We start from the raw sequence: 243,793 nt of genomic DNA on the forward strand, positions 1-243,793 counted from the left end.
GACTTAGGAAATAATAACACAGTATGCCCTGTTAAATTGGAATTTCATAGTTTTTTAAAAAGTAATTTTTTAGTGTAAGTATGTTCCACATGATGGGGTATACTTAAAATGAAAAATTATTCCTTGTTTACTTAAAATTCAAATTTAACTGGGTGTCAACTTAGTCTAGACCAGTAAGTAAGAGAACCTTATTTTGAGTCCACGCCGAAGATACAATCTTAGTAGTCTTCTTTTTACCATCCCACAGCTTTTTTATATTTTACATGCTTACTTTGTACAAGTATATCTCTCTTACCAGACTGGAAGTTCCCTGGGGAGAAAGACCGTGTCTTATTCATCTGTATACCTTATAATTTTTCATCTCCTCCAACCTCATTCCCAGAATTTTGCAATGTCTTATACATAGAAGGTGCTTAATACATTTTTGTTTAGCATGTTGAGCCCTTTTTGAGTATTTCATTGAATCTAATTTTTCATTATCTGTTTCTTTAAAATACATTTCTGTTAAAGTCACATATTGACCGAAATGAAAGTCTGATGTCAGGTCAATTTTCATAAGTATTCAGAGTCCATTTTCTGCCTTTTCATCACTTCCTCTAAGAACTCCATAGTGACCATATAACAAAACTATTATCCAGGCATCTTGCTACTCAGGTTTTATGAGGTTTCTCTGAATCAAGTGACTGAGCACTGTGTCAACACAGACTAAACTGAAAAACAAAACAAAACAAAAAACCTTTAAAAATGTATTCTATCATCAAAGCTTTAGGGGGGGAAAAAAAACCCTGTTCTACTATAAAAGACTGAAAAACACTTCCAAATCCCAATAAGACTACATTCCTTAGAATAAAAGCTTATCTTCTCACTGATTTTTTAAAATTCCATTGTTTATTCTCTAATTCTGGAGCGTTATTAATAGATAATTTCTTTCAGGATAATTTGCTGGATTCTAGTATTTATTATTAATGAGCTTTTGCTCGTATATACATACACAAGTTTAATGAACAATAATTTTTGAGTAGGTAAATAGTTATCAATTACTTAATTTTGTCTCTTTACAAAAAATCCCTCTAATGGGATGTTTTGCATTAATATTGAAAATCAACAAACCTCAAATATAAAAAATATGAAAAGAACCCTGTTGCCTTCAGAGCTCCTAGAATTAATTATATACTTAGACATTCAATTTCTATCTGCATTGAGTGAATAAATTTTTTTTTTTTTAATGGGACTAAAAAGAATACTGTGTAAAACTCAGGTCATCATGTGCTTAGCTCACTGGTCCCAGAAAAGTGATTTTATGGTCTATGATCTTTAAAACATGAGCAGATTTGTCTGAATAATATGTGATAATTGAAATTTCTCAGACCATAATGAAACTCTAATCAGGGTCTTTCAGTGAAAGAAAACCTTTTGAGCTTAGGCCTATTTTTCCAAAGGTTCCCACATGATTCTTCCACATGACCTTTTCCAGTCATAAAAGTACATAACCTTTTTTACTGTAAACTATATACTAAGTGCTTTACATTCATCATTAAATTTACTCTTCAAGTAATCCTATGAGGTAGGTCTTATATGATCATTACCATTCCACAGATGAGGGCATTGAGGCATAGAGAGGTTATATAACTTGCCTAAGAACATATAGCTAGTAAGTGCTGAAGGTAATAAGAATCAAATCTAAGTCTATTAGACTACTAAACAAGACTACTAAACAAGTGTTCTTAATCTTTACACTTCTGATTTCCTAACTTCTTTGACCTTACATCCCAGCAGTAAAAAAAATTTTTACTGGTATACACATGTTCTACTAGACTAACATATTATGATTATGTACATTCTAAAACATGCAAAGACTGAAATTTTAAGAGGATAAGAAACCATAAATAGAAATAGCACCCATAGTTTTATCACATGCTCCATGTGATATCATATCACAACATATCACATCATCTTGCACAAACCCTGTGTGCTGAATGTCCGTTCTAGAGAATGTTGCTCAAAATTAGATTCTCTAGAAATTGTTTGACTTTTTAAAATGAAAATATTATTCACAGCTTTTGCCAAATCTAGTATACTGGTATCATACTACATTCAAACACAATATACTATGTTTGAACTCATGATTTCTTAGGCAAGGCCATTCCAACATGATTCAGCGGGAACAGGAAAACAGAGTAAGAATAGCTGTTGGAAGAGATGGCTAGAGAGAGAGAGCAGGAAAAGATAAACAGAGATAGAAGAACATTTGTTGGCATTCAGAAAAATCAGGCTAATTACCATCTTAAAAATTAACAGCTTAGAGTCCTTTTTATAATAAGAACAAATAGTAATTATGAATATAAACATTCCTTATGTATAAATAATAAATATTATGAGTATATATAATTATATAAAGAACAGAAAGTAAACCACATTATGACCCAAAACAGCCATTAATTAAAATTGAAAATATGGTTAGAAATAACATGGGTATATAAATGTTATTCCTAAAATCAACCAATACTAAATCTATAATTTACGACAGATTTCCTATGTATTAAGTGAAAGCACATATTTAAACTCAGAAACTCTATCAAGATTGTTTCACAAACATCTGCCTGGGGAATTCCCAGGAGGTACAGTGGTTAGGACTTCGCGCTTTCACTGCTGTGGCCCACGTTCAATCCCTGGTCAGGGAACTAAGATCCCACAAGCCGTGTAGCAAGGCCAAACAAACAAACATCTGCCTGGATTTCTCGGTCATTTATGTGGTCTGGTTTTCATAAGGTGACACAAATAAAACCTGCATATATGATAAATAAAGACTCAAGAAAATTATTACACATATCTGAATGGAAAATGTTTAGATCTTTCCCTTACTAACATTATTTTGCTATTCTTTGACTCTCAATTATATTTTCCTTGGTCTTTTTTGGATTGTTTATGTTCTGGAAATGGGGCAGGGAAAGAGTTGGGTTTGGAAATGGCACCTTTAAACATCTCAGGATCTTGAAATTTTCTTTAGCCTTTCTATTCAGACTTTTCCCTTTTAGTCATCCTTAAACTCTAGATTCACACCTTGTGAGGCTCCTTTTCAATTTGAAGCCAGAAAACTCAGACCAAACAAAGGCTTGACATTTCTCTGTAGGGGAAATAGGCTCTCATAAACATTATATTATGCACCAGTAATAGCAGACTTTATGAAAATTTCCCAAGAAGTTCCTAAGAAATACTAGCTAAATTTCCTAAGATATACCAGCTAATATAATCATCTATCTCATTAACTAAAATTTCAGCTTTAATGCCTAAACTCTAATCTTTTATGACAAGGAATAAGATATGAGCTATCTTTTCTCCAAACCTGAGTCTTATTATATGTCTTTCTTCTTATTCCATGTTCTTGCTATATGTCTTTCTTCTTCCTAAATAATAATTTTTTAAAAGGACCAGCTTTGAGCTCCTATGAGATGCAATTTGTTATCTCTGCTCTAAATTTGCAAAGACTCTGTTGATATAAAATGCCCTTTCTTTGGCATTCTTTGAAAGAAAACAATCTTTGGAAATATTAAGTGTTGCTATTGCTTTATCCCTTTAACTAAACATCATCCCTTGCACTAATGTGCAGGCCATGCATTAACCATTCTCAGCACATCACAATAAACATTGTTTTGATCATGAACCTGGGCATTGAAAACCACATTGACTTCATTAAGCTTCAACTTAATTGTACCCATTGCAAGGATTCCAGACAAACCTGCCTTCTGCAAAGCTGTATTTGGAGTAAGTATATACACCAGCGATACTGCCTCCGCTTTTTCCAAAGTTACAATAACTACATGACAAGACAAATTTATTTAATGCCTACATTACTCTTGGGAAGAAAACTCTGTGCAAAGAAACTAATTGTTTTAATTCTTCAGATCAATGAAGTATAATCTTTTTAACTACTCTGTTAACTGATATATACACAGAATATGTCATTATTTTATTTTTTAAGTTTGTTCTGTTTTCCTTAATACTCTTTCACATTCAGATAACATAAACTTGCAACACACAAACACCAAAGTATGTCATTTACAACATAAGAGTGAATTAGATAAATAATTTATTTTATTAATCAGAATCAGTATACTTACTTACTAATTTTTATACTCAGATTCTTTCCACAAAGGAATTAGATAGTTACATAAAAATTTTAATATCTACAATATAAAGTCTGAGAGCCAACAGTGTATCAAGCAAAGCTATGTTTTGCCATGGATGACTGTATTTTATTTTATTTTATTTATTTATTTATTTTTTGCGGTACGCAGGCCTCTCACTGTTGTGGCCTCTCCCATTGCGGAGCACAGCCTCCAGATGCGCAGGCTCAGCGGCCATGGCTCACGGGCCCAGCCGTTCCACGGCATGTGGGATCTTCCTGGACCGGGGCACGAACCCACGTCCCCTGCATTGGCAGGCGGACTCTCAACCACTGCGCCACCAGGGAAGCCCGGATGACTGTATTTTAAAGTTCTACCACAATGCTCTTAAAAGGCAACTTCACCAGAAAATGACTAGAGCTCATCAGTGAATTCGGTAAAGTTGGAGGATACAAAATTAATACACAAAAATCTCTTGCATTCCTATACACTAACAACAAAGGATCAGAAAGAGAAATCAAGGAAACAATCCCATTTACCACTGCATCAAAAAGAATAAAATACCTAGGAAGAAACCTACCTAAAGAGACTAAAGAGACAAAAGACCTCTTTTCTGAAAACTATAAGACGCTGATGAAAGAAATCAGAGATGACACAAACAGATGGAAGGATATACTATGTTTCTTGGATTGGAAGAAACAATATTGTCAAAATGAATATACTACCCAAGGCAATCTACAGAGTCAATGCAATCCCTATCAAATTACCAATGGGATTTTTCATAGAACTAGAACAAAAAATTCTAAAATTTATATGGAAACACAAAAGACCCTGAATAGCCAAAGCAATCCTGAGAAAGGAAAACAGAGCTGGAGGAATCAGACTCCCCGACTTCAGACTATACAACAGAGATACAGTAATCAAAACAGTATGGTACTGGCACAAAACCAGAAATATAAATCAATGGAACAGAACAGAAAGCCCAGAAGTAAACTCACACACCTATGGTCAACTAATCTATGACAAAGGAGGCAAGAATATACAATGGAGAAAGACAGTCTCTTCAATAAGTGGTGCTGGGAAAACTGGACAGCTACATGTAAAAAAATGAAATTAGAACACTCTCTAACACCACACACAAAAGTAAACTAGAAATGGATCAAAGATCTTAATGTAAGGCCAGACACTATAAAACTCTTAGAGGAAAATATAGGCAGAACACCCTTTGACATAAATTGCAGCAATATCTTTTTGGATCTACCTCCTAGAGTAATGAAAATAAAAACAAAAATAAACAGATGGGACCTAATTAAACTTAAAAATATCTGCACAGCAAAGGAAAACATTAAAAAAATGAAAAGGCAACACAGAATGGGAGAACATTTGCAAATGAAGCAACTGACAAGGGATTAATCTCCAAAATATACAAACAGCTCATATAGCTCTATGTCCAAAAAACGAACAACCTAATCAAAAAATGGGCAGAAGATCTAAATAGACATTTCTCCAAAGAAGACATACAGATGGCCAAAATGCACATGAAAAGATGCTCAACATCACTAATTATCAGAGAAATGCAAATCAAAACTACAATGAGAGGGCTTCCCTAGTGGCGCAGTGGTTGAGAATCTGCCTGCAGATGCAGGGGACACGGGTTCGTGCCCCGGTCTGGGAAGATCCCACATGCCGTGGAGCGGCTGGGCCCGTGAGCCATGGCCACTGAGCCTGCGCGTCCACAGCCTGTGCTCCGCAACAGGAGAGGCCACAACAGTGAGAGGCCTGCGTACCACAAAAAAAAAAAAAAAAAAAAAAAAAAAAAAACTACAATGAGGTAGCATCTCACAACAGTCAGAAAGACCATCATCAAAAAGTCTACAAACAATAAATGCTGGAGAGGGTATGGAGGAAAGGGAACCCTCCTACACTGTTGGTAGGAATGTAAAGTGGTAAAACTATTATGGAGAACAGTATGGAGTTTCCTTAAAAAACTAAAAACAGAACTACCACATAATACAGCAATCCCGCTCCTGGGCATATATCTGGAGAAAACTCTAATTCGAAAAGATACATGTACCCCAATGTTCATAGCAGCACTATTTACAATAGCCAAGACATGGAAGCAACCTAAATGTCCATCGACAGATGAATGGATAAAGAAATGTGGCACATATATACAATGGAATATTACTCAGCCATAAGAAAGAATGAAATAATAATATTTGCAGCAACATGGATGGACCTAGATTATCATACTAAGTGAAGTAAGACAGAGAAAGACAAATATCATATCACTTATATGTGGAATCTAAAAAAAATGATACAGATGAACTTATTTACAAAACAGAAAGAGTCACAGATGTAGAAAACAAACTTATGGTTACCAGGGGGAAGGGAGAGGAGGGATAAATTGGGAGATTGGGAATGACATATATATACTACTATATATAAAATAGATAACTAATAAGGACCTACTTTATAGCACAGGGAACTCTACTCCATACTCTGTAATGACCTATATGGGAAAAGAATCTAAAAAAGAGTAGATATATGTATATGTAAAACTGATTCACTTTGCTGTATAACAGAAACTAACACAACATTGTAAATCAACTATACTCCAATAAAATTTTTTTTAAAAAGCAACTTCAATGTACTAAAGAACAGAATGCTGATAGGTAATTTAATCAAAAATATAAATTAGGTTAATAAATATATGACGAAGATGTGGTGTAGCACAATTTAGTTGTAGGAGACATTTTTCAGATTGACATATTGTTAGTTACTTAGAGGGTTAATTTTAATATCAGCTGGCAGTTTTAATTACCACACATTTAATTATGTGAAAGAGCAGTCATGGGACCAAATGGAGGCTCTATGGAAAATTTAGCTTCCTTCACTCCATGCATAATTTTCATCGACCCTAAATAAATGCTTAACCTTAGTTTAAAAAATGTCCTACATAAGCCTTGCCTTAGCACCTTCTTTCAACCAGACGGCCTCCCCAAGCCTTTGTTGAAATTTTGGAGCCACCACTAGCAATCTGCAAAATTAAAAGGTTTGAATATGACAGCCTCAGTTTAAACCTCTACTTGCTACTGAATCTATTTTCAAAGAGTAACTAAAAGGGAGAAAGCACTTCTAAGTTTAAAAATAATTAAAATTCTGGTAATTTAATTGGAGTGGGAATGGAGAATGCTTGTTAAAATATTTGATATAAATATAAAGTCTAAGAAAGGAAAGAGATGAACTTAATGTAGATCCAAAATCATCATTGAAATAGACCTAATATTGTGTTGCTGGTGTTTTAAATAGCAACGTATGTTTATGGTTTGAGTTGACTCAAGGTTTTGAAGTTGTTATGTATGTAAACAAATTCCCCCTGGCTCCCATCCTTTGTCCATATTTCCCCTAATACTACTTGATTTCTAATACTGTCATAATTTTAACTACACCTATATGCGGTTGACTATCAAATCTGGGTATTTAACAGGAGTTTCACTCTCATATCCATTTATCTCCTAAAATCTCTACCAGATATGACATAGACTTCCTCAATCTCAACTTGCCCAAAACTAAACTCATGGTATCTTCCCTACCCCAAACCCTCCTCTTATAATTACTTAATTGTTCATATCCCATCCACTCGATCAACCATATTAGAAACTTTGAATACTTCCTATCCCTCACTCTCTTTACATTTAATCAGTGATCAAGTTCTGTCACTCTAACCTCCTAAACATTTTAAAAATCCTTATCTTCCTTCTACTACCTAAGTGCAGACCCTCATTTTTGCTCCCCTGGAACAATGGTCTCCTAACTTATCTCTCTGTCATCAATTTTGTCCTCCTACAATTGTCTCCTACACTGCTGGCTGGAGAGGTCTGAAATGCTGTCAGTGTGTCTAAAATGCAAACCTATCCATATCATCGATCTATTTAAAATTCTTAATGATCCCCCAGAGATTTGTACATTACTTCCCAAGTGTGCTTCTCAGAACTCTAGTCCTCAAAGATGATCTTTCATAAGTGTTTAATGGTCAGAAACTGTATGGTATACCCTTGTTTTGAAGAGTCACAATACATATTAGCATATTTAAGTTTCTAAGAGACTCTACATTAAAGAAGTCTTTTTGATCCAATGTTTTCCAAAATTCTTTTCCCATTGAATTCTCCGGCTAGAAATAAAATATTCTATCAAGTATTTGCTAGGAAAGCTCCTTAACGTGTCACACGAGGCCTTGAATGACCTGGACTCTGCCCAATCTTCAGCCATCATTCCCAACCCCCAACCCCCCAAAATCTTGCTCTATTCTCTAGCGCCACTCAAGCATTTGTTCTCAGCCCTTGGCCCTAGCTCAAGCTGCTGCTTCTCTCCAGTCTTTTTCAAGACTTGTTTCAAAAGTCTTCTTCTGCAGAAAACCTTGCCCAACGCCTCCTATGTGCTTCCACAGCCCTCAACTCTTGCTTCTCTCCTTACACTTACCATATTGCTGCTGAATGTAACTATCTATTTGGAATTTCTCTCCCTTACTAGACTGTGAGCCTCTTGATGGAAATGAGTACATTTTATTCACTTTGTGTCCCCAGCCTAAGTGCAATACTTGGCATTTAGTGAGACTGAAATGAAATAAGTAGTGCCTGGCCCATGTAGCAGGTACCCATAAAAAAATATCAAAAATATTAGTTGTATCAGAAACAGGTTTCTCTCAGCCATAAAGCACTTATTTGAAGGTCTCTGAATATAAATCAGTTCTTTCAATGATGATTTTTATCTGATGCATTCAATAAATTCTTTATAATCACCACTGTGCCATCACAGACACTGGTGTGCTTTTTACTGCTCTGACAGCACATACGATACCGTTCTAGAAATCTGAAGAATTGTGGCCTTTTCTTGAGATTCTTTTTAAGCTAAATGTTTCAGATACACAGAACTGAGTAGGCAAAAGAAGGAGGATGTCGTTTGGGAGTTCCTGGATTGGTTCATGAAAGGATATAGTGAGGTAAAGTAATGTTGACACAGTGCTCTCTATCAAAATAGTGTGCTGGTCTAAGAAAATGATCACAAGCCGCATATGTGCTGGTTGAGGAAAAGTAGTGCATTTCTGATGCTATGTTACATCTGAAATTTTTAAGCAGGCAGAGTTTCAGAATAGAGATAGGAAAAATCTGGTATCCAGGTCATTCCTAACTCTTCTCCTGGGAGATCATCTGAAGTTGTTTTTAAGCTCCCATCAATCCTGACTGGTAAATAATAACTACTTCGTTATAAGGCAGATGGTCCTCTTAGAACTGAAGGCTGGATGGATGTTTACTAAAAATCATGCTAAAGTATCTTTTCTTATAATTCTGTTCCTTTTTTACTTATCATACGTCACACCTATCATTTCTCTTATACTTCTGCAGAACAATTAAATCCCTACATACCTGCCGCTTAGTGAGAATTTGTGTATTTGGATTTTTTAATATTTCTGGGTAACTGAGCCTTCAATTTAAACATCTCTTGCAATCTTTAATGGGTTTCTTCCACCATGGAATAAAAGTATGTGCCAAAAGGGCACACCTCCATCCAGCTGTGTAGGGAAGCTCCACCTCTGGTCCAATGGCATATGATTTCTGAAAGAATCTCATTACATAGCAATCACATGTGTTGAATTTCATTATGACGTTACTTATACAGCAGAGAACAGACTGCTATATTCTCTGATAAGGAACTTTCAAAGGATTCTAACCCTACAAATTCCAAAAATGTGGGAGGATGATAAAAATTGAACACTACTGGCTCTGGTTCCCTGAGACATCAAGAATGCTTCTAGGATTATAGAGGGAGCCTCAGCTTCACCACCTTGCCATGTGTTTTAACAGCGACCTGGCTACTCTTTTCCAGACCTAGAAATTGACAAGGATAAGGAAGAAAATTCTGTTTATTTTTTTCTCAATGAAGCAGCAGAGAAAAAAAGCATAATAGAAAAAAGAAGGCAGAAACAGCAATTTCCTTCTTTTTCTCTCTCTCTTTTCAATTCTTCCTCTTTTGTCTTTAATTTACATGGGATCCTGAGGATATTACCAACACCTTCACATTGTACTCACAGTCCCTTTTATGTGCAACTCATCTCTTTACTTGGTTATTTTGATACCATCTCCACTTCCACACCAAAAATGTTTATATCTCCAATATAATAACAAATATTTTTATTCATAGGTTTTGAGATGAAAAGTTTATATAAATGTATTTAAGTGCATAGTTACACCTTTTTGTTTCGGGTATTTTTTTCTCTATTCTGTATTATAACCTTCAATCATTTTGCAAACAGTTATAAGTCCCCTTTTCTCTTTTAGTCATTATCATTTTCTATGACTTTCCTATCCTTAGAATTTCTGGAACATATTTCCATCCCAAGCTGTTGTTAGGTTTCTTTTGAAGTGAAGTCCTGCTGTATCTTCCCTGGTATATATGTCTAAACTGTATTTACTTATTTTACCTTTCTTTCCTAATTCACATTGACAATGCCTCCCAATTTAGATCACCAATGTACTTCATTATCATGCTCTTTGACTTCTTAGAGTCTAGATAAGGAATAAAATGTCCAATAGAATAAACATGACCTTATTCTGACTCCTTCGGCACTCAGCCAGGCATCTTGACACAACAGCCTCATTCTTACTCTGTCTGTGTCTAATAACTATTGCCAAAATTAGTTGAAGCCAGATTTCAAATGATGTACATCATATCATATCAAAAAATGTCTCAGGGCCCAAATAAGTAGCAACCTATATTCCCTTCTTTTGTTTAGCAGTTTTAGTAGGAAACAATCATTTAATACAGTTGATATAATCTACTTTTTATAAAAGACAACATGGCTTGAGATTCTAGTCCACCTAATGTTTACACATTTTCTCCCCCCCCCCGACTTGTTTGATGTCACACTTGCTGGATCTCACTTTTGGCTTTTTGACTTGCTTTGTTTGGTGTTTTTGTGGGCTTTGAAGGTGTGTATCTAATACCTAGACTTGAGGCAACTTGATATTGTGGGAAACCCATTAGATTTGCAACTAAGAGACCTGAGTTCTAATCATGGCTCTGCTATTAATTAGTGATAATCTTGGGTAAGACAATCCAGTTGTCAAGACTTGAATTTTTTCATCTGTACAATGAAACAGATTTAAATTTATCACATCTCTACATATTCTGAATCTCTTTCTGTATGTTTTTAAAACTTCTTTCCTTTGGACTGTTCCTATAGAAGACTGAACAGAGGCTGCCAATACAACTTGATTTAAAAGCCTCTGAAAGGTCCATCTAGCACAAACATCCACAAACATCTGGCTTTCGATTCCATTGTAAAGAGTTGTCAGCATGTGTGACAGCCAAGGAAGAAGACGTACAGTCTCCAGAAGGCCTTGATTAACTAGTATATATATTTTTCCTGGGTATGGTTCACCCACTATGTCCTTTTAGTGGGTAGGTATTAATTTCTTTCTTTTTTTTTATAAAGATGGATGCTTTTTTTTTTTTTTTTTTTTTGAAATTGACTATTTTATTTTTTTGCAGTACGCGGGCCTCTCACTGTTGTGGCCTCTCCCATTGCGGAGCACAGGCTCCGGATGCACAGGCTCAGCAGCCATGGCTCACCAGCCGCTCCGTGGCATGTGGGATCTTCCCAGACCGGGGCACGAACCCGCGTCCTCTGCATCGGCAGGCAGACTCTCAACCGCTGCGCCACCAGGGAAGCCCAGGTATTACTTTCTTTAAATACTGAGGCAACCCTTTGGAATTTGAAGGTGTGAAAGGCAAAATAATAAACATATGTTGCTTAGGTAAAGGACTTTGATGTTTATCTCAAAGAAGGAGCAAGCAGCAAGGGACCATGGGAGTAAATGGTCACTGATAAATGCCACTTAAAGGAGAATACAGGCTTAATAACTAAATACAAGCCCACTAAATAAATACATTTTGAATGATTCTTGCATCCACATTTCGTATTCTCTCTCCTTTTTCTCTCCCTTCTATCTACCTACTAACCCTACAAAGTACTCACTACACTGAACTGTCCAGGATACCCCACCACAGAATCCTGCCTAGAATTGCCCTGCTCTTGTCATCTCTACAGATGTAGGTCTTTACCAAAACTGCCAAAATATTCTTCATCAGAATGTCCTGAGTCTCATACAGTAACTGATGCTTGTGTCAATGGGGGCTAACTTTCTATATGAAATAAGGTAGGTTTCATTGGAAGAAAGACAAAAGAACTTTAAACAAAAGAGGATGCTTCATAGGAATTTTAAGGGCTGATGCAACCGGTGAGGGAGATACTTTGAGACACTTAGGGACCTACAGCAATCTTTAAGTCACACCTTTAAAGAAAGCCTACCAATGGAATAAGCTTTAATATGCTGAATAATATATAAATTCATATGCCTCTTGCCACAATTTGCCTTCTTACATTCTTTGCCATACTAAAAATATACATTAACCTGAATTCAAGTTGATAAATATATTTATGAAAATTATTTATTATTAAAACTATGATTAATTAGTTTCAACAATCCTGACCAGTGTTTATAATGTGACCTCCCTAATCTTGAATTCTTTCTCATTGTACTTTTTTTCTGATTATTAAAAAAAACAGAGGCGAGAAGATGGCGGAAGAGTAAAACGCGGAGATCACCTTCCTCCTCACAGATACATCAGAAATACATCTACACGTGGAACTTCTCCTATACAACACCCACCGAACGCTGGCAGAAGACCTCAGACCTCACAAAACGCAAGAAACTCCCCACGTACCTGAGCAGGGCAAAAGAAAAAAGAATAAACAGAGACAAAGAATAGGGACGGGACCTACAACAGTGGGAGGGAGCCATGAAGGAGGAAAGATTCCCACACACTACAAGCCCCTTCGCAGGCGGAGACTGCAGGTGGCGGAGGGGGAAGCTCCGGAGCCGCGGAGCAGAGCGCAGCCACAGGGTGTGGAGGGCAAAGCGGAGAGATTCCCGCAGAGGATCGGTGCCGACTGGCACTCACCAGCCCAAGAGGCTTGTCTGCTCACCAGCCGGGGCAGGCGGGGGGCGGAGGCCGGGAGCAGAGGCTTGGGCTTCAGTGGGATCCCAGGAAAAGGTCTGGAGTTGGCAGAGTGAAAACAGCCTGAAGGGGTTAGTGCACCACGACTGGCCGGGAGGGAGTCTGGTTGAAATCTGGAGCTGCCGAAGAGGCAAGAGACCTTTTCTTCCCTCTTTGCTTCCTGGTGCGCAAGGAGAGGGGTTTAAGCGCGCCACTTAAAGGAGCTCCAGAAACTGACTGCCACAGAGACAGGAGACTTTTTCTTGACTCTTTGCTTCCTGGGGCGCAAGGAGACGGGATTAAGGGCACCTCGTAAAGGAGCTCTAGAAACAGGCGCGAGCCGCGGCTGTCGGCACGGACAGTAGAGATGGGTGTGGGACGCTAGAGTTGCTGCTGCCGCCACCAAGAGGCCTGTGTGCGAGCACAGGTTACTCTCCACACCACCCCTCCCGGGAGCCCGTGCAGCCCGTCACTGCTGGGGCCCCAGGATCCAGGGACAGCTTCCCTGAGAGAACGCGTGGCGCGCCTCGGGCTGGTGCAGCATCACGCCGGCCTCTGCCGCCGCGGGCTCGCCCCGCATCGGTGCCCTTGCCTCCCCCCAGCCTGTGCCTGAACTCCCCAATCAGCTGCTCCTTTAACCCCGTCCTGTCTGAGCAAAGGGCAGACGCCCTCGGACGACCTACACACAGAGGCGGGGCCAAGTACAAAGCTGAACCCCAGGAGCTGTGCGAACAAAGAGCAGAGGGAGAGGTCTCTCTCAGCAGCCTCAGAAGCAGTGGATTAAAGCTCCACAATCAACTTGAAGTTCCCTGCATCTGCGGAAAACCTGAATAGACAGTGAAATATCCCAAATTGAGGAGGTGGGCTTTGGGAGCAAGATATACCATTATTTTCCCCTTTTTTCTTTTTGTGAGTGTGTATGTGTGTGCTGCTGTGTGAGATTCTGTCTGTATAGCTTTGCTTGCACCATTTGTCGTAGGGTTAGACCGACCCAGTTTCTTTTGTTTTTTTCTTTTTTTAATAAAAATTTTTCTTCTTAATAATTATTTTTTATTTTAATAATTATATTTTATCCTACTTTATTTTGTCTTCTCCCTTTCTTTCTTCCTTTCTTCCTTCCATCCTCCCTTCCTTCCTTTCTTCCTCCCCTCCTTCCTCCCTTTCTTCCTCTCCTCCTTCCTTCCTTCCTTGCTTTCTTCCTTCCTTCCGTCTCTCCTTCCTCCCTTCCTTCCTTCCTTTCGTTCCTTTCTATTTTTTCTCCCTTTTATTTTGAGCCATGTGGATTAAAGGCTCTTGGCGCTCCAGCCAGGCGTCAGGGCTGTGTCTCTGAGGTGGGAGAACCAACCTCAGGACACTGATCCACATGACACCTCCCAGGTCCACGCAATATCAAATGGCAAAAATCTCCCAGAGATCTACATCTCAACACCAAGACCCAGCTTCACTCAAGGACCAGCAACAAACAGTGCTGGACACCCTATGCCCAACAAAGAGCAAGACAGGTCTACAGCCCAATCCATTAGCAGAGAGGCTGCCTAAAATCACAATAAGGCTACCAACATCCCCAAACACACCAGTAGACGTGGACCTGCCCACCAGAAACACAAGATCCAGCCTCATCCACCGGACCACAGGGACTAGTCCCCCCAACCAGGAAACCTACTCAACCCACTGAACCAACCTTAGCCACTGGTGACAGCCACCAAAAACAACGGGAAGTACGAACCTGCAGCCTGCAAAAAGAAGACCCCAAACACAGTAAGATAAGCAAAATGAGAAGACAGAAAAACACACAGCAGATGAAGGAGCAAGATAAAAACACACCAGACCTAACAAATGAAGAGGAAAGAGGCAGTCTACCTGAAAAAGAATTCAGAATAATGACAGTAAAGATGATTCAAAACCTTGGAAATAGAATAGACAAATTGCAAGAAACAGTTAACAAGGACATAGAAGAAATAAAGAGGAAGCAAGCAACGATGAGCAACACAATAAATGAAATGAAAAATACTCTAGATGGGATCAATTGCAGAATAACTGAGGCAGAAGGACGGATAAGTGACCTGGAAGATAAAATAGTGGAACTAAGTACTGCAGAACAGAATAAAGAAAAAAGGATGAAAAGAACTGAGGACAGTCTCAGAGACCTCTGGGACAACATTAAACGCACCAACATTCGAATTATAGAGGTCCCAGAAGAAGAGAAAAAGAAAGGGACTGAGAAAATATTTGAAGAGATTATAGTTGAAAACTTCCCTAATATAGGAAAGGAAATAGTCAACCAAGTCCAGGAAGCACAGAGAGTCCCATACAGGATAAACCCAAGGATAAACACGCCAAGACACATAATAATCAAACTGTCAAAAATTAAATACAAAGAAAACATATTAAAAGCAGCAAGGGAAAAACAACAAATAACACACAAGGGAATTCCCATAAGGTTAACATATGATCTTTCAGCAGAAACCCTACAAGCCAGAAGGGAGTGGCAGGACATATTTAAAATGATGAAGGAAAAAAACCTACAACCAAGATTACTCTACCCAGCAAGGATCTCATTCAGATTTGATGGAGAAATTAAAACCTTTACAGACAAGCAAAAGCTGAGAGAGTTCAGCACCACCAAACCAGCTTTACAACAAATGCTAAAGGAACTTCTCTAGGCAAGAAACACAAGAGAAGGAAAAGACCTACAAGAACAACCCGAAACAATTAAATAAATGGTAATAGGAACATACATATCGATAATTACCTTCAATGTAAATGGATTAAACGCTCCCACTAAAAGACACAGACTGGCTGAATGGATACAAAAACAAGACCCATATATATGCTGTCTACAAGAGACCCACTTCAGACCTAGGGACACATACAGACTGAAAGTAAGGGGATGGAAAAAGATATTCCATGCAAATGGAAATCATTAGAAAGCTGGAGTAGCAATTCTCATATCAGACAAAATAGACTTTAAAATAAAAACCATTACAAGAGACAAAGAAGGTCACTACATAATGATCAAGGGATCGATCCATGAAGAAGATATAACAATTGTAAATATTTATGCACCCAACATAGGAGCACCCCAATACATAAGGCAAATACTAACAGCCATAAAAGGGGAAATCAAAAGTAACACAATCATCGTAGGGGACTTTAACACCCCACTTTCACCAATGGACAGATCATCCAAAATGAAAATAAATAAGGAAACACAAGCTTTAAATGATACATTACACAAGATGGACTTAATTGATATTTATAGGACATTCCATCCAAAAACAACAGAATACACATTTTTCTCAAGTGCTCATGGAACATTCTCCAGGATAGATCATATATTGGGTCACAAATGTAGCCTTGGCAAATTTAAGAAAATTGAAATCGTATCAAGTATCTTTTCCGACCACAACGCTATGAGACTAGATATCAATTACAGGAAAAGATCTGTAAAAAATACAAACACATGGAGGCTAAACAATACACTACTTAATAACGAAGTGATCACTGAAGAGATCAAAAAGGAAATCAAAAAATACTTAGAAACAAATGACAATGGAGACACGACGACCCAAAACCTATGGGATACAGCAAAAGCAGTTCTAAGAGGGAAGTTTAAAGCAATACAATCATACCTTAAGAAACAGGAAACATCTCGAATAAACAACCTAACTTTGCACCTAAAGCAATTAGAGAAAGAAGAACAGAAAAACCCCAAATTTAGCAGAAGGAAAGAAATCATAAAGATCAGATCAGAAATAAATGAAAAAGAAATGAAGGAAACAATAGCAAAGATCAATAAAAGTAAAACCTGGTTCTTTGAGAAGATAAATAAAATTGATAAACCATTAGCCAGACTCATCAAGAAAAAAAGGGAGAAGACTCAAATGAATAGAATTAGAAATGAAAAGGAGATGTAACAACTGACACTGCAGAAATACAAAAGATTGTTAGAGACTGCTACAAGCAACTCTATGCCAATAAAATGGACATCCTGGAAGAAATGGACAAATTCTTAGAAATGCACAACCTGCCAAGACTGAACCAGGAAGAAATAGAAAATATGAACAGACCAATCACAAGCACTGAAATTGAAACTGTGATTTAAAATCTTCCAACAAACAAAAGCCCAGGACCAGATGGCTTCACAGGCGAATTCTATCAAACATTTAGAGAAGAGCTAACACCTATCCTTCTCAAACTCTTCCAAAAGATAGCAGAGGGAGGAACACTCCCAATCTCATTCTATGAGGCCACCATCACCCTGATACCAAAACCAAAGATGTCACAAAGAAAGAAAACTACAGACCAATATCACTGATGAACATAGATGCAAAAATCCTCAACAAAATACTAGCAAACAGAATCCAACAGCACATGAAAAGGATCATACACCATGATCAAGTGGGGTTTATTCCAGGAATGCAAGGATTCTTCAATATATGCAAATCAATCAACGTGATACGCCATATCAACAAACTGAAGGAGAAAAACCATATGATCATCTCAATAGATGCAGAGAAAGCTTTTGACAAAATTCAACACCCATTTATGATAAAAACTCTCCAGAAAGTAGGCATAGAGGGAACTTTCCTCAACATAATAAAGGCCATATATGACAAACCCACAGCCAACATCATCCTCAATGGTGAAAAACTGAAACCATTTCCACTAAGATCAGGAACAACACAAGGTTGCCCACTCTCACCACTATTATTCAACATAGTTTTGGAAGTTCTAGCCACAGCAATCAGAGAAAACAAAGAAATAAAAGGAATCCAAATAGGAAAAGAAGAAATAAAGCTGTCACTGTTTGCAGATGACATGATACTATACATAGAGAATCCTAAGGATGCTACCAGAAAACTACTAGAGCTAATCAATGAATTTGGTAAAGTAGCAGGATACAAAATTAATGCACAGAAATCTCTGGCATTCTTATACACTAATGATGAAAAATCTGAAAGTGAAATTAAGAAAACACTCCCATTTACCACTGCAACAAAAAGAATAGAATATTTAGGAATAAACCTACCTAAGGAGACAAAAGACTTGTATGAAGAAAACTATAATACACTGATGAAAGAAAATAAAGATGATACAAATAGGTGCAGAAATATACCATGTTCTGGGATTGGAAGAATTAACATTGTGAAAATGACTCTAGTACCCAAAGCAATCTACAGATGCAATGCAATCCCTATCGAACTACCAATGGCATTTTTTACAGAAGTAGAACAAAGAATTTCACAATTTGAATGGAAACACAAAAGACCCCAAAGAGTCAAAGCAATCTTGAGAAAGAAAAATGGAGCTGGAGGAATCAGGCTCCCTGACTTCAGACTATACTACAAGGCTACAGTAATCAAGACAGTATGGTACTTGCACAAAAACAGAAATATAGATCAATGGAACAGGACAGAAAGCCCAGAGATAAACCCACACACACATATGGTCACCTTATCTTTGATAAAGGAGGGAAGGATATACAGTGGAGAAAAGACAGCCTCTTCAATAAGTGGTGCTGGGAAAACTGGACAGCTACATGTCAAAGTAGGAAATTAGAACATTCCCTAACACCATACACAAAAATAAACTCAAAACGGGTTAAAGACCTAAATGTAAGGCCAGACACTATCAAACTCATAGAGGAAAACATAGGCAGAACACTATGATATAAATCACAGCAAGATCCTTTATGACCCATCTCCTAGAGAAATGGAAATAAAAACAAACAAATGGAACCTAATGAAACTCAAAAGCTTTTGCACAGCAAAGGATACCATAAACAAGACCAAAAGACAACCCTCAGAATGGGAGAAAATAGTTGCAAATGAAGCAACTGACAAAGGATTAATCTCCAAAATTTATAAGCAACTCAGGCAGCTCAATAACAGAAAAACAAACAACCCAATCCAAAAATGGGTAGAACACCTAAATAGACATTTCTCCAAAGAAGATATACAGATTGCCAACAAACACATGAAAGAATGCTCAACATCATTAATCACTAGAGAAATGCAAATCAAAACTACAATGAGATATCACCTCACACCGGTCACATTGGCCATCATCAAAAACTCTAGAAACAATAAATGCTGGAGAGGGTGTGGAGAAAACAGAACCCTCTTGCACTGCTGGTGGGAATCTAAATTGATACAGCCACTATGGAGGTTCCTTAAAAAACTACAAATAGAACTACCATATGACCCCTCAATCCCACCACTAGGCATATACCCTGAGAAAACCATAATTCAAAAAGAGTCATGTACCAAAATGTTTATTGCAGCTCTGTTTACGATAGCCAGGACATGGAAGCAACCTAAGTGTCCATCAACAGAGGAATGGATAAAGAAGATGTGGCACATATATACAATGGAATATTACTCAGCCATAAAAAGAAATGAAACTGAGTTATTTGTAATGAGGTGGATAGACCTGGAGTCTGTCATACAGAGTGAAGTAAGTCAGAAGGAGAAAAACAAATACCGTATGCTAACACATATATATGGAATCTAAGAAAAAAAAATGTCATGAAGAGATTAGTGGTAGGACAGGAATAAAACACAGACCTACTAGAGCATGGACTTGAGGATATTGGGAGGGGGAAGGGTAAGCGGTGACGATGTGAGAGAGTGGCAGGGACATATACACACTACCAAATGTAAATTAGCTAGTGGGAAGCTGCCACGTAGCACAGGGAGTTCACCTCTGTGCTTTGTGACCACCTAGAGGGGTGGGATAGGGAGGGTGGGAGGGAGGGTGATGCAAGAGAGAAGAGATATGGGAACATATGTATATGTATAACTGATTCACTTTGTTGTAAAGGAGAAACTAACACACTATTGTAAAACAGTTATACTCCAATAAAGATGTTAAAATAAATAGATTTGTTGTAAAAAGTTAGAAAAAACAGAAAAGTATAAATAAGCAAAAGGTAGTAATCCAAACAAATAATCTATGACCCAGAGAGAACCACTGTTAATAAGTAGGTGTAATTCTTTTCAGTCATTTTTTCCCTAAAAACTATAACAATGTTATATATTAATTATATACATGTGTTTCAGTTAACCAATATCCTAAAAAAGGTTCTTATCTGTCCTATGTATGTAGCATAATTTATGTAATGATTTTCCTATTTTTAGACATTTAAATTATTTCAAATTTTAATTATAAGAAACAGTGAGAAAAAATTATTATAAAATATTATCCCCCTCTCTAATTATTGCTATAAAAATTCCTATGCAATTACTGGTTTAAAAATATAAATATTTCAGTCTTCCCTGGTGGCGCAGTGGTTGAGAGTCCGTCTGCAGACGCAGGGGATACGGGTTCGTGCCCCAGTCTAGAAAAATCTCACATGCCGCAGAGCGGCTGGGCCCATGAGCCATGGCTGCTGAGCCGGTGCTCCGCAACAGGAGAGGCCACAACAGTGAGGCCCGCATACAGAAAATAAATAAATAAATAAGTAAATATTTTAAGACTCTTGGTAGTATAGTGAAGTTATGCTTAAATAGAAGAAACAGTAAATATATGTGTAAGTGTAAAAAAATATAATTTTTTCTTTTCTTCCCCTATTTAAAAGATGTATGGGGCTTCCCTGGTGGCGCAGTGGTTGAGAATCCATCTGATGATGCAGGGGACACGGGTTCATGTCCCGGTCCGGGAAGGTCCCACATGCCGCGGAGCGGCTGGGCCCGTGAGTCATGGCTGCTGAGCCTGTGTGTCCGGAGTCTGTGCTCCGCAACAGGAGAGGCCACAACAGTGAGAGGCCCGCGTACCACAAAAAAAAAAAAAAAAAAAAAAGTTGTATGACTTTTTAAAGCAAAAAATTATGACACTGTATCGATGAATTTACAACAAATATAAATGTAATATATATGATAGTAATGGCACTAAAGAAAAGAGATAAATGGAATTATACTACTGCAAGTTTTCTATATTTTATCTGGAGTAATTCAATATAGCTCGAAGCAGATTAGGATAAGTTAGATGCATTTTTTTTTTTTTTCCTCTCACTGTTGCGGCCTCTCCCGTTGCGGAACACAGGCTCCGGATGTGTAGGCTCAGCGGCCATGGCTCACGGGCCCAGCCACTCCACGGCATGTGGGATCCTCCCGGACCGGGGCACAAACCCACGTCCCCTGCCTCGGCAGGTGGGCTCTCAACCACTGCGCCACCAGGGAAGACACTAAAGATGCAGTTTTTAAACCCTAGAGAAACTAAAAAATAATGAAAAGAATAGTAGTTAGAAAGTCAACAGAGGAATTAAAACGAAATATTTTTAAACAGTCAACAGAAAAGAAGGAAGGAAATGAGGAACAGGACAAAAACAAATCAATGAAATAAATGGAAAACAGCAAAATGGCAGACCTAAATACAGCCAAATGAGCAATTATATTAAAGCAAACTAAACACTCCAATCAGAAGACAGAGATTACAAGAATGGTAAAAATCAAGTACTGACTATACACTGTCTACATGAGATGCACTTTAAATACAAAGACAGATAGATTTAAAGTAAAAAAGATAAAGGTAACCCATGCAAACAGTAAACACAAGAAAGCAGGAGTTGTTAATTAATATCAGACAAAAGAGACTTCAAGAAAAGGAGTGTTACTAGGGACAAAAAGAGATACTTCAATAATGATAAAGGATCAATATATTAGGAAGATACAACAGTTATGAATATGTATGTAGTCTATGCTGGATGGTAAATTCTCAATGAAAACTCCATTTCTAGAGAAGGAGGTGCATGAATTCTGGGTAGACAGCTAGGCATTTCTGCCACAGGCAGCTTACCCTCTCTGTAAAATAGGATAATACTTTATAGGGTTGTGAGAATTAAGTAACTGTCCATAGTGAGCACTTAATCAAGTGGGTTGTTGTTGATCTTAATGCTACTATCATCTTCTGGCAGACTGCACAATACTCAAAGTATTCACTGAGCAAAGGCTCAGGTAAAATAGTTGTCCCTCTTCACAGGTTAAAAAAAAACCCGTGAAGAAGGGCTGAAGCGAATAGAATGCCCACCCAAGTGTCATTATAGGATAAGAGATATGGAAGTGGGACTCCAAGAAAGGAAAAAAAAAAAATTACAGGTGGTTCGGGTGAGGGGAGAGGGTCTAAAGAGAATTTGGATTTGGGAAGAGACTAGAGAGAGAACTTGTATAATGAAAAGATTAAGTTTGTTGTGTGAAATGTTGCCTTCTCCTCCACCCATCATGAAAACAAAATCTACATTACTCACCAAACTGGTTAGGATGAAGTTCAGCAGAGTGTGACTCTGAAGAGCAATATCATAAACAAAACAGATGCTTCTTTCTTGCTCATGAAAGAGAAGTCAAGAGACAGTCAGTCCAAGGCTGGTATGGTAGCTCTACCTTCCAGTTTTCTGCTCTATAGCCTTAGGTATAGCCGTTAGGTACAGCTGTTGAACTCTTGGTCCAATACCAGTTTTGGAGCACCAGTCACCACAACTGTATTCCAAGCAGCAAGATGGAAGAAGGGAAAGAATAGATACACACTCCTTCTTTTAAGATTTTCCGTAAATATCACACAATACTTACTTAAATCTCATTGGCAAATACTCATCATATGGCCACTCTTAGCAGAGCTCTAGGATAGGAAATGTAGCCTTTTAGCTGGACCATAATGCACCCAACTAAAATTCAGCATTCTCTTATTGAAAAAGGAGACTTATCAATACTTATAGATTGTATTTGTAGACATGTTATTTGTATATGTTTATGTGTGGAAAAAAGATATGCACGATAGCTGGGTCTACCGAATGAAAAGCAAAAGGCTGTCAATGGGAGCCAGTTTCACAAGAGTTAGGTCATAAAACAGATGTTTCCCTTCCTTCTCATTAAATTCTTATTATAGTTATAAGCTAGCACTTAATTATTCCATGGAAGCTTGCTTCTTACTCTTAGCTCTCCAATTAGCTTTAACTTCACTGAAGGTTTGGTAGGCCTACAGGTCTAGTGTAGGGTAGATGAAGCAGTGGGAAACAAACATAAAGATATTGCTGTAGGGTAAAAATAAATTTTTATGGTAGTGGAATAGATCCTTAAGTATGACCTCCCCCTTACCCAGTCTAACGTTACAAAGGTCTGAAGTTCTGAAACTCTTTGATCTGATTCCTCATGGGCTGCTTCAGTTACCGAACTTGGGCATTTATGAAGTACAAGGAAGGCATTAGGGAGTGGCATCTACACATCTGTATCCTTATTTGTATCCCTAGCACTGCTTGTTAGGTAGTTTAGCAGTAAACTGAAGTGAAAGTAGCCTTGAACTGAGTTGCCATTCTCATCAATCTTCGAACCTGAACTGGATTTTATCAACTGGCCCAGCTCAAAGGGAAAAAGATTATGCTATGTACATTTTCAGTAGTTTTTCTGCACTCTCTTTCCTAGCACATTTTTGTATCATTAGGCCAGCCTGACCCATGTACCTATGACCAGAACAAAAAGAAAAGCTAATGATGTTTCAGCTCTGTTCAAGGTTATCATACTGCATTATCTATCCTTTTATTCAACAAACATTCACTAAACACTGACTATGTCCCAGGCTCTGGGAATGTAGCAAAGAATAAGTGCTTAAAGGTCTTATCAGAAATGCCTTTCCTCAAAGTCTCATCCAAAGTTTCTTCCCTCGACTACCCAATATTCTCTCTCTCTCTCTCCTCCTTGTTTTATTCATAGCCTCTTTTAGCAATCTGTCATTTTATTTTTTTTAGTCTTAACTCTTGTTCCATGAAGGGAGATTCTATCTGCTCCTTTTACCACTGCATCCCATCTCTAGCACAGTATGATACTTAAACACTTAAATATTTGACTAATGAACTAACATAATGGACTTTCAATACATATTTTTGGTTTTTCTGATGAGAGTTCAGTATTTAGAATAAAGAAATTCCCCCCCAAAAAGCTTTGAGAAAAATCTCTTTAATAGGGCTTCCCTGGTGGCACAGTGGATGAGAGTCTGTCTGCCGATGCAGGGGATACAGGTTCGTGCCCCGGTCCGGGAAGATCCCACATCCCGTGGAGGGGCTAGGCCTGTGAGCCATGGCCGCTGAGCCTGCGCATCAGGAGCCTGTGCTCAGCAACAGGAGTGGCCACACTCTCGTGTGGCCACTTTAAATACCGCAAAAAAAATCTCTTTAATAATTGAATTATTCAGTTACTAAATCAAATCATTTTCTACAATGATTCAAATAACTAGTATCTGCTTTACGTAAAACAAGTTGATTGTTCTAATCTCCCAATGTAACTCTTATTTTTGTTTGCCAAACACTACTGGACTTAATTTACCAGCAGGTGGCACTCCAAAGTAAAGCTGAACAGGCTATATTACTACCCACTCTCTCCTACCCAACCTCTCCCCACAACTTTTTTTTCCATTGGTTATAGAGTAATTAGTAAGTGGTTACTGGTGAGAAAAGCCTTCCACATTTTTCTTTCTAATAAATTCTTCACACTTTAACATGCCATTTAGATAATTCTTGTTAAAGGAGAATCCCTAGACAAAGATATGTGACATGTAAGAAATTCTAAGGAAAGAGCTAAAAGTAAAAAATTTAGAACTGAGGAGAGGTAAATTATAAAAACAAGATCAAAGAAGATAAAAACGCAAATAGTTGTTACATTTTTCCAAATCAATTCATGTAGAGATCTGACAAACCTGAACCAGGTAATTAGCAGTCTAAAACTTATTCAAAAACAATTTCCCTATGACTTCCTATTACATCAGATGGTCCAAATATTCGAGTTTATATATACCATTATGTTTTATGGAAGTGTGATTGTAAAGTTTATATATATATATGGCAAGTATCATATATGAGACTTTACAAAGCACTCTAATATACATTAGCTTATTTCATATTTGATCTTCACATCAATCCCACAGGTATGGCAAATGTTTTTATACTGACTCAGAAAGATTCGGTGATTTAAGTGAGCTGGTAAATTGCAGAGCAGGGAACAGAACCCCAAATTTTTGACAACTTCAATGCACATTTTTCTATATCATATTAACTTTTGGGGAACACATTCAACCCAATACAAATAACTTTTACCAATAAGACAAAAATAAAGTAGTCCAATAGACCATTACCATTCTTTATTAAAAGTATGTATTTTCTTTACAGCATAAATAGATTTTTTTTCACTTCCTTATTATGTATCTTTCTCAACTAGAATCTAAGCTTCCTGAAGGTAGGAACCAGCTTAGTGTCTAGCATTCAGTTGAGGTTCAAAAAACATTTCAAAGATGAATTAGTTGATTCTGACTGGGAGAAATAAAGAAAATTCTGTATAAAATAAAACGTTCTTAGCCATTGCTGCAGGAAATTTCCCATCACTTTCAAGTCACATTTTTTTTTTTTTTTTTTTTTTTTTTTTTTTTTTTTTTTTTTTGCGGTATGCGGGCCTCTCACTGTTGTGGCCTCTCCCGTTGCAGAGCACAGGCTCCGGACGCACAGGCTCAGCAGCCATGGCTCACGGGCTCAGTTGCTCCGCGGCATGTGGGATCTTCCCGGACCAGGGCACGAACCCGTGTCTCCTGCATCGGCAGGCGGATTCTCAACCACTGCGCCACCAGGGAAGCCCTCAAGTCACATTTTTATTGTGATCAGTTGGTAACCAAAATAAATCAGTTAAATATTGAAAAAGTAAGCCAATTAACCAAGTGTTCCAGCCACAACATGGGCTTTAAATGTCATTCTAAGTCCTGTGATTTATAAGTATTCCATTAGAGGTTACAGGGGGAAATGGGAGAGGAAAATGGGCAGGGAGCAAACAGCCTCTACCTCCCACTTGCACCCTTGCTTCAACCCTTCTCATTTGTTTTACATAGCTTAGTTTGGGGAAGAGAAACAGCTATTCTGAATTTTTTTTTTTAAAGTTTGGAAATCATTGATCTACAGACAAGCAAACAGATCATCAGATTATTTTTTTTCTCTTAAATATTTTGTCTAAGTATTCTCTTAACAGCAAAAATAACTAATTGTCGGGCTTCCCTGGTGGCGCAGTGGTTGGGAGTCCGCCTGCCATGCAGGGGACACAGGTTCGTGCCCTGGTCCGGGAAGATCCCACATGCCGCGGAGCGGCTGGGCCCGTGAGCCATGGCCGCTGAGCCTGAGCGTCCGGAGCCTGTGCTCCGCAACAGGAGAGGCCACAACTGTGAGAGGCCTGCGTACTGCGAGAGGCCTGCATACTGCAAAAAAAAAAAAAAAACTAATTGTTGTTTGGTATTGCCCTCCTGATAATGAGAGCTAATTTACATCCTCATACTTACCTTGGAATATTTAGTTGAGTTTTAAGAGTAAAGCAATAATTTGTTTGTTTGGTTATTTTTTTAACTTCTAAAAACCATCTTCGGGCTTCCCTGGTGGCGCAGTGGTTGAGAGTCCGCCTGCCAATGCAGGGGACGCGGGTTCGTGACCCGGTCCAGGAGGATCCCACATGCCGCGGAGCGGCCGGGCCCGTGGGCCATGGCCACTGAGCCTGAGCGTCCGGAGCCTGTGCTCCGCAGCGGGAGAGGCCACAACAGTGAGAGGCCCGTGTACCACAAAAAAACCACAAAAAACAAAAAACAAAAAAAACACACCATCTTCAATCAACATCACAGATTTGGAAATTTGCCCTAATATTTAGATTCTAACCATTTACATAGTGTGTAGAGCTGAGAAAACATGAGTTTAGGAGTCAGAACTGGCTTGAAATAATCTTGGTATTTCCTATGTGTGATCTTAGGTAGGTCATTTCTTTCAGTTTCTTATCTGCAAAATAGGGATAATGATCCCTATTCCACAGGATTATTATGAGAGTTATATAAACAAATTATGTAAAAGCACCTTGCACATAACATGTACCAAATAAATGTTAGTTTCTCTCCCTCAAATAGTATATTCAAAACTTTTTTCAGGGCTTCCCTGGTGGCACAGTGGTTGAGAATCTGCCTGCTAATGCAGGGGACACGGGTTCGAACCCTGGGCTGGGAGGATCCCACATGCCACGAGGCCCGTGAGCCACACTACTGAGCCTGCTCGTATGGAGCCTGTGCTCCGCAACAAGAGAGGCTGCGATAGTGAGAGGCCTGCGCACCACAATGAAGAGTGGCACCCGCTTGCCACAACTAGAGAAAGCCCTTGAAACGAAGCCTAGAAACAAAGACCCAACACAGCAAAAATAAATAAGTTAATTAATAAAACTTAAAAAAAAACCAAAAAACCTTTTTTCAGGGATTTGATATGCTTTTTCTAATTTCAACTTTTTCAAGCTGAAGTCTAGTATTACTTAGCAAAGTTAAATTTTTGCTTATATTTTGCTTTCTACACATGCCTAATTAAAGTTATCTCAAATCAGTAAGTGACTAAATTCTTTCTAAAAACATAGCTCAAAGAGATTAAACAACAGATGATTTATATCTCAAAAATATACAGTGCCGGGACTTCCCTGGTGGCACCGTGGTTAAGAATCCACCTGCCAATGCAGGAGACACGGGTTAGATCCCTGGTCCAGGAAGATCCCACATGCCATGGAGCAACTAAGCCCATGCACCACAACTACTGAACCTGCACTCAAGAGCCCCCAAGCCACAACTATTTAGCCCACACGCCACAACTACCAAAGCCCGCGGACCCTAGAGCCTACGCACCGCAACTACTGAGCCCACACGCCACAACTGAAGCCTGTGTGCTCTAGGGCCCACATGCTACAACTACTGAGACTGCATGCTGCATCTACTGAAGCCTGTGGGCCTAGAGCCCATGCTCTGCAATAAGAGAAGCCACCACAATGAGAAGCCCACACACCACAACCAAGAGTAGCCCCAGCTCGCCACTAGAGAAAGTCCGTGCCCAGCAACAAAGACCCAATGCAGCCAAAAAAAAATTTTTTTTAATTAAAAAAATATATATACATTGCCTATCTTGATTTACACATGACTTTCTGAAACTGGCATAAATATCATGAATGGGCATTAGTGCCCTATAAACAGATGGATGTGAAAGCTCAGGTGCCAGAAATCCATACTGGCCACAGTTCATGTAGAATGTTAAAATGGTGACAGTTCTTGTAACTGGTCATCTGTTCCTAGTAATAATTAAGGTTATCAGAAATAGAAAACAAATTCCAAAATACAAGAATATTTATTCAATCTTGAGCAAGAATTTATAAATATTTCATATTCAAATATTTTTGGTGTCCTTTAAACTATCAATGTGTATCTGATGTAGATAATCTTTCTATGGTTATGGCTGAAAAAATACCAATCTAGGTTGCTGGTTTATAGTAATAGCTCTGCTTTTCTAGTTTCTGCCTTTGTAGTTTCTCCTTTCTAGTTCTCCTTAAGCAGAGTCATTCCTAAAATCAACAGAGATTTCTAAATTATGTAGTAATTACATTAGCAAAGATAGAACAATGAAGATGTTCATTTTAGTGGTATTTATGATAGAGGAAAACTGGAAAGTGCTTAGACAGTTACCAACAGAGGACAGTTAAATAAATTGTTCTAAACATACAATGGCTAAATTATGCTATATCCAAACTGTACTATGCAGCCAATAACATTATGTGGTAGGAGAATAAAGAAATGAGAAATGATCATAGCATTTTACCATGGAAATGTATAACACAAATAATTATTTTTAAAAAATCAATGACAAGCTAAATATATTCAGGAGCTCTTTATTCTATATTCAGAATCTGACCATTTATCACCTCCTCTGCTACTGCTCTTGTCCAAGTCATCATCTTCTTTTACCTGAACTATCGCTATTGCATCGTATCTGGTCTTCCTGCTTCTGCTTCTTGCCCCACTTCTGTCAGATCTTAATAAAAGAGATCACGTCACCCCTCTGCTCCAAAGCCTCCAACGGGTTGTTAGCTCACTTAGAGTAAAACTTACCAAAACAACTTACGATGACCTATGTCATTGAAACCTGTACCCTTCTCCTCAGGACCCTCTCCACCCTCACCTCATTCTTTCTCTTACCTTGTCTCCTATTGGACTCCCACCTGCTCACTCCTTTCTAGTCTTCTAATTTTCTTGCAGAACCTTGAACACACCAGGACTTTGCATTTGCGGTTCCCTCTGGCCTGGAATGCTCCTCCCCTGGTATTCAATGGCTCATACTCTTTCTTTCTCCAGGTTTCTCTTTAGTCACCTTTTCAGAGAGGACTTCCTTTCATCCTGTTTAGCATTACAATCCTACTCTGGACTTCCTATATTTCTTCTCTGCTTTATCTTCTTCCCTTGTACTTCACCACACCTAACATACCAAAATTTTACTTATATATTTTTGTCTATTGCCTGCCTCATTCTCTCTACTGTTTAAGTTTCATGAGGCAAGGATTTTGGTCTGCTTTGCTAACTGTGTTATCTCCATCTTGCACACAGAAGATTGCTAGAGAGAGGGCAGTGTGAGAAGAGATTTTGTTAACAGGGAAGAGCCAAATTTGACTCCACCCTGGATCTGTTTCTTTGACTTTAGCCTTTCCTTTTCGTTGCTTTTGTTATTACAATCATACATAATGGCCTGCCTCAGGGAACCCTACCCACCTGTGAATGGCTGCAAGAAATAATTAAAGCATCCCCTCCCCGAGGCTGGCCATTCCAGATGTTTTGCAAGACTGAGGCCCTTTTTATTTTACTTCCTCCCCGCCTCTCCCTCACTATTCTGCCTTTTTACTTTATTTCCCTATCTGATTCTATAAAAGAAACTGGCATCCAGAGCCCCGAAGGACGGTTTTTGTGGGGACTCTAGTCGGCCATCTTCTCTGTCTGCTGGCTTTCCAAATAAAGCCGTATTCCTTGCCTAACACCTCATCTCCCGATTTATTGACCTGTTGTGCGGTGAGCAGAGCGAGCTCGGACTCAGTAACAAATTCATTCACTGATCCAATTTCTCAAGGCCAAGAATAAGTTGTAAAATTTAAGAGAGTAATTTAGGGGGGTTGAAACTTAAGTTCTGTATTTATATAGCCATTAATTTGTTTTACAAAGAACTTCAGAGTGAGAATAATGCCTGTTCATCAACTTCATCCACTAATCAGGTAGCCATTCTAAAAATCCCAGCCAGAAATTAAAAAAAAAAATAAAGTTAGACTTTCTACACTGTTGTAAAGTTTTTAAGGAAAGGGTATTAAATCTATTGTAACAGAATAGGCTGTGACAGATGGAATATTTATAAATGGAATATTTCCTGCCATATCAATAAACAAAGGATGTCACAGTCATCAAGGATTGCAGCCCTCCAATGTAAGCCTGTAAGCCCTGAGGCTGAAAAGAATACCTGCCATCTAGCAGCCATCAGACTGCAGCCACTCCCTTTGGTGAGCCCTGAAGAAACTCAGGATGTGAAAATACAGGATACTGGCCCCAGATAGCTGAGGTGCATATCAAAGGAATGAATTCAGTGAGCTCCAACTCTTGCATCTTCCCATACATAGAAAAGCACAAAATTCCTTAAATTGAGATAACTAGGTTTTTGTTTGTTTTTTGCGGTTCGCGTGGGCCTCTCACTGTTGTGGCCTCTCCCGTTGTGGAGCACAGGCTCCGGACGCGCAGTCTCAGCGGCCATGGCTCACGGGCCCAGCCGCTCCGCGGCATGTGGGATCTTCCCGAACCGGGGCACTAACCCGTGTCCCCTGCATCGGCAGGCGGGCTCTCCACCCACTGCGCCACCAGGGAAGCCCCTCGTTTTTTTAATATTAGCAATAATCTTTTGACGTTCCGGACTACCTGCACTTTGTTGCAAAACTATATATACATCCTGGCTCCTCTCCTCGCCTCCTCGGGCTGCAGTCCTCACTTTGCCCCAAATAAAACTTAACTCGCAACTCTCACGTTGTGCATTTTTTCAAGTCAACAATTGAAAGGTTCTTGGTCAAATTCCACTTTCCGCATTATAAGAATATGTAAACTAAGCAAGCTTGATTAAGCACATTGCAATTAACTGCTGTACTTTTTAAGTTCTAAAGTCATAAGCTTGTCTGATAAATGTGAATTTTTTTCCCCTATTTGTCTAGTGATTATTGATGATCAAGCTAATGAAGCTGTTACTTGGCATAATACTAGGGTTCCTTCAGTAAAACATAACTTTTTATTAATGAGGCCAAAAGAATGTTCTATTGAAACTACGATAATTCAAGCTAAAGTCATTAACTTACAGAAAATAAGACCTAAGACTTATTAAAATTTTACCCTTTTATCAGATCTGAAAAATAACTTTTTTCCCCTTAGAAAATCAGAATCTATATGTTTAGAAAAATAACAAAAATTATGGTTTAACCAATACTGATCTCTGAATTTTTAACATTATTAAACATTTTAATTTGGACTGAGAAAATATGCTAATGCAACTCTTTACAATTATGATATCAAATAATTTTCCAAATAAAACCTTAATAAGCACAGGTACTCTTTTTTTAAAATAAATTTATCTGTTTTATTTATTTATTTTTGGCTGCATTGCGTCTTCGTTGCTGCCCGCGGGCTTTCTCTAGTTGCAGCTAGTGGGAGCTACTCTTCGTTGCCGTGCGTGGGCCTCTCATTGCGGTGGCTTCTCTTGTTGCAGAGCACGGGCTCTAGGTGCATGGGCTTCAGTAGTTGGGCTCGCAGGCTCAGTAGTTGTGGCGCATGGGCTTAGTTGCTCTGCAGCATGTGGGATCTTCCCGGACCAGGGATTGAGAACCCATGTCCCCTGCATTAGCAGGTGGATTCTTAACCACAACGCCACCAGGGAAGCCCTAAGCACAGGTATTCTTAAGAGCTCTTACAGAAGACAGGATTAGAAGTTGTGCTAGTTGCAGCAGACATCTAGGATTTTCACTATGTATCTTGTACTGATGTAGAGGGTCACCTTCATGGGTGTGCATTCTGTGCAAGAGCATAGGGTTCTGTGCTTGGTTGTATTATCACATTAACTACTTGATACCCTTTTAAAAGCAGAGATCCTTTGACTGAGAAGATCATACATAGATCAAGTAGATTTCCATGGAGAATGTGTATAGGTAGAGGGAAGGTAGGGTGAGGAGAAATATGGCAGCAAAAAATTCTGGGAAACGAAGTCAGTGTGGACTGCTCAATCTTTCCACTACCTACAGATGTGAACTTAAAAGTTCACACAAAGCTTCAGCTTTGCCCAAAGCTAACAGGTCAATGTTGTCCTTTGTCAGGAAAAACTTAGGGCCCATAATGTCCATAGCTCATTTTACTCTGCATCAGGTTAATTGGCTAATCGTTCCCCAACTTTCCAGTAAAAGTAGTTGGGTTCCCTCCAACTTTCTAGTAAAAGTACTTGGGCTCCTAGGCCTTGATAACTTGTGCAGTACCCAATTTTTCTAAGATTGGAGTCTGTCTTCCCCTACTCCCAATCTACTCTGGAATTGGAGCACTCCTGTGGGGGAAGAAAGTACTCATTAGGGATAAGGATCTAAAGTGAGTAAGAGCTAGGTGTCAAAGATTAACTTGTTTTCCTAAGGACATCTCAGACAAAACTGATTCTGACACATGATCCAGTTTAGCATCAGTAGCTGAGTAATGTATAGTTGGGTAGAACCAGGGAACACGTCACCCTTAGTTATTCAAAGATTAAGTCTATCAGACGGCAGGATTTTCATGGCTGGTTTTAAAATACAATGCTCATATTTTAATGGCCTGAATGTTTCCACTGCTATATTTAACATTTGTACAGATTAGAAGGGGAAAATAATGGAACTCTGCCCTCACATTTGCTTATCTTTTAAATCTTCACACTGTGTTGATATAAAAGAAAAACACTGTGGTGTCACTATAAAACAAAAGCATTTAGGGGCTAAACTTTATTTCTACCTAATACTGCTCATGACCAACTTTTTATATCTAAAAGCTGGTAACTGCCAGTTTGGCTACACAATTTTTTTGATAATAGAATTCTAACTGCCACAGAGAAAGGAGGAATGGTGGAAAGCCTGACTCCTTTCCAAACTCAGGGAGGCATACTATATAAATACTTTCGAACTCAAAGAGATTCCAATTTGAGTATAACTTTGTATACTACAGTATGTCATATATTTTCACTCACAGTTCATTTCTGACAATTCTACTCACCAAATGTGTGGGTTTTTTCCCCACACCAAGCAATTCTCCAATTCTCTGCAAACACAAGCTGGGTATCCTACAATTCAATTCAATTCTGACACTATCTACCTGGACACAACATCAGATCCCACAGGTTAAGGCCTCAGTCCCATAAGACTGCCCTACTTCAGATGCCAATAAGAAGCCCAGGTTGTTACCATGTTACCAACTGACTATAAATTAGAGGTCGCCACAAGCCCTTCCACAGGTTCAATTAATATGCTAGAATGGCACACAGCACTCAGGAAAACAGTTTACTTAATAGATTACTGGTTTGTCATAGAAGAACACATAACTGAGGAACAGCGCGACAGAAGAGATACATAAGGCAAGGTATGGGCAAAGAAGCATGGAGCTCCCATGCCTCTCCAGGTGTACCAGCCTCACAGCACATGTTTACCAACAAGAAAGCCCTTCAAATACCATCTTTTGAGTTTTATGGAGGTTTCATTATAGTAGGCGTGATTGATTGGTGATTGATTCAACCTCCAGCCCCTCTCCCCTCCCTGGAGGCTGGGTGGTGGGGCTGAAAACGTCAATCTTCTAATAATGTGGTTGGTTCTCTTGGCAACCAACCTCCACCCTTAGCGGCTTTCCAAAAGTCATGTAATTAACATAAACTCAGGTATGGTTGACTGGAGCTTGTTATGAATTACATCTTTTTATCTCTATCACTCAGGGAAGTCCAAGGTTTTAAAAAATCTGTGCCAGGAATGGGGATTGAAACCAAATTATATTAGAAACCACGAAATCACAATAGTATAGTATAACTTTGAGTTACATAAGTTATACTTGTATCTACTGAACAAAAAATGTTAGTGAAACAGTTACTTTTTGAAAAATCATTATGCTAATTGATAAGAACCGAATCTTTGTCCTTGGAAAATGTATAGTCTATTTCTGGAAGCTAAAATAGACACAAGGGCTTCCCTGGTGGTGCAGTGGTTGAGAGTCCGCCTGCCGATGCAGGGGACAGGGGTTCGTGCCCCGGTCCGGGAAGATCCCACATGCTGCAGAGCGGCTGGGCCCGTGAGCCATGGCTGCTGAGCCTGCATGTCCGGAGCCTGTGCTCTGCAACAGGAGAGGCCACAGCAGTGAGAGACCCGTGTACTGCCAAAAAAACAAAAACAAAAACAAAAAATAAAATAGACACAAGACAGCTTGTATTTGGTGTTAAATAAGTGGTACAGAAAAATCAGTTCTGAAGAGTGAGAGGAACACTGTAGACGGGACCAGAAGGGAAGAATTATACGAAAAAAAAAATTTTAGCAAATCAAACATATTATTTCATATTAGTAAAAGAAGTATATAAAATGTTTAAGTTTATAAAGCATTTGTGACCTTTTCTATAAGATACTGTATCTAAGGTTACAAAAAGTTGCCTGTTGGGAATTCCCTGGTGGTCCAGTGGTTAGGACTCTGCACTTTCACTGCCGAGGGTGCAGGTTCCATCCCTGGAACAAAGGTCCCACAAGTTGCACAGTTCAGCCAAAAATAAAAAATAAAAATAATAAAAACAAAAAGTTGCCTGTTATTCAATAATGATTCAAAGGTACAAACCAAGGAGGTGAAATGTAATTGTGTCCTTACAAAATTAAAACAGAAAGCAATTTTAAAATGGGAAAGAGTTGTAATTGTCTAGTTACTTTTTTTAAAAGTTGTCTTTAAAACAAAAAAAAAATATAAAATTTTATTTAACTGCAGAATAACAGATACTACATGTAAATTTAGGGTTGACTTTAAACAAATTTATAATAAAGTTAGCAATAAATGGAAAAGAGAATGAAGCAATAATAAAAGAATCTAAATTATTTGAATTTCATTGAAAGAACTCATAAAAGTCCATTTTTCTAGCTACTCATACTGACAAATCATTTTTTTTTTTTTTTTTTTTGCGGTACGCGGGCCTCTCACTGCTGTGTTTTCTGCCGCGGTGGAGCACAGGCTCTGGACGCGCAGGCTCAGCGGCCATGGCTCACAGGCCCAGCTGCTCCGCGGCATGCAGGATCTTCTCGGACCAGGGCACGAACCCATGTCTCCCGCATCGTTAGGCGGACTCTCAACCACTGCGCCACCAGGGAAGCCCTGACAAATCATTTTGCTTGTTAGTCCTGCACTCAATTTACAGCATGAAGTAAGTAATCTATCATGTTTTCCAATTTATTTTAAATTTTTTGTATTTCTAATATAACTTTGAGAACGCCATTACCCTTGAACAAGAGAGAAAGGATATAGTAGTTGTTGTCACTATTAAAAACAGTATGGAATTCCTTCAAAAAATTATAAACAGAACTAGCATACCATCCAGCAATTCCACTTCTGGGTATTTACCCTAAGAAAACAAAAACACTAATTTTGAAAAGATATTTGCACTCCTATGTTTATTGCAGCATTATTTACAATAGCCAAGATACAGAAACAATCTTAGTGTCCACAGATAGATAAATGGATAAAGAATGTGGAATGCATGTATGTATATATGCACATATACATATATATATTTGGCATGTATATGTATATAAATGTATATGTATACATGTATGGAATATTACATGTAAAATGTAATATTCCATTTTCCACACAATGGAATATTACTTAGCCACAAAAAAGAATGAAGTCTTGCCATTAGTGACAGCATGGATGGATCTAGAGGGTATTAACCTAAGTGAAATAAGGCAGACAGAGAAAGACAAATACTATATCATCTCAGTTATATGTGGAATCTAAAAAACAAAACAAATGAACAAACAAAAAAATGAAAATAGACTGACATATACAGAGAACAAACAGGTAGTTGCCAGAGGGGAGGTGGGTGGGAGCTTGGGCAAAATAGGTGAAGGGGATTAAGAAGTATAAATTTTCAGTCATAAAATAAATAAGTCACAGGGATATACTATATAGTATAAGGAATATGGTCAATAGTACTGCAATAACTTTGTATGAAAACAGATGATTACCAGACTTATTGATCATTTTGTAATGTATTTAAATGCTGAATCACTATTTGTATACCTAAAACAAATATTGTATATCAACTATACTTCAATTAACAAAATAAAAATGATATAGTATATTTGCTGTGTGACCTACACATGCCAGTTCATAAAAATATATACTTTTCTTTTTTTCTTTTATTGGCTGTGCCACGCGGCATGTGGGCTCTTAGTTCCCTGAACAGGGATTGAACCCTCGCCCGCCGCATTGAAAACATGGAGTCAACCACTGGACTGACAAGGAAGTCCAAAAATATATAATTTTTAATCATGCTATTTTTCAGTGCTTTTTAAAATGGTAGTGACTCATAATCTGATGACAAAACCCCCATGTATCGGGCTTCCCTGGTGGCGCAGTGGTTGGGAGTCCGCCTGCCGATGCAGGAGACGCGGGTTCGTGCCCTGGTCCGGGAGGATCCCACATGCCGCGGAGCAACTAAGCCCGTGAGCCGTGGCCGCTGAGCCTGTGCGTCCGGAGCCTGTGCTCCGCGGCGGGAGGGGCCGCAACAGTGAGAGGCCCGCATACCGCAAATAAATAAATAAATTAATTAATTAATTTATTAAAAAACCCCATGTGTATATCTATAATAGCGGCTATCTTTTAAGTAAGTAAAAGATAACATTCACACCTTTAAGTAGTTAAATATAGCTATTCTATTTTTATAAGCTAAAAAAGTCTTGAAGACAGTAACTTCCTTGAAGGCAAAAGCATATGTATGTGTGTCACGTGTGTATGTTATGTATGTATGTATGTGTGTGTCAATGAGAGCTGTTCCCTCAGATAGGCACTTAGCTAACTCCCTCATCTCTTCAGATGTTTGCTCTGGCCTTAACTCATTGAGACCCACTCTGACTAGCCTATTTACTAATGAAACCTATCCTCCCAGTACTTATAATCTCCCTGTCTCTGGTTTACTTTTTCTTCTATATCACAAATCACCTTCTATCACAGTATACAATTTGTTATGTTTATTACTTATTGTCTGTCTCTTCCTGCTAGAATGTGATCTCCACAGTCAGGGATCTTTATGTGTTTTATTCACTGGCATATGGTAAGAGCCTAGAATGAAGCCTGAAACACAGTAATCATGCAATAAAGATCTGCTGAATTAAAGTGAAATGAAATGAATGAGACCAGAAGCAACAAAAACCAGTTTATAAGAAAATATAACTGTACATGGCAACATGCCACTTTTTGTAATTTTTGTTTGTTTTGGCCCTGCGGAGTGGCATGTAGGATCTTAGGAAACCATGGAGTCTTAACCACTGGACTGCCAGGGAAGTCCCTATGCTACTTTTTGTAAAGACAAGTTAACTGTGTTTCTTGGATGGGGTTGTTGATAATAATAATAATAAATCTGTCTCTAAGGGATATTAAATTCATAGCCTGACATCTAAATCATATGTCTATCACATAAATTTGATGCAACTTCATTTCCTGCAGATATCTTGCTCTAATGTTATCGTCCTTAGAGAAGTCGTCAACTGACCACCTTATCTAAAAGAGCATCCCATACCCTTGTCATTCTCTAGTCCTTATCTTCCTTCATAATTCGTATCATTGCATAATATTATGTTGAATATTTGTTTATTGTCTATCTCCTCCAGGAGAACAGGGACCTTATCTGCCTTCTTACTGCTCTATATTTCCCTGCTGTTTGGATCACTGCCTAGCACATAGTAAATACTTGTCAGCATTGAAGGCACTGGGAATTTGCATTCATTCATATTGTTCTTCATATGAGAATGATTCAATTGTTTATCTCCAGATCTAATACTGCCCAGCAATCACTTTTATTATTCCCTCACTAATAAACAAACAAACAGCAATTGTTCTTCATGCTTTATACCACATCAAGTAAGATGGTTAAAAGGTTTGAGTAGATATATGCTAGATATTATTCCACCAAATACTAATGAAATTTAATATTGACCTGGAAGATTAAAGCTTAAATCATACTAGATAAAAGTTTTAGATTTACTCTCTGCTCTTTTCTGGGTGATACTATAATTTTATTGAATTAGAAGTAAAGACATCTAAAATTCTGTGAAATTTCATCTAAATACTTAAGCAAGACAAAATGTGAAAGTAGAGGTAGTTCATACTCCTTTGCTCTTAAATTCTTTTATGTTTAAAATCTGGACTGGGTGACAATAGCAGGATTGAATGACAGCGCTGCTTGTCATTGTGATGGGTGGCAAATGTAAAAAGGAGGACTTGTAAAAATACTATTCTGTAAAGGGTGTTGCTTATGTTGTCTGGGCCCCAAAATCTTCACAACTGTCAGTTACAGATATACCTCTAAAATAATTGCAAGGATATTTTAAATTTCAGAACTGTATACAGTTCACAAAAGAAACTGATGAATTATGAAACCACACTTTTAAATGAACTAGAGAGGGAGTTCCCTGGTAGTCTAGTGGTTAGGATTCAGTGCTTTCACTGCCGTGGCCCTGGTCAGGGAACTGAGATCCCATAAGCCATGCCACCCGGCCAAAATTTTAAAAAAAGAAAAACTAATAAATGAACTAGATAATTTAAGCATATATGTTTTAAAGTATTTCTGTCTTCTTTACTAAAATGTTTCAAACTGTTGAGAGACAAGAAACATCCTTATGTTTTTTCAATAACTATCCCCAATAACATCAGGTAGAACTTCCTAATTTTCAGAACGGTGGCTTCTTTAATGATTTCTTACATATACTCTATGATTTACAGTCACTTTATTAGAACAGTAACAATCTAAGATTAAAGAATCAGTCTTTAAAAAAGAAAAAAAATCAGTCTACTTGGAAGCTTCAATCTCTAGCTCAGTTCAAAACTCTTTTCCCCTGCTCCTCCCACCTACCCATTCAGTACAGGTAAAGCTCTAGCACTTGGAGGTGGGGCAAAATCTGGCTCTCAGACAACTCCTTTTCCTCCCACTTTCAGGCTCAGTGCCCATGGCTTGTGGCAGAGGGAAGGGAGAGAAAAAATGGTAAACACCTCCTTACTCGAAAGAGAAAAGGGCAAATGTTTCCTTATTTGACTGGGTGAGGATGCAATGCTTTTCTAAAAGTAAACAGTAACGTCAATCTGTGTGGAAGATCATAAAAAGTGATCTTAAGAAGAATATGTACCATGGAACATGTCCCCCTCCCCAAAATGATAGCATTCTTAGAGATGCTGGTCATTTACCGTCATAATGACTCTCATTTTAGAATGGTGAATGCTTCATGTAAACAGTATGCTGTTTTTTAAAAAATTTTGTTTTAGATCTTATGCTCTTATGATTTTATGCAATTTCTAAAAATATACATAGAAACTGAGCCTGTGATCCAGTAACACTTTTTATTAGTTCTATTGAATTTGTCAGACTGGGAAGGCAAGCTAAAGGCTTTATTCCCTTCATATTTTGAAAGATTTCAGAGTTGAACACTAGTATATTTAACACGTTGCTAACTTTTCTTAAACCTTGGCAACTTTAAGACATCTTGGTATATGTATTACTGAAATATTTGTCACTCTTATTGCACAAACTTATTTGTGGTAACTGTTTTGTTTAAATGAAACTGGTATCATGTGTCCTCACAGATTATTACCAATGCAGTCTTTGGGGACTAAATTAACTATTCACGTTTAACCAGATAATCAACAGAGGGTTCCTTTTTGAAACAAATGCTTACTCCTGATTTCAAAGCTGCTATTTCTAGCGTGCATTGAACAAATGTGTATAATTTTTTGTGCCAGACTTTTGACTGTTATCAAACGCTGTAATGTGAAATGAATGGTTAGAAACAATGTTAAAATTTATATTTAACCCTTTCAGGGCTGAACTGTATCTCAAGGGCCAACTGCATTTTGTTGATTCTTTTGGGGAAACAGCCTGCAAAAGAATCAATTTTTATTTTATGATATTCATTTAAACAGGTTAAAACTTATATCTCATTAGTTTTGAGATGATTCACAGACAATTTAATTATCTTGGTAAGATAAGAGCAGTGATGTTAGGTGATAAAAGTGGATATGATAAAAACAAGTACTATAAAGGATTCTATAATATTTAACTTTTTTTAAAAGTGCTGACTAAACCTTGGGAATGGATTGATTAGCAATGACTTAGTGAAAGTCATCCATATCAACGCTTTCCGCCTGACATTTAAAATACTCCCAAATCCTGCAACCTTATTCTATTGATACATAAATTCCACTAGCCCCCTCTACTTATCTTAGGCCGCTTCTAGTCTCTGGCCTATGCTCATTTCTGCTTCTGAGTTAGCCTGAAGTGTCCCCCGGCTCCCAAATGTATGAGGTATTTATCTCCAGTAGCTCACAATATGACTGTATTTGGAGACAGGACATCTAAAAAGGTAATTAAGATTAAATGAGGTTATACAGGTATGCCCTAATCCAATTTGACTGGTGTTTTTATAAAAAAGGGAAATTTGGAGACAGACTCACAGGAAAAACACCAAGTGAACATGAAACAGACATCTATAAGTCAAGGACAGAGGCCCTTGGAAGAAACCAAACCTTTCTTGGACTTCTGGCCTCCAGGACTGTGAGGAAATAAATTTGTTTGTTTAAGCCATCCAGTTGGTGGTACTCTGTTATGGCAGCCCTGGCAAACTAATATAAGCTGCCTTTCCTCATGTTATTCCCCTCACTGAAAATGTCTTTTCCTTTCATCCACATCTATCCAAACTATGTCACTGAACATGGAACTTAAACAACCACGTGGTGAAGTTATCCCTGACACACCAGTCTGATCTCCCTTCCCTTTTCTGATCTAGCAGAGAATTTATAGTCCGTACCACAGATTTCAGCAATTCCTAGCACATAAAAGTAGATGTAAGGATTTCATGAGGTAATACAGGAAAAATGTTTAAAACAGTGCCTGGTATGTGGTGGGTCTAAGTGTTTGCTTTATCTGTTGCTGCTATTACTATTGCCTAATTATATTTTTCTCTAATCAAATCATGTTGCTCACAACTCTTTTTAGTGCAATGCTGGGCATATCAGTGCTAAAAACACTTGTTGATGTATAAAACACTTAGGTCTAACCTTATTTATCACATAGATCTCTCTGGAGAATCTGCTTATCTTCTTTCCTATTCTGTGTTAAAGGAAGATAAAATGATAAAAATACAGGGTCTCTACCCTCAAGTAGCTTACAATTACAATTGGTCAAAGAATTTTTCACTTCCTTCTGGCAAAATATTTCTGAGGACTTAACATCTGTCAAGACTGGGCTAGAAATGGGGAAAAAAGATAGAGGAGACATAGCTCTTGCCTGTAAGAAGCTCATTGTCTAGTTGGGCAAAACCCAATTCCATAGGAAGTGAAGAAAAAAGTGGGTTCAGAAAAATTTCACACGAGTCCCGAAGGAAGATGTTTTGGTTCTATTACCGAATAACAAATTAACCCAAACCATAGCAGCTTCAAATAAATTTTATCAGATTCAGGAGGGGCTTAGCTAGGTGGTTCTGGTTCAGGGCCTCTTATGAAGTTGCAGTCAAGCTGTTGGCTGGGGCTGGAGGCATCTCAAGGAGGCCCAAGGATTTGCTTCTAAGTTCACTCACACAGTTGCTGGCAGGCTTTGGTTCCTTGTCAGCTGTTAGATTTCATTTCCTTGGCACGCAGGTCTCTACAGGCTGCCTGAGTGTCCTATGACATGGCAGCTGGCTTCCCTTGGAGTGATTCAAGAGAATATGCAAGAGGAAGAAGTTTCAATGCCTCTTATGACCTAATCTCAGAGTTCCGGTCACTTCTTATTCTATTTACTAGAAGAAAGTCACGAAGTTCAACGTGCACTCAGAAGGAGGTGAATTAAGTAGTTCCACTTCTTGAAGAATGAAATATCAAAGATTTTGTGGACATTTTTTTTTTTTTTGGCTGCGCTGCATGGCTTGCAGGATCTTAGTACCCCTACCAGGGATTGAACCCATGCCCTCGGCAGTGAGGGTGACTACTGGACCGACAGGGAATTCCCTTGTGGACATATTTTTAAAACCAGCATAGGAGACTGTGCTGGTTTAAGACATTTTGAGGGGAGGAGGAGGTCACTCAAAGCAGAGGGAAGAAAATTGCAAGGTTTGAAGTATGAAGCAGCATCGAGTATTAGGCTAGAACCCCAAGTAGTACCTAAGGCTACAAATGTAGGAAGGTGTTATAACATGAAGGGCTTTCTACCTCATGGAAAGGAGTTTGCACTTTTATCCTGTAGTGGATGAGGCATCATTATAAAGATTTTATGCGGGAGGTGGAGGGGGCGGGGTCTCCTAAGATGTGTACTTTAAAATCTGGTGGTAGTCTTGAAGACTGGAGAGACATAAAACTTAAGGAACAAAGACGAGTTTTTAAAAAAATCGCTTTCGAAGTTCAGATGAGAGGTTATGAGGGAATGATTATGAGAATGGTTGAAGGAATGGAGATATACGGGAGGATCCTAGAAGTATTTAGAACATAAAACAAGAAATGGTAATTAGTTGTGGGGCATGGGAAGAAGAAAGGATAAAAGACATCAGGCTTGGCAACTGAGTATATGATACTATTTCCCAAAATTATCCACTTTTTTCTTTAAAGTAAAGGTAGAATTTTAATCGGTATAAAAATTTATTCTATGAAAATTTTAAAAACCTATGAAATAGAAATAATGAAACAAAAATAACTGCAACAGTTACTTCTGCAGTTTTGAATTAATAACTTGCACATATCCTGTTAGACTTTTGTGACACAAACTTTTTCACAAAATTGAAATTATATTTTAAACCTTTCCCTTTGCACTTAATATATCATGTCAATAAAACTTCTTCCACATCATTTTTAATGGCTGAATATTGTTCTGTTGTATGGATGTAGCGTGATTTATTTAACCAGTATCCTAACAAACAATGCAATAACGAACACTCTTGTAATCAAATTGTTACACATATCCTTATTTCCTATGATACATTTCTAGAAGAGGAATTGCAGGGTCAAATGTATATGCTCAAGGCTTTTGATACATATTGCCAAACTGCATACTAGAAACGTGCCAATTTTATACTCTGAGCAGTATAAGAAGCCCTGTTTCTTTGAACCCTTGCTAGTATTATCAAGACATAATCACCTGTTGAAATAATAACTGATGAACAAATTAATGTTTAACATGTTAGGTCACTCATAAGTTGGACTTATTATTAAACTTTTATAACACTACCATTCAAAGTTTAAGAGTCTTACATATATTTTAGGTGAAGAATCTGAGATCCAGTAAGTTACATAATCACTCCCTCTGCGTAGTGGGAGTTTCTGCCCTAGGTATTATTTTGCAGTGCTTTTTGATTTGACAGTTTGCTTCACCAATTAAGTTTTTTTTCTGTAATAACCTTCTTATTATATATACCAGAAAAAGGTATACATCTTCATCATCAAGGGCTGGAAGTTAGGCATATACCATTAGTTTAGCACTATTTCTCCTGATTCCTACCCTGGATTTTATACATTATGTGTTGAAGGAAAACTTAAGACATTTATTTTTTTAAAGTCTACCTAATCTTGGATAAGCATCTATTTCATTCATTGAATGGTTCATTTAGACACTGTCTCATTCATTCGACAGTACTTATCTAATGTATACTATGTGTGGGGGTAGAGCAGTGAACAAAACAGATGTAGTCTCTGCTCCCATGGAACTTTCATTTTTAGTAGGTAAACAATCAATAAAGAAGATAATGATACAATTACAAATGCTATTCAGAAAACAGAGGGTCATGTAAGAGAGTGAATGGGAAAAGGAGCTACTTTAGATATGGTTGCCAGGGAAGGCTAGTCAGAAATGATATCTGAATTAAGACCTGAAGGATGAGAATGAGTTAGCCATACAGACATAGAGAAACCACATTCCAGGCATAAAAAAAAATTGGAGTGCAAAGGTCCTGAGATGGAGTATCAGTTAAGTTCAATTGAAAATAAGATGCCCTAAAAATAGTGGCTTTAGCAAGACAGAAGTTTACATTTTCCTCACACCAAAATCTGTATGTAAGGAGTGCGGGGCTGATATGGTACTCTAGAAAAGTCAAGGACCCATATTTTCACCAGGTTGAGGTTTTGCCACCCCTAGGATGGGGGAGCTTGCATATGACCCAAATTGGCAGCTACAGTCCTAGGCCATCACATCTATATTCCAGGGGGCAGGATATAAGAAGAAAAGAAGCAAAGGACTGAAGGTGTGCACCAGCTACCTTTTAAGGATGGTTCTGGAAGGGAGCCACATATCTGCTTATAACCCATTGGCCAAAACTACCACATGGCTACAGGGAGGCTAGAAAATACAGTCTTTATTCTGGACAGCCATATGTCCATGTCTATTACTATGAAAAAAATGGAGAAATTTTAGGGGACAACTAACAGTCGTTGTTTGCTACAGACTGGAAAAAGCCTGGTACGTGACAGAAACAGAAAGGAGGCAATGAGAAGGGTGAGAGTAAGATGAGGTTGGAGAGGAAGGCAGGAGTCAGATTATGCAGTTTTAAAGGCCATGGTAAGGAAACTGGATTTTATTCTATTTCAAGGACACCACTGGACGCTTTTAAACAAGCAACATAACCTCATCAAGTTTTTTAAATGATCACCCTGGCTGGTATGGAGAGAATGGTTTAAAAGGGGTGCAGGGAAAAGTGGAAGCAGAGATAGTATGGATACTGCTGTGCAAGTGATGAGGTGGCTTGGACAGGGTGGTATCATCAGAGGTGATGAGAAGTGGTTGAATGCAGAATAAACACAAGGAAGAGCTGATGGCACTGGCTGATGAATTGGACCGAGAGTGTGAGGAATCACAGAAGATTCCTACTTTTTTGCCTGAGCAAGTGAGTGAACTGTGGGCAGTACTGCTTACGCAAATCAGGAAGACTACAGGAAGACAATTTGGATTCAAATGTTCTGTTTCAGCACATGCTAATTTTGAGATGCCTCTTTTTTATTCCTTGGCATGGTAAGATTTTCAGGATTGCTTATACCTTTTAAAAAATGGGAGGTCTCCCTTTTCTACAACTAGTTATATACAAAGTCATTCTTCCCTTAGGAATTTTTTTCTCAATCTAAATCGGTAATTTTTCTATAAGATGCATCTTACATTCTAAAAACACACAAAACACATACTCAGTATGGCCTACTTTTCAAGTAAGACAATCTATCAAAGTGAATAGTTTAAAGAAAAAACTCACAACCTACCAAATGGGCAAATTTTATCAATATTAGCAATAAAGACAAACTTTTAGATGCAATAGGACAATATTAAAAATGTACTACTTAGAGTGCTTATTAGAAAGCCATAAACATAAGAAATGCTGGTTTATTTAATACCTAGAAGCTACCTCTAAGGTAGGTATTAAACAAATTTCACAAACTTATGAAAGATTGGGCACCACTAATAGAACAATTTTAAACTTGTTCTCAACAAGGCTTAAAGTAAATTTATCCTAAACAAATAGCGTTCTCAAGAAAACAATAGTATCAGTGTATTTTCCCCCCAACACTGCTATGCTACACATTTACCATGAAAATGTTTGCTGCTCTATCTTTTCCAGTAAAATACCCAAGGGAACAAAACCCTCAAATTAGACCTGTCTCCTTTTGGAAGTGATTTCTCCAATTTTACCAAAGTTTATACTATTTAAAACTTGCGGGACTTCCCTGGCAGTCCAGTGGTTAAGACTCCGTGCTCCCAATGCAAGGGGCACAGGTTCGATCCCTGGTCAGGGAACTAGATCCCACATGCCATGTGGTGTGGCAAAAAAAATACAAAAATAAAATAAAATTCACAAAATTGGGTGTTGAGAGACCCGAGGCACCAAACAAAACAAAAAACAAACCAAAAAACTTGTGCTCTGAGTAAACATGGGGATGATAAAAATAAGGGTCATCTTTTGGCTTTAACGAAGTCCTATGCTCTATATAACTCAAACTAATAGATTAGAATGGTAAGTAATACTTGATGTTATTATATACACATACCTCACTTTTATCATTTTATCTTACAATTCCAAATATTAATAGTTAAACTTTCAAGTTATTAATAGCTAGATTAAAATGTTCAATAATACACAGATTATGTGCATAAATATACCTATATGTAAGACATATAATTAGAGGTATAGTCAACATTTTAACACACCATCTTACATAGTAGAAGAGAAAGCTGAAGAGGCAGGAAGGAACTGTTGGGGGAAGGGGAAGAAAAAGGGAAGGAAGAACATAGTGTTGCTCCTCCTTGAATTTTCCTGAAGTAAAAAAACACAATGAAGCAGAATGTTGCATGAAATGAATAACCAGGCAACATCAGCTACATCAGCTAATTTATAAAAATACCTTGTACTCTGTAAACACAACAGTCACCTATTATTGTATAGTATGCTTATTTTTCTTGCTATTTATGACTGACAGATGCCTCTTGCCCTTCAGTGATAAATTTTAAATTGAATCACAGTAATTTTTGGAAGGAAAGGATGATTTTATAAAAGAAACAAAACAAGGGAAGTAGAAATGTTACTTACTCCAAATGAATTGTACTTTACAGTAGTGAATTCTATTACTCAAGTAGAAAGAGATTAACAATTTTCACTTTATGAAACTACACAATTCCTAAACACGCATGCAGAGGCTCTTTTTAGGTCCAAAAATGTCAAGCAAAAAGGGAAGAGTTGATCAATACACAAAGGAATAGAGAGAGATTTATTATTTCAAAGAAAATAAAATTAATTTCACTTTGAGTGACAATTATTTTTCTGGGAAGCAGAGACTTCACTCTTCTGAAGTTTCCCCCAAAGCCACCGTAATTTCAAACGGTCTTGGTGACAGCGCAGGCAGTCACTCCAGCTTACGTGGGGATTGGGGAATGGGAGCGAGAAAAGTGCTATAAATCTAACTCAGCAAACCTCACCCAACAGTATTTTTAAAACCTGCTCCCCAATATGCTCCCTCCCGACAAGTTAAAAAACAACAACAACAAAAAAGGAAGGGGAATGAGTAGAAAATACCAAGGGTTTTCGGCTGAGAGGAACTCACTTCTCAAGAGGTGATGGTGACGTGCTGCCGGTCCCTGGAAGTGCGTGAACAAGCACCGGAGATTTCGGGGGCTGAGTGAAGAAAAGGGGACAGCGACCAGATCAGTTTCAGGTGGCGGGAGCTAGGTGGGGCCGCGACTAGGCAGACGTGGAGGGGGGCGGAGTGTCCGACACGAACACAAACACAAACACGTTCCGCGTCCCCAGGGAGGGCGGACCGACGCCACCTCACCATTCCCCGCCCCTGGAGCCCGCGGTCCTCCTCGGACCTAGGGCCCGTGGTCCTTGCGAAGCAACCCGGCCCCAGGAGAGCCGTAGCGGCCGCAGAGGCCCTACTCGCTGTAACGACTGCGGAGAAGCTACAAGCCTCCCCGTGAGTCGGTGAGAGAGACGGTGAAGGCCGCGGGGAAAAAGGTACGGGAGTGAAGCGCTCCTCCCCAACCTGTCTCAAACGCGCGGGAAGCGGTCTACCCACCCCCAACTCTGTCCCGTCGGCAATCGCCGCTCCCACCTTCCGCCGCCGCCTCGAGGGAAGTCGGAACGACGGGGGTCACGGCGGGGGTCAGAGGGTAAAGGTCTTGCTCCCAGCAGCCTCCGCGGTGGATACGTCGCCATCTTGGATCCGCGGGACAAGAAAATTCATGCGGTGAGTTTTTGGCAAATTTTCGGAAGTCTGGCAGTGGGGCGCGCGGCGGGGGCGGCGGATTCGGGGCCCCCGCAAGGCGGGGGAATGCCTCGGGGCCGGGCCGGTCGCGCCCGGGGTCCGCGGGCAGCGTCCCGGCCCGCCGCTTCCCGTTGCTTTTGTCTCGGCTCCAATCGAGAGAGGGAGAGCGGAGCGGGCGGGGAGGGGGGGGTGGCGGTGGAGGGAGGGAGGGGGTGTGTATGGGGAGGGTGGTGGACGGGACGTAAAGCGTCGCTGTAGTCGGGTCGCTGCAGCGGCAGTTCTGGATCCTAGGCCCGGTCCCTTCAGCTGGCGCTGGGGTTTCCTCCGGGCTTCCTCCAGCGCGGAGGAGCCTACGCCGCGCTGCTTCCTGGGGAAGAAGAGAAGGCGGCAGCGGCGGTGGCCGAGGACCCCGGGCCCGCTTTAGACGGCGCTGCCGCCTTCCTGGCAGCTGCCGCGGTCTCTGGCTCTTCACATTGTCTCAATACACGCACATCATCTGCAACTTATGTGTGTTTCTGTGTATGTACGTGTAAAAGGTGGGGGACACTGGACTGGCTAACGGGCCTCAGGAGCTGCCAGGCCCTTGGGTACAGAAGGCTATGGGTGGTGGAAGAGAAAGAGTGCAACTGGGATGCTTCCTCTGCTTCCGTACCCGGAGGGTGAAGCTTCCGTCTGGTAGAGACTGAGTCCGGAGAATCCTGGGGCGGCGGAGGAACCCGAGGCGCCTCTGTCTGTGAAGTTGCTAGCCCTAGGTTTCTACTTCCGCCGGGGCCTCTCCACCTTTTGCTGTCTTGGGTCTAACTTAAAAGTTTCGCGGAACAAGTGACTGGGGTTAAAAGAGGCGCTCCTAGTTCTTAGTTTAGGCTCTGTGGTCCGTCTAGGAGAGACAGCCTCTAAACTCTTGGTAACTATGGGCCTTAGCGAATACGAGTTTTTTCCTTTTATGAGAACATTTCCAAGGTCTTAGAATTTGCGTTTATTCCAGGCACTGTGGGTATGATATTACAACTACAAAAGTCTTACATACGGGTACCACCCTCTTGAAAGGAACCTAAACATCAGCTTCCTTCGAATCTTAGGAGATGCCTTCACTTTTCAATATCCAGAAGACCGAATGCAACACATTTTGTTTCAAAACGCTTGGTCAAAGAATCCTAGTCCTTTCTTAATCTTCTGGACGGTTTCTAATAATTAAGTACAGTGATATCAACCCTTAGATTCTTGGCGAAATGGTAGGAACTACCTAGTTAGAATCTGTTCACGAGGGAGTCCATCCTTGAATTTAGAGTTCAAAGTTGAACAGATTTTCTGTCATGCTTGATTTTAGGAATTTCTAGACCTCTAGAATTATAAGTACAGCATTATTTACCTCTTAAAACAACATAAGTGGAAGTAATAAAGTAGCGGGGCGGGGCTTATAAATTTGAAAATATCTCTTTACATACCGGGTTTATGTTGTTGTTTGGGAATACTTGGTATATTTGACAAATTATTTCCCAGACGCCAGTGAAGACATCTCTTTTGCAATTTTGGAAGATAATTGTATCCCATATTTAAAGGGTTGCTTAAGAATCACAGTGGACTGAAATGGCTAAATGGCTACATTCAGGTGGTTTGATGTGTACATTCAGATCTCTTTTCGTTGAAATACTTCTTAATGGACCAAGATCTTTAATTAACTTTGTATGTTGAACTCTGCTTCAGTTTGTAGTTCTCTTGTAATATTAAATCTAAAGGAAAAATACAAAGTGCATGTAAAAAAATAAAGACAAAACTTCACTTCTTTCTTGACTTTGTAAGATCCTCATTTAATTTTTAAAAGATTCTTTACTCTCATTTTTTTTCCTGAGGGCTTGAATTGCAGTGACTTCTGTGATTACTTTGTATTGTATTTTAGATAGGAATTGAGAAACTTTCAAATTTTTTGGCATTCTAATTAATGTAAGCATCATTTGTTGGCAGAACCCTTCTATTCTAAGTATACTGTATAGCGATATCTGTAGCCTAATCTGATACTCTTGGGGAATTAGAATTGCCTGTACATTTAACCAAGCAAGAAATACAACCTTTTAAAGATTTTTAGTTTCTACAATACTTTAGTTTTAAAGTAAATTTATATGGCAGAAAAATGAGGACAAAATGCATGAGTGATTTATATTCCCTTCCATTTCGAAGTACTGCTTGATCTTGGAAGATAAACCTCAGAATGATATTCCTCCCCAAGAGAACTAGTTACCTGTGTTTTTACTTAATAACCTTGGATATTTAAGTTACTTTTTGATTTTTCATAGGTACTTCACAGTTAGTTATAATCTGAAAATTCTCTTTGTTCAAAAGTAAATAAACTCTTAGATTTTTGAGTAGATTTCATTAGAAGTTCTTCTAACCCAGTTGTTTTGGTTATCTCTTCAGCAGATAAGGGAAGTTAGAGTTTTACCCTTTTTACTCACAAATATGCTTCATAAGATTTTCTAATAATACAGAAAAATAAAGAAAAGGTATGCTTCACACCTAAATATGAAATAATGACTAGACATTACTAGATTGGTAAAAAGTTAACTATTCTTTGCTCTTTAAAAAGCAGTGTTAAACAGTATTTTTTAATTGTCAACATTTTTAACTGTAAGAAGTTCATTTGTGATGATTACATATTTAAAGGCAGACTTTCCATGTGCTTGCTTAATAGGCATTTGAGGACAATTTATGCAAACAGTGATACAATCTTCAGAAAAGATACTACTAAATAAGATTTTGTTACCTAGACTTCTAGTGGATTTTGTAGCACAAAGAAGCAAAAGAAACCAAGGTACCAGGTAGGGCAGTTTTAGAGCAGAGTTAATCTGAGTTGCACTGTAATGTTTGAATAGAATTACATGCAATATTGGTATCACAATATTGATATCAAAGGATCTAGTGCTGTGACAGGAATCATTCTGGTTGATGATACATGTGATTGTTCTTATACTATGGATGATTTCTACCCATAATACTTAGAGGAGTTGAATTTCATTGTGACTTTTACTAGGTATTTTTGGAAAGATCTATACTAAAATTGGTGCCTGTTGTAGAACGTCTACCTTCGAAAACAAATAGAATGAACACTAGGGTTTTAAGGTTTTAAAATCATTTTGTAATTTTTACCTTGGTTTTGTGCGTTGAACTTTTCCTTCAACTTAAATACTATATATATATATATTTTTTTCTTGTTGCTTTAGTTTTTCTGTTTGACATCCTTTTTTAAAACTCTTAAAACTCCTCTCATGACAGGTCATGCTTATATGGCTTGTTTATTTATTTACTTTGTCTATACTATTAGAAATGACTTGGAAAAAAGAATTCCTAATATTTTTTTTCTGACATCTTGTTCTCTGAAATACAGATGATAATCTCTTGGTATTATCACTTGGGAGTATGCTACATTATGCATTAATAAAATGGTTTACAATGTTTATTTTTTGGTAAGGCCACATAGCTTATATAATCATGAAATGCAAAATGAATTTTCTAAGAGGAAAAAACATAATTTTCCTTTTCTGGACACACTTTAATATTTTGTATATGTTTACACCAAGGACCTAAGTCTGTTTAGATATAGCTAGATATTTTGGACATATCTGCCACTTACACTGAAAGTTTTCCCTTTTTTTGCTTTCATGCATATGTTTTTATGCTGGGCTTGGAGGGGATGGTGGTGGTATTTTTAGTATCACTTCTCTGTTGTTTGACAAATTTCTTATCGTTCAAAACTACTCTGGTGTCACTTTCTTAGAGAAACCTTTCCTGATTTCCCAAATCCTTCTGCTGTACTGCTTTTATTCTTCAAATTTCTGTTATTGAATGTGTCACATGGTATTGTAATTTACTGTCCATCCCCACCGTCCACCTTAACCTCCACTGGATTGTAAGCACCTGATAGGTAGGGCTTTGTCTTATTTATACTTACATTTCTGGTACCTTCTAAGTGCATAATACTTAGTAGGTTATCAATAAATATGCAATAAACTGAACTGGTGCCAAATTGTCATTTGACAGTGCTGTCATGTGTTGTTTCCCAGTCCACCGGTCGGAAACAAGATTGGAAAAGGGTACGGGTACGGGAAGAAGGGCATCCTGCATTCCTTTACTTCCTTGAATCGTGTCTTACAGCTGCTTCTTAATTACCTATGGGAAACTAAATAACCAGCTTCTTAGAAAAATGTGTGTGGAGTGAGTACAGGACTGAGGGAAGGATGTAAGTAACAAAGTGTTTCTGGCAGTGTTTAGATCTTTGTTTCTTGCTGTATTTTGTATGGCTAAGGTCATTGGTTGAAGGAGATACTTTGTGTTTACCCCATAATATATTTACAGTTGCTTAACCGTGAGCTTCTATTAGATTTGGGCTTTTTGACGTTAGATTCTATGTCCTCCCCCTTGGCCCCCACCTTTTTACTCCCAGTGCCTGACCTAGTGCCTAGTGCAAAGTAGTTCTCTAGTTTTTGAATACCATTCTCCTTCTGAAAAGTGGATGAGATGATTTAATATATTTTTATTGGCTGTCCAAATTTCCAAAAGCTCTAAAAACTGACTTTTTGGGCTTCCCTGGTGGCGCAGTGGTTGAGAGTCCGCCTGCCGATGCAGGGGACACGGGTTCGTGCCACGGTCTGGGAGGATCCCACATGCCGCGGAGCCTGCGCGTCTGGAGCCTGTGCTCCGCAGCGGAAGAGGCCACAACAGTGAGAGGCCCGCGTACCGCAAAAAAAAAAAAAAAAAAAAAAAAAAAACCCTGACTTTTTAAAAAAGCAGTGTGAAGGCAAATTCCAACTGAAATTGGTAGCCTAATCATGTTCTATCTCTGTTAACCTGATTTTCTGTTTTTATGCAGAAATATTAATGTATTTGATGGCAAGGGCTGTCTAGGCCACCCTGGGAGGTGTTAGGTCATATGTAATATATATACTACCTTAACTTTTTAAAATCTGACAAATTACAATTCTGAGAAATACGTGGCCTTTAAGGGCTTGAATAAGAGATTGTGCACCAGTTTTGTGTCCCTTTTTTGAACTATAGAAATCAAAGCAGTAAATGACTTACAGAATTGCATTTAGTGGAGATGCTAACTTTTTAAAAAATGAGTTTATTTATTTATGGCTGCGTTGGGTCTTCCTTGCTGCTCTATTTGTTGGGGGGGGGGCTACTCTTCGTTGCAGTGCTCCAGCTTCTCTTTGTTCTCTTTGCCTTTCCTTCTCTTTGTTATGGAGCACGGGCTCTAGGTGTGTGGGCTTCAGTAGTTGTGGTTCGCGGGCTGTAGAACACAGGCTCAGTAGTTGTGGCACAAGGGCTTAGCTGCTCCGTGGCATGTGGGATCTTCCTGGACCAGGGATCAAACCCGTGTCCCCTGCACTGGCAGGCAGATTCTTAACCACTGCGCCACCAGGGAAGTCCCAAGATGCTAAACATTTGACTTAAGATCTTAGAAATGTCTCATTTGCCTACGTATTTTTCATTGACTTTTTTTTTTTTTCCATTGACGTTTTAATGACTAAAAGCTACTGAAGATACAGACAGTATATTATTTTAAAAGAGACTTTGTTCTAGTACTGGGAACGTCAGTTTTTTCTCTGCTTTTAGTGAATTGAAAGGTCTCTCCTTATGTGAAAGTAGATGAGAATGCATGCACAGTACATATTTACTTTGCCAAGGAATGATAAAATAAGCAAGAGGAAATTTTGTGTTCTGGCACTTTAGGTAACAATGAGTACACTTGCATTTTTTCAAACTTATTGATATAACATTTTTCCATTTATATATTTGGATGTTGAAACATTACTCCATCTTGTATCAGCATCTGGACAAAATGTAATGACAGATTATGTAATACAGTGTCTTTCCGAGAGGAACATTTGGTTTTGTGTCATATCTGGCAGGAATGTGTTTTTGTGTTACTTTTTACATTGTAAATTACGATGCTTATTCATGCAAATTTTGTACTTAATTTTCTGTTTGTAAAAGAGTCTTTCATAGATTAGTAAAATAATAATATTCAGTAAGTTTACCATGCCATTCAAAGGACCTCATTTCTTTTGACTTAATTTTACTACTTAACACATACCTAAAAAATGCTTTACAGCCTGCAGAGCACTTCCATATTACACCATCGTAATTTTATGTGGTTGTCATTTTGATGTTAAGTTTTAAAATAAGGTTAAATTTTAACATTAACATAAAGATAGAACAATCAAACTGTTTGATTAGTATGAAAATTAGTAAATGGGAATTTTGAAGGCCATTTTATCCTTAGATTAGACTCAGCATATAGTGTCTTCCTCACTTAATTTAATGCTACTCTAGGGAAAATCCTGATTTATCAAATTACGTAGATGTAAGTAGAAAGTTTTTGTTTTTCATTGATCATCCTGAAGATTCAGGATCATTTAATTAAATTAATATGGAAATTTGAAAGAGAAGTATTAGGAAATTTGTGTTTCAAACTTGATTTTCTGGGAGAATGCAACAGCTGCTCACATTTAAAAAATGATAAACATATTCATCAAGAAACACCAAAACTTGGGCTTCCCTGGTTGGCGCAGTGGTAGAGTCCACCTGCCAATGCAGGGGACACGGGTTCGTGCCCCGGTCCGGGAAGATCCCACATGCCGCGGAGCGGCTGGGCCCGTGAGCCATGGCCGCTGAGCCTGTGCTCCGCAACGGGAGAGGCCCCAACAGTGAGAGAGGCCTGCGTACCGCAAAAAAAAAAAAAAAAAGAAACACCAAAACTTTTAGTGATAATCCTGTGTAATAGTGAGAGTAAGTAATAATATTGTATTACAGATACTACATTTTACACATTTACTTATTGCACAATTGTATTTTGAGGTCATGTGCTAACTTTGTCTTGATTTAGTAGTGCATGGAATAGTGCTTTAGGGGTGTCGTTTTTATAATTTTATGTGAGTGAGCATGTCTGGCCTTAGATTAGAAAAAATTCAGAGCTGTAGAAACTTTTTAATCTATGCACACTTAAGAGAAATTGTACATATATTCATAGACATGTCAGGCCAAACTTTGAGGTCTACAGCAAAACTATTTAACCTGATGGAAGAGATAGCAGTCTTCAAATTTTAAATTTGATATATGATGCACTTTTGTGTTATGTATGATTGTGAATCACACATCTAAAATAGATATGTATGTATAAAACAATTATATATAGTCCAGTGCTTCAGGGAATTTGACCTCTGACTGCTATTAAGATGTTTCAGAGCATAGTTTGAAAGTGAAGACTTTTTCTTCTCTCTGCAGATGGAAAGTTCATAGAACTTGCTTGTTTTTGAGTAGACACTTTTAACTAAATCCTTTAATAATTTGAGTGTTTATTTTCTTGTAGGCATTGCTGTAAGTGCTAGGTATATATGATGGTGAACAAGACAAGTTTCTGCCTTCATGGAGCTAACGTCTTAGAGGGGGAGACGGATAATAAACAAGTAAACACAATTTCAGAGAGTGGCAACTGTGATGAAGAAAATAAAGGGGGATACGGGTACAGCAATTGGTTAGGAATGGAAGGAGGAGACTATTTAAGTAGGGTGATGAAGGCAAGACCTCTCTGGAGGTGGCTTTTGAGCAGAAACTGAGAAAGGAGAAAGCCATGCAAAAATCTGGGTCAGTGTTTTTCCAGACAGAAAGACTAGAAGACCCTGAGATGGAGGCAAGTTTTTCATGTTTGATGAAAACAGGAATTTCATCAGTAGTTACTTAGTGCTTTCTGCATAAATAGGGTAAACTCTAAAGGGAAAAAGAAAAAGAGATGATTAAGATGTAAATCTTTGTCTCTCAATTGCTGAAAATGTGATGGACCCAGTAATTTATAATACATTTTATGAAGAGCTATAGGGAGGAGGAATTATTTTTCATTTAAGAGACCATGATGTTTTCTGGATCATGGGGGGGGGGTAGCTCTGTATTAGTGGAAAATTATAAAGGAGAGTAAACTTAAAACTTTCTTTGTGTTTGCATAGAATTATCAAAACCTCTAAAAGATTTTGCTTTTGCAATATTTTAGATAGATTTTTCTAAGAAATTAATCGGTAGTGATTTTCATGTTTACTTAGATTTCCTTGTATAGTTCAATAAATATTACTATGTGCCATACACAGAGATGCAGTGAATAATTCTTGAAGTTCACTTTTTGTGGTGCATGTTATGGGTACATGCGAGAGTAGAACAACCTTGTTTGAGGGAGTTAAAGAGTTGGTTTCAGTTCAGTGATGTTTGAACTGGGTTCTGAAGGGTGATTTGGGAGTTCACTTAGGTAGGGGAGTATACGGAATCAGCATTGCAAATACAAAAAGTCTGGAAGACTAGGCTGGATTTAGAGAATGGCACAGTAATCTCCTTTCGTTCTTGATGCAGTTCTGCGGCCTCATGAGAAGTTGACTGAGGGAGTGAATTTGCCATAGTGTGAGAGACTTTTTTTTTTTACATGATGAGGAATAATTAACCAATTTCTTTTTGACAATGTGAGTGAAAATCAGATTTGTGCTTCAGGAGGAAATTTTAGATTCCACAGACGATTTATAATTAAATTTACAAGCTTGATGCTTTAGTGTATTTCTAAAGTTTTTGAAGGATTTTTTTTCTCTGTTAGACAAATTATAGAATTATTCTGTATTCATATTGGCAGGATTTTTTAATTATTAAGAACTTTGGAATTCTGTAGTTTGTTATCTTCCAGAGAACTTGTTATACATATAAACCAATGCCCATAATGAAAAGTTTTATGTTAATGGTGGAATTTGTTATGTAAGTTTTAGGGCAGGCAGAGTTTGAATGTTGTTATTTGACATTATTTGCAGGCATGAGATTTAACATTACTTCAGTAAATTAGAGTAATACCAAAATAATCTAAATTAGCAATATAATCATTCCTAGGAGCTTATACCTATAATATATTGCTAGCAGTGCATATTTTGCAGTGCTGAGGTGTGTTCTTCAAAATACTGTACATAACAACTGTGCATTTATTTTAGTTTGCTAGCATTATTTATTCTGACATTGAAAAAAAAAGAGCCCAAATGAATGTTTTTAAATAAAAAGAATTGATTCCCTAAGAATGCAATTTGAGCAAATAACTACTTTGATAGTATGCATTATATACCACTTTTTCATAGCAAAAGTTAATGATTCTATGTGATGACTTGGAGCTGCCCAAGTTGCCTAATTGTTTAGTTTATTTTTGACTGAATAAAATGGAGCTCATTATAACTATTTCGTATTAAAGGGAGTTATATTTTGCTGGAATTTCACATGATTTTGTTAAAGTCTCTGGTACTAACCAGCCTGAATTGGAATCACCATTTATGCTTTTAATTAGCTGTGTGACTTAATCCTCTCTAAACTTCGGTTTTCTCACTCGAAAAATGTGGATAAGTAACTATTTATCTCATAAGGTTGATATTAGGAATAAAGGCTCTTGTGGATGTTTTTGTTTGTTTTTTGCTTTTGTTTTTGGAGTGGGACTTGCCACTTAAATATGAGCTTCTGAGGCAAATGAGAATTAGCCACAATTATTTCATAGAGTACACCATGCTTTTTTTTTTTTGTATCAAATTTATAAATGTAAACAAGAGTGCAGTTTTGTTCTTACAGTCTAGACATGTTTTTCCTACGAGGAATTTTGTTTAGATGGTGTTGTGTTAAGTATTATGTGTAATATTTTGGGTAACATAGATACATTTTAGCATTGCTCTATCTGAAGCATTTGTCATGGTGCATGGCACCTAATAGGCATTTAATAATTCCTTTGTTTGGGGAGAGCATTGACTTAGGACTCGGACTGTGTCTACCACTTACAGCCTGAGTTAGGTTATCTATAGCAAGTTACTTCTCTATGCCTTAGTTTCCATTTCCTTAAAATTAAAATATCTTCTTTTAGGCTTATTTAGAGGATTAAATACAGTGCAAAACACCTGACAATAGGTTCTTAGCAATGTTGGTTCCTCTTTTCCTTTATACAGAGTAAATATTTCAGAATTCTGGAGGAAGTTCAGAGGAAATACTTAATATAGCACCTATGATTTACTTTTTGGAAGTTGAGAAAGGTCACTTATTTACCTTTGAGCATGTGCTCATCTTTAATGGAGGGATAGTATATTATTTTGGAAAGACTACCACACTTGGATTCAGAAGATGGGTTCTAGTCTGGGCTCCATGAATTTGTTAGCTATGTGCCTGGGCAGATTAGTATTGGAGAACCTCAGCTTTTTAGTCATTTATACCTCCTAATGTTGCTGATGAGAACGGAGATATTGAAAGCAAAAATGTTTGGCTAACTGTAAAGCATGTGAAAGTATTATGGTAATGAGTCCTGATTATTAGTGGTTGTAATGAAACTAGTAGTTTCTTAAGTTGTGTGGTTCATTAATTCATTCACTCATTCAATTTACCTTGTGGTACTGCTGCATTCATGTGGTTTGCCCTTCCTTCATTTTTTTTATTAAATATTTGGTTATTGGAGTGGGGAGCGTGGAAGAGTGCGGGGGAAAAATGATTCTGCTATGTCTCAGAGTAGGCAGTTAATACTTGCCCATTTTTTTGCATGATGAACTCCTGATACTTTCTTTGTAAGTGTGTATAACAGGAGGTCTACCTTGTCTTCATTCCCTCTTCATTAAGGGTGAAAGATTTTGAATATTCTGATTTATTCCTTGTTTTTATAACCTGTGTTCTTTTTCCTTATTATTGTTAGCCAAACATATTTTTGTGAACATCATGCATGCCTTTTTTCCCTACAAATGAAATTCATTGTAATTTATAATTAGAGCATTGAGAAGTCAGTGCAGTAGTTTTAAACTGTTGTATATTCTTTGCATTATTTAATGTGTATGAATAATTTTAAACATCTTTTGGGTCTGAGCTTTTTGAAGCATTAAAATAAATACCATATAAGGAAAGTAGAATAGTACTAAGTAGCTGCAGTAGCAAAGTAAGGAAAGTGAATCACAGAGTAATGAATTTGGAAAATGATTGTGTATTGAAGGGAAAGGCATTGCTTTTCATGTCACCCTTCTAAAAATCTAGTTTGTGATGGTATGTGCTTGTGAGTTCTGCTGATTGTGATTAATCTCATATTGTTATTTTAAAAAGTTGCTTTCAAGTAAAATATGTTTTCCTTTTAAAAACATATACTAAAACTCTAGAAACTGGAAACTTGCCACCCCCAATTCTCAGGTTGCTCCTCCATTTTTTCATATATCTAAGGCAAATAATTTTAAATGGAGCAAAGACAACTCCTATCTAAAACTTACATATAAAACTTATAAAATAAACTCCTCCATATCTTCAGATCCTGATCAAGATATGCCCCCTTTATAATTTTTGATGGTTGTAATCATGAATAATGATTGTCAGGTACAGCAGTATGCTCAGGCATCAAATATTGATTTATGTCCACTATGTTTATTATTCTAAGAAGTAGATGATTTATTAGCACATTTTAGAAAAGTTTACAAAGCCAAAGGCTTTTTACTTAATGTGCTATAATTAACTAGAAGTCATTAGAGAATTCATTCTTCAGAATAGTCTACATCCTGAACTACATGGTTAAATAGATTTTATTTTTATTGTATATGCCAGCCTTGGGCAAATAATGTACATGCCGAAATCCCAAGACATGGTAAAGATATGTATTTGCTTTTGCAAAATTAGACTATTAGTTTTAATAGTATTTCAGAAATAATGTTTATTTCTGATTTATCAGTTGGCACAGAAAAAGGACAGTTAACGTTCCTTTGATTTCTAACATTATTCAAATTAATGTATGGAGATTTGAATTTTTTAAAGGGAAGACTCGTAATAGAAATGTTATTCTTTTTAAATATACATTTATTTATTTATTTTTGGCTGCATTGGGTCTTTGTTGCTGTGCGCAGGCTTTCTCTAGTTGCGGCGAGTGGAGGCTACTCTTCATTGCGGTGCACAGGCTTCTCATTGCCATGGCTTCTCTTGTGGAGCACGGCCTCTAGGCTCACTGGTTTCAGTTGTTGTGGCTCACGGGCTCAATAGTTGTGGCATATGGGCTTAGTTGCTCCAGGACACGTGGGATCTTCCTGGCCCAGGGCTCAAACCCGTGTTCCCTGAATTGGCAGGCGATTCTTAACCACTGCACCACCAGGGAAGTCCCAGAAATGATTTTCTTATAACCTACCTATTTTGTAGTTTTGGATTCTTGAATACAGATATATATTATTGCAGCATACCAAGGACATAATACTGTTATTGAATGGCTGAAGCAAATGTGAAGTTATGTGCTGAAGGAGCCTGTGGTTAAAAAAAGTAGTAATAATGGCATAAACTTATTACAGAAAAAGTGGAAAATAAAGATGAGGAAAAGAAGAAAATAAAAATGACTTGCAGTCCTGCAAACTAGAAGACTCTTAACCTGGGCAAACATTTTTTGTTGTTTCCATTGTGTGTGTGTGTGTGTGTGTGTGTGTGTGTGTGTGTGTGTGTTTAAAAGCACTCCAGTCTCTTTTGGTTTTTCTCCCTGATTATTAAAGTAACAAAAATGAATATGGAAAATTTGGAAAATTAAGAGAAGTATAAAATAAGAGGAGGGATTTCCCTGTTGGCACAGTGGTTAAGAATCTGCCTGCCAATGCAGGGGACACGGGGTTGAGCCCTGGTCCAAGAAGATCCCACATGCCCCGGAGCAACTAAACCCTTGTGCCACAGCTACTGAAGCCCGCACGCCTAGAGCCTGTGCTCCGCAACAAGAGAAGCCACTGAAATGAGAAGCCCGTGCACTGCAATGAGGAGTAGCGCCCGCTGGCCGCAACTAGAGAAAGCCCGCACGCAGCAATGATGACCCAACACAGCCAAAAATAAAATAAATAAATAAATTTCTTTAAAAAAATAAAAGATAAAACATCCACAGACAACCACTCTTTTAATTTTTGTAATAGGGAAATTGGGCTATACTTACTAATTTATCATCTCTGTGTTTTTTTAAAATTTACATCATAAGCATTTTCCAGTGTCATTTAATATTTACCCAAAACATGATTCTGAATGGCCAGAGCATAACTGACCTAATGATTCCTTATTATTGAACATTTAATTTTATTTTGATTTTCCACTTATATAAGTAGCACTGTGATGAACAGTTTTGTACCTGAATTTTTGTTTACATATTTGGTTATTTCTTTCAAAAACATTTCTGTAAGTATAATTATTTTAAAGTATTAGAGGTACTTTCAATACTTATTAAGTAATGCTGTGTCCTTAGTCAAATTACTTTTCAAGCTTTAGTGTCCTCTCCTGTAAAATAGGTATAATAATGATATTTATCTCAGGATTGTTAGGAGTGGACGACAGTATATGCACAGCGTTTAGCTCGGCCTATAGCATAAATGGACGGGCAGGTTCAGTGGCCATGGCTCACGGGCCCAGCTGCTCCGCAGCATGTGGGATCCTCCCGGACCGGGGCACGAACTCGTGTCCCCTGCATCGGCAGGTGGACTCTCAACCACTGCGCCACCAGGGAAGCCCCAACTGCCCTTTCTTAAGTAGGTCCCTCCTCCTTTAGCATCTATTACAGTTAATCATTGTTTAACAGTTTGTCTCTTATTCCACCACTAGAGCATGAGAAGGGATCAAGTCAGTTTTATTTACTAAGTATTTGAAGCCTTATATAGGGTCTGACAAATTTGTTGAATGTATGAAAAGTTATTTTCCAAAGCTTTTAATATTTACTTGCCTTACAGCAAGGCTGTGCCAGTTTACATTCTCACCAGCTATGTGTGAATTATTTTTTTACTTTATTGTTAGTGAAACTGAGTATAGTATAGTTGTGTAAAAAAAAAAATTGTCCTAAATTTTGAAGGTGTAAGCTTATAATTAAAAAAGTTGAATTGTTTTGTTTTTCTGAAGAGTGAATCTTTTTATTGTGTTTGTGTTTTACCTGTTTTCTGTTCATATTCTTTATTGTCAGTAATAATAAGAATAAGAGTAAAATAATTATAATCCTGGTGGTGGTCCCTTTCTAAGCATCCTGTGGCTTGTGGGAAAAAGTAACTAATAATTAATATTACACAAATAAATGAAGTTAGCAAACATATAGTGGTACTGTACCAAAATTGACCACAAAGTGGTTTAAACAGGTTAAAGTAACAATGTGAAAGTTGTAGGAGATTTTTGTCTAATATACTGTGGCAACCCTAAAAATGTAGCTAAGATGTTATGTTCATGCAAAAATCAGATTATATTTTTACTATTTTCTTAAGCTTATGCTGTCTGGAGGGCAATTTGATATCCATGGATGAATTTGAAAAGAGTAAGTGGTTTGCTAGTGGAGGGTATGCAAAGTAAGATTTAGGTACTTTATTAGATACTTTGTGTGTTATTTATTCATTCATTTGACAAATGTTTAACTCCTATTATGTGTCAGGCACTGTTCTAAGGGAATTATAGTGTACAAAGTAAAAAATAAAACATTGTTTGGCTAATGGCGGTAAGGGTATGGAGAGAAAGAGACCAAAGGAGTATGATGTATGTATGGGATTCAGATTTAAATTGGTCATGGAAGTCCTCCCCTAGAAAGTGATTGAGTAAGCCTGTGGTGAGGGAGCAATCCTATGCATATTCAGGAGGAAGGGGTTCCAGGAAGGGACAAAAACAAGAGCAAATGCCCTGGGAGAGGATGTTTTATGATTTGATGTCTTATGATTGAAAAATTGCCGGAAGTCTATGTGGCTGGAGTGTGGTGGGAAAGGAGAAGAGTGGTAGATGGGTGAAGAAAAGGCAGGGACTAGAGGTAAGTTAGGAAAGATTTTGTAAAGCCATCATAAGGTCTTTGGCTTTTACTTTATGTAAAATGATCTTACATATACTCTTCACAGTTGTTATGCAAAGTTTGTTGAATGCTTCTCATTTTACGGTTGATTAAATAAAGGTTTTGTAGGACAGCCTATAATTAACTTCTCCAAGTTCATATAGCTAATGAGTGGCAGAACTAAGATAAAAACTTAGGTCTTTGACTTCAAAGCTTATGACTTTTCTTTACACTGTTACTCTTCTTGCTCTCGCATATTTCTGGAGGCATTCACTTTTTTTTTCCCCCTTAAACCAGGATCCATGGTGTGGATTCAGGTTGAGTGTTGATGCACACATGTGTGACTGAAAGAAAAAAAAAACAACAACAAACCTCAGAAAACAGTTTCCTTACTGCAAGATGCATTCAGATGTTTTCTATTATACATCATGTTTTAAACATGGTAGTTCTGACTTACTTGATTTCATGGTCCACTGTTGGAGTCTGCATTTTGAAAATCACTGCACTGTTTCTTTTGGAATACCAGAAATTCCATATTTATCTATGGCTCTGAATTATGCTAAGTGTGGCTTCTATGTTTACTTAAAAAGCATTTCTTATATCTATAGAACTAGCTCTTAAATTGGGAAGCAAGTGTAATGCAATTAGTAGATTACAAAAATATATATGTAACATTTGAAGATTCATATATGATTTAAATTCCTTGCAGAAAAACTGTAACTTAGTAAGGAAACTTTAGTTGGCTGAATTAAATCTTGTAAGAGGACAAGGCAGTTAAGAACAAAGAAGCTAATGCTGCTAGTATTACTATTACTGATTTCTGTCAAATGTTTATTATACTAAGATTTTTTTTAAAGCACATTAATATGCTACTTAAATATTTTAGGAAGATTTAAATTATATTTACATGTATCTCCTATTAAGATTTTGCTTTCTCAGGGCAGGACCATTTTCATTTTGATATCTATAGGAACTAGTGCCATTCTTTTTCTTTTTTTCAAGGTTTTTTCTTACCATTCTTATTTTTAAATCAACTTTGTCAAGGAAGTTTACATATAATACAAGACAGCCATTTAAGGTTTTTTAACAAGAGTTTTGACAAATTTATGTACCTGTGTAACCATCACTACAATCCAGATAGAAACATTCCCATCACACCCAGAGTTCTTATTCCAGGCAGTCTTCATTTGTAGCCACAGGCAAACCTCTGATTTGCTTTCTGTCACTGTAGATTAGAATATTTTTAGAGGTTTGAACAAATGGAATTGTACAGTATGCATTCTTTTGTGCCTGACATCTTTTGCTCAACATAATATTTTTGCTTCCTCAGGGTGGTTTCATGTATCAGTCACTCATTTCTTTTGGATAGTTTTTTGTTGTGCTGTTCTAACTGGGCCTAAAAACATGTTGGTTGATTGAATGCGTATTTCATACAGTGAGTATCCCTCCCTCCACAGTTTTGCTGCATTTCTTCTTCTGTCATGAGGATGCTAAATCCTCTTCCAGATTGTGTGTGTTGCTAGACTTAAATTTGTGTATTGATTATATGAAGGTGTGATTTAATAGTAAAAAATGTACAACATTTAGAGCTAAATGACCTTGACCTGAAACCTTGTTCTACCATCCTATACATATAAACAAGTTACTTAACCTTCCTGAAGCTTAGTTTCCTTTTTTCTAAATTGGAGGTAATTATGCTTAACTTGAATACTGTAGAAGTATTAAAGGTGTTGTATATAAACATTGTACATGAAGCAAACATACTAGGCTCTTGTAAAAATGGTAGTGTAATTCAGTGGTGTTTTTGGGGCAGTGATGTCTAGCATCTCCTTTTTACCTACTTAACAAAATTGTGCCTACCCATGTAGCTTCAGTTTTGTATTTTTATTAGTATTCATTAGTAGTTTGAAGAAACACATGTTTATGCATACTAAAGTTTCATCTAATGAAAGTGATTAAGGTCTTGATTAGTTTACTTCATGTCTGGGGTCTCCAACCCCTGGGCTGCGGACTGGTACTGGTCCTCTGCCTGTTAGGAACCAGGCCTCACAGAAGGAGGTAAGCAACAGGTGAGTGAGCGAAGCTTCATCTTCCACTCCCCAGTCACTCGTATTACAGCCCGAAACATCTCCCCGCGCCCCCCCACCCCACGCTGGTCTGTGGGAAAATTTCTTCCACAAACCGGTCGCTGGTGCCAGAAGGGTTTGGGGACTGCTGCTTTAGGTCACAAAATTTCTGCTAATTAAAATTCTAATAAAAATAATAAGTCATAAAACTTTTTTAACAGCTTGGAAGGCTTAGTAAACTATAAAGAAGGGGGGAAAAGACCAATAATATCAACTCTTCATTATTGGTGGATAATTATTTCAAAGAGTAATATGCTAGTGGGGAGTAAGCAACCAGGAAACTAACATTTTTTTCAGTTACGTTCTGTAGTAGGTGCTTTGCACATGCCGTTTATTCATTCAGCAAATTTTAATTAATGCCTACTAGGTAGCAGATACTTTTCTAGGACATACTTTTCTACCTCAGTTTTGTGGAGTTTTGAGATTGACGATGATGCTGATGATGATTTTAAATCCCCTGTATGTTTGTTGAGTGCAGTAATATTTTTATTTGGCCTTGGAACTGAGGAGAGTTAGTGTGGGTTTTAGCAGATCAAATCAGTAGTGTGTGCTTGTGGCCATGAGATAGTTTTAAACTTATCTAAATAACTAAAAGGTTATTAAATTTTATATTTTGACCATAAACATTGATTGTGCTTGTATCAAATTAGGCTTGACCTTTGGAAAGAACAAATTAAAATGTTAGGGGAATAATAGTAGGTTTTGCTGCTTGTATATAGTATGTAGAAAATTGAGACTAAGGACACCAAATTTTGAAGGATATCTTTTGTTTTTTTCACTACAAAATTTTAGTTTGCCAGTATGTCACATTTTTTAAAACAGTTTTTACAGGATAAGTCTAATTGATTTGTTGTCTTATTGATAACTGTTTAAACCAAATATTGATAACTGTTTAACTGCACAATCAGTAGGAAAAAGTTATTAGATGAAAACAGGAAGAAGGATGGTTCAGTCTGACAATGTGTAATGTAGAAGAAAAGTTAATACAACAAGTACAAAGTGGAAATTAAGTGGGGTTATACGTGGTAATTAAAGTGGGACAGATAATAAATTGTGCCTTTGAAGATAGAAAAAAATGAGTTAAGATTCTTAAAAACTAGTATTCAGTTTTTAGGCATTCAGATAGACTAGAAATATCTTCGTGTAGGTTTGTGGTTCTTAATCCTGAGTGCTTTATACCCCAAGGGATCAATGAAGATAGGAGTGTGTTCGTTATTTCAGTATTTCAAAAATCAAACCTAATTAAAATTAGTGTTCTTGGCTTTTCGTAAACAGTATATCAGTTTATGGTAATAGTGGTCATTTTCTGTAGGTTAAAATCCCTTGGTTGGTTACATGTGTTTAATAAAGAGAGAAAAACCATTTTATTTAATAAGATGATAAATAGGAGAAAATACTTTTGAGTCCTTATTGAACAGGTGAGCCTTTTTATACACACACACACACACACACACACACACACACACACACACACACCTCATCCTTTGAATGATGACTTATCAATTGTAATCTTGGAAAGTAATTCCTATTACTTTTATCCAGTATACCTTTTGCAATATCACACCACTCTGTCTGGCTTAACATTTATCACTATCAAAAATCATTTCTGTTCATTATTTGCTAGCTACATGAAAAGTCCATGAGAGCAGGTATCTTTCCTGTCTTATTTTTACTTAGTATCTTGACTGTGTCTCCAGCACCTAGAGCAATGTTACATCCCACCAGTGATGTATGAAGGATCCAGTTTTTCCGTTTCCTCTCTAATACTTGTCTATTTTTGTGAATGTAGCCATTCTTGTGTGTTTGATCTCATTGTGGTTTTAATTTGGATTTCCCTAATGACTAATGGAAATCTGTTTATCTATTTTAAAAAATCCTGTTGGGATTTTGATTGGCATTGTATTTAATTGATCTATAGATCAATTAGAAGAGAGTTGACATCTTAATTATATTGCTTTCCAATTCTTAGACATAGTATGTCTTTTATCTCATCAGTGTTTGGTTGTTTTCAGCATACAGAACCTGCACATGTTTTGTTAGATTCATAACTATGTATCTCATAGTTATTCCTGAATGTCTATTTGGAAACTATTTGGATCTGTACTAGCTATTACTAGCATACAGAAGTAGGATTTTGTTCGTATCTTGATCTTGCTTTTGACCTTGCAAAACTTACATAGTAGTTCTAGGAGTTTTGTTGTAAATTGTTTAGCATATTTTACTCAGTCCGTGCCATATGCAGATAGGGAAGATTTATTTTTTCTGTTTTTCCAATCTATGTTTTTTTGTTTGTTCATTTCTTTTTCTTGCATAATTGTACTGCCTGGGACATTCTTGCCTGATTTGCAGTCTTAAAGTGTTAACAGCTTTATTAAGTTATAATTCACATACCACGTTTTAACTCACCCATCTAAGATGTGCAGTTCAGTGGTTTTTAGTATTTTCACAGAGCTTTGCAAACACCACCGCAGTTAATTTTAGAACATTTTTCTCACCTCAGGAAGAACTCTTATACCCTTTAGCGGGCCCTCCCCTTTTCTTTCAACTCCCACCTCCGCCCAGCTTCAGGCAACCACAGATCTACTTTCTGTCTCTATGCACTTCCTTGTCCTACACATTTCATGGTCTTTTGAGACTGGCTTCTTTCACTTGGCATAATGTTTTCAAAGATCATACATGTTGAAGCATTTAGCAATATCTTAATCCTTTTATTGCTGAAGAATATGCCACAGTATGGATATATCCCATTTATTCATTTATCAGTTGATGGACATTTCCGTTGTTTCTACTTTTTGACTATTATGAATAATGGTGTTATGAATATTGTGTACAAGTTTTTGTGTAGATTTTCATTTTGTGTATATTTTCATTTCTCTTGGTTGCATACATAGTAGAATTGTTTGGTCAAATGATGATACGGTGTTTAACCTCTTCAACTGCCTGTTATTCAAAGCAGCTGTAACATTTTAATTTCCACCAGCAGTATGTGAGAGTTTCAGTTTCTCCACATCCTGGCTAATGCTTGTTATTATTTGTCATTTTTGTTGTCATCCTCCTGTGTGTGTTGTAGATACCTGATTTACATTACCCTGGTGGTTAATGACATGAACATTTTTTTGTGTACATATTTGGCTACAAATATGTGTTATCTTCTTTGCAAAAATGTCTGTTCGGATCCAGATCCTTTGTTTAGTTTTAAACTAGTTTTTTTTTTTTTTTTTATTAACCAGTTGTAAGAGTTCCTTGTATACTCTAGGTACAGATTCCTAACTAGATATGTAATTTTCAAATATTTTCTCCCATTCTCTGGGTTTTATTTTTACTTTTTTAATGGTATATTTTCATCACAAAAGTTTTTAATTTTGATGAAATCCAGCATATTATCTTGTTGTTACTCTTGCTGTCGTGTTGAAGAACCTAAGGTCACGAAGATTTATCCCTCTGTTTCCTAAGAGTGTTATAGTTTTAGCTCATGCGTTTATGTTTACAGCCCATGTGAATTAATTTTTGTATGTGATGTGAGAAAAGGGGTCCAGCTTGATTCTTCTGCATGTGGGTATTAAGTTGTCCCAGCACCATTTGTTGAAAAGACTATACTTTGGCCCATGGAATTATCTTGGCATCCTGTCTAAAATGAAGTGACCATAAAATGTCAGAGTTTATTTCTAGACTTTCAATTCTTTTTTGTTGCTATATCTATTTTCAAGTCTGGAAGAATGAATCCTTCAACTTTGTTCTTTTTCAAGATTGTTTTTTATTAGTCTGAGTCCCTTGAATTTTTGGAATAACTTGTCAGTTTCTTCAAAGAAGCCAGATTGTTTTGAGTCAGTAGATCAGTTTGGGGAGTATTGCCATCTATGTATTCTGGTCTTTGTACTGTCTTTTCCATTTATATGGTTGATCTTTAGGTTTTTCAACAATGTTTTATAGTTTTCAGAAGGTAAATTTTGTAGTTCTTTTGTTAAATACATTCCCAAGTATTTCATTCTCTTTGATGCTTCATAACTGGAATTTTCTTAATTTCATTTTCAGATTGTTCATTGTTAGTATATAGAAATGCAGTTGATTTTTGCATATGTGTTTTATATTCTGCAAACTTGCTGAACTCTTTTTTTAAAATAAATTTATTTATTATTTTTGGCTGTGTTGGGTCTTTGTTGCTGTGCACGGGCTTTCTCTAGTTGCAGCGAGTGGGAGGCTACTCTTCATTGCAGTGCACAGGATTCTCATTGCGGTGGCTTCTCTTGTTGTGGAGCACAGGCTGTAGAGCGTACGGGCTTCAGTAGATGCGGCATGTGGGCTTAGTAGTTGTGGCTCACGGGCTTAGATGCTCCGCAGCATGTGGGATCTTCCCATACCATGGCTTGAAACCGTGTCCCCTGCATTAGCAGGCAGATTCTTAACCACTGTGCCACCAGGGAAGTCCTGCTGAACTCTTATTAAACTATTATAAAATCTATTACAGACTGTCCCCAAATTATGATTGTTTGACTTGAATTTTCAACTTTACAGTGGTACAAAAGTGATATGCATTAAGTAGAAGCTGTACTTACAATTTTGAATTTTGATCTTTTCCCAGGCTAGCGATATATGGTAGGAAACTCTCTAGTGATGCTGGGCAGCAGCAGCAGCAAGCCACAAGCTCCCAGTCAGCCACGTGATCATGAGGGGAAACAACCAATACAGGCATACCTTTTTTTATTGTGCTTCGAAGATATTTTGTTTTTTACAAATTGAAGGTTTGTTGCAACTCTGCGTGGAGCAAATCTGTTGGTGCCAGTTTTTCCAACAGCATTTGCTCACTTTGTGTCTCTGTCACATTTTGTTAATTCTTGCAATATTTTAAACCTTTTCATTATTATTCTGTCTGTGATCAGTGATCTTTGATGTTACTGTTGCATAAAGATTATGACTTGCTGAAGGCTCTGATGATGGTTAGCATTTTTTAGCAATAAAGTATTTCTTAATTTATTATTATTTTAATTGAAGTAGAGTTGATTTACAATGTATTAATTTCTGGTATACAGCAAAGTGATTCAGGTAGGGCTCTGTGTGTGTGTGTGTGTGTGTGTGTGTGTGTGTGTGTGTGTTTATATTGTTTATCAGATTCTATTCCGTTATATGTTATTACAAGATACTGAATATAGTTCCCTGTGCTATATAGTAGGTCCTTATTGATCTATTTTATTTTTTTGTAGTGTGTATCTTTTAATCCCAAACTCCTAATTTATCCCCCCCCCCTTCCCCTTTGGTAATCAAAGCATAAGTTTGTTTTCTATGTCTGTGAATCTATTTCTGTTTTGTAAGTTAGTTTATTTGTATCATTCTTTTTAGATTCTACATATAAGTGATATCATATGATATTTGTCTTTCTCTGTCTGGCTTACTTCACTTAGTATGATAATCTCTGGGTCCATCCATGTTGCTGCAAATGGCATTATTTCATTCTTTTTTATGGCTGAGTAATATTTATATATATATATATATATATATATATATATATATATATTCCTATATATATATGTAGGAATACATCCACACACACCCATATATATGTATGTATGTATATACACCACATCGTCTATCCATTCATCTGTTGATGGACATTTAGGTTGTGTTATTTTTATTTTTGCAGTCTGGCACTCTGCGTTTTGATTGGATTCTTTAATCATTTATTGATAAATTTAATATTAGTATTGATGTAATGGAATATATATGTCTGCCATATTGCTATATTTTCATGTCTTGCTTGTTGTTTTGTTCCTCCTTTACTGCTTTCTTTTGCATCAAGTGGTGTTTTTCTACTATGACATTTTAGTTCCTTTAAAGTTATTTACACTATATTCTTTTATATTATTTTTTTAGTTTTTGCGCTGGGGCTTACTATATTCTTATTAGGATTTACTTCAGGTGTACGAATTTAATTCTAGTGAGATACAGAAATTTTATTCTTGTATAGCTCTATTCCCTCTTCTCCCTTTTTGTGCTGTTATTGTTGTACATATTGCAGCTGAATATTTTGTAAACCCAACAATATGTTGTTATTATTTCATATGATTTTATCTTATTTAAAGAAACTGAGAAAAGAAGGGAGAGCAAGTATATTCCCAGAATAAGGCTTATTCATTCGTCATTTATTAATCTTTGGATATTTTGTTGAATTTGATTTGCTAATATTTTATTGAGGATTTTTGCAAAAAATGAGGGAGATTGGTCTTTCAGATTTTTTTTCTTGTATTCTCTTTGGTTTTGGTATCAATGTAATGTTAACTTCATAAAAGTGACTTACGAAATAATCCCTCCCATTCTATTTTCTGGAAGACATTGTGTCAGATTGGCACTATTTCTTCTTTAGAAATGTTTGGAAGAATTCACCAGTGAAACTATCTTGACCTGGAGGATAACTTTGTGAATTCAATTTTTTTAGCAGATTTAGGACTATTCATGTTGTGTCTTAGTTTTGGAGGTTAGAAGTCTGAAATCAAGGTACCAGCTGGGCCATGCTTCTTTTCGAGGCTCTGGGGAAGAATCCTTTATTGCTTTTTCTGCCTTCTGTTTGTTGTCAGCAGTCCTTAACGTTCCTTGGCTTACAGCTGCATCACTTCTATTTCTGCCTTCATTTTCACTTGGTTATCTTTCCTCTGTGTATGTCTGTATTTCCTTTTTTCTTTTTTAAAAATATATTTATTTATTTTTTGGGTGCATTGGGTCTCATTGCTGCATGCGGGCTTTCTCTAGTTACAGTGAGCAGGGGCTACTCTTTGTTGTGGTGCGCGGGCTTCTCATTGTGGTGGCTTCTCTTGTTGCAGAGCATGGACTCTAGGCGTGTGGGCTTCAGTAGTTGTGGCGCACAGGCTCAGTAGTTGTGGCTCGCAGGCTCTAGAGTACAGGCTCAGTAGTTGCAGCGCACGGGCTTAGTTGCTCCGCGGCATGTGGGATCTTCCCGGACCAGGGCTTGAACCTGTGTCCCCTGCATTGGCAGGCGGATTCTTGGTTGTTTGTTTGTTTGTTTGTTTTGTTTTTTTGTTTGTTTGTTTTGCGGTACGAGGGCCTCCCACTGTTGTGGCCTCTCCCGTTGTGGAACACAGGCTCCGGACGCGCAGGCTCAGCGGCCATGGCTCACGGGCCCAGCCGCGTGGGATCTTCCAGACCAGAGCACGAACCCGTGTCCCCTGCATCGGCAGGCAGACTCTCAACCACTGCGCCACCAGGGAAGTCCTCCTTTTTTCTTAGAAAGATGTACTCATCATTAGATTTGGTCCCATGCAAATTGAGTATTACCTCCTGTTAATTTGACGGCATCTGCAAAGACTTTATTTCCAAAAACTGTTACATTCAGAGATACCAGGGGTTAGAACCTGAATATATCTTTATTGGTACGCAACTCAACGCACTACAGTTATTACAGTTTATAATCTTGTCACTGTGTAGTTCCCGTTCCTCACATCATCTATGCTGTAATTGTCATATTATATCTACATGGTTCATATACCCCTTCAGACAGTGATGTAAATTTTCCTTTAAACACATATTTTAAAGAATTTAAGAAGAAAAGAATAGAGATTGGCAAACTATGACTGTTGGCTAAATACAGCGTGCCACCTGCTTTTATAAATAAAATTTTATTGGAATACAGCCACAGCTCTTAGTTTATTTATTGTCTGTGGGTTCTCTTGTGCTGTAAGTGCAGAATTGGTTAATCACAACACAGACTTTTGGACCTGCAAAGTCTAAAGTATTTATCATCAGGCTGGCCCTTTACAGAAAAGTTTGCTGTTTCCTGGTCTAATATACATTCCCACATATTTGCCATTTTTGTTGTTTTTCATTCAGGAAATTCTAAGCTTCATTATTTACCTTTGTCCAAAGAAACTTCCTGTTTTTAGAGCAGGTTGGCTCATGATGATTTATCTTAGTTTTCTTTCATCTGAAAATGTATTTATTTCACCTTTATTTATTGAAGGATACTTTTGTTCCGTCTACAATTCTGAGTTGACGGTTCTTTTCTTGATAGCATTTAGCTAGAGTTGAATAGTAGCAGCTACCTTCTTTAGGTGGTTCACAGACTCTCCAGTTTGTCACAGTCTCTGCTGTCTATTGTTTCCTTGATATTGATACTAGCTGTTATTTGACACCTACTGTTGTGCATATGCTGTTGTACTTATCATAGATCAGGAGGGAAGTAAAAATTTCACTTTACCCATGTCTCTCTATAAAGTGGGAATATAGACCAAGAAGTACATGTTTCAGGAAAAGTGGGAGAAACAGTATATTTTAATAACATTTGGAATATTCAGGTATTTGGGCTATTTCTATGTATTCAGTGCAAGGAATTGTGTCTTGTGCAGAGTTGTCTTTGCCCTGTCTTGCTTTGTTATAGCCAAGTCACATCAAAGTTCATTTAGCCTTGGATCCTGAGCCAGAAAACCTGGATTCTGTTTTCTCTGGCTCTGTCACTAATTAGCTGTGTGTGTGACCTTCAGCACTCCCACTAGACCACAATTTCTTTATCTTTAAAACAAGAAGTTTCAACTGAATATGCTATGAGGCTTTTTCTTTTTCTTAATTTGCTGTGCTTTCTGTTATCCTCTGCAAACAACCTTATTCTTCTTGCCCTGAAATTCTGACCCAGGTGTTATTATCCTTTTTGGGGGCATGAACCCCTTTGGCTCTCTGGTGGCACATGTCAACCCTTTTACAGTATTTTAGGTGTGCAAAATTAAATAAATATACATGCTTATGAGGACACCAGTTATATTAGAATATGGTTTTTTAAATATCAAATAATAAATTCAGTAATGTGCATATCAACAGTGTCCAGTGGTGTATAGTAATTTTTAGGCTAGTAATGAACATAAATGAAAATTTGAGATTTGAAGCAACTGAAGTGTTTTGAAAATATCTGTAGTTTCTAATGGTAACAAAATCACAGGTGCGGGTAATACCACTGTGGCTTGTCGCTTACTTTTTTTTTTTTTTTAACACTTTTTAAAGTTGGGGTATAGTTGATTTATAATATATTAGTTTCAGTTGTACAACATAGTGATTCCAAGTTTTTATAGATTATACTTCATTTAAAGATACTCTAGGCTTCCCTGGTGGTGCAGTGGTTGAGAGTCCGCCTGCCGGACTCTAAATTCAGGGCACACGGGTTCGTGCCCCCGTCTGGGAAGATCCCACATGCTGCGGAGTGGCTGGACCTGTGAGCCATGGCCGCTGAGCCTGCGCGTCCGGAGCCTGTGCTCCGCAATGGGAGAGGCCACAACAGTGAGAGGCCCGCCTACCGCAAAAAAAAAAAAAAAAAAAAAAGATACTCTAAAATATTGGTTATATTCCCTGTGCTGTACAATATAACCTTGTAGCTTATTTATTTTATACCTACTAGCTTGTACCTTTTAATTCCCTATCCTTTTCTTGTTCTCTCCTCTTCCCTCTCCCCATAGAATTACATGGTAACCACTAGTTTCTTCTGTGTCTGTTTCTGTTTTGTTATATTCATTCCTTTGTTTTATTTTTAGATTCCACAATAAGTGATAGCATACAGCATTTGTCTTTCTCTGTCTGACTTATTTCACTAAGCATAATACTCTCCAGGTTCATTTTTCATGTTGTTGCCAGTGGCAACGTTTCATCCTTTTTTATGGCTGAGTAGTATTCGTGTGTGTGTGTGTGTGTGTGTGTGTGTGTGTGTGTGTGTGTACACACACATCACTTTTACTTTATCCATTCATCTGTTGATGGACACTTTGGTTGCTTCCTTATCTTGGCTATTGTAAGTAATGCTGCTGTAAACATGGGGGTGTGTGTATCTATTCAAATTAGTGTTTTTATTTTCTTCAGATAAATACCCAGGAATGGAATTGCTGGATCATTGGTAGTTCTATTTTTAGTTTTCTGAGGAACCTCCATACTGTTTTCCACAGTGGCTGTCCAATTTACGTTCCCACCAACAGAGTACAAGGTTTCTCTTTTCTCCATATCCTTTATTTGTGGTCTTTTTGATGATTATCACTTACTTTTTTTTTTGAATGTTCAAATTTTATTTTACTTATTTTGTTATACAGCAGGTTCTTGTTAGTTATCTATTTCATACATATGTGTATATATGTCAATCCCAACCTCCCAGTTCATCCCACCACCCCCTGTATTACTTACATTTTTAATTAAAGATATGCTAAATTTCAATTAGAGGTTAGTAGAATAAAGATGTAACTTTTTTCCATCCAAGTTCATACCCTCTGCGTTCGATCAACAAACTCTGAATTTCTTATTTTTATTTTTTTTGGCCGCACTGCATGGCTTGCAGGATCTTAGTTCTCCCACCAGAGATTGAAGCTGGGCCATGGCAGTGAAAGTGCCAAGTCCTAACCACTGGACTGCCAGGGAATTCCCAACAAACTGAATATTTTTAGAACCCAGGTTAAAAATTCCTGCTCTTCTTATCAGTCTGGCAAGACATTTTCTTTTTTTATCTATTTATTTATTTATTTTTGGCTGCATTGGGTCTTCATTGCTGCACGTGGGCTTTCTCTAGTTGCGGAGAGTGGGGGCTACTCTTTGTTGCAGTGCGTGGGTTTCTCATTGCAGTAGGTTCTCTTGTTGCGGAGCACGGGCTCTAGGTGCACGTGCTTCAGTAGTTGTGGCTCGTGGGCTCTAGAGCACAGGCTCAGTAGTTGTGGCGCACAGGCTTAGTTGCCCCGTGGCATGTGGGATCTTCCCCGACCAAGGCTTGAACCCACGTACCTTGCATTGGCAGGCAGATTCTTAACCACTGCGCCCCCAGGGAAGTCCCAGTCTGCGAAGACATTTAATTTAGTGTCTGCTGTGTATTAGGTAAACGTAAATTGTGCTTAATAAATATTAAATACATTTCTCAATGAATGAATATTACTATTAAAGATGTGAACGTTACTGTAACTTTGTGTTATTCATTGCTGTATAACTGTGGAGAATAATTTGGAAACATGGTTTCTGACCCCAGGGTCTGTACAAATGGAGTTTTTATTACAGAAATCAATTCTCTTGTTCTTTGTTTCTTATGGGCATTTCTAAATGAGTCTTTATTTACTACCTGGGATATAGTAAAGCTCCTTGAATAATTTTGGTAGGGAGTTAGAAAAGAATGTGATTATTAGTATCAAGGATATTTGGCTGTTTTAATACTGAATAATTGTTCCAGAATGTCTGGTAAATTTCTACTTGAAATAATTTGTCTAGCTAGTATTTCTTAAAAGGGAATACAAATACCCCTTATCAATGGGACACTGCTATAGTTATTCTTAATAGGACGTATGATAAAATGGAACTTGGCTGTTATGCGTTTTAAGCAAATAGTACATTTTGTCTGTATTGCCTGAAATTTTTGAATCGTGGGATTTTGTCATTATTCTTAATTCATTAGCAGTAAAACAACTAAAGGTTGTAAAGGTTCTTTATAGTTTCTGTGTTCTCTTACTACGGTGCTACCTGGCCGGAGTTGAGACTTAAGTAGACTCATATTCCTACTTCTTTGACTCTAGGTTTACTCTAATCTTCTCTCCTGGGAACATATGTCCTAGGCTTTTTTGTAGGACTTTTAAACTGCCTCCCCACCCCACCCCCCACCTCCCATAGAGGAAGAATATATGTTTCTTATATACAGAATCTGTCATATGCAGAGATGTGTTGGTGACGTATGTCCTTATTAACGAGCCTGCACTGAACTGACATGATCTTAAACCATTGCTTTCAATTCCTGTAGTTCAGAGTATTCTGAGCACTTACAGCTAGTGAACTACTCTAGCTTACTCATGTACCCTAAGAATCAGCTGTTGTTTTGTTTGTTTGTTTGTTTGTTTGTTTTTGCGTTACGCGGGCCTCTCACTGTTGCGGCCTCTGCCGTTGCGGAGCACAGGCTCCGGACGTGCAGGCTCAGCGGCCATGGCTCACGGGCCCAGCCGCTCTGTGGCATGCAGGATCCTCCTGGACCGGGGCACGAACCTGCGTCCCCTGCATCGGCAGGCAAACTCTCAACCACTGCGCCACCTGGGAAGCCCGAATCAGCTGTTTTTATGCCAGTGTTAATACAATATTTAGTTTAAGTATGATATAAGCTAATGAAATATGAGTATAGAAAGAACTGTTTTAAGCTGTTTGTATATGCTTTGGAAAAGTAAGGTAGATGCCTTGGAAAGACTTTACATAAAATGGTTTAAAAATTACTAAAGGATTAGGTGTGGAAAAGCCTAAAGGTTTAGGAAGCTTTTGGTTCAACTGACTAAAATGGATTTTCTTGTGTCTCTGGAGGAATGGTCATTTGTGTGTTGGTTAATGCAACAGCTAAATGATTAAGGCCAGAGCCAAATTCTTTTCATCTTTCTGTTCTGCCATTATTAGAGCGTGAGATTCTCCTTAAGCTAACTCTCCACAGGTTTAGTTTGTTTTGGCCACACATGCGGCTTGTGGGATCTTAGTTCCCTGACCAGGGATTGAACCCTGGGCCCTCAGCAGTGAGAGCACAGAGTCCTAACTACTGGACCGCTAGGGAATTCCCCAAGCTAGGCTGTCTTGTGGTTGAAAGATGGCTATGGTAGGTAGTTCTAAATGTGATAGTCTGGTATAACAACATCTAGGGGAACAAAGGGGGCTGTCTCTCTCTCCTTTCCTAAGATCCTGCAATCAGATTTCTCCTCTCCTCTTTCTCCTAGTATCTCACTGGCCAGAGTTGGTTCAAATGCCCTTACACAAATCATTTACTGACAGGTGCATGGGGGTGGTTGGGTAGCATTATCATATTTACTTAAATCAATCAACATTTCCTCTTAAGTCATGTGGGAAAGCTTGAACCACTGAACAACTATGGCAGTCACAGGGAGAAGGACTGGACTGTTAGGGAGTCAACCAGGAGTGTCTGCTGTAGAGACAATTTAAAAAGTAGAAAACATATGCAAAAATTCAGAAGGATGTAGAAACTGGACTTCTTTAAAGAATTTTGAAGCTTCCTTCTTAGAGAATTGTATAAAAATAAGGTACATTGAATTTATTCATTTCTGTGACCGAGATAGACACAGAGACCTCGGTTGATGATAGTAATCTGGTAGCCTTAAAACTTTAACAAAACAATTTAGCTGTTTGCCTTGTGACAGAGTGCCTGTTTTTTCTCTGCTTAGGGTCTAAAGCTCAGTGTGAAAGGATATTGTGGGTACTTTATTTCCTGATAGGGGTCTTTCTGAACTTTGACTCTCCAGCTGATTAATGTCTGTTACTTGTCACCCCATTGCTGATTTCCTTCATATAGAAGAATAGTGAGACTTCTGAATAGACGTATTATTTGACAGCTGGAATTTTCAGAAATGATTTCATTTATTTTGAAACCATAATTGGTATGATATATCTATGATATTTATATGATATACCAATTACAGTTTCATGAAGAAATATATATATCACATTTTCTTCATGAAACCATAATTGGTATGAGATATATGTGTGTCCATGTTTATATGTATATATACATATACATATATGTGTGTAAAGATTGAATTCAAGTTAAGTGAACAGGAGCTCAGATTCTGGCCCTGTTACTTCCAGCTTAGTTAAATACCTTTTGACTTTGTGTTATTTCCTTATTGTTAGAGTTTGTTTTCTCATCTGTAAAAAAGGGACAGTAATATCTACCTTATAGAATTATTTCGAGGGTTGAAAGAAATTATACATAAAGTATTTAGTGCAAAGTGCCTAATGCTTGGCAAATAATAGTTAATATTACATTTCTAGGAAGAAATGTTAAGATAGTGGACATATTTTTAAAACCTAAATATTGAATATATTAGAGGAACTTCTTTATTAGAAATTTCTTGTAATAAAAAAGTTTTACTGTAATCTACTTCTTCTGATTATCTGCTTCTGCACTTACAGTGTATGTATTTCAACAAAAGAAATCTTGTGCTTTAAAAACAGTGTAAAAATTAATGTTTAAGGCCCAGCATTATTTCTCAGAGGTAGAGTGAGTAAGGGGCAAGGAAAGGGTTCATTGGCATGCATAGGAACTGTACAGTCTCTTATATACTACCTTCAATTTATATAATGTTTCTTTTTGTTTGTTTTGCGGTACGCGTGCCTCTCACTGTTGTGGCCTCTCCCCTTGCGGAGCACAGGCTCTGGACGCGCAGGCTCAGCGGCCATGGCTTGCGGGCCCAGCCGCTCCACGGCATGTGGGATCCTCCCGGACCGGGGCACGAACCAGTGTCCCCTGCATCGACAGGCGGACTCTCAACCACTGCGCCACCAGGGAAGCCCATATATAATGTTTCTTTTTGCTTAGTACTTACACTGAGATGAAAACATTTTTGAATTTCACTTTCTTATAAAGTCTTAACCCAACAGCCTTAACCTTGGCTGTACATTCGAATCACCTGGAGCACTTTAAAAAGCACTTGCTGACCAGGTTCCATCCCTGACAAATTAATTAAAGTAGGGGCAAGAGAGGGGACATTAATATTGCTTAAAAAAACCCTTTGGTGATACTGATGTGCATCCTGTGATTAAAAACAGTGTAAATCCTTTAGCCTATTTCTGTCCTCTATAAATATGCCTATTGTTTCTTCCTCTCTGTGTTAGTGCCCTAGACAGTCATGTATCAGTGCTTTGCAGAGCATCTGTGGCTGTTCCTTGACTTTCACGCCAGAAACAGTGTACCAGTAGTTGCCCCTTTGTGTTTTACAAAAAATAAACTTTGAGGAGTTGGGAGAATGTCTACTTAGTTAGTGTTCACTATGTTATCTTCTTTAAATGGAGGGGTATAATTATTCTTTTCTGCTTTTTACTTAAGCTTTATTATTTTTTTAAATTTAATTTATTTTTGGCTGCATTGGGTCTTTGTTGCCGTGTGCAGGCTTCTCATTGTGTTGGCTTCTCGTTGCAGAGCATAGGCTCTAGGCACTTGGGCTTCAGTAGTTGTGGCACACGGGCTCAGTAGTTGTGGCTTGCGGGCTCTAGAGTGCAGGCTCAGTAGTTGTGGTGCATGGGCTTAGTTGCTCCGCAGCATGTGGGATCTTCCCGGACCAGGGCTCGAACCCATGTCCCCTACATTGGCAGGTGGATTCTTAACCACTGCACCACCAGGGAAGTCCCTAAGTTTGATTTTAATACTCCTATGAAAACTGGAAAAAATTAGGTTTGCAATTTAAAACATTTATTTTAATATATAACTGACTTATTAGATTTATGTTAAGAGCAACTTTTTAATGAGGTAGTTTGCTGAGCTTAATCAGTTATCATGAATTTAGTAATTAAGTCTAAATAGTTGATATGAACTAGTCAGTTTTTAATATTACTCTATTAGAATGAACAACTTATATAAATTAGGAGAAAAAATATGTATTACATATAAAAATTGTTAGCATTAAAGTTTTCAGATTTCTGGTTCCGTGTGCTATATTCAATTGCTGATGTAAAATAACAATATTTAATGAACTTATAGCCATTTTATGAGGAAGAGTAAGGAAGGAGCTGTTATATATTTTAAGGAATTTGACTTATAGATTATAACTTACACAAGTTCCTTTGTTGAACTAATAGAACCAGTATGTCCCTTCTAATAGACTGTGAGACTAATTTTTTTTTTTTTTTTTAATTTTTTGGCTGCACCGTGTGACATGTGGGATTTTAGTTCTCCCACCAGGAATTGAACCTGTGCCCCCTGCATTGGAAGCATGGAGTCTTAACCACTGGACCACCAGGGAAGTCCTGAGACTAATATTACTTGGTCTTATTTTAGAGGGACTGCTTTGGCAATAACTACTTCAATCATTGGAAACCTTTGTGGACTTTTATCTAATTGTAATGAAAGTTTCAAAAACATTTCATTAATTTTAATACTTTCTTTAGCTCTAAACTTGCAGAAAATTAGTAAGTATTAATAGTTTGGCCATTTACACATCACATCTGGTAGTCTGCTCTAATTAATTTAAACAACTATTTACTTAAATGAGGTTTTATGTATTCTAAATTTCACAAACTTTTTTGATATTACTATCTTAATATTACTTTTTGTAGATATTAATATCTTAATAAGAAGTTAACACACAGAGTCTTCTGTGAATCACACAGTTTTAGCAGCTTGTATAAACACATATGTAAGTTTCAGGCAGCAGGAAGGCTAGGAGGACCCCCTCATTATCTTAATTTTGGACCCCAATTTCATTTAAGCCTAAAACAAATGAGGAGCTTTTGACTTTTGAAAGCCTGTGGTTCAGAAATTATTGAACTTTTGTCATTTACATTCTGTAGGACTCATATTTCATTTTATTTGGAACTTTTTAGACTTGGTAGTAGAAAATTTCTGTCTTGAGATGCTGGGCCTTTTATTTTTTTTAACATCTTTATTGGAGTATAATTGCTTTACAATGGTGTGTTAGTTTCTGCTTTATAACAAAGTGAATCAGTTATACATATGTTCCCATATCTCTTCCCTCTTGCGTCTCCCTCCCTCCCACCCTCTGTATCCCACCCCTCTAGGTGGTCACAAACCACAGAGCTGATCTCCCTGTGCTATGCAGCTGCTTCCCACTAGCTATCTATTTTACGTTTGGTAGTGTATATATGTCCATGCCACTCTCTCACTTTGTCCCAGCTTACCCTTCCCCCTCCCCATATCCTCAAGTCCATTTGCTAGTAGGTCTGTGCCTGTATTCCCGTCTTACCCCTAGGTTCTTCATGACCTTTTTTTTTTCTTAGATTCCATATATATGTGTTAGCATACAGTATTTGTTTTTCTCTTTCTGACTTACTTCACTCTGTATGACAGACTCTAGGTCCATCCACCTCACTACAAATAACTCAGTTTCGTTTCTTTTTATAGCTGAGTAATATTCCATTGTATGTATGTGCCACGTCTTCTTTATCCATTCATCCAATGATGGACACTTAGGCTGCTTCCATGTTCTGGCTGTTGTAAATAGAGCTGCATTGAACATTTTGGTACATGACTCTTTCTGAATTACGGTTCGAGATGCTGGGCCTTTTAGACATAGATCTACTGTCTGTTACTCACAGTAAATTCCATGTGTCAGGTACCTAGAAAGAAGCCTCCTTGAAATACATATGACAGAACTACACAGATATGTAAGAAATAGTGCATCAGGAATGCTACCAGTACAGAAAATAGAAGACACACAAAATTAAGTTACAAAACATTAAATTATGACAACCAGAAAGTAAATTGATTTCAAAAGAATAGTGTTGATTTATTTTTATTTGTTTTCCTTTGTAAATATAGGCAACTTTTCATTTTACATGTTAATCTTAGACTCTTGAAACATGTATTATTAAAACATTCAGAAAAACTATTTTTAGTTGATGTGGCATTTTTCCCAGACTAAGTTTGGTATAAAACAGAAATTCCTGAGTTTTATTTTTATTTTGTCTGCCCATGTTTCTTATATGTAACACAAGTCATCAACTCAGAATTTTGAAAACATTTATCTATGTGATCGAACCAAAAATTAGTTCAGAAAATAATTCATAAAATATTTGTAACTGCAGCCTACCTACTAACAAGAAAATGTTGCTTAACATAGTTCTGGAATTTGAGAAACCTTAAGATTTTAAAGATAATGCTAAGTGCATTTACTTCAGCTTTTATTGAGCTCCAATGAAATTGGTCACATCTGGTAGTGTGTTTTAATTAATAGCCAACCTGGCATATAATGTCCTCTGAATCAGAAATTAAAACCTGCCCAACAGGTTCAACTCTCTTAACCTGACCAAATTCACATTGTAGCTTAAAGTTGAGTTTGGTAAAGACTACCAAATTAATATCTTTTTATTTTGATGTGGACTTTTTTTTTTTTTTTTAATCTTTATTGAATTTGTCACAGTATTGTTTCAGTTCTTGTTTTGGTTTTTTGGCCCCAAGGCATGTTGGATCTTAGCTCCCTGACCAGGGATCAAACCTGCACCCCCTGCATTGGAAGGCAAAGTCTTAACCACTGGACCACCAGGGAAGTCCCTAAAATCTTTTATTTAGATACCATTACCAACCTCCAAAATATTTGGGCCATGTTGTAAAGTACTACTGAGCAATAAAGTGGGAGGAAAAAAGAAAACATGGAAAAAAATCAGCTGTAATTGTCCACTTTCCTAAATGGATTACTTTGATACAGAACATTTAAAATATAAAATTTTGGAGCTGCACACATTAAAAAAATTCATCTAAATTGGTCACTTTATTTTACAGATTAAGAAACTGAAGCCAGAGAGGAGGAACTGATCAGGCTAATACTAACTAGAATTCAGATTTTTTTGGTTATTGTTCCATTCAGGGTGTATATTTTTGTATGATGATGACATCCAAAATTTAATAGAATTTGGAGAATAAAGTTAATTATTTTTTCTCTCCAGTTAAGTATTTTCTAGAAATTTTACTCATTAATTGATTTCTTATTTTGAGAAATCTTTATTTAAAGAAAAATTGAGGTTCAGTTATCATTTATTTAGATAATATTAGGTGCTGAATTTTTATTAGCCTCTGATTTAGGGAAACACCTAGGATGAATAAGCCTGCATATCTTATATTAATTAAGATTTGGTTTATATTTTCCCTGTTACTGGCTTCTTGTCAGATTTTAAGCTATGATTTTAAGATTTTAGCATGACTAAATCTATTTCATGGGTTTTCAACAGAAAGGTGTAAAATGTTTATTTTATCATTTATACTGGTATATTCAGTAACTTTATTCTAAAAGTATCTTGAATTTGAGAGACGTTATTGCATGAGTAGACACTAGTGATACATGTGTTACATGAATTATTTTGCATTCTTGAAATTTAATTGTTACCAGTCTGTTAAAAAGATTAAAGTTTTTTGAGTTAGTTATTTGCAAATATTCAGTACAATTTGGAGGCTTTAAAAAATTAGCTTTGTTGGGCTTCCCTGGTGGCGCAGTGGTTGTGAGTCCGCCTGCCGATGCAGGGGACATGGGTTCGTGCCCTGGTCCGGGAAGATCCCACGTGCCGCGGAGCGGATAGGCCCGTGAGCCATGGCCGCTGAGCCTGTGCGTCCGGAGCCTGTTCTCCGCAACAGGAGAGGCCACAGGGGTGAGAGGCCCACGCACCACAAAAAAAAAAATTAGCTTTGTTTACATTGTTTAAAAATCTTTTAACTATACTTCATCAAGCCTGTCTTCTAAAATATGATTTTGACATACCTGTTAATCACCTAGCATTTTATAAATTTTTGTTTTCAAGCAACATACAACATACCAGTGAAATGATCCATTCTCTAATAATCTGAATGGTTACCATATTTAAAGTGTTTCGTAGTTGAGAACAAACTGATACCAATAAAGGTACTACATAGTTCATTCTAGCCTTTCCTCCTTGCTTACCTGTAACTTTCCTGAAGTGGGAAATCTGGCTCCCACCAACCACCATCTATTTTACTTATTGTTTATCTTCAGTAGACATGTATAGTTGTTTCAGCATTACTAATCCATAGCCTTGTAAGGAATCACTTTACGAACCAGAACACAGTGTTTATATAGAGTTCTTTTTTTCTGTTACAGGTAACAGTACAATACCATCTTCCAAAGTTATTTAGGCCAGCACCATTTTCTATACCCCCTTCAGTGTGGCTGTGTCATACGTTTTTAATACAGTTACTCTTTTGCCAGTTCTGTATTTCTAACCTCCTAGTTGATTTTTAAGATTTGCATACATTCAGCTTTACTTACTCTTCATGTTGTGAAGTTCTGATTTCAGGACATGCATAGCATGTGTCCACTCCAGTACCATATAGAATAATTCAATCTCTTTAAAAGTTCCCTCTGTGTCCCCTTTGTAGTCAGTCACTCCTCCAGTTCCCTGGCAACCATTGATCTATTTTCTATATAGTTTTGCCTTTCCAGAATGTCATGAATGGAAACACTATATGGCCTTTTTGGTCTGGATTCTTTGCCTTAGCAAGTGCATTTAACATTCATCCATGTTGCATAAATTAATAGCTTGGGTTTTTTTTAATTGTTGAATAGAATTCTGTTGTGTAGATGTGTTGTTTTATTTATCCATTCACCTATTGAAGAACGTCTTCCATGGTATAAACATTCACGTATAGGTGTTGGTATGAGCATAAGTTTTCAGTACACTTTGGTAAATACCTAGGGGCACAATTACTGGGTTGTATGTTAAGTCTATGTTTAACTTTATAAAAAACTGCCAAACCCTTCCAAATGTATTTGCTTTCATTTTTGAAAGATATTTTAGCTAGATTTAGAATTCTTGGTTGATAGTTTTTAAAAATTTTTTTCTATAGTTTAAAAATGTTGAGGGGAATTCCCTGGTGGCCTACAAGTTAGTATTCTGGGCTTTCACTGCCATGGTCCAGGTTCAATCCCTCCCAATCTGGGAACTGAGATCCCACACCCCTCACGGCCAGAAAAAAACTTCGTTACCTCTCCCCTGATTTGCATTGTTTTTGGTGACAAGTTTGACATCATTTCTATCTCTGTTTCTCTATGTATTCTTTTTTCCCCTTCTGGCTGCTTTATGATTTCTCTATCACTGTTTTTCAGTAGTTTGACTGTCAAATGATGAAGTGTGTTTTTTTGTTCTCCTTAGAGGTTGTTAAAGTTATTGGATCTGTGAGTTTATAGTTCTCAAATTTAGGGAAAGTTTGGCCTTTTTTTTCTGTCCTCCTGCTCTTCTACTCTTTCTGGGATATTAATTACATTAATTTTAGACTACTTGATATTGCCCAACAGTTCACTGTCCCTAGTGATGGTATATCACTATTCATTGTTCCATGGTTCCTTTTTTTTTTTCTAACCTCTTTTCTCACAGTGTTTAATTTTGGATTTTTTTCTATTGCTATGTCTTCAATTCATTAAGCTTTTCTTTTGGAGTGTCTAATCTGCTATTAATCCTATCCAGTGCATGTTTAATTAGAGATATTGAATTTTTATCTCTAGATGAACAGTTTGAGCCTTTAAAAAATCTTTTAACTTTCAAAAAATAAATCTTTTGGGCTTCCCTGGTGGCGCAGTGGTTGAGAATCCACCTGCCGATGCAGGGGACACGGGTTCGTGCCCCGGTCCGGGAAGATCCCACATGCCGCGGAGCGGCTGGGCCCGTGAGCCATGGCCGCGGAGCCTGTGCTCCGCAACGGGAGAGGCCACAACAGTGAGAGGCCCGCGTATCGCAAAAAAAAAAATAATAATAATAATAATAATAATAATAAATCTTTTAACTTTCAAATAAGATAACAAAAACAGTACAAGGAGGTCCCAAATGCCCATCACCTATCTTTCTCCAGTGGTGTCATCTTACATAACTGTAGTGCATTATCAAAACCAGAAATCGGTATAACTTATTAGACTGCAAATTAATTCACACTACCCTTTTCTGCATTAATTCACTTTTTTGTATATTTTTATCATTCTGTGGTATTTTCCACATGTGTAGAGTCGTATAACCACCACCACCAAAAGCAAGATACAGAACCTTTCTGTCACCATAAAAAAAAAAAATTCCTCTTTCTGCCAACTTAGGTATTTTTGATACCTTGAATTACTTTTAATTTTTTTAAAAAAATTTAAATTTATTTATTTATTTATTTTTGGCTGAGTTGGGTCTTTGTTGCTGCTCAGGGCTTTCTCTAGTTGCGGCAAGTGGGGGCTACTCTTCGTTGCAGTGCTTGGGCTTCTTATTGCAGTGGCTTCTCTTGTTGCGGAGCATGGGCTCTAGGTGCACAGGCTTCAGTAGTTGTGGCACGTGTGCTCAGTAGTTGTGGCTCACAGGCTCTTAGAGCATAGGCTAAGTAGTTGCAGCGCACGGGATTAGTTGCTCTGCGGCACATGGGATCTTCCCAGAACAGGGCTGGAACCTGTGTTCCCTGCATTGGCAGGCGGATTCTTAACCACTGTTCCATCAGGGAAGCCCCAATACCTTGCCTTTCTGGTATTATGTTCATAGTTTTCTTTATTTGCTTGAATGTATGGAATACATTTACAATACCTCTTTAAGTCACTAATTCTATTATCATCTGTATCATTGCTGATTTATTTCCATTTATTATATTTCACCTTGTTTTGGGTTGTATTTCCTGCTTCTTTACATGGCTGGTGTTTCTGATTGGATGCCAAACATTTAATTTTACATTATTTAATGATGGTTTTTGTTGTATTGTTTTAAATATTGTTGGGCTTTGTTTAGGGGTACAGTTATGGTACTTAGAATTCTTTTGATCTTTTTGAGGCTTGGTTTTAAGCTCTGTTAGTGCTGGTCAAGAACATACTTTAGTTTAAAGCTTATTTGGTTTCATTACTGAGGTTTTCATTACCTTCTGAACTCTATTCAGTACCCCGTGTGTTAAGAGGTCCTACTCTCGTTGATGGGAACATGAGCTCTGGGGATTGTTCTGACTACTCCTTTTCAGAGGCTTTTTCTTCAGATTCAGTAGTTTTTTTTCCAATGCATGCATAGATCATTACTTAGCTAAAACCTTGAGGGGAATCTCTCTCCATATCTTTGGAGTTCTTTGCAGCTTCCTTCTCTCCATTTGCCCTGCAAATTCTAGCTGTCTTGTTTTTTTTCCCCTAACTCTGAACTCTTTTTCCTTAACTCAGTGAGACTGTTGTGCTCGTTGGGTTCCAACGCCTATCCCCCTCCCTGTGTTTCAGCCTTGTAACTCTACAGGCAATAGAGTTTACTTCTTTTGTTTTTTTTCTCTTGATGATCTCTGTCTTGAGATGGTGTTCGGTGTCTGAAAATCATTGTTTCATACATTTTTTTCTAGTTTTCTAGTTATCTAAGGTAGGAAGGTAAATATAGTCTCTGTTTTTCTGTCTTGGAAGGTATTCCTGCCTTATAGAAAATTTCATTTTAGTTTTATAAATATTTGTCTTTTCTGACTTTTTAAATATTTATAGGACTTTGTGGGAAAAGCAGTGCATAAACTTTAATAAATTAAGGCACCTAGGGTGCATGTTCTCTCTCACATTTTCTTCTTTTCACATATTCTCGGTGTCACACATATAGTCACATCCTTTTTTATCTATTCACTGTCCTTTCATTCCTAATATGATGAGTATCAACACAATCTGTTATTGAACATCTTTGTTTAATATAAGATAGTGGTGACAAATGTTAGCTTTTCATGTTTACCCAGAAGAAAATAGAGTGCCTTCATTTCTTTTTCGCTTTACTGAAAGGAGATGATGATTTTTAGTTATTGTTCAGTATTGAATGTTGATTCCTATATTGGTTAGAACACATACAGGCATACATCATAAAAGGGAAGGGGGACCCCTTCCCTTCCAGGGCCCGAGCGTGGGCTCTTGTCTAACACTCGGAAATGAATTGTCCGAGGAGACACATTCACTGACAAAGCAGGAGGCTTTATTGGGAAGGGGCGCCCATGTGGAGAGCAGCAGGGTAAGGGAACCCGGGAGAACTGCTCTACCACGTGGCTCGCAGTCTTGGGGTTTTATGGTGATGGGGTTAGCTTCCGGGTTGTCTCTGGCCATTCATTCTGACTCAGGGTTCTTCCTGGTGGTGCACGTGTTGTTCAGGCAAGATGGATTCCAGCGAGAAGGATTCTGGGAGGTTGGTAGAACATATGGACTGGTGTCTCCTCTCCTTTTGACCTTTCCCGAATTCTTCTGGTTGGTGGTAGCTTGTTAGTTCTGTGTTCCTTATCAGGACCTCCTGTTGTAAGATAACTCAAGCAAGTGGTTACTGTTGGTTCTGGCGAGGGCAGGTGGTTTCTGTCAGTGGTTCCCTTAACAACTGCACTTTGCTTTATTATTCTATTGTGTTTTTACAAATGGAAGGTTTGTGGTAATCCTGCATCAAACAAGTCTATGGGTATTGTTTTTCCAACAGCATTTGCTCACTTCACGTCTCCATCACATTTTGGAACTCTTGAAATATTACAGACTTTTTCATTATTCTTATATTTGTTTTGGTGATCTGTGATCGGTGATCTTTGATGTTAGTATTGCAAAAAGATGATGAGTCACTGGAGGCTCCAGTGACGGTTAACATTTTTTAACAATAAAGTGTTTTTTAGTTACAGGATGTGCATTGTTTTTTTAGACATAATGCTATTGTATACTTAATAGACTACATTATAGTGTAAACATAACTTACATGCATTGGGAAATGAAGAAGTTTGTATGACTTGCTTTATTGTGGTATTTGCTTTATTGCTGTGATCTGGAACTGAACCTGCAATATCTTGTAGGTATGCCTATAGTGGCTGTTGTTTGAAACCCTAAGCCATGAAATACTTGGAAGTTATCCCAAGATGGGGGAACAAAAGAAACAAAACAAGCTTTACTTTTGTACCAGATCCATAGTATTCCAAAGTTAATATTTTTTTTAAATCTGGTAAATGTACAGATTAAATATTTTTAATATTATTTAGCATATAAAGTCCTAATTTTATATATATATATATAATGTTATGCTGTTGAAAATAGAATAGCCTTACCTGATTTTAGATTTCTAACATATCTTGACGAAACTGGTACAAATGGAAGATAGTGCATGGACTTTAAACTTATTCTTAAACTTATTTAAGAAGGAAAACATGCTTATTTTCTAAGAAAAAACTGAAATTTTACACTTACTGTCCACTGAATTCAGACTTGTCATGAACATGTTAATAGTAAAGCAAGTACTGTTTTAAACTCTCTTGATATTATAAAATACATTAAAACAGGGTTAATGTTGTTTAGGGGATGCATAATAAATAGGTTTGTTCTCATTTTGTGACAGTCATGAACATTTAAGTTGGAGCTGAATGTATGTCACTTAACTATTCTTGAACATCCAATTCAGTAGATAGTTTTTCTTTATGAATAACCTAATTCCTTGCTAGGATTATATTTATAGCAGTAAATATACTTATGCTTTAAAAAACCTTTCTCCTTTGTTACTTTTGAGAGAGACATTTAATTCCAGTAGTACATATAAATTTGGTAATGCACATTTACATTTTTGCCATAGAGCCAGGCATCTTTGAAGTATTTCAGCCAAACATTTACAAAGCAAGATGGTCAAAATTAAGTAAAAGTATATAGCACCCACTAACTTGTGGTCAGGCATAAGAGATGAGGTGGAGTGTAGGTTTTCAGTACATGAATTCTTTTTAAAACTTTAATAATATTAATTTTTAATGTTTTCCTTGAAAATTTTTCTGACCTTCTTACTAGATTGCTTTTTAGACATAATCCATGTGTATGTGTATGTGCATGTTTGTTGGTTTTAGTAAAATTGATTCATACTTCTTACGAAATTAAATTAGATGTTTTTATTATCCTCTCTGAAAGTAAATTTTGTCTAATATTAAATAATTGCTCTAAATTTGAGTTATTTTTAGTGGTTAGCAACTATGGTTAGTTCAGTAGGTATACTAACTTACTACTTTCCTGGGGTAAACATTTTACTAAAAGTTAGGTAAAGGTAAAAGTAAGACTTTCGTCTTAAAAACGACTATTTAGGGGTCTTCCCTGGTGGCGCAGTGGTTAAGAATCTGCTTGCCAATGCAGGGGACAAGGGTTCGAGCCCTGGTCTGGGAAGATCCCACATGCCGCGGGGCAACTAAGCCCGTGAGTCACAACTACTGAGCCTGCGCTCTAGAGCCTGCGAGCCACAACTACTGAAGCCCGCACGCCTAGAGCCTGTGCTCCGCAACAAGAGCATCCACCTCAGTGAAAAGCCCGTGCACCACAACAAAGAGTAGCCCCCGCTCGCCACAACTAGAGAAAGCCCACGCACAGCAACAAGGACCTAGCGCAGCCAAAAATAAAAAAATAAAAATAAATACATTTTTTAAAAAAGAATAATTTCTTAAAAAACTAAAATAAAATAAAAACAACTATTTACAAATTCTTTGTAGATACCACTTTTGAATTTTTGGTCTTTCATTTTACGTTTTTGGTTTTTTTTTTTTTTTTTCGTTATGCGGGCCTCTCACTGTTGTGGCCTCTCCCGTTGCGGAGCACAGGCTCCGGACGCGCAGGCTCAGCGGCCATGGCTCACGGGCCCACCCTCTCCGCGTCATGTGGGATCTTCCCGGACCAGGGCTCGAACCCATGTCCCCTGCATCGGCAGGCAGACTCTCAACCACTGCGCCACCAGGGAAGCCCTTAATTTACGTTTTTGAGTTAGCATCTCTAGAGACTATTGCCTCTACTTCGGTGATTGATTTTTTTTTTTTTTTTTTTTTTTTGTACCTGAGATTTACAGTGCCTAGTTATTTTGGACTTATTTAGCTCTGTCCAGGTTAAGAAATAAGCCCCATTATTTTTCTGCCCTAATGTAAAAAAGCAAATTCTATTATAGCATGCATGAAATTGGAGGATTGACGGACAAAGGCTTCCAGAAAGTTGACATGTGTTGCTACTCTTCATTGGAGTAAATTTTAATAGAATATTGAGTTAGGTTTGCATCTATTAATCACCCTAACATTATAGGATGAATTCCTGTCTTATGGCATAGGAATAAACCTCATAAACTGAATGAATAGCGGCTGTATAAATAAGCATTTTTAGGAGAGGGATTTGAAATTAAATGACTGAATGAATTAATTGAACATTTCTGAGACTAACAGGAGGATGTTTATTTAAAAGAAAAAAGAAATGTGTCAATTCAGGGCTGAACTTTTTTGTCCACTCCATTTTTATTCACTGTAAGTTTCTTCCTGTGTGTGAGGTCTGGCAGACCGTTTTAATTGGAAGGGAAAGGTCTTCATATTTAATAACTTCTATCTCAAATAAAATATGTCTGCCAGTCTAGCCCTCCCTGGATGGTTAAGAGGAAGATCAGTTAGGATATAAAAAGAGTACTTCTTGGTTTTGTTCTATGTATCGTATTGGATATTTTTGCTGCTGTTCATATGTTTACATGTTAGTAATTTTGACGGCTTTTGGATAATTCCACTCTAGAGGGAGAACTGGTGGGCGGTCCTTCCTGTGACACGACCCTTGAGTGACAGTTCTATTTGATTGCCTCCAGTACTGTGAGGAAAGGACACGACTCTATGGTGAGGACTGATGGACATACATTATCTGAGAAAAGAAACTACCAGGTAAGATCAAATTTTTTTTTCCTTTTTTCTGTTGGTCATATAATTACATGAACTGTTTAGCATGTTGTATTTAATTGGAATCAGGTTGTATACACCTGAGTTTGAAAAATTGGGGTTATAATTTTAAAAATACATATGTTGGGTTTGACAGTTGAAATAGTGGGAACATTTTTCAGAATAAAGCATGCCTATAATAAATGTATATTTATTCTTATAAATAATATATATATATTCTTACAATGTATATGTATTCTTTTAGTGTCAGAACATAAATTTTCTGGTGTGTATATCTGTGTCAAAACTTAGATTATCTAAAACACAATTTATGACTTCATGGCTAGATTCAGAGCTAGTATTCCATAAAACAAAATGTTGATTGCTTTTATACATATTATTTCTGGAAGACTAAATCTGAAGTCTTAGGCTCTATTCGGGGTACTAGAGCATCACAGGAATGTAGACAAAGTTGGTTAGAGTATAGAAGAAATAGAAATGAAAATCCCAGGGTACTCAGAGATTCTATTGAATTTGTCATTAGCTTGCTGTCCTTATAATGCTAGATTCTTGTTTTCTCATTTATTAAGTTAGTTAATAATATCCGTCCCCTATGTAAGGATGCTGAAAGGATGGTTGAAGTGTAATATTCCTGTTTTCTTTCTGAGCTTTTAAAAGAAGGTGACTTTTAAAGATAGTGCTATTAAATAGTGATTTTTAAAACTCTGACATTTGAATTTAATTTTTCAAAGAAAATCTGCTTTATTCATTTGATAATAATTTAATATCAAATTATGTAATGACTCAGAATACACAGTAGTTCATAGTTAAGTAGGAATAAGCTTTAGGCTTCTTTCACAAATACATATCCAGCCTCCCTCTCTCCCTTCCACCCACAAGTTTTGTTCCCTCCAGGCTGTGAAGGCAACTAGTGTGATAGCAGCAACTTTTGTTAACTCACCATTTATCTTCTAATCATTTATTTTAGCCCAGTTAGTCTTTTCTTCCCTCAGATTGGAACAGTGAACACTGGAGAAAATTGTAAATGGGTCTTCATGGTGAGATAACAAAGAGCCTTTGAACACAAGACTTAGGTTCTGGTTTGGGCACTGTCCATAATGAAAAGTAGTGTCATATTTAACCTTTCTACAATTTGCCCTAATTTTATGTCTGAAGTTTCTTGCCAGATTTTTATAATTTTAATAAGCCAGAGTAAGCTGTGGCTATGCAGAATCAGTTCTCCCTGTAACCTTTTCTGTTCTGAATTGTTTTTATAGAATTGATCAACATGGCCTCTGTTCATTTACTTATACTTGCTGTAACTCCTCCTGCCTCACAACCACTTCCAACTACCTTGACTCATAAGATTTTAATTGGTTACACTACTTGGGTTGTTGTATCTTTTGATAGATTCTGCTAAATTATTTTAAGAATATCGTGATTCTAGATTGTGTGGCTTTTCAGTGTTTATAATCCAGTTTGTAAAGTGTAAGTATAGAACTTTTGTATGATCACACAATATGATTAATTTACTTTATGGAATCATATTAATAAAGAATTCCAAATGTTACACTTAAGAAAGAAATAAAAGGAGATTCCTGTTCATTCTACTCTAAGAAAATGGTTTAGAGTCACACTGTTACAGTCACATTATTTACAAATAATCCAGGTTTCTTAGCTTACCTGAAAATGTATTCTTGGTTAGGGTTCTTCTGCCTGAAAATATTTTCCCTTTTCTCTTTTCTTGTTACTTAGTGACAATTAATGCATGTTGAAATATTCTTGGAAACACTTGTTTAAATTGCCATTGTAAAATTATTTTTAAAAGCCTCTTTTGAAAAATACATGTATAGAAATAGAATTTTCTATCTGATAATTATGATAAGTATATTAAGAGCATATGGGAAATTCAGAGGAGTAGTAGATAAATTACTAATATTTATATTGGTAGCACTAAGAGTTTGTATATGCTGAGGTGAAATGATCTGGATTTTTAACAATTCCATTTCGGAGGGATTTTATTTGTTGTTTTTCATGGATAAAGTAGGATTTCTTTGTAGCCGTGTTTATACTCATTAATTTATCTTTGAGGCCTTTTGCTTTTGGAGGGTACTTGATGTCTTATAGTGTTATTTAAGCATTCTGATAATAATAAGCTAATAGTCCAGAGTTTAATAAAAAGGATACTATTTCCCCAGTTCTCCTTTCATTGTGGACTTGATTAGACTTAGGAACTCATTTGGGAAGGTGCATTCCCTCAGCTTTGTGCTAAAACCTAATGACTTTTAAATGGGTGTTGGTTGAAGTATTGATTTTTCTGTTGGTATCTACTTTTTGTGTTTCATTTCTTACTATGAATTTAAGCCCAGTTAAAAGTTTTTTGAGTATGACTAGAGTAGTTGAAGTATATTTGCATAGACACAGTTGTATATTAGTTCAGATGAGATAATTTAATTATGTAAATGGTTTATAGTTTATTCTTTTTTTTTTTTTTTTTTGTGGTACGCGGGCCTCTCACTGTTGTGGCCTCTCCCGTTGCGGGGCACAGGCTCCGGACGCGCAGGCTCAGCGGCCATGGCTCACGGGCCCAGCCGCTCCGCGGCATGTGGGATCTTCCCGGACCGGGGCACGAACCCGTATCCCCTGCATCGGCAGGCAGATTCTCAACCACTGCGCCACCAGGGAAGCCCTATAGTTTATTCTTTTAGAAAGATTGTCAAGCTTCTTCCAAGGAAATGTAACTTCAGTTTTTGGCTAGAATTTTCTTTTCTTTCTCTAATTTACACTAATTTATTCCAACTATGAGCATGCACAAATCTAACCATATTAATTACCAGGTTAACTTACCAGTGCCTTCTTCCCCTCTCTTATATAATGCAGACGAGCTCCTAAACATTACATATAATCTTTGCACATTCTGACCCCGCATACTTTTTTTTCCATTGTCTCCTCTGTTTGCTTATAGTTAGTTTTTCCATTGACTAATATAAAACTGCTTTTAAATCTCCATGCTATGCACTTTTACACTTTAAGCCTTTACTTGTTTGGGTCCCTCTTCATGTAATGCCTCACCTTTTCTTCCATGATTCAAGAATTAGGTATCAGTACTTTCAGAAGCCATTTTGTGATGGGCTTCAGCATTCCTTCCCCTTGCTTTTGTAGCTTTTGTGCATACTTCTAGTTTAGTGTGTACCGTGATACAATGTAGTTATGTTTATTTTTCCTTGTCTTACTGTAGCCCCGTGCTGTCCAATGTGCTGTCCAGTACCGTAGGCAGTAGCCATAAGTGGTATTTAAATCCATTTAAACAAAATAAAATAATTTAATTTGTCAGTCACATTGACCACATTTCAAATGCTCAATAGTTACATGCTGTTAATGGCCACCATATTGAACAGTGCAGATATAGAACTTTTCCATTATTGCACAGAGTTGTATTAGATAGTGCTACTGTATGTTACAAGCGTCTTGAAAACTGGAGCCATATTTATTTTGGTACTGCCTGTACCTAGCATGGTTTCAGTTACATAATAGGTGTTCAAATGCATGTTGTTTCAATAAAATTAAATAAAACAAAGAAAGAGGTGACAGGAAGAAACTGCAAAGTGTACTGGGGGAAATGCCGCTTATATATATATCTCTCCAAGATTTTTATAATGCTACTTTGAGGTCATTGATCCCATCATATGCTAGCTAGTTCAGTGTATGTTATTTATAAACTAGATCTAATGCATCCTAGTCTGTATGTTCCATAAGAATACCTGATTATCTGGGGTTTCCCTGGTGGCACAGTGGTTGAGAGTCCACCTGCAAATGCAGGGGACACGGGTTCGTGCCCCGGTCCGGGAGGATCCCACGTGCCGCGGAGCGGCTGGTCCCGTGAGCCATGGCCTCTGGGCCTGCGCGTCCGGAGCCTGTGCTTCGCAACGGGAAAGGCCACGACAGCGAGAGGCCCGCGTACAGCAAAAAAAAAAAAAAAAAAAAAGAATGCCTCATTATCTAGAATACCACATTAACTTTGTGGAATAAATCCTGTGAGAGAATGATGGCAGTGATTGTATTGCTTTTTCCTCCTCTCTCCCCCTGCCATTAACTATTTTATTTCCTTTCTATTAGTTTTTTAAATTACAGAGCTATAGAATGTGAACGTTTACCTTCACAATTTTACTTTTAACAGTTTAGTGTGTATCTTTTCTAGTGATTATATAGGTGCAAATGTGATTTGTTGTCTTTGTTTTTAACAAATATGCGTTTTTCTACAGCTCGCGTATTGTACTTAATGGAGATATTTCCATGTCGCACCCTTCCACTGCCTCCTTCCCCAGAAGTACTCAGTTGTTCGAATTTTGTTTTATTCTTTTTGTTTTTATATTTTTATTACATATATATTTCAGTACATAGGTGCATCTTTATGTATTATGTGGCAATTTTTTGAAAACTGGTACCCTATATTCTGTTATTTTGAATAGGAAAAAAAATAATGACTTTCCAGCCCACCCCAAACCGTAAACAATTTCCCAGATATTGCTAAAACACTCAACACCTATCTGACATTTCAGATATCTGACAATTCTGCGTAATGTAAAGCATTTAAAACACAAGTTTCCTAATTATTTAACAATCAGTGGTGCACATACAAACTCATCTGGTAGGTGTGCTTCCATTCAGTATGCAAGAGTATTGTACAATACTGTATACAAATTACATTTTTTTCTTTTGCACTGCAGTAAAAACTTAATGTAAACCAGCAATGAAGTACCCCATTTCTTTTATTATAAGTGATAACACATTATTGAAAATTTTTATCTTTCTGCTATCAGGATGTATTTTACAACTGATGGTATCTTAGAGTCAGTTGTAACATAGTAGCTTATAACCTTTTCTTGATAGCTTCTAGTATGATTGAAAACAGCACCAGCATCAAAGCACTTGGGATCTGATATATTACATACATTAAAGATGCATAATATAAAGAACACTTAAAATGGAAAAGAATTTTTGAAAAATGAATACTTAGCAGTTCAAGAGTTGTCAGAATAGATCTAGTGTGTAGAGCAGAAAGACGGAGGCTTTAGAAATCCTTGCTGTTCGGCACTGGGTTAAGGTGAGCAAGAGTGAGCTGAGGAAGGAATTTGTTCAAAAATAAGTACGTGAAATCAGTGAACTGGTTCACAGTTCATTGCTCTTGAAACACTTGGAAACAAATGGCTGTAGCCACAGTATGAAGGAAGGGGAATAAAAAAACTCAAATTGCGTGACTGTTAAGTTGTCTTCACTTGCAGTTATATAATTCCTGCTAAAACGAGATCACTTTTGTAATTGCACTTTAAATGTGATGCTTCTGCTCATGTCACCATCATGTTATCAGCAGCAAAAGTTATTTTGACTCCATGACCTAAATATTTGTTTCAAATAAATTTTCGTATTTATTTGCCATTCATGGCTCATCCTTTTCTTCTTCCTGTGGCCAACCAAAAACATCAAATTAAATGAATTCCCAAGTTCCTCATTGGTTGGCTTATTACATGATGCTAATGATGTTGGTCTTTCTTTGAATGCATTATATGTTCTGATACTTTTTTACTCATCTTTTGAAATCATCAAATGAGGTGACATTTGTTTTCCAAAAAGCAAGTTTCACTAAGATACATGGTTCTATGGCACTCTTAGTATCTTAGTAATTTTTTCACAGTGCCCCTGGGCCAACAAATGTTAACAGTTTTGTTAAATTAAGTAATTAGGTCTAAACCACTTCCATAGTTCAGGTGGTATCTGATATCTGACAGATATCTGACGTGTTTCCTGAGAAGATTTAAAATATTTGGCAGCATCCTTTAGTGTTCACGGTGGTGCTCCTTTGGGAACTTAGCTCTAGGCTTTTACACATGAAATATTGTGTTCTCTTTGAGAAGTACATTTTATATTTAAGTAATTTGCCCCAATCATGAAAATGGAATGTGTTCATCATTAAATAGAAAGTTAAAACATTAGTGTAGATACTTCTATCAATCAGAAAATATAGAAGCAAAGTTACTGTTTTTTTAATTGAAGTATAGTTGATTTACAGTGTTGTGTTAATTACTGCTGTACAGCAAAGTGATTCAGTTATACATATATATACTTTTTAAAAAATATTCTTTTCCATTATAGTTTATCATAGGATATTGAATATTGTTCTCTGTGCTATACAGTAGGACCTTGTTGTTTATCCATCCTATTGGATATATACCTATATATCAGTATATATGTAGATATATATAAAAGCTTACATCTACTAACCCCAACCTCCCACTCCATCCCTCCCCCAACCCCTGCCCCCTTGGTAACCACCAGTCTGTTCTCTGTGTCTGATTCTTTTTCATAGATAGGTTCATTTGTGTGATATTTTAGATTCCACATTTAAGTGATATCATATGCTATTTGTCTTTCTCTTTCTGCCTGACTTAGCATGATGATCTCTAGTTGCATCCATGTTGCTGCAAATGGCATTATTTCAGTCTTTTTTATGGCTGAGTAGTATTCCATTGCATATATGTACCACACCTTCTTTATCGGTTCATCTGTTGATGGACAGATGTCTCCATGTCTTGGCTATTGTAAATAGTGCTACTGTGAACGTTGGGGGTGCATGTATCTTCTTGAATTACAGTTTTGTCAGGGTATATGCCCAGGAGTAGGATTCCTGCATCATACGGCAACTCTGTTTTTAGTTTTTGAGGAACCTCCATAGTATTTTCCATAGTGGCTGCACCAATTTATATTCCCACCACAGTGTGAGAGTGTTCCCTTTTCTCCACACCCTCTCCAGCATTTATTATTTGTAGACTTTTTAATGATGGCTATTCTGATTGATGTGAGGTAGTACCTCATTGTAGTTTTGATTTGCATTACTCTAGTAATCAGCAATGGTGAGTATCTTTTCATGTGTGTATTGGCCATCTGTATGTCTTCTTCGGAAAAATGTCTGTTTAGGTCTTCTGCCCATTTTTTGATTTGATTTTGTTGTTGTTGTTGTTGTTGAATTGTATGAGCTGTTTGTATATTTTGGAAATTAAGCCCTTGTCGGTTGCATCATTTACAAATATTTTCTCACAGTCCCTAGATTGTCTTTTCATTTTGTTTATGGTTTCCTTTGCTGTACAAAAGCTTATAAGCTTGATTAGGTCCCATTTGTTTATTTTTGCTTTTATTTCTGTTGCTTTGGGAGACTGACCTAAGAAAACACTGGTGCATAGTTAACCTTTTAAAATATAATCTCAGGCCTTACTTAGATTCTGGGATGATTGCACTGATGGTGACAGCTTAGTTTTTTGTTTTTTTTTAAACTTTCTGAATTCCCATATAAAAATAGAACAACTAGATAGAAAACCAAAACCCATGAAAACATATGTAACAAAAACTGCGGATGAAATATCTCCATGAACCTCAAAATATAAGCAGGTGAAAAGTCTAACAAAAGACATAAATTTATCAGTTTTTATGCATAAGAACATAGAAACATTAGGGTGTCTGGACCTGAGCTTAGAAGCACCTCAAAGTGGTGAAGAGCCATTTTGAAAGTGGTAAGTGTGATTAGCCAATTTGAAATTGGGGAGGTTTTACCCACTTTATTAGATCAGGGTAAGGGACCTGTGGTGAGGCCTAAAGTGACTTGAGCCACCTAGCTCTGAACTCTCAAGACTGACCCACCAGTGCTCCCTTCCAGGACCCTGTTGAGAAGTTTCTGGGAGTGGAATCAAAATTGAGCAGGATAGGGACAACAGAGACAGAGAAAAGAGAAGGAGCAGATTAAAGTGGGAGAGGGGAACAGAGCCAAGAAAACCTCAGCAAACTTGCCATTGTACTTTTAGAGACTGCATGAAAACAACAGAAGAGAGAGCTTTATGAAGTTAGAGACATTTTCTGAACCATGTCGTAGTCTCAAATTTTATGAAAATTAAATTCACAAAAGGTCTTCTAGGAATATGTTTAGGTATGTTTATAACCAGTTTTTGAGTCCTGTCAACAGTGTTCATATTGATCTGACATTTAATAATGTCAAATGTTAAATTTTTCAAATTTATTGAGGTTGTTTGAGACATATTTCCCTATTGAAATTAAGAAAAAGAAGATATTTTCATGTCTTTTTAAAGATTTTTAATTTTGTCTTTCATGTTTAAGTCCTTCTGAGATTGATTTTTATTTTTTTTATTTTTATTTTTATTTTTTTTTTCCCCCACGGTACGCGGACTTCTCACTGTTGTGGCCTCTCCCGTTGCAGAGCACAGGCTCCGGACGCGCAGGCTCAGCGGCCATGGCTCACGGGCCTAGCCACTCCGCAGCATGTGGGATCTTCCCAGACCAGGACACGAACCCGTGTCCCCTGCATCGGCAGGCAGACTCTCAACCCCTGCGCCACCAGGGAAGCCTGAGATTGATTTTTGTATATGGTTTGAGGAGACCAAATTCCTTTTCTTGGCATAAAGATAATCAATTATATTAGCATCATGTATTGATTTTGTTCTTTCTTCCTCCTAATCAGCAGTGCTCTGTTATAAATCAGTTTGTTTATATTTGTGGGTCTGTTTCTTATACCTCTATTTTATTATTTTGATGTGTTTGTCTCTGCCTGCACCAGTGTCCCACTTTCTTAACTACTATAGCTTTGTGTTAAATCTCCATGTCTGTCTCTCCACCTTGGTCTTTATTATTGTCTTGACTTTCTTGACCTTTTGTTCAGTGACAAATTTAGAATTTGAAAAAAAAGGCATTGTGTTTACAAGTGGAATTTTATTGACTTCACTTTTATTTGGGAACGAAATGATATGTTTATGTTATTCTTCCTCTCCCTGAATTCATACACTGAGGTCTTCTGTTCTGTATTTTCTCTCAATAAAGTTGTATTTTTTTTTTTTTTTTTTTTTTTTTTTTTGCGGTATGCGGGCCCTCACTGTTGTGGCCTCTCCCATTGCGGAGCACAGGCTCCGGACGCGCAGGCCTAGCGGCCATGGCTCACGGGCTTAGTTGCTCCGCGGCATGTGGGATCTTCCCGGACCAGGGCACGAACCCGTGTCTCCTGCATTGGCAGGCGGATTCTCAACCACTGCGCCACCAGGGAAGTCCAGTTGTATTTTTTTAAATAATGGAATTATAAATCTTTAGAGTTATACATAAGTACTTTTTGTTGCTTTTTTTTTGGTAAATTGTATTTTTAAAGTTACATTTTATAGATGTTAACTGTTATATTGACATACAGTTGACTTTTAAATTTGATTACTGTTTTTTTGGCTGCGTCGGGTCTTAGTTGCGGCACACGGGTCTTCGTTGAGGCATGCGGGATCTTCCATTGTGGTGTGGGCTCTTTGTCAGGGGGCACGGGCTCCAGGGCACGCGGGGTCCAGAGTACGTGGGCTCCGTAGTTTGTGGCTCGCAGGCTCTCTGGTTGAGGAGCATGAGCTCAGTAGTTGTGCTCGGGCTTAGTTGCCTCACGGCATGTGGGATCTTAGTTCCCCAACCAGGGGTCAAACCCGTGTCCCCTTCATTGGAACGTGGATTCTTTACCACTGGACCACCAGGGAAGTCCGTAAATTTTTATTCTTATAATTTAGCTCTAGGTTCTTTGTGGGGTAGGTTCTTTCGTGTAAAAAAATATATCATCTGGAAATTCCAGTTTTGATACTTTACAATTATTATAACTTGAATTTCTTTTCAGAACTCACTCAGATTTCTGATACAAGGTTGAGTAGAAGTTTTAATAGTAGGAATCTTTCTCTTGTTACTTGTCTTAACAAACTTTGTCACCAGTAAATATGATGTTTGACGCAGGTTTTGGGGGTTTTTTTGTAGATATTCTTTTTCAGGATTAAGAAATTATTCATAATGCTACCATCTTAAAATTTTTTTCGGGCTCCCCTGGTGGCGCAGTGGTTGAGAGTCTGCCTGCCGATGCAGGGGACACGGGTTTGTGCCCCGGTCCGGGAAGATCCCACGTGCAGCGGAGAGGCTGGGCCCGTGAGCCATGGTTGCTGAGCCTGCGCGTCCGGAGCCTGTGCTCTGCAACGGGAGAGGCCACAGCAGTGAGAGGCCCGCGTACCCAAAAAAAAAAAAAAAAAAATTTTCCACACCATTTTTCATCCGTAAGATTGTTTATTGTGTGCCTTTTCATCTTATTTGTCACCCTTGCTTTAAATTTATTTTTTGTTTTATATTCATCAATTTATACTCTTTGTTATTTATATTTCCTTTTATTCCTGAGGGTTTGTTTTACTGTTCTTTAATCTTAAGTGTTTTTAATTTTCCAAACTTATGAGGCTTTAATAATTATCTTCGTATTGCTGATTTCTCACATATTCCACTGTAGCTAGAGAATGTGGTCAGTATGATATCAATTATTTGTTTACTTACTTGAACAAAATGCGTCTTGACCAGTTGGCAGGTGTATTGCTGTTTCCATTAGATCAAGTTAGTTAATCTTGTCTATATCTTCTATACCCACATATTTATCATTATTTTTCACATTTTTACCATTATTATTTTTTTGTTTAGATTTCGGCTCTACTATATCTTTTATTTATTTAACCATTTTATACATGCTTGTGTTTAATATGTGATAAATCCAGCAGCTGAAAGTTGCCACAGATCATTCTCATGTCTTTTGTTTCTTCTGATTCTTACTTATGATACCTTGATTCCTTGTAGGTTGTGTAAGTTACCACTTTATGTTTCTTAGAAATCTGTGTGACTTCTTTGAGGACTAGATGGAAAGACATTTTTCCCAAGGGGATTTGTGTTTGCTTCTGCCAGTGCCTAAGACACTACCAATCCAGGAGGTTGTTTTTTTATTTCTTCCTTCCCTTCTTTCTTTTTTTTTTTTTTTTTTTTTTTTTTTGCAGTATGCGGGCCTCTCGCTGCTGTGGCCTCTCCCGTTGCAGAGCACCGGCTCCAGACGCGCAGGCCCAGCGGCCATGGCCCACGGACCCAGCCGCTCCGCGGCATCTGGGATCCTCCCAGACCAGGGAACGAACCCACGTCCCCTGCATTGGCAGGCGGACTCTTAACCACTGCGCCACCAGGGAAGCCCCCCTTCTTTCTTTATAGTATCATTTTCCTTCTACTTCAAGGACTTTTAAATTTTTTTAAAAGCTTTTTAAATTATGTGTAACATAGACAACATAAAAGTCATTAAATTTTTATTTAAGAATTTTGCGTTTTGTGATTCCTTTCACTGCCTGTCACCTTACCTTAGTTCCTCGAAAGTTTGAGTCATGATCTTCAAGATATCCCCTTTAAAAAGAAAGTTTACCTAACCCACAAGTGTCATGTCAATCCACAGTTTTGTTTTGTTTTGTTTTGTTTTGTTTTGACTGCTGTGTGGAACGTGGGATCCCAGTTCCCCAGCCGGGGATCAAACCTGCACCCCCCGCAGTGGAAGCATGGAGTCTTAACCACTGGACTGCCAGGGAAGTCCCAGTGCACAGTTCTTTTAGCTGAGCTTCTTTTATCTCTGCTTGAATATGGACATACTGATGACATACTTCAAAAATTCCCCACTTATAATCTTTAGGATCTAGTTTCTTCAAGCAGTTACTTGAGGGCCACTTTTAGGGTTAGAGTAGATGAATCTACCTGGTTCTCAATTTCACACGCCCTCTAAACATAAGTTCAAGTCATATTCACCCTAAACTATCACATCCTAGAATAGGACAGGTCTTTGGGATATTCCAGTACCTAAGATAAAAAAATATGACCATTAGATCTTTCACACTTTTAGTGGCATCTCTGTCTTACAGTTCTTTCCTAGAAATCAGTAAAGCAAACCACGTATTATTCTGTGAGGAGTTTCCAGCAACGTGGGTCTACAGAAAATGCCCCATCAGGATAGACTTCGACCAAAAGACCATTTATGTAATACATTTCTGATTGTGATGAATTCTTTTAGATTTTGGATGTCCGAAAGACTCTTTATTTCACTTTTATTTTTGATAAATTTTCTGCTGGATATGGAAATCATAGTTGACAGATTTTTTAGTACTTTGAATATTTTGCTCTGTTTTCTGACTTAGACCATTTTCAACAAAAAGTCTTCTGTCATTCTATCTTTGTCCTCTTTACATACTGTAACTTTTTCTCTCTGGCTGCTATTAACATTTTTTGGTCATTGGTTTTACACATTTTAATTATGATGTATCTTGGTATAGTTTTTTTCGTGTCTGTTATACTTGAGATTTATTGAGCCTCTTCAATTTGTGTATTTATAAGTATATTTTTAAATCAAATTTGGATTTTATTTTATTTTATTATAATTTTTATTGACATATAGTTGATTTACAATGTTGTGTTAGTTTCAGGTATACAGCAAAGTGAGTCAGTTGGAATTTTTAATCTATTATTTATGTAAATATTTACTCTATTCCCATTCTACCTTGGGGACTCGAATTACAAATATATTAGATCACTTGAAGTTGTCCCAACTTACTGTTGCCGTGTTGAGTTTTTTAAATCTTTTTTCTCTCCGTGTATTTAGGGTAGTTTTTTATAGCTGTGTGTTTAAGTTCACCAGTCTTTTCTTCATCATTCCAGTTATTCTTCCCTTTATATGCAAAAAGTATTTGTAATAACAGTTTTATAATTTTATTATCTATTAATTCTACCATCTGTCATTTCTGGGTCTGTTTCTATTGTTGGTTTCCATTATGTATTTTATTTTATTGCTTCTTCACATGCCTGGAAACTTTTGCTTGGGTACCAGTTCTTGGAATTTTTACCTCTTCAGTGCTATACATTTTTTTGTACTTTTGTAAATATTCTTGAGCTTTCTTAGGGGCACAGTTACTTAGAAGCTGTTGGAGCCCTTTGAGACATTTCCCCACCCACCCCCCTTTTTAACTGTAAGTTTTGTTACAAAGAACCACAGTAGCCTTTAGTCTAGGGCTAATTTCCCAACTACTGAGGCTGTACTCTTCTGAGTACTCAATCTGATGCCCTGTGAATTTTAATACTTTTCTATTCTGGCTTAGGGCACAGTTGTGTGAGCCCTAGAGATTGTTTTTGCTCTCTCTTTTCCCAGCCTCTGGTCAGTTGCACACATGCATATGCTGATCAGTACATAGCTGAAGACTCAGGAACCCTTTCCAGATCTCTAGAACACTTTCTCTTTACAGCTTATTTGGTGCTCTAGCCTTCTCACTCTATAGATACCTTAGCCTACTCAGACTCTCAGCTAGCTACACTTCCTCAATTCACAGAGATTTCTGGCCTTCACCAGGGCTCCCTCTCCTTGTATTGCAACCTGCACTTGGAAACTCCTCCATTCAGTAAGCATGGGCAGTTGTAGGGCTCACATCAGTTCTTTCTCTTCTCTCAAGGGTTATTATCTTGTACTGCCTGATGTCCTATGTCTGAAAACCATTGTTTAACATATTTTATCCATTTTTTAAGTTGTTTCAGGTGACACAGGAGTGAGAGGATTCCTCCTCCTCCATCTTGGTTGAAAGTATAAGTCCTAAGATTTCATTTTTAAAAAATTATATTTTGGTTGAGAAGATAGATGAAAACTCATTCCTGAGAGAGAGAATAAGCTTCTATGTCAGTGTTCAGTCAAGACTCGAATACTTTCTATTGTGTAAGACAGTATGTGGTATGCAATACAAAGAAATTATCAGACCTGTTCTCACCACTTAAGGTCATTTGGAAAGAAACATCGAACAGTACAAGTCAGTAGATAACTTCCAATTCATATATCGAGTCATCATAGCTGTGATTCTGTTTTACCTGAAGCAAAACATTGAACAATTTCCCTTGAATTCCCTCCCTTAAGATTCCCCAGAGTCTAATAGAGCCATACATACATTGGCCATTTGTCTTATCAGCTAAGGCAATAATTTTACTAATTTGTATAGTAAAAATATAAAATTATTAGTAAAAGTTATTTACTAATAATTTTACTAATTTGTATTCCTTACTCCCAAAATTTGTGTTCTGTCACATGGAATATTAAATCATCATTTCATTGTTTAAGCCAACCCAGTAAATTAAAGACATTGTAGTACATGTGCTAATGAAAATAGGAAGATATTGTTTCTAGGAAAAAGAAAAGTAAAGGTGTTTCTTATTTAGGGCCAGAAGTTACCAAGAGAGACTGCGTGGGGCATATGAAATTTTAAACCTGTTCTTTTCTACTGGGATGAAAGCAGTGTAATAAAACAGAAAGAATATGATGGTTACAGAGTGAAGGACTCTGATTTTGAGATGTTATTCTTTACTTTCTGCCTATATCACTTTGGGTCAGTTAGGTAAAGTCTTTGACACTTTATTCATATTTGAGAGTGAGATCTTTAAAAGATGATTTGTCTACTTGTAGAAACATTTTGATGAACAAATACAGTGTAGGAGAAATGAAGAAAATAGAAAATCATCATTAGACCATCACAGTAATAAGTGTTGTAGGCAGTATCCATGGATGAATGTCATAATTAGTGAGCAAAAATTTAAGGACAAACAGGTATTTGAATGTTCTCAAAGTACTTCTTTCAGAACATTTATTGTTTTAGAGAGGAAAACAGTAATTTACAATGGAGAAAATGGGCAGATATACCATCTTAACCAAGATCAAGGTTAGTATCACCTGTAATAAGACATTATCATCACATGCATGCATATATTGGAATATATCCATCATACTTGATGCACTTGAGAAGGACACATTACTTCTGTGGTGATGTGGCTTTTAAAATGCAAGACCTCAATCCAGTTATAAGAAACGTCAGACGTACCCAAATTGCAGGATGTTGTGCAGTGTAGTTACATTGGTATAAATGAAGACATCAATGTTGTGAAAGACTGAGGTAAAGTCTGAGGTTGCAGAAGACTAAGGAAACATAAAACTAAAGATACTGTGGATCCTGGAACAGAAAAGGGACATTAGTGGAAAACTGGTGAAATCCCTGTGAAGTTGTTAGATAATAGCTAATTTCTTGGTTTTGATACTTGTACTAATAAGATGTTACCACTAGGGGAAAATGGAGCATATGGGAACTCTGTCCTATTTTTGCAGCTCTTCTGTGAATCTAAAATTATTTTGAAATAAGTTTTTAAGAAGTGGTAACAGTGTTTGTGGACATTGTATTAACATGTAGTTGAGTTAACCTTTCCATTGGGGAGAACCTCATTTTGATAGTTTGTGACATTTGTTTCTCTGGAGCAATTCAGTTTTTCCACAGGTAGAGAGGTGGGGTAGAAGGGTGGTTCTTAAGTCTGACTGACAGTGTTCTGTAAGCAGGTTAAGGAAAGAAAGCAGAGGATCCCACAGTTCAGAATGTAGGTCTTCATCTCTCAGTTTTCAAGCCCATGCCTCACCCTCACCTACGCTTTGGCTAACTTCTAAAATTTGGAGTCTATCCACTTGGGTTTTTGTGGAGATTAAATCTTTAGTGTCTTACTGGGGTTGCAGGGACTGGGTATTCTTCATGATAACTGTGATAGAGAAACATTTTCAATCTAATGAGAGTCCATAGGCCCTACCCTTCTGTGCCTCAATTTGAGGTAAAAGTACATCTTATAGGGGTTTTGTTATGATTAAGTGAGGTAATATATATAAAGTGCTTTGAGTAATACCTGTCATTTGATAAACTCTCAATACATATTAGTGCTTATTTGTACCAGGCCCACTGTGTTAGGCTGCTCTTGCAGTACACTGTTCTCAAGGAGTGCATATTCCCATGGACCACAGTGCAACCCAGTGGCTCTAAGTAGTATAATTCTTCTAGTGGGATTTTTTTGATAGAAAAGAGACATGTGTTGTCTCATCATATTAAAATGTTAAGTCTGAAAGACTCGTGAAATAACTTTTTTTAAAAAGGTAATCTAACTTGAGAAAAAGTTTGGGAAATAGAAAAAAAAATTTTTTCATCTCCAAATCCTTATATGGTACTTCTCATGGCATGGCGTTCTAACCACTGAAAGTGTCTGTTATTCTGTTAGGTATTTTGGAAGTGGTTGTCAATGTCAGTGGAAAAAGGCATAAAACAATTTTATTCATATGTTTCAGAAATAACAAAAATTAACATTAATTTTTGACATAATTCCATTACTTTTTAAAATAATTGTTATGCTCATAAAATTTTAACATGTGCTGTAAGCACTGCAGTGATGGGTTACTGTCAAATAACACTCAAGTAACAGCATGTGTGGAGTAAGAGGAGGACACGTTCATGTTATGGGCCTACTCAGTGCCAAGCACTGTTCCAGATTCTGTGGAGACAGAAGTGAACAAAGACAAAATAAATAAATAAATCCTGTTCTCGTGGAGCTGATGTTTTAGAGTATAGGAAGACATTAAACAAAATAAATAAAATGCACTGTGTATTATATTTTGATACATGCTATGGAGGGAAAATTAAAATAAGAAATGGGATAGAGAGTGCCTAAGGGGTTGGGGAAAAGGATAGTGTACTTTTAAATAGAATAAACAGTGAAGTCCTCACTAGGATGGCTCAATATATGAAGTATGGTGAGGTGAAGCCATGTAGATACCTAAAAAGAAAGCATTCTTGAAGGGTACAAGAAGTACAAAGGTCTGAAGACAGCAGTATGCCTTTTATGTTTGAGGAGTAGCAAGGTAGTGGGGCAATGGGGCCAGGAACACAATAAGAGAATGGGGAAATGGTAGGAGATAGAGGTAATGAAGGGTAAGTTCACTAAGGCCTGGAGGCCAGAGTAATGGTGCAGGAGCATTGTAAATGTGTTTCCTTCTTTACTTCCTTTGATTTGTGATGTTCTTTATTCTGAGCATCAAATGGATAAAGTACATAAGGGTATAAATGTAAATATATTTAGCACATTACATTGTAGATGCTCACTGAGTAATGTTTACTGAATTAGTTTATATGGCAAGATGTTTAGAAGTATTTTTAAAGTCCTGTGTTCCCTTGCTAAAGGAATACTTTTTATTTTTAATTGCTTCATATAACATAATTTAGGATTTTGATACTTCACTATATTTAATTTACTGTTTTAAAACATTTGCCACCTCCAATAATATTTGTTATTGAGTAGATGTTATCTTTAAATAACTTAAATGAGCATCTGTTTTTATTAGCTTTAGTAGTCATAATAATCAGAGTCTAGTTTCCTCTAAATCAGTAATTTACTTTTTATATTATAAAATGAGGATTCACATTCTCATAAAAGTCACAATTTAAGTCCTGTATTTAGATTTATTTCTTTAAAAGTCTAATTTTTTTATTATCTAGTTTGATTAAAGTTATTTTAGTTGAGGGGGTCCTTATTTGCTTTTATCAGAGTGGAACATTTTTAAGAAATTAGTTTCCTCCCGAGGAATATACTTTTTTTTTTTTTGGCCATGCTGCACGGCTTGCAAGATCTTAGTTCCCTGACCAAGGATCAAACCCCGGCCCCCAGCAGAAGTGCGGAGTCCTAACCACTGGACTTGGCAGGAAACTCCCCCAAGGAATATCCTTATACCGAAAGTTATCCCTGGGTTTTGAAAAGCTCATTGGCCCACTTTTAGGAATTTAAATATCAGTACATCCAAATAGTCCAGCTGTCATTTTGCTGGCTGATGGTATTAATGTTAATGTGTATGAGAGCCTTAGATTTAATGTTGAGTGCTTAGGAGAGCAAGAAAGTATTCAAGGAGCAGATAGAGTATTTTAACATATTGTCTTGGACGTTTTTATGTTGGCCAGTTGAGCCCTAGCCTCATTTTCTGTGTGCAAGTTTATAGAAAGCTCTACTTGTGCACTTCACCCCCCACCCTCTTTGTTTTGATTAGCACTTTGAATCAGTCTGAGGTAAATCTGGGGTTGGGGAATGATGAAGAGGTGAACAGGGAGTCATAATGTTGAAACTGGACATTCAGATCTTTATAGCATGATTTCCTTATTTTTCAAAGAGCGGAAGAATCCCATCGTTTATCATGTTCTGGTTGGACTCCTTTCTTATCGTTTGCTGGAGTTTGAACTTCATAGCTATGGTGTCAACCCTGCTGTAGTATCTCAGGGGCGCTCCTAGTGCGGGGCTGGTGCCATGGCTCACCCTCCAACCTTTCCTTCTTCACTTCAGCCTCCAGCCCTGAGCTTTCCAATCCCCAGAGTAGCCAATGTTGAAAGAAGTTGCACAGGTAAGTAGGTGGTGGGAAAGGCCTGGGGAAAAATGGTGCTGTCATCAGTATTTTAAGGGTGGATGTTGGGCCATTTTGTCAGTGAGTCATTTTGTTAGTTTAAAAATATAGTGTTTCTTATAAATTATTCTTTTCATAAAATTATCTCATAAATTATTAAAGTCCTAGTGTTCTAAGAAATAATTTCATTTCTTATTAGTTAGATGTGAAAGAGGGAAAACCTTAAACTGAATAAACCATTAATGTTGTAATACAAAGGAAGTTTGTTAGATTTTTTTAAACTTCATATTCTCCACAGAGTATAGCAGGACCAGGAAACTCATTTTCAGAAAAGAAGCTAAGAGAAAAAGTCAGGGAAAGCATAAATCCATAGACTAAAAATTTTGCTACGTTTAACTTGGTATCAGAAGGAGGCATATTTTAGTTTCCTTCCACTAGCTTTAGACATGCTTTTCTTCCTGTTCCCAAAGTTTCAGTCAAGTAGCTATATTTTTAAAATTTGAAGGAGTAGAAACTTCAAACATCTTTCTCCTTGAAATCTAGACAGGAAGACTGGAACATTTCTACCCATCTCTAGATTTGAGGTTAACAAAAATAAGTATAGAAGCAGTGAAGGCACAATATCTGGTACAAAGTTCAGCAAACATTTGTTGAGTGAACAAGCTCACCAAATTGTGTGTGTGTGTAAAATGCTAACACTCCTGTCATTTTCTGCTTGTGTTCCTTGTGTCGAAAATCATGATCTAACAATACAGATTTTTTTTTCTTAATGCAGAATTTTTAGAAATAGTTCTATAGCAGTGTAGCCCTGGGTCTGCACTACTTTGCTCACAAATAAATACTATCATTTTAGGTTCTTACTTCTCAGAAAGGCTTCAAAAATTGTTTTAGTTCTCCCAGATCTATCCCATGTAATTCTTATTCACGTTATTTCTAGATTCTTTTGCAAATAACAAGACATTCAAAATTATACCCAAGAAAAATAGAATATAGCCTGTGATGGCTAACATTTCTTCAGAGAAAGTATGTCAGGATTAAAGAGATTGGGGCACCAAGTATTTGGCATTTCAAGTCTCAAAGCAGGGCCTCAAAATACAGAATCCTCAACAGTTTCTCTCTCCTTCCCTCTAAGTTCGAGTGTTTCTTAAATTTATTGGGAGGCTTGTAGAAATCCATATCCCCCAGCAAAGCAGACCATCCATCAGTTTCTTGTGGATTCCTGCCCTCTCTCCTCTGCATTAGCGAGCATTCCCCACCCCCACCTCTGACACTGGCGTAAGATAGTCACCCTCATTAAAAACATTCCCTTCATATTTAGAGGATTTGTTTTATATTCTAAGCTTATGGGCTTTCTACTGTTGTATGTTCTTCCACTTGTAATTTATAAACATATCTTAATATTTAAGGATAAAATATTGCTTGTTTTAATTTTAGGCCCTATTGTGTGAGTTCTCAAATCTAACTTATTGGTCATAAGGCATACCATTTATAGTTGGTTCTTTAGTTAATATATGATTGTGTGCTTTTTTTTACGGTTAGCACTTTTTGAGTTATTAGTGTTTTGATTTTAGGATGATGCACGTGTCTTTTAAAGCTTGTATGTTGGTGGTTCTAAGTTTGAATCTGTATGAGGCATATTGATACAGGCAACATTAAGAATTTGAAAAACCACAAAATCTGTTTTTTCAAGTGGAAGAATGCACAACATATTCTCCCTAGATCAAAGTCAGACTGATCAGGAGCGCTGATAGGCCTTTTGGTAATACTCTTTTTAGAGAGTTTGTAGATTTGGTGGGGGCACACCCTAAGGTATGGTGTACATGGTTTTGGGAGTGTCATCTCAGTAAAGCAGCTTCAGGTACCAGATTTCAGTGAACGGTTTTTGGATTAGGAAGAGTGATGTGTTTTCATCGCTCTCCTGGCATGCCCCCTCTATCTTTTTATCAAATGTGAGCTACCCTGTTTTGCGGGGGATGATATCTCTTACGAAGTATTCCTGTAACCCCTGTAAAGAACTCTGTGCCAAAATATTTAACTAATCTCCAAAATAATGATTGTTGATATGTTCCTATAAGCCCCTAGTTTTCTGCTGAATCACATTTCCAGTCAGAGTTTCCTTTGCATCTACCTGTTAACTGCCTTTTCAGTATTCATAAGGCTTTTATTGCTCATTTATTAGGCAGTCTGCATTAACTAAAACTATGAAATGAATTGCTTTTATTTCCGTATCAATTTAAGTTGATGAATTTAGAAATTATCAATTTAAAATATATCTAAATCTTCACTTGTTTTAGATCCATCCTAAGTAGATTAGTAAACTATTCATTATACATTTATTTATATTATAGATATCAAGCCACAGTATTCTAGAACTAGTAGGACTTCAAGAGTAGTATATTTTTTAATAGGAGGAAAGATCATTTGTTCTTTTCCTAAAGACTTCCAGATATTAAATTCTTTGTTCTTTGAGGAGCTAGATTGTTTTTCTAATGTAAGTGCCTTTCTCTCCTTTTTTTAATCCCATTTCTTTTCTTTTCTTTTTTTTGTTTAGTGTTTTCCGGAACGAAATAAAATTAGGATTATTTATAACAGTTGTGAAGTAGGATTGGTAGCTCAGAATCCTATTACCAAAAAATACCACTAAAACAAAAGTTCCTTGGGTTATAAATATTTTTAGGTGGTAGTATATCATATTTGATATAGGTATACAGTATTCTAGTTCCATAGAGTTTGGGCAGTGTCTCAGTGGATTTGACTTATCAGCTTTTCCCTCTAAAAGCCAGTAATAAAGATAACCAGATTATCTTCAGATATTATGGCTTCTCATGATTGGTTTCAATTTTGATTGACTATACATCTTGATAAAGGCAGATAAATGTTAATGGCAATTGACTGTGATTTTTATTAATTTTCTGCCTGCTTTATAAACAACAGAGAACTTGGGTGTATATGTATGGGTGTGAAGTGTTTGCTGATAGTGAATACGAAATTGGGAGGGAAAAGTAAGAAGTCAAATTTTGTATTCAGCAGAGTGCAGTAGTAAAATCTCCATTAGGGAAACAGGAGTAAAAGAGCAGTCCTGTCACCCCCAACCCCCACCTACGTTTGGCTCTCTTTACCTTTTATAATACAAGGTGGATGCATACTCTGTTGCTAAAGATGAAAAGTTGCTGGCTATAGAAAAGTCTTCGTACTTCAGTGTTGTGAAAGAGTTGATTTTATGATGGGACACGTGTATCAGCATGTTAACAGTAAAACTCCTGGCTACTTTAGAAATAGAATCACAAGAAAATGTTGCCATTAGGGATTTGGTCTTGTTTTAACCCAATTGGTAAACATATTCTATTCGTTTAATGCTACAGTGTCTATATCAGTAGCTTAAAATAAAAATTTAGAGTTTTGTAATAACCATTCTAACTCCTTGGATGATTAAATTATGTTCACTATATTGTGAAAGTAAAAATATTAGTTAATTTGGAATATGGAAATAGTAATTACTTTTTAATTGGTGTAGTGGTGGTGTTCTTTCTTTTAAGCATAATTTTATTCTAAAGTTAATGTTGCTTTCTCTAAAATACATATGATCAGTCTGGTAGAGACTAGCTTTTGTTTCACATACCTCTCTAGTCAGTTCATTATCATTCTTCTGCTAAAGAGATCTTTTTTTTGACATGCACAAGTGTTTGATGTGGCACCCTCTACTTACCATTGTTTACTGCAAAGTAAGCCCCCCACCCCTTTTTGCCCTTTACTGCTTCTCCTGTCACGAAGCTTACAGTTTGGGGAGAATACAAACATTAAACTATTAGTTGTATGTCTGAGAGTCAGTGTACTGTCGTGGTTAAAAGGGGGGACTCTAGCAGATTGTTTGGGATCATGTCCTGTCTCTGTCACTTATCAGATATGGAATCTTGGGCACATCAGATATGTGACCTTGGGCAAGTTACCCAACTTCTCCAGTTCTCAGTTTTCTCATCTAAAAATGAAGACTAAACAAGTAAATACATGAGGATTACATACATGTTTATATAGTTATTACTAAGTAAATTATGAAGATTATAGAAATACATTTTGAAACATTTGGAGTATATTGCCTGGCATTATAGCAAGTGGTCAATAAAAGTTATTTCTTATTATTGTATAATTATAGTTAAGATAAAGTATTTTCAATGACTGCAAGTCAGGGGTCCTGATTTAGTAGCAGCAAAGAATGGGAGAAAGAGCATTCTAAGTAGAGGTATCAGCCTATGCAAAGGTCCGGATGCGGAAGAGAACTTGTGTTTGAGTAACTGAAGGTGTGGCAGCAGTTTAGTGGTGGCAGGGGACCTGTGGAGACAGTTAAGGTCAGAGAGGTTACATAGGGCCTTATAAGCCTTATTACTGATTTGGAAAGCTGTTGAGGCATTTCAGTCAGCAGGGCCATGACTTAAATTTTTATTTTAAAAATTTACTTGGCTGATGTAGGAGAGTAAATTTGAGGGGAATGAGAATGGATTGATAAAGACCTGATTGAAGGATATTGGAAATGCTTGTTCTCAGAAATTACAGAGACAGAAAGATATGGATGATTTCAATAAATATTTAGAGTTAATCTGCTCAGCTTGAGTTTTAATTGTTGAAGATGTCAGGGGTTACAGATGGCATTTTCCAGAGATTGTCATATATAGGAACAACTGTGAATAACCCACATTTAGCTGAGGCATAAGGTTGTTGTTGGATTTTGAGATAATTACTGCTGCAAAATTATGTTAAGGTCATGATCTCAGGAATATTGGTCTGCATCCTTTATGGGAAATTAACAAGAGATATGAGAGTAGGAAAGTGACAGAGTCATTGTAGTGGTTATGAATATGACATCATAGTCAAGTGTTAGTTGAGGCAAGTCTTCACCTAGATTTTTGTACCTGGCTTTCCCATCTATATCCTTACCCTCTTAACCTGGCATTGAAATTTAGCCTATTTTTCCTTACCACCTGTCATTGTCCTTCCAGACATCCTCCTTGTTGGCTGTATTAAAAGTTTTGTGTTTCTGGGCTATCTCTCACTTCCGAGAACTTAGGCCTGCTGTTTCTTATGCCAAAGTTTGCTACATCTCCCACCCTACACTCTTCTCCTTTTTTTAAAATAAAAAATTTTTTTAACAAATTTAAATATTTGTTCAAATATTACTTTATAAGATCTTTCAGTTGTTTCATTCAGAGTTAGATATTCCCTTATTTGTGTTCCCAAAACACCTGTATAGATTTTCATACTATAATTGTTTATTTACAGGTGTTTCTTCTGGCTAGGCTGTGAGCTTATTCAAGACTTGGGGCTGGGCTTCCCTGGTGGCGCAGTGGTTGGGAGTCCGCCTGCCGATGCAGGAGACACGGGTTCGTGCCCTGGTCCGGGAGGATCCCACGTGCCGCGGAGCGGCTGGGCCCGTGAGCCATGGCCGCTGAGCCTGCGCGTCCGGAGCCTGTGCTCCGCAACGGGAGAGGCCACAACAGTGAGAGGCCCGCATACCGCAAAAAAAAAAAAAAAAAAAAAAAAAAAAGACTTGGGGCTGTTACTCAGCTTTTGTGTTCATTGGCACAGTTTTTGGCATAATTCATATAGGAAGCCCTCAACATGTTCACTGAAATGTGAAGGGAGATCAGTCAAAGGGCTAAAAAAAATCTAGTTCATAGCTTAAACTAAGAAGGTGATAGGTAGAATGGCAAAAAACAAATGTGAAAGCCACTGTGAAGAAAGGTTAGAATGTGATGATACGCAGAACAGAACAGGAGAAAGTAACTCAGAAAGTCAGTTTTAAATATTACTGATTTAGTTTATTAAAATGTACTTCTCATACAGAAATGTCTAGCAGCACTTTAAAATATGCTGCTGGAACCTTAAGACTGGAGATAGATTTCAAAGTCAAACTATATTTGTTTACTATCAGGAAAAGGACCACTCTGCCATGGGATGTGTTTCTGTTCCCTGGGAATAGGATTCCATGCCTGGGCCAGCATGCCAGCATGATAGACAATAAATGATTTTAGAGTAAGTTCCTCTCCAGAGGTCTTGCTGAAGGAAAATTGTGCAAGATTAAATACCGCCCATCCTGCCTTGGATATGATCTATTTTTCACCCTTTCCTGTCTGTCTACCTGTCTATCTACTTATCTAGCTATCTAGCTATCTATCTAAATTTATTTTTGAAGTTTCACTTGTAAAGTGTCCTACTTTGTTTCTGTGACCATTTAAAAAGCTCCAGGCCTTGCCTCTTATTCCTTCCCTTTTGTAATTACCGTTCATCCCACCTGGATCAGGGGCCACTTTACCCATTTTTGAAGTTGTTAGTTAAGAATATTTCAAGTTTGAGGTTTTATGAATTCTTCTGTTAGCATTCTGAGTTACTGCATTTGGCTTTGAAATATTGTATTTATATATTAAGAATGTTAGACCTTAGGAACTCATAGCTAGTCCTAATTAAGTAATGAAGGTGTTTACTGGGAAAATCCAGCCAACTTAGTGCTTCCATTCTGCTTGTCAGTTTAATTCCTCTCTACTACATTTTGAGGCCAACTCTTTTTTTGAGGGGGGAGGGTTGTCAAGCTGATAGAAAGAATTAGTGTAAGCTAACCATATGTGTGTGTATCTCCTGATTAGTTCTTATGGAATCAAAGCAAATATAAAATGTCTTAGTTACATGTTTTAGATCTGTATTCAAAAAAGACTTAAGAAACATTGCTTTTGGTACAACATATTTCATGTATTTTTCTTGGTGAAATCTCAGTTGTTACTTCTCCTTTGTTAAAACATGTGATACGAGAGTTGAGAGAGAAGCTGGTCAGTTAACAGAATTGATATAAGCCCTTTATATGTTTGCTTGAAGAAAGCTGACAAATTGTATATACCAAATATTTAAACAAATTTTATATGTAATGTAGAATGAAGTATGATTTTGTCTTTAAATTAGTTTTTAAAATTTCTTATTATCAAATTGACTTTAATAATATGACATAACCAGTCATCTTAATATATTTCAGTACAGTGTTGACATATCCCCTACCACTACCACTGTAGACTGAGCCACCATCATCTCTCACCAACCTGTTTCCCTGCTTCCACTCTTGTCCCCTTTTGTCCATTCCTTACAGAGTACCTACAATCATATTAAGTATATACATAAATAAAATATGCCAAATTATGTCACTTAAACTGCCCACAGATCCTCTCTCTCTTTTGTTTTTTTTTTTTTTGACTGCGTTGTGCAGCTTGTGGGATCTTAGTTCCCCGACCAGGTATTGAACCTGGGCCCATGGCAGTGAAAGCACCGAGTCCTAACCACTGGACCACCAGGGAATTCCCCCAAATCTTCTCTTGACTTCTCATTTTCACATAGAATAAAATCCAGAGTTCCCCAGGCCTGCAAGGCACATGATCTGCTGACACTAGTATCTCTGACTTCAGTTCCTACCATGTTCACTGAATTCATTCTGCTTGACCCGCACCACTGAGGATCTTGCTGTTCATTTTGCACTGCCTGCTCTTCCTGTCTGTCTTTACCTAGTTAGTTCCTTTACTTCTCTGCTTCATTGTTACTTTCCTAGTTTCACCCTTCCTGGCTAGTCTAAAATACTTTTCTACTCCATTCCATCATTCTATATGGAATACAGGACACACCCTTTAAAATTAAATAAAACTCTTTTTTTTTTTTTTTTGGCTGAGTTGGGTCTTTGTTGCTGTGCGCTGGCTTTCTCTAGCTGCGGCGAGCGGGGGCTACTCTTGTGTGTGGGCTTCTCATTGCGGTGGCTTCTCGTTGCAGAGCACGGGCTCTAGGCGTGCGGGCTCAGTAATTATGGCTCGCAGGCTTTAGAACGCAGTCTCAGTAGTTGTGGTGCACGATCTTAGTTGTTCCACGGCATGTGGATCTTCCCGGACCAGGGCTCAAACCCGTGTACCCTGCATTGCCAGGTGGATTCTTAACCACTGTGCCACCAGAGAAGTCCAAAACTAGCTTTTTTGAAAAACTTACTATGTTGTCTTCCTTTTTCTTTCTGATTTTGCCATGAATCAGAGAATTCTTTGTTTCATACCAGTACCCATCCCTGGGACTGGGGCTTGCATTTGAAGGTAGAGTATTACACTCTTACCTCATTTTTTTTTTTTTTTTCTGAAGTCATGTAAAAATAATTAGTATTTTCACTGTTGTGTAATTTCTGTGTTGAAGCACACAAAACAAAAATGAAATTCTACATGTTTGTGTTTTCTCTCCCTCCCTCTGGCACACACACTGTGAGTCTGGGAAAATTTGGTATTGATGAAAGAGAACATTTCTGTTTTTCCTCTGTCTGAGGCATTTCACATGTTTAGTTTTGCTTTCAAAACAGTAAAACTTCTTTGCACAATATTAGAATGAAACTTTTTTATTCAATACAATTAATTTCAATTTTAGGATTCTAAGAGTCTAATTGGTTTTGATGATAAATGTTACATCACAATTGTTAAAGTTCACTTTGCATCCATTTGACTTAACTTATGTACATAAAATTTGATGAGAAATACCCTGGTAGGCTCCTGAAATTTTAGTGAATTCTGCAAGTTTCATGCCATTTTCCTGTGTTTATCCTTTTTTTAGAATTAGAACTCAGTAGTAATTGTCCTTTAAAGAGAATTAAATGTATCCTTAACTTTTACACAACAAACCTTTAAAATCTCATGTGTAAAGAGTCTTAATTTGCAGACTCTAAAGTGCTTTTTTCCACTGTTACTTTTCTGAAATAAAACTCACTAAAAAACCTCTCTTTCCTATTAGGGACTACTTAGGGGGTTAGAGGCTAGGCATGAGGAATCCTACCTAGTCCCTAAAATTACATTCAGAGTTATAGAAGCACTTGCCTGAGATTCACCAGGGAGTCCACTGCCCAAAGAAGATAAAGTGTGTTCTAACAAATTAATAGATCCTTGAAAATATCTTTCTGTATTTCACACCTAAAGAGATATATAGCCTAAAAACATACAGCAAAGCAGTGGTTAAGTTGTCTTCAGACTGGTGTTCATATTTAACTGAATAGCTTTTTCTCAGACTTCAACAGGAAGAATACTTAAATATTTGAGTTTCTTACAGATTTAACAAGGAACTTAAAATATAAAGTAATTATTAAATAACATGGGTGTTTTCAACAAACTTGCACATCAAATTTGGCCTTAAAATCTGCAGTATACCAGTTAACCATGTCTACTGATTAACAGCAGTAACTACAGTGTTTCATTTTGAAATGAGAAGTAGAAGAAAGTTCCTTTTTTCTTACAGTGGAAGAAAATACCCCTATTCATAATGAGTGTACCAGATGGATGTCAAATTTGATGAGTTTTTCCCCATTTTTTTTGTGAAAAAAATATAGTCACTGTGTATTCTAGTCTTTACAAATCTCTCCTATCATGACATTTCAGTTTACTTTGAACTGCAAAGTACTATTTAGGGATAAGACACATTGACCTTAATTAAATAACCTGTCAGTTGATAGTTTTGGAAGCTTTATACAGGTCACCTTATGGAAAGAATAAAATAAAATAAAAATTAGCACAGGTTTAGTAATTATCTTGATGAGGGCTCAAAATTACTAGTGTTGGATATGGTAAAGACTTTAAAAAGCAAAAGAGTAAGCAGGTTATGTAGTAGAGATCATAAATTTATACCAGGATGATGAGTGAAAAAATTATCCTACTATTACATTAGTGAGAGCTTGTGGCTTGAGATAAGATTTCCAGTGTACCAGTATACATGGACTCAAAATGCTATATCTCAGTGAACTTAGATTGTAAGTAAAGATGATATGCTCTGGAAAACGTAATTTAAAAAGAAGGTATAACGATGACAAAGACACTAATGTTGAAGATGCATGTGAAAATTTTGAATAATTAAACCCAAACTTAATTTTTAAAAAATCTTTGTATGGGAAAATTATATTGGGTTGCCAATATTCAAGAATAAGTAATATTTTTTCTTTTAAAATAATTGGAATCATGGCATGTGACAGACTTTAAGTTTCTCCTCTTGATTTCAGGGCCTGAAAGTAAACATTTACTACTACATTGTTATGACTTTCTCACCTGTATCATTAATTCTTAGTTGATCTGTTTCTTTATCTTAGCAATGCTCCCTTCATTTTATGTTTTCCACATAGGAGTAAGGTAAAGCCTGACATTTTCCAAAACATTATTCTTGATAATAGTAATATTTTTGTTTAGGTGACAAACAGCATGTTTGGTGCTTCAAGAAAGAAGTTTGTAGAGGGGGTCGACAGTGACTACCATGACGAAAACATGTACTACAGCCAGTCTTCTATGTTTCCACATCGGTCAGAAAAAGATGTAAGTTAACCAGTTAAGCTGTGTTTACTCAATAGTATATGTCTGTTTCTTTATGATTCCTGAAAAGCAGTATATGAACTGTAGAGTACCACCTTTGGTTGAGTGTCTATGTTTTAGGCATAGTACTAGGCCCTGGGCATACAAAGATGATGAGCTTTCTTACATTCTTATTGGAGACAAAATGCTGTATGATTCTCAAGTTGGGATATGGTAATACTGTGGGAGGAAGTACTCAAAAGACATGGGGTGAACAAGGTATTACTTCTAGAACATCGATTGTTTTTGTAATTTGTGAAATAACTTGTTTTTATATTAAAACAGTACTTTTATAAAGAGCAGAAAGCTGATATGTACAGATTTAAAGATATAGTGTCAGGCTGCAATGAAACCTTTCCTTTGCTTTCTAATATCCTGGTTATAATCCTAGACCTCATATAGGCAGACCGTCTCTCCTCTGTTAGCTATAGGTATGCTACAATAGAAAAATTTTGAAGAACTGTATTCAAAAACATGGAAGATGATATATTATAGAAGTATGAGTTAAATGCTTTGGGAGGTTAGTAGTTCAGTCATCCCTTTTGGAATGAAAGGATTTAGAACACAGCCAAGTCATAATTAGCAAATTGATAAAATGTTTTAAAATAAATTCCATTGTTGTTTTCAAATTCTGGTAAGCTACTTTAAATTATACACTGTATACTGTAGTCAGACCAGTTGCATTCTTGTACTTTGTACCTGCCCAACTTTTTTCCCCCTTTCAAACTTTTATAAATTTGCTATTCCTAATTTCCCTGTCTATACAGCAATTTACTCTAGATATTAATCTAATGAGATTCTTACTGATGTTTTAAAATTCTAAATTTTGTGACAAATGCCATCATTTTTCATTAAATTGATCATTAGAAAATTACTTCCTATGTCTTAGAATTTCACAAATAGGCTTACTCAAGGTTTAAGTTAGAATTTTGGTGGGGTTTTATTTTGTTTTGTTTTTCTGTTTTGGTGTTATTCCCCTTTATTTTTATTTGAAAATTGTGTCATTTTGGCAACAAACTATCAAGTGCATTGTTAGGACTGTTTTCAAATTTTGTGTTTGGTGGCTTTCTTGTGCAGTTGAATAGCTGACAGAATAATGTCATCTAATTAATTTTCTGTTATCTTACTGCCTTTCTAGCTATTTGATGTAAATTATAACTGAATTAATTTTTACATAAATTTCTAAGGTTAAGAATTGGTGTTATAGTTAAATAATTTGGGGTGTCTTTCCGGTAGCATCACTGCAGAAACTAATCTACATGTGTGTTACTGTGATTGTACAGTGCAAGTTAAGATTGATGCAAAAATGGTAGTGGAATATTACTTATTGATGAAATACATTCATTCTTATCAGGAAGATATAAAGCTTTCAAACTGAAATTCTTAAAAAAGTATGTGCAGAGAATGAATGACAGAGATGTCTGTCTTCTAGGGAACAGAAATACTGTATTATATGTCAGAATTTTTTAGTCAGAATTATTACATACAGTCATATACATATGTTGGTTACTATTCCAGGTTAATTGTCACAGAAATAACAGAATGATTTGCTTCACAAAACTATTTTAAATTAATTAATAAGGTAGTAAGACATGGAGATTAAGAATTTGGGCTCTACAACAGGACAGATATGGGTTTGCATCTTGGCTTTGCCTATTAGCAAGAACTTCTCCAAGCCTCAGTTTTCTCATCTGAAAATGGGAATAATAATATAGTAGCTACTTATAAATTTCTGTGTTGCTGATACTTTTTTCATTACAAAATAGTAAGGGGTACTGTACAAATTTTAGAAAATATGCATGGGATCGGGGAGGGAAAAATTACCAATAATGCTAGTCGGGAACAATTTACAGCTAAAATTTTGATTCTGTATTTCACATATTTTTATTTTAAAATATATTAGTAGTTAAATCTCTGGGCCATATTGACATGTCTTTCACTAGAAAGTTTGTAACAATTTTTACTCTCATCAGCACTCTCTGTGCCCTTGAGAATACCAGCTATTATCTTTAAGTTTTTACAGATAGACAAAAGAAACTTACTGTTTTAATGTGCAGTAAAACATTGCTTAATTTACACACACACACACACACACACACACACACACACACACACACACACACACGGCAATGTGTCTTTTCCGTGTAGTTGGCCATTTTTATTTCTTCCTTTGTGGATTACTGTTTTTGTGCCATTTTCTATTTCTCTTTTGAGAAGATGTCTTGTTTATTTGTCAGTGTTTTCCATATATTAAGGTTAATAACCTCTTGTCATAAATAGTTTTTCAGTATTTTTGCTTTCAGATATTTTTAATATAAAAATATTTATCATTTTTATTGAATTTGACTCATCAGTTTTGTGTGGGTTTTTTGGTTTTAATGTTTTCAGTTTTTGAGATCATACCTAGGAAGACTTTCTCCACCTACTTTCTTCTAGCACTTCTGTGCTTAATTCTACACATATAACTTAACATTCATTAGAAATGTGTTTTGGATTAAGGTGTGAATTTTGTGATGCCAGATTACCCTCCTCATGCCACTCCCCCACCCCCATAAGGTTATCTGGTATCCAGTTGTCCCAACACTTTTTTTATAGTTTAGATCACAGGTTAGATGACTTTTCCATAAAGAACCAGATAGTAAATATTTTAGGCTTTGTGGGCCAAGAGGCTAAATAAAAGGATAATATGTAGGTATTTATATAACCATTTAAAATGTGAAAAACCATTCTTAATTTATGCACCCTACAAATATAAACAGTGTGCTGGATTTGGCCTGCATTCAGTAAATTGCCCACCCCTGAGTTAGACCATTCATTTATGGCTAATTGGAATTCTCCCTTAAATATACTAATGTCTGATTTTTTTGGCCTGTTTCTTAACTCTTGTTCTGTATATCATATTGATTCTTTGGAAGAACTACAACATAGTTGAACAGCTGTAGCTTTATAGGCAGTTTTCACATCTCAGTCAGGTAAGGTCTTTCACATCCTTTACAAAAATGTTTTTGACTGTTGCGCATTTATACTGATGTTTACCTTCTTTCAGAAGAGTATGTCTCTCTTCTATTTCTGTTCTTTATGCTGTTTAATAAGTAGGGTTTTATGGTTGCTGTTTTCATTACATTTTTCTAATTGGTTTTTACTGATATATAAAATAGTATGTATGTGTATATATTTATTTTATAACCAACTACCTCACAAAACTCTTTATTAGTTTTTGTTGATTGGGAGTATGGGCTCTGGACATTCTATTTTATGAGTTTATATCTCAGTCACAGGGTTTACTAGCTGTGCCCTTGGGCAAGTTACTCAGTCTCTGTATGTCTCAGTTTTCTCATCTATGAAATAAGAAAAATAGTACATGTCTAATGGGTGGTGGTTTTAAGGACTGAATGATAACTATGCAAAACTTATAGAAGATGAAATAGTAAATATTAAATGTTGCTACTATAATAATAACATTATGCCATTGATTCTTTTGGTTTTTTCGGTAGTTATGTATATCATCTGCAGGTAATAATTATTTTGTGCTTTATAATGCTTTTAAAGAGACAAAATTTAAACATAATAAATAAATGACTGGGATAATTTTGTATTCTTTTACAGACTTCCTGGCAACAGTGAGAAAATTATGTTAAATTGTAATTTATGATAAAGGAAAACTGGCCAGTAGTTGAGTGAATCTTTAAGCCAACTATCCAAAAAAACAACCCCAAAGCAAAAAGACCCCCCCCCAAACCTAACCAAGTCCTGATTTACCCTAACCATAGAGCATAAAACGTAATTGTTTCTTCATCACACGCATGGTTGTAGAAGTATTTGGTAAACTGTTCTTTATAAGATTGTGTGCTGATTAAATTGCTAAGTATTTCTTTAGGGCTACTTCATATTTTCCAAGGCCTTTTATTTCAAGAGATGCCTGTACATGTATGTGTCTTTCAAAAGAATGCTGAATTTGCTGTTTTTGAGGTATAAAAGTAATATAAATATTACAGATATATTACTTAAATGTTTTCACAAGATTAAGTAAATCGTAGGCAGATGTGGGCTTGATTTCTCCCTTTCCTTTTTTGAATCTTAGTGCTGTCATTTATTAGCTCTGTGGCTTTGGGCAAGTTATATGACCTCTTCCGTGCCTTGGTTTCCTTATCTATATGTAAAGCTTGGATACTGATAGTTCCTGTATCATGTAATTGTGTGATTTTTAATTATTTGTTTTTAATTATAATCTTTTTTTGGAGACTTATAGAAAATGAAAAACATTCATACAAGACACAACAGACAACTCTTTGGGGGCAGTATAATCTAAGCAATTTTCGGGTTTTCTTAAAAACTATATCTGTATTTTGATTGCTAACGTATTTTCTAGTCTTTTGAGTCTTTGTTGCACTCATTTGGTGATTCTTAAGCATAATCATTTTAGATGCACAAACTTGTGGGAACCTCTTTTCCCTTGTTTTAATATGTGCTGTAAAGACATGAAATGTAGCACCTATCCTTAATTAAAAAAAAAAAAAACTCATGAAACTGATTAGAGTAGACTACTTCCTTGTTTTGACAAATGGCAACCATTTTGAACTCGTACCTAACTCATACTTGTGTTAGTCTACAGCAACTATGGCAACTAGGATTTCTCTCAGGCCAATTTATAATAAGTATTTTGTTAAAATCTAATATAAAATAAGGATACCTTCTATCACCATTATTGTTGTCATCCTCATGGTTAGTGTTTAACTACATACAGAGTCATCCTGGCTGACTCTCTAGCTCATTGAATTTGTTTCTGTCTCAGGACCTTGCACTTAGTTTTTTCAGATCTTCACATGGTATTCTCTCTCACTACATCCAGGTATCTGTTAATCTATCTTACCCGAGAAGCCTTTCTGATCACTCTTTTCCTAAGTAGCCTTGTATACTATCAGTACTACTACTACTACTATATCCTAACTTCTTTCTTGCATTTTAACAGTTACAGCAGCTATCTCTTCCTGAAGTGTGTATTTATTAATTATTTATTCTCCTGTCTACTCCACTAGCATTTAAGTTTAACAAAGGCAGCGACCTTGCCTCTCTAGTTTACTGCTGTGTTCTTAGAACTTATTATAAGGTGTAGGAGATAGTGGGCTCTTACTGAGTCTTTTTGTTAGAGAAAGGGAAGGAAATGAGTTGATATTGAAAATTAATATTATTTGCAGATGATACGATTGTTTACCTTAAAAAACTGAAAAATAACCTTTAAAACTTTTAATTTGTATATAAGTATGTCAAAATTTTATATTGCAATAATAACCTAATAGAGTTAAATAAATCAGACTTGAAAGAAATTAGAATTAAATGTCAAATGATTTGAAGGCAGTGTTGTAAAATCTCTTAAATGCATTTCCATTTAAATAATCTTCAAACTGTATTTTAAAGGTAAAAGCCTATTTATAAAAGGGAGTTAAAATGGTATACTTAAAAGATATAACAAGTTTTGATACATCTACAAAAATAATTAGAAAATTTTTCATCTAGTAATAACAATCATAAAAAATCAGAGTCAGAAAATACCATTTTATTCCTCTCATACTAGCAAAGAGGGTTTTTGTTGTTGTTATTTGGTTTTTTGGGTTTTGTTTTTAAGTAGAAGAGTAGCCATTATCTGTGAGGGAATGTTGAAGTAACTGCTGTGGAAGCATAATTAATACAAACTTTGTAGAAAACAGTTTAGCAATGCATATTAAGAGCCTTTAATATACCTTTAAATTTGTGGTTTGACTCTAACCTAAAATTCAGACAATATAATAGAGAGATCTTCATTGCCATACTTTCTTTAGTATGTTTCGAATGTTAAATGTTTGATTGTTAAATGTAATAGGAGTTAATTACATTGACTATTTCAGCATATATTACACTTTCTGAAAATGTTATTTTTGAAAACTTAATGTTTTAATCAAAATTACTTGAAATATCTGGTAAACTCATAATTTGTTATTGATTTCTGATTCATAAGCTACCAGGTCCTATGACTTATTGACTATTTTGTTTTTCTGCCTGCTTCCTCTCTTGTCCTTTTCTTCTTTTGGTCTTTTTAATATATTATCTTCTAATAGTCTTTCTTTTTGTTTACTAGATTTCATTCTGACTTCAGTGGTTTCTTATTTTTTTAACCATACTGTTTTTAATTTTTAAATGTTTTTCAGATTCTATCTAGATTTAAAACTTTCTTTCTTTGTTTTTTTTCTGTTTGTAGATATGATATAATCAAAATCATATTTCTTTGTTGTTTTCATCCTGGAATAAATAACAGAATGCTAGGATTTATATTATCACCATACCTTTAAGTATATTGTACAATGAATTTTTAAGGAACCTTTAAGAACTTATATATTTCATTTTTAAATTGCTTTTGTGGTCAGGGAATTTTTATTTAATAAAACTTTGTTGCATTTTGAAGTCATTTTTTATGTAGAAAATTATTTCTTGACCATACTGATTTTAATATTTCTTGAAAGAGGTTTTGTGATTGAAGGTACATTTTATTGGAGGGAATAATGGCAAGAGGTGATCACTGTTGGGAAGCATGAGGGGAATAGAATAATTAACACTTCTTTCCTGTTATGGATTGCTGGAAGGAGCCAGATGGCCTATTATTAAGTTTTTCAAATATACATTTTGTAAAACAAAATAATTTTAGAGTTTTTTTGGTCATGGATTTCAGAATTATATCTAGTAACAGTGGAAATAATTTTAGAAGTACAGTTTCCAACTTGTTGATTTCCTTGATATTCTGTATATTAAGCAAAAGGATAAAGGAGCTCTTTGTTGAGTCAGGAAAATAACTTGTATTACATTACTGTTTCTTCTAGTTGCTTCCTGGTTTTTGTTGTTGTTTGAATGAAGTGTTGTATTATAGACTGTTTGAGAAATGAGGAAGAATATAGTTATAATGGTTTTAGACTGGGAACACAGTAACCTGCTTATTGGTTTCAGCATTCTACTGATTGTGTGACATTTAATCTTTTTCTACTATTTTCCCCCTCTAAGAACACAAGTTCTCTTCCTTATTTTATCTAGAATTCATTTGATAAACTTCTTTCTTTAGCTTCTTAAGCAAAAAATGAATATAAAATTAGGGTACTATTCAATAAATTCCCCTAAGGCTGCCCCTCTGATTGCTATTAATGAGAGTCCTGCATTGGGAGGAAGATTAGATTACTAGCAGCAGCTGCTACCATTTATTGAGCACTTAATATGTGTATATCTTATCTAATTTAATCTTCACTTCAACTCTATAATGTAGGGTAGTGTTATTTCCATCTTACAGGAAGGAAACAGGCTCGGCTCTCCCATAGGTAAGAGGCAGAGTCAGGATTCAAACCTAGATTTTTTTCTGACTCAAAGCCGGGCTCTTTCCACTTATGCTTATATTCGCTACTCTAATATGTCTCTTGATCTAAAGTTCTATATTTTTCTAAGAAGTTTACCTCTATACAATTAACTTTCAGCAGTTAAAAAATTATATAAATTTTCTCTCGTCTGTTAATTGTAGTTATTTCTGTGCCAGAGTACATTTCTTGTGTATTTTCTTTGCGCTTGTAAATAGTGTTTCTACCCCATATTCCTTCATTGTATGTTAAATCCATTTTAAAATCCATTTTTAGCACTGATATATTTCATGAAGCATGTTTTCAGAGTTTAAAAATACATACCGCTAGTATTGATTTTATAAGAAATTATATATTTTCATTTTTGACACATTTTGAAGCAGTCATTTTAACATCGGTCTGTATGGCTGATCAATGCTTATTTTACTTGGATGGTTTGAAGGTTATAAACCATTAAACAAACTGCCTTCATGTTTCTGTAAAGCATTGTTTACTAACCTTCTTCATGTACCTCACACATAGAGAAAATGATAATATTTAATATGTCATATTGGTAAATGGGTCACCCTGCTGCTCTTCGACTCAAATATTTGGCCCAGGGAGCCATTCCCCCTTTACCTTCATGTTTTGTCGTCTTCTCTACTTTATCTCCCAGTGCTGAGAGGAGTGATATGTTGGCATACCTATAACTCACTTGTGGATGTATAACCTTTATGAGAAAGTAGACTCTAAAATATTTGTTCTTTGGAGTTATGTGCTCAATAAACATACACATTTCTGGGAAAAGTAAAATTTTTAGTAGTCCATTCTAGAATGTTCACATTATGGATCATTCTAAGTCATGGATTCATGCTGGCCAGCATCTTTTATGTGAAGCCTTTGGAAACTATACTTCTTTACTTTTGTTTATAGCTTATAATGATAACAGAAAATCATGATTGTTAAGGCATTTTATTATAAACATTTTACCTTCTGTCACCAACTAAAGCTTCATTGTATGTTACATATGTTCTTTGATCTTGTTCTTGCAATTTAGAAATGAACCTTTAATGTGCTTAAAATATTTGCGATTATGCGGTAATAGTAACGATAATTGTACCTAACAAAAGAACTTGGTCAGGCACAAAATGCGTATTCTTTCAGTTTAACTGTTTATATTGTATACCCTCCAGATTTCAGAAGGAATATTTATAAGGTTTGATGCTTTTTTAGAAAATGTGTTACTATATTTAAATACTGCTGTGTTTAGAGTAGTAACTTAGCCCAACCCCAGAAGAGTCTGGTGTATGTCATTAGTTTAAAACTACTATTGTATAAAAACTTGCGTGCATTTCAGAATAATTAAAACAATTTAGAATTTTGACATGAAAATAGCATGAAATGTGTATTGTATAAACCTCTACTGTTTAAATATTTCTCCCCCGGCTTTCCTACTGTGGTCAATGTCAGCCCAGTCCTTTACTGGAAACCAGAGAGGCCTCTGATAGTTCCCTGTCTGGTGATTCTCCACCCATCTCTTTCCCCCTATATCTCAACCATTTCAATAGGACTCCTTCGTAGTCGCATTTCTCCTGTTCTAGCTTAGTATCTTACCATTTTCATCCAGTTTTGCTGTTGGAATTATCTTCCCAAAGCACAGTTTGATCATGTCACTTCCTGGCTTAAAATTATTTTTTCTCTTTATCGCCATAGTTAGTAGCCATCTTTGCATAACATTTAAGAAGACCTTTTGCATCTGGTCCCATCACTCTTATTTCCCATTCTTCTGTTCCCCAGTGTGTGTAGGGTAGGCCTTATCTCCCTTCCCTAATTACCCTATTGTTCAGTCACTGATGCTTCTTATTTTGTTTGTATTCTAATCATGTCACTAACTTTTATTGCACTCACTGCGTATTCTCACACTGGAAGACCCCTCATCTGTAACCACATCAGATGTTACCATTCTACAAAGTATTCCTGTTACCTCACCCTTTTTTAGAAATATCTTCCTCCAGTGATACTTTATACTTCCTTAAGAGCACTTACCACACTGTGCCTTGGAACATAATTAGTTGTGTAATTCATTCTGTCCTTCCACTAGAGTATAACCCTTTTGATGACATAGCTCATGTCTTATTTAATTACGGTGTTTTGATGGTTGCTTAATATAAGACAGGGAATACACAGACATGCACTTACACGTACACATTTTCATTTACTCAGTTTACGTATCTAGTTTTTTATAGCACTGCCACATGCAGCACTAGTCTCTATGAAGAAGTAAAAAATTAATATAGCATGCCTTCAAAGAATTTTCATTCTAGGAAAGAAAAGATGATGCAAAAAATTGAAAGGCATAGTACACAAGTGCCATTAATGTACATGCAATGTACATTATATACCATGTCTATACATATTTGTAAGTATTTTGGGTTTGTCCTTTGGTATTGTATCACCTCTCCACGTACATGGTTGTGTGTATGTTTGTTAGTATTTTCTACCCATTTGATACACATATTTCTATATAAAAATCAGTAACTATTACAAAATAGAAAACTTCTATTTAGGTAATTTTATTTTCAACTTTAATAAACTGAATTTAGAATTTAGCTTAATATATTATTTAAGAATCAAGTAATTTTACTTAAATTTAGACTTTTTGAAGTACTGTCTACATGTATTTGTTAGCCTAGTTTGGTTTTTTTCAAGTAAGGTAATGATGCTGTCATAGTTCATTTAGAGTAACTGGGGAAAAAATACTTTGTAGTGATCAAAAATTAATTTTATTTGCGTAGTTTGATGTCATGCATTTGTGATACGCTCTTAAGTAACATGGAATTTATTATGCAATGTTTGTTTTTGTTTTTCTGAAGATTGGGAAATACGGATTTGATTCTCACATATTATGATATGTTGTACAGATTTGTAAAGTGTCAGTGCAATGTTCTGTGTACTTTCTTTATGCTCTAATATAATTAATTTGTTTCTAGATGCTGGCATCACCATCTACATCAGGTCAGCTGTCTCAGTTTGGGGCAAGTTTATACGGGCAACAAAGTAAGAATTTTGTATTTATTCTGGGATACTTTATTTAAAGAAAAAAAATAACTACCAAATAAAGAATAATGCTGCCCTTGTGGGTTTATTGTAGGGTTTAAAAGGAAGGGTATTTAATTTTTTCTTATTAGCGAAAAACCTCATTATTTCAGACCTTTCTAATTCAAAATTATTTGGATACAGGGTAGATCAAAATTTATTTCTTCATCTTTTGTATGTGTATGTTCCTTTGCAATATTTTTGAAGAAGATTTGCTAAACAAATTAAAAATAGACATTCTCTATGTTTTCAGTCGGAGGAAGTTAAAGGTTTTTTGATGGTCAGTTAAGTAGGTTGTTTTGTTTGTGTTTTTTGGTCATATTATTAATGTAAGCCCATTACCTAGCAGTTTGTGAAATGTTCTCTTTGTTTAGCAAATACTTCTTTTACTTTGGCTCAGTCTGGGTATACAATCTCTGTTTTTGACTAACAGTTCAAAGCTTTTTCCATATACAAGATTTTATTTCTTTTCTATGTTGTAATACTTTTATACCTCTCAGCACAGTGCCTGGCGCATAGTAAGCGCTCAATAAATGTTAACTATTATTATGACATAATTTTTATAAAACTAAATTATAAAATTTTCCCTTTTTAAAATTAATTTTCCAAACTTTTATATATTAATAAGATTTGTCATATCTTTTAATGTCAGAGACTGCTGATCTCTCATCTCTGTAGTGGGAGGGGAGTGTTAAAAGGGATGTAAATTCCCATCAAAGATTACAAAATAATAGGGTAACTGAAGCAGACAATCTGATGACCAAATAATTTAACCATCTTCAAATAAAAATCAGTTATGTGATTTGGAACCCTTTCCCAGTATAATAAAAGGCAAAGTTTTTATAGATATGAGTAGTTTGTCATACCACTTTACCCTTCAATTTTATTTTGAAATTTAGTAAGGGGAAACAACTTACTTTGCTAGACAAATATAGTTTCCATCTTTTTTTTTTCTCTCTACCTCTTGTGGCATTCTTTTTGCTATGAAACACAATTTTGTTAGTACAGAATTAGTAAGGAAATTATTAATTACAGATACTAGTTTTTCTCTAGTTAAGTAGAAAACATTTTTAAGCCTTTTATTACACAAAAAAGATGTTGCTTATTTATCAGCAAATGTTCATTCTAGTTATTGAGGGAATGTTATTAGCCAGCAGTTTGTTTCATTTGGACTGTTTTTGTTTGAAGCCTACTACTTTCACCTTTCTGGTAACCCTTACGTTCAAAATATCTAGTTAAATTTTAAAGCTACCCTTTATTTCTATAGAGAAACTGCAAAGAACTTACATTGCTTTCTTTTTAAAGCCCACAATTTATCACAGCAGGAAGTAGATAATGAAATAGAGAAAAGTTATATTTGAGAAGACAAGGTTATTTAATGAAGGAGAATGGCAATTATTTTATAATATAATCAGCTATATGGACTTTGAAAATCTGATCTAATTTTTTTAACCTACAAATGTGAAGTTATAATCAGGCTAAGTTATAGAATGGATTAGGTTTGGAATATAGTTATTTCATTGGTAAGGTAGACATTTATTGACTTAATTTGTGTACATGATTGTGCTGATGGTTAAGGATATACAAAGATTAATAAATGAGCAAAGTTATTTTCATTAGGAAAAGTATTTTAAGGTACTTAGTAATTTAAAAAGAAATTACATACGACAAATATTTACTGTTGGAGTTTAGTATAATAAATGGCTTTATTATTGTAGCATTGATGAACCAGCATTTTCAATTCATGACTCACTCTTTTAACTGACACTGTAGGTATTAACTTATTTTTTTAAATGAACCTTAGATCAACTGAAACTGAAATGTCTCAAGTCAGGGTACAATTATTCCTTTCTAGTGCACAGATCTAGAAGCTACAACTAGTAAAATAAAATAATAGAGCCTGAATTTCTAGTATCTGTTAGGATAGACCTGACAGGGCCAGATAAGTCTTTCAGCTGGTAAGTAGTGTGAATACACACCTTCTCAGAGAGGAGAACACCAGCTACCATGTAGTACTTGAGGGTCAGGGCTTCGGTAGTATAAGTAAGTCAGAAAGATAAAACTTGAGGGGCTGACCTTAATAAAGGATGGGGAGATAGAATAAGTAGGTGGGAATAGATTCATGATGTTATTCTTTTGGCAGCTAACTTTAATTGTGCATTGGGCTTGATATTACAAAAGTTCTTTTGCCCCCCAAGTGTATTGAGTACCACCATTAACTCTGTATTCAGATTGGCAAAGTTCAGTAGGAATTTGAGCCATTAAAATGGAGGTTTACTATCTGTTTTGTGTTCTTGATGATTAGAGAGATTAGAGGTGGAGAAGGAAGAGTGCCCTCTCCAAAACTGAGACTCACTGAGTTTAAAACAAGGGAAGGAATTCCTCTTGGAATGGATACAGAGCTGTTTAAAGCGACTTTTCGCCAGATCTGGGTGGAAGTGATTGTATAGTACACAAGGGTAGCCAGAAAATGCTGGATTAGGAGCTTGTGTGATCATGGGTTCTAGTACAGTATAGTTGTATCCAAATATGTAACTTTTCATCCAAGGATTTATGTGACTACTGTGCATCAAGTGGTAACTGTAGAAGCTGGTGAATGGAATCTTGTATTCAAGTTGCACGATGTTTTCTACTTGTTCTCTACTTGTGCGTAAGATTTTAAGTACACTGTCTAGGTTTAAAGACCCCTGGGCTCCCTGAAGCTGTGTACTAGATGGGAATGAACAGGGAGCCAGGAATTAATTTCCCCTGGATAGTCAATGCATTGAAATTAAGTGGTAGTATCGTTGGTGTGACTTTTACTTTCTTACCAACAGGATTTAGGGCCTTGGAGGATTTGAGAAAAAGGAGTACTTCTTATATGCCTATAATCTAGCCACATAGGTTAACTAGCTGTCTGAATGAATCTGAATTCTCAGAGGACCCAGACCACTAGCTGGGAAAGGAAATAAACTTCTCTTTCTAGGATCCGGACTCCTGGCTTAAAAGCAGTGGCATAGCCTTATCCTTTCAACAACCTCCTATTTTAAGAATACATATATGAAGGCTACTTGTTTTGTGGAGAAACAGAGCACAGGTGGAATGGTTCAGAAATAATGCTGTTGACAGTATAGTTAGTCATGTGACACATTTTGGTAGCTTTTAGGAAATAGGATCATTTAACAGATACTGAATTAATAATGAATGCCCTGGGAGTTCTTGCTCTCTAGAAGCATTTTATAATTGGGGAGGTCAACACGTATTTATATGCAAAGTATTAAATACCATAGGTTAAAAGGTATCATGTTGAATGATATGGACAGACTTGCGGATTGGAGAGAAAAGCACAGTAAGCCACAGTGGTACGGGAAAGGTTCAAAAAGGAGGTAGGAATTGAGTTTAACAGATATTTTTGAGTGCCTACCATATATATTGCATCATGCTAGAGACTACAGATGTGTTGTAGAAGAGAGCATTCTCTTTTATGCCATCTCTGTACAGTGTATATACGCCTTCGGTGTTGCTGCGTTTATTTATTGCATGTCTTCGTTGCCTTTATATCCTCAATACTCTGTACACAGTATACACTCACTAAATGTTGAATGCATGATGAACAAGATATGGTCCTTATATATAATCTAGTAGGATAAATACACAAGTTATTTTCCTACAAAACAGAGGAAGAAGTACAGAGTTTTCTGGATACTTGAAAAGTAGGAGTAATCACATACCTTAAATGATCAGGACAGGATTTATAGATGAGGTCATGTTTGACATTGTCCTTGAAGAGACTATGAGTCAGGTTGTTTTAGTAGTGGGAACAAAATCTACAGCATGGGATAAATTTTTGAGTGGTTTGCTTTATCAAGACAAGGGATATCTATTAGGCTGTTACATTGGTTTTAGCCAAGAAGTACAAATCTTCACAATTTTATGGAATCTATCTCAAGATATTTGCTACTTTTCAAGTTCAAGAACGCAGTTATACTCTTTTCCCCCAGAAAACAACTATTTATATGTGAAAAGCATTATTGCTTCATTAGACTATCTCATTTTATCTTACCTTTAGGCCCACCTGTTGATTTTCTTTCCATAGGCATGTTTCATTCCCCCACCTGACCCTCACTCTCCAAAAGCTAATAGTTATTCAGTATTTTCTATGTGTCGGGTGCTATGTTCAGTACTTGTTATAAATATAAACTCATTTAATCTTCACAACAACCCGATTAAAGGTTAAGGGACTTGCCTAGGGAGTAAGTAGTAGAGTCAGGATTGCCTTACTTTGTAAGTTTTACTATGTGAACATGAGTTGAAAACAACAGTTTCTTTGAAACTTGGATGCTACATATTACTTACTGAATGTCATGACCCTAGAAAGCAATTTGCACACAGTGGAAATGGCATATGTTAAATACACAGATTCCAAGAGTCTACTGACTAAGGCATTATGATAGGATTTATTCATTTATTGTGTTATTTATCTAGTACCTACCATGAGTGAAGAATTATTCCAGGATTGAAGAGTATGGCAAATAACAAAGTTCCTGCTTTCATGGAGCTTATATTTTAATGAAGGAAGACAGAGAATAAGCATGCAAATAAATTTATTTACTTAGTAAATAAATAATATGATTCTGATAATAAGTACTATAAAAAATGTCAGGTTAATGGATGAGTGGATGGGATCAGTAGTTTTCAAGCAGGCAAAGAGGCTGTCTCTGAGGAGGTAGTATTTGAATGGAAACCAGTCTGTTGAGAAGTGGAAGCCCTTGGAAAGATCTGGGAAAGAGCTTTTCAGGTACAGACAACAGCAAATGCAAATGGTCTTACTCATGAGAATGTAAGAATGAACTTCGTGTGTTAAAGGATGAATGAGAGGGCCAGTATAATGAACGAAGAAAGTGGAAGGTTAATGGGTAGCAAGTGTCAGGTCATGGAGTCTTTTAAAGATTTGGTAAAGCATTTGGATTTATTCTAAGTTTAATGGGAAGGATTTTAAGATACAGTTTCATTTTTAAAAGATCACCTTGCTGTGTAGAAAATGGACTGAGTGGAGGAGGGACAAGTGACAAGAAAAAGAGAAAGACAATTAGTGCAGTAGTCCAGGCAGGAAAGTAGGGTGGCTTTGGACTAGTGCTGGAGGTGTTGAGAAATGGTTAGATTTGGGATATTTTGGCCATAGAGCCATTGATTTGGGGATGTGGGATATGAAAGAGAGAGAGAAATCAAGGATGATCTCTAAGGTTAGAGACCTGCATTACTTTGTGAAAGGGTGCCGCTAATGTATCATACAAACTTAGGTTGAGGAGGAGGAGTACAAAGTATATGTAGGAGATTCACACAGCTGTTCCACAGATGGAGTGCCACCTGCTGTAAAGATCCAGCCAGATGTTTGGGACTCCCGGCTGGTTCTAACACAGCAGCAACTTCTCATAGTTGAGGATTTTGAAGCCAGTTTAGCTCCATCCATGCTTGTCTTATACATCCTTACTACCCAGAAGGTAAGCCCACTCTTCCTCCAGGCATATCACTTGTCCTCATTTTCATATATCTTGCAGTTTTCTCATACCAAACTGGTGTGACATTTTTATTCCCCTGACTCCTCATCACCACCACCAAATGGCCTGGCTAGGTCTCTTTCATTATTCAGTTCATGTACAGTATTGTCTAGGAAACATGTTCTGATTCCAAATGCATTCTACTTTCATGTCTGAGTGTTGCCCCCCATGTACACCAAGTACACTGTACATGTACTGCATGTAAACACCTTGATCATAGCAGTTTGTTTTGGGGGGGGGTTGTTTGTTTTCTTTTTTAAATAGTCTTGTATATCTCTGTAGAACAAGAGGAAGGAAAGTATTCTAGGTGGGGAGAAGGATATGAGTAAAGATACTGGGGCATATTTTGGGGAGGGGACTAGGGGAATTACAAAGAAGATTGTAAGTCAAGTATGTGATATCTAAAAAGAGTTTGTATCGGGGTGAGTAAAATATTAAAATTGATTAGAGGGGCTTCCCTGGTGGTGCAGTGGTTAAGAATCCGCCTGCTGATGCAGGGGACACGGGTTCGTGCCCCAGTCCGGGAAGATCCCACATGCTGCGGAGTGGCTGGGCCGGTGAGCCATGGCCGCTGAGCCTGCGTGTCCGGAGCCTGTGCTCCGCAACGGGAGAGGCCACAACAGTGAGATGCCCGCATAACACAAAAAAACCCAAAACAAAACAAAAAAATAAAATTGATTAGAAGAGTATTATGTCAGTTATATGTCAGTAAAGCTGGGAAAAATAAAGATTAGAAGAATCTTTTGGGTCTTGACAGAGCATTTTAAAGACTGCACTGTGATTAGATTTAACTTTAGGACAGTGATTCTCAGCCCTGACTGCCCTTCTAGAAGCACCTACAGAGTTTTAAAATCCCACTGCCCATGAACTTCCCAGACCCAGACTGAGTCACAGCTTCTGGATGTGGGACCCAGATATTAAAGTTTCCCGCGTAATGTGAAGGTTAGCAGCTCCTTCAAGAAGCGGAAAGTGTGACTGGTTGATACAAGGGATTGAAATTAGAGTCAAGAAATTGGATCATGGTTTTTGTTTGTTTGTTTGTGTGTGTGTGTGTGTGTGTGTGTGTGTGTGTGTGTGTGTGTGTGTGTGTGTGTGGTTTTTTGCTTTGTGGTTTTTGTTTTTTGGGGTTTTTTTCTGCATTAGCGGCATGCAGGATCTTAGTTCCCTGACCAAGGATCAATCCCATGCCCGCTGCAGTGGAAGCACAGAGTCTTAACCACTGGACCAGGGAAGTCCCTGGATCATGGTTTTTGGTCTTCATTTTTTGTGATCTTGGGCAAGTCACTTAATGTCTGATGTTAGTTCATCTATAATTAAGTTGAAATGATCTTCATCTGTAACTTGGTTGGATACTCTCTGGAGACTTTTCTATCTCTAAAATACTTTGATTTTAATGAAGGAAATTGTATAATGAAATAGTGTTACAGGGAAGATTAACCAGCTAGGTTCAGGACAAGTTGGGGACAGGTTGGAGGTAAGAAGATTGTTGCCCTTTATGTGTGGGCAAGACAGTGAGTTTAGGGAGGGTAGTTGCTTTGGGAATGGAATGGGGGATTCTTTAAGCCCTCTTGCATCAATTAAAAATTGTCTCCCTTCTCCTTAAAGATTTCAGGAGACTTCATTAAGTATGAGTATTCAAGGATTTGGTTGCTGGTATTTTTTTTCTTATAACTTGTATTATTATTAATATTGTTAATCTTTAGCAAAAGATTGAATAAAGCATGGCATATCATGCCATAACTATTTAAGGAATGTGCTGTTAATCAGTTTGTGCAATGGAAGTAATTCATGGAAACATTTCTTAGGTCATATTCTTTTGGATTTCTGAAAAATGATCAATAAAGAATTCAGTTCATTCTTTGTTTAGCACCCTGCCAAATAGGAAATAGGAATCTACTTAGAATATGTTCATGTATTCCTTCTAATATGGTATTATCCTTTATTATCACTTTGTCAAATAGAAAGAAAACTTTGCTTCAAAACTGTAACCTTTTAAACGGCTTTATAACTGTTTTTTAAATCATTCTTTTATTCCTTGTCTATAAAAAGGGGATAAATACCTTCTCTGTAATATTTTGTAAGGAGATGAAGTAGCATAGTGCTTCACATATTTCTTAGGTGCTTGATAAAATTTAATTCTACTGCCCTTCCAGTGCACAAGCTCAGGCATACATATTTATGTTTTTTTACTTGTGGTTATTTTGTGTCAGTTTGGTTTTTTTTTTTTTAAGCTAATTTTTTTATTCCCCCTCCTCCCCCTTTCAGCTTACATGTCTTCTTCTTGGTATAACATTTTAGAAAATTTTCTATCATGTTTCTAATTATACCTAGTAAAAGTAAAATTTTCCCTCCCTTGACCCTACCCATTTGTAATAGTTTGACTCAAGCAACTCAAATTTAATGACCATGTATTTTGTTTCCTAGAAAAAAATCTTTCTCTGTTCTTACTCAGTGGTATTAATTCTGTATGTTTTAAAGGAATTCAGTTTTTAAATTGAATTTAAAATAACTCAATTATAAAGTATTCAAGGGTTGATGATCCAGTTTGAAATTGATGCATTCCTCTCTTCTCTTTTGATTTTTTTTTCCTACCCACCAGGTTCAATAAAATGCAACTCAGAGCTTTTGAATTTATTAGCTGTTTTTATGAAATCAAGTGTTTTTTAAAGGAAAAATAAAAGTAAATGCTAATCTTTGAGTTCTTTATTTCATATTGTCTTCCTCTACTCTCCTCACTGTAAATTAAGTGTGCCAGTCCTTAATTGACGAAATATATTACCTTACCCATCCATGTTTCCTTCTCCAAAATTTTATTTGCTAATGTTCAGATAATCTCCAATCTCTAAAATATTTCTGAAGTTACGTATTTTCATAATACAGCATAGAATAATAAGTATATGAAGGGTTGAAGTAAACAAATCTCATGAGTCTTTAGAAGGGCTTATTGAAGACCCAAAGTGTGCAATTTTTTGCAACATGTATGTTTATAATGTTGAAGGTGTAGAGAGTGAAATGTGGAGGAAAAGAAAACTTGACAGGTATAGAGAAGAAGAGAAAGAAAATGGAGGGAAGAGATAAGAGATGTTGGTTTAGAAAAAGTTTGAAGTAAACATATTCAGAAAAAGAAAGCAAGAGAAAAAAAAAAGAATAGATAAAAGGTGTTACAAGTAAGTAGGTACTCACAAGGGTGCTCATTTAGTGTTTTATTGGGCTCCCATAGGGCTGCCATTAACACTAGGAGTCTTGGTTCTTGTGTCACCTTGGAGAAGTCAGTTAACTTATCTGAGGCTCAGGTTCCTCATCTATAAAGTATGAACATTGGATTAGGTTTCTTGGTTGTCAGTAACTGTGAGAAACACATTCCTGTGGGAAATTTGCAGCTATAGCTGACTTTAGGACAGGATATTTAGGGAAAAGGATGTAAGCTCCCTGAGGGTAGGAGCTTTTTCTATCTTGTTCACTGTTGTATCCCCAGCAGCTAACACAGTGCTTGACACATGGTAGGCACACAATAAATGTTTGTTGAGTAAGTGATGTGAAAAGTGTCATGTTGTTGGTTCATTATGGGAGCATCTAGAGGGCCTAGAGGAAAACTAGTGTGCTTGAGAAAAGGAAAAGACTGGTATCTTCTGAAGAAATCTTACATAGGCTGGTTTTTAATCTCTTGTTCTTCCTTATCTTGCCCCAAATTCAGAGAAAGTGGCTGTAGCTAGCTAGCGGTATACTCGTGGTCACAAAACTTGTAGTGACCAGACATACATATAATCACTAAACCAACATATGATCTAGATCAGTTCCCTTTGTGTGACTTAAAGAAATGCAGAACCAAGCTCAGGTCTTCATGGAATATGAGTACACATAGAATATAACAGCTATATTGAGTTGGATTTATTGACTTTGTTCAGTTGAGAAGCAGTTAGGCTGCAAGCTGAGTACTGAAGCTGGCAGATTCCAGTGAAATCTTTGTGATTCACTGGTATCCCTAGGTTACAAAGTGTTACTGTTACAAACAGGTGACGGTTATGCAAAGAAATAAATTTGCAGAGATATTTGAAGGAAAATATTCAGAACATAATATATATATTCCAATTTTTAGAAGTCATACTTTCAAAATATTCAGGTCTTTGAAATTCTTAGACCCAAAACTAGACCAAAAAGTAGGGAGGGAGTCACTTTAAATCCCTATTGCTATAAAGTCCTCTACTTATTCACTAACTCATTCTATCTTACCACTTTTATTTAACCTTCAGTTCAGAATGTTTGGTTGACTGATGTGCCATTCCACAACAGACTAGTAACAGAAGGCACCAAAATGTGTGAGTAAGGAAGGAGGCAAGGAGGCATACTGACATCCATAGGCAGGTGTGATGACAACATAAGTGATAGCTGAACATCCTTGCTTTGAGGGATAAAAGGGGGAAAAAACATCCAGAACATTAAATATCCACAATAATTCTGAATCATTAACAAAATAATAATTTATATTTCATATTAACACAAGGCAGGAAACAATAAGTTTGTCCCAGATGGTTAATTTTTCTTTTTAATGTTTTGTTTCTGAATGGTAAACTCCTCAGTAGGTTTTGAAAAATACACATTGGAACACATCCATTCCCACATCTGGCCCCAGAAATACTAGACAAATAGAAGGTCATTGTACTTTGATATCTTTTAAAATGTTACATATTCTTGTCTCTTATAGCTATATCAGGTTGAGTTTTTAACAGTTGCTAACATTTTATGTTGGGTTTGTAAAAAATTGTAATGTTGAGAAGTATGTATGTGCAGATAGTAATAAAGAGACTTTTTCTTAAATGCATTTGGAAAGGATCATATAAAAATTAAAGCTACTTCAGCAAAGTGGGGATTAAATGTCTGCGTACCTCAGTTATGATTTAAAACATAAAAACACACAAGATTGCAAATTTCTTAAAGGCATATTTGTACAAAATGTTTTTATTTTGAAACATAAGTCATCAAATTTGTTATAGTCATTGGCAGACAGTTTATTGTAAAATAGAAGTATGCAAAGAAGATAGAAATATGAAAGCAAAGAAGAAATATGAAAGAATAATGGAAGCAATATGAAAATTCATAATATTAAATTTCAGACATACATTTTTGTTAAAATCAGAGTCCATTTGGAGTGAAATGAATATTTCCATTTAAAATTTGCATATTATATTAACGTTAGGTCATTTTTAAATGTTTTAAATTACCAACTCCAGAAGATGGATAACAATTTCATTCCTGATGGCAATGAATTTCCTTCTTCTGAATTTTTTTAATAGGTGCACTAGGCCTTCCAATGAGGGGGATGAGCAACAATACCCCTCAGTTAAATCGCAGCTTATCACAAGGCACTCAGTTACCGAGCCACGTCACGCCAACAACAGGGGTACCAACAATGTCACTTCACACGCCTCCATCTCCAAGCAGGTATTTATTGATGGACCAGAATATTTCTCAAAATGTATCTTTGTAGATTAAGCAAGCTTTCTAGTTTTTTAATAAGGTAACTTTGATTTTCTGGTTCAGTGCCTTTCACTGAGGAAAAGAAAGTTGATACCCTATGCTCATTTTATTTCATTGCAAATTGATAAGCATAGTGTAAGATGCTTTTATCTTGCAGCTAGTGTACTGGTTATTAGCTGGGATGGGTATCAAGGATTAATCACCACCTGGGGGGCTTTTTTCAAAAGCAAGCTCTCTTCCTCAAAGGAGGATGTGCAATTTCAGGTCACTCCTCAGATAATTCTGTTTATTGCTCCCTCACCACACATCCATTGCTCTAGAGAGAATACAATAAAATAGATTACAAAAATGGTGCATATTAGTATGAAGAAGATAGAATGACATACATTTGGAATGAAATTATTCTGAATATATATGTGAAATACATTTGTATTTTATGTCATAGTCACACCAATAGTTCTCTCATCTTTGATATCACCATATATTCTTCTGTGTTTTGCCCTTTCTTGTTGATTTGTTTACTTTGGCTTTTCAAAGAGCTTTTTTTCTTTTCAAATGACCAGACAAAAGAGTTAAATGAATAAAAATTAGCAATGCAATTTGAAAGTATATTTGAGATTCTAGGGTTAGGCCAATTGATTATTTACAGAGAATTTTAATGAGTGATTGTAGAGAGCTTATTTAGTATAATGGACTTCTTTTTCAGGGGTATTTTGCCTATGAATCCTAGGAATATGATGAACCACTCCCAGGTTGGTCAGGGCATTGGAATTCCTAGCAGGACAAATAGCATGAGCAGTTCAGGGTTAGGTAGCCCCAACAGAAGCTCGCCAAGCATAATATGTATGCCAAAGCAGCAGCCTTCTCGACAGCCTTTTACTGTGAACAGGTAAGATGTTTATTGATACTGTGTATAATTGTTCTTTCTGGGTATTTTCAAATTTGCCTTTTCATATTCAACGTTCTGTTCTTGAGTCTTGGTTTCTGTTTCATAAGTGTGTTTCATCATATATTTTGACCAAAGCTTCTCTTTCTGTTACACATCACAACCTTAACCTCCCAAACTAAAGACATGTTCTTTTGAAAATCAGTTTGCTTTTTTGTTACTGTTGTTAGAAAAGGATTGTTCTTAGGTTGCCAACCGGCAAATTTTTGTTGATATGTCCTTCCTCTATTAAATGAGGATGGTCACCTGTGTGGTAAGAGCTTCATACCTATGAATAGGACTGGAGACATGTTTGACTATTACTGCCTTGCTTCATTTATGCTTTGGTTAAGTTCCTTTTCAACTGAATTTCAGTTTTGTTCTTTGGAGACTTAATGACAAAGACTTTTTGAAGACTACATCTGTAGTATTTGAAAATAGTGTCATGTCCTGGGATTTAAAACAAAAAGATGAATTTGTGCTTTTCACTCCTTTTTGCACTGGTCATTGCATATACTGCTATGCAAATAATAATTAACAATATGAAAAACAGTTGCCCATTTCGTTATGATGTTAAAGCTATTCAGGTAATTTATATGAGAGTTATGTCTACAATAGGGCTTTCTTTACTATAAAAAAAAAATTAGTTCATTTTTTTTAATGGGGAATATGGCGGGAAAGGATGTTGCTATCATCAAAGCCCTTTAATTCACTTTCTTTTATCTAGTACTCGTAAATTCTGAATTAAAATAGGTTATTAGCACATTTCCTTTTTAATCTTCATCCCATAACCTCCAATTCTTATTTTTATTTAGACTTATGAGTACTTCTTTTATAATTGACTGCTCTTTTAATTTTTACAGAAGTTATTTTTGTAAAGGGTTATCAAAATTCTCATCTCCTTGACAGTTTCCTAATGATATAATACTTCTTGGGCTTTAACACATCTTTCTGCATTCTTGTAGTATCATTCATTGAATGTATATTTAAATTTTTGCCTGTCCATATTTTTTCACATTCTAGTTTTTAAAAAATACTTTGCTTATAAATTGTCAATGAAGTATAGATCTCTAAAGCCCTGCTTATTACTGTTGATAAGTTGTATGTATTATGGAATGTTTTCATCTCTTACTACTTATTCAGTGTTTGAGGGTACCTATATCATCAGCAGTTCTAACATGCTATTAAACAGAACTTTCTATTGACTTTTCTACTCTTCTCTAGAGTGTTTCACCAGCTGCATTATTTTATGAAAATATTGTTTGGCCATAGTTAGTTTTACAAATCTAGGCAAAAAATTAAAAACCCAGTCATCTTCAAACAGTTTAACCTTACTCATAATAGTAATACACTGTCTTTTATCAGATTATTTGATGTTAAAGATGCATACTTTCATTTTAGAATTTGCATTAACGATTCTTTTTGACATGCTTGATTACTCTGGCCTTGCTTTAAATTCAGCCTTATTTTTTGTTTGTTTGTTTTCCCATATTTAGGCTTGTGCAAAAAAAGGGAAGCTTTGGTAACTATTTACCAAGTACCTTACTTTAGAATTAAGAGCACTATGGAGAGATTTTTATTTTTAAGTAGCCAAAAGATAAACTAGATGATGTGTTTTAGAACACTGAATTCAGTTAAAGAAAGCACCATTTAATTCATGTCAGCTGAACATTTACTGAGTGCCTTTTGTAGCCTCCTGAATGCTAAGGGCAGGAGATGCAAAGAAGTATATGACATGAACCCTGTCCATGAGGAGTTTATGTTCTAGTTGGGAAAGACAGACTGTAAGAAAGAAGATCTTTTATGAAGAGTAATAATAGCACATTTTACCAGTAGTGGAAGAAAAACAAGTATTCAAGAACAGTAGTCTTAAACTAAATTGCCTATTTTTGAGGTGAATTACTTCTTCCATTATATACAGTAAGTTGGCTCTCCAAGTATACAAAACTATACCCTTAATCTCTATTTTCCTCAAGGCGTATGTAAATTCTTTGCTTTTTGTTTTTTAATTCATCTGTTTAAGATGTTTTGGTTCTCAGTTGTTCATGGAAGGACTTTAGGGAAGCTTTAAATAACAATAAAGATTCAACTCAAAAAAAATTAGTATTTGTGTTCAAACATGTTGTTTTATATGAGGAGGTCAAAAGTAAACACTTGTTTTTCTTCATCTGAAAGTTAGTGTTCTTACTGTATATCTAAAATTATTTTCTATGTACCCAGTATGTCTGGATTTGGAATGAACAGGAATCAGGCATTTGGAATGAATAACTCCTTATCAAGTAACATTTTTAATGGAACAGGTAAGCTTATTCTGGAGCTAGTACCCTATAAAAATATGATAGATCTTGAAATATAAAGCAATTCAACATACTAGTCAAAATATTAAAGGAATTTTTGTGTTAAGATGATAGAACTTAATTTAGGGAGAATTTGACAGGAAATAGAATTTAATTCAGTGAAGAGTTGAAAGATAGTTAAATATATTTTTTTCACTTGGCATGTTAATAGCATAGTGTTATAACATCAGATTTATTTCCTTAACACTTGGAGAAAGCATAAACATTTATTTAGTCTATACTTATGCCTCAGAATCTTTTTTGCTTCAAGAGCTTTTCCTATCTCAGTCCTGTCACTACACTCTAAACTAGGTTGAGTGGTATGGCATTCTGGCTATAGAGACCCAGATTGAAGAAACCTTTAAATATGGAGCGCTTACAATTTTTTCTTAATAGTTTTAATACTAATTTTGGCATTTAACTCTTACAAATTTTTAATCCAATTTTGTGTAAAATTCAGAATTTAATTACATGGAAAACCAATTCTGGTTTTGACAGTAAAGAATTCTTGCAGTCTGTTGGTTTATTACTTTTATCAGCTGCTTCAGACAGAAGAGAACAGGAGGCTTTGTTGCTATTCTGCTTCAGGTTTCACCTTCTTCCACCCTTGCCTCCAAACCCTTTCCTGAGAAAGGAAATAAAGGATGTTGTCATGGTCATAGGAACAAAAATGAATATGATTGTTGAGAGAGAAATACATGTGAAGGAAGTGGAAGGTGAAAGAATGATCAATGAAATGGGGCGTATGTGAAAGCACAAGAAGATTTAGTAATTGAAATGACATTTCTGGCTATCAGCTTTTAACTTTTCAGTGTTATTGTATGTTTAGTAGCATAGATCGACCAAGTGAGACTTTAAAATGTCAAATTTTAGCATTTAAAGTTTTGCGTTCTAATATGAAATACCCTATTTCATTGTTCCTCAAATGCAGATTTTTTTTTATATTTTAATATCTCTGAAATTAGGCTGCATATCATAGTTTAATTACCGAGGTTTTTTTCCCCTAAATGAGCCATAAAGTAACAGTGTGTCTCACAGTGCCATCTTATATTCTGAATTATGGTTTATATGCTTCTGTAAATTTTAGAATTATTTTTTAAAGTCATTTTTAACTAAGTATATTTTACACTAGGAAAATTGTTTCCAAGTCTTACCCTAAAAATAAAAATTTGTTAGTTAATACTATTTTTAGGTTAAAATTATTCTCAAATAACATATGGCAGTTTTAAACTCCATCTTAGAGGACCTGAAGAAGTGTATTAAAAGTTAATACTTATTGAAAGTTTTTAGTTAATTTGTAATCAAGTAATTCAAAAGAGATTGCTTTTTAAACTAAAGCACTATATAAATTGTTAATGTCTATTGTTGCCCTTTATATAGTAATATCTTTTTAAAATTCAGAATTCATGAACTGCAATTTCTTTAAAAACAATGGGTATGAATGATTTTATCTTTTACCCTTCATAAATTTAAATTGTCACCTGACTTGGAATGTAACTATTTTCTATCAACAAAGTAATCTTGAGTTAATAGTTTCTTTCTGAGATTCTTCTAATTATGCAACTTAGAGAAAAATTAAAATTAACTGGAAAAGGGGGCAAAATAAATTGAAAATGGTTATAATACACTCGATGAAACCGATTAAAGAAAAAGTATAGTGCAGGGTAAAGCTAAGCTAGAAAATAAATTCTTCAAAAATTAAGACTATAAGATTGTAAGAATAATAGAATAATAAATGTTGAGAGGAGACTAAGGTGTTGATTAAAATAGGCAAAGTAGAAATGTTGGGTTAAATTTATTTTTTAAAAGGAAAGAAACTTTTTTAATTCAAAATGAACAAAAATAAATTTTATTCATTCCTTATATATTTATTGAGCGCCTACTGTGTAATAGGTAATATAAACTTCTGGGCTTTGTATCCTATTCTCATACAATTCTCTCACTAGACATGGGAACCCTACATTTACCTACGTTCTCCAGCCTACTTTATACTCTCAGCTGCAAAACACACGTGCGTGTGCGCATGCGCACGCACACACACACTTTCACACTCTCAACATGCATACACATTTGTGTATGGGACTAATAGGCCACAGGAAAAAAGAAGTCCTTAGGGCTTCTGTTTCCATTGCCTATGCCTCAAATATGATTCAGGCTATTTGCAGGAGGCAGTGTCATTATCACACTTGTGTTATAAATGAAGCTCCAGGCATTCCAGATACAACCTCTGCTTTTGGATATAATGAAAGAGTAGTTTTATCGCAACAGTGTCCCCTCTTGCTAACTAAACCTATAACTTGAGTACCATCTTTCACAGGGGAAATAATGTATCACCTTACTCCTTATTCTCTTTACTCCTAAGTCTCTAGGATTATGGGATTTTTATTATGCTAGTAAGTACATATTGCTTTGCTTAATTGTTCATAAAATTCTTTCACATGAAGTCAATCCACAAGTATTTATTGTACATTTACATATACCAAGTACAGTGCTGTACATTGTTTAGGAAGAAGGCACTGTTATTTCAAACTTTATTATAGTTGGTCTTTAATAACCTCTTTAAAATGTTTGTAGAATCAGTAACTAGTGTTTTTTCTTATTATTTAGATGGAAGTGAAAATGTGACAGGATTGGACCTTTCAGATTTTCCAGCATTAGCAGACCGAAATAGAAGGGAAGGAAGTGGTAACCCAACTCCATTAATAAACCCCTTGGCTGGAAGAGCTCCTTATGGTAATTAATTAAGCTTTTAAATTATGGCCAGTGAAAACTTTCTATTGCACACACATACACACATATATATATGTATGTATATGCATGTGTGTGTGCACACATGTGTTTATATGTTTTCTAATCAAGAGTAGTGTAATTTTGTCAGAGTTGATAAATGCAAAGTGCTTTTTTCTCCCAGAATACCATGATAGCAAAGTTAAATGGAAAATCTTAATTCGTATAGAAATCCCAAAAGGAAGTCTTCATTGGTATTCAGAAGTTATTTTCTTCTGGCATTTCTGCCTTAATTCACCTTAATAATGATGCTATGGTCTGCCTCTTCTCAATTCATCACACAATTTTTAAAAGAATACATTCCCACATTCCTAGTGTTTAATAATGACTAACCATACATTAACAATTTTTTCTAAGCCAGTTTCTCAATCTCCACACTACTGACATTTGAGTAGCTAGTTTCTTGTAAATGAGGGGCTGTCCTGTGCATTGTAGAGTATTTAGCAACATCCCTGGTCTCTGCCTACTCGCTGCCAGTAGCACCACCCACCCACCCCCGCATTGTGACAACCACAGATCTCTCCAGATTTTGACAAATGTCTCATGGGGAAAAAAATTACCTCCTGTTGAGAACTGTCATGGGTCATGTATAGTTTATGTAGACTCTTGGTCACCATTAATACCCTTTTTCACTGTCTTTAATAAATAAGAGATTTGGCCGATAGATGATAAATGAACTAGACGTGAAAATTATGTAACAGGAATGTAACCATATTCTTTTTATCCTTTGCTCATACTTGTTTCCTTTTGGTAGAATCTGATACAGACCAGTAGCAGAAACAATGAACTTAGAGGGATCATTTCATCACTTTTCTAAGATAACTATTTTTCCCGTTTTCAACCAAGAGGGATTTCTGTGGCTTTCAAAATATGAATACAAATAATAACATATGAAGAAGGGAAAAATTTATTATTATACACATGAAGAGTTTCCTAATTAGCCTCTCCCCCAGAAAAAAACAAAAATGATCTGCCCTGGAAGTTGAGTACCTAGCTACTTGGTTCTCAGTTCAGACTCTAATGTTTTTAACCTTTCCTCATAGGTCCATTTTTTCATCCCTTTAATCATTCCCGTTGCTCTCCTTGGACCATCTCTAGTTTCTCCATATCGTTCTTGAATTGTGGAGCCCCAAACTGGATATTGTTCTCCAATAAGGGCCTGACTAATGCCAAGTATAGTGGGAGGATTACTTCCCAGTTCTTGCATGTTTTACATCTATTACATGGAGTCCAAGAAAATCTGAAATAATATGGAGTTGTTTTATAATTGATTGCAATTTGCTCACCCTGTAAGTCACTTTCAAGTAGAATACTGACATGTTCTTTAAAATTTATTTTGTTCATTTGTATTTGACAATTAACTGGTATTTATAATAACTAGTCAAATATTTAAAGCAAGTTTTTAAATGAAAAATTTTAATAATTATTACCAATATCAAATTATGTTTTTTCAGCATCTATGTATGACATTAGATTAGAATTATAGGATTACCACTTATTTCCCTTGTATTATTTTGTATATTTAGTTATTAATCAGTATATAAGAATTTAGTTACTCATTGATACCCAGAACACCAGTTTTTTGAAGTGTGCTTTCATAGCGTAATTTTAAAAACCTTTTGGTATATTATTGTGAGAAAAGTTAACTTTTTATAATTTTGTAGCAAAATATCATAAATATCAATTGCAATTCTCTGGATTACTTTCATTACATAGTTGGAATGGTAACAAAACCAGCAAATGAGCAATCCCAGGACTTCTCAATACACAATGAAGATTTTCCGGCGTTACCTGGTTCCAGTTATAAAGATCCAACATCAAGTAATGATGACAGTAAATCTGTAAGTAACTGAGAATTATGTATGTGAATTATATAGTTTTTTCCCTTCAGATTTCTGTTACATTAACAGTTTTGTACACTATATTAAGGACTTACTAAGTATTATTATGAAATTGTTTATCTTGAATATCTGTAATAATCTAACTTCTGAAGAATGTGGAAAACCTTTATAACTTAGAAGATAGCCTATTTTTTTCCCTATTTCATATAGGTTTGCAAATTTCTGTTGAACTTCTCAGAGTTAATTTAGACTTTTATTGTAGTCCCTGTCAGCTGGATCCCATGAAGTTTGATATTATAGCCTTCTAAGGAGCTGTGTTTTTCTTGAGTAAGTTTTCTCCTTGAAGAATCTTTATACACATTTTTATTCCTGTGTTGATTCAGCCAACCCAGCTTCCTCTCTCTGACTTAATGAGTGTGTTTATTTCTTCCACATTTCACTGAAAATAGCTTTTTGTGTGTGTGATGGGAGTTGTATATTGTTAAAATAATTGATAAAAGAAGATTATTGGGTAAGAATTAAAATAAATATGAATTTTTAAAGTTCATAATTAAAATTTAAAAAATAAAAAGTTCATATTTTCTAACTTATCTTGGAGGTTTTTATGGTGATATTTTAGGTAATGTACTATATTTAGTTTGTCTTCTAAATATACTTCTAAAATATACTTCTAAAAATACTAATAAAGTATTGAGGAGTGTAACTTCAAGTGTATCCCAAAATGAAAAGTTCTGAGATAGAGAGGTTTTTTTGGTCTGTGACTGAAGATTGAGATAAATAAGAATATTTTCCATATATTTCTTGTCCTTTAAGTACTCAAATATGTACAATACAGGATTTATTTGTATACCATGGCACAGTTGTGGAAACAAAAAATTTCATGTAGAACTTGAAAAACAGGTAATAATTTACTACCAACTTAAATATAATAAAAAATGAATAGAAAAGTACTAGTATATGAACTTGAAATTTTTACACATAACAAATTTTAATGTCACATTTAATTTTTTTCATGTTAGAATTTGAATACATCTGGCAAGACAACTTCAAGTACAGATGGTCCCAAATTCCCTGGAGATAAAAGTTCAACAACACAAAATAATAACCAGCAGAAAAAAGGGATCCAGGTGTTACCTGATGGTGGGACTCTATAAAATATATCAAAGATATTTAGAATTCACTTTTTTTACTTTTTCCTCAAAGATAAAAATGACTTTGTTTTTCTTATCTAGGTCGGGTTACTAACATTCCCCAAGGGATGGTGACAGACCAGTTTGGAATGATTGGCCTGTTAACATTTATCAGGGCAGCAGAGACAGACCCAGGAATGGTACATCTTGCATTAGGAAGTGACTTAACAACATTAGGCCTCAATCTGAACTCTCCTGAGTAAGTTTCTTTCTTTTCTCCCTACATTTGTGTATAATACCTCCCTGCAGTTTTTAATTTCATATCTGCAAATTATATCATCTGCTGCCACTCAGTGTTGCTGGTATTTGCTGACTCTTTGGGTCATTCACTCTTACATTAGTTCCTGGATCACTCTCACTTTATAGTAATATTCCTCTTATAATTTAGCAGTTTCAGTATACACATATATGGTCTTTCCTAAATCCTGAAATCCCAGCTTCTTGAATTTCTCTCCTCCAAAAATCTTACCCTTCATCATACCTCAGCTGCTCACTTCTTTAGTCATTCCTTTGACTTCGTCATTTTTGGTAACCTCAGTTTCCCTGTAAGATTGTGCTGCCATGCCACTTCCTGTTTTCCATTTCTCTCCTTCTTCTACGGGCTCCTGTAATCATTAGATTCCATTGGGACCTTCATCCCACTGATTCTTGTACCTTTTTACTGTTCTTCAACATCCCTGTCTCTCTTCCCCTTAGATGAATTCACTTCCTTCTTCTCCGGTTAAATTATATGGTCAGTCATGATTGCTTGTTTACATATACCCCTGACTGCTTTGCCCCTCTCTTGCTTTGTCATACTTGCATGGCAAAAACTACAACCCTGGTTATATCTGCCTATTCCACTCTTGACCTGTGCTACTAAGCCTAGCTAGAGAAAAATACACAACTTCACTGCCTGGTCTCACTTCAGATTCGTGGCCAGGAACCTCAAGAATGAGCCCTTAATTCTGCCAGCCATAATCAAGCCGGCATGCCTACTCCATTCATTCTTTTGTTCTCTTGTGCAGCTGTTTTACACTTGCCTCTTCAAACCCCTAATACCTTTTCCCCTGTGCTTAGTGTCAGATGGTGACCTTGCTTTTTATTTCTACTTTACTAAGAACGAAGGAAGCAATCAGAAGAGTGTCAATGTAGTCCTGCCACGAAATCAGTCACCTACAACCATCTGCACCTACCTTACTCTTGTCTTCCACCCTGTTGCCATAGTTGATCCATGCTTTCTACCTAAACCTTTGAAAACTCAAAGATATGGATCTAACAATTTTTTGCACTTTGTTGCATCATTTCCATCAGCATACAAATACGCTGTTACTTCTTTCACATTAACCTTCTCTTGATCCAGCTTATTCTATAAGTTATTGCCCCCCCCACCCCCATTTCTTTATTCTCCTTTGGAGCAAAACTCCTCAGGAGAGCCATCTTTGTATCTCCTATTTGTCCTATTCTCTGTTAAACCCATTTCATTTAGGATTTTGCCCTCACCACTTTACTAAAACTGCTTTTGTGTCATTAAATTCAGCAGTTACTTTTGGGAACTTCTCCTTAGCCAATCAGTAACATCTGACATAGTGGAATCATTGTTACATTATTTCTCTTTTTTTTTTTTTTTTTTTTCCTCGGCTGTACTTCGCAGCTTGTGGGATCTTAGTTCCCCACCAAGGATCGAACCTGAGGGCCCCGGCAGTGAGAGCACCAAGTCCTAACCACTGGACTGCCAGGGAATTCCCTGTTTCTCACTACCTTTAACTGCTCCCACCCTGGTTTGAATCACCATCTTCTCTTGCCTGCATTGCTCCATTAGCCAATCACCAGGTGTCCCTGATTCTCCCTTTGCCCCTTATAATCTTTTGTTCATATGACAGCCAGGACAATCCTTTCTGAATAAGTTCATTCTCTTTCAATACACAGTAAGGTTTTGCAGTTTTATTATGATTAAAAACCCAAAATTTGGATAGGCCTACTAATCTGTACAGGCATGATCTGTGTCTCTCCTCTACCTACACCTTAACAGCTTCTCCCCTTGTTCACCCTGTTCCAGTTTCACTAGCCTTCTTGCTGTACGTCAGACATGTCAGTCATAACTCTGCATTAGTTGCTCTGGCAGTTCCCTCTGACTACAGTAGTTTTCTACCAGATAACAGATACGGTTATCTCCCTCATATCCTTCAAATCTTTGTTCAAACGTGACCTTCTAAATGTGCCCTAACCTGACTACCCTGTTTAATTATGCAACTAATCTTCCCTCCCTACCCCACCACTAACATGGAATAATATTTATGTATTACGTAAATTGTTTTTGTCTGCCTCCCTCCCAATCCACCATCTTCAACCAGAAAGTAAGTTTCACGTTGTCAGTGATCTTTGTTATGTTTGCTGATGTATAGGCATGCTAGTGCCAGGCATATAATAATGGACACTCAGCAAATGTTTGCTGAATTTGAGCTTTGGTTTTTAATAATTGCTGATATTTTTTCTCTGGCCATATAAATGGGAAAGTAATTTTACTTTAATTCATTGTATTAATGAATTTAAAGCATTCTGAGTTGAAGTAATAATTCATATACAGATGTGTGTGTATGTATGTATGTTTTTTTAACCTTGTTTCAGTTTCCTGCTGTATAAGTCATAGTAAAACCAAGAAAAGATATTAGAAATTTAAAGATGCTCATTTTACATTTGAAGTCATTGTTTTTCCTGATTTGCCAAAATAAAATTAGAAATCTTTTTCTACTTTGGACTTGAGAATGGTTTTTTTCTCCCTTATTCAGAAATCTCTACCCCAAATTTGCATCACCCTGGGCATCTTCACCTTGTCGACCTCAAGACATAGGTAGGAGAATCTATTTTTGTTCAGACCTTTAAAAAATATATTTGTAACTGAGAATCAGTTAATAAGGCTTTTTTCATTTTATTATCCAGACTTCCATGTTCCATCTGAGTACTTAACGAACATTCACATTAGGGATAAGGTGAGTGTAGTTTATTATTCTACTCAGCATGAACTTATCTATTTTCAGGTGCTGTTTTGCAGTTCAGACAGCATAATATTTTTGAAATATTTAGCAGTGGTCTTGGGTATGCTTTTGTATGTCCATTCAGTTATATGTAACAGTTTAATTTCTATTTTTGTTTATAATCCTGTGTTTTGATGAGGTCTGGGTTATATTTTTAAAATATTTTAAAAACAATGTTAGGACCAGTAAAATCTTTCTTATAGTTATTAGTAACAGGGTACAATCATAACCACAGTTGATGGGAATAAAGTAACTTGGAAAATTTGATAAATTTCCTTCTGATATTCTCATTTTATGTTTACAGATAAAATGTTTTTAATGAAAAAATATATATTTTAAAACTGTAATCTTTGACTTTTTTATGTAATCTTTTTCTGTGTTTTAATTACCTGAATTTCTAGTTATAAAATAACTATTAACAGATTGGAACTTTAATCTTTTTTTTTTTTCCTGAGAAAGAAAACAACACTTTGCTTTAGGAGAAAGCGCTGAGAGTTCAATTTTGTTAGAATGGTATCTAGATTTTGGTTATGTGAAAGGATAGATACAGTTTGTTAAAAATGATATATTTATGCTATACTTATGTGCATAAATATGTATAAATACATATAAATGACAGCATTCTGCGTCTGTGCCATGCATTTGTGTAGCCAAACGGTTGTTGATGTTGTGGGCAGGCACCTAAATAAATACACGGATTTCTCGACATGTCTTTTAATACTTAAGTAGATGGAAGACAAGAAGTATGAGATAGAGCTAGTTTTTTCTGTCTGTGGACTGTATGATTTGCTGCCACCTCCACTATAGCACTCATTTTTTGCTCCAATTACCTGAGGGTTCCAGAACCTTTTCTTATGCCAGCTTAAGAAATAATAATTTAGGAGAATTTGTCACATTCAAGACTGCTGCCTGAATGGGGATAATATGAATGGAGAGAAAAATAACATTCAGAGAGTGTGTAACAACAGTTAAACATTTAGATACAGGACTAGGTAAAGAGAAGAACGTTTTCATTTCAGTGAGCTTTTAATAAAGATTTGCCTTACTGTGAGAATTTGAGACTATTGAACTTGTGTTTGATAGTTTGGTAGGCAGTTATGTTTCTGCTTTGTGGAGCGACATGTAAAAAGCAGTCATCTTTTCGTCATCCATTTAAATAAAGTAAAGAACTATCCCTTTATGATTTTTGTACTTAACTGTGATTTGCTTTAAAAGTACATGATCGATTTGTGAATCACTGTCAGATGTAGATTGTTACTATTTCTTTTAAGTCTTCTGTGAGGCACTCTACAGAAGGTGCATTCACATTGTCACTTAATGTCATTTACATTTTTAGTAATCCTATAGGTATCATTGACTACATTTTATAAATGAAAGTTCAAAGACATTAAATAACTTGGATATGGTCGTATTAGTAAGTAATGAAACTAAGAGTTGAATGTAAGTCCTGCATCTCTGAGCAGCACAGTGTTCCACTATTGCCACATTGAGTATTAATAAACACCTCGAGTAAGACAGCGTTAGGTCTTGCTTAGAAGTTTTTATTTAGCTTTTTTTCCACTATTAATACCTAAAATAAATGTATCAGAAATAATTATTAAATGACTCTAGTCATTTAAATGATGAAACTTCCCTTTAGAATTATATAACTATACCTCTGTAATCATGTAATAACATTTTTATCTGCTACAAAGAGGGGTTTCTGTTTTATCTTTCCATTTTGATTTTAGTGCAATCAATTATATGTTAGGATTCTCAAGCTCATTTTACATTTCAGAATAATTTATTCTTTTCCAGCTGGCTGCAATAAAACTTGGTCGATACGGAGAAGACCTTCTCTTCTATCTCTATTACATGAATGGAGGAGACGTATTACAACTTTTAGCTGCAGTAGAGCTGTATGTTCAAAGTATTTTTTAAAACTTTTGTATTATAGTGGATATTGTTTATTCTAAAAACTTCTTTTTTAGAATGATGGTGGCTGTAGTTTTTGTCTTTGTTTTTAAAGTGGAAATATTTCTTCATCAAGAAATCTAAGTTTTTTATATTTAGTAAAAATTTAGATTGAAACCTTATATTACCATGTCTTCATAATCACTGTATACATAAAAACAATTTCAAACTTAAATAACTGTAAATGTCTGAGAAGACAAAATCAACTTGATTCACGGGTGTGATTAATCTAATTTTTATAAATATGAAATATAAGGTATAGTTCATAACTGTGGTTCATCTTACTCCTTGTGGTGGAACCACATATGTTAATGACAGTGAATTTCATCATTTAAGAAACATTTATTGAGCATTATATGGGCAAGGCACTGTGCATATTTCTTGTGTATTTTGAAATATTGATAAAGTCCACATTCATTATCAGAAGCCTGTTGGCCAACTTAAATAAATTAGTCTTAAGAAATTGGTCCATTGACTACTTTGTTTTTCTGAGCATTCTTGTTTTTACCTGATGCTCTAAGAATAAAAATTTTGTGTCATTTTTTATATGACCAGGTGGTAACATTTTGTTACCAATAGACTATTCTATTAATCATGTTTACTGTAGAGTGTATTGTTACTAAAAACTTACGATGTAATGATTGGGACACCTTTTTATAGATTTAATAAGTATTTTATAATATTCCTAATAACATTTCTATAAATGGCCTTGGATCAGATACTTTAAAACGTAAAATTCACTGTGTTGATAATAAATTGTTTTTTATTTCTCAATTGAGAATGTTTTTTTCCATGTTTTTCCTCATTTTTTGTAAGATAGCAATTTTTAACTGTTCCTTTTAATTTATTCATAAGTAAATAAATTCATCGGTCATTCATTCATTCATCACTGGCAGTTCTGTCTCATATTTATGAGTAAAATTATATAAATATATATAAAATATATGTCTAAAATAAAATATATGTCTAAAATAACCGTTACCTCATTGTATTGATAGGAAGGTATTTGTTTGCATGGAGGTTTTTCAGCATAGTTACAAATTTTATGTGAGTTTATGTAGTTAATTCAAATAGGCTTTGTATTTAGTTTCTTACAGAATAATACAAATAGTTGGGCGTTTTGTTTGTTTTAATAGATATCTTAATTTCTATTGAATATTAAGAAGAACGAGAAAGGAGTGAAGTTTCTGGACACTATCTTTGGTCTGCCAAAGTTTTTATCACATTGCTCATAGAGCTTTTAAGATCTCGTTTTGTTTGCATAAAAAATTTCTTCAGTTAAATAAAGATGTGTGTGTTAATTAATGAGTGTGGTTTTGGGGCAAATTGAGAAAGTCTTTTCCTATATTTATTTTACTAGGTGTATTTAATAACAATAAAAATCAGGGAAAAGAAGCATCAGTATTTATGTATTTTATGTGTGACTTTTCTGAAAAATGTTTTACAAAATGTAGAAAATGTTTTATGTGAGCCACAGGAAAAAATTAATTGTCTTTTTCTCTTAAAAATTGAAGTTTTAACCGTGATTGGAGATACCACAAAGAAGAACGAGTATGGATTACCAGGGCACCAGGCATGGAGCCAACAATGAAAACCAATACATATGAGAGGGGAACATATTACTTCTTTGACTGTCTTAACTGGAGGAAAGTAGCTAAGGTATATTTTTTTCCATGTGCAAATGTGTAACTATAAATCTAGATTTTAAAAAGAAGTGTCCTCTTTTATCTGTTTATATGTACCAGTACATCCATTCCAATAATGTGCCAGATATTTGCTGAGTCTTTTAAAAGGTCTCCACCTCCTTGGCTTGATTTAAACTCTAGGAGAGTATCTGGAAACACTTCATTTTACCTGTAGTTTAGGAAAATGATTGAATTTGGTAAGAAATTTTGTAATTTTTCACAAGCATTGGTAACACTTGAAATATTTTTGTGTCTACTCAGTTGTAAAATAAAGATACCATCTTGCAATCCCGGTCATGTATTCTTATATTATTATTACTTTAAGCAAATATGAGATTTTTCCTAAAACCATTATAAATATATTTTTATATAATATATATTTATTTTCATATAAAACCAGTATAGAGGCTTTTTAAACACTTGCACTCTTTGCAGGAAATGTGCCTTAGTTTTTATTTGCAAGTGATATAAAGAAAGAAAATTGCAAGCATTAATCATGATTGTTCCTTTGACTGGTATGCTGAATATTTGGGGAAAGAGGCCAGTGGAAAAAGCTGTTTTGGTTTGCAACTTTTCCTCACAAAAACACCTTTCTAACTGTCCCATGTTAACAGTTTGCCTCAGTGTCATAGGATATTACACATTTGTGTTTAGTTCCTTATGTATGTACTTAGTCTACCTAGAAGAAAATATAACTCACATTATCTGATTTCATAACTCCAGGATTTCTCTGAATGCCTTTTCCATTGATGAATCTTAGGATTAAAAACTAAAGAGTTAGTTTTGTTGGTTTTATTAAATTTAAACAGAAAAAAAAATACTTCTTGACAGTTCATTGGGTAATTTTTTAGTTGTTGGCTTGGGGTTTTTGGTTTTTCTTTTTTAATCAGCTTTACTAAACTGATAAAAGAGTAAAACATTTTTAAAAGATAGTGTAAAGTGCTTACCAGATAATTATTAAAAAATTTTACATCACAAGAAGACTTCATATAAAACATGAAAAAGAAATAGAAAGGATGAGCCCAACAAAAACGCCCAAAAGAAGACACATACAGGTTAAAAGGTTAAATCTTTTTCTGTTATTACTTTTGCATGTTTCTCTAATGGTAAATGTCATTGCTTCTCAGACCAAGTCTGTATACCACCCTACACTGTATTAGAGTTATTTTAACAATTCTAATTAATATGCATGTCTTGACTTTAAAGGGTAGATCCATGAAATAAGTAATAAGTAATTAATTACAAACAGTATACAGGACATTGTGTATGTTACCTGTTCTTTAAGAAATGTAGTGAAGTAGAAAACCTTAGTTTTTTGTATCAGGATTTGAAATTAACTCCTGTTTCTGCTATTCATACTTTCACCTTGTATAAGTTTCCTTTCCATGTCTGCTTCCTTATCTTTTAAATCAAAATGATTTTTGCCTCCTGATTTATCGTGTAGCTTAATTGATATTACACAGGCACACATATACACTGAGTACAGTTCTTGGCATATATTGGGTATTTGATATAGGAGAGTAGTTGTGGTAGTTTGTTGGCTGTTGTTTTTATCATCATTATTATTACAGCTTGTTACTTTTCTTCCAAGATGGAAAAATTCTGATTGTTGTTAGGTTAGGTCAATGGTTCTCAAACTTCAGCTTGCATCAGGATTACCTGGAGGCTAAGTTAAAACACAGATTGCTGGGTCATACCTCCATTGTTCCTGGTTCAGCAAGTCTGTGGATGGAACCTGAGGATTTGCATTGCTAACAACTTCCCAAGTGATGCCAGTGATCATGCTGGTCTTTGGCTTCATAGTTTGAGAACCTGGTTCTCCAGGAGAGAAAGAGGATCTTTGGAAGGGAAAAATTCTAATAGTAAATGACTGAAGTTTTCTCTATTCAGTTGAAGCTTTTTGCTCAGTATCATCACAAATTATTCCAAACATATGTACAAAAAGAAATAGGTATTTGCAATAATAAATAGATGTGTAATTTTAGTTGAATTTTAGTTTGGTATCTGTGAAGAAATCAACTTAAGTGAAAAAAATCAGTTTCCCAGAACTAAGTTCTCCCCATAAAACTAAATATTCAGAAACAACTTGAACATTAATAAGGCCCCTAATTTCCCACAAAAGCAATTCCTCAGTCAGGTAAATGTCATGTTAAAGAAAATTATGTGTGTGTGTGTGTGTGTGCACGCACGTGCATAAAGTAATAATTTTACCTAATTTTATCTGATCTCTCCTATGTACAGTTGAGCTTTTGTCTTAACTTTTACCTTTAAAATTTTTAGCTGTGAAGTTGGAAAATAAAATTTGAGAAATATTATTAAACTTTTTGAAAAATCTTAAGGTAATTTACTGGCCACTTGTGCTGATACTCTTCAACAAAATTATTTTCAGTGATGAAAGCAAACATTTCATAGTGATGAAAGCAAGCAGAAATATTGATTTCTATCAAGTATTAATATGCAACTCACTGCTTTTGATTATATTTAAATAATTCATGGACTTAAAACTTTTAAGTTGTGTTATATTCACAGAATAAACTTTTCACAAAGGCTTCTGAGTTTTTGTTTGTTTTGTTTTTTAAGGATGTTTTCAGTGTTTTTCCAGAAATTGGATTAGGAATTAAGAAATTTAGTTCCATAGTATATTTATTAACAGACTTCATCAAACTACAGAAAATCCATTGACGTGCCATGTCCCAAGTCAAAGTCCCCATCTGTAAAGTGGTTGTGGTTTATTACTCACAGGTAAAGAACATGCATTTAATAGCTTTAACTCATAAGAAGCCTTCAGTATGAATTAGTATTATAAGTAATAGCTTGATGTTATCATGGTATCATTGAAAAGTATTGACCTGATCTAGACCATAATCAGGTCTTTAATCTCACTTGTATGAGGTTCTTTCTTTCACTTTTGCAAATAACTTAATATTTTCAGAGAATTGAAGAACTGTAATTTTAAGTAAGGGATTAGATTATTTAAATCAGAAGTATTCCTTATCCCCTAAAAATTCTGTGAGTTCTAGGATTCAGCCCATTGTTTATATAAAGAATTTCCTGTATGTCAATAATGTATGTACATAAAAATTTTGACACTGTATTTGCTTATTCTCTTTTAGATAATCTTGATTTTTCAGCAAACTGTGTGGTCTATCCTATATGTAATTTATCTAGGATAATTCACTATCCCATTAATTTAAAAATTTGTTACAGTATATGTAGTCTCAATGAGTAAGATTTTTAAAATAATTTTATCCACAGAGAATTTTTAGGTGATAGAAGTCCCCCCCCCCCATTATCAATAGCTTTCTCAAACTAAAGACTTAAAAGTTTCAGAACTCTTTCAGTCCGACTTCACCTTGTGGGTCCAACACTGAATAGGATTTTTAATGCTTAGGATTCTTTATCATATCATATAACCTGCTATAAATGTGATTTTTTTTATACCTAGAACTCTTTCAAGTCTTTAAACTGTAATCTAAAAATCTTTTCTCCATTAAAGCAAATATATACATAGAACTTCTAATACCTGATCTTTGAATATTTTAAAAATTTAAGTGTTCTGTTCCTAAAATAAATGAAGAAGATTTGTGTTCATTGATTCATCAGCCATTAATTACACACCCTCTGGGAGCCTGGCAGCTCAGTAGTGTTCTCAGTAGTAGGTAGTGATAAACAAAACAGACACACTTCTTGCCCCTACAGATTATACAAAGGTGTGTGTGTGTGTGTGTGTGTGGTATGTGTTGTGTGTGTACATATAACATAAACATATAAAAAAGATACTACCAGTAATCAGAGGGAACAAAGAGATTGTAAGCTTTATGTCTTTAAAGAAGAATGAAAATATATAAAAGAGAAAACAATTATTTAAAAAAAACGGGAGACAAAATTTGATTCTGAATCTGATATATAAGGTCTTTGAGGTTTTCTTAATTATCATATTAAAATATTTATGCTCCCTAGGTTTAAACTGATTTTTTTTTTAATATGTAGCAGGGGGAAATGTGTGCATTGATGGAGTTACTCTAGTTTAAATTCTGATTATACAGTGTAGTTCACCAGTGCACGATGATGAGGATAAGACAGTTGAAAATTTTAATTTATATAAATATAACTTAGTGGAGTATATGATTTGTCAGTTACAAATAGACTTTTTACCCAATAACTACACATATTTTAGAACTAAAATTAGCCAATTTTAATAAAAGAATGCTACAGCAAGAAGATACTTCCTCCACTAATATAGATATTTATCTTCAGCCAGGCAATAAAATTCTTTTAAAGCCTGGACCGAGTAGGGAGAGAGGGAGAGGTTCCTACACAATGCATTAAGGAGGCTATGGTGATTGTGATGGTGATTCAGGTGTTTGCTAGTTTTTACTGATAAGCAAAGAAGCTCTGTGCCTTAGTTAACTCTAAAGTGAACTTTTTAAAAGTCATCACAGGGTGCCTTCTTTATCAGCATTTGTCAATGGACTGAATTTTTTTCAACATTATTTATGGATAGGGGTGTAATTAAGTAGTTTTGGTTTTGGATCTTGGGCTAAAAATATTAAAAGTAATGTGTTATACTAGAAAAATCATGTGCTTTGGTATCCTACAGATCTGGATCCTAATCCTAGATCTGCCAATTATTGTATGACTTGGGCAAGTTACTTGTGAGCCTCATTTTCCTCCAGTGAAGAGATGAAGATAACGATATCTACTTCACAGACTTACAAAGATGAGAATAAATTTAGCTTTTTCTCTAGTTTTGACACATATTAGGCTTCTGATAAATTATACCTGCTATTTCTGTAATTATTATTGTAATATCCTTAAATTCTAAATACTTGGTTTTATATCTCAAAATTTAATCATGACCTAGGTTTTCATTTTAATTTAATAATGAAATTTTCACTTAATTTAATAATGGGAACATCTACTGTGGGGTTAATTTGAAATAAGACGGATAAGGTGAAATATGTTAAGCCATGATACTAACATTGCTTGTTGGCTTTCTTTAGTACATGATACATATTATGGTTCATAGTGTTTTAAATGGGATTAACTGAGATAGTTTGTGCTACTTCAATTCAGGTTGTAGAATTAGTAATTTTCGAACCTCTAGGTTTTGGATTTTACAAGGTACGTTTTTGGTTTGCTTTTTTTTTAATATACATAGTCATATTCTGCACCTCTTGATCTTGGGGAGTATCATGAAGAATTTGCTTCACCATTCTTAAATTTTAAAATTCATGTAGTGTTTTGAAAGTTTAATTAAAATGAGCTATGTAGTTCATCTTCAGATGTGCCTACAGCAAAACTGTCTAGTTTGGGGTGGCAGTTATATCTTTTCAGGGTTTTGGGTTTGTGAAATAGGAAGTCTGGAGATGTGTGAGTTTTAAGTTCATTGTTTTCCCGAGATAACAAGTTTAGAATAACTTTGCTTTTTTTAAAAAAAAAATATGTGATACGACAAATTGGAAAATCCTTTATTTCTAAACTTTTTTCATGGAAAAAAAAGTAAAGTTTTAAGTTTTATACTTCATTGAAGGTTCCTTTACTTTAAATATCCTACAATTTTCAGTGCTTTTTATTAGTGATATAGTAATTGCTCCCTTCAAACTTTTATTTTTGAGCAAAAAAATGCATAGAATTTCTGTGTCATAAAATAAATGTTCATGACTAGTCTCTGGCTTTTATGCAGAAAGTCTGCATTTTTGTACTTATGAGATAGAAACTACAGCGTATTATTTTTCTTAAAGCTATATTTTACTTAGCGGGAAAAAGAGTTGCTAGTATCTCTGTTCATTCTCATACCTGTAGTTATTTTATTCATATAGTAAATTATATTTTGACAAAAATATGAGATCAAACGGAAAGGAAATCATCTAAATTTTTAAATTTGGTTTTATAGGAGTTCCATCTGGAATATGACAAATTAGAAGAACGGCCTCACCTGCCATCCACCTTCAACTACAACCCTGCTCAGCAAGCCTTCTAAAAAAAGACTTCCCTTTTCTTGGGGTATGGCTGTCTCAGCACAATACTCAACATAACTGCAGAACTGATGTGGCTCAGGCACCCTGGTTTTAATTCCTTGAGGATCTGGCAATTGGCTTACGCAAAGGGTCACCATTTGAGGTCCTGCCTTACTAATTATGTGCTGCCCAACAACTAAATTTGTAATTTGTTTTTCTCTAGTTCGAGCAGGGTCTGAATTTTTTCATTTATTTTCTTTTTTGCCAGCAGACAGACTTGGGTCTGTAAAGACAAGCAAGTACACTGACAGAAGTTTACCATTTAGTTTCTAAAATGTAAAAAAGAAAACCCACAAAAGACTCAACAGAATTAGACCACAAAATTTGCATTGTTCATTGTAGCACTATTGGTAATAAAATAACAAATGTTTGTGCATTTTTATGTGAAGATCCTTCTCGTATTTCATTTGGAAAGATGAGCAAGGTCTGCTTCCTTCATTTTACTTCCCCTTCTGTTTTTGAAAGGCAGTTTCGCCAAGCTTAACGCAAGAATATATGACTGTTTAGAAGAAAGATATTGCCACAATCTCTGGATGGTTTCCAGGGTTGTGTTATTACTGAGCTTCATCTTTCCAGAATGAGCAAAACACTGTCCAGTCTTTGTTACGATTTTGTAATAAATGTGTACATTTTTTTTAAATTTTTGGACATCACATGAATAAAGGTATGTATGTACGAATGTGTATATATTATATATATGACATCTATTTTGGAAAATGTTTGCCCTGCTGTACCTCATTTTTAGGAGGTGTGCATGGATGCAATATATGAAAATGGGACATTCTGGAACTGCTGGTCAGGGGACTTTGTCGCCCTGTGCACTAAAGGGCCAGATTTTCAGCAGCCAAGGACATCCATACCCAAGTGAATGTGATGGGACTTAAAGAAGTGAACTGAGACAATTCACTCTGGCTGTTTGAACAGCAGCGTTTCATAGGAAGAGAAAAAAAGATCAATCTTGTATTTTCTGACCACATAAAGGCTTCTTCTCTTTGTAATAAAGTAGAAAAGCTCTCCTCACTGCAGTGTTGACTTTGATTTGAAATTGTGAAATTATTTCTTCAACATGAAAAACAGAGGAAAAACAACCTAAAGTTTTACAACTGAATGGTGTGACTAAACAATTTAAAATGTAGTCTTTCTTTTTCCAGCTTTTGACAGCTTATTTAATGAAACCATATACCGTTTCACTTGTAGGTTAAAAATGGAGACATTCTTAGTATTAACCAAGTTCAGAACAGAGAAAACTTTTTTTAAAATGAATAATGGCAGCATTAGAAATAAAACTTCCTGAACTCCCTTGAGACCCAATCAAAATGCTTTTGTGAGAAGTGTATAAGATATTTCTTGTTAGACCTTTGAGATATATCTTAAAGAAATAATGTGCAAATTAAGCCAAAGAGAAGGAGTGGGGTAGACTTCCCCTTCAATTTTGATCTCTTGGTTATTTCACATACAAGTTGATGGATTCTTTTTCAACTACAGATACTATATTTTAAAATGTTTGAAGACTGAAGTTATGAAAGAACTAGAAGAAGTAAAAAAAAAATGAGTTGATTCTTTAAATTTTCATTTTTAACGTATTTTTCTATGAAGAGTGGAAGTTTGTTGACATGTACCAAATCGTGTTTGAAAATGAAACATTTATGACCTTGCTATATTTGTATATCAGGAATATAAAATGACTTCAGATTTACCTTTTTCTATATATTTTGAGATATGAGAAACTGACATGAAAATATCAGGATTTTTTAATCTTTAGATTTAAACCAAAGCATCTCTTCTGTAGGAAAATGGAACTTATGTATTCTAGTTCAACTTTTGTGCAAAAAATCTTCACAGAACACATACGTAATTTGACATGTTAAATCCAGAAATCGATTTCTTAAAAAGAGGTTACATTTTTTCATAATAATTTACTTTGTAAAATGTAACTTGTCCTACATAATCATAAGAAACAGCTGTAAAGAAAAAAGAAAATGGAAGAGGGGATCTTTATTCTTATGAATATAAACATAACAGTATAAAGTGTCACCACCATCATGACTGGTAGGTACTGTGTGAATGACTCAGAAAAACAAAATAGCTAAAGTGGTTTGTTGTCTGGCCTCTAGCTGTTTGCTTTAACTGCCATATGCAAAGTTTTAAGTGCACACTTTTCCAGTTTTCTGAATTCTATTTACCCTGAATCATCAAAATGAGAACTCTTACATGTAAGCCAACTTTTTATAACTTGTTAATAAAATTGTCAGAACTTGTCAGAAATTACCATGTTCTTGACTCCAAATCCAAGTTTTAAAACTTTTAAAAGTTTTAAAATTCTATTTGAAATCTTTAAAATATGATATTAAACTCTTTAATATAACACACTGTTATATTCCTTGGTTTTATAACTTGTGGTTATATTGTACATTTACAGAAGTTGACATAAACTAATATTTCAAATTTTCTTACATTTAATTATCTTAAATTTTCCCTATATAACTAGTGTCATGTACATTATGTTAAATTTTTGTGATTATACTATAATTGGCTTTCTGGAAACAAAAGCTATTTAGTTGGAAAGGAAAGGCCTTTCAGCTATTTAGTTTCAAATATATATTTTATGCTTCTTGTGGTGATACTATAACAAATTCCATCTTCAGGGATTTTTCATTGCACAGATAGTTTTCCTTAGATATAACAAATTTTAATTAAGAACTGAAAATTTATTTAAATTCTTAGTATATAAACCATTTAACTGGTCTTTTCCTTTTTGCTTCTGAACTAGGGACACGGTAGGTGCTTGGTAAATACATGTTGATTGAATGGTATAAATTGATAATTTTAATTTGAAAATAAAATACAGATAAAAGCAGTTGGCTTTGAAATAACTTTTTTGCTGTAGTTCCATTTTCAAGAGAATCTTTTTTAACTATTATCAATTAATTTTCAAAACTTTCAAATTTTTCCCACTCTACCCTAACTGATCCTTCTTCTGAATCCTCCTTCATTCCAAAACCATAGATCTTCCATTCTTTGGCATCTGAGCATGGCTGCACTTATTTTAACTTAAATTTGGTTAATAGCATCAATTTTGCAAAAAAGTTGCTGAAAACCTAAATGTGCATGTGTGTAATAAAGAAAGGGAATTTTTTTTTTTTTTACTATCTTTTTATTTATTTGTGTGTGTGTGTGTGTGGTACGCAGGCCTCTCACCGCTGTGGTCTCTCCGGTTGCGGGGTACAGGCTCTGGACGCGCAGGCGCAGTGGTCATGGCTCACGGGCCCAGCCGCTCTGCGGCATGTGGGATCTTCCCGGACCGGGGCACGAACCCGTTCGGCAGGCAGGCTCAACGATTGCGCCACCAGGGAAGCCCGTAAATTGTGATTTTATTGCCAAAAATACTAAAGTAATCCTCAACTACATTAACAAAAGTAGTGCTCAGAACAAAGTAGGAAGTTTGCTGTGTTTTAAGAGCAGCCATGACTGGGGAAGGCAGAAGAAAAGAATGTGGCATGCCTTCTAGCTACCAAGCAACATACTAAGTGTTTTACATGCATTAATACATCTGTCTTCAGCATAGCATCATGAGGTAGGTTTTTGAGTATCCCCAAAATATCATTTAAAAAAAACAGGAAGAAGGAATGTTTAGCATTAGAGAATGAACTTTGGAAACCGTATCTGTCTTCAAGTATCAAACTCGAGCTGTCAGTGAAAGACACATTTCGTTTGTGTAACTGAAGGGCAGAACTATGACCCGTAAGAGAGATTTCAGCACAATATTAAAATGTAACTGAGGTAATTGAGATTTTGAAATGAGTTGGTTTGTAAGGCATTAAATTCAACCTCATCCAACAACCGAGGAGAGACGGGCTGGACAGTGTTCTGTATATAAGGTAAGGAGTTGAACTGGGTGACCTCAAGAGTTCCTGTCATTGATTGAAAAAATGTTTAAGTGGGATTACTGTATTTCAGCAAACCTCTGCCAACAATTTTAAGGTACACCATTATTTTGTATATCACTAAGGAAAAAAACGTAGTTCAATTGAAGTATGAGAAATCAACTACAAAATGCATAGCAATTTCAAAGATGTCATGCATGGGAAGAATTGAGTTGATGAGATGTAGCCTTTGAAGAAGAGACAGTGGACAACTAAGGAGAGACATAACAGCTGTCTTCAAATATAAGAAGGTCTTAGATGAAGAAGAGGGCAAGTCTCAAACCAGCAGGTGGAAGTTGAGACAGATTTTGGTTATCTATTTTAAGGTGCTATCCCACGGTATTAAATGCTTCATGAAGTGAGGATTCCATCAACAAAAACGTTCAAGCAGAAACTAGATGACTGTCACTTGCAATTCAGAGGGCTGAGAATAACGTTGGATTTGATAACTTCAGCTGTTTTAAGATGTTGATACTCTTCTTCACCTGAAATTGAAGAAGGTGTTATCAGGGCTAAAAATTATATACTTAAAACACTGACCTAGTCTAAAATGTGCTCTTCTCTGAGTCATAGGTAAGGTTTACTTTAAATTACTGCAATATCTTTGGAAAGGAATTTAATCAAAAAAGAGTTAAGACAACTTCCCTCAACTTTCTTTTTAAATTTTGGAATAGGAACATGAAACATTAAAGCACAACAAATAGTAAATTATGTGTATATTCACCAGATTTATTTATACATACATTAAATGAATGTAGTTCTACATTCAAGGGAGTGAAGATAGTTATTAAATTTTGAGGTGAATTTCAGCCTGAAATTATACATTGCATTAGTATGCAATCTCCTGTTTTTTGCTACAGTAGTGATCACAAAAATTAGATTAAGCAATAATCCTCTTATTCATAAAGAAAGCTGATCATTAACTTTGATTATAAAAAGTTCAGTTTGGATTTAGACCACTGCAGGAGCTCACCAGAGTCAAAGTTATCCTCTAGTTAGGTAATAAACAATGTGCATAAGAATCAACTGCAAAACATTAAAATACATATTTTAGGCCTCATGTTTACATACTCTGATTTTCGACTGTCTAGGGAGAGGCCAAGAATACAAAATTTAGTAAAGTATCACAAGTCATTTCTGAAGTTAGTGAACTACCAATTACACTTAAACTATACTTTGCCTAGTGTATAAGTATTAACTAGAATAAAATTCTGGTGAAACCCAACGAAGTTGATCTTGGGTTAATGCATTTGTGTATATCGGGGGCATTTTTACTTGATACTTTCTACTGTATCAACCAGTGTTCTAGTGCAGAAACTACATTATTACAGTAGCATTGCTTAGAGCAGAATATGAGGAGAGCTAAATCCATTTACAAGTATAACACAACAAAGATGCTCCCCCCCCTCAAATCTTAGCTATTTCCTAGGGATATTTTTGCTAGATTTCCACTTCAATTTGTATGCATAAAAACTGCTAAGGGCAGCTATGTGCATTATCAACTCTATGTCCATCAACTGAAACTTCTTAAAATCCAGTCATCCTGGGTATCCCTGGTGGCGCAGTGGTTGAGAGTCCGCCTGCCGATGCAGGGGACACGGGTTCGTGCCCCGGTCCGGGAGGATCCCACATGCCGCGGAGCGGATGGGCCCGTGAGCCATGGCCGCTGAGCCTGCACGTCCGGAGCCTGTGCTCCGCAACGGGAGAGGCCACAACAGTGAGAGGCCCGCGTACCGGAAAAAAAAAAAAAAAAAAAAAAATCCAGTCATCCTGTTGTATAAATACTAGGACCTGACAAGATTTTAATGATATATTTATCATAAGAATTCAATATGCAGTTTAAAAAGCTAAATATTTTCAGTTGTCTTCCACAGTTTTCCCTCGGTCATTTAAATGACTTTTTTTAAAAAAATTATTTTTGGCTGCATTGGGTCTTCGTTGCTACGTGCGGGCTTTCTCTAGTTGTGTCGAGCGGGAGCTACTCTCCATTGCGGTGCGCGGGCTTCTCATTGCGGCTGCTTCTCTTGTTGCGGAGCACAGGCTCTAGGCTCACGGACTTCAGAGTAGTTGTGGCTCGCGGGCTCTAGAGCACAGACTCAGTAATTGTGGCGCATGGGCTTAGTTGCTCCAAGGCATGTGGGATCTTCCAGGACCAGGGCTCGAACCCATGTCCCCTGCATTGGCAGGCGGATTCTTAACCACTGTGCTATCAGGGAAGTCCCTAAATGAATGACTTCTTGAAAATTCACAATGATGATAGTCTTCATTGTCATAATTTCCTATCTCTGTTGAAAACCCAAATTATTGCATACTCTAATAGCTTATGACCACCACTTGACACTTTCCAAAATACTTTAGCTAATAACCTACTTACCTTCTCTACAGCAAAACTAAGTTTTCATTTCCAAGGCCTGATAGGCTTCTACCACACCACAAATATATTTCGACATTTTTGTTAGAGAAGGTGAAATAAAACGCCCTATGCCCCAAGTGGTAGTTCTTTTAAGCAACAACTGAGGATACTAGCTGAGGAAAACAAACAGAAATTTTCACTATGAATCAGAACTAGTCTCTTATTAATTTTCAGAAGCATATCCTGAAACAATGTTCTGCTAACATGCATTTGTCTTTAGCCTAAGTAACGTTTTGACCACATAATTTAATTTTTAAAACTTTTAACAAGTGATGTTTTTCTTCCAGACTATTCTCTAGTATATACTGAAGATAATTTTAGGAATAACACATGAGAGTTCTTTAAACATTTTGGAAGAAATGCATCAAATTTCAAGAGTGTTATGATATCAACAAGTGGCTGGGTGAACTTGATTATTTCTAGGACCAGCTCAATGGATACTCATTTTTAATGAAAAAAAAATTGAACTTTGAAATTGATGATTATTCAAAAATATACAGCTCAATGAGGAAAAAAATACATGTAGGAATGACATAAATAGTTTCATCCTTTGTATAAAAATAAAGATTTGGGGCAGCCAGAATGCTTTGAAGCTACCTTTAAATCTGTTACATACTGAACATTTATTTTAAGATGTAGTTTTAATTACCATATGTAACAGTTGCATGAAAAATGGTCTGTCTTAAGAGAAAATTTGAGCTGTTAAATATTTCTCCTCTTAGGAGTCAGACATGTTTGATTTTTTATTTTCAATGTTTTAAGTAATTTATTATCTTCAAATGGTTAATATTCTTGAAATATAAAACAAGTTATGTCCCTTTATTGAGTGAAAATTATACCTGTTTTTAAAAATTATTTTTTTCAGCTTATTCTAAATAATTTAATATTTGAATATTAAATTAGTTGACTTGCACATCACTTTTTGGAATCCCAATTCTGTCGAATAAATATGAGCCCAAATCATTTTGCAATGATAATGTCAGTGAACAACAAAACCCACCATCCTAGAAGTGTTCGTAGACTAGATAACATGGAAAAGAAAGGTACAGACTCTAGTTTTAGAGAATGTTTCCAACTTCAAATTATCTATTTTTCTTAGCATTTTGGGGTAAGGATATGACCGTAGTTTTCTAAACCATATCAAAAGGGAATACTGAAGAAATTTAAGATGAGCATAAGAAGAAAGGGCCTAAGGACATGACAGTTGTCTTCCCACATCTGAAGTTTGTAAGGCAGACTATCATTTGTAAGGCAGACTATCTTTAACCTGTGTAACACCAGAGGGCAGAATAAGGATATTTACATGGATGTTATGGCCAGGCAGATTTCAATTTACAAGAAAGTAAATTGTACATCATACATTTTTAAAAGGTCCAAAAATCAGGTGAGTAGCTTTAGGAGTTAATGAATTTTTCTTTTTTAAATAATAAATTTATTTTTGGCTGCATTGGGTCTTCATTGCTGTGCATGGGCTTTCTCTAGTTGTGGAGAGCAGGGGCTACTCTTCCTTGCGGTGCGCGGGCTTCTCCTTGCAGTGGCTTCTCTTGTTGCTGAGCACGAGCTCTAGGTGCGTGGGCTTCAGTAGTTGTGGCTCGTGGGCTCTCGAGTGCAGGCTCAGTAGTCGTGGCGCACGGACTTGCTTGCTCCGCGGCATGTGGGATCTTCCCGGACCAGGGATCGAAGCCGTGCCCCCTGCATTGAAAGGTGGATTCTTAACCACTGCACCACCAGGGAAGTCCCAGGAGTTAGTGAATTTTTCATCACTGGAAGTGTCCAAGCAGAAGCAAGGAAACTGTTATTAAAAGTATTAGGTGATTCCGTGCATTAAGAGGATAGGCTTTTCTTCTACCCTAGAACTATTTAATGACTTGTGTTAACATCTAGTTGTTCCCTGTGTTTACTTCTACTTTGAATAGCTTGAATTTCTAACAAGTCTCTCTGAAACCTAAACACTACACTTAATCTCCCTCTCCTGCATAAAACAGTACTACTTATATTTGCTATGCATCTAAAAAAGAGCTATTTTCAACACAAGTGTTTCAGAGTAAAATTAAACAGGAGGATCAGATTAAATCATCAGCTCCTTGATTCTCTACCCACTGCCCCCCTCTTCATAGTCAGGTTTCACAATATGGATGTTGATCAAGCCTAAGCATACTTGAATATAAGTACATAAGCACATTTTAAATCTGCTTGTATTACCTACATTTCTTTTTTATTAAATACATAAATTCCTTAGAGATGGCATAGTACAGTAGAAAAAGAATGGGTCTTGTAATCTGCCATAGTCAATACATGCACAATCTTGGAAAGTTACTTAATCTTGTTCCTCTTCATCTCACGGTAAGATTAAATTAGAGCATTTGCTTATAGTAGGTGTTCAGTAGGCATCGGTCCATTTCTCCAAAGACAAACACTCTCCCTTTTAGTCACTGTACTAGGAGGTGCTCTCCATATTTGGGAATTATTAAAAGACTCTTTAACAGGACTAGGTGCTGTTAGAGAGTAATACCCAAGTTTTTGAAGAACATGGGAAGAACAAAATCAACTTGGAATAAAAATCATGAAATGTTAAAACTATCTTCTAGTCCAAAACCTTTTGTATGGGGAGGAGGAAACAATCTAAGAATATCAGTTATAAACTATTTACTCAATGTTGAGACCAGAATTCCTTAGCTTCTTGCTTTCCAATTTCAAAGCTGATTTCCCTTTTACTACATATGTGTATATATACCTCCCATAGAAGTTCATTTCCATTAACATGATAGACAGGTAGCAAGAATTTAGGAAATCCAGTCAGCACTTCCAGTACAGTATTATGAATTTACTAGTATGAAGTGATTATCTGTGCTTTTTGCTTTTCTTTTTCAATTGCAAAGATAAAGGCTGTATGCAAACGAATTTGAACTTTGAAAAAATATTTTTTAATAATCATTCTTTACTATTTCAAACAAAATGCAAAGTCTTTGGAAGCTCTCTTTCCTGCTTAATATGTAGGTAGGTGATATTTAAGATCCCTTCCTGCTGTAATATGATTATAAATATTTAGAAATAGTAAGTAGTGTCCTCAATAATTATATGCTCAATATAATAGGTAAAGTTTACGGATAGGAAAAAATAAATGTAATTATAAAAGATAGTGGCCACATAGAAAATTTATTTCAAATGTAAAAGTCTGACGCTAATAACAAATATTTAACATTCATAATGAAGCATGGCAAGAAAGTTAATATCAGCAAGCTGGAAACGATTTAGTACAACTGTAAGCATTTTTTAAGTTAAGACCAAATCAAAAGGAAACTTAATTTTCTGTGACAATAACAAAATCTAAAGTTATATAAGCTAAATGGAAAGGATAAATTTTTCTATATATTTTTTGTTGTTGGATCACTCATGCTTTCATTCATATTTATTCTTACCTCGTTATTCTAGTTGCAAATGTCTAAAACCTATCCAGCATGTGAATTTTAATGAGAAAAGGTGATGATACAGTATTAATTTTCTCCCCTATATATTTTAGCTATCCAAGTGTACAGTAGAAGTTTGTTATTGAAAAACTTCACAACGTACCAATTTTTAAAACCATGTATAAACATTTTCCCAACATATTCCAAAGTCCCTTATATTCCTAAGATACCAAAGCCCTACTTATGATCCTTTTTAGAATCTTTCAATAAAAGTATATATACAAAAAAGTATATATACATATGAAATTGTATATTGCAACTTTAACATCAGTCACAGAACTTCTTGAAGAATACTGATCATGAGAACAAACTATAAATAACAATGGTTTTAATGTCCTTGTTTAGATAGATTTTATTTTTCTTTTAAAAAGAACTTCATCAAGGCTTGGCTATGATTCTCCTGAAAACATTGTTGTAGACAATGAAGTACATCAAATAAGTCAGTCTGGTTCTGAGTATTGCAGTTTTAATCTTAATTTTAACTGGTGGACAACTATGCAAAGAAAGGACTCGCTTTTCTTTTTCTTTTTTTCCTGTGCCTCTGCCCTCCACGGGAAACAAGATGCTCAGTGACCTCAGAGCTTAGCATCTCTGACGTCCCAGGGGTTCTTACTACTATTCTAACTTAAGAGAGTCAATGGTGACCTGTTTTCAGAAACTGAGGGGCTGACATACCCAACCTTCTTTGGAAATGTGAAAAGGCAGCCCCACCTCAAATAAACGAAACTGATAACAAACACAGTGTTCCATTAAGGATAAAACAGAAATTTGGAAAGTCTTTTGATATGTTTGACTTTCAATAAGAAACACATGAAATAATGAAAGGTTCAGAAGAGAAGCAAGCTAATTTAAAAATAGGAAATAAGAGGAGAAAAGTAAATGTTTAAAGAACAGAAGGCTAGATGGCAACAGTTTCTTCAAATACTTTCAGAATAATTATAAAGAAGGAAAGTGACTAAATGCAGAACTTGAAAAAATGGATTTAAAAGCCTTTAAGAATTTAAGTTAAATTAAGACAGAATTTTCTGATGTTTGTTCTCTAGATTTACTTGGAAGACCATCTTGCTTCAGTTTTGAGGCAAAGGGTTCATTCACAGAACTCTTTGAGCTCTGGAATCATTGAAAAATGAATCATATTCATTAAATTATTTTTAGACACCCCCATCCCTGTGTTTTATGAACGCTATAGGAATTAATTCTGCCTCAAGATCAAGTTGCTCAGCATATCAGAGCTACGAGATTTCATAAGATAATAGGATCTTATTTGCTCACCACTGCCTCAGATCTTAGATTGGCTTTAGCCTTCTTGAAAAGGAAGATAATTATAACCTGCCGTAGGAAAAAGATTCACGCCGAAAATCTGTGATCTTAGGTTAAGCTGCTTCAACTATTAAACTCACTTTTCCTTTCAGGTAGTGTGTGTAACCACTAACAATTGTCTTTATGCCAACAGAAAGGGAAGAAAATAATATAATTCCTAGGTAAAGAAGGAAAGAAATCTAGTCTCTCAAAACTTGAAAGGTATTAAAGTACAAAGAGTCTTCTCCAAACCCTGCACCTTCTTAATTTATTCAGAAAACACTTAGGGTCTTCCTGTAATTAAACTTGCTTTACCCCTTGCTTATAAATACTGTTACCTGCCACATCAAGGAGTACTTCAAAGTAGCAGATCGGGACTCCAGCTGAAAAGTACTACACCAGTAAAGTAACATTTGAAATCCAAGAAAGAGAAGTCAAGAATTCCATGACTTGGTGTTTCCATATTCATCAGGAACATAACTGAATTTAATTAAGAGTATATTCATTTGGGACTTGCAAGTAAAGAAAAATATATCTTTATATATTTTGCAAAGTGAACATTCTGACTCTTCAAAATGTTGGTCGAAATAGTTCTCCAAGTTTGATATTTTGATAGAAGTGTGGTTTGGAAAAAGATCATCTTAACTTTTTTTTTAAGGTCACGAAAAGTATAGAGGCTGAAGGTATGCGCGGGCGATGTGGGGAGGTGGGTGTGGAGGGAAGAATTAAGAGAGCAGGACGCAGCTCTAGGAACGGTACCTGTCCCAAAGTGAGTCTGCACGCCGCTATCGCCTTGCACAGCGCTCCTGGAAAGCTCATCTACAAATTCCGGGATGGGCCAAGGGTGGCAAGACTCCTAAGGAGGGAGACAGAACAGAGAGGATCCTGTTCTCGGGAGGCCGGGAGCGAGGGGACGGTCCTGATGGGGAAAGTGGTGTCTCCTTCCAGGGCTGCAAGCCTCTGCACCTGTTTCCTCCGGTCCCTACTCAGTCAACCCCTGCCGTAGGGCAAATTGAGTTGCGGTCGACCCGGCAGCCGGAGACCTAAGTTGCCGCGAGGTCCACCCAGGACCCAGGAAGCGACTTTCCCGGGTCTTGCGGGTCTCAGGTTCCTGCCCCCACGTATGTTGCCTCCACTGCAAACTCCGTCTGACTCAGCCTGTTTGACTCCTCTCCTGCTACCCTCCGGGCCGGGCTGGGGCCGGGGGAGCGCCGGCTGCGCCGGGGCGGTTGGCAGCGCCGGGACCCTGAGGCCCGACCATTACAGCGCTCGCTGGCGGGGAGGGGGCGGTAGCGGGTCACGCCTCGCGCCCCAAGCGTGCGCTCCCGCCCCAAGCGTGGGAATTGGCGCCAGGGTTTCCCCGGGGGCGCCCCCCAGCGCACGCCGCTCGCCCAGGGATTTCCAACCGAGTCTTGCTGGCTCCGGCGGCCCGTTTCCTCGGGAGCGCCCGCCGCCTGGCCGCTGGCTCACTCTCCCCGCTGGCTGACCAATCCCCGTTTGGAGTTCAAAATTCCCGCCGCTTCACTTGTGCTACACCCTTTCCCTCGTTTGTTTTTTGTTTCGTGTTTTAAACTTTCCCTCCGGTTAAATTATATTGATCCTAAGCTTTTATCTCGGATGTCCCTCCAAAGGGATTTAACGAGAATCCCGAGCGCCAGCAGCCTCTATCCCTGGGGTTCGCCCGCCCCTCGCCCACGGGAAACGCCCCGGGGCGGGGCGGGAGGACTCCGGTCGGCGGCGGGTGGGGCCGGGCGGAGCTGCCTCCCTCGCGGGGGAGCCCCCGGGCTCGCCTCAGCCCTGCGGCTCCTGCCCTCGGGGCAGCTGCCGGGCGAGTCCGCGGAGCAGCGGCAGGCGGGCGATGGAGACTGGGAGACACTGGGCGAGAGGAGGCGGGGTGGGGGAGGCGGGGAAAGCGCGGGGGCGGAGGCTGGCAGGGGGCGCTGGAGGCAGGAGCCGCCCGAGCGCTCCGAGCGCCCGAGGGTGCAGGAGGCTCTGAAACCGCGGCACCGCCGCGAGTCTCTGGGCCCCGGGCGGCGGCTGGGCGGGGAGGTGGGGGGGCGCTGCCGCCGCCGGGGGCGTCGCCGGCCTCGGCCCCTTTGTTCTCGCGCGCTCCCCCTGGCCGCCCACTCCCCTGCTGTCGCGCGGCGGCGGCTCCTCCCGCCCGAGGCAGTCGGGCTCGGCGCCGGGGGCGGGAGGGGGCGGGGGGAGCGTGCCTGCCGCCGGGAGTGGGGGGCGATGGCGAAGCTCCGGGTGGCTTACGAGTACACGGAAGCCGAGGACAAGAGCATCCGGCTCGGCTTGTTTCTCATCATCTCCGGCGTCGTGTCGCTCTTTATCTTCGGTTTCTGCTGGCTCAGTCCCGCGCTGCAGGATCTGCAAGCCACGGCGGCCAACTGCACGGTGCTGTCGGTGCAGCAGATCGGCGAGGTGTTCGAGTGCACCTTCACCTGTGGCGCCGACTGCAGGGGCACCTCGCAGTACCCCTGCGTCCAGGTCTACGTGAACAACTCCGAGTCCAACTCCAGGGCGCTACTGCACAGCGACGAGCACCAGCTCCTGACCAACCCCAAGGTAAGGACGCCCCGTGAGGGATGCTTCGCTCCTGCGGAGATCTTGAGGTTTGGGGGGAGCATCAGTGTTAGACCCTGCTCGGGGTGGCTCGGAGTATGCTCGCGTTAACCAGGAGGCGACGAGGCTTCGCAGGCTATACTCAAACCAGGAGTAAGTACATCGGGGAGCCCCGGGCTCCCCGGTCCTTCAGGCGGGTTTGTGCACGGCGACCCGTGCGTGGTGCCCAGAGGCTTTCTTCACACACCTGCCTTGCCTGGTCCCAGATTTTGAGGCCTTGGCCCAGCTTAGGTTAAGGCCCTAGAGGATTGACTTTGGAGAAATGCAAGGAGCCGAAAGTTAACTTTTCCTCCGGTTAAAGCCAGTGCGTAGCGGGGATACACCTACTCCGGCGCATGGTCAAGGTCCGAGCTCCTCCTGGCCGCGTCCAGAACTCGTCTAGGGAGGTGCGGGGAGTCTTTTAGCCCCTTGAAAGGTGTTAGAGGTTTCCTTGCCTTTTAACTTTAGACAGACATTTTTAACTTGTGGTCTAAAGATGAACTTTCATGGGTCGACAAACGACGTGGAATCAAACGCAAAATTCTGCGTAGATCCATTTTGGGCGGGTACGTCAGACTCCTAGTTTTCATGAAATAGATTCTCAGAAGGGTCTAGAGGGAGCCTAGTGACTCCTAGGCTCTGTGTGTCTAGAAACAATTGGGAGCCACCTGGGAAACGGTAAAACTTTCTGAAAATAGAAAACCCTCCGTGAAATATACCGAATATTCCTTCCTTTGCAACTTTTTTCGTTCTCACAAGCAAAAACGAAAAAACCTGGTTAAGACTCAAGGGATGGAGAGCAGAGAGAGGGACACTCAGAAAACTGCTCCCAGTGGAGAAAAAAACTTATAAAAAGCAGTGTCCTCAGTCTGTGAACTAATTGAGCTTTGTAGTACACCTGATTTTGAAAGAAGGATTTTCTTTCGTTTTTTCTTTCTTCTCTTGGCCTTTTTTGCTCTTCTTGTTGCTTAACTATCAAAGTAAAGATGTGTATCTTCTTTAAAGTTACTGACATTTTCCCTCTTTGTGAGAGCAGTGCTTGAAAATAAAGCAAGAAAGCAGTCCAGAAGGGAATGAGTCTTGTGTACACAGGAACAACTTTAAGTGTGACAGGATATAATTATATCAATCCAAAAAAAGAATTCTATATCAATATTTTACAAGTATTTAAAATAATCTTATCATTTCTCTACAGTAAACCTCTTGTTCTTGTCTCCTGAACAGTAAATTCTTGAATTGGGGAAATTTTAAAAAGGGAATTCCTTTAAAGAAAAATATATGACATCTCTTAAAAAAGATGCTCTTGCTGACAAAGGAAGAGGACCTTAAAAATGAAGATAATATATAAGCAGTAAATATAGAAGTACAGAATTTAGATAGAGTATAATGTTCAAAGTCTTGAAGAAGCAATAATGTTTCAAAGACAAATGTTGTAAATTAATCTTCTCAACGTTCAGGAATTTCAAAACAAATTGCAGGGTTTTAGAAACATCACATTTTTCAGGATTAAATCATTAATATAAAAGAAAGGTGTCAAAAAGAAATAGTGATTTAGAAATTATATGGTAGTTCATCATTTAAAAGGTGTTATAATTGGTGAAACATTGCTAATTAGTTTAAGATTGTGGTTCAGGCACTAATAAATTACATACACGTTTTCCAGTCAGTGGCTAATATCTAATCAAGACATTGAAAAAATAGAATTTACTACATAAAGGCTGCTTCACAATTTCCAGGTAATTTTGAAGGATCTGACAAAAAAATAAATTGGGATTTAGGACATAGATTTTTAAATCACTTGGAAGGAGTGGTAATGCTTTATATGTAATCCTAGGATTTGATATTTCTCTCTTTTTGTTGCAAATAATCAGTTTTCTTCCAGTGCCAGTTTGGATCCTGGCCACAATCGTTTTGAAGAAGTATCTGAACAAAATAAGATTTTATAAAATAAAGTATACAAGAAATGACAAAACTGCAGAAAGATATGTTAATGTTACAGAAAATGATGAACAACATCCCATTCAATTTTGTCAAGGTATCCTCGGCCAAAGCAGTATATATCTCTTTATCCAAATTATGATTGCATGGTACCATATATAGAGCATAAGTATGTTCTTTTGCAGTCACTTTTCGACTTTTGAGCAATGAAGTGCTCAATTTGGAAATTCTCGTAAGCAATTAGTGTTGGAAAAATTCAGCTCAACCAAAATATTGTGCCAGAGTCCAGTATGTAAGCAGAATGTTTCCACAGTGCCTTTGCAATTAGGCAATACCCACGGCCCGTTGCTGTTGCATCTCCGCTACCCAGACCTTACCTTTTTATTGAAGGCCTGGGTGCCCCACCCATTCTCTTTGTAGAATGTCTAGATTCCCTACAGTGTCATGGATCCTAATCACCTTCAACTTTCACTTCTTCATGGCCCACTACCACAAGAAGCCATTTGGGAAATCTCTTTTCAGAAAAAGAGAACAAGGACTTTCTCCCCTCCCTTGAGTTTGCTGCATTAGATACAGTAAAAAGCAGGGAAGGGGAAAGAATGTTGCACATATCTAACATCTTAAGCCATAGACTACTAAAGAAGACAGTGTGAATAAATTTGACCTTTGACTATTAATTTCTTTAAAATATCTTTAAGTCCTATTCAACTTATGTTTTTATTTTTTTTAATTTTTAATTTCTTTTTATTTTTGGAAGCGGTGGGTTTTCGTTGCTGCGCGCGGGCTTTCTCTAGTTGAGGCGAGCGGGAGCTACTCTTCGTTGCGGTGCGCCGGCTTCTCATTGCGGTGGCTTCTCTTGTTGCGGAGCACAGGCTCTAGGCGCGCGGGTTGCAGTAGTTGTGGCACAAAGGCTTCAGTAGTTGTGGCTCGCAGGCTCTAGAGCGCAGGCTCAGTAGTTGTGGCTCACGGGCTTAGTTGCGCCACGGCATGTGGGATCTTCCCGGACCAGGGCTGGAACCCGTGTCCCCTGCATTGGCAGGCGGATTCTTAACCACTGCGCCACCAGGGAAGCCCTCAACTTATGTTTTGAATCATATCCTTGTTTCTAAAGCAATCACTGTATTCAGCCATGTAATATAGTACTCAAGTCAGTTATCCTAATGATCAAGTCAAGTCCTAATTATCCACAGGGCAAAGATCTGCTCTTTGGGTTTTTTTTGTTTTTTGGCGGTATGTGGGCCTCTCACTGTTCTGGCCTCTGCCGTTGCGGAGCACAGGCTCCTTACGCGCAGGCCCAGCGGCCATGGCTCACGGGCCCAGCCGCTCCGCGGCACGTGGGATCTTCCCGGACCGGGGCACGAACCCGCGTCCCCTGCATCGGCAGGTGGACTCTCAACCACTGCGCCAGCAGGGAAGCCCAAGATCTGCTCTTTGAATTGACCATAGCAAAATCTAAATTTGGGGTCAGCTTCCTCTGGCTACTGTTCTCATCACTGCCTTATCTCTCTGTGACTCTCAGTTGTGTGTGCTAAGAGGTTTGGTTCTCATCCATGGCCATACATTAGAATCACTGGGGGAACTTTGAAAAGAAATTCTGGGGAGTTCCCTGGCAATCCAGTGGTTAGGACTCCATGCTTTCACTGCTGAGGGCCCGGTTCAATCCCTGGTCAGGGAACTAAGATTCCGCAAGCTGAATGGCACGGCCAAAAAAAAAAAAAAAGGAGATAAAAAAATTCTGATGCCTGGGTCCAGCCTTCACAGATTCAGACTTGGTCTTGGGTGGGTCCTGGGCATTGGTGTTTTTAAAAAAGTTCTACAAGTAATTCTAGTCTGTAGACAGAGTAAAAATAAACACTGGCTTAGAAAATGTCCTTATCTGTTGTTCAAGAAAAGTAAAATAAGAACTGAAAGGATTCATAGTGATTAATATTTGTGCGTTTGGGTTAAAAGATGTTACTGATGTTACTGAATAAACGGAGTTGGTTTGAAAGGGGGGACTCAAATTCTGAAGGAAAAGAAGAGAATCATTTAAAATTAGTTTAATGTAAATGAAATGAACTTATGCAGTTCCAAACATTTAAAATTGGTTTAATGTAAATGAAATGAGCTTGTGCAGTTCCAAACATTTGCTTTTGCCTCGTTGATTACATTGGATTGCAAAGAAAAGATGAATTTTTAAAACCAGCCTCTTGTATATGGAACAAGAGAGAGCAGGTGATTAGAGGCTATATGTTTTATTTTTGAGTTTTTTTTCTTTCTCTGATATGAAAAACCTAGAAAGAGAGGACAAACGTCTATTTCTAAGAAACCAGTACTACTATAAAAGTAAGAGAAACGCATTCAAGAGAATAAAAACTTAGGCAAGAACTAGAAGAAGCTTCAGCCTTTAAGTATATACCCTGAAATTGAAATTGGATGTAATGAACTACAGGGAATTGTGGCTTAGTTACCTTCTTGGTATCCTACACATCCATACTAGTGTGCCTCTCCCCCCCAGCACACACACACTTCCTGTGTAGATGGTGTGGTCTGCTGGGGTTAATTTCTGAACTCCATCCTTGAATTAAATATGCAATACCTTGTGCTCTAGGGAAGTCCATCATATCAAAACTAAGTAATAAAAGGCTCATCTGAATTGTGACAGCTTGTCTACAATCTTTATTTCTCCATGAAAAAGTGGCTTACTATGGTTTTTCGTCTGGTGATGATATGAAGTAATATTGGGGATGTACATAAAATTTAATCCCACAAATACTTCTTCAGCATCTATTATGATCAGAGAACTGGTCAAAAAACAGGAGGACATACAAAGATGAGTTCCTTCATTTAACAAATATTTATTAAGTGCCACTTTGTGCTGTGTGTGTGTGTGTGTTTCCAGGTTCTAGGACTGGAATAGAGATCAGAACAAAGTCTCTGCCCACATGGAGCTTACATTTTAGTGGAGAGTGACAGACAAGAAATAGATTTATAATGTAGTATCATGTAACGATAGGTGTGCAAAGAAAATTCAAGCAGCATAAAGGTATAGACAGTGACAGAAGGAATGAAGTCTCCTCTTTTGTATAGGATGGTCAGTGAGGGTGGCTCTGATGAAGTGATATTTCCAGAGACCCAAAGAACATAAGAGGATGATCAGTGGCCTAAGGGACATAAGGAAATGAATCATGTGGCTATCTGGAGAAAGAGTGTTCCACAACAGCAAGTGCAAAGGCTCTGAGGCACTTGCCTGGCACTTGCCGGGCCTGTGTGAGGAGCAGCGAGGATGACAGTGAGTAGGCAGAGAACAGTGGGAGATGAGGCTAGGGCCTTATAGAACATTATAAGGACTTTGGATTCTAGGCTAAGCATGATGGTAAGCTATCTGACATTAGGCAGGACTGAAATAGAATCAGACTCAGACTTTTAAAAAATTTAAATGATCCCTCTGGCTGCTGAGATGAGAACAGAATGTGTGTGTGTGCGCGCGCGCACGCGCGTGCGCACACACACACACACACACACACACACACACGCATGCGTGCGCGCACTGACTTGTGCAAAGGCGAGAGGATCAAAGGCAAGATTGGAAATTGGGAGTCCAGTAGGACAAGCGAAAAGTGATGGTGACTTAGATCAGGGAGTAGCATTGATAAGGTCCACTGATGGGTTGGATGTGAGGAATGGGAGAAAAAAGAATCGAGGATGACTATAAGGTTTGTGGCAAAAGCACAACTGGGGTTGGAAGATTATCTTATTAGATGGGAAAACTGGAGGAAGAGTAATTTTGGAGGAGTCTGCATGAAAAGCAAGGGTTCGGTTTTAGATATGCCTAACTGACATACAAGGGAGGATGAATTCTTGAGTTTCTTCCCTCAAGGAGATCATTATCTAACAGAGGAGATAAGATATCAAACAAGGCAAAACCTCAAGTTCTACTGGAAGGTACAAACAATATGACAGAAACATCTAGATTGGAATGATTAGGGGAAAAGCTTCCTGGAGAATGAAACACTTGCCATGAAATTTTGAGAATGAATAGAGTTTTTATCTTGGGAGGAAAGGTGAGGAGGAATGAAGAGAACATCAAAGAAGAGAAAAATGCCAGGAGCAAAGCTGTGGAGCTGTGGAGTATGGGCTGTATTGTAGGATCAGCAGGTAAACTGGTGTGGCTGGAACCCAGGGCACAAAGATCAGAGCCCTGGGTGTAAGACAGGAGAGTAAATTAGGGCCAGTAATGCAGAGGTCCTTGACAGATAGGATGGGTTCGCTGGACATTGGGAAGCCATGGTAGGAAGAATAATGCCCCCTCCCAAGGATGTCCACACCCTAACCCCCAGAACCTGTGAATATCTTATGTTACACAGCAGAGGGGAATTAAGTTTGCAGATGAGTGAAGTTTGCTAATCAGCTGACCTTAAGATAGGGAGATATCCTGGTGGGCCAAGTATAATCACAAGGGTCCTTAAATGTGGAGGAGGAGGTCAGAGGGATACAATTTGAAGAAGACTCAACTGACTGTTGCCAGCTTTGAATACAGAAGGAGGACACAAGCCAAAGAATTCAGGCAGTCCCCTTTTCCAAGGGAGTGGGAAAAGGCAAGAAAATGGATTCTTTCTTAGAGACTTCAGAAAGGAATATAGCCCAGCTGGTGTCTTGATATTAGTTCAGTGAGACCCATTTTGGAATTCTGACCTTCAGAATTGTAAGATAATACATTTGTGTTGTTTTGAGCCACTAAATTTATGCTATAGCAGCAATAGGAAACTAATACAGAAGTCAAGGAAGGCTTTTGAGTAGGTGACTAATATGATATTTGAAAACTTGGTCAGATAATATCCACTTATATTATAGCTCTTTAGAAACAATCTAATCTGCAGGCTGCTAGGATCTTCCTGTCTGAGATTACTTATCATAATCCTTCCCTGACATCTGTTTGTGGATGCTTTTATGAAGATCTCTATTATTTGTAAGAACTCCCAAAATTATGTATCTCAAACTCTAATCAGAAACTTTTTACTTTTATAAGAGAAATTTGTGATGTTACAATATATTTCAGTTAAAGTTTGGAGGAAAAATGCATATATTTTATCACAAACTTACCTCAAAATTATAAAGATTTTTACAAGTTGTCAATTTTGTTTATCTAAAATGTTTTTGGTATTCATTTATGAATGAAGATGTCAAGTTTTATTTAACTTGTGTTTAAAATTTTTTTTTCTTGTCTTTAGCAGAATTTCATATTGAGTTCCTAGATAAACAGTACATTTATATTACAATTATCATAAATATTCACAGTAAAATACTGAACAGAATGGTTTTTAATATTACAAATGTTTCTTATTATTCCTCATGCTGTGCCTTTGGTATTCTCTAGGTCACATAAATCAATGTGTAAAAATTTGTACTTTTGAGTTTTAGTAATAACCTCTTTTCCTTTAAAATAAACACTGTTATAAAATTGAAAACTGGAATTCCCTGGTGATCCAGTGGTTAGGACTCGGTGCTTCCACTGCAGGAGGCACAGGTTCAATCCCTGGTCAGGGAACTAAGATCCCACAAGCCATGTGGTATGGCCAAAAGAGAAGGTGGAGGGAACTATGTGCTTATTAAATTATTTAAATTTATGATCATTTTTGTAAATAAACTAAACAAACAAACTTGTTTCATGTATTTGCTTGGTTGAGTAGCAGTGTCCAGCAGATTGGGTCACTAGAAGTTCTCTGTATACTGAAGCACATGTGAAGAAATATCCATTCATCTAAATTCTTCTGTGCCATTCATCTAACTGATGCAGTAGACCAAATGGACTTTGAAACCTTATCCAATGTCCAATTTACTAGTTATAATCTAACAATATTGCAGCAGCATATATTGATGTTGTATCTCATTAGCAGAAATTAAATCCTAGAAAATTACATTCTACATTCTAGGAGTTTAATCCAGTTTTTCCTGTGTAATAAATATATTTATACAATTGTCTTTATCAATACAACTTTATTTTAAGATAGTTCTTAAAAATGGAAAACCAGACAATAATACTGCTTAATGAGAGTAAGATCTATTCTGATTATAATTACCTCTGTTTCCTCTGTTACAAGGAGAAAAATGGCAAAAGAAAATCATCTTTATCTCTCTAACACCAGCTTCTATTCTGGAGTCTTTTGTTTCTATCAATGGTATCATTATTCTCTGGTATTAATACTTTTTCAACTTTCACTGCCACTATCCTGGTCAAAGATATTATCATTTGTTTTGATTATTATAGTATCTCTTTACTAATCTCCTTATATCTAGTCAATTTCCTCCTCCAAACCAGTGGTTCTAAAAGTGTGAGCCGTGGATGAAAAGCATCAGCATCATCTGTGAACTTGTTAGAAATGCAGATTCTCAAGTCCCATCCTAGACCCATTGAATCAGAAATTTCACCCTAATTTCTGTGTTGAATTCAAGAATTTATACGGTAAAAAAGTATATAACTACAAAGCTAATAAGTGGGGAAAATGAAATAATATAAAACAAGCCATTTTTTAAAATGCAATAAAAGAGAGTAAAAAGAATGTAGACAGGTAGAATAATTTTTTTTTAAAAAAGATAGTAGATTTAAACCCAAATTTATAATTATATTAAATATAAATGGACTAACTCTTCCATTTAAAAGGTAGAGATCATAGACTGGAAAACATACACCATACAAACATCAACCCCCCAAAAAATGAAGAAAGAAAAACTGGAGTACTTGTATTATATGAAATACAGTAGACTTTGAAGCAAAAAAATGTTACTAGAGATAAAAAGGGACATTTCATAATTATAAAAGTTAATTCAACAAAATATAACAATTCTATATTGGGAAGTACCTAAAAATATAACCTTGAATTACATAACAAAACAATTAAAACAGAAATATATAGAAATATCTCAAGGGAGAAATATACAAGTCTATCATGATGAGAGATTTTTAACACACCTGTTTGTAACTGATAAACAATCAGACAAAAGCAATATCAATACACATCCAGCAGATTTGAATAACATGTTTAACAACTGACCCAATTGACATATATAAAATAATATATTCAGTAGCAGCAGAGTGCACATCATTTCAAGTGCCCACATAACATTTCCCCAAACTGATCACATTCTGCGCCATAAAGAAAGCCTTAACAAATTTCATAGCAGTGAAATAATAAAGATTATATCCTCAGTGAAATTAAGCAAGAAATGATTAAATTTTACTGAGAGACATAGAAGATGTGGGAAATTCATCAGGGAAAGAGTGACCTTATGAATAAATGATGCTTGAGCAATTAGCTCTATGTAAAAAAGAAATAAAATGTGATACATACTTCATACCCATAACAACAAATTCCAAATGGAATAAAACCTAAATGTGAAAAGAAAACTATAAAACTTTCAGCAGTTGGAATAGGAAAATATCTTTATGACATAGGCCTAAGAAATATTTTCTCAAATAAGGCTTAAAGAACAAATCATAAAAGGAAAAGATTGATACATTTGAACATGTTAAAACAATAATTTCCATATGACTAAAATTATTGTAAACAAAGTAAAAATGTAAGCCACAGACTAGTAGAAGATAATGGTAAAACAAGTAATCAACAAAGGACTATCCAGCATTTATGAAAATGACAAATCATTAAGAAAATGACATATGACATAATGGGAAAATCAGTGAAGGTTATGTACAGTCAATTCATGAAAAAACTCAGATGGTCAATAAATGTGAAACAATGCTGTATTCCAATAATCTCAGGGAAATTCAAATGACAACAATAATGGAATACCATTTCACACCCATGAGATTGGTAAAACTTAATGATTCATAAGAACAGGTGTTGGTGAGGTTTTGAGAAAATGTTAAATCCTACTGATTGCTGGAAAATTGGTTCAACCACTCAGAAATAATCAATCAATAATATGTGTAACTGAAGTGTGCATACCTGACAACCACTGTGACAATCAAGTGAAGTGACAACAATTTCCCTTCAAGGAGTTTACGCTAATAAAACTATAACCCGTATTCAGCGTCATTATGTGAAGCTGTCTTAGCAATAAATGATCATCTCTTCTGTATAAGACTATGTGTGATGGTTAATTTTCTGTGTCAATTTGACTGGAGCTAAGGGATGCCCAGATAGCTGGTAAAACATTATTTCTGTAATGAGAGAAATCCCAGAAATGTTAAATGCTCTGAGGAGCACACAGAGCACAACTAGAGAATACAGCTGAGAGGATCAGTGTGTTGGAGATGAAGCTACCAACTTGAGAAAACCACAGTGTGTTGTACTTGTATACCTGCCTCATCCATACCAGTTTACATTGCCACAGTATTGAAGGAATGGAAAGCCTCTTCTACGGTTCGTGTTCCAGGGACCACCTTAGGTTTCACTAATTGTGTTCAGGGCAGAGCTGCACACATAGCAGACCTTTAGAAGCTGCCTGGTAGAGTGGGAAAGGCTGCAGTGTTGAAATCGAGGTACCTACACCTGAGTCTATGTGTGCACCTCTGGGCCAACCACTCAACCTTTTTTCTTAAACAATCCCTCAATTTTCTTTTTCTTTTTTTCAAAAATTTATTTATTGTATTTTTGGCTGCGTTGGGTCTTCGTTGCTGTGAGTGGGCTTTCTCTAGTTGCGGCGAGCCGGGGCTACCCTTTGTTGCGGTGCGCGGGCTTCTCATCGCAGTGGCTTCTCTTGTTGTGGAGCACGGGCTCTAGGTGCACGGGCTTCAGTGGTTGTGGCACCTGGCCTCAGTAGTTGTGGCACATGGGCTTAGTTGCTCTGTGGCATGTGGGATCTTCCTGGACCAGGGCTCGAACCTGTGTCCCCTGCATTGGCAGGCAGATTCCCAACCACTGAGCCACCAGGGAAGCCCCCAATCACTCAACCTCTTGATCCTCAGTTTCTTCACAGACTAAGGATTATTGATAATACAGGTTATAGATAATATATGGATAAATATGATCCAAGAAAGTATAATTGATTAATACTTGTGGAATAAATAAACCCTGGCATTTGCATTTTTAAATAATTACTGAGGCATCAAGTAGGGAAAATTTCATGGACAAGGAAAGAGTTTAGGGACTTTGTCACAAACTTTGTCATATTGAGACAACAGCTTAGTTTCTGGTATCTCAATATTTCCAACTCTCCATTCCTTAATCTTCATAGCTGGTAGGAAAATATCTACTTGTACAAATCTTCTACAGGTGGCATTATTTTAAAATATCTGTAGAATCATTAATTCAGCAGATGTTTATGGAGGACCTGCATGTGGCAGGCACACTATTCTAGGTTCTGGGGATGCAGTGGTAAAAGAAATCCCTGCTGGGTTGGAGCTTACTTTCTGTGTAGTTGTCGGAGGGCTTTACACAGTACTGGGGGCGTGTGTGTGTGTGTGTGTGTGTGTGTGTGTGTGCATGTGCATGTGCATGCACTTACTGCTTAGTTCCTAGGTGACATCCACCTCCTCCATCCATTGAGCTTTCTTTCTCCCATGCCCATGTGAAGTACTGAATGTCTGTTTTCTTCTGGTTGATGTCAAGCACCTTGCCCTTCCGTGTTTTTCAACAAATACTTATTTGATTTTGCAGAGCCGCTAGGTGGAAAATTAACAACACAAATTTATGGCATTAAAATTTTGCAGAGCTTCAAAATTTCCATTGGAGGGAGTTCCCTGGTGGCCTAGTGGTTAGGATTCTGGACTTTTGCTGACATGGCCCCAGTTCAATCCATGGTCAGGGAGCTGAGATTGAGATCCCACAAGCCAAGCAGCATGGCAAAAAAATTTAAAAAATAAATTCTGATTGGAGATTTATTGAGCATGTTCAGGGAATGCAGAATTTTTTTTCAGAAAGATAAGTTCAGATATGAATACTCAGCAAGTTTAGTTACCAAAGAAATGCTCTCCAAAAACAAAATTAGAAACAAGAATGAGGGAATAACTGTAAATATAGGAAGAGTTAAAATAATTTCAAGTGAATACTTTGATCAAATACAATGCCAGTAAATTTGAAACCATAAGATGATATGGTAATTCTCTACAAACTTCCAAACTAAAACAATCTAATAGTGATTTAAAAAAATAGACAAATTACCATAGAGGAAATGGAGAAAGTTCTAAATAGAACTACTGTTGGGACTCCTCTGTCCCAATCCCTTTTGGCATCCAGAAACAACCGTATTTAACTATTTTTGTTTTCTGTTTTTCCTAGTATTTACCTCTATGTTTCTAAACAGTAAGCTCTGTGATGTATATATTTTATTTTTCTGTTTTTTGTTTGTTTTTATTGGAGTATAGTTGCTTTACACTGCTGTGTCAGTTTGATACATATTTTTTATTTTATTTTATTTTATTTATTTATTTATTTATTTTGCGGTACGCGGGCCTCTCACTGTTGCGGCCTCTCCCGTTGCGGAGCACAGGCTCCGGACGCGCAGGCTCAGCGGCCATGGCTCACGGGCCCAGCCGCTCCGCAGCATGTGGGATCTTCCCAGACCGGGGCACGAACCTGCGTCTCCTGCATCGGCAGGAGGACTCTCAACCACTGCACCACCAGGGAAGCCGATATATATATTTTAGACACAATTGCCTGCCTATGATTGAATTTGAGGATTTCGCTTTCTTACACCATCTCATTTTTCCTCCCTTCATCCTTTAAATATCATAACTTTTGGCTAAATTAGCATTGAGTGCTTAACTTATTTTAACTATGTATTGTTCTTTTTTTTTTTTTTTTTTTTGTGATATGAGGGCCTCTCACTGTTGTGGTCTCTCCCGCTGTGGAGCACAGGCTCCGGACGTGCAGGCTCAGCGGCCACAGCCCACAGGCCCAGCCGCTCCGTGGCATGTGGGATCTTCCCGGACCGGGGCACGAACCCGCGTCCCCTGCATCGGCAGGCGGACTCTCAACCACTGCGCCACCAGGGAAGCCCGTATTGTTCTTTTTTATTGCAACTTTTTATGTTCTTTGAGCTGATAATCATCCCCTTATAATATTTTCTTACTTCCTTGTATACCTTTCTCTTACTTTAACAAAATTCTCCCACAGAATTGTAAAACTCCTTTGCACACTGTTTTTCATATACTTATTCATTATATGCAACTGTTTCATTCTACTTTTTTCTCTTTTAAAAAAACTTTTCTGGCATAACTTTTCTGAACTCCTTCAGCCTACTGCCCCAAACCAAACTGGTTGCACCTTAGGCCTGCTCTGTCTCTCTTCTGTTAGGTACTCTGTTTCCTTGACCACATGCCTTCCTCTTTATACCTTTGCTTTGGTGGAGTACATCCTCAAGTAGCTTCCTGAGAAAGGGTGCATGGGAAGTATACCTTTTGGATCTTATGTATTGTTCAGAGTTCTGTTTCTGAGGCTTTAACATACTCTAATCTGTTTATTCAAAGTGCAATTTATTATTTATTATCTAGTGCCCATATATCAGTGTAGGTCTATACCTCCAACATCATGCCTTTCAAGAGAAATAAACAATCAGGAGTTATGCTCAAACTGAGCTCAAATTTTTTCATCCATCGAAACTGGTCATAGGCTTCAGGTACTCCCTAGCACACTGCAGAGTACTCCTGGAGGTATGTATGTCTTGGTATGAGAAAAACAAGCCCACTTTAACAACTGCACATTAGGACAAGTTGGGGAAAGCTGCAGTACAAAAGAGAATGTGCATTGGGAATGCGAGGCATTTTCTTGTGAATCTTATTTGCCTGCAGGACCTGCTTTAGCCCTGAAAACCCCACCTATATGTCTCAGTGGGTCAAATAGCCCAGTATACAATGGATAACATGGTGAATGGGTGTCCCATGTTCAGGCATTCAGTAACAAACCAAGGGTTTCTCAAAAGGAGGATAGTGATTTGTCAAAGAAAGCATGAGTTTGATTTATGCTATCAGAGCTCTCTACAGCCTCCATCTATCCCTCCAATCTGGCACAGACCCCTTGGATACCATTGGAGGCCCTGGGCCACAGAAGTCAATCAGGAGAGCTTTCTGTAGCCTGGAGTGCCTGGAGCGGGTTCTCCTGCTCTGGCTGCCACTGAAAGCTGGCAGGTAAATGGGTTACTCAGTAAGGGGTCAGAGGAGCAATCCCAAATGTGGGTAAATGTTTCCTCCAAAGTATAAAGGATCCATCAAGCATTGTGCCTCTTTTTTAGTTTTAAGGAGTGAAAGGTACAGCAATCTGTCTTTCACTTTGAAGGGGATATCCAGAAATTCCCTGTGCCACGAGACCCCCAGAAGCATCACTGAAATAACAGGCTGCTGCATTTCCCACCCTCTGGCACTCCAGTACTTTACCAAGGAATCTAGAGCAGTTTGTACTCCCTAATTTCTGATCAGCTCATCAATGTACAGACAGTATGATGTTTTGTGGGAGGGCGACGGGTCAAGGTCCCTGGTCCAGAGAGAGTTGAGGTAGACCTGAGTAAGACAGTAGTCTACACCGTCTTTGCCAGATAAAAGCAAACTCTCTCTGGTGCTCTCTGTCAAGGATGGAGAAGATAGCATTTGTCAGGTCAGTCACCATAGAATAGGCTCTGGAGGTAAGTTTAATTGCTCCAGTAAAGAGACTGTTATCTGAAACAGCAACTGAAGGTAGAGTTACCACTGATTCATTTAACATTACGGTCATTCTCCAAGACTTGTATGTCTTCTTCAAGAGCCAAATAGGCAGGTTAAACATTAATGTGGTAGGAATCCCCACTCCTATAATCTCTGTGACTTCCCTAGGGATGCAGTAGTGGTTTACTATTTGGGGAGGAAGGAGGTAGTTTCAGTCATTCACCATAACAGCCTTATCTCCATGGGTAAAGGAAGTCAAGGTAGAAATTATGACCAGTGTACGACCAGACCAAGCATGTGTATTGCATCTGTACATTTAGAATATCAACCACAGGAGAGTTCATGGACTCACTGGACCCTCTTTTATTTTATTTTATTTTATTTATTTTTGGCTGCATTGGGACTTCATTGTGCGTGTGGGCTTTCACTAGTTGCAGCGAGCGGGGGCTGCTCTTCGTTGCAGTGCGTGGGCTTCTCACTGTGGTGGCTTCTTTTGTTGCGGAGCACGGGCTCTAGATGCATGGGCTTCAGTAGTTGTGGCACACAGTCTCAGTAGTTGTGGCTTGTGGGCTCTGGAGCACAGACTCAGTAGTTGTGGTGCACGGGCTTAGTTGCTCCGCGGCATGTGGGATCTTCCTGGACCAGGGCTTGAACCCGTGTCCCCTGCATTGACAGGCGGATTCTTAACCACTGTGCCACCAGGGAAGCCCCACTGGACCCATTGTGACATCAACTTAGGTCAAAACTCCGTTTTCCCCTGACCCCATGAGCTCACATTCTGAGCACAGTCATACTTAGTGTCCCCAGGGATTAGGGTCAGCACAGAGCCAGTGTCCAATAATACTCTAAATGGCTGCCCTTTCCCTACTGCACAGCTACTCTTGTAAATGTTTGCATGTTCTCTTGGGAAAGGGTAGGAGAAGATTTTTAGTAGGCATTACTTGAGGTGCTGCCACAGGTCTTTTTCAAGGATAAGCAGCCTTGCCTCCATTCAAGGAGCTTTAGGTCTGGGGACTGGGTAAGGAGTCCTGTCTTGCATCATGGTGACTCATTGGACTCCACTTCATCAAACCTCAGGTTTTTTCCGGTATGTAGATCAAGGAGAACCTTAAAGGTTTTCCACATTTTTAGTCCTAGGGGTCCTATGATCTCTTAGTCACTGTCAAAAATTATCATTGATGGGGCTTCCCTGGTGGCGCAGTGGTTGAGTGTCTGCCGGCCGATGCAGGGGACACGGGCTCATGCCCCGGTCCGGGAAGATCCCACATGCCGCGGAGCGGCTGGGCCCGTGAGCCATGGCCGCGGAGCCTGCGCGTCCGGAGCCTGTGCTCCGCAACGGGAGAGGCCACAACTGTGAGAGGCCCACGTACCTAAAAAAAAAAAAAAAAAAAAAAAATTATCATTGATGGATGAAATCATTTTTATTATGCTTACAAATTCTGTGGGTCATAAATACAGACAGGGCACAATGGAGACAGTTTATATCTGCCCTGTGATGTCTGAGGTCCTTGTAGAATACTCGAAGGCTGGAGGCTAGCTAGAATCATCTGAAGGCTCATTTACTCTCATATGAGAGAGTTGATGTTGGCTGTTGACTGGGGGGCCTTGGTTATTCTCCACACAGGCCTTTCCACGTGATCTCTCTGCATGGGCTACTTTGGGCTTCCTTACAGCATAGTGTCAGAATCCCAAGGGCATGCATTCCCAAGAGAGAGATTCAAGCAGAAGCTATGTCCTCTTTTCTGATTTAGCCTTAGAAATCACACAGCATCACATTCTCTGTAATCACAGGCTCATCCATGTTCTAGGGAAGGGAAACCCACACCCCTGAATAGAGGAGTGTCAGTGTCACATTGTAAGAGCATGTAAAATAGGATGGATATTGGTGCAGCCATCTTTGGAAAATACATTCTGCCACAAATAGGAAGCATCAATTTTTCATCACCCCCATCTATCAATCCTGGTTCTAGGGACTTATGGACAGGGCTTGTTGGTTTCATTCATGCAGAAATGATGTTGTAGTATTTCATTTTAAAATATATATATATACACATATACACACATTATGAGCCTATCTGAAGGCCTGCATGAGCATTCAAGATGTTTTGTTTCATTTCTGTGTTCTGTGTGGTCGTAAGAGGATTGGCCATCTCCTCAAGGATTTTAAATTATCATCATAAGCCATTGAACAAATTTTTACATGTACTGCCATGCTTAATAACTATTGAGCTTCTTTCAGATTAAAACTTCTAGTTTTGGTTTGACTTCTATTTAGATTCGACCTCTATTTTTGGCAAAGACACTGTATTTTTATTTTCCAACTCTAGAGCTGAATGAACTATTTTCTCTTGAAAGTGGAATGTTGTTCCAAACTTTTCTCAGTTTTAATAATATCACCAACTTTAGCAGTCTACTTGAATCCAGAAGTTAAATGAATAATGTTACATTACAAAAGTGCAGATGTAATACCAACACATAGTAATACATTCTAACTAAAGGAGTGTTGGGGGTGGGTGGGAATGCTCTGCTGGAGGTATTGAGCAGCTTTTCACAGGGACATGCAAGGACAGAGGAACAATTCTTCATGAGTAGTAGTTCAGATAATTTGGGCATTTTCCAATGCCGTCTCCCATGCCCCTCTCCTTCAAGCACATTAGATGATTCAGTCTTTCTGGAACATCCATCACATTCCATTTCTTCTTCTTGGACTGTCACCTTCCCAACCCATTCTCTGAGAAGCAAACTCCTGTTCAGCCTTAAAGACACAATCATGTCACCTCTTTTGTGAAGCCTTCTCTTATTCCACTCCTACCCTCCCGAAGCCAAAATGTTCGCCTCCTCTTTTGCAATCACAAAGCACTTTGTGCATATGCTACTATTACTGCACTACGTGCTCCTGGGAGGGGAGGAAGAAGAGGGGTCTAGAGTAACATCTAATCTTTGTATCCTGTACTCAGCAATCGAGAATGCTTTATTGGGGCTTCCCTGGTGGCGCAGTGGTTAAGAATCTGCCTGCCAATGCAGGGGACACGGGTTTGAGCCATGGTCCAGGAAGATCCCACATGCTGCAGAGCAGCTAAGCCCATGCGCCACAACTACTGAGCCTGCACTCTAGAGCCCACGAGCCACAACTGCTGAGCCCACGTGACACAACTACCGAAGCCGGTGTGCCTAGAGCCCATGCTTCGCAACAAGAGAAGCCACCGCAATGAGGAGCCCGCGAACCGCAACGAAGAGTAGCCCCTGCTTGCCGCAACTAGAGAAAGCCCGTGCACAGCAAAGAAGACCCAACGCAGCCAAAAATAAATACACAAATAAATGCAGGTTCCTAGTCCTACTGAATCAGTCTCATAAGGGTGGGTCTTTTTGACACAGCCAGTGGTTTGTGGACCATACTTTGATGAACACTGTTTTAGGCTGGGCACCTCTCTGTCCCTGGCCAGCCTGCTCTCTGAAGAGCTAATTTAGCATCTCCTTAGTTATTAATTTAGCATCTCCTAACTATTCTTAGTTAGCCTTACTTTTCACATTTTCTAAGCCATGTATTTGACCTTCAAATTCTTCCATACGCGTATTTCCATCTAGCTTTCAGATATGGGTGTACATTCTGGAACCACCTGCCCTAGAATTTTTTAGCCGACATATAATTTCATGTTTGTTCAATTAACCTACATTCATAAGGAATGCATGTGTACAGTGTGTGTGTGCATGCATGTTTGCACACAATTAATGAAGTCATGAGGCATGTGAAATTGTGGTTTATAAATGATTCAGTTATACTTTTTATTCCACAGTGCTTTTCTTTTTCTTTTTCTTTCTTTTCGGCTGTGTGGCTTGCAGGAACTTAGTTCCCCAACCAGGGATTAAACCCGGGCCCCAGCAGTGAAAGTGCCAAATTCTAACCACTAGACCACCAGGGAACTCCCCTTTTTTCTTTTTCTTTTTTTAGTGCTTTTCTGATTATATGTTTATATTGTCAGAAATGTCATTAATATTATAAATCATAGCTGACACAGAGATGTCTTACAGGATTTCAGAAAATGGAGGATTATGGTATTAAATATAATCAAACCTGTGTTCCTGTAGATAATGTTTTAAGAATTCATTTTCTAACCAATAATTTACTTTGGAAAGTATCGAATCCACTAAACCCATTCCAGTATTATATCTTTCAATACTACCCTCCCTAACCAAGTCAAGTCAAGAAAGAAACTGGAACCAAAAAGTTTCTTCATTTCTTTCTTAGGTAATGCCTATCATAGAACCCGGCCCCCAGTGTTTAAATAGACCACGTGTCTTGTGCAATGGTTTTTTAAAATGACTCAGTAAAGGAAAAAAGTGAATTTTGCCTACTCTGCCCACATGATTGAAATGCAATCCTCAAGACACATCACAAAGAACCCACTCAAGAAGTGTTCTATTAAAATGTAAATTCATTGTGGTAGGCTGAAAAATAATACTGTTACAATTCTTGATAAACCCTAGAATAAGATAATGGAAAAGAAGTGATAATACATACGTAATCAAATATTCCACATCAAGTGATGATAGTTTTTCCCTTAATAAACTCACTGAAAGTCTTTATGTTAATATTCTCAGAAGAGCCCACTGGGTCCCATCAACTTCCTTCATGAATGCAAAAGTCAAATTTTCTTTCTAAAAGGTAGGCACTAAACAAATATATTTTTTCACATGCTTCTTTTTCTCCTGACTTTTTAAAGAAAGTGATTTCATGCAAGTTTAGGCAGCAAATGACACAGCCTCTAGTGAAGGTTATTTGGACGATAATGATATTAGAAGTTGGGAAATGCTGCCTTTGCAAATGAAAAAAAAAGAAAGGTCAGAACTGTTGAAAAAGTTTCTCCAAGGGAATGCTCATTGTTCTCCATGACCAAACACATTGTGTCTATAAATTCACCGAAGTGAAATTACATCTGTGGCACCAAAAACCAACCCTGAAGCCAAATTGAGACAGAAGGGAACAAGCAAGGACTTACAAAGCATTTCTCTGGGAGTATATTGGAAAAACAAAGGGCTGCAACAGACAGCCTCAGCCCACCAGTCCTCAGGAAAACTACACCAGTTCCATTCCCAAAGAAACGTTATACTATTTCTCCAAGAGAGGGGTGCAGAAGTCGGAACATCTCCCTTACCTCCAAACCAGGGGGCTCCAAAGAGAGAAAACTGGGATGCCCTAAAGGGAGGTAGTGTGGTGCAGTGGTTAAGAATCCTCTGCAGTTGGAACCCCAGCTATTCCATTTGCCATTGTAACCTAAGGAAAGCTTCTTAAACCCCTCTGTCCCTCAGTTTCCTCATCTTTAAAAAGGGGGTGATTATAATATTTGCTCATTTGAATTAAATGAGATTTGGATTAATGAGGTGCTTGACATATAGTGAATAAATGTTAGCCACATGATCATTGTAATGATGATGATGATGATGATGATATGACATACATTGTTATTTGTGCCCCTCCCCCAAAGGAGAGAGATTCATGAAGGAGCATTTTGGTGCATGGAAAACCATCAGACTTGAACAACCTAGAAAGGAAGGTTTCTATGACTGATTTTCGAATTCTTTTTTCTAGAACACTACTTTGAATTTTCATTTATAGCTTATTTTAAAATTCTAACAATCTACACTGATCCACTAAGTAAAATTGAGAAGGAATCTAGGGAGAATCTGAGTTAGGCTTCACAGAAATTTTAAAGACCGACTAAATGGATAGTCATGGTATAACAAAATAAACAGTAATGATTTTTAAGAGCCTAAAATTTAGCCTTTTAACAATTTTCCTTTCAAAACGATGTGAGCTTTAGAAGTTGCTAGAGTATTGTGAGCTCATTATTTATTTAATCTATGATACTCTTTGGAAAGAATGCAGTCATGGAAAAAATACTTAAATTTTGATTACAGGTTATTTTCCCCAACGTGAAAGAGTACTTTGCTTCCAAAAATCCATCCATACCAGCTCAAAGTTTCCTAAAGGCAGGAAACATTTCTTTTATCCCACATAAAATCACAACATACCTAATACAAAACTTTACACACTCAGTGAAAGTTTTTGTTTGACTTTTTCCGAAACACATAGTTGGGAGTCTCCCGATCAGATCATAGAGTGTCATTCAGTAGAGACGTTTCTTTTAAATCCATTTCTTCCTTCCATCCCCACCAAAACTGAATAGTAAAGAATTCAGGCTGAGTTAACTTGCAAAATTGTAAAATCTGCTTTAATTACATTTGGTTATTCATTGTTATTCCCTAAAATGTCTAGTATACCTCTTGTGTTGAGTATGCCCATTGCAAAAACAGCTCTGATGAATTTTTTGGGTTTCATACCTCATGGCTTCTGCCTCCAAATCTAGAAATTTCTCCTTTCTACAAAGAGCACAGTCATTTGGTGCCTACTCTCACTTTACAAACTAGTTGACCATTATATAGAAAAAGAATTTTTAACAGAAGGAAGGGAAATGTCCAGCACATTATGGGAAATAAACAGTAGGAAAATCAGAGGCCCCTTATGAACATTTTCCTAATGCAAACTACAGGTCCCCAAGTAAAGACCTGCCACACTTGTCCTTCTTGCTGGCTGGAATGGTGGCTTCATCAAGCTTCCCAGCCATCTCCCCAGTGGGCAGGATCTCTTTCGGGAAAAATACTGCAACGGTGTTTGTAGTCCTGCCTTCTGCTGGGTCCTTTCTTGCTTGTATCTCCAAGAAGAGAATCATAGAGATGTAGAGATCAAAATTATTTTGGAGATTTAACAGATTAGAAAAAATGAAATCCAGAAAAAGAAAGTGATTTACTCAAGTCTAAACATGTAACAAATAATAGGACTGGAGCCCTATCTAATGGTCTGCATTGCTTCTAAGCCCAACTATTGCTTTGAAGAACTCAGAATTCATAATTTCACAGAACTTTTTAGCTTTATACTATTGTTATTAGTAGAAGTGAAACTATATATGCATAAGATAAATGTGCAGTTATTCAAGCATTGAGACGATATTTGCATAACATGTTGTGAATTTGTTACATATAACAAAAATAAACAAATTTACTAAAATTTAAAATGTTTTTATATATTTTTAAATGTTTAACCACTGTGAAAATAGCTTCACCATCTTGAATAAGATGTATCTAAGTGTGTTGTTATTAATTAATTTTACCAACATTTTTGAAACTTCACTGTTATCAGGTATAGTCCTAAGTTTAAAGACAGAAGAGAAAAAAATAGCCCTTGTCCCAACTTGTCAACAAATTGGAGAGGCTGACATAAAACAGACAAGTATGATACTGTGTGATTCCATGGGGCAGATTTGGGAGCAAGTGCTTCTGTATGTCTGCATGCCAGGCTCAAGTGAGGATGAGGACAGGGCAGGGACCTCATGGAGAGCTTTATACATCGTACTAAAAAGTTTGTATTTTACTAGAAAATAGTGATAAGGCATTGACAAATTATATGCTCTAAAATACTGCAACTCAAATTATACTGTAGAGCTAATGGATTTTTTTCCTGCTCCTTAATACTGAACACCTTTGTAAAAACATCTGAGAGTAAAATGTGATGAATCACCAGACTCTAGTTCCAGCTATAGAGCTGACAGAAATCTCAGTTTCCTCATCTGTAGGATGGGGATCAGTAGAGGATTGTTGTAGGAAGTACAGGAAGTCAGGCCTGTTAAGTACTTATTACAGTGTCTTGCATAGTAAACACTCAACAACTGTAAGCTGACATCATCTTCATCTTAATCATCATCATGATAAAAGACTGAAATGGAGAAAATGGATTAGAATGCTAAGGGTTAATTTTAACATCTAAGGTTAAGAGCAGTTTTCTAATTCTGCTGAGTCTATATTGCTTAGAGTAATAAAGTCCCTTCTGAGAGAACTACTTTGTCAGAGGCATGGCTAGAAAAGGGCATCAGTTAGCAAAATGCATTGATCATATACTTGAGAGGAACTTTTCTGTTGATTTTTGTTGTCCAAGAAAATGTAAGAAAAGAAAACTGGAGTTTCAGCAGTTGAGCAGTATCTGTGGAGAGCTATGTGCTTGATTTGTTAGTTAAAAGTGGAAGAAGAGGGCTTCCCTGGTGGCGCAGTGGTTGAGAGTCTGCGTGCTGATGCAGGGGACACGGGTCCGTGCCCTGGTCCGGGAAGATCCCACATGCCGTGGAGCGGCTGGGCCCATGAGCCATGGACGCTGAGCCTGTGCTCTGCAACGGGAGAGGCCACAACAGTGAGAGGCCCATGTACCGCAAAAAAAAAAAAAAAAAAAAAAAAGTGGAAGAAGAAAATATCAAGGTCTATTAGAGATTGGGGATAAAAATTAAGTTTTGTGTTACCTCCCTTTGTTGATTGGCAGGCCCTCAAAGACAGAGTGTATTACACTTTAAATTCACTAATAAATTGTAACTAATTCTTTATAAAGTATCTTTATACTGTAATGACTGAAAGTTATTTTTGGCTGTATTTTTGTTATCGGAATACTTTCTGTAATTGCGCCAAATTCAAAACTTGAAATATAGTTTCGGAATTTCAATTTGGTTAAATTAAAAATTAAGTAGGTCAGAATTAGATTTACCATCAGCATAATGCCATCTGTCTATTAAAAAGGACTATATTTCAATATTCTATAGAATAATAGGTTTACTTTCTGTGTTCTGTTTTGTTAGTGCTCCTATATCCCTCCCTGTAAGAGAGAAAATCAGAAGAACTTGGAAAGTGTCATGAATTGGCAACAGTACTGGAAAGATGAGATTGGTTCCCAGCCATTTACTTGCTATTTTAATCAATTTCAAAGGTAAGCCAATATTTACATGTGCATATTAAAGTTGTTTGTAGCCTCTGTAGTTTATTATATTAGTAAATCATAGAGTGGGCTCATTTGGCAAAATATACAACATGGAGATAGTCTTAACTCTTTCTAGCATGTAGTTAGGGAAGCCCCTTCTTATTCTACAGGTTGGGTGGCATGTAAAGAATCTGCTAGCCAAAAAAAAGAGAGAACCTGTATCATAGAGTTTACCCTCTGGATACACTAAGAAAGTGCCTTTAGGTAAGAACATTGTATACTAGGAATGTTCCCTGAGAATTATAGATTAATGCACACAAACTGAACAATGCAGATTTATCAGCATTTTGGGCTACATCAAATCTTATCTTTCTTTTTCCTTTCTGTTCTGACCAAGTATCCATAAAATGAGTTCACACCATTATAACTTTACTTGTCTTAGAGAGGACTCAAGTTATGCCATATAGCAATGAATACTTCAGTTCCCAACCAGATTAACCATAGTAATTTGTTCATCAAACATTTATTGCGTATTGAGTATTCTCAACTCCTTGCTGTACATCTCCACTTGGGTGTTCCAAAGTTAGGTCAGACTTTCTCTTCCTCCCATAGTTCCCTCTCTTAGTGAATGACACTATCGTCCCCTCGTTTGCAGCATCCAGAAACTTTAAGTAATTCTTAACTCATTTTCTCCTTTACACTCTATAACCTATATTCACCATCCTGTTGATTTTTCCCCTATATTAACTCTTCTCTGCCTTCCTTCTGCCACTGATTTAGTTCAGATTCATATTATTTCTCAACCCTATTAACACAATAGTCTTCTAACCAGTCCTTCTACCTCTGCCCTGCACCCCCCTCCAAGACATTCTCCACGTTGCTGCCAAGGCGATCTTTCTAAAACATGAGTCTGATCAGTTTACTCCTCATAGTTTTCAGAGTAAAGTCCAAACATCTTGGCATGGCCTATATATCGGGTATCTGTTGTTGTGTAACAAGCCACCCCAAATCTAGTGGCCTACTGCGACGGTGATTTATTATTTCTTAGATCTTGTGGGTTGGCTGGGAAGTTCATTTGCTGCTTCTTCACATGATGGATGGACTAGCTGCATGGTCCACACTGGCATGGACCCTCCTTCACATGCCCAGCACTTGGTGCTGGCTCAGTTGAGGCACCTCCGTTCTCCACCTGGCCTCTCATCTGCCAGCAGGCTAGATTGCCTTCCTTCCAATATGGCAGCCTCAGGACAGCATTTAAAGAGAGCCAGGCCTTGGCTCTGGAACTCACGTCACATCCCTTTTGACATGTTCTATTGGTAGAGGCAAGTCATGAAGCCAGCCAGATTCATGGGGTATTGAAATAGACTCTCCTTCTTGATAGAAGAAGTGGCAATGGTTTTGTGGCCATATTTAATCTAGTTCACAGCATACAGGCCTCCTCAAGTTCTTGCCCCAGACTCCCTCCTCTCCAGCTTCATCTCCATACTCATATTATTTGCAATAGCCATTCTGAACTATAGGAAGTTCCAAGAATATCGTATACTTTTATATCCATCCCTATTTATTTGCTTATCCTGCTTCTTGACTGCCTTGTTGAAGACTCTCCTCTGATTAGCACCTTCTCTGGACTGCTTTCCTTGATCTTCAAGTTTGGTTTATTTGTATATCAGTTAGGATACCATCTACTGCAGGTCAACAGAAAACTGACTCAAAATAGCATAAACAATTAGGAAATTTATTATTTCACACATCCAAAAATGCAAGGTGGACCGATAGTAGGGTAGTTTGATACAATGACTTGACAGTGTCATCAAGAATGCCGCTCCTTTCTAGATTTCAGTTTTGCCTCCCAGTGGCTCCCCTCATGGTTACAGTATGGTTGCTGTGATTCCAGATGTCACAGCCAGGCACAGCAGTGTCCAAAGGCAGAAAGAAACCTCTCTCTCCTGGTATATTTTTCTTAAGATTAGGAAACCTTTTCCCAACTTCTCACAGCCAGCCTCCCCTCAGGTGTCCTTGCCTACACCTAAACCAATGACAAGAAAGAGCAATTAGAATCTACCTCTGAGATGGGGATAAGGCAATGTCTCCTAAATCATGTGGAGGAGGGTTGTACAAAAGGGGGCAGAATTTGTGGAACAACCAAAAGTGCCAGCTATAAGGTATATCTCCCATGTTGTGTACAGAGCTCTTTCTCAGAGGTTTACAACCCTCGCTATCATAACTATACCAGAAGAGCTTTTAAAAAAACTCATCACAGACCAATTAAATTAGAATTTTTGGTGGTTGAACCTAGGCATTAGCATTCTTTTAAATTGATTAAAAAATTGATTCCAGGAATTCTAATATACGACCAGGATTGAGAGCCACTGCTCTATCCTCTCACCTGTCACCCTCTACTGGAATTGTTTGTATGCCCATCTTTCCAACCAGACGGTCTACTGGTTAATGGTGTGGGCTATATCTTCTTTGGCTTTGGATCCCTAGCACTTCGCACAGTGCCTGGTTCTCAGTTTAAAAATGTTTGGTGGGGCTTCCCTGGTGGCGCAGTGGTTGGGAATCCGCCTGCCGATGCAGGGGATACGGGTTTGTGCCCCAGTCTGGGAAGATCCCACATGCCGCAGAGTGGCTGGGCCCGTGAGCCATGGCCGCTGAGTCTGTGCGTCCAGAGCCTGTGCTCCGCAATGGGAGAGGCCACAACGGTGAGAGGCCGGCATACCGCAAAAAAAAAAAAAAAAAAAAAAAGTTTGGTGAATGAATGTATCAATGGATGCAATGTGTCAGAATAATAAGGCAGGTTCTTTGCTTCCAAGGAGTTAGACTTTATTGGGGGAGACAGATGCTTATGCAAATATAAGTATGACTTCATCATCTAGAAATGAAAGGGAGGAAGACCTTGAAGATAGGGTGGCTGCGATAAGGAAACCAAGCTTGACAATGTAAGGTACATTAGGTAATAGGTTATATAATAAGGAGTGATGAATCTGTAAGCTGGAAAGGTAGCTTGGGGTTAGATTTCTAAAGGGTCAAAAATGCCAAACTAAGGAGATGGTTTTTGTCATATGGGCAATGAAAATTTGTGAAAAGCTTTTTTTTTTTTTTTTGAACCAAAGACTGACATGAGTAGATCTCTGATTTAGAAAGTAATTGGTGTGAGAGTTGAATGTGTATTGGAGAGGAGAGATGGGCTAAAGGCAGGAGCTCCAGCTCAGAGATGGGAGGAAGTAAGGAGAGTACTGAGTGAAAAACATAACATTTTTGAGTGGCTACCATGGGCCAACCATTGTGAATAACATTTTGGTTAGATCACCAAATTTCTTATAATAGTTCTAAATTCTGGCCCCACTTGACAAGTGAGAAAACTGAGTCTTAAAGACTCCATCTAAAGTCTTTAAGTGAAAAAAAACCAGAATCCAGCTAGTCTGATTCCCAAAGCTCCTTCTATTAACCATCTTCTTGTCCCGTTAAAGCAGTTTGAGGGCCTAGACGAGAGTAGAGGTAATGGAAGTAGCTCACGGAGGGGTATATCAGAAAGACATCTGGCATTACAATCACCAGATCTTGATGATCACGTGATGAGGAAAAGGGCGGTACCACATTTGACTGAGTGTGAGGAGAGTCTAGCTCTGACTGTTGAATTTGAGGGTCTCGTAAAGTATCCAAAAGAAAGAGGTAGAAGTACAGGCTTTTAGTTCAGGATCAAGAGGTCAGGGTCAGTGTCATACGAATCTGGGAATCACTGGCACACAAGCTGTAGCTGAAGCAAGGAGAAAGAATGCATACTGGAGTGAGGAGAGAAATGTTGACAGAATCGTGGGATCCTCTGTGTTGACGGTATGATGGGAAGAGATGGAGAAAGAGTGGCCAGATGTGGAGAGGAAAGTGAAAAGACTTGGAAGGGGGAGTGTTTTAAGGGGAAAGGGGTAATCAAGACAGACTACTGAGAAGTCATCAGCTGTGGCAATTAGGAGCGTGTGAGTGATCTTTGTGAACACGGTTTAGGTCCTGTCTTAAAGCACAGGGTTTGAAATCATTTTGTATTAGCCTGAGGTAAGACTGTGAAGGCTTTACGAAGTGCAGACTCCTTTTTCAAGAAGTTTGCCGTGACTGGAGAAAGAATCTGGGGGAGGAGATGTGTAACTGAGAGGGAAACAGGAATGGATACAGGGAAATGAGACAGGTATGGACTAAAACTGCTGAGGAAGAAGGAAACATTGACTACAGATAGTAAGTAAGGCAAAAAGGGAACACGCCCTGAAGAAAACAAGATAAGATGAAATAAAAAGGTTAAGCGGGGATATGTTTTTCTGTGAGGTGGGAACACAGCAACAGGAAATAGGCACCAGCAGTCAAGACAGTTTGATACTGAACCCACCACTGTCTGAACCAGGTGAGCCTTTAAGCTTCCAAGCGCTGGACCAGAAGCTGGTTTCTGAGCATCCATGACCTTAGCTTGCAGGTGGAAGCAGACAGGTGCCCCCTCCCGTGGGCTGTCCTGCCCAGCTGCTGGTCATCTTCTTAACTTCCCCTCACTCCCCACTCAGGCACCGAGTTTTCTAAAGGCTGGCAACCCCATTTGGCCTCCTGTTAGGGCGTGAACTCTGACTACCTTCAGAGCCCAACCAAGCAGGACCATTCCCTGGAAGAGTGAGGAAAAGAGCTCACCCTGCATGATGTATCAGTTGTATTAACTTTAGTAGCAGTACATTTAAGCCCCCCATTCCTCCTTCAGAATGGATACCCATTCCTTATCCATCATCTGGCAGTCCCATTTTCAGGCTGTCGGGGTGTAGATAGAAGTGGGGGTGGTCTGTCACAACTCAGAAGCACTCAAGACATAATTTTTAAGTGCCTCTGGGAAAACAGAACTTGGGAGTTTTGGCTCTTTTACTGTGACATTTGCAAGAGGAAACAAGAATGCTGGTTGTAGGTGTGAAAAATGGCAGCTCCTTGGTGCCATCTACTCTTAGTACACTTTTTACTACTGCTAAATATGAAATAAAAATAGACTTACTGTAGAGACTCCCAGATGCTCTTGATCAGATGAACTTTATATTTAAAGTAACCTTTCGATTTCACTCAAATTTGGGAAATTAGGGAGAAGAGGTACCAAGAAGTTTCCATTTTCAAGAAAAGGGTGTTATTTTAAAGATCTAAGACAAAGATGATTGAAGTCTTAGCTTTCCATTGTTGAAAAGCTTATTTAGGTGAGATATACTCAGGAATAGAATCTGCGGTGGCCAGAGCAGCCAGCAGCAGCCATGCCTGCCATGGCAGGACAGTCCCCATGCAGTTGCTTCCTCCTTCTGCACCCAAGAAGGACAAGGAGCACCAAGGAGGTGCTGCTGGGGTGACGTCACGCCCAGGGCTCAGTGGAAGCTGTCCCGTGCTGCCTCCATTCATGATCTTCCTCTACAACCTTTCGGCTCGTTGTCTCCTTCAACTTTGAGGCTCACAATCTCCATACAATGTGTAGATTTTTTTTTTTTTTTTTTTTTTGTACGTGGGCCTCTCACTGTTGTGGCCGCTCCCGTTGCAGAGCACAGGCTCCGGACGCGCAGGCTCAGCGGCCATGGCTCACGGGCCCAGCCACTCCGCGGCATGTGGGATCTTCCCGGACCGGGGCATGAGCCCGTGTCCCCTGAATTGGGAGGCGGACTCTCAACCACTGCACCACCAGGGAAGCCCCCAATGTGTAGATTTTTATTTTACACTTTTTGCTAAGGTCACACTTTAGGTAAGGTCACACTTACACTCCCTATACGATTTTTTTCTCTTCTTAGCCTTTTCTTGGCTTATCCTTTCTCAGGAAAACTTGAGTGATGCCCCCTTACCAAGTTTGTTTTGAAAGCCCCATTCCATTGCTAGAAAGTGTGTCTGTAGTCTCCGTCTGTCCATACAATTCTCCTCCCTCATCTTTGCCTTCACCAGCTTCCCCTTGAAGAGGGCGTGTCCCTGGAAAATGATTACTCATTCCTTAATTCCCTTTGGATACAAGGACAAGGAAGAGTGATTGGTCTTTATTTTTTGAACTTTTCCTCTTATGGAGAGCGTCGTGTTTTTCTATACAGGTCTGCTTTTTAATACTTTATTTTATCGTCCTGAGTGGATAATAGTTCACAGAGGGCACAGAGCAGGCTTATACACACACACACACACACACAAACACCGTCAAATGAACCAATCCAGTCACACCACCTGTGAGGTCTTGAATTCATTCCCTTGGTTGAGGCCCTCACTGTTTCTCATCTAGATAGTTGAAGTGACCTTCAACTGGTCTTTTACGCTTGGCCTTTCTCTCATCCATCACCTACACTACACTAGGTTTCGTTGTACTTTATTTAAGTCTATATATGATTTTGTCACAATCCTTGACTACATTTTTCTGCCTCTTATTGTTCATTGGATAAAGACTATGCCCTTCCAATTCTAGGTGCAACTTCTGCTGTTTAATCATGTGTCCGTCAGGTGAAAAAAAAGAAACAAACCAGACGTGATCCATGCCTTCATGGAGCTTACAGTCTGTCGTCATACCATTACACAGATAATTACAAAGTGGGGTAAATGCTATGAAGGAAAAGCCAGCGGTGCTGCTATGAGATATTATAACAAGGTGGGGAATTTGGAAGGCCTGTATGAGTAAATCATAATTAGGTAGAGACCAGAAGATGGTCAAGAGTTAGCTAGGTGAAAAGTGAGGGGAACAGTATGTCAGAATGAGACATCACCATGTGCAAAGGTTCTGAGGCAAGAAAGAGGTTGGTGAGTTTTAGGAACTGAAAGGCCCATGTGACAGAGGAGCTGTAAGAGACAAGGAGAGTGGTGAGTGTTGACTCTGGAGAGAGTAGGCAGGGTTTACATTTCTCTTAAACTCAGCCAGTGATGGGGAGTGGTGACATGACCTGATTTAAATGTTTTCAGATTTATATCAACTGCTCCAGTCACCTCAGATTACTATGTGTTTCTCATGCACATCCATGCCTTTGCCCTGTCTCCTCTTCCTTCACCTTTTCCCACTTCCAGGAATTAGCACACTATGGTGGTTCTAGAAGGAATGCTGGAACTAGCCACTTTCTAGCATGGGTAGTCTTGGGTATGTTACTCTGACCTACCTGTGCCTCCATTCCCTTTGTAGAGGCAGAAATAATAAGGTTATTGTGAGGTTATCAATGAGATGACATGTGCCTACCCATACTAATTCTTATAAAAGTTTTTGCTATTATTATTTTTATTACTCTTTTTTAAACATCTTTATTGGAGTATAATTGCTGTACATTGTTGTGTTAGTTTCTGCTGTATAGCAAAGTGAATCAGCTATACATATACATACATCCCCACATCTCCTCCCTCTTGCATCTCCCTCCTACCCTTCCTATCCCACACCTCTAGGTGGTCACAGAGCACCGATCTGATCTCCCTGTGCTATGCAGCTGCTTCCCACTAGCTATCTATTTTACTTTTGGTAGTGTATATATGTCCATGCCACTCTCTCACTTCGTCCCAGCTTACCCTTCCCCCTCCCCCTCTCCTCAAGTCCATTCTCTACGTCTGCGTCTTTATTTCTGTCCTACCCCTAGGTTCATCAAACCATTTTTTCTTTTTTTCCCTTAATTCCATATATATGTGTTAGCATACGGTATTTGTTTTTCTCTTTCTGACTTACTTCACTCTGTATGACAGACTCTAGGTCCATCCACCTCACTACAAATAACTCAGTTTCATTTCTTTTTATGGCTGAGTAATATTCCATTGTATATATGTGCCACATCTTCTTTATCCATTCATCTGTCGATGGACACTTAGATTGCGTCCGTGTCCTGGCTACTGTAAATAGCGCTGCAATGAACATTGTGGTACATGACTCTTTTTGAGTTGTGGTTTTCTCAGGGTATATGCCCAGTAGTGGGATTGCTGGGTCATATGGTAGTTCTGTTTTTAGTTTTTTGAGGAACCTCCATACTGTTCTCCATAGTGGCTGTATCAATTTACATTCCCACCAACAGTGTAGGAGGGTTCCCTTTTCTCCACACCCTCTCCAGCATTTATTGTTTGTAGATTTTTTGATGATGGCCATTCTGACCGGTGTGAGGTGATACCTCATTGTAGTTTTGATTTGCATTTCTCTAAAGATTAGTGATGTTGAGCATCCTTTCATGTGTTTGTTGGCGATCTGTATATCTTCTTTGGAGAAATGTCTATTTAGGTGTTCTACCCATTTTTGGATTGGGTTGTTTGTTTTCTTGATATTGAGCTGCTTGAGCAGCTTGTATATTTTGGAGATTAATCCTTTGTCAGTTACTTCATTTGGAAATATTTTCTCCCATTCTGAGGGTTGTCTTTTCGCCTTATGTTTTCCTTTGCTGTGCAAAAGCTTTTAAGTTTCATTGGGTCCCATTTGTTTATTTTTGTTTTTTGTTTTATTTCTTTTATCTCCACTTCTCTAAGAGATGGGTCAAAAAGTATGTTGCTGTGATTTATGTCATAGAGTGTTCAGCCTATGTTTTCATTTAAGAGTTTTATAGTGCCTGGCCTTACATTTAGGTCTAATCCATTTTGAGTTTATTTTTGTGTATGGTATTAGGGAGTGTACTAATTTCATTCTATTCCACGTAGCTGTCCTGTGGAACAGGGACACCACTTATTTTTTTATTTTTATTTTTTTTGCGGTACATGGGCGTCTCACTGCCACGGCCCCTTCCGCTGTGGACCACAGGCTCTGGACATGCAGGCCCAGCGGCCTAGGCCCACGGGCCCAGCCGCCCCGTGGCATGTGGGACCCCCTCGGACCAGGACACAAACCCATGTCCCCCGCACCAGCAGGCAGACTCTCAACCACTGCGCCACCAGGGAAGCTCTCCCAGCACCACTTATTGAAGAGGCTGTCTTTTCTCCAGTGTATATTCTTGCCTCCTTTATCAAAGATAGGGAGACCATATGTGCGTGGATTTATCTCTGGGCTTTCTGTCCTGTTCCATTGATCTGTATTTCTGTTTTTCTGCCAGTACCATACTGTCTGGATTCCTGTAGCTTTGTAGTATAGTCTGAAATCAGGGAGCCTGATTCCTCCAGCTCCATTTTTCTTTCTCAAGATTGCTTTGGCTATTCAGGGTCTTTTGTGTTTCCATACAAATTGTGAAATTTTTTGTTCTAGTTCTGTGAAAAATGCCATTGGTAGTTTGATAGGGATTGCACTGAATCTGTAGATTCTTTGGGTAGTAGAGTCATTTTCACAATCTTGATTCTTCCAATGCAAGAACATGGTATATCTCTCCATCTGTTTGTATCATCTTTGATTTCTTTCATCAGTGTCTTATAGTTTTCTGCATACAGGTCTTTTGTCTCCTTAAGTAGGTTTATTCCTAGGTATTTTATTCTTTTTGTTGCAATGGTAAATGGGAGTGTTTCCTTAATTTCTCTTTCAGATTTTTCATCATTAGTGTATAGAAATGCAAGAGATTTCTGTGCATTAATTTTGTACCTGCTACTTTACCAAATTCATTGATTAGCTCTAGTAGTTTTCTGGTAGCATCTTTAAGTTTCTCTATGTATAGTATCATGTCATCTGCAAACAGTGACAGTTTTACTTCCTCATTTCCAATTTGTATTCCTTTTATTTCTTTTTCTTCTCTGATTGCTGTGGCTAAAACTTCCAAAACTATGTTGAATAATAGGGGTGAGTGTGGGCAACTTTGTCTTTTTCCTGATCTTAGTGGAAATGGTTTCAGTTTTGCACCATTGAGAATGATGTTGGCTGTGGGTTTGTCATATATGGGCTTTATTATGTTGAGGTAAGTTCCCTCTTTGCCTACTTTCTGGAGAGTTTTTATCATAAATGGGTGTTGAATTTTGTCAAAAGCTTTTTCTGTATCTATTGAGATGATCCTATGGTTTTTATCCTTCAATTTGTTAATGTGGTGTATCACATTGATTGATTTGCATATATCGAAAACTCCTTGCATTCTTGGGATAAACCCCAGTTGATCATGGTGTATGATCCTTTTAATGTGCTGTTGGATTCTGTTTGCTAGTATTTTGTTGAGGATTTTTGTATCTATGTTCATCAGTGATATTGGCCTATAGTTTTCTTTCTTTGTGACATCTTTGTCTGGTTTTGGTATCAGGGTGATGGTGGCCTCATAGAATGAGTTTGGGAGTGTTCCTCCCTCTGCTATCTTTTGGAAGAGTTTGAGAAGGATAGGTGTTAGCTCTTCTCTAAATGTTTGATAGAATTCGCCTGTGAAGCCATCTGGTCCTGGGCTTTTGTTTGTTGGAAGATTTTTAACCACGGTTTCAATTTCAGTGCTTGTGATTGGTCTGTTTATATTTTCTATTTCTTCCTGGTTCAGTCTTGGAAGGTTGTGCTTTCTAAGAATTTGTCCATTTCTTCCAGGTTGTCCATTTTATTGGCATATAGTTGCTAGTAGTAATCACTCATGACCCTTTGTATTTCTGCTATGTCAGTTGTTACTTCTCCTTTTTCATTTCTAATTCTATTCATTTCAGTCTTCTCCCTTTTTTTCTTGATGAGTCTGGCTAATGGTTTATCAATTTTGTTTATCATCTCAAAGAACCAGCTTTTAGTTTTATTGATGTTTGCTATTGTTTCCTTCATTTCTTTTTCATTTATTTCTCATCTTTATGATTTCTTTCCTTCGCTAACTTTGGGGTTTTTTTGTTCTTCTTTCTCTAATTGCTTTAGATGTAAGGTTAGGTTGTTTATTTGAGATGTTTCTTTTTTCTTGAGGTAGGATTGTATTGCTATAAACTTCCCTCTTAGAGCTGCTTTTGCTGCATTCCATAGGTTTTGGGTCGTCGTGTTTTCATTGTCCTTTGTTTCCAGGTATTTTTTGATTTCCTCTTTGATTTATTCAGTGACCTCTTGGTTATTTAGTAGCATATTGTTTAGCCTACATGTGTTTGTATTTTTTAACAGTTTTTTTCCTGTAATTGATATCTAGTCTCATAGCGTTGTGGCCGGAAAAGATACTTGATACAATTTCAATTTTCTTAAATTTACCAAGGCTTGATTTGTGACCCAAGATATGATCTATCCTGGAGAATATTCCATGAGCACTTGAGAAGAAAGTGTATTCTGTTGTTTTTGGATGGAATGTCCTATAAATATCAATTAAATCCATCTTGTTTATGTGTCATTTAAAGCTTGTGTTTCCTTATTTACTTTCATTTTGGTTGATCTGTCCATTGGTGAAAGTGGGGTGTTAAAGACCCCTACTATGATTGTGTTACTGTTGATTTCCCCTTTTATGGCTGTTAGCATTTGCCTTATGTATTGAGGTGCTTCTATGTTGGGTGCATAAGTATTTACAATTGTTCTATCTTGTTCTTGGATTGATCCCTCAATCATTATGTAGTGCCCTTCTTTGTTTTTTGTAATAGTCTTTATTTTAAAGTCTATTTTGTCTGATATGAGAATTGCTATTCCAGCTTTCTTTTGATTTCCATTTGCATGGAATATCTTTGTCCATCCCCTCACTTTCAGTCTGTATGTGTCCCTAGGTCTGAAGTGGGTGTCTTGTAGACAGCATATATACAGGTCTTGTTTTTGTGTCCATTCAGCCAGTCTATGTCTTTTGATTGGAGCATTTAATCCATTTACATTTAAGGTAATTATTGATTTGTATGTTCCTATTACCATTTTCTTACTTGTTTTGGGTTTGTTATTGTAGGTCTTTTCCTTCTGTTGTGTTTCCTGCCTAGAGAAGTTCCTTTAGCATTTGTTGTAAAGCTGGTTTGCTTGTGCTGAATTCTCTTAGCTTTTGCTTGTCTGTAAAGGTTTTAATTTCTCTGTCAAATCTGAATGAGATCCTTGCTGGGTAGAGTAATCTTGGTTGTAGGTTTTTCCCTTTCATCACTTTAAATATGTCCTGCCACTCCCTTCTGGCTTTCAGAGTTTCTTCTGAAAGATCAGCTGTTAACCTTATGGGGATTCCCTTGTATGGTATTTGTTGCTTTTCCCTTGCTGCTTTCAATATTTTTTCTTTGTATTTAATTTTTGATAGTTTGATTAATATGTGTCTTGGCATGTTTCTCCTTGGATTTATCCTGTATGGGACTCTCTGTGCTTCCTGGACTTGATTGACTATTTCCTTTCCCATGTTAGGGATGTTTTCCACTATAATCTCTTCAAATATTTTCTCAGTCCCTTTCTTTTTCTCTTCTTCTGGGACCCCTATAATTCGAATGTTGGTGCATTTAATGTTGTCCCAGAGGCCTCTGAGACTGTCCTCAATTCCTTTCATTCTTTTTTCTTTATACTGCTCCCTGGCAGTTATCTCTACTGTTTTATCTTCCAGGTCACTTATCCAGTCTTCTGCCTCAGTTATTCTGCTATTGATTCTTTGTAGAGACTTTTTAATTTCATCTGTTGTATTGTTCATCATTGTATGTTTGCTCTTTAGTCCTTCTAGGTCCTGTTAAACATTTCTTGTATTTTCTCCATTCTATTTCCAAGATTTTGGACCATCTTTACTCTCATTGCTCTGAATTCTTTTTCAGGTAGACTGCCTATTTCCTCTTCATTTGTTTGGTCTGGTGAGTTTTTACCTTGCTCCTTCATCTGCTATGTATTTTTCTGTCTTCTCATTTTGCTTAACTTACTGTGTTTGGGGTCTCCTTTTCGCAGGCTGCACGTTCGTAGTTCCTGTTGTTTTTAGTGTCTGCCCCCAGTGGGTACGGTTGGTTCAGTGGGTTGTGTAGGCTTCCTGGTGGAGGGGACTGGTGCCTGTGTTCTGGTGGATGAGGCTGGATCTTGTCTTTCTGTTGGGCAGGACCATGTCCGGTCGTGTGTTTTGGGGTGTCTGTGAACTTATTATGATTTTTGGCAGCCTCTCTGCTAATGGGTGGGGTTGTGTTTCTGTCTTGCTAGTTTTTTGGCACGGGGTGTCCAGCACTGGAGCTTGCTGGTCGTTGAGTGGATCTGGGTCTTAGCATTGAGATGGAGATCTCTGGGAGAGGTCTTACTGATTGATATTATGTGGGGCTGGGAGGTCTCTGGTGGACCAGTGTCCTGAACTCGGCTCTCCCACCTCGGAGGCTCATGCCTTACATCAGGTTGAAGCACCAAGACCCTGTCGACCACACAGCCAGGTATGTGGGGAATTTCTTGCCTTTTGGGAAGTCTGAGGTCTTCTGCCAGCATTCAGTAGGTGTTCTGTAGGAGTTGTTCCACATGTAGATGTATTTTTGATGTATTTGTGGGGAGGAAGGTGATCTCCACATATTACTCCTCTGTCGTCTTGAAGGTCTGTCTAGGAGTAATTTTAATAGTAAGACTTGTAAAGCATCTGTAGGTTGAACTCTTACCTGAAGATGAGCAAGAGGTCCTGATATCACAGCTTCTGATGTCAATGGAGATCCCTTCCATGTCTCCCTTGATCTATTCCAAACCACATAGCTGGCAAGATGTCTTTCCCATTCAACTTCCCCTTGTTGAATGGATTATTTCACTGGAAAAAATGAGTTGTTGTGATCCTGCTTGCCTGATGCCAGCAGAGTGTCTCGCTCAACCCGCCGCATCCCCAGCAGCTGAGGAGGGAGGGACGGGGACGCGCACCGGAGACACAGGTAGGCTCCACGCAGAGTGGTGGGCTCTGGGCTCCGGGCTCCAGGGTGGAGGCGGGGACGAGGCGACAGCAGAACCTCCTCCACTCAGGTGTCTGCCTATTTTTATTACTGTTAATAAGATTTGCCTCAAAGGCCACTGTGTAACCTTCTCTCACCTTTTCAGGTATAATCAGTCACTTCCTCTTCTGAGCTCTACCGGGCTAGGGTTGCTTTCTTCACACAGTTATAGAGTTGGTTGAATATGTATCTTTCTCCTTTTATAGATTATGAATTCCTTAATGCAGCAACCATGTGGCAGTAGGCATCTGTGTTTACATCTACCACTTACTAACTATGTGACCTAGGGGAAATTGTGGAACTTCTTGCTCTTGGCTTCCTCATCTATACAATGAGGATAATGTTATCTGTCTTAAGGGTTTTGTTTGTTTTGTTTTGGAAAGGATCGTATCTGCACAAGAGTGAGTACTTAGTAAGTGTATGTGCTTTTCTTTCCTTGCTCTTTAAATTTCTAACAACTGGGGTAGAAAAACTAATCATTGAATAGCCCAGTTATTCACTGATTGGAGGCTGAGTGCGTGAATAAATAATAGAGATTTGATTGATGAGTAAAGCAGTGGAACACACAAAAATAACAAAAAAGAATGGATTCTATTGTGAAATAAAATAAATACACTGTACTTCTGACACTGAACAGTTATATCCTAATTTTTAAGTTCCTTCAGAGTATGTGGGTCCTATAGTATATGTTTTCAATTTAAATTTGCCCTTAGCATTTTAGAGAAAGATGAACATAATGGCCCCAGCTAAAGTTGAGTAGAATGCTCTTTAGAACACAGTTTGAAAGCCATTAAAGTAGAAGATTAAAAGCAATCAATCAGAAAAGGAATGCTCACTTACTTAGGGCTTAGTTTTCATATCTACAAAATTTGATAGATTGATAGATTAAATGATCTCTATGAGTCCTCTAAGTTCTCAAGTTTTACGATTTTGTGATTCCCTGATTCTGAAGGCTTGTACAATTACAACAGCTTAAGATGCTAGATCAAATCCTAATGGTGAGAGAGAAAGAAGATTAGCAAAGAACCAAATGGTTAACAGTCTGGAGCCATTTAGTGGAGGAGCAGACAGTCCTCCTACCTCAGCAGTAACTGAGTTTCATAATGATGACACTGAGTCATCAAAAAAGTTAAATTTGGTTCAATATACTCTCCTTAAAAGGCAAGGAAATGTGTAATGCATTTTTAGAAATATGTTACCAATTATATTTTAATATTTGTATTAGTTTTTATTCAACTTGAAAGGTTAAACTTCAACTATTTGGAAAATTCACTTATGTGAATACCTAGCTCCTCTCCTTGAAATAAACAATACTGTTTTAGGGGCTGCAAAAGCTTCCTGCCACAAATAGATTATCAGTCTTCTATCATGTGTTACCCTTTTCAGTGTCCTAGATTTCATCCATAAAATTACCACCATTTCAGTCATTTACTCTTTCATTTATTCAACAAGCATTTATTAATCACCTGCCTTATACCAAACAACAGTGATCAAAGATCAAAGATAATAAGACTTGGTTTCTGTCTTCAAGGAACTCACTGACTACTATGAAAGACCAACATGTAAATAAACAATTGGAATGTAACTTAGTAAGTGCCATAATTATACACACACACACACGCACACACACACACACACACACACACACACAGTATAGTGCCTGGTTCTACTTGAATGGAGATAAGGAGTAGAGAGAGAAAAGCTTCAAAGAGAAAAGTTTAAATAAAAAAAACAAACAAAAAAAAAAGAGAAAAGTTTGAGCTGTTGTTGTTGTTGTTGTTGTTTTTTAAATGAGTAGGAATTTCTCAGATAAATGAAGGCTAGGGAAAGGGATTTCAGGGAAAATAAGACATTAAGATTTAGAATGTTATAGGCAACTGAAAGAAATGTAAGGAGCTACATATACTTGGAGAGTGCATTTAGGGGGAAAGTGATAGATGAACTGGCAGAGGTTAAATGAGATAATACTGTGCTCTTATGGCATGCTAAGGTTTTCGACTTTATTCAGTGTGCACTGGAGTAGCAAGTCACATTTGTACTTGAGGGAGACCAGTCTTGTGGCTGCATGGAAGACAGACTGGATATAAGCCAAAAATGGAGGAAGGTTAAACAAATTGAAAAGTATCACATCAGTCTAAACAAGGGATGAAAAGAGCTTGGGCAAAGGCAGAATTAGTGGAGAAGGAAAGGAGGGAATGGACATAAGATTGTACAGAAGTGAGATTAAGTATTAAGTGAGATTGTACTTACATGTTTATATACATGTCTCTGAATACAGTTATAACCAATACAGTGAAAAATGATTGGTCAATTGTAATTGATTTTGGCTATGTCTTTGCATTTGTTTTCAACTTATGAAACTCTAAAACCAGATTTCTTTTAATATATTTATAGGTTGAATTTAATTGTTCCATTGGCTTCTAAGGTTTCCTTTTATTTTTTTATAAGACAAATTACTAAAGAAAAAGCCTCATCTTTACTTGCAGACCCCTTAGGATACAAATGGGGGAAAATGTGCATATAAATGTGGGAAGTGATATTTTGAATAAATTCCATAGGGAAATTTTATTGACCTTTGAATGAATTACTAAATACTAGACTTGTTACTTGATAAAAATTTAATTTCTAAAGTTTCCCTGGTGGCTCGGTGGTTGCGAGTCCGCCTGCCAATGCAGGGGACGTGGGTTCGTGCCCCGGTCCGGGAGGATCCCGCGTGCCGCCGAGTGGCTGGGCCCGTGAGCCATGGCCGCTGAGCCTGTGCGTCTGGAGCCTGTGCTCCGCAACGCGAGAGGCCACAGCAGTGAGAGGCCCGCGTACCGAAAATAATAATAATAATAATAATTTTTAATAGAGCTTTTTACTTTTGCTTTCTGTTTACTCTGAAAAATATTTCTTATAATCTTTCATTAAATAAGAGACTGGTTCTATAGTTGTTTTTAAAAGGAATATATTGGTTTTCTTTTTAGGCATTAAGTTCAATGATACATCTTGAAGTCTTAAAAAAGAAAACAGTGAATCTGGAATCTTACCAAAATTGAGTCTTTTCTGTATACATTTGTGTCTGGTTCCATATTAAGAGAGATTACATCAGAATTGAAAGCTCTCGTTGGTCTCAAAATCTGTACTTTAAAAAAAAAAAAAAAAAAGCAGTGATGGCTGTGCCCTCTCCAGTATGCTATAGAATATGTATGGAATTCACTTCAGTGTTCTTTCAAAGTCTGACACCCAAATGGCTGTACATTACTTAGGATGTAAATTTGAGAGTCTGTTTTCTGATGGTTATTCAAAGTGTTTTTATGCTTGCAAATTCACCTTCTAACAGCTTTTATCATTGTGGCAGTAAAGTTAAGAATTTGATGTTATTAAATCACTTTTCACTTAGGATAGTTTATGTAGCTATTAAACAAAGCTGCGAGGGTATTTGGGAGGAAAACTACAGGAGCTGTAGGACAAGTAGGTCACAGAGTGCAGCACCGTCAGATGGTGGAATGCAGGACAGGGTTGTGCGTCAGGAGACTTGAGTTCTATCCATAGCTCTCTTCCTGACTTGGTGTATGACCTTGGTCTACTTACTGAAGAGCTCTTGCCTCAGTTTCATCTTGGATAAAATGGGGCCAGAATTAGCCTCTAACACATGTAGAGGGTATCAAATCTGGGAGACATCTTCTAGTCATTATACCAACCCGAAGTGAATCCCTGCCACGTTTTGTTTCTTTTAATAAATTTATTTTATTTATTTATTTTTGGCTGCGTTGGGTCTTTGTTGCTGTGAGTGGGCTTTCTCTAGTTGCAGTGAGCGGGGGCTACTCTTCATTGCAGTGTGAGGGCTTCTCATTGTGGTGGTTTCTCTTGTTGTGGAGCAAGGGCTCTAGGCACGTGGGCCCAGTAGTTGTGGCTTGTGGGCTCTAGAGCGCAGCCTCAAGAGTTGTGGTTCACGGGCTTAGTTGCTCCGCGGCATGTGAGATCTTCCCAGCAGGGCTCGAACCCGTGTCCCCTGCATTGGGAGCGTGGAGTCTTAGCCACTGGACTGCCAGGGAAGTCCCTATACATGCTACTCTTAAAGTCTGCCCTTGTCCCCGTTTCTAACATTTCACTGTGAGAATGAAGTTCTGGATTTAAATGAAAGAATTTAAAATTTATCCCTATATAAATACATACTGTTTCTTTTTTACTGATTGTCCCATTCTCATGATTACTTTGAATCTTGATTCTGGCATGCATCATATTTGTTATTTTTTCCATTGTAAAATGTTATCCTAATTGCAAGTCAAAATGACTTTAATCTCCTTATCTAAATTATTGATAAAAATCCTAGAAAGGACTGATTCATAGGCAGAGACTTGACTATTTCCCTGGTAATCTTCCTCTGGCCTTATCCAATAATAGCCAATGCCTTCATATCATGCTTACTCTGTTCCAGAAGCAGTGCTTTATACATTGAATCTCATTAAATCTGCACAATATCCCTGCAAGGCATTATGGTCATAATTCTCATTTTATACATAAGGGAATGAAGCACAGAGAGGTTAAACAACTTGCACAGATCACACAGCTGACAAGTAGCATAAGCAGGATTCCTGTGCATTCTGCCTCCATAGCCCAGGCTCTCAAGCACTCTGCTTGTACTGCTGCTGACATCAGCCAGGATTCCAGGCCATACTGGGATCGGATAACATCAGGGACTCTATGAAATCTGATCAATGAGATTGCAGCTATAACATTCTTTAATTGTACCATTGGTGGCAAAATAATCTGAAATGACGGATGAAGGGACTTGTGCATTTGTATGTTCTATGTCTTCTCCCAAGAAACTTGGACTCTATAATCCTCTTCTTCTTTCATGTTTGCTCAAAACATATTTCCTTTTTATTTCCCCAGGCACACAAAAGTACTTCTCTTGTATTGCCTCTTCATTTGTACAAATGCATTTTGAAATGTATCTCAACAGTAAACAAACAACAAACATTTACAGAGCACCTGGGACAAGTGCCTGGCATTGTGCCGGGTGATGGGAGTACAAATAGGAGCAGACAGTGTTCTGCCTGCAAGCTTACCGCTGGCTTGTAAGAACCAACACACCAGCACCGCCCTGGTGCCTGCCACACTGTAGGTGCTGCAAGTGTTGTTGAATGGCTGAATGGAAGGGAACTGAATACCAAGAAAGTCTTTTAAAATACTCAGATGTGCACCTGCAAAGTGTTTTTGTGCTTTAGATTAAGAGAGGACTGGTTGTGACCATCATGGCTGTTCACTTGGTGAAACTGTAGGATTCCCCACCCTATATCTGTGCGATTCAGTCAGCTTCGGCTACATTGTGCTGGGATAACAACCTGAAAATCTCAGTAGCTCATAGCAATGAGAGTTTATTTCCTGCTTACAGTACCTGTCTGTCTTGGGTCATGTGCAGCTTTGCCCTGTGCCTTTATCACTGTGGGACCCTGGTTAAAGGAGTGGCCCCTCTCTGGGACATCAATATTAGTCTCGCGCCAGAGGAAATCATTTCCCTAGGAATACTCATGCCGAAAATTTTTTAGTGATTTTCATACTCTTCATCATGTTTAGTCCAACAGTCTGATGGCTATGTATGTGTATTTTCTTGAATTTTGAATATCACATGCTACCAGGGTAAAGTTAAGTTACTGGCACAGCCAAGAGAAACTTTATGATTGACTGATGGGGTCTTTTTAATTACTCAAGTTTTAAAAATTCTATTATTGTACCATAAGTCATCACTTTCATTGTTATGCACATTTCTCTATAAAACTTTTGTTCTCCAAACATATATGTACAAGCAATTTACCAGTTAGGAAAAGAGCTTGACAGTTAATTTAGCTAATACTAATATACAGCTAATACTAATATACAGCTAATACTGAAATACTTCAATATCCGTTCAGTGTACTTTTACGAAGAGAAATAACTACATTACAGTCTATAACAAAACAGAACATAAAGCTATTATTCATGTACTCTTCACTGTATAATTTAGGGGTTAGGTTGAAGGGTTCATTGCTAGCCCTGATAGAAATGCTAGCCTGTTTCTATCTTCCTACATGCAGCAGCAAAATATGTATACTCTGCTAATTATTTAATTAAAATAACTGGTTGGTGCATAATACATTTTAATGAGATGGGTTTTTAACAATTGGGAAACGTTTAGAATGACAAAATTTTGATGGGAGTAGCCCTGTTTCCTTCGAGCTTTCATAATAATCAAAAGGATATGCAATTCACTTTTTCCCCACCCAAGATACATTTTCAGATCCTCTCTTCAGAGCTGCCAAAATAATGGAGCCATGATGACGGGAGAGGTATAGATAGGAGAAGAAACTGTGGCGACTGGCTGATTTTTCTTCATTGAGGATCTAATCACAGCGAATTGAACTTCACCTAATCAGACATTAAGAGTGATTTCCTGAGATTAAGTTGTGGAACGAGCTAAGGATCTTTTTCAGAGGTCTGGAAAAGCTATAATGTCTCTTCACCTGCTTGGGCGCATTGGTATTGGCTTTACCGGGCGCTGGCAGCATTTCCTAGCATGCTAGGTCCGAAACAGTGCCATGGGTAGGAACAGCAGTGTTGGAAGGCTTCTCATGGAGGTAAAGCACCCAAGCAGGGCTGGGGCAGGTGAGTCAAAGGAACAGGAACCATCAGTGACAGTAGTTACACGCACGTGGGTTGGTTGGACAGGATAGAGATAGATTTTTGAATAACCAAGCAGGAAAGGAAGAAAAGAAATTTTGTAATGACAAAAAGCATAGTAAACACGATCGCTTTCTCTTGGAAATTATCTGAAAATAGTTGGCACAGTCGGTGAAAACACAAGCAAATACACATGACTGTTTATGCAACTGCATCTATGTTATTTACGATCCCAAACAAATACATGTGGCCCTTGAAAGAACACCCATGAAGTCTAGGATCCTGCCCCCACTCCCACCTCCCCTGCCCCCCCCCAGATCTGCTTAACTGAAACTCTATGTTCGCTGGATTTTCATTCCTTTCTTATTCCAGTGACATTAACTGAGCTCTCATTTCGAACTTAGCGCAGTGTCATGCTCTTCTATGTGTGGGAACCACTGGAAAAAATCCAGGCTTTGTTGAGTTGGGCAGAGCCACTGAGATCACTGTTCTTTGTGGGGGGCATTTGCATTCGAACCATGGGTGGGAGGGTGGGCCCTCATTGCCCTGCCCCTCCTTCAATTTTGCTAGTTAAGGAACTCCTGTCATCTTGATTTTATATGAAAAATCATGGGGGAAATGTTTCTTCACCTCCCTTTAAATGCCACATTCCAACCGTATACAATATGCCTAGCATTGTTCAGATGGTAAGAAGATACATTGACATTTGGGGGGATTCCTTACCCGCCTCATTTCCTTGAGAACCGAATGCTGAAGCTCTTGCCAGCCTTACAAATGCCCAATGGAATCCCTGCTCATATGCATATTTCGGGTGCATCAGTATGTTTGTCATCTTCTCCCTGGAAACGGTTTCTCACACCCACGTTCCAAGTGTGTGATCTGTGATTATATCTCCTGCTACTTTTCCATGTCCTCTTTGCCTGGAGGGAGGGATGAGAACATGATTCAGCTTAGGGAAATGATACAAAATGTGGCTATTAAAGTGATCTTTCAAAGGAGTCCTTTTCGGGCTTCCCTGGTGGCACAGTGGTTGAGAGTCCGCCTGGCGATGCAGGGGACACGGGTTCGTGCCTCGGTCCGGGAAGATCCCACATGCCGCGGAGCGGCTGGGCCCCTGAGCCATGGCTGCTGAGCCTGTGCGTCTGGAGCCTGTGCTCCGCAACGGGAGAGGCCACAACAGTGAGAGGTCCATGTACCGCAAGAGTCCTTTTCTATGTGTGCAGTTACTATGCTGGGTGCATCCCAGGTCTTCCTTCACCTGAAACAGTGGAGTAGGTTTGAATCATGGGATCTCAGAATCACGATATTAGACAACCTGGAAGACACCAGCTCAACTGTAAGCCTGTGGCTACCACCTTATTTAATTTCAAAGGGGAACCTCTACCCTGTTTGTGGAAATTTTGAGAAAAAGGCACTTAATAACTTCTCTCAGTGATTATTTTTTTCAGTGTTTGCAGCCTTTTCTGTAAAGAGAGCTTCTCCTTCTGCTTTGGTATTGGCTTCACAAAGTGACTCAGGGGCCCCATTATCTTATCTTAATCAGCAAGGGGAATATTGGGACGTCCTGGTTAATAAGTACTGTTGTTTTCCATCCCTCCCAGCCCCTGGCTTGTTAGGAAGTTCCCTTTGCATCACTGAATTCTCAGACATGCTAGATCACAACAAACATCCTTTGATGTTTAAGAATTAGTTCCTCTAAGGAACTGAAAAGCCAAAGGGCATTTTGAGCATTAGCATCAAAAACCAACATTTCTAATTTCTGAGGCTGTTCCTCCCAGAGTTAGCATTGCTGGGGTGGCAGACGGTCTCTGAGAGACTTCCTTTGGGAACATAATGGCCCACCCTTAAACGTCCACATTTCTGGTTAAGATCTCATTTAATATGAGTAAATCATTAAATATGAGAGAAATAATGGTATGGAAGCATGCACATTTGTGATTAGTAGAAGGGGTTGGATAGAAATTATAAAACTTTTAAAAATATAAACTAGAGGTAAAAGGATCAGAAATCAACAGTATTAAAATAACACTATCAAACTATACACTTACTACCTCTGAATTTCCCTGTGTAGAAATTCTACCTCAGTTTTTAAATTCGGAGTTTTAAAAAGATTTTTGAAGGAAAGATAAAGGGGAAAACAGTTCAGGAAGGTCAAATTTATGATATGGTGTAAGCTTGTGGTTAAAATTAATATGGAGAATTACTAGTGCCATACTGTTTCGTGAAAGATGGGGTAAAGAACAATCAAGAATCTTTGGACACATTTGATAAAGAGTAAAGTTGAAAAGGAAATAGCAAAGATGTATTACGAAGACAAAAGAAATTTTATAGAAAATAAGGAGACAGTTCCTTAGGATTAGAATGGAGGATTGTTTTAAAATTTTCAGAGTTCCGTTAATGATGTGGTTAGGAGCAGTGGGTATTGGGGGATGTGGTGGAACTCTAAGTAGGAGAAAGCACAATGTAGGAACGTGGTGTGGATTAAGGGAAGAGAACTGTTTTGTATTACTTTCAGGCAGGTGTGTTTGTATATAAATGCTTTTGTCATAAAAGAGCAAAAGTTGAAAAAAGAATGAAAACGTAAATATTTTTTGTAACTCAAGTTGGGACATTAGAAAAGAGTTTATTTTCTAGGTTTTTTTGTCTGTTTTTGTTTTTTATTTAGTTGCTTTTGTTGATGATTTAATTCTGAATGACTGACTGGGGAAAGGGATAGGAAACTTACGTTAGTAAGGAACTGATTATTGGATAGCAGCACATGGCAGTGTGGTTGTCTAGATAATGGCTCCCAAAGATGTCCACATCCTAATCCCCATGTATTTTTGGTACCTTACCTTGTTACCTTATGTTACCTTGTATGGCAAAAGGGACTTTGCCAATGTGTTTAAGGATCTTGAGATGAAAGGCTTATCCTGGATTATCTGGGCAGGCCTTCAATGTATGGGTCTAAAGAGGGAGATAGGAGATCTGAGGAGTAGCATAAAATGTGACAATGGAAGCAAGAGATTGGAATGATGCAGAGAAGGGGCCAGGAACCAAGGAATGCAGAGAACCTCTAGAAGCTGGAAAAGGCAAGGAAACAGATTCTCCCCTAGAGCCCTCCAATAAGGAACAACCCTGCTAACACGTTCATTTTAGCACAGTGTATCAGAGTTCAGAGTTTAGCACAGTGTAACCTGCAGAACAATAAGAGAATAAATTTGCATCGTTTTAAGCTGTTAAGTTTGTCAGAGCAGCAACAGGAAACATACTGGTAGTAATTTGTAGATAGTATTAAGTGTAATTATCTTTTACAATGAATGTCTATGAGGCTTTCTTCAATTCTAAGCTTTAAAATTGCCACAAATCTCTAAAGATTTCGGTTCTGTGTTGTTACGTGCTATGGATTGACAAATTCAATTCTCCAAGTTTGGAAACGTGGATATGTTTGGTTTGAGGCTTTAATGGAAAATCTCAGTTCAGTCTCTTTCTTGTGTGTCTCCTTTATTCCTCCAACAAAACACTTCACTTCTGGTAACCAAATGTGTGTGGGTTTTTCCCCACACCAAGCAGTTCTCCACCATACCCTCTAGGTGTCCTACAATTTAACCCAATTCTGACACTATATACCTGGAGATAGGGCTCAAGCCCACAGGTTAAGGGCTTTGTCTCATAAGATTGCTCCCACCCCACTTCAGATCCCAACTAAAGTAGTAGGTCCCCAGGTTACCCACAATTTCTGTCTGACTTGGCTACAGATGGGAGTTTCTCATGACCCCCTCCTCAGGTTTGATTTGCTGGAGTGGCTCACAGAACTCAGGGAAATACTTACTTAGGTTTACCAGGCAATATCTCGTTGTGGTTTTGGTTTGCATCTCCCTGATGATTAGTGATATTGAGCCTCTTTTCATGTGCCTGTTGGCCATCTGTGTGTCATCTTTGGAAAAATGTCTATTCAGGTACTCTGCCCATTTTTTAATCAGGTTGTTTGTTCTTCTGATGTTGAGTTATATGAGTTCTTTGTATATTTTGGATATTAACCCCTTGTCAGATGTACTATTAACAAATATCTTCTCCCATTCAGTAGGCTGTCTTTTGTTTTGTTGTGCAAAAGCTTTTTAGTTTAATGTCGTCCCATTTGTTTATTTTTGCTTTCGTTTCCCTTGCCTGAGGAGACAGATCCAAACGAAGTATTGCTAAGGTCGATGTCAAAGAGCGTACTGCCTACGTTTTCTAATAGGAGTTTTAGGGTTTCAGGTCTTACATTTAAGTCTTTCATACATTTTAAGTTCATTTTTGTATATGGTGTGGGAGAGTTGTCTTTTTGCCACTTTATTTTTTTTTAATTTTTTTTTGCGGTACGCGGGCCTCTCACTGTTGTGGCCTCTCCCATTGCGGGGCACAGGCTCCGGACGCGCAGGCTCAGCGGCCACGGCTCAAGGGCCCAGCCGCTCCATGGCATGTGGGATCCTTCCGGACCGGGGCACGAACCCGTGTCCCCTGCATCAGCAGGCGGACTCTCAACCACTGCGCCACCAGGGAAGCCCTTTGCCATTTTAATTACAATGTCTCTCAGTGTGGACTTCTTTGGATTCATCTTGTTCAGGACTCTGTGCTTCCTGGACTTGGATATCTGTTTCCTTTTATAGGTTAAGGATGTTTTCAGCTATTATTTCTTCAAATAAGTGCTCTGCCCCTTTCTCTCTCTCTTCTCCTTCTGGGACCCCCTATAGTGCAAATGTTAGTATGCTTGATGTTGTCTCAGAAGTCCCTTAAACTATCCTCATTTTAAAAAATCCTTTTTTCTTTTTTCTGTTCAGCTTGGGTGATTTTTACTACTCTGTCTTCCAGGTCACTGATCTGTTCCTCTGTATCATCTACTGCTGATTCCTTCTAGTGTATTTTTTCTTTCAGCTATTGTATTCTTCAGCTTTGTTTGGTTCTTTATGTTTTCTAACCCTTTGTTAAAATTCACAATGTGTTCATCCATTCTTCTCTTGAGTTTATTGATCTCGTGATCATTACCTTTAACTCTTTATTTGGTAGCTTGCTTTTGCCCCTTTTTAAAGTTTTTTCTGAGGTTATGTCTTGTTCCTGCATTTGGAATATATTCCTCTGTTGCCTCATTTTACCTAATTCTCTGTGTTTATGTCTATGTATTAGGTAGGTTAGTTGTTTCCTGATCTTGGAAAAATGGCATTATGTAAGAGACGTCCTATGAGGTCCAATAGCACACTCCCCTCTTGTCACTGGAGCTCTTTACTCTATGGGTGCCCTCTATGTGGGCTGCATGCACCCTTCTGTTGTGACAGGCCAACTACTGTGGATGTACTGGTAGGTGGGCCTAGCCCCAGCACAATTGGCTGCCAGACCCTGCCTTTGTAAGATGGCTGTTGGTCTGCCCAGGAGGACCCAGGGCTTGTGCTGGCCTGCTGGTAGGCACATAGTCCCCTAGCACTAATAGGCTAGAGAGAGGACTCCAGAATGCCACTTGCCAGCACCAATGTCTTCATAGTAGAACAAACCCCCCAAAATGGCTCCTGCCAGTGTCTGTGTCCCCAGGGGAAGTCCCAGTTGCCTCCTTCCTCTCCAGGAGGTTCTGCATGACCAACAAATGGGTTTTCCCAGGCTGCATTCAAATTACTGCATCTTTGCTGGCACTCAGAGCAAATGATATTTCATGTGCACTCTTTAAGCACAGAGTCTATGTTTCCTGTGTTGTACCAACTCTCTTGTACTCAAGTCCTGCTGGTCTTCAATGCCAGACATTCTGGAGGCTTGTCTTCTCAGTGCAGGACCCCCAAGCTGGGGAGCTCAATGTGGTGCTCAGACCTCTCACTCTTTGGGAACAACCTCTGCAATTGTGATTATCCTCCTGTTTGTGGGTCATCTACCTGAGGGTATGGATTTTGACTATACGTCATCTCCATCCCTCCTACCCATCTTGTGGCTCCTTCTTTTTTTTCTTTTAAATTTTATTTATTTTTTGGCTGCTTTGGGTCTTCGTTGCTGCATGTTGGCTTTCTCTAGTTGCAGTGAGCATGAGCTACTCTTCTCTGCGGTGAGCCGGCTTCTCATTGCGGTGGCTTCTTTTGTTGCGGAGCACAGGCTCTAGGCATGCGGGCTTCAGTAGTTGTGGCACACGGGCTCAGTAAGTTGTGGCTCGCAGGCTCTAGAGTGCAAACTCAGTAGTTGTGGCCCACGGGCTTAGTTGCTCTGTGGCATGTGGGATCTTCCCAGACTAGGGATTGAACCCGTGTCCCTTGCACTGGCAGGCGAATTCTTAACCACTGTGCCACCAGGGAAGTCCCATGGTTCCTTCTTTATATCTTTAGTTATGGAAAAACTTTTCTACTAGTCTTTTAGTTGTTCTCATAGATTGTTGCTCTGTAAATAGTTGTAATTTTGGTGTGCTTTGGGAGGAGGTGAGTTCAGGTTCTTCCTACTCCACCATCTTGACTACTGACACTACCCTGCTCTTCTCTTATTAAAGAAAAGAATTGAGTATCTTTTCGTATGAATATTAGCTATTTGTTTTTATTTTTGCCTATGGGTCTTTGTGGAGTTTTTTTGGCTATACAAAAGTGTATACATTTTTATAATTGGATCATCCATATTTTCTTAGTAGTTTCTACATTTCATATCTTAGAAATTAGGGTTGCTAAATTTAGCAAACTAAAATACAAGAAACCCAGTTAAACTTTAATTTCTGATAAACAATGAATAATTTCTTAGTATAAGTAAGTCCAGTAGAATATTTGGGACATACTTATATCAAAACACCCCATTACAAAGACCTTTTTTTTTCTCATTCCAACGTTATTTTTAAACATTCAGGTGTTCTTCTAGAACATTCACAGTTTGTTTTTTACAATTAAGTTTCTGATCCATCTGGATTTTTTCCTTTTTTTTTTTTTTTTTTTTATGGAAAGAATAAGATGGGGAACGAATGCTTTTTCCCCAAATGATCAGTATTGTCCCAACACAATTTATTGAACAACCCATCTTTCCCACTGATTTAAAATGGTATTAGATTTTCACTTTAAAAGCTAAGTAGGGTACACAAGGTGAGAACTATTATGGAATAATCTGTCTCAAATAGAATGTAGATGTCTTCTTTTCTCTAGTTTATTTCTGTTTAAACCTTAAATTTAAGCATTTTGCCTAGAAAACACTTACAACCCTATGGGAAATAAGTAACTTACCTGGTAACTCAGAGACCCACAAACCAAATTACCCCTAAGAACAACTTTTCTTAAGAAAAACTCAGAGGAATTGCTGGGTCAAAACAGTCATCCACTTTACAAAATCCTCCTCTTCTTTGATGCCGCCAGGGAGCTGAAAGTCATGCTCTCTAGCAGTCACAGTCACGGATACAGGTGACTCTTCCTGAGCAGCTCACAGAGGTGGGTGGAAGAGGAAAGGATTTTATGCAAATTTAATGCAGTCTTAGGTCTGCCTTAGAGACTATCTAGATAGTTTAAAATTTTTTTCCATTTTTTTAATGGAACAGAAACAGGAGTTATAATTATGCCAAGCTGAATCTAGGATAAAATCGATTCATTGATTTGCCTTTTTAAAAGACAAATAGTCATAAGCATACTCCTGGTTTTCAGGTCTTGGCAATAATCCCTCTTTTTTTCCTGAAAACTCAGGAGGGATTTTCTCAGGCAGGGATTATCCGTAATGGGCCCATTACCTCAGGGTTCTAAGACTCAGGCTGGTGAAACAGACAGATGTATAGAAAATAATTACTACACAGTGTGGATAAGAACTTAAAAGAAGTTTTTTACTCTGGGAGCACAAAACTGCCATGGTTTTCCCAGGCCTCTGCTTTCGAAGAGCTGGGTTGAGACAGTTGCTTGTCTGGGCTGCATCTGTAGAGACAACCATCCTATTCAGTAGGAAAATGTTTGCTAAATTAGCCCAACCACTATAATAATTTAATGTTGTTAAATGATGGCTTGGGATAAATTTAGGGGATATTTGTGTTCGTAGCCAAGGGACTAGTGTTATTGATTTGTTTCCCTTGCTTGTCTCTATCCGAGGTGCATATGTTAGAATTGAAAGTACAGTTGACCCTTAAACAACACATGTTTGAACTGCACAGGTCCACTTATACATGGGCTTTTCTTCGTTAAATACTATGGTACCATAGTATTGAGGTTGGTTGAATCCATGGATGCAGAACTTGGGATACGAATGGCTAACTGTAAAGTTATATGCAGATTTTTGACTGTGTGGAGATTGGTCTAGTCCCCCAACCCCCAGCTTGTTCGGGGGCAACTTGTAATCGTTAGCTTGTTAAACCGATTCTCTTTCTTAACACTGTTACCTTTAAGCCCGCCCGCATAGGACCAGAATGATGGCTACAAGGGGCAAAGGAGGCTGAGGGGAATGAGGGTATCTATACCAAAAGGAATTTTAATTTGATCAAAAGAATTTCCTATGACTTCAGCCTGGCAGTCTTAGGCTGAAGAAGACATTTGTAGGAGACATGTTACTGACAACATTTAAAAATCATTTTGTGAGTTGTGAGCCCCAAATTTGTAATGACAGTCATCAACATTACCACTCCTTATGGAATATTGAATACTCACTATTAGGCAGCCATCTGCCTACACACCTTGCCTGCATTATCTCATTTACTCCTCAGGAGAACCCTATAACGTAGGTATTATTATCCCCATTTTACAGATGAAAGATTAGGACTCAGGGATTAAGTACTTTTCTTTAGATCATGTAGTTAGCAAGTTGTAAAGCCCATATTTAAACCCAATATTCTGAAATACTGTCCTACACTTCCAAGACTTAGAACTTTCCATCAGGGTGGACTTAAAGTATAATCTTTCCTATTTATAATTAATTTAACCCTTTATTGCTCCAAATATCATACCTGCCAGTTTTGCTCAATGCAAATTTCTCTTTCTGGAAACTGCAAATTTGGGGCTCTATTTAATTTCCTCCATGAAGAACAGGCAAGCTTGAGGAACAACTCTTATGCAATTAAACATTACTACTCTGAGTTCATCTAATTGGAGAAAATAGTTAAGAAAATGTAAGGATGTTTATAACATTTATAGACCTATAATCAGCCTTTCATCCACAGATAGGTGCCATCTATGGAGCAAAGCCATGATGTTGATAGAATACCTCCCAAGCTTTTAAAAGCCCTTATCACAATATCATTGTTGAAATCAAGTGGACAAAAATGGGCTCACCATAGAGCAAATCACAATAAAGAATACTGCAAAGGGTCTCTGTGTTCTGGTCCCTGTTTCCTACTGTAATTTATAGAAATAACTTGATAACTAGATTAGCTGTTAGGTGCTTTCCTGTGATCATATAAGAAGGTAAACATACTTTTCTCCTCTCTTGGCAAGTTCTTATGATTGCTTCAAACAGCAACTAAACAAACACATTAGTTAATTACTCTCAGTAAGGACAGCTCAATTATGCCAAAACCAAATTCAGTGTTTTTATCAGCTAATCTTCAGTATCTGTCGGTAGAAAAAAAATCTTTTACAAACCATGTCAGTAGGGCTTCCCTGGTGGCACAGTGGTTGAGAGTCCGCCTGCAGATGCAGGGGATACGGGTTCGTCCCACATGCCCCGGAGCGGCTGGGCCCGTGAGCCATGGCCGCTGAGCCTGTGCGCCCGGAGCCTGTGCTCCACAACGGGAGAGGCCACAACAGTGAGAGGCCCGCGTACCACAAAACAAACAAACAAACAAACAACCATGTCAGTAGATCAAGTCAGTTTCTTCATAGGGTGCATGTTAATTCAGCCTCCTTCTAGAAAGTGCTAAGCATAGAGTCTTGCTGAAAACTTTCAAGAGCTGTCTGAAGCCCGACTCCAGGCAGACAAAGTTATCTGCGTGAGGTATCATTTTGTTACTTCCACGTCAGAATCTAATCTGACAGAAGACTCTCCTTTCAACCAATAACAGAGACTGCTCCTCAGTGATTTCAGTCTTGAACGATTTGCTCTTCAGTTATTGTGAAAAACTGGGTTGATACATTTGATATTTAAAAAGCATTGTTGGGGCTTCCCTGGTGGCGCAGTGGTTGAGAGTCTCCCTGCCGATGCAGGGGACACGGGTTCGTGCCCCGGTCCGGGAAGATCCCACATGCCGCGGAGCGGCTGGGCCCGTGAGCCATGGCCGCTGAGCCTGTGCGCCCGGAGCCTGTGCTCCGCGACGGGAGAGGCCACAACAGTGAGAGGCCCGCGTACAGAAAAAAATAAATAAATAAATAAAAAGCATTGTTGGTCGGGTTTCGGGCATGAGTGACAGAGAGGGATTACGAGGGAGTACAAAGAAACTTTTGCGGTGATGGACATGTTTACCATCTTCATTATGATGATGGTTTCACAAGTGTATACATGTGTCAAAGTCATCAAACTGTATACTTTAAGTGCATGCAATTTGTTGTATGTCAATTATAGCTCAGTAAAGCTGGGGAAAAAATAAAAAGCATTGTTTAGGTCAGGTATTTCCAGATGTGAGTAATCGTCATCCTTGCCTGAAAACTTACTTAAAACCTCAGTAGAACTGAGATCTTGGAATCAGTATTTGAAAACCCCTCACATGGTTTCATTAACCAGCTTTGTAAAACTGCTATTAAGGGCCTTTAAATGTGTTATACAGATTGCTTTATGTAAAAACACATACAACCTAATTTATGGAGTTTAGCCCTAGCAAAAAGTTCGATCTGGTGAATTGGCATGCTTCCTTTTTTAATATGGCAGCTGTGTAACTCATCTCTGTTCTTTTTTTCCTTGAGCGCTGGGATGCTCAGAGGTTAGTTGCACTTATGCTTAAGGTAGGAGCTTTTCTTAACCTGGGATTTCTATATTATCCCCATCCTAATTACATTGCACTTATTCTTTACCGTCAGTTTAAGGATTTTATTGTACTTAAGTTTTTTGTTTTTATTTTTATCCATTTCAGATTCTTTTTAAAAGTAGGTCATGTTACAAATAATAAACAGGAATAGATAATAGAGCAGGAATAGAGAGCACCTATTCAGAAGGTTCAGAGGATGAAATCATTACCTTTTTTATGTCATTTGGCTATGCTGCTATACCAGAAGCCTGGCATATTGGACTGATATTATGCCTGCAGAATTATTTTATGATTGTGATAATGACAAGGCATTTATAGACTTTAAAATGAGATTTCATCAAAACACATAAGTGCAATTTCCGGTAATGATACAGCATTTTCTTTCTCATAGAAATATGGGTAAAGCTGGACAATTAAAAAAGTTTCCAGTGTTTGTCGTATACGTGATGTGTAAATGTACGTAATTGACACATGCCTGTTCTAAAAGGGTTTAATGAGTGCTCTAAAGATTGACAGAATTTTGCAAGATGAAATAAATTAGGAATGTGTGAAGAAAATAAGACAAAGCATGAGGGGTCTGGTTGGCACAAAAAAGTCATTATAGTCTTGCTAGAGATGGGCCAAAATTTTAACTTTCTAGCATGAAAAGGAAATTTCTCTGCTCAGATAAGAAGTACCTGTGATAATAAATCTAGAAAGATTTCTGTTTCCTATAGGATCTTTGAAGGAGATCATCTTGTCTTTTGATGGGTACAATTACCATCATGCGATACTGGTAAATTATAATGCAGTACAGATTTTTACACGAACTGGTTAAGATGAGTTTAAGAAATTTTCCAGTCCATTAAAAAAATAGGTCGCCATTTCCTCTCCCTTTTAGCCATCAGAACACGCATTGTGAGGTAGGAGAAATCTCCTTTGGTGAGACAAAGTCAAAGGGAATCTATTTTTTATTTTGAGGATGATACACACCAAATCTTTGTCTTCTTGTCTGGTATGGCTAGGTCTGCTGCTAGCCTATGGGGTGCCTTTTTACCAATTGGGACAAAGGCCCCCCGGGGGCAAGTCTAGCATTGAGGTCTGTATTTACACCCCCTATCCCTGCTCCCATTACTAGCACCCCTGCTGCCCTCCTGTCTTATCCCAGGGCACTTTCATGCAGTGCACATTTTTTTTAACTACTTGAATTTTTCACAGTGCTTACTAAACTTTATTATGTTTTAGAGTCACCCAAGAGCTTCTCAAAAATGCAGATTTCTGGATACCACAACCTCCAATTCTGATATAGTGAATGAGGGGTTGAAACCCAGGAGGTTGCATTACAGCAAACAGCAGAGGTGATTCAAATTTGAGAAAAGCTGGCTGAGGAGTAAATAGTACAGGTTTAAAAATCATACTCATAGGGTTTCAGATCATTATTTTCAGTTGTGTAATCTTGGGAAAACTAATCTCTCTTTGCCTCAGTTTCTTTGATTATAAAATGACAAACATTCTTCCAGCACAGGGTTATTTTAAGGATCAAGAGAGATTAGATGTTCTACCAGAGTACCTGGAGGGTAGTAAGCACTTAAAAACGCTGGCTACTGTTATCACAATATACTTTCTTTTTTAAAAATAAATTTATTTATTTTATTTATTTATTTTTGGCTATGTTGGGTCTTTGTAGCTGTGTGCAGGGTTTCTGTAGTTGCAGCGAGCATGGGCTACTCTTCGTTGCAGTGCACAGGCTTCTCATTGCAGTGGCTTCTCTTGTTGTGAACCAGGGGCTCTAGGTGCGCGGGCTTCAGTAGTTGTGGCTCGCAGGCTCTAGAGCGCAGGCTCAGTAGTTGTGGTGCATGGGCTTAGTTGCTCTGTGGCATGTGGGATCTTCCCGGACCAGGGCTTGAACCCGTGTCCCCAGCATTGACAGGCAGATTCTTAACCACTGCACCACCACGGAAGTCCACAATATACTTTCAAAGCTCAACTCAGGATAAGTCCAACCCTTAGGAAAGTATTTTTAAGGGAACCCACAGACAGCACTTACTCTTGTTTTATGATATTTGTACACATTCCTCCTCAGGGCTTAAAAGGGTTTCTATACAACCCCAAACAAATCTCTTGCTTACTTCTTTGAAGCCCTCAGATACAAAGTAATCATCCTTTTTTGTTTGTTTGTTTGTTGCTTATTGCCTACATCCTCATCACCATCCTGATTTTAATACATAATATTCAGATCTCATCAGGCCATTTATCTAGGTTGCCAAATGCTGAAAACAGTGATTCTTTTGTTAAAAGTTTCTCTTTAGTCCCACCATTATGGAATTATGGAAAACTGCATTCTAAGTCTAAACCCCTTTGGAAATAATTTTTGCTAACCCATGTGAAATCTGCCTGGTAAAACTGCAGGAAGCTGAGGCGGAGGTGGGGCGTTCCCTTCAATTATGGCACTGAAGTCCCAGTTTGGAAGAGCCAGATTTTAATTATATCACAAGGACAATTTAGAGATAATCTCAGTAAATCCTATGACTGAATGATGGACTTAAGCATTACTCTGCAGAGAAATAAGTTTTTCCTATAGGGGAGGAAAAACTGTTTTTCCTTGTACCCCTCTTAGGTTCATTGCCCTGGGCCCTGTAAATTATATTGACAAAAGACTGATTAACAAGAGAAAAACAGAGCAGTTTATTAACATGTGCACTGTGCATACACATGAGAGCACTCAGTGATGAGCAACTCAAAGAGGTGGTTAGAACTTGGGCTTATGCCATCTTTTTTTTAAAAAAAAAGCAATAAATTGTTAGAGAAGTGACAAGATGAAGGAAAAGGACCTTGAGTTTCTAGGGCAGCATATTGTAGGAAGGTAAATATATGCGGAACTAATGGAAGGTAAGTGCTGAGTTAATAAAGTTTGTTTTTCCTCTGGTGCCATCTCTGGGCTATTAGCGTATAGAGTTGTCTCCGGTGATTAACTTCTGTCCTTCCAGGAAGAGAAAGGAGGAGGACTATCTTTACAAATTTATGTCCTGCTTTTAGGCAAATAGGGAAAGTGTGAAGATCTCTCTTTGAAGCTGCTGCTTCTCAGTTGCCTTCAGTTCAAAATAATCCTTATGCCAAAGTGGCATATTCTGTACCCTTCATTCCCATCGAAGGAGACTGTGGGGCATCTTAGAACCGTATGAAATGGAAACAGACACTAGTTACTTTTAAAGAAACCATGTACATTTTTATATAATATTTCTACCTCAAGAAGGCTTTTGAAGCGATTACAAATTCAACATGGCTAACTCAAGTGAATGATGTTGTTTTGTCATTTGAAATATTAAAATCAAATTTTGCCCCAAGGGCTTTTTTGGGTGTGGAATACTAAGCAGTTTCTAAATAAAACAAATATCTGGGTCCACCATTTTTCCAGTTATTATTTTCTCTCCTCTTTTAACTCTCATTCTTTTTTAGTAAATGTTCTTCAAACTGTGTTTCAGAAAATATGTATAATGGTTGCAACCACCCTCATCTGTGGCTATTTTCCTGGCTCAGTTGTACAATACAGTGTGCCCCCTTCTCTACAGATGGGGGATATGTTCCAAGACCCCCAGTGGATGGATGCTTCAAACCATGAATAGTACCAAACCCTATATATACTATGTTTTCTCCTATACATACGTACCTGTGACAAACTTTAATTTATAAATTAGGCACAGTAAGAGAATATGTGAATTGCCAGGATCACTGCTCTTGTGCTTTGGGGTCAATATTAAGTAAAATAAGGGTGACGTGAACACAAGCACTGCAATATCATGATGGTGGATCTGATAACCGTGACAGCTACTACGTGACTAACAGACAGGACAGCTGGACAAAGGGATGATTCACATCCTGGGTGGGATGGAGCAGACAACAATAGATTCCATCGTGATGCTCAAAATGGCACACAATTGAAAACTGATGAATTGTTTACTTCTGGAATTTTCTGTGTAATATTTTCAGACCTCAGTTGACTCGAGGTAACTGAAACCATGGAAAGCAAAACCACAGATAAGGGGAGGGACTGCTGTATTGTGGTAAAGGATTCAGCCTCAACAATAGTGACTAGAGAAGAAAGGTAAAAGGTGCTCACTGAAGCATTTTACTAGAAAATTAGCTGTAAAACACGGTAGCATAGAAATCACATACAAATTCATTTAAATCGTGTTAAAAATTCAAGTCCCCCTCTGCCAACGCCCCCCCCTTTTAAAAACCATCTTAACCGCATATAAGTGTATAGTCCGTGGTATTAAGTACATTCACATTATTGTACCCTCTCACCCTTTGATGAAGAATCTAGTTCATCTTTGTACAAATCGATTCTGCAGGAGTAGAACAATCCCAGAAAGAAGGGGAGGGGAGGAGAGGTGAAAGAAAAGTAAGAAGGAAGGTAGGTAGGAATAAAGTAAGAAGGAAGGGAGGGAGGAAAGTCACGCAGAGAAACTTTCACCTTCCCTTGCACATGTAGGTAGAGGGTCTGACAGCAGTGAGCTCTCGTGGCTGGAGAAAGAACCATGGCAGTGCTGCAGGTGGGATTTCAAAGACTGGAAAACATGACTAGAACTGTGTTGTGCCCTGACTATTTTTGGACCCAGGCCTCTGCTTTTTCACACTCAAAGCTTGAAGTTTGTTGAGATTTTACATGGCTGACAAGGCTGCAATTGGGATGGTTTCCCCTTCACCAGTAGCAAACCATTACTTAAGCACCATCTATGTGCAGAATAAACAGGCAATGACAAAGTCAAGGGTCTTACAGAAGCAAAGGATATGCACATTAATATATATCACAAATTAATGGTAGCACAAGTTTTGAAGACAATGTGTTGCTATAGGAATTCATAAAAAAGGAGTGACTTCTGCAAGCTAGGATGATTTTTGCTTAATTGTTACAATGACTCTGCATTCACTTAGTTCAAATTTTAATTGAAATCAAATGTCAATAAAAATCTCACTTTATGTGCAGGATTTGAAATGATATTATGCACAAAAAAGGGCAAGGATTATGTAATTTCAAAGCCAGTCTGCAAAACCGTCTTTATTAATGCTACATGATGGCTGCATTACAGGTAGAAGAGACATATCCAACATTCTTTGTCAGTCTTCTGGGAAAATAGGTCTTGAATTATGAAAGCTGTGGTTAGTGAGAGAGCCTCAGGAATACATTCCTCTGTTAAATGCGCTGCTCTTGCACTCTAAAGCCTCTGAAGTTCCTGAGGGCAACTGGACTGACTATTCCTCATTATTTTATTTTCTGGTGGAAGCATTGCTACTCTAGCATAATGGAACAGACTTTCCTGTGGCTGAAATGGAAGTATCTTGCAAAATGTAAACCTCTTGTATGAAAGCTAAATTCCCAGAATCTCTCTGTAGTGGCCAAAGATGACAGATCATGGCTTGTGGAATGTATCTCATCTTCACTTCCCATGAATGAGACCAATGTTGGAATTGCAAATAGAAGCCCCACATTGATAAGATTGAGACATATTGCTAAGACTTTGCAAAATATATCAAGAAAGTGGTCAGTGGTTTAAAATGATGGCTAACCCTACCCAGAAGCATGGAAAAATGCATTAAATCCAACCATTCACTAGTCTGTTCATTGTTTAAAACCTTCACATGGTGAAGCTGAGTCGACCTGAAGACTACACCATAGGTCTTTCTGTCTAAATTCAAATAGTGACTTTAACTGACTATTTTTGTAAATTAAGATCATTTGGCAGATATATGAAAAAATGCTCAACATCACTAATCATCAGGGAAATGCAAATCAAAACTGCAATGAGATATAACCTCATACCTGTCAGAATGGCTATTATCAAAAAGACAAAAATATTGTTGGTGAAGATGTGGAGAAAAGGGAACCTTTGTGTACTGTTCGGGGGAATGTAAATTGGTGCAGCCACTATGGAAACAGTATGAAGCTTCCTCAAAAAATTAAAATTAGAACTACCATATGATCCAACAATTTCACTTCTGGGTATGTATCTGAAGAAAATGAAGACACTAATTTGAAAAGATATATGCACCCGCATGTTTATTGCAGCATTACTTACAATAGCCAAGACATGACAACAACCTGTGTCCAACAATGGATGACTGGCTAAAGAAAATGTGATTTTACATATAAATTATATATAATATATATAATGGAATATTATTCAACCATAAAAAAGAACAGAATCTTGCCATTTGTGACAACGTGGATGGACCTTGAGGGTATTATGCTAAGTGAAATAAGTCAGAGAAAGACAAATGTCATATGATTTCACTTATATGTGTCATATGATTTTACTTACATGTGGAATCACATATAAATATATAAATACTTATAAACAACAACAACAAACAACTGGGTTTATAGATACGGAGATTGGATTGGTAGTTGCCAGAAGTGGAGGGTTGGGGAAGTGGGCAAAATGGGTGAAAGGGGTAAAAAACAAAACAAAACATCATTTGGGTTTGGGTTTATTTGACAGTGCCAACCCGTAAGCAATTTTTAGACTAATTCAGCAGATGTTAAAAGATGCGTGAGAAAGTGGAATATGTTAAGCAACTTAGAATGGAGGAAAATAATAGTGTAAGAGATTGCTATACTTTTGACATTTTACATGTAAATCACATTATAAATAATATGCATCAATTACTTGATTCTAGACCTCAGAACTTTTCATAATGGATTTGAAGCACAAAGTACAGTATTTATAGTCAGCGTGAAGTCTTCGCTTTCAATGATGGTTGTGAACTTTGGGCTAGAAAGCAAGTTGAGCTCCACACTGTGAAGAGTTATGTCATGCCAAGACAGTTGACCACTCTTTCTTTCCTATTCTCCACTGTCTTGCAGACCAGATGATGTGCTCCTGCATCGCACGCATGATGAGATTGTCCTCCTGCATTGCTTCCTCTGGCCCCTGGTGACATTTGTGGTGGGCGTTCTCATTGTGGTCCTGACCATCTGTGCCAAGAGCCTGGCAGTCAAGGCAGAAGCCATGAAGAAGCGCAAGTTCTCTTAAAGGGGAGTCGGCTTATGGGAAGCAAAGCACAGAAGCTGCACTCATCTGCACACATCTACCTGCAGAGCCTGCTTCCTGGCGCAGGAGATGAAAGGGGCTGTGAGAGGTCTCTGAGAGGCTCCCCCTCAATGATAGCAGAAACAGGCACAACTGGAAGACTTGGAACCTCACAGATTATTTTCCATGTGTCGTAGCGATGGCTAAAGGGTCAAGCTGTACGGAGTATCTGTTTCAGAAAATCCAATAGAAGTTAATTTTCTTCGGGAAGTAACAGTATATAATTGTACAGTGTAGAATACAAACCATTATGATTTATGCTACTTAAAAATATTAAAAGAGAGTGGTCTGTGTTCTTTTCTATTTTCTTTTTTATGCTTAGAACACCAGGGTTTTAAAAAAGGGTCTTACGGGTTTCATTTGATTTTGCTAGATTAAAATTTTACTTGGAGACAGGAATTCCTGCACAAGTCTTGACCTCACAATGTAATCCCCAGTTTCCACTATTAAAGAGTACCTTTTGACTCCTGCTTGAAAAAGGAAAACTGCACTGTTAACTCAGACTCCAGTCACTCCTGTGACTCTTCAGCAAGGAACCCTCAAAGATTGGGAAAACATTCTCCACACTCGCCTTTGCCTCTGCACTGTTTTTCACCAGATTATTTCTTAAGAGAGGGAGATGATTCTGAACAAGGCCTGTCCTAGCTCTAAGAGCACTGTGCCTCTTTACTCATCTGTTCAGGTTTTTTTTTTGATGGATTTTATCTCTGTGCAGTAGAATGTACATGATGTGAAGGACACTTTTCAGTTTAGTTAAATGCTATTTTCATTTCTTTTTTCTTTTAGGTCAGAAAAAAAAATAGTCAAAATCAGTTAAACATTTTATTATATTTTCTTTGTCCTTGCTTTGATGTTTTCAGTATTAAAACAAAAATATTGCTGCAGTTGTTTCGTTTGCTTGGACACACCTGGAGATGCAAGCCAGCTCACATCACTCTGCTGATGAGCTCTCTGTGCCTTTATCAAAAGTTCATTGAGGAGACCATACTTCTTTGCATCTGTTCATTAACCCAGATTCCAAATAGCAATCACAGGTCTCAGAGAATATCAAACCTACCCTATTTATTTACCATGTGGAATCAAACCTTTGTTTAGATGAGATGTACATTTTTGGTCAAGGAAAAACTGACAACATAATCTCTTTTTTGCTTCTAATATTCTTCAGACATGCTTCTAAATAATAAAGGCAAATTGGAATTTAAGGGCAAGCTTCCCTCAGTTATTTGTGCAGCATTCTAAGAAAGATACGTATTAGTGGAATGATGATTTCCTGACTTTTAGTCCACATACCAATGTTTTCTTCATTTTAGAACACAAGTAATTGAGTGAGCCATTGTCTTCTGTGGAAGACTAGCGTGTTGGATGATATTTTTCTTCCAATTCAAGTGTTACAGATTTCACTGTGAAAACGGCCTTGAACACACTATTTATGACATCCTTTGAGGCAGCTACAGTGCCTTGACTTCAATCCCAGTTTTCTGTTGCAGCATCCCTGTTGTCTTAGCAACACAGTGAACCATTCTGAAGCACAGAGTAACACGGAACTGGGAATCAGAGAAAGTCACCTTTGCATCACATTGTGAGAGATAAAGTCTACTTTATCCATTTGTATCTTAACCCAATAATCTGTGATTAAGTGATTACAGGGAGTAGATAAAAATAGTACATCGACATTTGTGTTGGTAAAAAGGGAAGGTGATATATATCGATGAGTTTTTATTTACCAGTTTTTTACTCATCCATTTATATTGACTAAATGCTTCCATTTAGGCTCAAAGAGTACACCTGATTATATTCTGTAGGCTGATTTTTTGGAAAAAAGGAGAAGCATGCGGAATGACTGAGGTCACATATAGTTTTAAGGTCTTCCTTGCTTGTAGCCAGTTAAATTTGAGGTTCTTTATTATACTCACCATTAAAGATAGAATTTGAAGGAACAAGAAGACATTTTTAAGATCACAGAAGTTTAACTTAAAGAAGTTTAAACTTAAAGAAGTTTAACTTCTTAATATTTTAATTTTTCTTTTTTATATAAGCAAGGAAATGGTATAAGCTGCTAGAACAGAAACCCCAAAATATGATGACTCATGTAAGATAGGAGTTGATTTCTTTCTCATATAGCAATCCAGTGGTAGTTGTGAAGTCCAGGACAGGGAGGGCAGCCTCTGTTTCATAAGATAATCAGGGGATCCAGAATTTGTCTACCTTGTTGTCCTCTCATTACCAAGTGTGTTATTCTTCCCATAGTCAAAGCTGGCTCAGAAGCACAGCCAATTTGTAGCCTGTGAAAAGAGAGGAATTTGGGAGCTAGCTCTTTCCTTTTAAGGAAGTTCCACCCATCACTGTGCTTTATAGTTCATTCATGAATACTGACTATATAACTATACCTAGCCTCAAGGACTGCTGGAACATGTTATCTCCAGCTAGATGGACATATGTCCTACTAAAACTCCAGGGGAAAAAAAAAAAAGAGAGAGAGAGAGTGAATCCTACAGTAAACGACAGGAGTGGTGGGCAGCTGTCCATGGCCGGTGCCATGATGAAAATCGGAGCAGAGATGACAAAGATCTCTTGCCCTGGCAGGGTATACAGTCCTTGGTTAGACTGTGCTCTCTGGGAGGAACTCCCTTGTCCACTGCCTTCTGTGGCCTCTAATTGACGTCCAGGAAATTCTTGCTCTTCAGATTACATAGCCACGTATGAAACTTCTGGGAGGCATCACAGCTTTTGCAGGCCCCTGCCTGCTGGTGGAGATTTGTAGACCTAGATTTCTTTAGAGACCGAATACATGTAGAGTCTTATAGTTCAGAGGATTGTTGTTTAATTGACTGTTGTACGGAGTCTGACTCCATTTTCCATGTCTTTCCTTTCTTCTCCCCATATTCCCTTTCCCCTTCTGTTCCACATCTGGGCAAGCTGATTAGAGAGCCTGGGTACCCCCTGCTTTGGGCTGGCTGGGAAGTTCAAACCACACGAGCCCTGGCCTGCTCGCAGGAAACCTCTCCCTGCCCCACACCCTAAGAATAATAAAAGCCAAGCCAGTCAAGTCATTTTTGGATCTACTCGGGAACTGCCCCACTCTCCCAGAAAGTGTCATTCATTATGTGAATAATAAACCTTTTCATACCCTCTTGATGTGTGTGTGGTTATTAGTCGCAACATCCAAACCAAATTTTTGGGTAAAAGGGTCCAACTGGCCTCTGAGGGGTGCTTACCACATTGGTGATAAAATTTCATCAAAACATGGGTTTTGGTCCTTTTGCTTTCAGTTTTGTTAGTTCAAATGAAAGTATCCACAGCCAAACGGCTACTCTCATTATATCAGTCGTTCTTAAGGTAGCAGCATCTTATTTACTGTGTCTGTGCTTGGCCCATATCTCCAGCCCTTAATCGAGTGGCAGCCACTTTGAAGCCTTCTAGAAAAGTGGGTTTAAGTAAGAATGCAGCGCCCTTTAGGTGGTGGTCTTTTCTGCTCAACTGACTTCCATTGTCCAGCCAGTAATACCTAATGGAGACTTTCGAGAAAGACTGCATAATAATCTGCTGTTTGGAGTATAGAAGCCAAAGGGCTACAGGATATAGGCCCAGCTCTTGTAACAAAGCTGAGTTACCTAGTTGTAACTAGTTTTTCTTGTTTCACTATTTTTCACAGTTCCTCACTATAAAAAACATCCTAGCTCTGCTTTTTTTCTAACTACTTTCCCCATAGCTACATGTCTGCCTTTCAAGTTGCTAGTGCCAGTTTTACCTAATGGTTAGTCAAAGCATAACAAGGGTCTCTAGTTTTCCATCTTGCAGTATCTATTTCCTTGCTGCCTGGCAACAATGCAAAGCCACATATTTTAGACTTTTGTTATGATGGGGATATAATTTACATTGCCTTTTTCTGAATGGTCTCATCTGATGATCTCAGCTGGTGATTCCCAGATGTATTATCTCCTTCTCTTACCTGTTTTGAGCTCCGAATGTATTTGCAATAGCTCTGATGCATTCTTTCTTTTTTTTTTTTTAAACATCTTTATTGGAGCATAATTGCCTCACAATGGTGTGCTAGTTTCTGCTCTACAACAAAGTGTATCAGTTATACATATACACATGCCCCCACATCTCCTCCCTCTTGCATCTCCCTCCCTCCCACCCTCCCCACCCCACCCCACCCCTCCAGGTGGTCACAAACCACGGAGCTGATCTCCCTGTACTGTGCGGCTACTTCCCACCAGCCATCCATTTTACGTTTGGTAGCGTATACATGTCCATGCCACACTCCCACTCCGTCACAGCTCACCCTTCGCCCTCCCCACATTCCCAAGTCCATGCTCTAGCAGGTCTGTGTCTTCACTCCCGTCTGATGCATTCTTAGGTCTCTTTCTCAAGTGTAGCGATGGGCAGACAATGCAATGACAATAAGTAATGGGACAAAATATTACCAAACAACATGGATAAGGAACCGTTTACCTGGCTCAGATAATTTGTCCTTTTGAAAAATTACTGAAATATATCAATCCATTATAACAACATTTTCCTAATATCTCAACATTCCCGATACATGCTGTACAGTTCAGAGGCACTGTAGTCTCCATGGTCCTGTCCCATGGCTTGGGCCTCTCCTTTCACCATATTTGTAAATCTGGTTCTTATTCATCAGGTCAGAGCTTAAATATTGACTTTTCCTAGAAGCCTTCCCTAAATCCTATACAAGTAGATTTCTCCTGTCATCCTCTTCCTCTTTATCCTTCTTTCTTTCTTCCTTTGTAGTACCTACTGCTGCTTATACTTATTTGTTTACTTGTCTATTATTTATCTCTCTTAGTAGATGATAAGATCCATAAGAACAATGTTGATGGAATTTTTTCTCCACAACTGGCATAGTGCCTGACACATCAAGGTGCTAAATAAATGGATAAATGCTCCCCAG

General features: G+C 37.4%; 2 protein-coding genes and 1 pseudogene across 9 annotated transcripts; 2 read left to right on the forward strand and 1 right to left on the reverse strand.

Annotated features, from left to right (window-relative positions):
* The first annotated feature begins 47,567 nt into the window (after window positions 1–47,567).
* CNOT2 (CCR4-NOT transcription complex subunit 2) lies at window positions 47,568–164,708 on the forward strand. 8 transcript variants are annotated; one of them, XM_059080242.2, is made up of 17 exons: window positions 47,568–47,975; window positions 91,853–91,995; window positions 110,050–110,107; window positions 120,325–120,447; window positions 130,820–130,886; window positions 141,754–141,901; window positions 142,644–142,826; window positions 145,083–145,162; window positions 147,806–147,931; window positions 149,702–149,826; window positions 150,846–150,966; window positions 151,059–151,215; window positions 153,785–153,846; window positions 153,936–153,985; window positions 155,828–155,928; window positions 157,498–157,642; window positions 163,565–164,708. In XM_059080242.2, the coding sequence occupies exons 3-17, from the start codon at window positions 110,087–110,089 to the stop codon at window positions 163,649–163,651; spliced, it is 1,596 nt and encodes a 531-aa protein (XP_058936225.1). In that variant the 5' UTR covers window positions 47,568–47,975; window positions 91,853–91,995; window positions 110,050–110,086; the 3' UTR covers window positions 163,652–164,708. The 8 variants fall into 8 exon arrangements, with proteins under 8 accessions (XP_058936225.1, XP_058936221.1, XP_058936226.1 ...); XM_059080243.2 differs by having other exon boundaries at window positions 47,576–47,975; window positions 91,923–91,995; XM_067009749.1 differs by lacking the exon at window positions 47,568–47,975 and adding an exon at window positions 69,510–69,664 and having other exon boundaries at window positions 91,923–91,995.
* Window positions 103,745–103,857, reverse strand: LOC131767522 (small nucleolar RNA SNORA18; annotated as a pseudogene).
* Window positions 164,709–176,854: 12,146 nt separating the features above from the next.
* On the forward strand, window positions 176,855–242,011 carry KCNMB4 (potassium calcium-activated channel subfamily M regulatory beta subunit 4). Its single transcript, XM_059080270.2, has 3 exons — window positions 176,855–177,361; window positions 200,582–200,709; window positions 238,653–242,011. The coding sequence occupies exons 1-3, from the start codon at window positions 177,026–177,028 to the stop codon at window positions 238,819–238,821; spliced, it is 633 nt and encodes a 210-aa protein (XP_058936253.1). The 5' UTR covers window positions 176,855–177,025; the 3' UTR covers window positions 238,822–242,011.
* The last annotated feature ends 1,782 nt before the right edge of the window (window positions 242,012–243,793 follow it).

This window comes from Kogia breviceps, chromosome 12, assembly GCF_026419965.1.
Source record: "Kogia breviceps isolate mKogBre1 chromosome 12, mKogBre1 haplotype 1, whole genome shotgun sequence".
In the NCBI taxonomy this organism is placed as follows: Eukaryota; Metazoa; Chordata; class Mammalia; order Artiodactyla; family Physeteridae; genus Kogia; species Kogia breviceps.

Bases quoted from the DNA above. Each gene is read 5' to 3' on its own strand.
- CNOT2 (XM_059080237.2), top strand. The intron at 145,163-147,805 runs GTAAGCTTATTC...CTTATTATTTAG, and splicing joins TAACATTTTTAATGGAACAG to ATGGAAGTGAAAATGTGACA. The intron at 151,216-153,784 runs GTAAGTTTCTTT...TCCCTTATTCAG, and splicing joins CTCAATCTGAACTCTCCTGA to AAATCTCTACCCCAAATTTG.
- KCNMB4 (XM_059080270.2), top strand. From the start codon at position 177,026: ATGGCGAAGCTCCGGGTGGCTTACGAGTACACGGAAGCCGAGGACAAG. The intron at 177,362-200,581 runs GTAAGGACGCCC...CTGTTTTGTTAG, and splicing joins AGCTCCTGACCAACCCCAAG to TGCTCCTATATCCCTCCCTG. The intron at 200,710-238,652 runs GTAAGCCAATAT...ACTGTCTTGCAG, and splicing joins TATTTTAATCAATTTCAAAG to ACCAGATGATGTGCTCCTGC.